The 262703-nt window shown below is 47.8% G+C and overlaps 2 protein-coding genes, 3 long non-coding RNA genes and 4 pseudogenes across 5 annotated transcripts; 4 read left to right on the top strand and 5 right to left on the bottom strand.

Annotated features, from left to right (window-relative positions):
• Nucleotides 1-10921: 10921 nt before the first annotated feature.
• LOC147118891 (uncharacterized) lies at nt 10922-24605 on the bottom strand. The gene is made up of 2 exons (XR_015077969.1): nt 23040-24605; nt 10922-11941 (listed from the first exon to the last, which is right to left on the bottom strand). It is a non-coding gene; the product is annotated as an uncharacterized LOC147118891 (long non-coding RNA).
• LOC147118892 (uncharacterized) lies at nt 13369-23852 on the top strand. Its single transcript, XR_015077967.1, has 2 exons — nt 13369-13655; nt 17497-23852. It is a non-coding gene; the product is annotated as an uncharacterized LOC147118892 (long non-coding RNA).
• Nucleotides 24606-29474: 4869 nt separating the features above from the next.
• Nucleotides 29475-150704, top strand: LOC147118889 (uncharacterized; annotated as a pseudogene).
• Nucleotides 38440-40537, bottom strand: LOC147118890 (uncharacterized; annotated as a pseudogene).
• On the bottom strand, nt 142877-196890 carry LOC147118888 (uncharacterized; annotated as a pseudogene).
• Nucleotides 196891-214939: 18049 nt separating this feature from the next.
• Nucleotides 214940-227030, top strand: LOC147118885 (uncharacterized). The gene is made up of 3 exons (XR_015077968.1): nt 214940-215048; nt 217372-217491; nt 225465-227030. It is a non-coding gene; the product is annotated as an uncharacterized LOC147118885 (long non-coding RNA).
• LOC147118887 (uncharacterized) lies at nt 217502-219031 on the top strand. Its single transcript, XM_085984650.1, has one exon. It carries the CDS (start codon nt 217522-217524, stop codon nt 218926-218928), a length of 1407 nt encoding a protein of 468 aa, XP_085840776.1. The 5' UTR covers nt 217502-217521; the 3' UTR covers nt 218929-219031.
• On the bottom strand, nt 222347-223951 carry LOC147118886 (uncharacterized). The gene has a single exon (XM_085984664.1). It carries the CDS (start codon nt 223487-223489, stop codon nt 222821-222823), a length of 669 nt encoding a protein of 222 aa, XP_085840790.1. The 5' UTR covers nt 223490-223951; the 3' UTR covers nt 222347-222820.
• A 13999-nt stretch (nt 227031-241029) lies between the features above and the next one.
• On the bottom strand, nt 241030-242406 carry LOC147118884 (uncharacterized; annotated as a pseudogene).
• Between the last annotated feature and the right edge of the window lie 20297 nt (nt 242407-262703).

The raw sequence follows: 262703 nt of genomic DNA, 5'->3' as shown, positions 1-262703 counted from the left end.
TGACTCTGTCAGATCTTGATGTGATGTTTGGTTTGAGTTTGCGGTGTGTAAATGCTGCCCTTCTCACAGCCTGTAAAATGAGTTTACAAAAGCCATCACTGTGAGTCCAGGATAGAAATTGACAAGATTCTCTCCTCCTGGTTCCTGCCCAAGGGGGCCGCGCATGCTCAGCTCACACTGCCTGGGTGATTGATGGGAGCTCCGGACCAATAGGAAGAGTGGGGCAGGGCTGAAGGACCGAGTGGGCGGCGGGTCCTCCAACCAATCGGAGTGTGAGAGGGGCGGGGCTTGCGGCACCCAGTGGGCGGGGCTCAGCCCGGAGCTCCCTCATTGGCTGGAGCTCTGCATCATTTTCAAACCTGATTTCTCTCAAACTCCAGGAGAAAACTGGACCTTTCTGTTGTGGCTTTAAACAGATGAAACCCTGTGGGGTGGAGCAAACATTGCAACATTTGGTAGTGAAATGGATTCATTCAGGACAGACAGCAGGGATTATTTCAGGAAATAACACAGTGTAGTGAGAAAGGAAATGCAGTGGATGTTGTGTAGATGGATTGTCTAAAGGTGTTTGATAAGGTGCCGGACAGGAGCCTTGTTGATCAAATTAGGGCTCACGGTGTTAAAGGGAGTGGGGCAGCGTGGATAGGAAGTTGGGTAAAGGGCAGAAAACAGAGAGAAGTGGTTAATGGAACATAAGAACATGAGAAACAGGAGCAGGAGTCGGCCATTTGGCCCCTCGAGCCTGCCCCGCCATTCAATGAGATCATGGCTGATCTGATCTTGGCCTCAACTTCACTTTCCCACCTGGTCCCATTAACCCTTGACTCCCCTGTTTTTCAAAAATCTGTCTCTCTCCGCCTTGAATGACCCAGCCTCCACAGCTCTCTGGGGCAGAGAACTCCACAGATTCACAACCCTCTAAGAGAAGAAATTCCTCCTCATCTCAGTTTTAAATGGGCGACCCATTATTCTGAAACTATACCCCCGAGTTCTAGATTTCCCCACTAGGGGAAACATCCTCTCAGCATCCACCCTGTCAATCCCCCTCAGAATCTTATATGTTTCAATAAGATCACCTCTCATTCTTCTAAACTCCAGTGAGTATCGGCCCAACCTGCTCAACCTTTCCTCATAAGTCAACCTCTTCAACTCAGGAATCAACTTAGTGAACCTTCTCTGAACCGCCTCCAGTGCAAGTATATCGCTCCTTAAATAAACTGTACGCAGTACTCCAGGTGTGGTACAGTTGTAGCAAGATTTCCCTACTTTTATACTCCATCACCCTTGCAATAAAAGCCAATATTCCATTTGCCTTCCTAATTACTTGCTGTACCTGCAAGCTAACTTTCTGTGTTTCCTGTACGAGGACCCCCAGATCCCTCTGTACCGCAGCGTTCTGTCGTCTCTCTCCATTTAAATAATATTTAGCTTTTTTATTCTTCCAACCAATGTGGATAACCTCACATTTCCCACATTATCGTCCATCTGATGTTCTTCAGACTGGTGGATGTAAACAGTGGTGTCCCCCGGGGTCAGTGTGGGGCCATTGCTCTTCACAATATAGAGAAATGATCAGGGCTTGGGTTTATGGGGCACAAGTGCAACATTTCCAGATGAACCCAAAAAAGGGACCATGGCCAACTGTGACGTGGACTGTCAGTGACTTCACTGAATACACAGGTTAGTAAATGGGGCAGGTAGATATCAGATCAAATGTCACACAGAGAAATGTGAGGTGATAGATTTCGGGAGGAAGAAAATAGTAAGAAAAGTAGATTAAATGGAAAAAGTTTAAAAGGAGCAGAGGAGGGGAACAGTAAAGAGGTGTAAGATTCTAGCTAACGCCTTGTCTTATTAATTTGCAGGTTCAAGAGTCTAGTGCCAGCATCTTTAACACCTCATTAAGAAATATAAGATGAGCAGATTCTCTGTCCTCCACCGTACCTTACATTGATCCTCTATCAGAGTAAACATGCAAGTCCCGTGTGTCCACAGTAACTTACACGGGGTCAGCCCGCTGGATGGAACCTCGGGCGCCCTGAGCTTGATCTTTGGTGTGTCCAGTCCCGACTGCCCCCTTACATCAGGATCCCCTCACTTTTATACCCTGTAGTGATCCAACTCTGGCACCGGACTCTTCTTTGTCTTTTCTGCTGGGTTTTGGCAGGAAGTGAGGAAAAGACAGCTGGAATTTCTCTAATCTGTGATTTACAAGGACACTTTCCCTGGTTCCCAGCAGTTACTTTTCTTCAGTAATGTTCTCATTATCCCTAAACTACCCTGCCTGCTGTTAATTATGTTATTTCTTATAGTTTCACAATTATAGGTATAAACATCACACATTATAATCTAGTCTATTCTATTACTCACTTTGGTTAATAACGGCAAACTCTGTTCTTTCCCCTGATCTGATTACAGATTCCAACCAGTCAATTCAGTGAATGGAATGTCTTATCAGTGTTGCCATGGTGACCTGTCTGCAGTGAAACACCTGCTGGAGTTTCTAACTCAGGCTAAACTTCTCTTTCCCATAATACACAGTATATCAGACATTTTATGTTAATATCTCTAAACCTGACAAGGGGTTCATGTACGTAAAAAGTGAGAGAACAAGTTGATCAAGTTGTTTAAAAATATTTATAAAGCGGGTGTTGAGTACAAAGCATTGATTAGGCTGTATTTAGAATATTGTGTCAAGTTTTGGGGCATTTTACTCTGGGACGGATGTCAAAGCCATGGAGAGGGTGCAGAGAGATTCACTGAGATGATACCAGGGACAAGAGGCTTTAGTTATGAGGAGAGAGATTACAAAACTAGAGCTCTTTTCATTAGAACAAAGAAGGGTAAGAGATGCAAGTGGGGGTGGAGGGGGGGTTAAAATGTTCGGGACACTCACTGTCCCTCAGGATCTGTGTCCAGGGGAGAAGCTGATGGGTTTATATCATATCATTTATCAGTTAAAAGGTGTGTTCATCGATGTGAGCAACTGGTGTCGCATCAAACACTCCCAGGGCAGGTACAGCACGGGTTAGATACAGAGTAAAGCTCCCTCTACACTGTCCCATCAAACACTCCCAAGGCAGGTACAGCACGGGTTAGATACAGAGTAAAGCTCCCTCTACACTGTCCCATCAAACACACCCTGGGCAGGTACAGCACGGGTTAGATACAGAGTAAAGCTCCCTCTACACTGTCCCATCAAACACTCCCTGGGCAGGTACAGCACGGGTTAGATACAGAGTAAAGCTCCCTCTACACTGTCCCATCAAACACTCCCTGTGCAGGTACAGCACGGGTTAGATATAGAGTAAAGCTCCCTCTACACTGTCCCATCAAACACTCCCAGGGCAGGTACAGCACGGGTTAGATACAGAGTAAAGCTCCCTCTACACTGTCCCATCAAACACTCCCTGTGCAGGTACAGCACGGGTTAGATACAGAGTAAAGCTCCCTCTACATTGTCTCATCAAACACTCCCAGGGCAGGTACAGCACGGGTTAGATACAGAGTAAAGCTCCCTCTACACTGTCCCATCAAACACTCCCTGGGCAGGTACAGCATGGGTTAGATACAGAGTAAAGCTCCCTTTACACTGTCTCATCAAACACTCCCAGGGCAGGTACAGCACGGGTTAGATACAGAGTGTGGTAAACCACTTTTATCGTTCACTATCGTTACACTATGGTTATCACTGTTATATCGTTACAACAGTGTAAACAGTGATAACCATAGTGTATCACTACACGAGGTCGCCTCGTCACGCTGTTATACCTGGGCTGACCACTGCTGACTCCGCCCATGGCTCCACCTACTTGCCCAGGTATAAAGGTGTTCGACTGGCTGGTATTCCTCCTTGTTGGATCCGATCACCCACGAGGGTGGGCTCTGTTATTTAGCCAATAAAAACCTATAGTTACTGTCTTAACTCATCGCTTTTCATTGGATGAATTGATAGGTATATCAATTTTATTGGCTAAATTTTGAAATGTCTTTAACGGAGCAGCCAAACGACCAGTCAGACGCCCAGCTACAACAGCCACAGCAGCCGGCCTGGCTGCGAGCCCTCCGACTGCCGTACCTGGATCTAAACCCACAGGCAGCAAACTCAGCCCTCGACTTCAAACACTGGCTGAGCTGTTTCGAATCCTACCTGGGAGAATCCGGCGTGCCTCAGAGGTCCAAACTAAGAGTTCTGACCGCCCAAGTGAGCCCTAAAGTATTTGCACTCATCCAGGACCTTACTACATACGAGGCCGCCCTCAACCTGCTGAAAGAGCAGTACCGGAGCCCGGTAAATTCTATGTATGCCAGACATCTCCTAAGATCCCGCCCGCAACAGCCAGGAGAGTCTGTAGATGAATTTTTACGGGCGCTACAAACACTCGGCAGGGACTGTGACTTTAAAGCTGTAACGGCTGCAGAAAATACTGAAGAGAATATCCGCGATGCCTTCGTGAAAGGCCTTCGGTCCGACTACTCACGGCAAAGACTGCTTGAATCAAAGGACCTCGACCTGAACACAGCTGCAGCCCTCGCTCGCTCTCTGGAAGTGGCCCATCGGGACCTCGAGGCGTATTCCAGGTACTGTGCTGCGCGACCCTGGGACTCGGGCCCGACCCCGACCGCAATACCCCTCGCACCGCCGCCTCTGGGACCTACCTCAGCGTCGGCGTCCCCGACCCGATCGGGACCGCCACCCCCGGTACCGGCTGCGACATCGGAGCCCCGCGATCGGGCCGCCGGCTGCTTTTTCTGTGGCCAGGCGAAACACCCGAGGGCGCGCTGCCCTGCAAGAAACGCGACCTGCTCCGACTGCCACAAGAAAGGCCACTTCGCGAAGGCCTGCAGGGGGAAAGCCACAGACGCCAGCAGTGCCTCATGCAAGTTGTGGGGGCGGCCATCTTTCATCAAGGCCACAGATGCCAGTATCCCCTCGTGTGAGTCGTGGGGGTGGCCATCTTTGATCAAGGCCACCGACACCGGCAGTGTCTCATGTGAGTTGTGGGGGCGGCCATCTTCTCCGCCATTTTATGCAACGTCGTGGGCACCGCCATTTTGTTCACCACACTCGACCGCCACCTTGTCTCCAGACCCGACCACAGCCTCACCCGCAGACTACAGCAGCTCGCTCAGCCATACACTAGCCTCCGTCACACTGGACCAAGCTCGCCCGCATCACCTGTCCAAGTCCATGATGGACATCAAAATAAACGGCCACGCCACGACCTGCCTGTTCGACAGCGGAAGCACGGAGAGTTTCATCCATCCAGACACGATGAGCCACTACTCCCTCACTGTCCAGCCAACGCGCAACCGGATCTCGATGGCGTCGAGGTCCCATTCAACAGACATCAGCGGATACTGTGTTGTGACCCTGTCGGTTAGGGGCACGGAGTATAAAAATTTTAAACTTCTCGTCCTGCCCCAACTCTGCGCTGCCGTCCTACTAGGGCTGGATTTCCAATCCCACCTTCAAAGTGTCACTTTGGCATACGGTGGACCCCTCCCCCCACTCACAGTCGACAACCAACAGCCTTTAAACCGCCCACCGCGTACCACCTGCGGCCTATCCACCCTCAGGGTTCCGCCCCCCTCCCTGTTCGCCAACCTCACCCGCGACTGTAAACCCGTCGCTACCAAGAGCAGGCGGTACAGCGCCGGGGACAGAGCTTTTATTAGCTCTGAGGTGCAGCGTCTCCTGAAAGAGGGCATCATCGAGAGGAGCAACAGCCCCTGGCGTGCCCAGGTCGTAGTCGTTAAGACCGGCGATAAAAACCGCCTAGTCATCGACTACAGCCAAACCATAAACCGGTACACCCAGCTGGACGCATACCCCCTTCCCCGCATATCTGATATGGTCAATCAGATTGCACAGTACCGAGTATTCTCTACCATCGACCTTAAGTCGGCCGACCACCAACTCCCTATCCGCCCTGAGGACCGCCAGTATACCGCCTTCGAGGCGAATGGCCGTCTCTACCACTTCCTTAGGGTTCCCTTCGGCGTCACCAACGGGGTTTCGGTCTTCCAAAGGGAGATGGACCGGATGGTTGACCAGAACGGGCTGCAAGCCACGTTCCCCTATCTAGATAACGTCACCATCTGCGGCCGCGACCGGCAGGACCATGATGTTAATCTGGAGAGATTCCTCCGTACGGCCCAACGGCTGAACCTCACCTACAATAAGGAGAAATGTGTGCTTAACACCTCGCGCCTTGCCATCTTCGGCGGCATAGTAGAGAACGGAGTCATCGGCCCCAACCCCGAAAGAATGCGCCCCCTCATGGAGCTTCCCCTCCCCCACTGTCCAAAGGCGCTGAAGAGGACCCTGGGGCTCTTCGCCTACTATGCCCAATGGGTGCCAAATTATGCGGACAAAGCCAGACCCCTCATGAAGTCCGCCTCCTTCCCCCTGACGGCAGAAGCGTGCGCAGCCTTCTCCCTCATTAAGGGAGACATTGCTAAGGCCACAATGCACGCGGTGGATGAGTCTATCCCTTTCCAAGTGGAGAGCGATGCATCCGACTTCGCCCTAGCCGCAACCCTTAACCAGGAGGGGAGACCGGTGGCCTTCTTCTCAAGCACCCTCCAGGGCCCTGAGATCCAACACTCCTCGGTCGAGAAGGAGGCCCAGGCGATCGTGGAGGCTGTACGACGCTGGAGGCATTACCTGGCAGGCAAACGATTTACCCTCCTCACCGACCAGCGTTCGGTCGCTTTTATGTTTAATAACAAGCTGAGGGGCAAAATCAAGAACGACAAGATCTTGAGGTGGAGAATCGAGCTCTCCACCTATGATTATGAGATCTTGTACCGGCCTGGTAAACTGAACGAACCCCCAGATGCTCTATCACGAAGTACATGCGCCAACGCGCAAATTGATAGACTGCAGACACTCCACAACGACCTCTGCCACCCCGGAGTCACCAGACTTTACCACTTCATTAAGGCCCGCAACCTGCCCTACTCCATCGAGGAGGTCAGGACCATGAGCAGGAACTGCCAAACCTGCGCCGAATGCAAACCGCATTTCTTTAGGTCGGACAGAGCAAGCCTGATCAAGGCCACCCGCCCCTTCGAGCGCTTGAGCATCGATTTTAAGGGGCCCCTCCCGTCCTCTGACCGTAATGTGTACTTCCTCAACATCATTGACGAGTACTCCCATTTCCCCTTTGCCTTCCCCTGCCCAGACATGACCAGTACCACGGTCATCAAATGCCTGAACGACCTCTTCGCCGTGTTCGGGTTCCCGAACTATATACATAGCGACCGGGGCTCCTCCTTCATGAGCGAGGAACTTCGCCAGTTCCTACTAGCGAGAGGTATTGCTGCAAGCAGGACCACCAGCGACAACCCCCGAGGGAACGGCCAGGTGGAAAGAGAGAACGCGACTGTCTGGAAGGCCGTTCTCTTAGCCTTAAAGTCCAAGGGCCTCCCAACCTCTCGCTGGCAGGAAGTCCTCCCGGCAGCGCTGCATTCCATCCGGTCACGGCTTTGCACTGCCATTAACGCCACCCCCCATGAACGAATGTTTGTTTTCCCCAGGAAGTCGACTACGGGAACCACGCTACCAACTTGGCTGACCGCTCCGGGGCCCGTCTTGCTGCGAAAGCACGCGAGGGCCCATAAAACGGACCCCCTGGTCGAGAGGGTGGACCTCCTGCACGCCAACCCCCAGTACGGCTATGTGGCATACCCAGACAGGCGGGAGGACACAGTCTCCTTACGAGACCTCGCACCCTCGGGCATCCCTGAGACACCACCGTTACCCCCCCCCACCACCCCAAATCCAGCCCAGGTAGACGGCATGCCGGAACCCCACGAGCCTTCGCCGACCACGCAGACACCAGCATTAACATCGGATACTGCATCACCGCCGCCGCTGCTGCGATGATCGGAAAGGCTTACGAGGCCTCCGGACAGAGTGACATACCCGAACTGGTCGTACACTTCACCCCGCCGGACTCAAATCTAAACAAGGGGTGAATGTGGTAAACCACTTTTATCGTTCACTATCGTTACACTATGGTTATCACTGTTATATCGTTACACTATGGTTATCACTGTTTACACTGTTGTATCACTACACGAGGTTGCCTCTTGTCATGCTGTTATACCTGGGCTGACCACTGCTGACTCCGCCCATGGCTCCACCTACTTGCCCAGGTATAAAGGTGGTCGACTGGCTGGTATTCCTCCTTGTTGGATCCGATCACCCACGAGGGTGGGCTCTGTTATTTAGCCAATAAAAACCTATAGTTACTGTCTTAACTCATCGCTTTTCATTGGATGAATTGATAGGTATATCACAGAGTAAAGCTCCCTCCACACTGTCCCATCAAACAGTCCCAGGACAGGTACAGCATGGGTTAGATACAGAGTAAAGCTCCCTCCACACTGTCCCATCAAACAGTCCCAGGGCAGGTACAGCACGGGTTAGATACAGAGTAAAGCTCCCTCTACACTCTCCCATCAAACACTCCCAGGGCAGGTACAGCACGGGTTAGATACAGAGTAAAGCTCCCTCTACACTGTCCCATCAAACACTCCCAGGGCAGGTACAGCACGGGTTAGATACAGAGTAAAGCTCCCTCTACACTGTCCCATCAAACACTCCCAGGGCAGGTACAGCACGGGTTAGGGACAGAGTAAAGCTCCCTCTACACTGTCCCATCAAACAATATCCAGTCAGGTACAGCACGGGTTAGATACAAAGTAAAGATCCCTCTACACTGTCCCATCAAACACTCCCAGGGCAGGTACAGCACGGGTTAGATACAGCGTAAAGCTCTCTCTACACTGACCCATCAAACACTCCCAGGGCAGGTACAGCACGGGTTAGATACAGAGTAAAGCTCCCTTTGCACTGTCCCATCAAACACTCCCAGGGCAGGTACAGCACGGGTTAGATACAGAGTAAAGCTCCCTCTACACTGTCCCATCAAACACTCCCAGGACAGGTACAGCATGGGTTAGATACAGAGCGAAGCTCCCTCTACACTGTCCCATCAAACACTCCCAGGGCAGGTACAGCACGGGTTAGATACAGAGTAAAGCTCCCTCTACACTGTCCCATCAAACACTCCCAGGGCAGGTACAGCATGGGTTAGATACAGAGTAAAGCTCCCTCTACACTGTCCCATCAAACACTCCCAGGGCAGGTACAGCACGGATTAGATACAGAGTAAAGCTCCCTCTACACTGTCTCATCAAACACTCCCAGGGCAGGTACAGCATGGATTAGATACAGAGTAAAGCTCCCTCTACACTGTCCCATCAAACACTCCCAGGGCAGTTACAGCACGCATTAGATACAGAGTAAAGCTCCCTCTACACTGCCCCATCAAACACTCCCAGGGCAGTTACAGCACGCATTAGATACAGAGTAAAGCTCCCTCTACACTGTCCCATCAAACACTCCCAGGGCAGTTACAGCACGCATTAGATACAGAGTAAAGCTCCCTCTACACTGTCCCATCAAACACTCCCAGGGCAGGTACAGCACGGATTAGATACAGAGTAAAGCTCCCTCTACACTGTCTCATCAAACACTCCCAGGGCAGGTACAGCACGGATTAGATACAGAGTAAAGCTCCCTCTACACTGTCCCATCAAACACTATCTAGTCAGGTACAGCACGGGGTAGATACAGAGTCACCTAAAGAAGGTAACACAAACCCATCAGCCACTCCCAGACACAGATACCGAGGGACAGGGAGTGTCCGGGACAATGACATTTCTCACTCAATAAAGTATAAATTGATCCTGTACCTCTCCCCATTAATCCTGGGCTCCACACGGGGCGAATCCTGCTCCTGTTTCCCTTCCTGTAACAGCACTGAGCTAAACCCAGCCCATAATGAGCAGGGCCCAGGGAGGCTGGTTGCTAGGCACTGCAGTGATGTCATAAAGCAGGGCCATTCAGCCCAGCTGGTCGTCTCCTTGTCCCTTTAAAGGTGGAGAGCCGGGACACCCTGTCTCCAAACACATCCCACCTGTTCATACTGAGAATCCCCGGGGAAGGCCCAAGGCCCAGAGTGTGGAACACAACCAAGGGGGAAAGAGGAGGAGAGAAGGGGAGGAAAATCAAGGAGTCAGGACTGAGGGACACCAAGCTTCAGTTTTAGAGCCTGTGGACTTCAGGAGGGGAAGAGTGAATTCAGTAGTTTTTGGATCCAGGGAGAGAACAAGGAGCAGATGGGGAGACTGGTGTGGATTCCAGCACAGTGAGGATGTAGGGGGAGGGAGATTGTGTCGGGCCGTGTATTAGGGGTGTAGGAGGGACAAGAGAGGAAAGGTCAGAGGAGCAATTACTGCAGCAGTGCCCATAAATAGTGAGAGAGAGAGAAGGTGGGGGTTCGAGTGGACCAGGGACAGTCTGTTAAACTCTGTTTGCTGTGACCAGTTTTCCTTCTGTTAAAAATGGCCTCCTGTAGCCCAGTGACACAAACAGCCCATTAAACTCCACCAATGGCCTTTGGTCTGGTGAGGTCTCCCTTTGTGAAACATCGGCTGTTGTTAAAGCTTTTCATTCTGACACGCTCACACTGAGAAATGAGCTGCAGAACTGCCGACATCATCAGCTTTAAGGAGACGTTTCCCTTTGGAGATCGGATTGTCCATTGAGTTTGATTAAACTGACGTTAAAGTAACAAGGCTGCTTTGCCCCGTGACAATAACAGATTATCAGAATATTTCCCATAGGTTAAAATCCAATGTTACAGGGGCTCACTGCCCTGGGTGGTTGAAGTGGACCCTGTGATATAATAGAATTTTCTGTCCTGTCAGACTTGGACATCTTGTAGATCCATCTTTTAACAAGTTGTGGGAATTCAGTTCTCAGATGGATTCCACTCAGTTTGTAACAAGTCCTCAATCAGCTCGTCTTATTGTCGAGATATCAAGGACCCGACACTGCGTGTGGGGGAAACAAAGCTCATTTATTTGACATTGATACAGGTTAAACACCAGCCCAGTTATAGGGGTTACTAACATCAGCTGAAACAAACCCCAACTGTCAGAATGAACGTGGTTCAGTCCTGGATGTGATTAACAGCAGAATCCAACCCCCGCAGTCACTTGTGAACTCACTGGTGTCTCAGCAGGTTGGATGAACGAGTGAATCCCTTCCCACACACGGGGCAGGTGAACAGCCTCTCCCCAGTGTGAACTCGCTGGTGTGTCAGCAGGTTGGATGAACGAGTGAATCCCTTCCCACACATGGAGCAGGGGAACGGCCTCTCCCCAGTGTGAGTGCGTTGGTGGGTCAGCAGATCTTTTGTGCTTTTGAGGCTCTTCTCAGTCAGAACATTTATAAGGTTTCTTATCAGTGTGAACTCGTTGGTGTGACAGCAGGTTGGATGAATGCGCAAAATTTTGCCCACACACAGAGCAGGTGAACAGTCTCTCCCCAGTGTGAATTCACTGGTGTATCAGCAGGTTGGATGAATCAATGAATCCCTCCCCACACACGGGGCAGGTGAACGGCCTCTCCCCAGTGTGAGTGCGTCGGTGAGTTTCCAGCTGGGACGGGTACTTGAATCACTTCCCACAGTCCCCACATTTCCACGGTTTCTCCATGGTGCGGGTGTCCTTGTGTCCCTCCAGGTTGGACGATCAGTTGAAGCCTCGTCCACACACAGAACACGTGTACGGTTTCTTCCCGCTGTGAACGGTGCGATGTTTTTTCAGGCTGTGTAACTGGTTAAAGCTCTTTCCACAGTCAGTGCACTGGAACACTCTCACTTGCGTCTGTGTCTTGGTGCTTTTCCAGTCACACTGATGTTTGAAATCTTTTCCCACAGACAGAACAGACAAACATTCCTCCTTCCACATTCAAAGGCCGATGATATTCAGGTCCTGGTGAATCGAGTGACTCTGTCAGATCTTGATGTGATGTTTGGTTTGAGTTTCCCGTCTGCAAATCCTCCCCTTCAAATACCTGTAAAAGGAGTTTACAAAAGTCATCACTGTAAGTACAGGATAGAAATTCAGAACAGACAATTCCCCAAAAGCTGTAAATCCCCGTCCCACACACTCTCCCTCCTCCCTGTGCTGAAATTCAAACCCATCGCACCATCTCCAACATTTTTCCTTTCGGTCGACTTTTCTCCCTCCCCTGAAGGTGCTGACTCTGGCTGGGTTCAGTTCTACATTCACTGGTTCCCCTCCCTCTCCACCCCTGAAGGTGCTGACTCTGGCTGGGTTCAGTTCTACACTCACTGGTTCCCCTCTCTCTCCTCCCCTGAAGGTGCTGACTCTGGCTGGGTTCAGTTCTACACTCACTGGTTCCCCTCTCTCTCCTCCCCTGAAGGTGCTGACTCTGGCTGGGTTCAGTTCTACACTCACTGGTTCCCCTCCCTCTCCTCCCCTGAAGGTGCTGACTCTGGCTGGGTTCAGTTCTACACTCACTGGTTCCCCTCTCTCTCCTCCCCTGAAGGTGCTGACTCTAGCTGGGTTCAGTTCTACAATCACTGGTTCCCCTCCCTCTCCTCCCCTGAAGGTGCTGACTCTGGCTGGGTTCAGTTCTACACTCACTGGTTCCTCTCTCCCTCTCCTCCCCTGAAGGTGCTGACTCTGGCTGGGTTCAGTTCTACACTCACTGGTTCCCCTCCCCCTCCTCCCCTGAAGGTGCTGACTCTGGCTGGGTTCAGTTCTACACTGTGGAAATATGATTTTGCCCTTACTAGTGCATGATGGGATACTTGACATCGAATGTATTTTTGTACCATTGCCTGCGGACTAAAACCAAGTCAGCAGCAACTAACGTAATCTTCTGACCTATTGCAATTAAATTAATCACAACCTGCCAGAACAATACATTGCAGAACTATTGGGTAACCGCACTGCTAATGACATCTGGCCAAAGAATGAAAACAATTCTGTTAAAGGTCAATCTCGTTTCTCTTTATACATGATCATATTGAACTTGTGTTCTTCACTGTATAAATATGATAATCAGACATGAGTGAGCAAATCATTTTTTTGGTAACAAGATTCAAACAAAACCTCCTGACAGAATATAATTAACTAACTTTGTCTGAAGACATTTCTGTCCTGCTGACCTTTTGATTGTCCTTGTTTAAACTCTTAATGTGTTTAAGATGATACAATACCATTACACGTGATCTATGGAACGCTTGCTTGTTTGAGTGTATAAATATGCTGCATTTGCTGATGTCCTTTAGAGATGTTGGCCTAGCCTTTGTCCAGGCAGCTCTCTCCTTGTATACACTTGTATGCAAGTAAAATAAAGCTTTGCTTATCTGACGGTACAGTTTGTTTCAGAGTCTTACTCGGAGTCGAGACTTCGACAGTATTTCTTGGATGTCCCACCGAGATCGCTTGCTGTACCGGTGAGTAAACGGACCAAGACACGGTATCTTTCTGGGAACGAATTCTAACTGGCCAGTTATAAGTGGCATTAGCCACCAAAGGGATTCCCTCTCAGTCTGAAAACTAGTGTGTTCTGTTTGCTATTGGCTACAGTACTGCGATCAGTTGAGACTCATTTTTTTTCCAGGGTTGAGTTGTCATTTTTGTAATTATTTCCTCTTTCAGTCTATCAGAAAAGGAGACGATTTTGGAAACCTGAGCCCTGAAATAGACCGTCCAGATAAGACACAGTAAAGTCGGGTGATCCCGGACTAAGAAAGGTACCAAGGGTAAAAAGGAAAAGTGCTAGAAGTTTGATACTGCAGTGGGGGTGGGTCCCCCGGAGATTAAGAAGCCGGAGAGAGAGTCTTGCGGCAGAAGGCAGGAGACCTTCAGAGATAGTAGGGGGTGGGTCCCCCGGAGATTAAGAAGCCAGAGAGAGAGTCTTGCGGCAGAAGGCAGGAGACCTTCAGAGATAATAGGGGGTGGGTCCCCCGGAGATTAAGAAGCCGGAGAGAGAGTCTTGCGGCAGAAGGCAGGAGACCTTCAGAGGTTTCATTAAAGTATAAGGACTCAGTTCTGCAGTGGCAAATAACGCAGACTGAGAATTGTCTATTGTTCAGTATATAGTATAAGATTTTAATGAGTTACCTAATTTGTTTACCTGTGTGGTCTGTTGCGTTAGTTATTATTAGTCTTGTTATTGTTAGTATGTGTTTCTTTTCATCTCTTACAGCAACTTGGTTGCAATTAGTCTTGTTATTGTTAGTATGTGTTTCTTTTCATCTCTTACAGCAACTTGGTTGCAAAATCGCAAAGGGGAAATGGGTTATTGCGATCCAGAGAAATTAGTTGAGACTAACCAACAGGAAAGTCCCAATTAAGTAAAAAAAAAAGGTGCCAAATCTAGTAAAATCCCAGAGAAAGGCACCCCTGCTTGTTATATTTTTCAAAACTGCAGTCAAGTTTCAATCAATGACCTGCCAAGGTGGTCCAGAGGGACCCGAAATGGGAAATACCCATTTCCACCAGATGGCACCTTTAACATAGACAGAATTACCTGTCCAGAGGAATGCCTCATTAAAACAAAGGGACCCAACTAGAAAAGGAAAAGAAGTAAATTGGTCAGCCTTCTCAGATTGGAAAAAGGAAGCAGAGAGGCGACGCGAACGAAGTATAGAAGTTAGTAAACATAATAAAAAGAGGGATGAGATTAATCAGGAACAGAATAAACAACAAAAAGTTAAACAAATCAGGGTTGGCAGGGTCCACAAAATTTATCTGGAAACAGAAATACCCAAGCCCAGGTTCACACTCGTCCACAGACTAATTGGACAACTAGCAATCCCTGGGGAAATCAAAGTGGCCCAAATGAACAGTTTGGACAAAATCCAAATTGTTCAGCATGACGTTACTTAGAGCCCACCCCAGACATTGCCCAGGAACAACAGGCTGTGGTACAATTGCCTGCAGTATCATTAAATTCTAAAGAAGAGCCATTTATAAATTTAAATATGAATGGAACACAAGTCCCATTTTTTGGTAGACACTGGAGCAACTAATTCGGTCTTGACTAAACAATATGCAGCAGGAGCACCTTGTATCAATCAGAGTGTCAAGTGTGTAGGACTTTCAGGAACAACCCAGACTATGGTATGGTCCACTCCATTGGATGTACAGATGAAAGACTTTCATGAACAGCATGCATTCTTATTATCTGAAGACGTTCCCATCAACTTATTAGGAAGAGATTTGTTGTGTAAAATGAAAGCAGTGATATCATGTACGGAAAAAGGACTGAAGGTATATGTTCCAACTGACAGATGCGGGATGTACCCATTGCAGGTCCACAATTCTCCTATTTTGTATTGTTGGACTAATCACGATGACAATCTCAGTAAACAATTACTGATGGCTGTGGGAGCATTGCAGTATGTCACAAGATCAGTATCAGAATACCAGAAGCAGTTTAATTTGGGACATTGGCATGATAAATTGCACTGTACAGCCTATTATGACAAAACGGGAGAAGATCTAGAAGTGGCAATTAATTACAAGCCCTTTCTGCATCGGAAATATTCATTTAAAATCCGAAGAATTTTAATTGGGCAAGAAGGAATAGCGTCACCAATCTTGTTGACCCAAACAGCATGGGAATTATTCAGGGTAAAAGACTCTAAGCCACACTGTACACTAGCAGTGGCGTATGAATTCAAATCTTCTGATCTAGGTCAGATGGTCCTACGCCTATCAAAAGCTGCAGTTCAACAGGAGTGGAGAATAAGTCAGGGTGGGTTCAAGACCTAAGAGCAGTTAACGAGTCTGTTCTCCCTGCCTACCCGGTGGTCCCAAACCCAGCCACCATCCTGACCAGTATACCTCCTAATTCAAGGTATTATATGGTCATTGATCTCTGCTCAGCCTTCTTCAGCATTCCTATTCACCAAGATTCCCAGTTCCTGTTTGCCTTCACGTTCAAAGGAACCCAATACACATGGACCAGGCTGCCACAAGGCTATACAGAAAGCTCAACTATCTTTTCGCAGTGCCTCAAACATGATTTACAGGACATTGTCTTAACCGATGGGTCAACCCTCATACAGTACGTAGACGACCTGCTAATTGCATCACCTACCCAAGAGGCATTGTGAATCAGTGACTCAGCTTATCACTAAGCCTCGTATAGACATTGTAGAAACTCCTCTGGACAATAGCGATTTTATATTTTATGTGGATGGATCAGCCCTCAGAGACGAAAAGGGCTCACCAAAAAGTGCATATGCCATTTCTGATGATCATTCAATTATCGAAGTATGCTCACTACCATCTTTCTTTTCAGCACAACAAGCAGAACTGTTTGCCATTACAAGAGCATGTATTTTAGCTACAGGAAAATCAGTGAATATTTATATTGACTCTCGGTATGCATTTGGAGTCACTCATAATTAAGGTCAAATTTGGAAACTTAGAGGATTCCTGACTTCATCAGGATCTACAGTTAAAAATGCTGAACAAATTGATAACCTTTTAAAGGCTCTCCAGTGTCCTACAAAAATTGCTGTTATTAAATGCAAAGCACATACAGGCAATCAAGACCAGGCTTCTTTGGGCAATGATAGGGCGGATCGAGCAGCTAAGGCTGCTGCTCTATCTGATACAGGGTCACAAGTGTCTGCATTTGTTATTAGAAATCAAGGTCCAGACAATCCCCCACCCACAATTGATGACGTTTTGGCCTATCAATTACAGGCCAGTCCGGACGAAGTGTTAGCTTGGGTGAATGATTCTTGTTTTAAAACACCTGAAGGAGTATGGGTCTACCATGACAGCCGCATGGTGGCTCCCAAGTCAATACTCCCATGGATTGCCCGATGTGTCCACATGTTCACATGCAGGCAAAGGGGGGATGGCAGACTATATCACACAAACTTGGTATTCACCAGGCATTGACAATTACAAAACAAATTAGTGAACAATGCATTACCTGCCAAACAATGAACCCAGGTAAAACGGAAAAGGTACAGGCTGCCTCCCACCCAAATCCAACAGGACCCTTTGTACATTTACAGATGGATTTTATTGAATTACCGGTATGTTTAGGATTTAAGTATGTATTAGTTATTGTAGATGTGTTTTCACGATGGATTGAAGCCTTTCCATGTAAAAAAAAAATGATGCAGTTACTGTTGCAAAATGTTTGTTAAAAGAAATTGCACCACGATTTGGTATACCTGCACAACTTTCAAGTGACAATGGATCACATTTTACTGGGACAGTTGCGCGAGAAATGTGTAAGGCTTTACAGATCAACCAACACTTCTACTGCAGCTGTCATCCACAGTCAGCGGGACTGGTAGAAAAATATAATGGTATGCTGAAAAATAAACTTTCCAAACTCTGCAGCGAGACAGGACTTAAATGGGTCGAACTGTTACCCTTGGCATTGATGGTAAGGCGATCAGCAACAAACAGAACGACGGGACTGTCACCACATGAAGTCGTCATGGGACGACCTCAGAGACTGCCATTTTCTGCACCCTTCACTGCCAAGCAGATGGACATTCACAAGCTGGATGAACATATGTTGAATTATTGCATTGCCTTAACTAAGTGTATTTCCAGTTTCCACCAACAGGTCAAGCAAGCCCAGGTTGAACCAGCTGAAGGAAGGTGCCATAACCTAGAACCAGGAGACAACGTATACGTGAAAGTATTCAAGAGAAAAGTATTCAAGAGAAAGAACGGTCTCCAACCCAGATTCGAAGGTCCGTACCAAGTACTCCTAGCAACTAATACTGCTGTAAAGGTGCCCACTGCAAAAGAGCTCCAGAAAACAAGGAAAAGGAATCACCAACCCCATCAGTAAATGGAACTGGACATTAGGACTATGTTTCCTTGGGACACTTATAATACCTGCAATGCCCGAATTGTATATAAATACATTTTTGTATATGACATACATGTACGCAACAACGGTGAGCGCTTCCAGCTGTTGGGTTTGTGCCCATGTTCCCATACATAGTAAAAGGGGAATTCCATTAAGACCTATCCCTTTCAATGAGTCAGAGACGATGGAATGGATTTTACGCCAAAATGGGAGTATTACCAAGTATGAGTTAAATGGCCCCAAAAAGATTATAGTAGATGAAGACCGGCAAAGGCATTGGACCTCGGCAGGGTACGATTTGGACACCCTCAAAGGATGGTATCAGCCTAAGTATGACCATGCTAGACAGCTCCCCTCCCTGGTCCTCACCAATACATCTGGGATAGGGAGACCAGTAAGCTCATGGTGCCTGGATAAGAGTAAGAGTAGAGGACCAAGCGTTGGCCACAGTTATTATGCAGAACCAGTTAAAGTAATGATGCAGGTACAGATCAAGGACCTATTTGATGGAGAAGGAAAGATTAAATGCAATCTTGCTAGACTAGGTTGTCCTTGATAAGGACAAAAGGAGGGAATGTGGAAATATGATTTTGCCCTTACTAGTGCATGATGGGATACTTGACATCGAATGTATTTTTGTACCATTGCCTGTGGACTAAAACCAAGTCAGCAGCAACTAACGTAATCTTCTGACCTATTGCAATTAAATTAATCACAACCTGCCAGAACAATACATTGCAGAACTATTGGGTAACCGCACTGCTAATGACATAAGAACATAAGAAATAGGAGCAGGAGCAGGCCAATCGGCCCCTCGAGCCTGCTCCACCATTCAATAAGATCATGGCTGATCTGATCCTAACCTCAAATCTTCTATCACTGTGCATCCACCCGAACCCATGTGATCTCCCGGGAGAGGCGAAAAACCAGATAAAGACCCAATGGCCAATTTGGGAGAAACAAATCTGGGAAATTCCTCTCCGACCCATCTAGGCGATCGAAATTCTTCCAGGAGATCACGCTGTCCCTATATTTTCTACAGTACGTACCTTCTGTAAAGGCGATCTCCACCCCAGCCAGGAACAGGAATAAAACCATCTCCTGAAATCTAACACAGAATTAGAACACAGTAGGAGCAGAACCAGGCTACATGGCCCCTGGGCCCACTCCACTACCCACAGGGCCATGACCATTCCGAACCTAGACTCATGTCCAATTTCCTGCCCGCTCCCCGTAACCCTTAATTCCCTTTACTTCTAGGAAACTATCGATTTCTGTTTTAAATTTATTTAATGATGCAGCTTCCACAGCTTTCTGGGGCAGCAAATTCCACAAACCTACCACCCTCTGAGTGAAGAAGTTTCTCCTCATCTCAGTATTTAAAGAGCAGCCCCTTATTTTAAGATTATGCCCCCTAGCTCTAGTTTCACCCATCATTGGGAACATCCTCACCGCATCCACCCGTTCAAGCCCCTTCACAATCTTATATGTTTCAATAAGATCGCCTCTCATTCTTCTGAACTCCAATGAGTAGAGTCCCAATCTACTCAACCTCTCCTCATATGTCCATCCCCTCATCCCCGGGATTAACCGAGTGAACCTTCTTTGTACTGACTCGAGAGCAAGTATGTCTTTTCTTAAGTATGGACACCAAAACTGTATGCAGTATTCCAGGTGCGGTCTCACCAATATCTTGTACAACTGAAGCAATACCTCCCTGTTTTTATATTCTATCCCCCTAGCAATAAAAGCCAACATTCCATTGGCCTTCTTAATCACTTGCTGCACCTGCATACTAACTTTTTGAGTTTCGTGCACCAGGACCCCCAGATCCCTTTGTACTACAGTACTTTCCAGTTTCTTGCCATTAAGATAATAACTTGCTCTATGATTTTTCCTGCCAAAGTGCATAACCTCACACTTTCCAGTATTGTATTCCATCTGCCAAATCTCTGCCCACTTACTTAGCCTGTCTATGTCCCTTTGCAGGTTTTTTATGTCCTCCTCACTCACTACTTTCCATCCCATCTTTGTATCATCTGCAAACTTTGATATGTTACACTCGGTCCCCTCCTCCAAATCGTTAATATAGATTGTAAAGAGTTGGGGACCCAGCACTGACCCCTGCGGAACACCACTAGTTACTGGTTGCCAATCTGAGAATGAACCATTTATCCCAACTCTCTGCTTCCTGTTAGAGAGCCAATCCTCCACCCACGCCAGAATATTACCCCCAATCTCGTGATTTTTTATCTTGAGCAATAATCTTTTGTGTGGCACCTTGTCAAATGCCTTTTGGAAGTCTAAATACACGACGTCCACTGGTTCCCCTTTATCCACCCTGTATGTTACTTCCTCAAAAAACTCCAGCAAATTTGTCAAACATGACTTCCCCTTCATGAAACCATGCTGAGTTTGTCCTATTAAATTATGTTTATCCAAATGTCCCGTTACTGTCTCCTTAATAATGGACTCTAACATTTTACCAGCCACTGATGTTAGGCTAACAGGTCTATAGTATCCAGCCTTCTGCCTACTACCCTTTTTAAATAAGGGTGTTACATTAGCAGTTTTCCAATCTGCCGGGACCTTTGCTGAGTCCAGTGAGTTTTGGAAAATTATTACCAATGCATCCACAATCCCTACCGCTACTTCCCTCAAGACCCTGGGATGCAAGCCATCAGGTCCAGGGGATTTATCCGCCTTGAATCCCATTATTTTACCAAGTACCACTTCCTTAGTGATTTTAATCGTATTTAGTTCCTCCCCCCCTAGAGCCCCCTGTTTGTCCAGTGTTGGGATATTCTTAGTGTCCTCTACTGTAAAGACTGATAGAAAATAATTGTTCAGTGTTTTTGCCATCTCCATATTTCCCACCATTAATTTCCCGGTCTCATCCTCTAAGGGACCAACATTTATTTTAGGCACCCTTTTTCTTTTTATATAACTATAGAAACTTTTACTGTCTGTTTTTATATTTTTTGCTAATTTACTTTCATAATCTATCTTCCCTTTCTTAATCAATCTTTTAGTTATTTTTTGCTGTCTTTTAAAGACTTCCCAATCTTCCATCCTCCCACTAGATTTGGCTACCTTATATGCCCTTGTTTTTAGTCGGATACTATCCTTAATTACTTTACTTAGCCACGGATGGCTATCTTTTCTTTTACACCCTTTATTCCTCAGTGGAATATATTTTTTTTGGAAGTTGTAAAATAACTCCTTAAATGTACACCACTGATCATGTACCGTCTTACCCTTTAATCTATTTTCCCAGTCCACTCTAATCAATTCCGCTCTCATACCTTCATAGTCTCCTTTATTCAAGCTCAGCACGCTTGTTTGAGATCCAACCTTCTCACCCTCTAATTGAATATGGAACTCAACCATGTTATGGTCACTCATTCCAAGGGGATCCTTTACTAGGACATTTTTAATTAATCCTGTCTCATTACACAGGACCAAATCTAAGGTTGCTTGCCCCCTGGTCGGTTCAGTTACATACTGCTCAAGAAACCCATCCCTAATACAATCAATGAACTCATCCTCAAGGCTGCTCTGCCCAATTTGATTTGTCCAGTTAATATGATAATTAAAATCCCCCATAATTATAGCTGTTCCCTTATTACAAGCCTCAACTATTTCCTGATTAATACTCCGTCCAACAGAGTTGTTCGGAGGCCTATAGACTACACCCACTAGTGTTTTTTTCCCCTTATTATTCCTTATCTCCACCCAAACTGTTTCACTATCCTGCTCCTTTGACCCAATATCATTTCTCTGTATTATAGTGATTCCTTCCTTTATTAACATAGCCACCCCACCTCCTCTCCCTTCCTGCCTGTCCTTCCTGATTGTTAAATAACCTGGTATGTTTAATTCCCAGTCATGGTCACCCTGCAGCCATGTTTCTGTAATGGCCACAAAATCATACCCATATGTCGTTATTTGTGCCGTTAACTCATTCATTTTGTTACGAATGCTACGTGCATTCAGATAAAGAACTTTCAAATATGTTTTGTAACACTTAGTTCCTGTTTTTTCCCTTTTTAGTACTTTACTTTTTGCTCCATACCTTCTGTCCCTTCCTGACACATTCTGTTTTTTAATTCCCCCACTGCTACCTAAGTCTATGACCTTCTCTGTTGTCATTTCTATTATTTGCTCTCTAGAAACCTCCCCCCCACTAATTAGTTTAAAGCCCTCTCTACAGCCCTAGTTATATGATTCGCCAGAACTCTAGTCCCAGCACTGGCCAAGTGGAGTCCATCCCAACAGAACAGCTCCCTCCTGTCCCAGTATTGGTGCCAGTGTCCCAAGAAGCAAAACCCATTTCTCCCACACCAGTCTTTGAGCCATGCATTTAACTCTTTAATTTTATTTATCCTAGCCATATTCGCTCGTGGCTCAGGTAATAACCCAGAGATTATTACCCTTGAGGTTCTGTTTTTTAATTTGACCCCTAGCTGCTCATACTCCTTTAACAGAACCGTCTTCCTTGTCCTATCTACGTCGTTTGTACCAACATGGACCACGACAACTGGATCCTCCCCCTCCCACTCCAAGTTTCTTTCCAGCCCAGAAGAGATGTCCTTAACCCTCGCACCGGGCAGGCAACACAGCCTTCAGGACTCCCGCTCTTGACTGCAGAGAACCCTATCTATCCCCCTAATAATACTATCCCCTACCACTACAACATTTCTTTTTACTCCCTCCACTTGAATGGCCCCCTGTACCACGGTGCTGTGGCCAGGTTGCTCATCCTCCCTGCAGTCCCCGCTCCCGCCCTCACAGGGAGTAAGAACCTCGATCCTGCTGGACAAGAACAAGGGCTGCGTCTCCTTCAACACTACATCCTGGATCCCTGTACCTTCCTCACTCGTAGTCACACCGTCCTGTCCCTGACCACGGACTACATCTGCAGTAATTAATTTCATAGGTGTGACCATCTCCTGAAACAGAGAGTCCAGGAACTTCTCCCCCGCCCTGATGTGTCGCAGTGTCTGAAGCTCGGTCTCAAGCTCCATAACATGGAACTTGAGTTCCTCTAGCAGCAAACACTTTTCGCAGATGTAATCACCGTGAGCCTCAATGGGGACCACCGGCTCCCACATCTCGCAACAGTAACACATCACCTGCTCCACTCTATATAATTAATTAAATTTCTTATTATTAGTTATGAAGACCCTGCCCGGATATAGATGATAATGTCACACCACTATTCAAAGGACTTACCAACTTAAAGGTATAAAAAAGAGAAGGAAGAAAACCAACCAACCAGCTGATCACCAACCTCCTCCTTGAATACTGTCTGTGCGGCCTGTTTGGTTGACTCGTCTCGCTGCTCCGCCTCCGCAGTGTTGTCCAAGCCTGGGAGTGGGGAACAAAACAGAGCAAAAAACACACCCTCACCTCCCACTTATCCGAACTCTCCCACTTAGCAAAACTCCAGCACCACTCAATGCACAAGGCACTCCGTGCACTGCACTAGCCCCTCCCCTTTTATACCCGGATTCTACTTCCGGTTTAAACTGCCCAAGAGTTTAAAAAACCCTTAAAAAATTAAACTTACTTCAAATAATTGACTTCTTAACACACTAAAATTCACAAAATACACTTAAATGATTTTTCTCCCACTTAGCAAAACTCCAGCACCACTCAATGCACAAGGAACTCTGGCCAAAGAATGAAAACAATTCTGTTAAAGGTCAATCTCGTTTCTCTTTATAAATGATCATATTGAACTTGTGTTCTTCACTGTATAAATATGATAATCAGACATGAGTGAGCAAATCATTTTTTTGGTAACAAGATTCAAACAAAACCTCCTGACAGAATATAATTAACTAACTTTGTCTGAAGACATTTCTGTCCTGCTGACCTTTTGATTGTCCTTGTTTAAACTCTTAATGTGTTTAAGATGATACAATACCATTACACGTGATCTATGGAACGCTTGCTTGTTTGAGTGTATAAATATGCTGCATTTGCTGATGTCCTTTAGAGATGTTGGCCTAGCCTTTGTCCAGGCAGCTCTCTCCTTGTATACACTTGTATGCAAGTAAAATAAAGCTTTGCTTATCTGACGGTACAGTTTGTTTCGGAGTCGAGACTTCGACAACACTCACTGGTTCCCCTCCCTCTCCTCCCCTGAAGGTGCTGACTCTGGCTGGGTTCAGTTCTACACTCACTGGTTCCCCTCCCTCTCCTCCCCTGAAGGTGCTGACTCTGGCTGGGTTTAGTTCTACACTCACTGGGTCTCCTCCCTCTCCTCCCCTGAAGGTACTGACTCTGGCTGGGTTCAGTTCCACATTCACTGGTTCCCCTCCCTCTCCTTCCCTGAAGCTGCTGACTCTGGCTGGGTTCTGTTCTACACTCACTGGTTCCCCTCCCTCTCCTCCCCTGAAGGTGCTGACTCTGGCTCTGACCTTCTTTCCAATACTCTGTCCTTCCTTATAAGCTTTCCTTCTCTAATATCTCACAATTTTGGTGCGGGGCACTCCCTGACCTGTCACAATTTCTCCTCCATTTACAGACACTCCCTGACCAATCTCCCTTTCCCCTTCATTTACAGATGATCCCTGACCAGTCTCCATTTCTCCTTCATTTACAGATGCTCCCTGACCAATCGCCCTTTCCCCTTCATTTACAGACGCTCCCTGACTAGTCACCATTTCTCCTCCATTTACAGATGCTCCCTGACCAGTCACCATTTCTCCTCCATTTACAGACGCTCCCTGACCAGTCACCATTTCTCCTCCATTTACAGACGCTCCCTGACCCGTCTCCATTTCACACAGAAATCACAGAAACCCCACAGTGCAGATAGAGGCCATTTCGGCCCATCGAGCCTGCACCGACACATATCCCACCCGATCCCCTTAACCCCTACATCAACACCCCACAGTCCAAAGATGTGCGGGTTAGGTTGATTGGCTATGATAAATTGACCCTTCTCCTTTATTTACAGACGCTCCCTGACCAGTCCCCATTTCTCACAGAGTCATACAGCACAGAAAGAGGCCATCGTGTCCGCGCCGGCCATCAAGCCCTGTCTATTCTAATCCCATTTTCCAGCACTTGGTCCGCAGCCTTGTATGCTATGGCGTTTCAAGTGCTCATCTAAATGCTTCTTGAATGTTGTGAGGGTTCCAGCCTCTACCACCCTTTCAGACAGTGAGTTCCAGATTCCAACCACCCTCTGGGTGAAAAAGTTTTTCCTCAAATCCCCTCTAAAACTCCTGCCCCTTACCTTGAATCTATGCCCCCTGGTTATTGACCCCTCTACTAAGGGGAAAAGTTCCTTTCTATCTACCCAATCTATGCCCCTCATAATTTTGTACACCTCAATCAGGTCCCCCCTCAGCCTTCTCTGCTCTAAGGAAAACAACCCCAGCCTGTCCAGTCTCTCTTCATAGCTGAAGCGCTCCAGCCCAGCTAACATCCTGGTGAATCTCCTCTGCACCCTCTCCAATATAATCACATCCTTCCTATAGTGTGGCGACCAGAACTGCACACAGTATTCCAGCTGTGGCCTAACTAGCATTTTGTACAGCTCCATCATAACCTCCCTGCTCTTATATTCTATGCCTCAGCTAATGAAGGCAAGTATCCCATATGCCTTTTTAACTACCTTATCTACCTGTCCTGCTGCCTTCAGTGATCTATGTACATGCACACCAAGGTCCCTCTGATCTTCTGTCCTTCCTAGGGTCCTACCATTCATTGTATATTACCTTGTCTTGTTAGTCCTCCCAAAATGCATCACCTTACACTTTTCAGGGTTAAATTCCATTTGTCACTGTTCTGCCCATCTAACCAACCCGTCTATATAGCCCTGTAGCCTGAGGCTTCCCTCCTCACTATTTACCACTCCACCAATTTTCGTGTCATCTGCGAATTTACTGATCATACCTCCTACATTCATATCTAAATCATTAATGTACACTACAAACAGCAAAGGACCCAGCGCCGATCCCTGTGGTACACCAGTGGACACAGGCTTCCAGTCACAAAAACAACCTTCGACCATCACCCTCTGCCTTCTGCCACTAAGCCAATTTTGGATCCAATGTGCCAAATTGCCCTGGATCCCATGGGCTCTTACCTTCTTGACCAGTCTCCCATGCTGGACTTTGTCAAAAGCCTTACTGAAGTCAATGTAGACTACATCAACTGCACTACCCTCATCCACACACCTAGTCACCCCCTCAAAAAATTCAATCAAATTGGTTAGACATGATCTCCCCCGACAAAGCCATGCTGACTATCCTTGACTCTCCAAGTGGAGACTAATTCTGTCCCTCAGATTTTTTACAATAATTTCCCTACCACTGATGTTAGGCTCACTGGCCTGTAATTCCCTGGTTAACCCTACTACCCTTCTTGAATAATGGTACTACGTTAGCTGTCCTCCAGTCCTCTGGCACCTCCCCTGTGGCCAGAGAGGTTCTGAAAATTTGTGTCAGAGCCCCTGCAATCTCCTCCCTTGCCTCACACAGCAGCCTGGGATACATCTCATCTGAGCCTGGGGATTTATCCACTTTTAAGCCCACTAAAACTGCTAGTACCTCCTCCCTCTCAATACTAACTTGTTCAAGTATATCACAATCCCCCTGCCTGATTTCTATGCCTACATCGTCCTTCTCCATAGTGAACAGATGCAAAATATCCATTTAAAACCTCACCCACATCTTCCGGCTCTACACACAGATTGCCACTTGTGCCCCTAATGGGCCCTACTCTTTCTCTGGTTATCCTCTTGCCCTTAATATACTTATAAAACACCTTGGGATTTTCCTTTATTTTGCTCGCCAGTGTATTTTCATGCCCCCTCTTCGCTCTCCTAATTTCTTTTTTAAGTACCCTCCTGCAGTTTCCCAGCACTTCCTGGTTGTCCCCGAGTTTGTCTTAAACTAGCGGGTAGTTGTGTGAAGCGGATAACGTTGAGTGTTTTAATAATGGGACCTGGGGCCGCACTCGGGGTGTGAACAGCCCGCGTCCCCCCGGGGTTCATTTATTTATTTATTTTTATTTTGTTTTTGCATAGTTAGATGAATTTTTAATTATAATCAAGGTCACTGGTTACAGCTTCTATGCAAATCTGCACATGCTCATAGAATTTGAGCCCTATAATATTAACACTCCTATAATAGTGTATAATAAAATCACCATTTAACATTTTTCAATCACAGTAATCATTGACCCCCACCCCAGGTTGTATTCACCCTGAGCAATGCCATGAGAGATACACTAGTTACCTGAAGATTACTCTCGATTGCATTGGGAAAATAATTTGATTTGCGAGAAGATTAAGATCCCTGTATAAACCTTCATATAAACTCAGATATATTTCACATATCCTGGACTATAGCAGTTGAAATACACGATGATTCAGTCACCTGTTTGCCAATACAATAGTTTCAGTTGAATTTGCTGCCTGTCTGTGAGGTCATTGACGGCAGCTTGGTAAAAGGAGCCCGAGGCCAGTTTCTGATTAGACCTTTCATTGGGTCCGATATAAATGTTGTGATCGTTTCTATAGCAACGAAGCCTGTGTGTGGACCTTGTGGGCAGACTGTGTTTCACTCAATGTAACTTCAGGTGCTGCTTCTGTCAGGAGATTTCTGTTTCTCTCTGCCCTGCTTGAACAGTCTGAGAGCAGGGCCGATCAAGTAGAAGATCGGAATAGCAAAGATTTCACTATTTTACCATGAGCACTGGGCAGAGCCTGTCCACAGTGCGCTCCGACACTCACACTGCTTTCTCGGTGTAATAATTTAACCCGCTCCCCGAGCTCGGGGTGTGAGCGGCCCGCGTCCCCCCGGGGTTCGTGAACCCGCTCCCTGAGCTCGGGGTGTGAGCGGCCCGCGTCCCCCCGGGGTTCATGAACCCGCTCCCTGAGCTCGGGGTGTGAGCGGTCCGCGTCCCCCCGGGTTCATGAACCCGCTCCCTGAGCTCGGGGTGTGAGCGGCCCGCGTCCCCCCGGGGTTCATGAACCCGCTCCCTGAGCTCGGGGTGTGAGCGGCCCGCGTCCCCCCGGGGTTCATGAACCCGCTCCCTGAGCTCGGGGTGAGCAGCCCGCGTCCCCCCGGGGTTCATGAACCCGCTCCCTGAGCTCGGGGTGTGAGCAGCCCGCGTCCCCCCGGGGTTCATGAACCCGCTCCCTGAGCTCGGGGTGTGAGCGGACCGCGTCCCCCCGGGGTTCATGAACCCGCTCCCTGACCTCTCACCCGATGTGTCAGGGGCTGCTGCCAATGTCCGCGCATGCTCAGCTCACCATCTGTTGTTCCGGTTTAAAGGTCAAGCCCCGACCCTCACACACTCTGATTGCTTGGAGGACCGGCCGCACGTTCGATCCTCCAGCCCCGCCCCGCTCTTCCTATTGGCCCCAGCTCCCGTCAATCACCCGGGCGGTGTGAGCTGAGCATGCGCGGCCCTTGGCAGCAGCCGCTGACACATCAGGTGAGAGAGCTCAGGGAGCGGGTTCATGAACCCCGGGGGGACGCGGGCTGTTCACATCCCGAGCTCAGGGAGCGGGTTCATGAACCCCGTGGGGACGCGGGACGCACACACCCCGAGCTCAGGGAGCGGGTTCATGAACCCCGGGGGGACGCGGGACGCTCACACTCCGAGCTCAGGGAGCGGGTTCATGAACCCCGGGGGGACGCGGGCTGCTCACACCCGAGCTCAGGGAGCGGGTTCATGAACCCCGGGGGGACCCGGGCCGCTCACACCCCGAGCTCGGGGAGCGGGTTCATGAACCCCGGGGGGACGCGGGCCGCTCACACCCCGAGCTCAGGGAGCGGGTTCATGAACCCCGGGGGGACCCGGGCCGCTCACACCCCGAGCTCGGGGAGCGGGTTCATGAACCCCGGGGGGACGCGGGACGCTCACACCCCGAGCTCGGGGAGCGGGTTCATGAACCCCAGGGAGACGCGGGCCGCTCACACCCCGAGCTCAGGGAGCGGGTTCATGAACCCCGGGGGGACGCGGGCCGCTCACACCCCGAGCTCAGGGAGCGGGTTCATGAACCCCGGGGGGACCCGGGCCGCTCACACCCCGAGCTCGGGGAGCGGGTTCATGAACCCCGGGGGGACGCGGGCCGCTCACACCCCGAGCTCAGGGAGCGGGTTCATGAACCCCGGGGGGACCCGGGCCGCTCACACCCCGAGCTCGGGGAGCGGGTTCATGAACCCCGGGGGGACGCGGGCCGCTCACACCCTGAGCTCAGGGAGTGGGTTCGTGAACCCCGGGGGGGATGCCGTCCGCTCACACCCCGAGTCCGGCCCCAGGCCCCATTATTAAAACACTCAACATTATCCGCTTCACAAACACCCGGGGTGGGCCTCAGGCTCCGAACAAGAGCCTCCAGGCCAGGCGTTTGCCCCGAGCGGGGCGGTAGCTGCGGGGCTTTCACCCGGGGTAACGGCTGCCATCTTGAGAGGCTCAGGGGGGCAGCAGGGCGCAGGAACCAGGAGGAGAGAATCTTGTCAATTTCTATCCTGGACTCTCAGTGATGGCTTTTGTAAACTCCTTTTACAGGCTGTGAGAAGGGCAGCATTTACACATCGCAAACTCAAACCAAACATCACATCAAGATCTGACAGAGTCACTCCATTCATCAGGACCTGAATATCATCGGCCTCTGAATGTGGAAAGAGGAATGTTTGTTCTATCTGTGGGCAAAGATTTCAAACATCAGTGTGACTGGAAAAGCACCGAGACGCACACACCCGAGTGAGAGTGTTCCAGTTCACTGACTGTGGAAAGAGCTTTAACCAGTTACACAGCCTGAAAAAACATCGCACCATTCACAGCGGGGAGAAACCGCACATGTGTTCTGTGTGTGGATGAGGCTTCAACTGACCGTCCAACCTGGAGAGACACAAGGACACCCGCACCACGGAGAAACCGTGGAAATGTGGGGACTGTGGGAAGGGATTCAGTTCCCCATCACAGCTAGAAGCTCATCGACGCAGTCACACCGGAGAGAGGCCGTTCACCTGCTCCGTGTGTGGGATGGGATTCACTCTGTCGTCCAGCCTCCAATTACACCACCGAGTTCACACTGATGAGAGACCTTTTAAATGCTCTGACTGTGGGAACTGCTTTAAACTCTCTGCAGATCTAATTAAACATCAGCTTGTTCACACAGACGAGAGACCGTTCAGTTGCACTCACTGCGAGAAGAGCTTCAGGCAATCATCTCACCTTATTCAACACCAGCGAGTTCACACTGGGGAGAGACCCTTTACCTGCTCCGTGTGTGGGAAGGGATTCACTTCTGCATCCAATCTCCAGACACACCAGCGAGTTCACACTGGGGAGAGGCTATTCACCTGCTCCGTGTGTGGGAAGGGATTTATTCAGTCATCCAACCTGCTGAGACACCAGCGAGTTCACACTGGGGAGAGACCATTCGCCTGCTCCGTGTGTGGGAGGGGATTCAGTCGAACATCTCACCTACTGAGACACCAGCAAGTCCACAAGTGACTGCAGGGGGTTCGATTCTGCCATTAATCACATCCTTTGTTTGTGCTGATGTTAATAACCCCTTTAACTGGGCTGGAGTTTAGGTTTCTGGATATCTGTCAAGCCAGTTTTGGTGTAAACACTCACTGTTGTGTTCTTTATTTCTGTAAGACAAGAGGAGACTAATTGATGTCCTGTTACCGACTGTTCCATTTTTGGGCCTTTCCTCCTTTCTAATTATAGTTTATTTCAGTTCTCATACTTTCAGTTACTCTCATGGACAACTCCCAGCTCCCCATACCTTCCAAAGTGCCTCTCCTAGCCTTGGTATCCAGGGAAAGTCTCAGTAACACGGCCGGAATCACGAAACATAAAACCCAGTCTGTTAATCACTTTCAGCAACTGGACTTAGCGTGTGCCCCACAGCATAGAATCGTAGAAAGTTACAGCACGGAAGGAGGCCATTTCGGCCCATCATGTCCGCGCCGGCCAACAAAGTGCTATCCAGCCTAATCCCACTTCCCAGCTCTTGGTCCGTAGCCCTGCAGGTCAGAGCATCCCAAGTGCACATCCAAGTACTTTTTAAATGTGGTTAGGGTTCCTGCCTCTACCACCCTTTCAGGCAGTGAGTTTCAGACCCCCACAACCCTCTGGGTGAAGAAATTTCCTCTCAAATCCCCTCTAAATCTTCCACCAATTACTTTAAATCTGTGCCCCCTGGTTTTTGACCCCTCTGCTAAGGGAAATAGGTCCTTTCTATCCACTCTATCTAGGCCCCTCATAATTTTATACACCTCAATAGGTCTCCCCTCAGCCTCCTCTTCCAATGAAAACAGACCCAGCCTATCCAGTCTTTCCTCATAGCGAAGATTTTCTACTCCCAGCAACATCCTTGTAAATCTCCTCTGTACCCTCTCTAGTGCAATCACATCTTTCCTGTAATGTGACCAGAACTGCATGCAGTACTCTAGCTGAGGCCTAACTAGTGTTTTATACAGTTGAAGCATAACCCCCCTGCTCTTGTATTCTATGCCACAGCTAATAAAGGCAAGCATTCTATATGCCTTCTTAACCACCTTATCTACCTGGCCTGCTTCCTTCAGGGATCTGTGGACATACACTCCAAGGTCCCTTTGTTCCTCTACACTACTCAGTGTCCTACCATTTAATGTGTATTCCCTTTACATAAGAACATAAGAACATAGGAAATAGGAGCAGGAGTAGGCCAATCGGCCCCTCGAGCCTGCTCCGCCATTCAATGAGATCATGGCTGATCTGATGGTAACCGCCAATCCACTATCACAGAACCATCTCCTGAATCTAACAGAATTAGACACACGAAATAGGAGCAGGATCAGGCTACACGGCCCCTGGGCCCACTCCGCTACCCACAGGACCATGACCGATCCGAACCTAGACTCATGTCCAAACTCCTGCCCGCTCCCCATAACCCTTAATTCCCTTTACTTCTAGGAAACTGTCTATTTCTGTTTTAAATTTATGTAATGATGTAGCTTCTACAGCTTTTTGGGGCAGCATATTCCATGGACCTACCACCCTCTGAGTGAAGTAGTTCCTCCTCATCTCAGTTTTGAAAGAGCAGCCCCTTATTCTAAGACTATGCCCCCTAGTTCTAGTTTCACCCATCATCGGGAACATCCTCCCCGCATCCACCCGATCCAACCCCTTCACAATCTTAGATGTTTCAATAAGATCGCCTCTCATTCTTCTGAACTCCAATGAGTAGAGTCCCAATCTACTCAACCTCTCCTCATATGTCCATCCCCGGGATTAACCGAGTGAACCTTCTTTGTACTGACTTGAGAGCAAGTATGTCCTTTCTTAAGTATGGACACCAAAACTGTATGCAGTATTCCAGGTGCGGTCTCACTAATACCTTGTACAACTGAAGCAATACCTCCCTATTTTTATATTCTATCCCCCTAGCAATGAAAGCCAACATTCCATTGGCCTTCTTAATCACTTGCTGCACCTGCATACTAACCTTTTGAGTTTCGTGCACCAGGACCCCCAGATCCCTTTGTACTTCAGTACTTTCCAGTTTCTTGCCAGTAAGATAATAACTTGCTCTACGATTTTTCCTGCCAAAGTGCATAACCTCACACTTTCCAGTATTGTATTCCATCTGCCAAATCTCTGCCCACTTACTTAGCCTGTCTATGTCCCCTTGCAGGTTTTTTATGTCCTCCTCACTCACTATTTTCCCTCCCATCTTAGTATCATCTGCAAACTTTGATATGTTACACTTGGTCCCCTCCTCCAAATCGTTAATATAGATTGTAAAGAGTTGGGGACCCAGCACTGACCCCTGCGGAACACCACTAGTTACTGATTGCCAGTCTGAGAATGAACCATTTATCCCAACTCTCTGCCTTCTGTTAGATAGCCAATCCTCTATCCATGCCAGAATATTACCCCCAATCCCGTGATTTTTTATCTTAAGCAATAATCTTTTGTGTGGCACCTTGTCAAATGCCTTTTGGAAGTCTAAATAGACTACGTCCACTGGTTCCCCTTTATCCACCCTATATGTTACTTCCTCAAAGAACTCCAGCAAATTTGTCAAACACGACTTCCCCTTCATAAAACCATGCTGACTTTGTCCTATTAAATTATGATTATCCAAATGTCCTGTTACTGTCTCCTTAATAATGGACTCCAAAATTTTACCTACCACAGATGTTAGGCTAACCGGTCTATAGTTTCCAGCCTTCTGTCTACTGCCCTTTTTAAATAAGGGTGTTACATTAGCAGTTTTCCAGTCTGCCGGGACCTTTGCTGAGTCCAGGGAGTTTTGGAAAATTATTACCAATGCATCCACAATCCCTACCGCCACTTCCCTCAAGACCCTAGGATGTAAGCCATCAGGTCCAGGTGATTTATCCGCCTTGAGTCCCATTATTTTACCGAGTACCACTTCCTTAGTGATTTTGATCGTGTTTAGCTCCTCCCCCCCCCCCCCCCTTTAGCCCCCTGTTTGTCCAGTGTTGGGATATTCTTAGTGTCTTCTACTGTAAAGACTGATATAAAATATTCATTCAGTGTTTTTGCCATCTCCATATTTCCCACCATTAATTTCCCGGTCTCATCCTCTAAGGGACCAACATTTACTTTAGCCACCCTTTTTCTTTTTATATAACTATAAAAACTCTTACTATCTGTTTTTATATTTTTTGCTAATTTACTTTCATAATCTATCTTCCCTTTCTTAATCTTTTTGTTATTTTTTGCTGTCTTTTAAAGTTTTCCCAATCCTCTATCCTCCCACTAGATTTGGCTACCTTATATGCCTTGTATTTCCTTGTTAGCCCTCCCCAAATGTATTACCTCACACTTCTCCGGATTGAATTCCATTTGCTACTGTTCTGCCCACCTGACCAATTTATTGATATCTTCCTGCAGTCTACAGCTTCCTTCTTCAGTATCAACCACACAGCCGATTTTAGTATCATCTGCAAACTTCTTAATCATACCCCCTATATTCAAGTCTAGATCATTGATATATACCACAAAAAGCAAGGGACCTAGTACTGAGCCCTACAGAACCACACTGGAAACAGCCTTACAGTCACAAAAACCCCCCATCAACCATTACCCTCTGCTTCTTTCTCACCTTCAATGTGTGTATTGAGCACACATCAAAAAATGAAAGAAAAAGGACATGTCCAGTGACACTGGCATTGTCAATAGTGGTTTGTAACCTCAATCACTATCTCCTAACGCCAAACCACTAACCACGAATTCTAACCCATATCATATCCACTAACCTCTAACCCTAACTCCTAGTCCTAACCACTAACCCATAACCACCACCTCAAACCCCGAAGTGTAACACCAGCCCCGAACCCCAAGACCCCGACCACGAACCCTAAACCATTCAGTGTCATTGTGATGTCACCGGTGATGCAGGTCGGCCATGTTGTCAATAGTCATTGTGATGTCACCGGTGATGCAGGTCGGCCGTGTTGTCAGTAGTCATTGTGATGTCACCGATGATGCAGGTCGGCCATGTTGTCAATAGTCATTGTGATGTCACCAATGATGCAGGTCGGCCGTGTTGTCAATAGTCATTGTGATGTCTCCGATGATGCAGGTCGGTCGTGTTGTCAATATTCTGAACTGCGGGAAAAGGTCACCAAAGAAACCTTGAAAAGAGCCGCAGGGAGTGACTTTATTTGAAGAGTAAAGGTTACAGAGTAAAGCACGCAGATTGTCATGGGAAGGAAGGGCTCCTCTTTTCCCCTCTTCTTGCAGTTTACCACCTCACTGTGGAGGCCCAGAGATAATGCTTACAAGGTGTGTGCAGCAGAGAGTGTTGTGTGCTTGTGGTTTATCTAATAATCACTGAGGCAGCCAGTTGTGGTTGTAAGCAGATCAGGTGGCAACAAGAGCAGGTCAGAGGCTGGGTATTCTGCGGCGAGTGTCTCACCTCCTGACTCCCCAAAGCCTTTCCACCATCTACAAGGTGCAAGTCAGGAGTGTGATGGAATAGTCTCCACTTGCCTGGGTGAGTGCAGTTCCAACAATACTCGAAGCTCGATACCATCCAGGACAAAGCAGCCCACTTGATCGGCACCCCATCCACCACCAAGATGCACTGCAGCAACTCGCCAAGGTTTCTTCGGCAGCATAGGAACAGGAGAAGGCCATTGAGCCCCTCGAGCCTGTTCCACCATTCAATGAGATCATGGCTGATCAGTGACCTAACTCCATATACCCGCCTTTGACCCATATCCCTAAAAACCTTTGGTTAACCTCCCAAACCCATGACCTCGCCAAAGCTTCTTCAGCAGCACCTCCCAAACCCATGACCTCTACCACCTGGAAGGACGAGGGCAGCAGGCGCATGGAAACACCACCACTTCCAAGTTCCCCTCCAAGTCACACACCATCCTTATTTGGAAATATAATCGCCGATCCTTCATCGTCACTGGGTCAAAATCCTGGAACTCCCTCCCTAACAGCACTGTGGGAGGACCTTCACCACACGGACTGCAGCGGTTCAAGAAGGCGGCTCACCACCACCTTCTCAAGGGCAGTTAGGGAGGGGCAATAATTGCAATAAATACCAGCCTTGCCAGCGACGCCCACATCGCAGACAAAAAGGAGTCCAGGAAGTACAGGTGCATTCCTGACCAGAATGGTAGGTGGCTCAGTCTCGGGCCCAGTCTGACTTTGTGTCCTTTCTGTTCGGACTCGTCCTTCTCATATTCAACACATATTCCAGGATATGATAGAAATGTTTAAAATGATGAAAGGTGGGATGGGGTAGATAGAATCAGGCTGTTTCCAGTGGTTGAGAGATCAAGACAAGGAGCCATTGATACAAGATTAAATGTAAGATTTAGAATAATGATCAAGAGAACCTTCTTCACACAGAGAGTTGTGAGGCTGTGGAATTCACTTCCAGGGTCAGTGGTTGGGTAACAAGGTTCTGTGGTGACAAGTGATCCTCATGTTTTTATCCAGGACAGGCCTCAGCCCAGTCACTTGCTCCAAATGTTGATGCAGTGGTTCAAGCTGAGAGGTGCCAGGGATCGGGAGCTGCAGCAGCTGTAAATAAAATCTAACTGTAAATAATCACTGATATAGTTTATCTTCATTTATTCCTATTTTAATAACTTTTGCTGAATGTGGCCCACAACAAGTGCCAGGATATCGGATCAGACCCACCATAGAAAATGAGTTTGACACCCGAGGTCGACAATGTCAACCGGATTCCCCTCATCCACCAACCTAACAACTTCTTCACAAAACTCCAGCTAGTTTGTAGACGTGACCTTGTTTTCTGGAAGCCGTGTTGAGTCTCTCTAACGGCCCCTTCCCTTTCCCCGGTGATCATAAACAGCATCTCTCAGGATCCCTTCAAGCATCTTCCCTGTGATCAAGGTCACACTGATGGGCCTGTAGTTCCCCGGCTCTGATCTGCCCCCGATTTGGAAAATGGGAGCGAGGTGAGCTGCCTTCCAATCTCAGGGAACAATCCCTGACTCTATGGAGCTGTTGATGATACAGGCAAGGGGCTCACAGAGCACCGTCCCATCTCTTTAAACACCCGTGAGTGGATATCATCTGGACCTGGAGCGCCATCTAATTTCAGATCTCCTATTTTATCCAAGATGACAATCCTTTTCTATTTTAATATTGATGATGTTATTGTCGACAGCACATCCCACAGCTGGAATCTGAGCATCATCCACAGGAGCGTAGACTGATGTGAAATAGTCATTCAACAGCTCTGTCACAGCCTGGGAATCTGTTTCAATCTGTCCTGGACTGTCTTTCAGTGACCTTAAACCATCTTTAATGGTCTTCTGACTCCTGACGTAGCTGGAAAAGCTTTTACTATTATTACCACAATTGTGCAGCATTTTCTTTTCCAAAGATCTCTGAGCTTCTCCAATGGCTGCTTTTGTCTTCCTTAATTGTGGGTTATATTTGTCCCTATTCTCCTATAAACTGAATTCATCTTGTTCCAAACTGGGTTCAATGTAAGACAGTTCGGGGAGTCAGACATCATTCACCCCGAGACCTACACTGACTGGTAAAACCCCAGACGGTTCCTCAGTAAGGATTTCTCTGGTTCCTCACCATATATTTGTCAGGATACTGAAGCCCAGCTTTCTTACTGTCCGCTCCTGGAGGCCCCACTCCCTGAGCCTACAACCTTCAGCAGGGTCAGTGGTCGAGTTCCACAACGGGAGTGATCCCAGAGTAACTGTTGGGATCGCACCCCCGTGGATGTTCCAGGTTGTGTATTTTTAGTTATCCTGGTGTCTAACACACACATCAATAAAACCGGGAATTCCTGGAAACACGCTGCAGGTCCTGCTTTATCTGGAGATCAAATGTCTGTTGTATAATTGTACCAGCAGTTAACAGGCTCCTGTGAGCTCCTCCCTCTGCTATTTTAATGCAGACTTTAACCAATTTATTTTAAACGGGTTTATTTTAAATGGGTTGTAGACTCAGGACTGTCACACAAACATATGGGGCCAGAAATTTGGGTCCCCACGGGTGAGTACGCGCTGTGTACTCATGCGTAGGGCCAACGAAAGTGCCGGTTTTTGCTCCGTTCCCTTGAAGGAAGGGATTCACAGGTCAAACGTGTGCGCCGGAGAGGCAGCGCATATGCCTGGAACTTCCGATTTTTTTACAGGTTTCTCCGTGCGGGTAAGTCCCTAGCAACTGCGCATGAAAAAAGCAGTCGCAAGGCCTGCTTTTTACAAGGTAAGAGGTTATTTAAGTAAAATTAAAACATTTTTTCCACAGGTTTATCATTTTTAAATACTTTAAAGAAACGTAAGTTTATTTTTAGCCCTGTTAAAAACTTTAATTAATTTTTTTCAAAAATTTAAATTTTTGTTTATAATAGTTAATTTATGTAATTTATAGTTATTTTAAAAATGTGATTTAAAAAAAAAATTATTTGAAGTTTTACTTAGGTTTTGGGGCCGCTACTTTTGGGGTCTTCCTGTCAAATCTATGAATAGAGATTCCCTGCTCCGATTGGCTCCCCATGGCCCACGTGATCCCAGGGGATGCTGCGAACTAACTTCACCGCTGGGATACACAAGCACTGCGCGCCAACAGCTGGAGGAGGCCCAGGATCGGAATCCCACGCGGCCCCACAGCACAACGGCAGGCGCACTATGTAAGTGCAGGTCGGAGGCTTGTGCCTGCGGGATGCCTCCGACCCGAATTTCTGACCCGTTAAATCTACATAGAATAATTACCACAGTCATTTTTAGACAGGAATCTTAACCCTGCCATTTCACTTTCAGTCAGGAACAGATCACAGTTTGACACCAATCTCTGATTTGACAGCACGTTTCCAGCATTCACTGTTGTTCTTCCCGACTCTAAACACAGTTGTAAAGGAGCCTTCTGCTCCGTGCCTAGGAGCTCTGAACCATGGAAGAGAGCGGCTGGGACACGTTTCTTACAGGCCTCGAGATTAACCCGCATGGGGAGCTTGCTGTCAGTGAAGAGAGATGAGAAATCCATAACAACGTGTTTAAAACAAAGCAAATTTTTTTGACAAATATCCAGAATATTAAACTCCAGCCCAGTTACAGGGATCATTAACATCAGCAGTAACAAACCCCAACTGTCAGAATGAATATGGTTCAGTCCTAGATGTGATTAACAGCAGCAATAACAGCAGAATCCAACCCCTGCAGTCACTTGTGAAGTCTCTGGTGTCACAGCAGGTTGGATAACTGAGTGAATCCCTTCCCACACACGGAGCAGGTGAATGGCCTCTCCCCAGTGTGAATACGTTGGTGTCTCAGCAGATCATTTCTGCTTTTAAAGCTCTTCTCACAGTCAGAACATTGAAAAGGTCTCTTACTGGTGTGAACAAATTGGTGTGAAGTGAGGTGTGATGACTGAGTGAATCCCTTCCCACACACGGAGCAGGTGAACGGTCTCTCTCCAGTGTGAGTGCGCTGGTGTACAGTAAGGTCAGATGATCGACTGAACCCCGTCCCGCAGTGAGAGCAACTGAACGGTCTCTCCCCAGTGTGAACACGTTGGTGGCATGTCAGTTCCCCGGAACTTTTATAGCACTTCCCGCAGTCCGAGCATTTAAAAGGTCTCTCATCAGAGTGAACTCGTTGGTGATTCAGTAGATTGCATGAATGAGTGAATCTCTTCCCACACTCGGAGCAGGTGAATGGCCTCTCCCCAGTGTGAACTCGCTGGTGTGCCAGCAGGTTCGATGAATTAGTGAATCTCTTCCCACACACAGAGCATGAGACTGGCCTCTCCCCAGTGTGAACTCGCTGGTGTGTCAGCAGGTTGGATGTATTAGTGAATCCCTTCCCACACTCAAAACAGGTGAACGGTCTCTCCCCAGTGTGAGTGCGTTGGTGTCTCAACAGATCCTTTGTGCTTTTAAGGCTCAGCTCACACTTAGAACATTTAAAAGGCCTTTTATCAGAGTTAACAAGTTGGTGTTTCAGCAGAGTGGAGGAGAGGCTGAATCCCTTCCCACACACAGAGCAGGTGAACGGCCTCTCCCCAGTGTGAACTCACCGGTGTGTCAGCAGGTTGGATGAGTGAGTGAATCCCTTCCCACACTCGGAGCAGGTGAATGGTCTCTCCCCAGTGTGACTGCGTCGATGATTTTCCAGCTCAGACGTGCAACTGAATCCCTTCCCACAGTCCCCACATTTCCACGGTTTCTCCACGGGTGTCCTTGTGTCTCTCGAGGTTGGACGATCAGTTGAAGCCTCGTCCATACACAGAACACATGTACGGTTTCTCCCCGCTGTGAATGGTGCGATCTTTTTTCAGGCTGTGTAACTGGTTAAAGCTCTTTCCACAGTCAGTGCACTAGAACAATCTCACTCGGGTGTGTGTGTCTCGGTGCTTTTCCAGTCACACTGATGTCTGAAATCCTTTATGAAAATGGTGAGAAACCCGCTGTGTGCAGAGTGAGCATAAAATCAATGAGTCAATGATTGTCTCTCCTGGTCACTGGGACCCTGAAGCCCCACCCACTCACTGTTCCTGGCCAAGATGGTCGCTCATGCGCCGTGATCCCGCCCTGTCCAAGATGGCGGCCAGTGAAGCCACTGACCCGGGCGGCCGGGCCTGTCACCGCAGGACAAATCCGGGGCCTGTGGGTTCTTATTTGGGGCCTGAGGCCTACACCGGGTGTTAATGAAGCTTCCCAGCCCACCCGCGGGTCCAATTCCTCCCCGAGCCCACAATCTCCTACCGCCTCCCGGAACCGTGTCTTCCGTTTCAGACTATCGCCAACACTCGCACTGCACATGCTCAGAGCACACCGGTCCTGCGCCTGCGCACTGGGCTCCTGTGGTCATTGATAGGGCACATTCTGCCGCGCGGGGGATTCTGTGTAAACACCCCACTATTGATGGCTGAGAACAAAATGTTTTTGTCATTTCATTGAGATTGGGCCGGAGGGGCAAGAAACAAAATGAATCAATAAATTATACAGAAACCTGAGTGTCCAGGTCCTCAGCCACCGTGAAAAGTAAGCTGGCCGCCATTATTCCTTTACTAACTCCTACCTCTGGCCCGCCCAGTCTGGTTTAGAATCATAATGGCACAGAAGGAGGCCATTCGGCCCATGGAATCCGTGCTGGCTCTCTGGAGAGCAATCCAGTCAGTCCCATTCCCCGCTCTATCCCCGTAGCCCTGCAAATGCATTTCCCTCAAGTGCCTATCCAGTCTCCCCTTGAAAACATCGAGTGTCTCCGCTTCCACCACTTCCGTCGGCAGCGAGTTCCAGATCATCACCACTCGCTGCGTAAAAAAGTTTTTCCTCACATCCCCCCTGTATCTCTTGCCCAAAACCTTAAATCTGTGTCCCTTAGTCCTTGTAACATCAATTAGTGGGAACAGCCTTTACCCGTCTAGCCTATCCAAACCCATCATAATCTTGTACATCTCTTTCAAATCACCCCTCAACCTCCTTTGCTCTATTGAAAACAAATCCAGCTTCTCCAACCTGTCCTTGTAGCTAAGATCCCCATCCCCGGAACCATTCTGGTAAATCTCCTCTGCACCCTCTCAAGGGCCTTCACATCCTTCCTAAAGTGTGGTGACCAGAACTGGACGCAATACTCCAGTTGTAGCCTAACCAGCACTTTATAAAGATTCAGCATAACTTCTCTACTTTTGTACTCAATACCTCTATTTATGAAGCCCAAGATCCCATATGTTTTGCTAACCACTCTCTCAATATGTCCTGCCACCTTCAGGGACCTATGCACATTAACTCCCAGGTCCCTCTGTCCCTACACACACTTTAAAACTGTGCCATTAAGTGTATATTGTCTTTCCCTGTTCCTTCTGACAAAATGCATCACCTCACACTTCTCTGTATTAAATTCCATCTGCCACTTGTCTGCCCAGTCTGCTAGCCTTTCTATGTCCTGTTGCAGTCGATTGGTATCATCTTCACTGTTTGCCACACCCCTAAGTTTGGTAACATCGGCAAATTTAGAAATTCTACTCTGTATTCCAATATCCAGGTAATTTATTTTTATCAAAAAAAAGCTGTGGCCCCAGCACTGACCCTTGGGGAACACCACTGTCTACCATCCTCCAGTCTGAAAAACAGCCATTTACCACAACTCGCTGTTTTCTGTCCTTAAGCCAATTCTTTATCCAAGCTGCCACTGACCCACCTATTCCATGAGCCTCAATTTTATTAACCAGCCTTCTATGTGATACTTTGTCAAACTGCTTCTGAAAATCCATGCAGACAGCATCCATTGCATTCCCTTCATCAATCCTCTCTGTTACTTCATCAAAAAATTCAATTAGATTAGTCAAACACAATCTGCCTTTCACAAATTCGTATTGGCTCTCCTTAATTAGCTTAAACCTTTCCAAGTGCCCGTTAATTTTTTCCTTGATTATTGTTTCTAAAACTTTACCCACCACTGATGTTAAACGGATTGGCCTGTAGTTACTAGGATTGTCCTTACACCCTTTCTTGAACAATGGTGTCACATTTGACACTTTCCAATCCTCAGACACCTCCCCTGCATCTAGGGAAGATTGGAAAATTATGGCAAGCCCTTCTGCTATCTCCTCCCCCAATTCCCTTTGCAACCTAGGATGCAAGCCATCTGGACCAGGCAACTTTGGCTTTTGATAAGGTTCCACATGGCAGACTGGTCACAAAGTTAAAAGCCCATGGGATCCAGGGCAAAGTGTCAAGTTGGATTCAAAACTGGCTCAGTGACAGGAAGCAATGGGTAATGGTTGATGGGTGTTTGTGTGACTGGAAGGCTGTTTCCAGTGGGGTTCCGCAGGGCTCAGTACTGGATCCCTTGTTTTTTGTGGTATATATCAACAATCTTGACTTGAAGAAAGGGCGTATGATTAAGAAGTTTGCAGATGATACTAAAATCAGCTGTGAGGTTGATACTGAAGAATTAAGCTGTAGACTGCAGGAAGATATCAATAAATTGGTCAGGTGGGCAGAACAGTGGCAAATGGAATTCAATCCGGAGAAGTGTGAGGTAATGCATTTGGGGAGGGCTAACAAGAATTCACATTAAATGGTAGGACACTGAGTAGTGTAGAGGAACAAAGGGACCTTGGAGTGCATGTCCACAGATCCCTGAAGGTATCAGGCCAGGTAGATAAGGTGGTTAAGAAGGCATTCGGAATGCTTGCCTTTATTAGCCGTGGCATAGAATACAAGAGCAGGGGATGTTATGCTTCAACTGTATAAAACACTAGTTAGGCCTCAGCTAGAGTACTGCGTGCAGTTCTGGTCACCACATTACAGGAAAGATGTGATTGCACTAGAGAGGGTGCAGAGGAGATTTACAAGGATGTTGCTGGGAGTAGAGAATCTTAGCTATGAGGAAAGACTGGATAGGCTGGGTCTATTTTCATTGGAACAGAGGAGGCTGAGGGGAGACCTTATTGAGATGTATAAAATTATGAGGGGCATAGATAAAGTGGATAGAAAGGACCTATTTCCCTTAGCAGAGGGGTCAAAAACCAGGGGGCACAGATTTAAAGTCATTGGGGAAGGTTTAGAAGGGATTTGAGGGGAAATGTCTTCACCCAGAGGGCGGTGGGGGTCTGGAACTCACTGCCTGAAAGGGTGGTAGAGGCAGGAACCCTAACCACATTTAAAAAGTACTTGGATGTGCACTTGGGATGCTCTAACCTGCAGGGCTACGGACCAAGAGCTGGGAAGTGGGATTAGGCTGGATAGCTCTTTGTTGGCCGGCGCGGACACGATGGGCCGAAATGGCCTCCTTCCGTGCTGTAACTTTCTATGATTCTATGACTCTACCTTGTCCACTCTAAGCATACCCAGCCTTCTTAGTACATCCTGTCTATTAATTTTCACCCTTTCCATTGCCTCTACCTTTTCCACTTCTACTGATATTTTGTCAGCATCCACCTCCTTAGTAAACACCGATACAATGTACTCATTGAGTATTCTAGCCTTGCCCTGTGCCTCCAAGCATATCTCACCTTCTTTGTCTCTAATAGGCCCCACCCTGCCTCTTACTACCCGCTTACTGTTTACATGCCGGTAGAAGATTTTTGGGTTCCTTTTTATGTTAACCGCCATTCTACTCTCATATTCTCTTTGCCAATCTGATTTTCATATTCACATCCCCTCTCAACTTATTGTATTTGGTCTGGTCTTCCCTTGAAGAATTCACCTGACATGCATCATACACCCTCTTTTTTGGTTTCATCATCTTCTCTATCTCCCTCATCATCCAAGAAGCCCTTGCTTCGGTTCTTATCTTTGGGTTAAATGTTGTTCTCATCGAGGTGATGGATGTCAGTGCCGAAGAATCGGGTGTTCTGAGCACCGATTGTCTGCCTTAAACACTCCCAGGGCAGGTACAACACAGGTTAGATACAGAGTAAAGCTCCCACTTCACTGACCCATCAAACACTTCCAGGGCAGGTACAACACAGGTTAGATACAGAGTAAAGCTCCCTCTACACTGTCCCATCAAACACAACCAGGGCAGGTACTGCACAGGATAGATACAGAGTAAAGCTCCCTCTACACTGTCTCATCAAGCAATCCCAGAGCAGGTACAGCACGGGTTAGATACAGAGTAATTTCCCTCTGCACTGTCGCATCAAACACTCCCAGGGCAGGTACAGCATGGGTTAGATACAGAGTAAAGCTCCCTCTACACTGTCCCATCAAACACTCCCAGGGCAGGTAAAGCACGGGTTAGATACAGAGTAAAGCTCCCCCTACACAGACCCATCAAACACTCCCAGGGCAGGTACAGCTTGGGTTAGATACAGAGTAAAGCTCCCTCTACACTGCCCCATCAAATACCCCCAGGGCAGGTACAGCACGGGTTAGATACAGAGTAAAGCTTCCTCTACACTGTCCCATCAAACACTCCCAGGGCAGGTTCAGCATGGGTTAGATACAGAGTAAAGCTCCCTCTACATTGTCCCATCAAACACTCCCAGGGCAGGTACAGCATGGGTTAGATACAGAGTAAAGCTTCCTCTACACTGCCCCATCAAACACTCCCAGGGCAGGTACAGCATGGGTTAGATACAGAGTAAATCCCCCTACACAGACCCATCAAACACTCACAGGGCAGGTACAGCACGGGTTAGATACAGAGTAAATCCCCCTCTACACTGTCCCATCAAACACTCACAGGGCAGGTACAGCACGGGTTAGATACAGAGTAAAGCTCCCTCTACACTGTCCCATCAAACACTCCCAGGGCAGGTACAGCACGGGTTAGATACAGAATAAAGCTCCCTCTACACTGTCCCATCAAACACTCACAGGGCAGGTACAGCACGGGTTAGATACAGAGTAAAGCTCCCTCTACACTGTCCCATCAAACACTCCCAGGGCAGGTACAGCACGGGTTAGATAGAGTGTAAAGCTCCCTCTACATTGTCCCATCAAACACTCCCAGGGCAGGTACAGCTTGGGTTAGATACAGAATAAAGCTCCCTCTACACTGTCCCATCAAACACTCACAGGGCAGGTACAGCACGGGTTAGATACAGAGTAAAGCTCCCTCTACACTGTCCCATCAAACACTCACAGGGCAGGTACAGCACGGGTTAGATACAGAGTAAAGCTCCCTCTACACTGTCCCATCAAACACTCCCAGGGCAGGTACAGCTTGGGTTAGATACAGAATAAAGCTCCCTCTACACTGTCCCATCAAACACTCCCAGGGCAGCTACATGGACATGATATCGATCCCTCTCCTGGATACCAAGGCCAGGAGAGGCACTTTGGATGATATGGGGAGCTGGGACTTGTCCATGAGAGTAACTGAAGGTATGAGAACTGAAATAATCCAGAGTAATGATCGGGTGTTAGTCGTGTCTCAGTGGGAGCTCTCTCTCTCTCTCTCTCTCTGTGTCTCAGTGGGAGCACTCTCTCTCTCTCTCCCTCTCTCCCTCTCTCCCTCTCTCTCTCTCTCTCTCGCTCTCTCACTCTCTGTGTCTCAGTGGGAGCACTCTCTCCCTCTCTCTCTCTCTCTCTCTCTGTGTCTCCGTGGAAGCACTCTCTCTCTCTCTCGCTCTCTCTCTGTGTCTCCGTGGAAGCACTCTCTCTCTCTCTCTCTCTGTGTCTCAGTGGGAGCACTCTCTCTCTCTCTTGTCTCTGAGTCAGTAAGTTGTGGGATCTGGTCCACCTCCAGAGACTTGCGCAATGCAGTACTGAGGGAGTGCGGCACTGAAAGAGGTGCTGTCTTCGGACGAGATGTTCAAGCGAGGCCCCATCTGCCCTCTCAAGTGGACGTAAAAGATCCCATGATGTTATTTTGAAGAGCAGGGGAGTTCTCCCTGGAGTCCTGGCCAACATTTCTCCCTGAACCAACATCACTAAAACAGATCATCTGGTCATTATCACAGTGCTGTCTGTGGGACCTTGCTGTGCGCAAATTGGCTGCTGCATTTCCTATGTTACAACAGTGACTGCTCTTCAAAAGTACTTCATTGTCTGTAAAGTGCTTTGGGATCTCCTGAAGTTGTGAAAGGTGCTGTATGAATACAAGTCTTTCTTTAACAAAGGAGAAAAGGCCCAAAAATGGATTTCAGGCATAGAGTATTTCAGGAGTAGAAGATTTCAGGAGTAGAGGATTTCAGGATTAGAGGATTTCAGGAGTAGAGGATTTCAGGAGTAGTGGATTTCAGGAGTAGCAGATTTCAGGAGTAGAAGATTTCAAGAGTAGAAGAGTTCAGGAGTAGAAAATTTCGGGAGTAGAAGATTTCGGGAGTCGAGGATTTCAGGAGTAGAAGATTTCAGGAATAGAAGATTTCAGGAGTAGAGGATTTCAGGAGTAGAGGATTCAGGAGTGAAGGATTTCAGGAGCAGAGGATCTCAGAAGTAGAGGATTTCAGGAATAGAAGATTTCAGGAGTAGAAGATTTCAGGAATAGAAGATTTCAGGAGTAGAGGATTTCAGGATTAGAGGATTTCAGGAGTAGAGGATTTCAGGAGTAGAGGATTTCAGGAGTAGAGGATTTCAGGAGTAGAAGATTTCAGGAGTAGAGGATTTCAGGAGTAGAGGATTTCAGGAGTAGAGGATTTCAGGAGTAGAGGATTTCAGGAGTAGAGGATTTCAGGAGTAGAGGATTTCAGGAGTAGAAGATTTCAGGAGTAGAAGATTTCAGGAGTAGAGGATTTCAGGAGTAGAAGATTTCAGGAGTAGAAGATGTCAGGAGTAGAGGATTTCAGGAGTAGAGGATTTCAGGAGTAGAGGATTTCAGGAGTAGAAGATTTCAGGAGCAGAAGATTTCTGGAGCAGAAGATTTCGGGAGCAGAAGATTTCGGGAGCAGAAGATTTCAGGAGTAGAAGATTTCAGGAGTAGAGGATTTCAGGAGTAGAAAAAATTCAGGAGTAGAAGATTTCAGGAGTAGAAGATTTCAGGAGTAGAGGATTTCAGGAGTAGAGGATTTCAGGAGTAGAGGATTTCAGGAGTAGAGGATTTCAGGAGTCGAAGATTTCAGGAGTAGAGGATTTCAGGAGTAGAGGATCTCAGGAGTAGAGGATTTCAGGAGTAGAAGATTTCAGGAGTAGAGGATTTCAGGAGTAGAAGATTTCAGGAGTAGAGGATTTCAGGAGTAGAAGATTTCAGGAGTAGAAGATTTCAGGAGTGGAGGATTTCAGGAGTAGAAGATTTCAGGACTAGAAGATTTCAGGAGTAGAGGATTTCAGGAGTAGAGGATATCAGGAGTAGAAGATTTCAGGAGCAGAGGATTTCAGGAGTAGAAGATTTCAGGAGTAGAGGATTTCAGGAGTAGAAGATTTCAGGACTAGAAGATTTCAGGAGTAGAGGATTTCAGGAGTAGAGGATTTCAGGAGTAGAAGATTTCAGGAGTAGAAGATTTCAGGAGTAGAGGATTTCAGGAGTGAAGGATTTCAGGAGCAGAGGATTTCAGGAGTAGAGGATTTCAGGAGTAGAAGATTTCAGGAGTAGAAGATTTCAGGAGTAGAAGATTTCAGGAGTAGAGGATTTCAGGAGTAGAGGATTTCAGGAGTAGAGGATTTCAGGAGTAGAGGATTTCAGGAGTAGAGGATTTCAGGAGTAGAGGATTTCAGGAGTAGAAGATTTCAGGAGAAGACGATTTCAGGAGTAGAAGATTTCAGGAGTAGAAGATTTCAGGAGTAGAAGATTTCAGGAGTAGAAGATTTCAGGAGTAGAAGATTTCAGGAGTAGAAGATTTCAGGAGTAGAGGATTTCAGGAGTAGAAGACTTAAGGAGTAGAAGATTTCAGGACTAGAAGATTTCAGGCGTAGAAGATTTCAGGAGTAGAAGATTTCAGGAGTAGAGGATTTCAGGAGTAGAGGATTTCAGGAGTAGAAGATTTCAGGAGTAGACGATTTCAGGAGTAGAAGATTTCAGGAGTAGAAGATTTCAGGAGTAGAAGATTTCAGGAGTAGAAGATTTCAGGAGTAGAAGATTTCAGGAGTAGAAGATTTCAGGAGCAGAGGATTTCAGGAGTAGAAGATTTCGGGAGTAGAAGATTTCAGGAGTAGAGGATTTCAGGAGTAGAGGATTTCAGGAGCAGAGGATTTCAGGGGTAGAAGATTGCAGGAGTAGAAAATTTCTGGAGTAGAGGATTTCAGGAGTAGAAGATTTCAGGAATAGAAGATTTCAGGAGTAGAGGATTTCAGGAGTAGAAGATTTCAGGAGCAGAAGATTTCAGGAGTAGAGGATTTCAGGAGTAGAGGATTTCAGGAGCAGAAGATTTCAGGAGCAGAAGATTTCAGGAGTAGAGGATTTCAGGAGTAGAGGATTTCAGGAGTAGAGGATTTCAGGAGTAGAGGATTTCAGGAGTAGAGGATTTCAGGAGTAGAGGATTTCAGGAGTAGAAGATTTCAGGAGTAGAAGATTTCAGGAGTAGAGGATTTCAGGAATAGAAGATTTCAGGAGTAGAAGATTTCAGGAGTAGAGGATTTCAGGAGTAGAAGATTTCAGGAGTAGATGATTTCAGGAGTAGAGGATTTCAGGAGTAGAATATTTCAGGAGTAGAGGATTTCAGGAGTAGAAGATTTCAGGAGTAGAAGATTTCAGGAGTAGAGGATTTCAGGAGTAGAAGATTTCAGGAGTAGAGGATTTCAGGAGTAGAAGATTTCAGGAGTAGAGGATTTCAGGAGTAGAAGATTTCAGGAGTAGAGGATTTCAGGAGTAGAAGATTTCAGGAGTAGAGGATTTCAGGAGTAGAGGATTTCAGGAGTAGAGGATTTCAGGAGTAGAGGATTTCAGGAGTAGAAGATTTCAGGAGCAGAAGATACCTGGAGCAGAAGATTTCGGGAGCAGAAGATTTCGGGAGTAGAAGATTTCAGGAGTAGAAGATTTCAGGAGTAGAGGATTTCAGGAGTAGAAGATTTCAGGAGTAGAGGATTTCAGGAGTAGAGGATCTCAGGAGTAGAGGATTTCAGGAGTAGAAGATTTCAGGAGTAGAGGATTTCAGGAGTAGAAGATTTCAGGAGTAGAGGATTTCAGGAGTAGAAGATTTCAGGAGTAGAAGATTTCAGGAGTGGAGGATTTCAGGAGTAGAAGATTTCAGGACTAGAAGATTTCAGGAGTAGAGGATTTCAGGAGTAGAGGATATCAGGAGTAGAAGATTTCAGGAGCAGAGGATTTCAGGAGTAGAAGATTTCAGGAGTAGAGGATTTCAGGAGTAGAAGATTTCAGGACTAGAAGATTTCAGGAGTAGAGGATTTCAGGAGTAGAGGATTTCAGGAGTAGAAGATTTCAGGAGTAGAAGATTTCAGGAGTAGAGGATTTCAGGAGTGAAGGATTTCAGGAGCAGAGGATTTCAGGAGTAGAGGATTTCAGGAGTAGAAGATTTCAGGAGTAGAAGATTTCAGGAGTAGAAGATTTCAGGAGTAGAGGATTTCAGGAGTAGAGGATTTCAGGAGTAGAGGATTTCAGGAGTAGAGGATTTCAGGAGTAGAGGATTTCAGGAGTAGAGGATTTCAGGAGTAGAAGATTTCAGGAGAAGACGATTTCAGGAGTAGAAGATTTCAGGAGTAGAAGATTTCAGGAGTAGAAGATTTCAGGAGTAGAAGATTTCAGGAGTAGAAGATTTCAGGAGTAGAAGATTTCAGGAGTAGAGGATTTCAGGAGTAGAAGACTTAAGGAGTAGAAGATTTCAGGACTAGAAGATTTCAGGCGTAGAAGATTTCAGGAGTAGAAGATTTCAGGAGTAGAGGATTTCAGGAGTAGAGGATTTCAGGAGTAGAAGATTTCAGGAGTAGACGATTTCAGGAGTAGAAGATTTCAGGAGTAGAAGATTTCAGGAGTAGAAGATTTCAGGAGTAGAAGATTTCAGGAGTAGAAGATTTCAGGAGTAGAAGATTTCAGGAGCAGAGGATTTCAGGAGTAGAAGATTTCGGGAGTAGAAGATTTCAGGAGTAGAGGATTTCAGGAGTAGAGGATTTCAGGAGCAGAGGATTTCAGGGGTAGAAGATTGCAGGAGTAGAAAATTTCTGGAGTAGAGGATTTCAGGAGTAGAAGATTTCAGGAATAGAAGATTTCAGGAGTAGAGGATTTCAGGAGTAGAAGATTTCAGGAGCAGAAGATTTCAGGAGTAGAGGATTTCAGGAGTAGAGGATTTCAGGAGCAGAAGATTTCAGGAGCAGAAGATTTCAGGAGTAGAGGATTTCAGGAGTAGAGGATTTCAGGAGTAGAGGATTTCAGGAGTAGAGGATTTCAGGAGTAGAGGATTTCAGGAGTAGAGGATTTCAGGAGTAGAAGATTTCAGGAGTAGAAGATTTCAGGAGTAGAGGATTTCAGGAATAGAAGATTTCAGGAGTAGAAGATTTCAGGAGTAGAGGATTTCAGGAGTAGAAGATTTCAGGAGTAGATGATTTCAGGAGTAGAGGATTTCAGGAGTAGAATATTTCAGGAGTAGAGGATTTCAGGAGTAGAAGATTTCAGGAGTAGAAGATTTCAGGAGTAGAGGATTTCAGGAGTAGAAGATTTCAGGAGTAGAGGATTTCAGGAGTAGAAGATTTCAGGAGTAGAGGATTTCAGGAGTAGAAGATTTCAGGAGTAGAGGATTTCAGGAGTAGAAGATTTCAGGAGTAGAGGATTTCAGGAGTAGAGGATTTCAGGAGTAGAGGATTTCAGGAGTAGAGGATTTCAGGAGTAGAAGATTTCAGGAGCAGAAGATACCTGGAGCAGAAGATTTCGGGAGCAGAAGATTTCGGGAGTAGAAGATTTCAGGAGTAGAAGATTTCAGGAGTAGAGGATTTCAGGAGTAGAAGATTTCAGGAGCAGAAGATTTCAGGAGTAGAAGATTTCAGGAGTAGAGGATTTCAGGAGTAGAGGATTTCAGGAGTAGAGGATTTCAGGAGTAGAGGATTTCAGGAGTCGAAGATTTCAGGAGTAGAGGATTTCAGGAGTAGAGGATTTCAGGAGTAGAGGATTTCAGGAGTAGAAGATTTCAGGAGTAGAGGATTTCAGGAGTAGAAGATTTCAGGATTAGAGGATTTCAGGAGTAGAAGATTTCAGGAGTAGAAGATTTCAGGAGTGGAGGATTTCAGGAGTAGAAGATTTCAGGACTAGAAGATTTCAGGAGTAGAGGATTTCAGGAGTAGAGGATTTCAGGAGTAGAAGATTTCAGGAGTAGAGGATTTCAGGAGTAGAAGATTTCAGGAGTAGAGGATTTCAGGAGTAGAAGATTTCAGGACTAGAAGATTTCAGGAGTAGAGGATTTCAGGAGTAGAGGATTTCAGGAGTAGAAGATTTCAGGAGTAGAAGATTTCAGGAGTAGAGGGTTTCAGGAGTGAAGGATTTCAGGAGCAGAGGATTTCAGGAGTAGAGGATTTCAGGAGTAGAAGATTTCAGGAGTAGAAGATTTCAGGAGTAGAAGATTTCAGGAGTAGAGGATTTCAGGAGTAGAGGATTTCAGGAGTAGAGGATTTCAGGAGTAGAGGATTTCAGGAGTAGAGGATTTCAGGAGTAGAAGATTTCAGGAGAAGACGATTTCAGGAGTAGAAGATTTCAGGAGTAGAAGATTTCAGGAGTAGAAGATTTCAGGAGTAGAAGATTTCAGGAGTAGAAGATTTCAGGAGTAGAGGATTTCAGGAGTAGAAGACTTCAGGAGTAGAAGATTTCAGGACTAGAAGATTTCAGGAGTAGAAGATTTCAGGAGTAGAAGATTTCAGGAGTAGATGATTTCAGGAGTAGAGGATTTCAGGAGTAGAAGATTTCAGGAGTAGACGATTTCAGGAGTAGAAGATTTCAGGAGTAGAAGATTTCAGGAGTAGAAGATTTCAGGAGTAGAAGATTTCAGGAGTAGAAGATTTCAGGAGTAGAAGATTTCAGGAGTAGAGGATTTCAGGAGTAGAAGATTTCAGGAGTAGAGGATTTCAGGAGTAGAGGATTCAGGAGTAGAGGATTTCAGGAGTAGAGGATTTCAGGGGTAGAAGATTTCAGGAGTAGAAAATTTCTGGAGTAGAGGATTTCAGGAGTAGAAGATTTCAGGAATAGAAGATTTCAGGAGTAGAGGATTTCAGGAGTAGAGGATTTCAGGAGTAGAAGATTTCAGGAGTAGAAGATTTCAGGAGTAGAGGATTTCAGGAGTAGAAGGTTTCAGGAGTAGAAGATTTCAGGAGTAGAGGATTTCAGGAGTAGAAGATTTCAGGAGTAGAGGATTTCAGGAGTAGAAGATTTCAGGAGTAGAGGATTTCAGGAGTAGAGGATTTCAGGAGTAGAGGATTTCAGGAGTAGAGGATTTCAGGAGTAGAGGATTTCAGGAGTAGACGATTTCAGGAGCAGAGGATTTCAGGAGCAGAGGATTTCAGGAGTAGAGGATTTCAGGAGTAGAGGATTTCAGGAGTAGAGGATTTCAGGAGTAGAGGATTTCAGGAGCAGAGGATTTCAGGAGCAGAGGATTTCAGGAGCAGAAGATTTCAGGAGTAGAGGATTGCAGGAGTAGATGATTTCAGGAGTAGAGGATTTCAGGAGTAGAGGATTTCAGGAGTAGAAGATTTCAGGAGTAGAGGATTTCAGGAGTAGAAGTTTCAGGAGTAGAGGATTTCAGGAGTAGAAGATTTCAGGAGTAGAGGATTTCAGGAGTAGAAGATTTCAGGAGTAGATGATTTCAGGAGTAGAGGATTTCAGGAGTAGAAGATTTCAGGAGGAGAGGATTTCAGGAGTAGAAGATTTCAGGAGTAGAAGATTTCAGGAGTAGAGGATTTCAGGAGTAGAAGATTTCAGGAGTAGAGGATTACAGGAGCAGAAGATATCAGGAGTAGAAGATTTCAGGAGTAGAAGATTTCAGGAGTAGAAGATTTCAGGAGTAGAAGATTTCAGGAGTAGAAGATTTCAGGAGTAGAGGATTTCAGGAGTAGAGGATTTCAGGAGTAGAGGATTTCAGGAGTAGAAGATTTCAGGAGTAGAGGATTTCAGGAGTAGAAGATTTCAGGAGTAGAGGATTTCAGGAGTAGAGGATTTCAGGAGTAGAGGATTTCAGGAGCAGAGGATTTCAGGAGTAGAAGATTTCAGGAGTAGAGGATTTCTGGAGTAGAAGATTTCAGGAGTAGAGGATTTCAGGAGTAGAAGATTTCAGGAGTAGAGGATTTCAGGAGTAGAAGATTTCAGGAGTAGAGGATTTCAGGAGTAGAGGATTTCAGGAGTAGAAGATTTCAGGAGTAGAAGATTTCAGGAGTAGAAGATTTCAGGAGTAGAGGATTTCAGGAGTAGAGGATTTCAGGAGCAGAAGATTTCAGGGGCAGAAGATTTCAGGAGTAGAGGATTTCAGGAGTAGAGGATTTCAGGAGTAGAGGATTTCAGGAGTAGAGGATTTCAGGAGTAGAGGATTTCAGGAGTAGAGGATTTCAGGAGTAGAAGATTTCAGGAGTAGAAGATTTCAGGAGTAGAAGATTTCAGGAGTAGAGGATTTCAGGAATAGAAGATTTCAGGAGTAGAAGATTTCAGGAGTAGAGGATTTCAGGAGTAGAAGATTTCAGGAGCAGATGATTTCAGGAGTAGAGGATTTCAGGAGTAGAATATTTCAGGAGTAGAGGATTTCAGGAGTAGAAGATTTCAGGAGTAGAAGATTTCAGGAGTAGAGGATTTCAGGAGTAGAAGATTTCAGGAGTAGAGGATTTCAGGAGTAGAAGATTTCAGGAGTAGAGGATTTCAGGAGTAGAAGATTTCAGGAGTAGAGGATTTCAGGAGTAGAAGATTTCAGGAGTAGAGGATTTCAGGAGTAGAGGATTTCAGGAGTAGAGGATTTCAGGAGTAGAGGATTTCAGGAGTAGAGGATTTCAGGAGTAGAAGATTTCAGGAGCAGAAGATTCCTGGAGCAGAAGATTTCGGGAGCAGAAGATTTCGGGAGCAGAAGATTTCAGGAGTAGAAGATTTCAGGAGTAGAGGATTTCAGGAGTAGAAGATTTCAGGAGCAGAAGATTTCAGGAGTAGAAGATTTCAGGAGTAGAGGATTTCAGGAGTAGAGGATTTCAGGAGTAGAGGATTTCAGGAGTAGAGGATTTCAGGAGTCGAAGATTTCAGGAGTAGAGGATTTCAGGAGTAGAGGATTTCAGGAGTAGAGGATTTCAGGAGTAGAAGATTTCAGGAGTAGAGGATTTCAGGAGTAGAAGATTTCAGGAGTAGAGGATTTCAGGAGTAGAAGATTTCAGGAGTAGAAGATTTCAGGAGTGGAGGATTTCAGGAGTAGAAGATTTCAGGACTAGAAGATTTCAGGAGTAGAGGATTTCAGGAGTAGAGGATTTCAGGAGTAGAAGATTTCAGGAGTAGAGGATTTCAGGAGTAGAAGATTTCAGGAGTAGAGGATTTCAGGAGTAGAAGATTTCAGGACTAGAAGATTTCAGGAGTAGAGGATTTCAGGAGTAGAGGATTTCAGGAGTAGAAGATTTCAGGAGTAGAAGATTTCAGGAGTAGAGGGTTTCAGGAGTGAAGGATTTCAGGAGCAGAGGATTTCAGGAGTAGAGGATTTCAGGAGTAGAAGATTTCAGGAGTAGAAGATTTCAGGAGTAGAAGATTTCAGGAGTAGAGGATTTCAGGAGTAGAGGATTTCAGGAGTAGAGGATTTCAGGAGTAGAGGATTTCAGGAGTAGAGGATTTCAGGAGTAGAGGATTTCAGGAGTAGAGGATTTCAGGAGTAGAAGATTTCAGGAGAAGACGATTTCAGGAGTAGAAGATTTCAGGAGTAGAAGATTTCAGGAGTAGAAGATTTCAGGAGTAGAAGATTTCAGGAGTAGAAGATTTCAGGAGTAGAGGATTTCAGGAGTAGAAGACTTCAGGAGTAGAAGATTTCAGGACTAGAAGATTTCAGGAGTAGAAGATTTCAGGAGTAGAAGATTTCAGGAGTAGAGGATTTCAGGAGTAGAGGATTTCAGGAGTAGAAGATTTCAGGAGTAGACGATTTCAGGAGTAGAAGATTTCAGGAGTAGAAGATTTCAGGAGTAGAAGATTTCAGGAGTAGAAGATTTCAGGAGTAGAAGATTTCAGGAGTAGAAGATTTCAGGAGTAGAGGATTTCAGGAGTAGAAGATTTCAGGAGTAGAGGATTTCAGGAGTAGAGGATTCAGGAGTAGAGGATTTCAGGAGTAGAGGATTTCAGGGGTAGAAGATTTCAGGAGTAGAAAATTTCTGGAGTAGAGGATTTCAGGAGTAGAAGATTTCAGGAATAGAAGATTTCAGGAGTAGAGGATTTCAGGAGTAGAGGATTTCAGGAGTAGAAGATTTCAGGAGTAGAAGGTTTCAGGAGTAGAAGATTTCAGGAGTAGAGGATTTCAGGAGTAGAAGATTTCAGGAGTAGAGGATTTCAGGAGTAGAAGATTTCAGGAGTAGAGGATTTCAGGAGTAGAGGATTTCAGGAGTAGAGGATTTCAGGAGTAGAGGATTTCAGGAGTAGACGATTTCAGGAGCAGAGGATTTCAGGAGTAGAGGATTTCAGGAGTAGAGGATTTCAGGAGTAGAGGATTTCAGGAGTAGAGGATTTCAGGAGCAGAGGATTTCAGGAGCAGAGGATTTCAGGAGCAGAAGATTTCAGGAGTAGAGGATTGCAGGAGTAGATGATTTCAGGAGTAGAGGATTTCAAGAGTAGAGGATTTCAGGAGTAGAGGATTTCAGGAGTAGAAGATTTCAGGAGTAGAGGATTTCAGGAGTAGAAGTTTCAGGAGTAGAGGATTTCAGGAGTAGAAGATTTCAGGAGTAGAGGATTTCAGGAGTAGAAGATTTCAGGAGTAGATGATTTCAGGAGTAGAGGATTTCAGGAGTAGAAGATTTCAGGAGGAGAGGATTTCAGGAGTAGAAGATTTCAGGAGTAGAAGATTTCAGGAGTAGAGGATTTCAGGAGTAGAAGATTTCAGGAGTAGAGGATTACAGGAGCAGAAGATATCAGGAGTAGAAGATTTCAGGAGTAGAAGATTTCAGGAGTAGAAGATTTCAGGAGTAGAAGATTTCAGGAGTAGAAGATTTCAGGAGTAGAGGATTTCAGGAGGAGAGGATTTCAGGAGTAGAAGATTTCTGGAGCAGAAGATTTCAGGAGTAGAAGATTTCAGGAGTAGAGGATTTCAGGAGTAGAAGATTTCAGGAGTAGAGGATTTCAGGAGTAGAAGATTTCAGGAGTAGAAGATTTCAGGAGTAGAGGATTTCAGGAGTAGAAGATTTCAGGAGTAGAGGATTTCAGGAGTAGAAGATTTCAGGAGTAGAAGATTTCAGGAGTAGAGGATTTCAGGAGAAGAGGATTTCAGGAGTAGAGGATTTCAGGAGTAGAGGATTTCAGGAGTAGAGGTTTTCAGGAGAAGAGGATTTCAGGAGTAGAGGATTTCAGGAGTAGAGGATTTCAGGAGTAGAGGATTTCAGGAGTAGAAGATTTCAGGAGTAGAAGATTTCAGGAGTAGAGGATTTCAGGAGTAGAGGATTTCAGGAGTAGAAGTTTCAGGAGTAGAAGATTTCAGGAGTAGAGGATTTCAGGAGTAGAGGATTTCAGGAGTAGAGGATTTCAGGAGTAGAGGATTTCAGGAGTAGAGGATTTCAGGAGTAGAGGATTTCAGGAGTAGAGGATTTCAGGAGTAGAGGATTTCAGGAGTAGAAGATTTCAGGAGTAGAAGATTTCAGGAGTAGAAGATTTCAGGAGTAGAGGATTTCAGGAATAGAAGATTTCAGGAGTAGAAGATTTCAGGAGTAGAGGATTTCAGGAGTAGAAGATTTCAGGAGCAGATGATTTCAGGAGTAGAGGATTTCAGGAGTAGAATATTTCAGGAGTAGAGGATTTCAGGAGTAGAAGATTTCAGGAGTAGAAGATTTCAGGAGTAGAGGATTTCAGGAGTAGAAGATTTCAGGAGTAGAGGATTTCAGGAGTAGAAGATTTCAGGAGTAGAGGATTTCAGGAGTAGAAGATTTCAGGAGTAGAGGATTTCAGGAGTAGAAGATTTCAGGAGTAGAGGATTTCAGGAGTAGAGGATTTCAGGAGTAGAGGATTTCAGGAGTAGAGGATTTCAGGAGTAGAGGATTTCAGGAGTAGAAGATTTCAGGAGCAGAAGATTCCTGGAGCAGAAGATTTCGGGAGCAGAAGATTTCGGGAGTAGAAGATTTCAGGAGTAGAAGATTTCAGGAGTAGAGGATTTCAGGAGTAGAAGATTTCAGGAGCAGAAGATTTCAGGAGTAGAAGATTTCAGGAGTAGAGGATTTCAGGAGTAGAGGATTTCAGGAGTAGAGGATTTCAGGAGTAGAGGATTTCAGCAGTCGAAGATTTCAGGAGTAGAGGATTTCAGGAGTAGAGGATTTCAGGAGTAGAGGATTTCAGGAGTAGAAGATTTCAGGAGTAGAGGATTTCAGGAGTAGAAGATTTCAGGAGTAGAGGATTTCAGGAGTAGAAGATTTCAGGAGTAGAAGATTTCAGGAGTGGAGGATTTCAGGAGTAGAAGATTTCAGGACTAGAAGATTTCAGGAGTAGAGGATTTCAGGAGTAGAGGATTTCAGGAGTAGAAGATTTCAGGAGTAGAGGATTTCAGGAGTAGAAGATTTCAGGAGTAGAGGATTTCAGGAGTAGAAGATTTCAGGACTAGAAGATTTCAGGAGTAGAGGATTTCAGGAGTAGAGGATTTCAGGAGTAGAAGATTTCAGGAGTAGAAGATTTCAGGAGTAGAGGGTTTCAGGAGTGAAGGATTTCAGGAGCAGAGGATTTCAGGAGTAGAGGATTTCAGGAGTAGAAGATTTCAGGAGTAGAAGATTTCAGGAGTAGAAGATTTCAGGAGTAGAGGATTTCAGGAGTAGAGGATTTCAGGAGTAGAGGATTTCAGGAGTAGAGGATTTCAGGAGTAGAGGATTTCAGGAGTAGAGGATTTCAGGAGTAGAGGATTTCAGGAGTAGAAGATTTCAGGAGAAGACGATTTCAGGAGTAGAAGATTTCAGGAGTAGAAGATTTCAGGAGTAGAAGATTTCAGGAGTAGAAGATTTCAGGAGTAGAAGATTTCAGGAGTAGAGGATTTCAGGAGTAGAAGACTTCAGGAGTAGAAGATTTCAGGACTAGAAGATTTCAGGAGTAGAAGATTTCAGGAGTAGAAGATTTCAGGAGTAGAGGATTTCAGGAGTAGAGGATTTCAGGAGTAGAAGATTTCAGGAGTAGACGATTTCAGGAGTAGAAGATTTCAGGAGTAGAAGATTTCAGGAGTAGAAGATTTCAGGAGTAGAAGATTTCAGGAGTAGAAGATTTCAGGAGTAGAAGATTTCAGGAGTAGAGGATTTCAGGAGTAGAAGATTTCAGGAGTAGAGGATTTCAGGAGTAGAGGATTCAGGAGTAGAGGATTTCAGGAGTAGAGGATTTCAGGGGTAGAAGATTTCAGGAGTAGAAAATTTCTGGAGTAGAGGATTTCAGGAGTAGAAGATTTCAGGAATAGAAGATTTCAGGAGTAGAGGATTTCAGGAGTAGAGGATTTCAGGAGTAGAAGATTTCAGGAGTAGAAGGTTTCAGGAGTAGAAGATTTCAGGAGTAGAGGATTTCAGGAGTAGAAGATTTCAGGAGTAGAGGATTTCAGGAGTAGAAGATTTCAGGAGTAGAGGATTTCAGGAGTAGAGGATTTCAGGAGTAGAGGATTTCAGGAGTAGAGGATTTCAGGAGTAGACGATTTCAGGAGCAGAGGATTTCAGGAGTAGAGGATTTCAGGAGTAGAGGATTTCAGGAGTAGAGGATTTCAGGAGTAGAGGATTTCAGGAGCAGAGGATTTCAGGAGCAGAGGATTTCAGGAGCAGAAGATTTCAGGAGTAGAGGATTGCAGGAGTAGATGATTTCAGGAGTAGAGGATTTCAAGAGTAGAGGATTTCAGGAGTAGAGGATTTCAGGAGTAGAAGATTTCAGGAGTAGAGGATTTCAGGAGTAGAAGTTTCAGGAGTAGAGGATTTCAGGAGTAGAAGATTTCAGGAGTAGAGGATTTCAGGAGTAGAAGATTTCAGGAGTAGATGATTTCAGGAGTAGAGGATTTCAGGAGTAGAAGATTTCAGGAGGAGAGGATTTCAGGAGTAGAAGATTTCAGGAGTAGAAGATTTCAGGAGTAGAGGATTTCAGGAGTAGAAGATTTCAGGAGTAGAGGATTACAGGAGCAGAAGATATCAGGAGTAGAAGATTTCAGGAGTAGAAGATTTCAGGAGTAGAAGATTTCAGGAGTAGAAGATTTCAGGAGTAGAAGATTTCAGGAGTAGAGGATTTCAGGAGGAGAGGATTTCAGGAGTAGAAGATTTCTGGAGCAGAAGATTTCAGGAGTAGAAGATTTCAGGAGTAGAGGATTTCAGGAGTAGAAGATTTCAGGAGTAGAGGATTTCAGGAGTAGAAGATTTCAGGAGTAGAAGATTTCAGGAGTAGAGGATTTCAGGAGTAGAAGATTTCAGGAGTAGAGGATTTCAGGAGTAGAAGATTTCAGGAGTAGAAGATTTCAGGAGTAGAGGATTTCAGGAGAAGAGGATTTCAGGAGTAGAGGATTTCAGGAGTAGAGGATTTCAGGAGTAGAGGTTTTCAGGAGAAGAGGATTTCAGGAGTAGAGGATTTCAGGAGTAGAGGATTTCAGGAGTAGAGGATTTCAGGAGTAGAAGATTTCAGGAGTAGAAGATTTCAGGAGTAGAGGATTTCAGGAGTAGAGGATTTCAGGAGTAGAAGTTTCAGGAGTAGAAGATTTCAGGAGTAGAAGATTTCAGGAGTAGAAGATTTCAGGAGTAGAGGATTTCAGGAGTAGAAGTTTCAGGAGTAGAAGATTTCAGGAGTAGAAGATTTCAGGAGTAGAAGATTTCAGGAGTAGAGGATTTCAGGAGTCGAGGATTTCAGGAGTAGAGGATTTCAGGAGTAGAAGATTTCAGGAGTAGAAGATTTCAGCAGCAGAAGATTTCAGCAGAGGATTTCAGGAGTAGAAGATTTCAGGAGTAGAGGATTTCAGGAGTAGAGGATTTCAGGAGTAGAGGATTTCAGGAGCAGAGGATTTCAAGAGTAGAAGATTTCAGGAGTAGAGGATTTCAGGAGTAGAAGATTTCAGGAGTAGAGGATTTCAGGAGTAGAGGATTTCAGGAGTAGAGGATTTCAGGAGTAGAGGATTTCAGGAGTAGAGGATTTCAGGAGTAGAGGATTTCAGGAGTAGAAGATTTCAGGAGTAGAGGATTTCAGGAGTAGAAGATTTCAGGAGTAGAGGATTTCAGGAGTAGAGGATTTCAGGAGTAGAGGATTTCAGGAGCAGAGGATTTCAGGAGTAGAAGATTTCAGGAGTAGAGGATTTCTGGAGTAAAAGATTTCAGGAGTAGAGGATTTCAGGAGTAGAAGATTTCAGGAGTAGAAGATTTCAGGAGTAGAGGATTTCAGGAGTAGAGGATTTCAGGAGTAGAGGATTTCAGGAGTAGAAGATTTCAGGATTAGAGGATTTCAGGAGTAGAGGATTTCAGGAGTAGAGGATTTCAGGAGTGAAGGATTTCAGGAGCGGAGGATTTCAGGAGTAGAGGATTTCAGGAGTAGAGGATTTCAGGAGTAGAAGATTTCAGGAGTAGAGGATTTCAGGAGTAGAAGATTTCAGGAGTAGAGGATTTCAGGAGTAGAAGATTTCAGGAGTAGAGGATTTCAGGAGTAGAGGATTTCATGAGTAGAAGATTTCAGGAGTAGAAGATTTCAGGAGTAGAGGATTTCAGGAGTAGAGGATTTCAGGAGTAGAGGATTTCAGGAGTAGAGGATTTCAGGAGCAGAGGATTTCAGGAGTAGAAGATTTCAGGAGTAGAGGATTTCTGGAGTAGAAGATTTCAGGAGTAGAGGATTTCAGGAGTAGAAGATTTCAGGAGTAGAAGATTTCAGGAGTAGAGGATTTCAGGAGTAGAGGATTTCAGGAGTAGAGGATTTCAGGAGTAGAAGATTTCAGGATTAGAGGATTTCAGGAGTAGAGGATTTCAGGAGTAGAGGATTTCAGGAGTGAAGGATTTCAGGAGCGGAGGATTTCAGGAGTAGAGGATTTCAGGAGTAGAGGATTTCAGGAGTAGAAGATTTCAGGAGTAGAGGATTTCAGGAGTAGAAGATTTCAGGAGTAGAGGATTTCAGGAGTAGAAGATTTCAGGAGTAGAGGATTTCAGGAGTAGAGGATTTCAGGAGTAGAAGATTTCAGGAGTAGAAGATTTCAGGAGTAGAAGATTTCAGGAGTAGAGGATTTCAGGAGTAGAGGATTTCAGGAGCAGAAGATTTCAGGAGCAGAAGATTTCAGGAGTAGAGGATTTCAGGAGTAGAGGATTTCAGGAGTAGAGGATTTCAGGAGTAGAGGATTTCAGGAGTAGAGGATTTCAGGAGTAGAAGATTTCAGGAGTAGAAGATTTCAGGAGTAGAGGATTTCAGGAGTAGAAGATTTCAGGAGTAGAAGATTTCAGGAGTAGAGGATTTCAGGAGTAGAGGATTTCAGGAGTAGAGGATTTCAGGAGTAGAAGTTTCAGGAGTAGAAGATTTCAGGAGTAGAAGATTTCAGGAGTAGAAGATTTGAGGAGTAGAGGATTTCAGGAGTAGAAGTTTCAGGAGTAGAAGATTTCAGGAGTAGAAGATTTCAGGAGTAGAAGATTTCAGGAGTAGAGGATTTCAGGAGTCGAGGATTTCAGGAGTAGAGGATTTCAGGAGTAGAAGATTTCAGGAGTAGAAGATTTCAGCAGCAGAAGATTTCAGGAGTAGAGGATTTCAGGAGTAGAAGATTTCAGGAGTAGAGGATTTCAGGAGCAGAGGATTTCAGGAGTAGAGGATTTCAGGAGCAGAGGATTTCAAGAGTAGAAGATTTCAGGAGTAGAGGATTTCAGGAGTAGAAGATTTCAGGAGTAGAAGATTTCAGGAGCAGAGGATTTCAGGAGTAGAGGATTTCAGGAGTAGAGGATTTCAGGAGTAGAGGATTTCAGGAGCAGAGGATTTCAGGAGTAGAAGATTTCAGGAGTAGAGGATTTCTGGAGTAGAAGATTTCAGGAGTAGAGGATTTCAGGAGTAGAAGATTTCAGGAGTAGAAGATTTCAGGAGTAGAGGATTTCAGGAGTAGAGGATTTCAGGAGTAGAGGATTTCAGGAGTAGAAGATATCAGGATTAGAGGATTTCAGGATAGAGGATTTCAGGAGTCGAGGATTTCAGGAGTGAAGGATTTCAGGAGCAGAGGATTTCAGGAGTAGAGGATTTCAGGAGTAGAGGATTTCAGGAGTAGAAGATTTCAGGAGTAGAGGATTTCAGGAGTAGAAGAATTCAGGAGTAGAGGATTTCAGGAGTAGAAGATTTCAGGAGTAGAGGATTTCAGGAGTAGAGGATTTCAGGAGTAGAAGATTTCAGGAGTAGAAGATTTCAGGAGTAGAGGATTTCAGGAGTAGAGGATTTCAGGAGCAGAAGATTTCAGGAGCAGAAGATTTCAGGAGTAGAGGATTTCAGGAGTAGAGGATTTCAGGAGTAGAGGATTTCAGGAGTAGAGGATTTCAGGAGTAGAGGATTTCAGGAGTAGAGGATTTCAGGAGTAGAAGATTTCAGGAGTAGAAGATTTCAGGAGTAGAAGATTTCAGGAGTAGAGGATTTCAGGAGTAGAAGATTTCAGGAGTAGAAGATTTCAGGAGTAGAGGATTTCAGGAGTAGAAGATTTCAGGAGTAGATGATTTCAGGAGTAGAGGATTTCAGGAGTAGAAGATTTCAGGAGTAGAGGATTTCAGGAGTAGAAGATTTCAGGAGTAGAAGATTTCAGGAGTAGAGGATTTCAGGAGTAGAAGATTTCAGGAGTAGAGGATTTCAGGAGTAGAAGATTTCAGGAGTAGAGGATTTCAGGAGTAGAAGATTTCAGGAGTAGAGGATTTCAGGAGTAGAAGATTTCAGGAGTAGAGGATTTCAGGAGTAGACGATTTCAGGAGTAGAGGATTTCAGGAGTAGAGGATTTCAGGAGTAGAAGATTTGAGGAGTAGAAGATTTCAGGAGTAGAGGATTTCAGGAGTAGAAGATTTCAGGAGTAGAGGATTTCAGGAGTAGAAGATTTCAGGAGTAGAAGATTTCAGGAGTAGAGGATTTCAGGAGTAGAGGATTTCAGGAGTAGAAGATTTCAGGAGTAGAAGATTTCAGGAGTAGAGGATTTCAGGAGTAGAAGATTTCAGGAGTAGAAGATTTCAGGAGTAGAGGATTTCAGGAGCAGAGGATTTCAGGAGTAGAGGATTTCAGGAGTAGAAGTTTCAGGAGCAGAAGATTTCAGGAGTAGAAGATTTCAGGAGTAGAAGATTTCAGGAGTAGAAGATTTCAGGAGTAGAGGATTTCAGGAGGAGAGGATTTCAGGAGTAGAGGATTTCAGGAGCAGAAGATTTCAGCAGTAGAAGATTTCAGGAGTAGAGGATTTCAGGAGTAGAAGATTTCAGGAGTAGAAGATTTCAGGAGTAGAGGATTTCAGGAGTAGAGGATTTCAGGAGTAGAGGATTTCAGGAGTAGAAGATTTCAGGAGTAGAGGATTTCAGGATTAGAAGATTTCAGGAATAGAAGATTTCAGGAGTAGAGGATTTCAGGAGTAGAAGATTTCAGGAGTAGAAGATTTCAGGAGTAGAGGATTTCAGGAGTAGAGGATTTCAGGAGTAGAAGATTTCTGGAGTAGAGGATTTCAGGAGTAGAGGATTTCAGGAGTAGAAGATTTCAGGAGCAGAGGCTTTCAGGAGTAGAAGATTTCAGGAGTAGAAGATTTCAGGAGTAGAGGATTTCAGGAGTAGAGGATTTCAGGAGTAGAAGATTTCAGGAGTAGAAGATTTCTGGAGTAGAAGGTTTCAGGAGTAGAGGATTTCTGGAGTAGAAGATTTCAGGAGTAGAAGATTTAAGGAGTAGAGGATTTCAGGAGTAGAAGATTTCAGGAGTAGAAGATTTCAGGAGTAGAGGATTTCAGGAGTAGAAGATTTCAGGAGTAGAAGATTTCAGGGGTAGAGGATTTCAGGAGTAGAAGATTTCAGGAGTAGAAGATTTCAGGAGTAGAGGATTTCAGGAGTAGAGGATTTCAGGAGTAGAAGATTTCAGGAGTAGAAGATTTCAGGAGTAGAAAATTTCAGGAGTAGAGGATTTCAGGAGTAGAGGATTTCAGGAGTAGAAGATTTCAGGAGTAGAAGATTTCAGGAGTAGAGGATTTCAGGAGTAGAAGATTTCAGGAGTAGAAGATTTCAGGAGTAGAGGATTTCAGGAGTAGAAGATTTCAGGAGTAGATGATTCCAGGAGTAGAGGATTTCAGGAGTAGAAGATTTCAGGAGTAGAGGATTTCAGGAGTAGAAGATTTCAGGAGTAGAAGATTTCAGGAGTAGAGGATTTCAGGAGTAGAAGATTTCAGGAGTAGAGGATTTCAGGAGTAGAAGATTTCAGGAGTAGAGGATTTCAGGAGTAGAAGATTTCAGGAGTAGAGGATTTCAGGAGTAGATGATTTCAGGAGTAGAGGATTTCAGGAGTAGACGATTTCAGGAGTAGAGGATTTCAGGAGTAGAGGATTTCAGGAGTAGAAGATTTGAGGAGTAGAAGATTTCAGGAGTAGAGGATTTCAGGAGTAGAAGATTTCAGGAGTCGCGGATTTCAGGAGTGAAGGATTTCAGGAGCAGAGGATTTCAGGAGTAGAGGATTTCAGGAGTAGAGGATTTCAGGAGTAGAAGATTTCAGGAGTAGAGGATTTCAGGAGTAGAAGATTTCAGGAGTAGAGGATTTCAGGAGTAGAAGATTTCAGGAGTAGAGGATTTCAGGAGTAGAGGATTTCAGGAGTAGAAGATTTCAGGAGTAGAAGATTTCAGGAGTAGAAGATTTCAGGAGCAGAGGATTTCAGGAGTAGAGGATTTCAGGAGCAGAAGATTTCAGGAGCAGAAGATTTCAGGAGTAGAGGATTTCAGGAGTAGAGGATTTCAGGAGTAGAGGATTTCAGGAGTAGAGGATTTCAGGAGTAGAGGATTTCAGGAGTAGAGGATTTCAGGAGTAGAGGATTTCAGGAGTAGAAGATTTCAGGAGAAGAAGATTTCAGGAGTTGAGGATTTCAGGAGTAGAAGATTTCAGGAGTAGAAGATTTCAGGAGTAGAGGATTTCAGGAGTAGAAGATTTCAGGAGTAGATGATTTCAGGAGTAGAGGATTTCAGGAGTAGAAGATTTCAGGAGTAGAGGATTTCAGGAGTAGAAGATTTCAGGAGTAGAAGATTTCAGGAGTAGAGGATTTCAGGAGTAGAAGATTTCAGGAGTAGAGGATTTCAGGAGTAGAAGATTTCAGGAGTAGAGGATTTCAGGAGTAGAAGATTTCAGGAGTAGAGGATTTCAGGAGTAGAAGATTTCAGGAGTAGAGGATTTCAGGAGTAGACGATTTCAGGAGTAGAGGATTTCAGGAGTAGAGGATTCCAGGAGTAGAAGATTTGAGGAGTAGAAGATTTCAGGAGTAGAGGATTTCAGGAGTAGAAGATTTCAGGAGTAGAGGATTTCAGGAGTAGAAGATTTCAGGAGTAGAAGATTTCAGGAGTAGAGGATTTCAGGAGTAGAGGATTTCAGGAGTAGAAGATTTCAGGAGTAGAAGATTTCAGGAGTAGAGGATTTCAGGAGTAGAAGATTTCAGGAGTAGAAGATTTCAGGAGTAGAGGATTTCAGGAGCAGAGGATTTCAGGAGTAGAGGATTTCAGGAGTAGAAGTTTCAGGAGCAGAAGATTTCAGGAGTAGAGGATTTCAGGAGTAGAAGATTTCAGGAGTAGAAGATTTCAGGAGTAGAGGATTTCAGGAGTAGAGGATTTCAGGAGTAGAGGATTTCAGGAGCAGAAGATATCAGCAGTAGAAGATTTCAGGAGTAGAGGATTTCAGGAGTAGAAGATTTCAGGAGTAGAAGATTTCAGGAGTAGAGGATTTCAGGAGTAGAGGATTTCAGGAGTAGAGGATTTCAGGAGTAGAAGATTTCAGGAGTAGAGGATTTCAGGATTAGAAGATTTCAGGAATAGAAGATTTCAGGAGTAGAGGATTTCAGGAGTAGAAGATTTCAGGAGTAGAAGATTTCAGGAGTAGAGGATTTCAGGAGTAGAGGATTTCAGGAGTAGAAGATTTCTGGAGTAGAGGATTTCAGGAGTAGAGGATTTCAGGAGTAGAAGATTTCAGGAGTAGAAGATTTCAGGGGTAGAGGATTTCAGGAGTAGAAGATTTCAGGAGTAGAAGATTTCAGGAGTAGAGGATTTCAGGAGTAGAGGATTTCAGGAGTAGAAGATTTCAGGAGTAGAAGATTTCAGGAGTAGAAAATTTCAGGAGTAGAGGATTTCAGGAGTAGAGGATTTCAGGAGTAGAAGATTTCAGGAGTAGAAGATTTCAGGAGTAGAGGATTTCAGGAGTAGAAGATTTCAGGAGTTGAAGATTTCAGGAGTAGAGGATTTCAGGAGTAGAAGATTTCAGGAGTAGATGATTCCAGGAGTAAAGGATTTCAGGAGTAGAAGATTTCAGGAGTAGAGGATTTCAGGAGTAGAAGATTTCAGGAGTAGAAGATTTCAGGAGTAGAGGATTTCAGGAGTAGAAGATTTCAGGAGTAGAGGATTTCAGGAGTAGAAGATTTCAGGAGTAGAGGATTTCAGGAGTAGAAGATTTCAGGAGTAGAGGATTTCAGGAGTAGATGATTTCAGGAGTAGAGGATTTCAGGAGTAGACGATTTCAGGAGTAGAGGATTTCAGGAGTAGAGGATTTCAGGAGTAGAAGATTTGAGGAGTAGAAGATTTCAGGAGTAGAGGATTTCAGGAGTAGAAGATTTCAGGAGTCGCGGATTTCAGGAGTGAAGGATTTCAGGAGCAGAGGATTTCAGGAGTAGAGGATTTCAGGAGTAGAGGATTTCAGGAGTAGAAGATTTCAGGAGTAGAGGATTTCAGGAGTAGAAGATTTCAGGAGTAGAGGATTTCAGGAGTAGAAGATTTCAGGAGTAGAGGATTTCAGGAGTAGAGGATTTCAGGAGTAGAAGATTTCAGGAGTAGAAGATTTCAGGAGTAGAAGATTTCAGGAGTAGAGGATTTCAGGAGTAGAGGATTTCAGGAGCAGAAGATTTCAGGAGCAGAAGATTTCAGGAGTAGAGGATTTCAGGAGTAGAGGATTTCAGGAGTAGAGGATTTCAGGAGTAGAGGATTTCAGGAGTAGAGGATTTCAGGAGTAGAGGATTTCAGGAGTAGAAGATTTCAGGAGTAGAAGATTTCAGGAGTAGAAGATTTCAGGAGTTGAGGATTTCAGGAGTAGAAGATTTCAGGAGTAGAAGATTTCAGGAGTAGAGGATTTCAGGAGTAGAAGATTTCAGGAGTAGATGATTTCAGGAGTAGAGGATTTCAGGAGTAGAAGATTTCAGGAGTAGAGGATTTCAGGAGTAGAAGATTTCAGGAGTAGAAGATTTCAGGAGTAGAGGATTTCAGGAGTAGAAGATTTCAGGAGTAGAGGATTTCAGGAGTAGAAGATTTCAGGAGTAGAGGATTTCAGGAGTAGAGGATTTCAGGAGTAGAGGATTTCAGGAGCAGAAGATATCAGCAGTAGAAGATTTCAGGAGTAGAGGATTTCAGGAGTAGAAGATTTCAGGAGTAGAAGATTTCAGGAGTAGAGGATTTCAGGAGTAGAGGATTTCAGGAGTAGAGGATTTCAGGAGTAGAAGATTTCAGGAGTAGAGGATTTCAGGATTAGAAGATTTCAGGAATAGAAGATTTCAGGAGTAGAGGATTTCAGGAGTAGAAGATTTCAGGAGTAGAAGATTTCAGGAGTAGAGGATTTCAGGAGTAGAGGATTTCAGGAGTAGAAGATTTCTGGAGTAGAGGATTTCAGGAGTAGAGGATTTCAGGAGTAGAAGATTTCAGGAGTAGAAGATTTCAGGGGTAGAGGATTTCAGGAGTAGAAGATTTCAGGAGTAGAAGATTTCAGGAGTAGAGGATTTCAGGAGTAGAGGATTTCAGGAGTAGAAGATTTCAGGAGTAGAAGATTTCAGGAGTAGAAAATTTCAGGAGTAGAGGATTTCAGGAGTAGAGGATTTCAGGAGTAGAAGATTTCAGGAGTAGAAGATTTCAGGAGTAGAGGATTTCAGGAGTAGAAGATTTCAGGAGTTGAAGATTTCAGGAGTAGAGGATTTCAGGAGTAGAAGATTTCAGGAGTAGATGATTCCAGGAGTAAAGGATTTCAGGAGTAGAAGATTTCAGGAGTAGAGGATTTCAGGAGTAGAAGATTTCAGGAGTAGAAGATTTCAGGAGTAGAGGATTTCAGGAGTAGAAGATTTCAGGAGTAGAGGATTTCAGGAGTAGAAGATTTCAGGAGTAGAGGATTTCAGGAGTAGAAGATTTCAGGAGTAGAAGATTTCAGGAGTAGAGGATTTCAGGAGTAGAGGATTTCAGGAGTAGAGGATTTCAGGAGTAGAAGATTTCAGGAGTAGAGGATTTCAGGATTAGAAGATTTCAGGAATAGAAGATTTCAGGAGTAGAGGATTTCAGGAGTAGAAGATTTCAGGAGTAGAAGATTTCAGGAGTAGAGGATTTCAGGAGTAGAGGATTTCAGGAGTAGAAGATTTCTGGAGTAGAGGATTTCAGGAGTAGAGGATTTCAGGAGTAGAAGATTTCAGGAGTAGAAGATTTCAGGGGTAGAGGATTTCAGGAGTAGAAGATTTCAGGAGTAGAAGATTTCAGGAGTAGAGGATTTCAGGAGTAGAGGATTTCAGGAGTAGAAGATTTCAGGAGTAGAAGATTTCAGGAGTAGAAAATTTCAGGAGTAGAGGATTTCAGGAGTAGAGGATTTCAGGAGTAGAAGATTTCAGGAGTAGAAGATTTCAGGAGTAGAGGATTTCAGGAGTAGAAGATTTCAGGAGTTGAAGATTTCAGGAGTAGAGGATTTCAGGAGTAGAAGATTTCAGGAGTAGATGATTCCAGGAGTAAAGGATTTCAGGAGTAGAAGATTTCAGGAGTAGAGGATTTCAGGAGTAGAAGATTTCAGGAGTAGAAGATTTCAGGAGTAGAGGATTTCAGGAGTAGAAGATTTCAGGAGTAGAGGATTTCAGGAGTAGAAGATTTCAGGAGTAGAGGATTTCAGGAGTAGAAGATTTCAGGAGTAGAGGATTTCAGGAGTAGATGATTTCAGGAGTAGAGGATTTCAGGAGTAGACGATTTCAGGAGTAGAGGATTTCAGGAGTAGAGGATTTCAGGAGTAGAAGATTTGAGGAGTAGAAGATTTCAGGAGTAGAGGATTTCAGGAGTAGAAGATTTCAGGAGTCGCGGATTTCAGGAGTGAAGGATTTCAGGAGCAGAGGATTTCAGGAGTAGAGGATTTCAGGAGTAGAGGATTTCAGGAGTAGAAGATTTCAGGAGTAGAGGATTTCAGGAGTAGAAGATTTCAGGAGTAGAGGATTTCAGGAGTAGAAGATTTCAGGAGTAGAGGATTTCAGGAGTAGAGGATTTCAGGAGTAGAAGATTTCAGGAGTAGAAGATTTCAGGAGTAGAAGATTTCAGGAGTAGAGGATTTCAGGAGTAGAGGATTTCAGGAGCAGAAGATTTCAGGAGCAGAAGATTTCAGGAGTAGAGGATTTCAGGAGTAGAGGATTTCAGGAGTAGAGGATTTCAGGAGTAGAGGATTTCAGGAGTAGAGGATTTCAGGAGTAGAGGATTTCAGGAGTAGAAGATTTCAGGAGTAGAAGATTTCAGGAGTAGAAGATTTCAGGAGTTGAGGATTTCAGGAGTAGAAGATTTCAGGAGTAGAAGATTTCAGGAGTAGAGGATTTCAGGAGTAGAAGATTTCAGGAGTAGATGATTTCAGGAGTAGAGGATTTCAGGAGTAGAAGATTTCAGGAGTAGAGGATTTCAGGAGTAGAAGATTTCAGGAGTAGAAGATTTCAGGAGTAGAGGATTTCAGGAGTAGAAGATTTCAGGAGTAGAGGATTTCAGGAGTAGAAGATTTCAGGAGTAGAGGATTTCAGGAGTAGAAGATTTCAGGAGTAGAGGATTTCAGGAGTAGAAGATTTCAGGAGTAGAGGATTTCAGGAGTAGACGATTTCAGGAGTAGAGGATTTCAGGAGTAGAGGATTTCAGGAGTAGAAGATTTGAGGAGTAGAAGATTTCAGGAGTAGAGGATTTCAGGAGTAGAAGATTTCAGGAGTAGAGGATTTCAGGAGTAGAAGATTTCAGGAGTAGAAGATTTCAGGAGTAGAGGATTTCAGGAGTAGAGGATTTCAGGAGTAGAAGATTTCAGGAGTAGAAGATTTCAGGAGTAGAGGATTTCAGGAGTAGAAGATTTCAGGAGTAGAAGATTTCAGGAGTAGAGGATTTCAGGAGCAGAGGATTTCAGGAGTAGAGGATTTCAGGAGTAGAAGTTTCAGGAGCAGAAGATTTCAGGAGTAGAAGATTTCAGGAGTAGAAGATTTCAGGAGTAGAAGATTTCAGGAGTAGAGGATTTCAGGAGTAGAGGATTTCAGGAGTAGAGGATTTCAGGAGCAGAAGATATCAGCAGTAGAAGATTTCAGGAGTAGAGGATTTCAGGAGTAGAAGATTTCAGGAGTAGAAGATTTCAGGAGTAGAGGATTTCAGGAGTAGAGGATTTCAGGAGTAGAGGATTTCAGGAGTAGAAGATTTCAGGAGTAGAGGATTTCAGGATTAGAAGATTTCAGGAATAGAAGATTTCAGGAGTAGAGGATTTCAGGAGTAGAAGATTTCAGGAGTAGAAGATTTCAGGAGTAGAGGATTTCAGGAGTAGAGGATTTCAGGAGTAGAAGATTTCTGGAGTAGAGGATTTCAGGAGTAGAGGATTTCAGGAGTAGAAGATTTCAGGAGCAGAGGCTTTCAGGAGTAGAAGATTTCAGGAGTAGAAGATTTCAGGAGTAGAGGATTTCAGGAGTAGAGGATTTCAGGAGTAGAAGATTTCAGGAGTAGAAGATTTCTGGAGTAGAAGGTTTCAGGAGTAGAGGATTTCTGGAGTAGAAGATTTCAGGAGTAGAAGATTTCAGGAGTAGAGGATTTCAGGAGTAGAAGATTTCAGGAGTAGAAGATTTCAGGAGTAGAGGATTTCAGGAGTAGAAGATATCAGGAGTAGAAGATTTCAGGAGTAGAGCATTTCAGGAGTAGAAGATTTCAGGAGTAGAAGATTTCAGGAGTAGAGGATTTCAGGAGTAGAGGATTTCAGGAGTAGAGGATTTCAGGAGTAGAAGATTTCAGGAGTAGAAGATTTCAGGAGTAGAAAATTTCAGGAGTAGAGGATTTCAGGAGTAGAGGATTTCAGGAGTAGAGGATTTCAGGAGTAGAAGATTTCAGGAGTAGAAGATTTCAGGAGTAGAGGATTTCAGGAGTAGAAGATTTCAGGAGTAGAAGATTTCAGGAGTAGAGGATTTCAGGAGTAGAGGATTTCAGGAGTAGAAGATTTCAGGAGTAGAGGATTTCAGGAGTAGAGGATTTCAGGAGTAGAGGATTTCAGGAGTAGAAGATTTCAGGAGTAGAAGATTTCAGGAGTAGAGGATTTCAGGAGTAGAGGATTTCAGGAGTAGAAGATTTCAGGAGTAGAGGATTTCAGGAGTAGAAGATTTCAGGAGTAGAAGATTTCAGGAGCAGAGGATTTCAGGAGTAGAAGATTTCAGGAGTAGAGGATTTCAGGAGTAGAAGATTTCAGGAGTAGAGGAATTCAGGAGTAGAAGATTTCAGGAGTAGAGGATTTCAGGAGTAGAAAATTTCAGGAGTAGAGGATTTCAGGAGTAGACGATTTCAGGAGTAGAGGATTTCAGGAGTAGAGGATTTCAGGAGTAGAAGATTTGAGGAGTAGAAGATTTCAGGAGTAGAGGATTTCAGGAGTAGAAGATTTCAGGAGTCGAGGATTTCAGGAGTGAAGGATTTCAGGAGCAGAGGATTTCAGGAGTAGAGGATTTCAGGAGTAGAGGATTTCAGGAGTAGAAGATTTCAGGAGTAGAGGATTTCAGGAGTAGAAGATTTCAGGAGTAGAGGATTTCAGGAGTAGAAGATTTCAGGAGTAGAGGATTTCAGGAGTAGAGGATTTCAGGAGTAGAAGATTTCAGGAGTAGAAGATTTCAGGAGTAGAAGATTTCAGGAGTAGAGGATTTCAGGAGTAGAGGATTTCAGGAGCAGAAGATTTCAGGAGCAGAAGATTTCAGGAGTAGAGGATTTCAGGAGTAGAGGATTTCAGGAGTAGAGGATTTCAGGAGTAGAGGATTTCAGGAGTAGAAGATTTCAGGAGTAGAGGATTTCAGGAGTAGAAGATTTCAGGAGTAGAGGATTTCAGGAGTAGAAGATTTCAGGAGTAGATGATTTCAGGAGTAGAGGATTTCAGGAGTAGAAGATTTCAGGAGTAGAGGATTTCAGGAGTAGAAGATTTCAGGAGTAGAGGATTTCAGGAGTAGAAGATTTCAGGAGTAGAAGATTTCAGGAGTAGAGGATTTCAGGAGTAGAAGATTTCAGGAGTAGAGGATTTCAGGAGTAGAAGATTTCAGGAGCAGAGGATTTCAGGAGTAGAAGATTTCAGGAGTAGAGGATTTCAGGAGTAGAAGATTTCAGGAGTAGAGGATTTCAGGAGTAGACGATTTCAGGAGTAGAGGATTTCAGGAGTAGAGGATTTCAGGAGTAGAAGATTTGAGGAGTAGAAGATTTCAGGAGTAGAGGATTTCAGGAGTAGAAGATTTCAGGAGTCGAGGATTTCAGGAGTGAAGGATTTCAGGAGCAGAGGATTTCAGGAGTAGAGGATTTCAGGAGTAGAGGATTTCAGGAGTAGAAGATTTCAGGAGTAGAGGATTTCAGGAGTAGAGGATTTCAGGAGTAGAAGATTTCAGGAGTAGAAGATTTCAGGAGTAGAAGATTTCAGGAGTAGAAGATTTCAGGAGTAGAGGATTTCAGGAGTAGAGGATTTCAGGAGCAGAAGATTTCAGGAGCAGAAGATTTCAGGAGTAGAGGATTTCAGGAGTAGAGGATTTCAGGAGTAGAGGATTTCAGGAGTAGAGGATTTCAGGAGTAGAGGATTTCAGGAGTAGAGGATTTCAGGAGTAGAAGATTTCAGGAGTTGAGGATTTCAGGAGTAGAAGATTTCAGGAGTAGAAGATTTCAGGAGTAGAGGATTTCAGGAGTAGAAGATTTCAGGAGTAGATGATTTCAGGAGTAGAGGATTTCAGCAGTAGAAGATTTCAGGAGTAGAGGATTTCAGGAGTAGAAGATTTCAGGAGTAGAAGATTTCAGGAGTAGAGGATTTCAGGAGTAGAAGATTTCAGGAGTAGAGGATTTCAGGAGTAGAAGATTTCAGGAGTAGAGGATTTCAGGAGTAGAGGATTTCAGGAGTAGAAGATTTCAGGAGTAGAGGATTTCAGGAGTAGAAGATTTCAGGAGTAGAGGATTTCAGGAGTAGAAGATTTCAGGAGTAGAGGATTTCAGGAGTAGACGATTTCAGGAGTAGAGGATTTCAGGAGTAGAGGATTTCAGGAGTAGAAGATTTGAGGAGCAGAAGATTTCAGGAGTAGAGGATTTCAGGAGTAGAAGATTTCAGGAGTAGAGGATTTCAGGAGTAGAAGATTTCAGGAGTAGAAGATTTCAGGAGTAGAGGATTTCAGGAGTAGAGGATTTCAGGAGTAGAAGATTTCAGGAGTAGAAGATTTCAGGAGTAGAGGATTTCAGGAGTAGAAGATTTCAGGAGTAGAAGATTTCAGGAGTAGAGGATTTCAGGAGCAGAGGATTTCAGGAGTAGAGGATTTCAGGAGTAGAAGTTTCAGGAGCAGAAGATTTCAGGAGTAGAAGATTTCAGGAGTAGAAGATTTCAGGAGTAGAAGATTTCAGGAGTAGAGGATTTCAGGAGTAGAGGATTTCAGGAGTAGAGGATTTCAGGAGCAGAAGATATCAGCAGTAGAAGATTTCAGGAGTAGAGGATTTCAGGAGTAGAAGATTTCAGGAGTAGAAGATTTCAGGAGTAGAGGATTTCAGGAGTAGAGGATTTCAGGAGTAGAGGATTTCAGGAGTAGAAGATTTCAGGAGTAGAGGATTTCAGGATTAGAAGATTTCAGGAATAGAAGATTTCAGGAGTAGAGGATTTCAGGAGTAGAAGATTTCAGGAGTAGAAGATTTCAGGAGTAGAGGATTTCAGGAGTAGAGGATTTCAGGAGTAGAAGATTTCTGGAGTAGAGGATTTCAGGAGTAGAGGATTTCAGGAGTAGAAGATTTCAGGAGCAGAGGCTTTCAGGAGTAGAAGATTTCAGGAGTAGAAGATTTCAGGAGTAGAGGATTTCAGGAGTAGAGGATTTCAGGAGTAGAAGATTTCAGGAGTAGAAGATTTCTGGAGTAGAAGGTTTCAGGAGTAGAGGATTTCTGGAGTAGAAGATTTCAGGAGTAGAAGATTTCAGGAGTAGAGGATTTCAGGAGTAGAAGATTTCAGGAGTAGAAGATTTCAGGAGTAGAGGATTTCAGGAGTAGAAGATTTCAGGAGTAGAAGATTTCAGGAGTAGAGGATTTCAGGAGTAGAAGATTTCAGGAGTAGAAGATTTCAGGAGTAGAGGATTTCAGGAGTAGAGGATTTCTGGAGTAGAAGATTTCAGGAGTAGAAGATTTCAGGAGTAGAAGATTTCAGGAGTAGAAGATTTCAGGAGTAGAAAATTTCAGGAGTAGAGGATTTCAGGAGTAGAGGATTTCAGGAGTATAGGATTTCAGGAGTAGAAGATTTCAGGAGTAGAAGATTTCAGGAGTAGAGGATTTCAGGAGTAGAAGATTTCAGGAGTAGAAGATTTCAGGAGTAGAGGATTTCAGGAGTAGAGGATTTCAGGAGTAGAAGATTTCAGGAGTAGAGGATTTCAGGAGTAGAGGATTTCAGGAGTAGAGGATTTCAGGAGTAGAAGATTTCAGGAGTAGAAGATTTCAGGAGTAGAGGATTTCAGGAGTAGAAGATTTCAGGAGTAGAAGATTTCAGGAGTAGAGGATTTCAGGAGTAGAGGATTTCAGGAGTAGAAGATTTCAGGAGTAGAGGATTTCAGGAGTAGAGGATTTCAGGAGTAGAAGATTTCAGGAGGAGAGGATTTCAGGAGTAGAAGATTTCAGGAGTAGAGGATTTCAGGAGCAGAAGATTTCAGGAGTAGAAGATTTCAGGAGTAGAAGATTTCAGGAGTAGAAGATTTCAGGAGTAGAGGATTTCAGGAGTAGAGGATTTCAGGAGTATAAGATTTCAGGAGCAGAGGATTTCAGGAGTAGAAGATTTCAGGAGTAGAAGATTTCAGGAGTAGAAGATTTCAGGAGGAGAAGATTTCAGGAGTAGAGGATTTCAGGAGTAGAAGATTTCAGGAGGAGAGGATTTCAGGAGTAGAAGATTTCAGGAGTAGAGGATTTCAGGAGTAGAAGATTTCAGGAGTAGAAGATTTCAGGAGTAGAGGATTTCAGGAGTAGAGGATTTCAGGAGTAGAGGATTTCAGGAGTAGAGGATTTCAGGAGTAGAAGATTTCAGGAGTAGAGGATTTCAGGAGTGGAGGATTTCAGGAGCAGAGGATTTCTGGAGCAGAAGATTTCAGGAGTAGAGGATTTCAGGAGTAGAGGGTTTCAGGAGTAGAGGATTTCAGGAGTAGAGGATTTCAGGAGTAGAGGATTTCAGGAGTAGAGGATTTCCGGAGTAGAAGATTTCAGGAGTAGAGGATTTCAGGAGTAGAAGATTTCAGGAGTAAAAGATTTCAGGAGTAGAAGATTTCAGGAGTAGAAGATTTCAGGAGTAGAGGATTTCAGGAGTAGAAGATTTCAGGAGTAGAAGATTTCAGGAGTAGAGGATTTCAGGAGTAGAAGATTTCAGGAGTAGAAGATTTCAGGAGTAGATAATTTCAGGAGTAGAGGATTTCAGGAGTAGAAGATTTCAGGAGTAGAAGATTTCAGGAGTAGAGGATTTCAGGAGTAGAAGATTTCAGGAGTAGAGGATTTCAGGAGTAGAAGATTTCAGGAGTAGAGGATTTCAGGAGTAGAGGATTTCAGGAGTAGAAGATATCAGGAGTAGAAGATTTCTGGAGTAGAAGATTTCAGGAGTAGAGGATTTCAGGAGTAGAAGATATCAGGAGTAGAAGATTTCTGGAGTAGAAGATTTCAGGAGTAGAGGATTTCTGGAGTAGAAGATTTCAGGAGTAGAAGATTTCAGGAGTAGAGGATTTCAGGAGTAGAAGATTTCAGGAGTAGAAGATTTCAGGAGTAGAAGATTTCAGGAGTGGAGGATTTCTGGAGTAGAAGATTTCAGAGTAGAAGATTTCAGGAGGAGAGGATTTCAGGTGTAGAAGATTTCAGGAGTAGAAGATTTCAGGAGTAGAGGATTTCAGGAGTAGAAGATTTCAGGAGTAGAAGATTTCAGGAGTAGAGGATTTCAGGAGTAGAAGATTTCAGGAGTAGAAGATTTCAGGAGTAGAGGATTTCAGGAGTAGAGGATTTCAGGAGTAGAAGATTTCAGGAGTAGAGGATTTCAGGAGTAGAGGATTTCAGGAGTAGAAGATTTCAGGAGGAGAGGATTTCAGGAGTAGAAGATTTCAGGAGTAGAGGATTTCAGGAGCAGAAGATTTCAGGAGTAGAAGATTTCAGGAGTAGAAGATTTCAGGAGTAGAAGATTTCAGGAGTAGAGGATTTCAGGAGTAGAGGATTTCAGGAGTATAAGATTTCAGGAGCAGAGGATTTCAGGAGTAGAAGATTTCAGGAGTAGAAGATTTCAGGAGTAGAAGATTTCAGGAGGAGAAGATTTCAGGAGTAGAGGATTTCAGGAGTAGAAGATTTCAGGAGGAGAGGTTTTCAGGAGTAGAAGATTTCAGGAGTAGAGGATTTCAGGAGTAGAAGATTTCAGGAGTAGAAGATTTCAGGAGTAGAGGATTTCAGGAGTAGAGGATTTCAGGAGTAGAGGATTTCAGGAGTAGAGGATTTCAGGAGTAGAAGATTTCAGGAGTAGAGGATTTCAGGAGTGGAGGATTTCAGGAGCAGAGGATTTCTGGAGCAGAAGATTTCAGGAGTAGAGGATTTCAGGAGTAGAGGGTTTCAGGAGTAGAGGATTTCAGGAGTAGAGGATTTCAGGAGTAGAGGATTTCAGGAGTAGAGGATTTCCGGAGTAGAAGATTTCAGGAGTAGAGGATTTCAGGAGTAGAAGATTTCAGGAGTAAAAGATTTCAGGAGTAGAAGATTTCAGGAGTAGAAGATTTCAGGAGTAGAGGATTTCAGGAGTAGAAGATTTCAGGAGTAGAAGATTTCAGGAGTAGAGGATTTCAGGAGTAGAAGATTTCAGGAGTAGAAGATTTCAGGAGTAGATAATTTCAGGAGTAGAGGATTTCAGGAGTAGAAGATTTCAGGAGTAGAAGATTTCAGGAGTAGAGGATTTCAGGAGTAGAAGATTTCAGGAGTAGAGGATTTCAGGAGTAGAAGATTTCAGGAGTAGAGGATTTCAGGAGTAGAGGATTTCAGGAGTAGAAGATATCAGGAGTAGAAGATTTCTGGAGTAGAAGATTTCAGGAGCAGAGGATTTCAGGAGTAGAAGATATCAGGAGTAGAAGATTTCTGGAGTAGAAGATTTCAGGAGTAGAGGATTTCTGGAGTAGAAGATTTCAGGAGTAGAAGATTTCAGGAGTAGAGGATTTCAGGAGTAGAAGATTTCAGGAGTGGAAGATTTCAGGAGTAGAGGATTTCAGGAGTAGAAGATTTCAGGAGTAGAAGATTTCAGGAGTAGAAGATTTCAGGAGTAGAAGATTTCAGGAGTAGAAGATTTCAGGAGTAGAAAATTTCAGGAGTAGAGGATTTCAGGAGTAGAGGATTTCAGGAGTAGAAGATTTCAGGAGTAGAAGATTTCAGGAGTAGAGGATTTCAGGAGTAGAAGATTTCAGGAGTAGAAGATTTCAGGAGTGGAGGATTTCAGGAGTAGAAGATTTCAGGAGTAGAGGATTTCAGGAGTAGAGGATTTCAGGAGTAGAGGATTTCAGGAGTAGAAGATTTCAGGGGTAGAAGATTTCAGGAGTAGAGGATTTCAGGAGTAGAAGATTTCAGGAGTAGAAGATTTCAGGAGTAGAGGATTTCAGGAGTAGAGGATTTCAGGAGTAGAGGATTTCAGGAGTAGAGGATTTCAGGAGTAGAAGATTTCAGGAGTAGAGGATTTCAGGAGTAGAAGATTTCAGGAGTAGAGGATTTCAGGAGCAGAAGATTTCAGGAGTAGAAGATTTCAGGAGTAGAGGATTTCAGGAGTAGAGGATTTCAGGAGTAGAGGATTTCAGGAGTAGAGGATTTCAGGAGTAGAGGATTTCAGGAGTAGAAGATTTCAGGAGTAGAGGATTTCAGGAGTAGATGATTTCAGGAGTAGAAGATTTCAGGAGTAGAAGATTTCAGGAGAAGAAAATTTCTGGAGTAGAGGATTTCAGGAGTAGAGGATTTCAGGAGTAGAAGATTTCAGGAGTAGAGGATTTCAGGAGTAGAAGATTTCAGGAGTAGAGGATTTCAGGAGTAGAAGATTTCAGGAGTAGAAGATTTCAGGAGTAGAAGATTTCAGGAGTAGAGGATTTCAGGAGTAGAGGATTTCAGGAGTAGAGGATTTCAGGAGTAGAAGATTTCAGGAGTAGAGGATTCCAGGAGTAGAGGATTTCAGGAGCAGAGGATTTCTGGAGCAGAAGATTTCAGGAGTAGAGGATTTCAGGAGTAGAGGATTTCAGGAGTAGAGGATTTCAGGAGTAGAGGATTTCTGGAGTAGAAGATTTCAGGAGTAGAGGATTTCAGGAGTAGAAGATTTCAGGAGTAGAAGATTTCAGGAGTAGAAGATTTCAGGAGTAGAAGATTTCAGGAGTAGAGGATTTCAGGAGTAGAAGATTTCAGGAGTAGAAGATTTCAGGAGTAGAAGATTTCAGGAGTAGAGGATTTCAGGAGTAGAAGATTTCAGGAGTAGAAGATTTCAGGAGTAGAAGATTTCAGGAGTAGATGATTTCAGGAGTAGAGGATTTCAGGAGTAGAAGATTTCAGGAGTAGAAGATTTCAGGAGTAGAGGATTTCAGGAGTAGAGGATTTCAGGAGTAGAGGATTTCAGGAGTAGAAGATTTCAGGAGTAGAGGATTTCAGGAGTAGAAGATTTCAGGAGTAGAGGATTTCAGGAGTAGAAGATTTCAGGAGTAGAGGATTTCAGGAGTAGAGGATTTCGGGAGTAGAGGATTTCGGGAGTAGAGGTTTTCAGGAGTAGAGGATTTCAGGAGTAGAGGATTTCAGGAGTAGAGGATTTCAGGAGTAGAATTTTCAGGAGTAGAAGATTTCAGGAGTAGAAGATTTCAGGAGTAGAGGATTTCAGGAGTAGAAGATTTCAGGAGTAGAGGATTTCAGGAGTAGAGGATTTCAGGAGTAGAAGATTTCAGGAGTAGAAGATTTCAGGAGTAGAAGATTTCAGGAGTAGAAGATTTCAGGAGTAGAAAATTTCAGGAGTAGAGGATTTCAGGAGTAGAGGATTTCAGGAGTAGAGGATTTCAGGAGTAGAAGATTTCAGGAGTAGAAGATTTCAGGAGTAGAGGATTTCAGGAGTAGAAGATTTCAGGAGTAGAGGATTTCAGGAGTAGAGGATTTCAGGAGTAGAGGATTTCAGGAGTAGAAGATTTCAGGAGTAGAGGATTTCAGGAGTAGAGGATTTCAGGAGTAGAGGATTTCAGGAGTAGAAGATTTCAGGAGTAGAAGATTTCAGGAGTAGAGGATTTCAGGAGTAGAAGATTTCAGGAGTAGAAGATTTCAGGAGTAGAGGATTTCAGGAGTAGAGGATTTAAGGAGTAGAAGATTTCAGGAGTAGAGGATTTCAGGAGTAGAGGATTTCAGGAGTAGAGGATTTCAGGAGTAGAAGATTTCAGGAGTAGAGGATTTCAGGAGTAGAAGATTTCAGGAGTAGAGGATTTCAGGAGCAGAAGATTTCAGGAGTAGAAGATTTCAGGAGTAGAAGATTTCAGGAGTAGAAGATTTCAGGAGTAGAGGATTTCAGGAGTAGAGGATTTCAGGAGTATAAGATTTCAGGAGCAGAGGATTTCAGGAGTAGAAGATTTCAGGAGTAGAAGATTTCAGGAGTAGAAGATTTCAGGAGTAGAAGATTTCAGGAGGAGAGGATTTCAGGAGTAGAAGATTTCAGGAGTAGAGGATTTCAGGAGTAGAAGATTTCAGGAGTAGAAGATTTCAGGAGTAGAGGATTTCAGGAGTAGAGGATTTCAGGAGTAGAGGATTTCAGGAGTAGAGGATTTCAGGAGTAGAGGATTTCAGGAGTAGAGGATTTCAGGAGTAGAAGATTTCAGGAGTAGAGGATTTCAGGAGTAGAGGATTTCAGGAGCAGAGGATTTCTGGAGCAGAAGATTTCAGGAGTAGAGGATTTCAGGAGTAGAGGGTTTCAGGAGTAGAGGATTTCAGCAGTAGAGGATTTCAGGAGTAGAGGATTTCTGGAGTAGAAGATTTCAGGAGTAGAGGATTTCAGGAGTAGAAGATTTCAGGAGTAAAAGATTTCAGGAGTAGAAGATTTCAGGAGTAGAAGATTTCAGGAGTCGACGATTTCAGGAGTAGAAGATTTCAGGAGTAGAAGATTTCAGGAGTAGAGGATTTCAGGAGTAGAAGATTTCAGGAGTAGAAGATTTCAGGAGTAGATGATTTCAGGAGTAGAGGATTTCAGGAGTAGAAGATTTCAGGAGTAGAAGATTTCAGGAGTAGAGGATTTCAGGAGTAGAGGATTTCAGGAGTAGAGGATTTCAGGAGTAGAGGATTTCAGGAGTAGAAGATTTCAGGAGTAGAGGATTTCAGGAGTAGAAGATTTCAGGAGTAGAGGATTTCAGGAGCAGAAGATTTCAGGAGTAGAAGATTTCAGGAGTAGAGGATTTCAGGAGTAGAGGATTTCAGGAGTAGAGGATTTCAGGAGTAGAGGATTTCAGGAGTAGAGGATTTCAGGAGTAGAAGATTTCAGGAGTAGAGGATTTCAGGAGTAGAAGATTTCAGGAGTAGAGGATTTCAGGAGTAGAAGATTTCAGGAGTAGAGGATTTCGGGAGTAGAGGATTTCGGGAGTAGAGGATTTCGGGAGTAGAGGATTTCGGGAGTAGAGGATTTCAGGAGTAGAGGATTTCAGCAGTAGAGGATTTCAGGAGTAGAGGATTTCTGGAGTAGAAGATTTCAGGAGTAGAGGATTTCAGGAGTAGAAGATTTCAGGAGTAAAAGATTTCAGGAGTAGAAGATTTCAGGAGTAGAAGATTTCAGGAGTCGACGATTTCAGGAGTAGAAGATTTCAGGAGTAGAAGATTTCAGGAGTAGAGGATTTCAGGAGTAGAAGATTTCAGGAGTAGAAGATTTCAGGAGTAGATGATTTCAGGAGTAGAGGATTTCAGGAGTAGAAGATTTCAGGAGTAGAAGATTTCAGGAGTAGAGGATTTCAGGAGTAGAAGATTTCAGGAGTAGAGGATTTCAGGAGTAGAAGATTTCAGGAGTAGAGGATTTCAGGAGTAGAGGATTTCAGGAGTAGAAGATATCAGGAGTAGAAGATTTCTGGAGTAGAAGATTTCAGGAGTAGAGGATTTCTGGAGTAGAAGATTTCAGGAGTAGAAGATTTCAGGAGTAGAGGATTTCAGGAGTAGAAGATTTCAGGAGTAGAAGATTTCAGGAGTAGAAGATTTCAGGAGTAGAGGATTTCTGGAGTAGAAGATTTCAGAGTAGAAGATTTCAGGAGGAGAGGATTTCAGGAGTAGAAGATTTCAGGAGTAGAAGATTTCAGGAGTAGAGGATTTCAGGAGTAGAAGATTTCAGGAGTAGAAGATTTCAGGAGTAGAGGATTTCAGGAGTAGAAGATTTCAGGAGTAGAAGATTTCAGGAGTAGAGGATTTCAGGAGTAGAAGATTTCAGGAGTAGAAGATTTCAGGAGTAGAAGATTTCAGGAGTAGAAGATTTCAGGAGTAGAAGATTTCAGGAGTAGAAAATTTCAGGAGTAGAGGATTTCAGGAGTAGAGGATTTCAGGAGTAGAAGATTTCAGGAGTAGAAGATTTCAGGAGTAGAGGATTTCAGGAGTAGAAGATTTCAGGAGTAGAAGATTTCAGGAGTGGAGGATTTCAGGAGTAGAAGTTTTCAGGAGTAGAGGATTTCAGGAGTAGAGGATTTCAGGAGTAGAGGATTTCAGGAGTAGAGGATTTCAGGAGTAGAAGATTTCAGGAGTAGAAGATTTCAGGAGTAGAGGATTTCAGGAGTAGAGGATTTCAGGAGTAGAGGATTTCAGGAGTAGAGGATTTCAGGAGTAGAAGATTTCAGGAGTAGAGGATTTCAGGAGTAGAAGATTTCAGGAGTAGAGGATTTCAGGAGCAGAAGATTTCAGGAGTAGAAGATTTCAGGAGTAGAGGATTTCAGGAGTAGAGGATTCCAGGAGTAGAGGATTTCAGGAGTAGAGGATTTCAGGAGTAGAGGATTTCAGGAGTAGAAGATATCAGGAGTAGAGGATTTCAGGAGTAGAAGATTTCAGGAGTAGAGGATTTCAGGAGTAGAAGATTTCAGGAGTAGAGGATTTCAGGAGTAGAGGATTTCGGGAGTAGAGGATTTCGGGAGTAGAGGATTTCGGGAGTAGAGGATTTCAGGAGTAGAGGATTTCAGGAGTAGAGGATTTCAGGAGTAGAAGTTTCAGGAGTAGAAGATTTCAGGAGTAGAAGATTTCAGGAGTAGAGGATTTCAGGAGTAGAAGATTTCAGGAGTAGAGGATTTCAGGAGTAGAGGATTTCAGGAGTAGAAGATTTCAGGAGTAGAAGATTTCAGGAGTAGAAGATTTCAGGAGTAGAAGATTTCAGGAGTAGAAAATTTCAGGAGTAGAGGATTTCAGGAGTAGAGGATTTCAGGAGTAGAGGATTTCAGGAGTAGAAGATTTCAGGAGTAGAAGATTTCAGGAGTAGAGGATTTCAGGAGTAGAAGATTTCAGGAGTAGAAGATTTCAGGAGTAGAGGATTTCAGGAGTAGAGGATTTCAGGAGTAGAAGATTTCAGGAGTAGAGGATTTCAGGAGTAGAGGATTTCAGGAGTAGAGAATTTCAGGAGTAGAAGATTTCAGGAGTAGAAGATTTCAGGAGTAGAGGATTTCAGGAGTAGAATATTTCAGGAGTAGAAGATTTCAGGAGTAGAGGATTTCAGGAGTAGAGGATTTCAGGAGTAGAAGATTTCAGGAGTAGAGGATTTCAGGAGTAGAGGATTTCAGGAGTAGAAGATTTCAGGAGTAGAGGATTTCAGGAGTAGAAGATTTCAGGAGTAGAGGATTTCAGGAGCAGAAGATTTCAGGAGTAGAAGATTTCAGGAGTAGAAGATTTCAGGAGTAGAAGATTTCAGGAGTAGAGGATTTCAGGAGTAGAGGATTTCAGGAGTATAAGATTTCAGGAGCAGAGGATTTCAGGAGTAGAAGATTTCAGGAGTAGAAGATTTCAGGAGTAGAGGATTTCAGGAGTAGGAGATTTCAGGAGTAGAGGATTTCAGGAGTAGAAGATTTCAGGAGGAGAGGATTTCAGGAGTAGAAGATTTCAGGAGTAGAGGATTTCAGGAGTAGAAGATTTCAGGAGTAGAAGATTTCAGGAGTAGAGGATTTCAGGAGTAGAGGATTTCAGGAGTAGAGGATTTCAGGAGTAGAGGATTTCAGGAGTAGAAGATTTCAGGAGTAGAGGATTTCAGGAGTAGAGGATTTCAGGAGCAGAGGATTTCTGGTGCAGAAGATTTCAGGAGTAGAGGATTTCAGGAGTAGAGGGTTTCAGGAGTAGAGGATTTCAGGAGTAGAGGATTTCAGGAGTAGAGGATTTCTGGAGTAGAAGATTTCAGGAGTAGAGGATTTCAGGAGTAGAAGATTTCAGGAGTAAAAAATTTAAGGAGTAGAAGATTTCAGGAGTAGAAGATTTCAGGAGTCGGCGATTTCAGGAGTAGAAGATTTCAGGAGTAGAAGATTTCAGGAGTAGAGGATTTCAGGAGTAGAAGATTTCAGGAGTAGAAGATTTCAGGAGTAGATGATTTCAGGAGTAGAGGATTTCAGGAGTAGAAGATTTCAGGAGTAGAAGATTTCAGGAGTAGAGGATTTCAGGAGTAGAAGATTTCAGGAGTAGAGGATTTCAGGAGTAGAAGATTTCAGGAGTAGAGGATTTCAGGAGTAGAGGATTTCAGGAGTAGAAGATATCAGGAGTAGAAGATTTCTGGAGTGGAAGATTTCAGGAGCAGAGGATTTCAGGAGTAGAAGATATCAGGAGTAGAAGATTTCTGGAGTAGAAGATTTCAGGAGTAGAGGATTTCTGGAGTAGAAGATTTCAGGAGTAGAAGATTTCAGGAGTAGAGGATTTCAGGAGTAGAAGATTTCAGGAGTAGAAGATTTCAGGAGTAGAAGATTTCAGGAGTAGAGGATTTCTGGAGTAGAAGATTTCAGAGTAGAAGATTTCAGGAGGAGAGGATTTCAGGAGTAGAGGATTTCAGGAGTAGAAGATTTCAGGAGTAGAAGATTTCAGGAGTAGAAGATTTCAGGAGTAGAAGATTTCAGGAGTAGAGGATTTCAGGAGTAGAAGATTTCAGGAGTAGAAGATTTCAGGAGTAGAAGATTTCAGGAGTAGAAGATTTCAGGAGTAGAAGATTTCAGGAGTAGAAAATTTCAGGAGTAGAGGATTTCAGGAGTAGAGGATTTCAGGAGTAGAAGATTTCAGGAGTAGAAGATTTCAGGAGCAGAGGATTTCAGGAGGAGAAGATTTCAGGAGTAGAAGATTTCAGGAGTGGAGGATTTCAGGAGTAGAAGATTTCAGGAGTAGAGGATTTCAGGAGTAGAGGATTTCAGGAGTAGAGGATTTCAGGAGTAGAAGATTTCAGGAGTAGAGGATTTCAGGAGTAGAAGATTTCAGGAGTAGAAGATTTCAGGAGTAGATGATTTCAGGAGTAGAGGATTTCAGGAGTAGAGGATTTCAGGAGTAGAGGATTTCAGGAGTAGAAGATTTCAGGAGTAGAGGATTTCAGGAGTAGAAGATTTCAGGAGTAGAGGATTTCAGGAGTAGAAGATTTCAGGAGTAGAGGATTTCAGGAGTAGAGGATTTCAGGAGTAGAAGATATCAGGAGTAGAAGATTTCTGGAGTAGAAGATTTCAGGAGTAGAAGATATCAGGAGTAGAAGATTTCTGGAGTAGAAGATTTCAGGAGTAGAGGATTTCTGGAGTAGAAGATTTCAGGAGTAGAAGATTTCAGGAGTAGAGGATTTCAGGAGTAGAAGATTTCAGGAGTAGAAGATTTCAGGAGTAGAAGATTTCAGGAGTAGAGGATTTCTGGAGTAGAAGATTTCAGAGTAGAAGATTTCAGGAGGAGAGGATTTCAGGAGTAGAAGATTTCAGGAGTAGAAGATTTCAGGAGTAGAGGATTTCAGGAGTAGAAGATTTCAGGAGTAGAAGATTTCAGGAGTAGAGGATTTCAGGAGTAGAGGATTTCAGGAGTAGAAGATTTCAGGAGTAGAAGATTTCAGGAGTAGAGGATTTCAGGAGTAGAAGATTTCAGGAGTAGAAGATTTCAGGAGTAGAAGATTTCAGGAGTAGAAGATTTCAGGAGTAGAAGATTTCAGGAGTAGAAAATTTCAGGAGTAGAGGATTTCAGGAGTAGAGGATTTCAGGAGTAGAAGATTTCAGGAGTAGAAGATTTCAGGAGTAGAGGATTTCAGGAGTAGAAGATTTCAGGAGTAGAAGATTTCAGGAGTGGAGGATTTCAGGAGTAGAAGATTTCAGGAGTAGAGGATTTCAGGAGTAGAGGATTTCAGGAGTAGAAGATTTCAGGAGTAGAAGATTTCAGGAGTAGAGGATTTCAGGAGTAGAAGATTTCAGGAGTAGAAGATTTCAGGAGTAGAGGATTTCAGGAGTAGAGGATTTCAGGAGTAGAGGATTTCAGGAGTAGAAGATTTCAGGAGTAGAGGATTTCAGGAGTAGAAGATTTCAGGAGTAGAGGATTTCAGGAGCAGAAGATTTCAGGAGTAGAAGATTTCAGGAGTAGAGGATTTCAGGAGTAGAGGATTTCAGGAGTAGAGGATTTCAGGAGTAGAGGATTTCAGGAGTAGAGGATTTCAGGAGCAGAAGATTTCAGGAGTAGAGGGTTTCAGGAGTAGAAGATTTCAGGAGTAGAGGATTTCAGGAGTAGAAGATTTCAGGAGTAGAGGATTTCGGGAGTAGAGGATTTCGGGAGTAGAGGATTTCGGGAGTAGAGGATTTCGGGAGTAGAGGATTTCGGGAGTAGAGGATTTCAGGAGTAGAGGATTTCCTGAGTAGAGGATTTCAGGAGTAGAAGTTTCAGGAGTAGAAGATTTCAGGAGTAGAAGATTTCAGGAGTAGAGGATTTCAGGAGTAGAGGATTTCAGGAGTAGAGGATTTCAGTAGTAGAAGATTTCAGGAGTAGAAGATTTCAGGAGTAGAAGATTTCAGGAGTAGAAAATTTCAGGAGAAGAGGATTTCAGGAGTAGAGGATTTCAGGAGTAGAGGATTTCAGGAGTAGAAGATTTCAGGAGTAGAGGATTTCAGGAGTAGAAGATTTCAGGAGTAGAAGATTTCAGGAGTAGAGGATTTCAGGAGTAGAGGATTTCAGGAGTAGAAGATTTCAGGAGTAGAGGATTTCAGGAGTAGAGGATTTCAGGAGTAGAGGATTTCAGGAGTAGAAGATATCAGGAGTAGAAGATTTCAGGAGTAGAGGATTTCAGGAGTAGAAGATTTCAGGAGTAGAAGATTTCAGGAGTAGAGGATTTCAGGAGTAGAGGATTTCAGGAGTAGAAGATTTCAGGAGTAGAGGATTTCAGGAGTAGAGGATTTCAGGAGTAGAAGATTTCAGGAGTAGAGGATTTCAGGAGTAGAAGATTTCAGGAGTAGAGGATTTCAGGAGCAGAAGATTTCAGGAGTAGAGGATTTCAGGAGTAGAGGATTTCAGGAGTATAAGATTTCAGGAGCAGAGGATTTCAGGAGTAGAAGATTTCAGGAGTAGAAGATTTCAGGAGTAGAAGATTTCAGGAGTAGGAGATTTCAGGAGTAGAGGATTTCAGGAGTAGAAGATTTCAGGAGGAGAGGATTTCAGGAGTAGAAGATTTCAGGAGTAGAGGATTTCAGGAGTAGAAGATTTCAGGAGTAGAAGATTTCAGGAGTAGAGGATTTCAGGAGTAGAGGATTTCAGGAGTAGAGGATTTCAGGAGTAGAGGATTTCAGGAGTAGAAGATTTCAGGAGTAGAGGATTTCAGGAGTAGAGGATTTCAGGAGCAGAAGATTTCTGGAGCAGAAGATTTCAGGAGTAGAGGATTTCAGGAGTAGAGGGTTTCAGGAGTAGAGGATTTCAGGAGTAGAGGATTTCAGGAGTAGAGGATTTCTGGAGTAGAAGATTTCAGGAGTAGAGGATTTCCGGAGTAGAAGATTTCAGGAGTAAAAGATTTCAGGAGTAGAAGATTTCAGGAGTAGAAGATTTCAGGAGTCGGCGATTTCAGGAGTAGAAGATTTCAGGAGTAGAAGATTTCAGGAGTAGAGGATTTCAGGAGTAGAAGATTTCAGGAGTAGAAGATTTCAGGAGTAGATGATTTCAGGAGTAGAGGATTTCAGGAGTAGAAGATTTCAGGAGTAGAAGATTTCAGGAGTAGAGGATTTCAGGAGTAGAAGATTTCAGGAGTAGAGGATTTCAGGAGTAGAAGATTTCAGGAGTAGAGGATTTCAGGAGTAGAGGATTTCAGGAGTAGAAGATATCAGGAGTAGAAGATTTCTGGAGTAGAAGATTTCAGGAGCAGAGGATTTCAGGAGTAGAAGATATCAGGAGTAGAAGATTTCTGGAGCAGAAGATTTCAGGAGTAGAGGATTTCTGGAGTAGAAGATTTCAGGAGTAGAAGATTTCAGGAGTAGAGGATTTCAGGAGTAGAAGATTTCAGGAGTAGAAGATTTCAGGAGTAGAAGATTTCAGGAGTAGAGGATTTCTGGAGTAGAAGATTTCAGAGTAGAAGATTTCAGGAGGAGAGGATTTCAGGAGTAGAAGATTTCAGGAGTAGAAGATTTCAGGAGTAGAGGATTTCAGGAGTAGAAGATTTCAGGAGTAGAAGATTTCAGGAGTAGAGGATTTCAGGAGTAGAAGATTTCAGGAGTAGAAGATTTCAGGAGTAGAGGATTTCAGGAGTAGAGGATTTCAGGAGTAGAAGATTTCAGGAGTAGAAGATTTCAGGAGTAGAAGATTTCAGGAGTAGAAGATTTCAGGAGTAGAAGATTTCAGGAGTAGAAAATTTCAGGAGCAGAGGATTTCAGGAGTAGAGGATTTCAGGAGTAGAAGATTTCAGGAGTAGAAGATTTCAGGAGCAGAGGATTTCAGGAGGAGAAGATTTCAGGAGTAGAAGATTTCAGGAGTGGAGGATTTCAGGAGTAGAAGATTTCAGGAGTAGAGGATTTCAGGAGTAGAGGATTTCAGGAGTAGAGGATTTCAGGAGTAGAAGATTTCAGGAGTAGAGGATTTCAGGAGTAGAAGATTTCAGGAGTAGAAGATTTCAGGAGTAGATGATTTCAGGAGTAGAGGATTTCAGGAGTAGAGGATTTCAGGAGTAGAGGATTTCAGGAGTAGAAGATTTCAGGAGTAGAGGATTTCAGGAGTAGAGGATTTCAGGAGTAGAGGATTTCAGGAGTAGAGGATTTCAGGAGTAGAGGATTTCAGGAGTAGATGATTTCAGGAGTAGAAGATTTCAGGAGTAGAAGATTTCAGGAGTAGAAAATTTCTGCAGTAGAGGATTTCAGGAGTAGAGGATTTCAGGAGTAGAAGATTTCAGGAGTAGAGGATTTCAGGAGTAGAAGATTTCAGGAGTAGAGGATTTCAGGAGTAGAAGATTTCAGGAGTAGAAGATTTCAGGAGTAGAGGATTTCAGGAGTAGAGGATTTCAGGAGTAGAAGATTTCAGGAGTAGAGGATTTCAGGAGTAGAGGATTTCAGGAGCAGAGGATTTCTGGAGCAGAAGATTTCAGGAGTAGAGGATTTCAGGAGTAGAGGATTTCAGGAGTAGAGGATTTCAGGAGTAGAGGATTTCTGGAGTAGAAGATTTCAGGAGTAGAGGATTTCAGGAGTAGAAGATTTCAGGAGTAGAAGATTTCAGGAGTAGAAGATTTCAGGAGTAGAAGATTTCAGGAGAAGAGGATTTCAGGAGTAGAAGATTTCAGGAGTAGAAGATTTCAGGAGTAGAAGATTTCAGGAGTAGAGGATTTCAGGAGTAGAAGATTTCAGGAGTAGAAGATTTCAGGAGTAGAAGATTTCAGGAGTAGAAGATTTCAGGAGTAGAAGATTTCAGGAGTAGAAAATTTCAGGAGTAGAGGATTTCAGGAGTAGAGGATTTCAGGAGTAGAAGATTTCAGGAGTAGAAGATTTCAGGAGCAGAGGATTTCAGGAGGAGAAGATTTCAGGAGTAGAAGATTTCAGGAGTGGAGGATTTCAGGAGTAGAAGATTTCAGGAGTAGAGGATTTCAGGAGTAGAGGATTTCAGGAGTAGAGGATTTCAGGAGTAGAAGATTTCAGGAGTAGAGGATTTCAGGAGTAGAAGATTTCAGGAGTAGAAGATTTCAGGAGTAGATGATTTCAGGAGTAGAGGATTTCAGGAGTAGAGGATTTCAGGAGTAGAGGATTTCAGGAGTAGAAGATTTCAGGAGTAGAGGATTTCAGGAGTAGAAGATTTCAGGAGTAGAGGATTTCAGGAGCAGAAGATTTCAGGAGTAGAAGATTTCAGGAGTAGAGGATTTCAGGAGTAGAGGATTTCAGGAGTAGAGGATTTCAGGAGTAGAGGATTTCAGGAGTAGAGGATTTCAGGAGTAGAGGATTTCAGGAGTAGATGATTTCAGGAGTAGAAGATTTCAGGAGTAGAAGATTTCAGGAGTAGAGGATTTCAGGAGTAGAGGATTTCAGGAGTAGAAGATTTCAGGAGTAGAGGATTTCAGGAGTAGAAGATTTCAGGAGTAGAGGATTTCAGGAGTAGAAGATTTCAGGAGTAGAAGATTTCAGGAGTAGAGGATTTCAGGAGTAGAGGATTTCAGGAGTAGAAGATTTCAGGAGTAGAGGATTTCAGGAGTAGAGGATTTCAGGAGCAGAGGATTTCTGGAGCAGAAGATTTCAGGAGTAGAGGATTTCAGGAGTAGAGGATTTCAGGAGTAGAGGATTTCAGGAGTAGAGGATTTCTGGAGTAGAAGATTTCAGGAGTAGAGGATTTCAGGAGTAGAAGATTTCAGGAGTAGAAGATTTCAGGAGTAGAAGATTTCAGGAGTAGAAGATTTCAGGAGAAGAGGATTTCAGGAGTAGAAGATTTCAGGAGTAGAAGATTTCAGGAGTAGAAGATTTCAGGAGTAGAGGATTTCAGGAGTAGAAGATTTCAGGAGTAGAAGATTTCAGGAGTAGAGGAGTTCAGGAGTAGAAGATTTCAGGAGTAGATGATTTCAGGAGTAGAGGATTTCAGGAGTAGAAGATTTCAGGAGTAGAAGATTTCAGGAGTAGAAGATTTCAGGAGTAGAGGATTTCAGGAGTAGAGGATTTCAGGAGTAGAAGATTTCAGGAGTAGAGGATTTCAGGAGTAGAAGATTTCAGGAGTAGAGGATTTCAGGAGTAGAAGATTTCAGGAGTAGAGGATTTCGGGAGTAGAGGATTTCGGGAGTAGAGGATTTCGGGAGTAGAGGATTTCAGGAGTAGAGGATTTCAGGAGTAGAGGATTTCAGGAGTAGAGGATTTCAGGAGTAGAAGTTTCAGGAGTAGAAGATTTCAGGAGTAGAATATTTCAGGAGTAGAGGATTTCAGGAGTAGAAGATTTCAGGAGTAGAGGATTTCAGGAGTAGAGGATTTCAGGAGTAGAGGATCTCAGGAGTAGAGGATTTCAGGAGTAGAAGATTTCAGGAGTAGAAGATTTCAGGAGTAGAGGATTTCAGGAGTAGAGGATTTCAGGAGTAGAGAATTTGAGGAGCAGAGGATTTCAGGAGCATAAGACTTTTGGAGTAGAGGATTTCAGGAGCAGAAGATTTCAGGAATAGAAGATTTCAGGAGTAGAGGATTTCAGGAGTAGAGGATTTCAGGAGTAGAAGATTTCAGGAGTAGAAGATTTCAGGAGTAGAGGATTTCAGGAGCAGAGGATTTCAGGAGTAGAAGATTTCAGGAGTAGAAGATTTCAGGAGTAGAAGATTTCAGGAGTAGAGGATTTCAGGAGTAGAGGATTTCAGGAGTAGAGGATTTCAGGAGTAGAGGATTTCTGGAGTAGAAGATTTCAGGAGTAGAGGATTTCAGGAGTAGAAGATTTCAGGAGTAGAAGATTTCAGGAGTAGAAGATTTCAGGAGTAGAGGATTTCAGGAGTAGAAGATTTCAGGAGTAGAAGATTTCAGGAGTAGAGGATTTCAGGAGTAGAAGATTTCAGGAGTAGAAGATTTCAGGAGTAGAGGATTTCAGGAGTAGAAATTTCAGGAGTAGAGGATTTCGGGAGTAGAAGATTTCAGGAGTAGAAGATTTCAGGAGTAGAAGATTTCAGGAGTAGAAGATTTCAGGAGTAGAAGATTTCAGGAGGAGAAGATTTGAGGAGTAGAAGATTTTAGGAGTAGAAGATTTCAGGAGTAGAAGATTTCAGGAGTAGAGGATTTCAGAAGTAGAAGATTTCAGGAGTAGATGATTTCAGGAGTAGAGGATTTCAGGAGTAGAAGATTTCAGGAGTAGAAGATTTCAGGAGTAGAGGATTTCAGGAGTAGAAGATTTCAGGAGTAGAAGATTTCAGGAGTAGAGGATTTCAGGAGTAGAAGATTTCAGGAGTGGAGGATTTCAGGAGTAGAAGATTTCAGGAGTAGAGGATTTCAGGAGTAGAGGATTTCAGGAGTAGAGGATTTCGGGAGTAGAGGATTTCAGGAGTAGAAGATTTCAGGAGTAGTGAATTTCAGGCGTAGAGGATTTCAGGCATGGAGGATTTCAGGAGTAGAAGATTTCAGGAGTAGAGGATTACAGGAGTAGAGGATTTCAGGAGTAGAAGATTTCAGGAGTAGAGGATTTCAGGAGTAGAGGATTTCAGGAGTAGAGGATTTCAGGAGTAGAGAATTTCAGGAGTAGAGGATTTCAGGAGCATAAGATTTCAGGAGTAGAAGATTTCAGGAATAGAAGATTTCAGGAGTAGAGGATTTCAGGAGTAGAGGATTTCAGGAGTAGAAGATTTCAGGAGTAGAGGATTTCAGGAGTAGAGGATTTCAGGAGCAGAGGATTTCAGGAGTAGAGGATTTCAGGAGTAGAAGATTTCAGGAGTAGAGGATTTCAGTAGTAGAGGATTTCAGGAGTAGATGATTTCAGGAGTCGAGGATTTCAGGAGTAGAAGATTTCAGGAGTAGAAGATTTCAGGAGTAGAGGATTTCAGGAGTAGAAGATTTCAGGAGTAGAGGATTTCAGGTGTAGAGGATTTCAGGAGTAGAAGATATCAGGAGTAGAAGATTTCTGGAGTAGAAGATTTCAGGAGTAGAGGATTTCAGGAGTAGAAGATATCAGGAGTAGAAGATTTCTGGAGTAGAAGATTTCAGGAGTAGAGGATTTCTGGAGTAGAAGATTTCAGGAGTAGAAGATTTCAGGAGTAGAGGATTTCAGGAGTAAAAGATTTCAGGAGTAGAAGATTTCAGGAGTAGAAGATTTCAGGAGTAGAGAATTTCTGGAGTAGAAGATTTCAGGAGTAGAAGATTTCAGGAGGAGAGGATTTCAGGAGTAGAAGATTTCAGGAGTAGAAGATTTCAGGAGTAGAGGATTTCAGGAGTACAAGATTTCAGGAGTAGAAGATTTCAGGAGTAGAGGATTTCAGGAGTAGAAGATTTCAGGAGTAGAAGATTTCAGGAGTAGAGGATTTCAGGAGTAGAAGATTTCAGGAGTAGAAGATTTCAGGAGTAGAAGATTTCAGGAGTAGAAGATTTCAGGAGTAGAAGATTTCAGGAGTAGAGGATTTCAGGAGTAGAGGATTTCAGGAGTAGAGGATTTCAGGAGTAGAGGATTTCAGGAGTAGAAGATTTCAGGAGTAGAGGATTTCAGGAGTAGAAGATTTCAGGAGTAGAAGATTTCAGGAGTAGAAGATTTCAGGAGTAGAAGATTTCAGGAGTAGAAGATTTCAGGAGTAGAAAATTTCAGGAGTAGAGGATTTCAGGAGTAGAGGATTTCAGGAGTAGAAGATTTCAGGAGTAGAAGATTTCAGGAGCAGAGGATTTCAGGAGGAGAAGATTTCAGGAGTAGAAGATTTCAGGAGTGGAGGATTTCAGGAGTAGAAGATTTCAGGAGTAGAGGATTTCAGGAGTAGAGGATTTCAGGAGTAGAGGATTTCAGGAGTAGAAGATTTCAGGAGTAGAGGATTTCAGGAGTAGAAGATTTCAGGAGTAGAAGATTTCAGGAGTAGATGATTTCAGGAGTAGAGGATTTCAGGAGTAGAGGATTTCAGGAGTAGAGGATTTCAGGAGTAGAAGATTTCAGGAGTAGAGGATTTCAGGAGTAGATGATTTCAGGAGTAGAGGATTTCAGGAGCAGAAGATTTCAGGAGTAGAAGATTTCAGGAGTAGAGGATTTCAGGAGTAGAGGATTTCAGGAGTAGAGGATTTCAGGAGTAGAGGATTTCAGGAGTAGAGGATTTCAGGAGTAGAGGATTTCAGGAGTAGATGATTTCAGGAGTAGAAGATTTCAGGAGTAGAAGATTTCAGGAGTAGAAAATTTCTGGAGTAGAGGATTTCAGGAGTAGAGGATTTCAGGAGTAGAAGATTTCAGGAGTAGAGGATTTCAGGAGTAGAAGATTTCAGGAGTAGAGGATTTCAGGAGTAGAAGATTTCAGGAGTAGAAGATTTCAGGAGTAGAGGATTTCAGGAGTAGAGGATTTCAGGAGTAGAAGATTTCAGGAGTAGAGGATTTCAGGAGTAGAGGATTTCAGGAGCAGAGGATTTCTGGAGCAGAAGATTTCAGGAGTAGAGGATTTCAGGAGTAGAGGATTTCAGGAGTAGAGGATTTCAGGAGTAGAGGATTTCTGGAGTAGAAGATTTCAGGAGTAGAGGATTTCAGGAGTAGAAGATTTCAGGAGTAGAAGATTTCAGGAGTAGAAGATTTCAGGAGTAGAAGATTTCAGGAGAAGAGGATTTCAGGAGTAGAAGATTTCAGGAGTAGAAGATTTCAGGAGTAGAAGATTTCAGGAGTAGAGGATTTCAGGAGTAGAAGATTTCAGGAGTAGAAGATTTCAGGAGTAGAGGAGTTCAGGAGTAGAAGATTTCAGGAGTAGATGATTTCAGGAGTAGAGGATTTCAGGAGTAGAAGATTTCAGGAGTAGAAGATTTCAGGAGTAGAAGATTTCAGGAGTAGAGGATTTCAGGAGTAGAGGATTTCAGGAGTAGAAGATTTCAGGAGTAGAGGATTTCAGGAGTAGAAGATTTCAGGAGTAGAGGATTTCAGGAGTAGAAGATTTCAGGAGCAGAGGATTTCGGGAGTAGAGGATTTCGGGAGTAGAGGATTTCGGGAGAAGAGGATTTCAGGAGTAGAGGATTTCAGGAGTAGAGGATTTCAGGAGTAGAGGATTTCAGGAGTAGAAGTTTCAGGAGTAGAAGATTTCAGGAGTAGAATATTTCAGGAGTAGAGGATTTCAGGAGTAGAAGATTTCAGGAGTAGAGGATTTCAGGAGTAGAGGATTTCAGGAGTAGAGGATCTCAGGAGTAGAGGATTTCAGGAGTAGAAGATTTCAGGAGTAGAAGATTTCAGGAGTAGAGGATTTCAGGAGTAGAGGATTTCAGGAGTAGAGAATTTGAGGAGCAGAGGATTTCAGGAGCATAAGACTTTTGGAGTAGAGGATTTCAGGAGCAGAAGATTTCAGGAATAGAAGATTTCAGGAGTAGAGGATTTCAGGAGTAGAGGATTTCAGGAGTAGAAGATTTCAGGAGTAGAAGATTTCAGGAGTAGAGGATTTCAGGAGCAGAGGATTTCAGGAGTAGAAGATTTCAGGAGTAGAAGATTTCAGGAGTAGAAGATTTCAGGAGTAGAGGATTTCAGGAGTAGAGGATTTCAGGAGTAGAGGATTTCAGGAGTAGAGGATTTCTGGAGTAGAAGATTTCAGGAGTAGAGGATTTCAGGAGTAGAAGATTTCAGGAGTAGAAGATTTCAGGAGTAGAAGATTTCAGGAGTAGAGGATTTCAGGAGTAGAAGATTTCAGGAGTAGAAGATTTCAGGAGTAGAGGATTTCAGGAGTAGAAGATTTCAGGAGTAGAAGATTTCAGGAGTAGAGGATTTCAGGAGTAGAAGATTTCAGGAGTAGAGGATTTCGGGAGTAGAAGATTTCAGGAGTAGAAGATTTCAGGAGTAGAAGATTTCAGGAGTAGAAGATTTCAGGAGTAGAAGATTTCAGGAGGAGAAGATTTGAGGAGTAGAAGATTTTAGGAGTAGAAGATTTCAGGAGTAGAAGATTTCAGGAGTAGAGGATTTCAGAAGTAGAAGATTTCAGGAGTAGATGATTTCAGGAGTAGAGGATTTCAGGAGTAGAAGATTTCAGGAGTAGAAGATTTCAGGAGTAGAGGATTTCAGGAGTAGAAGATTTCAGGAGTAGAGGATTTCAGGAGTAGAAGATTTCAGGAGTGGAGGATTTCAGGAGTAGAAGATTTCAGGAGTAGAGGATTTCAGGAGTAGAGGATTTCAGGAGTAGAGGATTTCGGGAGTAGAGGATTTCAGGAGTAGAAGATTTCAGGAGTAGTGAATTTCAGGCGTAGAGGATTTCAGGCATGGAGGATTTCAGGAGTAGAAGATTTCAGGAGTAGAGGATTACAGGAGTAGAGGATTTCAGGAGTAGAAGATTTCAGGAGTAGAGGATTTCAGGAGTAGAGGATTTCAGGAGTAGAGGATTTCAGGAGTAGAGAATTTCAGGAGTAGAGGATTTCAGGAGCATAAGATTTCAGGAGTAGAAGATTTCAGGAATAGAAGATTTCAGGAGTAGAGGATTTCAGGAGTAGAGGATTTCAGGAGTAGAAGATTTCAGGAGTAGAGGATTTCAGGAGTAGAGGATTTCAGGAGCAGAGGATTTCAGGAGTAGAGGATTTCAGGAGTAGAAGATTTCAGGAGTAGAGGATTTCAGTAGTAGAGGATTTCAGGAGTAGATGATTTCAGGAGTCGAGGATTTCAGGAGTAGAAGATTTCAGGAGTAGAAGATTTCAGGAGTAGAGGATTTCAGGAGTAGAAGATTTCAGGAGTAGAGGATTTCAGGTGTAGAGGATTTCAGGAGTAGAAGATATCAGGAGTAGAAGATTTCTGGAGTAGAAGATTTCAGGAGTAGAGGATTTCAGGAGTAGAAGATATCAGGAGTAGAAGATTTCTGGAGTAGAAGATTTCAGGAGTAGAGGATTTCTGGAGTAGAAGATTTCAGGAGTAGAAGATTTCAGGAGTAGAGGATTTCAGGAGTAAAAGATTTCAGGAGTAGAAGATTTCAGGAGTAGAAGATTTCAGGAGTAGAGAATTTCTGGAGTAGAAGATTTCAGGAGTAGAAGATTTCAGGAGGAGAGGATTTCAGGAGTAGAAGATTTCAGGAGTAGAAGATTTCAGGAGTAGAGGATTTCAGGAGTACAAGATTTCAGGAGTAGAAGATTTCAGGAGTAGAGGATTTCAGGAGTAGAAGATTTCAGGAGTAGAAGATTTCAGGAGTAGAGGATTTCAGGAGTAGAAGATTTCAGGAGTAGAAGATTTCAGGAGTAGAAGATTTCAGGAGTAGAAGATTTCAGGAGTAGAAGATTTCAGGAGTAGAGGATTTCAGGAGTAGAGGATTTCAGGAGTAGAGGATTTCAGGAGTAGAGGATTTCAGGAGTAGAAGATTTCAGGAGTAGAGGATTTCAGGAGTAGAAGATTTCAGGAGTAGAAGATTTCAGGAGTAGAGGATTTCAGGAGTAGAAGATTTCAGGAGTAGAGGATTTCAGGAGTAGAGGATTTCAGGAGTAGAGGATTTCAGGAGTAGAAGATTTCAGGGGTAGAAGATTTCAGGAGTAGAGGATTTCAGGAGTAGAAGATTTCAGGAGTCGAAGATTTCAGGAGTAGAGGATTTCAGGAGTAGAGGATTTCAGGAGTAGAGGATTTCAGGAGTAGAAGATTTCAGGAGTAGAGGATTTCAGGAGTAGAAGATTTCAGGAGTAGAGGATTTCAGGAGCAGAAGATTTCAGGAGCCGAAGATTTCAGGAGTAGAGGATTTCAGGAGTAGAGGATTTCAGGAGTAGAGGATTTCAGGAGTAGAGGATTTCAGGAGTAGAGGATTTCAGGAGTAGAGGATATCAGGAGTAGAGGATTTCAGGAGTAGAAGATTTCAGGAGTAGAAAATTTCTGGAGTAGAGGATTTCAGGAGTAGAGGATTTCAGGAGTAGAAGATTTCAGGAATAGAGGATTTCAGGAGTAGATGATTTCAGGAGTAGAGGATTTCAGGAGTAGAAGATTTCAGGAGTAGAAGATTTCAGGAGTAGAGGATTTCAGGAGTAGAGGATTTCAGGAGTAGAGGATTTCAGGAGTAGAAGATTTCAGGAGTAGAGGATTTCAGGAGCAGAGGATTTCTGGAGCAGAAGATTTCAGGAGTAGAGGATTTCAGGAGTAGAGGATTTCAGGAGTAGAGGATTTCAGGAGTAGAGGATTTCTGGAGTAGAAGATTTCAGGAGTAGAGGATTTCAGGAGTAGAAGATTTCAGGAGTAGAAGATTTCAGGAGTAGAAGATTTCAGGAGTAGAAGATTTCAGGAGTAGAGGATTTCAGGAGTAGAAGATTTCAGGAGTAGAAGATTTCAGGAGTAGATGATTTCAGGAGTAGAGGATTTCAGGAGTAGAAGATTTCAGGAGTAGAAGATTTCAGGAGTCGAGGATTTCAGGAGTCGAGGATTTCAGGAGTAGAAGATTTCAGGAGTAGAGGATTTCAGGAGTAGAAGATTTCAGGAGTAGAGGATTTCAGGAGTAGAAGATTTCAGGAGTAGAGGATTTCAGGAGTAGAGGATTTCAGGAGTAGAGGATTTCGGGAGTAGAGGATTTCAGGAGTAGAGGATTTCAGGAGTAGAGGATTTCAGGAGTAGAGGATTTCAGGAGTAGAGGATTTCAGGAGTAGAAAATTTCAGGAGTAGAGGATTTCAGGAGTAGAGGATTTCAGGAGTAGAGGATTTCAGGAGTAGAGGATTTCAGGAGTCGAAGATTTCAGGAGTAGAAGATTTCAGGAGTAGAGGATTTCAGGAGTAGAGGATTTCAGGAGTAGAGAATTTGAGGAGTAGAGGATTTCAGGAGCATCAGACTTCAGGAGTAGAAGATTTCAGGAGTAGAAGATTTCAGGAATAGAAGATTTCAGGAGTAGAGGATTTCAGGAGTAGAAGATTTCAGGAGTAGAAGATTTCAGGAGTAGAGGATTTCAGGAGCAGAGGATTTCAGGAGTAGAAGATTTCAGGAGTAGAAGATTTCAGGAGTAGAAGATTTCAGGAGTAGAGGATTTCAGGAGTAGAGGATTTCAGGAGTAGAGGATTTCTGGAGTAGAAGATTTCAGGAGTAGAGGATTTCAGGAGTAGAAGATTTCAGGAGTAGAAGATTTCAGGAGTAGAAGATTTCAGGAGTAGAGGATTTCAGGAGTAGAAGATTTCAGGAGTAGAAGATTTCAGGAGTAGAGGATTTCAGGAGTAGAAGATTTCAGGAGTAGAAGATTTCAGGAGTAGAGGATTTCAGGAGTAGAAGATTTCAGGAGTAGAGGATTTCGGGAGTAGAAGATTTCAGGAGTAGAAGATTTCAGGAGTAGAAGATTTCAGGAGTAGAAGATTTCAGGAGTAGAAGATTTCAGGAGTAGAAGATTTCAGGAGTAGAAGATTTCAGGAGGAGAAGATTTGAGGAGTAGAAGATTTCAGGAGTAGAAGATTTCAGGAGTAGAGGATTTCAGAAGTAGAAGATTTCAGGAGTAGATGATTTCAGGAGTAGAGGATTTCAGGAGTAGAAGATTTCAGGAGTAGAAGATTTCAGGAGTAGAGGATTTCAGGAGTAGAAGATTTCAGGAGTAGAGGATTTCAGGAGTAGAAGATTTCAGGAGTAGAGGATTTCAGGAGTAGAAGATTTCAGGAGTAGAGGATTTCAGGAGTAGAGGATTTCAGGAGTAGAGGATTTCGGGAGTAGAGGATTTCAGGAGTAGAAGATTTCAGGAGTAGAGAATTTCAGGCGTAGAGGATTTCAGGCATAGAGGATTTCAGGAGTAGAAGATTTCAGGAGTAGAGGATTTCAGGAGTAGAGGATTTCAGGAGTAGAAGATTTCAGGAGTAGAGGATTTCAGGAGTAGAGGATTTCAGGAGTAGAGAATTTCAGGAGTAGAGGATTTCAGGAGCATAAGATTTCAGGAGTAGAAGATTTCAGGAGTAGAAGATTTCAGGAATAGAAGATTTCAGGAGTAGAGGATTTCAGGAGTAGAGGATTTCAGGAGTAGAAGATTTCAGGAGTAGAGGATTTCAGGAGTAGAGGATTTCAGGAGCAGAGGATTTCAGGAGTAGAGGATTTCAGGAGTAGAAGATTTCAGGAGTAGAGGATTTCAGGAGTAGAGGATTTCAGGAGTCGAGGATTTCAGGAGTAGAGGATTTCTGGAGTAGAAAATTTCTGGAGTAGAGGATTTCAGGAGTAGAGGATTTCAGGAGTAGAAGATTTCAGGAGTAGAGGATTTCTGGAGTAGAAAATTTCTGGAGTAGAGGATTTCAGGAGTAGAAGATTTCAGGAGCAGAGGATTTCAGGAGCGGAGGCTTTCAGGAGCGATCAAGGAGACACCTGGGTGACAGAGAGAAAGACAAAAGACACAGGGTGCAGCTTACTCACAATTGCGCTTCTACCCAGAGTATAAGTGGTAATCTGAGTCTCAATTATATACTTTAAACTGCTGTTCGAATACTGTAATGTATTAAGTCTAACTTGTGCTGAATAAAGTTAAATCGCTGTCCCCAATATGGGTCAACCTCGAATCATTAGGAACCAGGGTCCCTCTGGGATCTTATAATATTAATAACCCTGTAACTGGGCTGGAGCTTAACAACAACAGAATCAAACCCCAACTGTCAGAATGAACATGGATTGAGTCCTGGATGTGATTAGCAGCAGCAATAACAGCAGAATCCAACCCCTGCAGTCACTTGTGAACTCGCTGGTGTGTCAGCAGGTGGGATGGCTGAGTGAATCCCTTCCCACACACAGAGCAAGTGAACGGCCTCTCCCCAGTGTGAACTCGCTGGTGTCTCAGAAGATCCTTTGAGCTTTAAAGCTCTTCTCACAATCAGAACATTTAAAAGTTCTCTTATTAGTTTGAAAAAGTTGGTGTTCAATGAGGCTGAATGAACAAGTGAATCCCTTCCCACACAGGGAGCAAGTGAACAGCTTGTCCCCAGTGTGAAATTGCTGGTGTGTCAGCAGCTGGGATGACTGAATGAATCCCTGCCCACAGACGGAGCAGGTGAACAGCCTCTCCCCGGTGTGAATATGTTGGTGTTTCAGCAGTTAATGTGTGCTTTTAAAACTCTTCTCACAGGCAGAACATTTAAAAGGTCTCTTATCAGTGTGAACAAGTTGGTGTTTCTGGAGGCTGGATAACTGAGTGAATCCCATCCCACACACGGAGCAGGTGAACGGCCTCTCCCCGGTGTGACTGTGTCGATGAGTTTCTAGCAGGGATGGGGAACTGAATCCCTTCCCACAGTCCTCACATTTCCACGGTTTCTCCGTGGTGCGGGTGTCCTTGTGTCTCTCCAGGTTGGACGATCAGTTGAAGCCTCGTTCACACACAGTACACGTGTACGGTTTCTCCCCGCTGTGAATGGTGCGATGTTTTTTCAGGCTGTGTAACTGGTTAAAGCTCTTTCCACAGTCAGTGCACTAGAACAATCTCACTCGGGTGTGTGTGTCTCGGTGCTTTTCCAGTCACACTGATGTTTGAAATCTTTCCCCACAGACAGAACAGACAAACATTTCTCCTTCCACATTCACAGGTCGATGATATTCAGGTTCTGATGAATGGAGTGACTGTCAGATCTTGTTGTGATGTTTGGTTTGAGTTTCCCATCTGTAAATCCTCCCCTTCTAACAGCCTGTAAAAGGAGTTTACAAAAGTCATCACTGGAAGTACAGGATAGAAGTTCAGAACAGACAATTCTAGTTGCTATGGAACATTCTTTGCTCCCAGTGTGTGTTTTTGATTATTATATAGACTTAATCTGTGAACCTTGACCTTAACGTTGCAAGAATCTTATTGATTTTGAGGAATAGGAAAGACATCTAATCATAAATAAATAAATGGGTCCTCCAACATCTCCACAGTAGCTGACCTGCTTTAACTACGTCCAATCTATGTCTTTTATTTCGCTACTTTCTCCCATCATTCCTCCTTTTGTCTTTCACTATTAGAATTTCTGTCATTTACCCACCTCCTGTTCCCCACCTAACTTTACAGTTTATTATTTTTGTTTTCTTGTGTACGTGGCCTCTCTCTCTCTCTTCTTTCCCTCACTCTATCCCTCCCTATAAGCTGTTCATCTGTCATATCTCCCAGTTCTGATGAAGGGCTCTCCCTGACCCGTCACCATTTCTCCCTCCTTTATAGACAACAACAACAACTTGCATTTATGTAGCACCTTTAACACTGTAAAATGGCCCATGGTGCTTCACAGGAGCATTATCATATAAAATTTGACACCAAGCCACATAAGGAAATATTAGGACAAGTGACCAAAAACTTGGTCAAAGAGGCAGGTTTTAAGGAGTGTCTTAAAAGAGGAGAGAGAGGAAGAGATGTGTCGAGGTTTAGGGAGGGAATTCCAGAGCTTAGGACCGAGGCAGCTGAAAGCATGGCTGCCAATGGTGGAGCGATTAAAAAGGGGCCAAAATCGGGAGAGCGCAGAGATCTCGGAGGGTTGTAGGGCTGGAGGAAGGTACAGAGATAGCGAGCGGCAAGGCCAAGTTGGGATTTGGAAACAATGATGAGGATTTTAAATTGAGGCTCATGCCCAGTCACTATTTCTCCTTCCTTTACAGATGCTCCTGGACCAGTCACCATTTCTCCTACCTTTTTTGAAAACTTACAAAAAAAATTAAATTTGAAGGTGGCAGGACAGGTTAAAAAAGCAGTTAATAAAGCATAAAGATCCTGGGCTTTACAAATAGAGGCATAGAGTACAAAAACCAGGAGGTTTATGCTAAACCAATATAAAACACGAGTTTGACCTCAGCTGGAGTATTGTGTCCAATTCTGGGCACCACACTTTAGGAAGGATGTGAAGGCTTTGGAGAGGGTACACAAGAGATTTACTAGACTGGTTCCAGGGATGAGGGATTACAGTTAAGTGGGGAGACTGGAGAAGCTGGGGTTGTTCTCCTTAGAGCAGAGAAGGCTAAGAGGAGATTTGATCGAGGTGTTTAAAATCATGAAGACTTGAGATGGAGTAAATAAAGAGAAACTGTTTCCAGTGGCTGAAGGGTCGATAACCAAAGGGCACAGATTTCAGGTGATTGACAAAAGAACCAGAGGCGACATGAGGAAAAAGAATTCACGCAACGAGTGGTTAGGATTTGGAATGCACTGCCTGATCGGGGGGTGGATACAGATTCAATAGTAGCCTCAAAAGGGAATTGGATAAATACTGGAAGGAGAAAAAATTGCAGAGATTTGGGGAAAGAGCCGAGGAGAGGGACTGACTGGATCGCTCTTTCAAATAGCCACAGACTCGATGGAATGAATGGCCTCCTTCTGTGCAGTACTATTCTCGGTAACCTTTTACAGACGCTCCCTGCTCAGTCACCATTCCTCTTATATTTACAGACACTCCCTGCTCAGTCACCATTCCTCTTTTATTTACAGACGCTCCCTGCTCAGTCACCATTCCTCTTTTATTTACAGACGCTCCCTGCTCAGTCACCATTCCTCTTTTATTTACAGACGCTCCCTGCTCAGTCATCATTCCTCTTTTATTTACAGACACTCCCTGCTCAGTCACCATTCCTCCTTTATTTACAGACACTCCCTGCTCAGTCATCATTCCTCTTTTATTTACAGATGCTCCCTGCTCAGTCACCATTCCTCTTTTATTTACAGACACTCCCTGCTCAGTCCCCATTCCTCTTTTATTTACAGACACTCCCTGCTCAGTCATCATTCCTTTTATTTACAGACGCTCCCTGACAGAGTCTGATGCTGACGATGCGCATGCGCGGTGGCCACTTCTTCGGATGGAGCGAAACCGGGAAGCGGCGGGCGGATAATGTTGAGTGTTTTAATAATGGGGCCAGGGGCCACACTCGGGGTGTGAGCGGCCCGCGTCCCCCCGGGGTTCATGAACCCGCTCCCTGAGCTCGGGGTGTGAGCGGCCCGCGTCCCCCCGGGGTTCATGAACCCGCTCCCTGAGCTCGGGGTGTGAGCGGCCCGCGTCCCCCCGGGGTTCATGAACCCGCTCCCTGAGCTCGGGGTGTGAGCGGCCCGCGTCCCCCCGGGGTTCATGAACCCGCTCCCTGAGCTCGGGGTGTGAGTGGCCCGCGTCCCCCCGGGGTTCATGAACCCGCTCCCTGAGCTCGGGGTGTGAGCGTCCCGCGTCCCCCCGGGGTTCATGAACCCGCTCCCTGAGCTCGGGGTGTGAGCGGCCCGCGTCCTCCCGGGGTTCATGAACCCGCTCCCTGAGCTCGGGGTGTGAGCGGCCCGCGTCCCCCCGGGGTTCATGAACCCGCTCCCTGAGCTCGGGGTGTGAGCAGCCCGCGTCCCCCCGGGGTTCATGAACCCGCTCCCTGAGCTCGGGGTGTGAGCGGCCCGCGTCCCCCCGGGGTTCATGAACCCGCTCCCTGAGCTCGGGGTGTGAGCGGCCCGCGTCCCCCCGGGGTTCATGAACCCGCTCCCTGAGCTCGGGGTGTGAGCGGCCCGCGTCCTCCCGGGGTTCATGAACCCGCTCCCTGAGCTCGGGGTGTGAGCGGCCTGCGTCCCCCCGGGGTTCATGAACCCGCTCCCTGAGCTCGGGGTGTGAGCAGCCCGCGTCCCCCCGGGGTTCATGAACCCGCTCCCTGAGCTCGGGGTGTGAGCAGCCCGCGTCCCCCCGGGGTTCATGAACCCGCTCCCTGAGCTCGGGGTGTGAGTGGCCCGCGTCCCCCCGGGGTTCATGAACCCGCTCCCTGAGCTCGGGGTGTGAGCGGCCCGCGTCCCCCCGGGGTTCATGAACCCGCTCCCTGAGCTCGGGGTGTGAGCAGCCCGCGTCCCCCCGGGGTTCATGAACCCGCTCCCTGAGCTCGGGGTGTGAGCGGCCCGCGTCCCCCCGGGGTTCATGAACCCGCTCCCTGAGCTCGGGGTGTGAGTGGCCCGCGTCCCCCTGGGGTTCATTTTTCTTTATTAAACATATCTATTTAAATATGGTAGTACGTGTTACAACTCATCAATTACATAATAAATCCATTACAATCATTGACCACAATAAAAAGGATAAAGCCTCAAAACACAGCTTTATAGTCAACAATATAAATACAATAATAAATTTTTACAGGTAAATCGATAATGTTTACAGTACAAACTGCCACTATTTAAAAAATCAATAAAAGAAAGAACCCATATACGCCAGTCCTACTGGCATCGCTCAATCATTCGGTCATTCAGTCCTCCGTTCGTTCGTTCGTTCGTTCGCTCAAGCGTAACTTCCATTGTGCATGTCTGCGTGCGTGTCATTTGTCTACCTGCGTGCATGCGTGCGTTCGTTCATCCATCCAGACAGGCCTCACACTCACCCAGTAGGATGCCCACTTTCATCCTGGGGAGCGAGGGCCCTTCATTCGGTTGAACGGAAGTTCCATTGCGTCTGCGTGCGTGCCATTTGTCTACCTGCGTACATGCGTGCATTCGTTCATCTGTCCAGACAGGCCTCACGCTCACCCAGTAGGAGGCCAAATTCTCCTGGGGAGCGAGGGCCCTTCATTCGGTCGAACGCAAGTTCCATTGTGTATGCGTGTGTGCGTGCGTATTATTTGTGTCCGCATGCGTACGTTCACTTGAGCATCATTCGTACATTAAGGAAGGCTTTAACACTAAATAACACCACAATATACAAAGTCCCATAACCATATCAGAAATCAATTAAAACTTTAAGTAAACTACTTTTAACCAGAAACCAGAAACTTCTTCAACAAAACAAGTAAATACCAGTTCTACGCCAGTCCTATTGGCACTCTAATAACTCCTCATTTTCACTTGATGTTATCTAACCATATAATATCATGATGCTTGTCCACAGTCTTCAACCTTTCCACAGAAAAAAAGCCGACCACTTTCTCAAATCCCGTAAAAGAAGAAAACGACTACTTAAATTTCCTTCTTCTTGCTGTTATCACTCACAGGACCCAGCCATCAAGACATTCATTATTCCTTGCCAATATTACTTTGTTTTGCCTTTTATCTTCCTTTTATTTTCCTTTTTCACTTTTATCCCGTTCTCTTTTCCCATCTTATGGCCGCTCAAGCGCCATACTATAGATGGGAACAGTCTGTCTTTCCTCCACCAAAATGGCAGCGCACAAACCGGCCCCCGTCACTGAGAAAAAGCTGCCAAGGTCTGCGCATGCTCAGCTCACCTTCTGTTGTTCAGGTTCAAAGGTCAAGCCCCGCTCCTCACACACTCCGATTGGTTGGAGGACCCGCCGCCGGCTCGCTCCTCCAGCCCTGCGCCGCTCTTCCTATTGGTCCGGAGCTCCTGTCAATCACCCGGGCAGATGGTGAGCTGAGCATGCGCGGACCTTGGCAGCAGCCGGTGACACATCAGGTGAGAGAGCTCAGGGAGCGGGTTCATGAACCCCGGAGGGACGCGGGCCGCTCACACCCCGAGCTCGGGGAGCGGGTTCATGAACCCCGGGGGGGGCGCGGGCCGCTCACACCCCGAGCTCAGCGAGCGGGTTCATGAACCCTGGGGGGACGCGGGCCGCTCACACCCCGAGCTCAGCGAGCGGGTTCATGAACCCCGGGGGGGACGCGGGCCGCTCACACCCCGGGCTCAGGGAGCGGGTTCATGAACCCCGGGGGGACGCGGGCCGCTCACACCCCGAGCTCAGGGAGCGGGTTCATGAACCCCGGGGGGACGCGGGCCGCTCACACCCCGAGCTCAGGGAGTGGGTTCATGAACCCTGGGGGGACGCGGGCCGCTCACACCCCGAGCTCGGGGAGCGGGTTCATGAACCCTGGGGGGACGCGGGACGCTCACACCCCGAGCTCAGGGAGCGGGTTCATGAACCCCGGGGGGACGCGGGCCGCTCACACCCCGAGCTCAGGGAGCGGGTTCATGAACCCCGGGGGGACGCGGGACGCTCACACCCCGAGCTCAGCGAGCGGGTTCATGAACCCTGGGGGGACGCGGGCCGCTCACACCCCGAGCTCAGGGAGCGGGTTCATGAACCCCGGGGGGACGCGGGCTGCTCACACCCCGGGCTCAGGGAGCGGGTTCATGAACCCCGGGGGGACGCGGGCTGCTCACACCCCGAGCTCAGGGAGCGGGTTCATGAACCCCGGGGGGACGCGGGCCGCTCACACCCCGAGCTCAGGGAGCGGGTTCATGAACCCCGGGGGGACGTGGGCCACTCACACCCCGAGCTCAGGGAGCGGGTTCATGAACCCCGGGGGGGACGCGGGCCACTCACACCCCGAGCTCAGGGAGCGGGTTCATGAACCCCGGGGGGACGCGGGCCGCTCGCACCCCGAGCTCAGGGAGCGGGTTCATGAACCCCGGGGGGACGCGGGCCGCTCGCACCCCGAGCTCAGGGAGCGGGTTCATGAACCCCAGGGGGACGCGGGACGCTCACCCCCCGAGCTCAGGGAGCGGGTTCATGAACCCCGGGGGGACGCGGGCCACTCACACCCCGAGCTCAGGGAGCGGGTTCATGAACCCTGGGGGGACGCGGGACGCTCACACCCCGAGCTCAGGGAGCGGGTTCATGAACCCCGGGGGGACGCGGGACGCTCACACCCCGAGCTCAGGGAGCTGGTTCATGAACCCCGGGGGGACGCGGGCCGCTCACACCCCGAGCTCAGGGAGCGGGTTCATGAACCCCGGGGGGACGCGGGCCGCTCACACCCCGAGCTGAGGGAGCGGGTTCATGAACCCCGGGGGGACGCGGGCCGCTCACACCCCGAGCTCAGGGAGCGGGTTCATGAACCCCGGGGGGACGCGGGCCGCTCACACCTCGAGCTCAGGGAGCGGGTTCATGAACCCCGGGGGGACGCGGACCGCTCACCGAGCTCAGGGAGCGGGTTCATGAACCCCGGGGGGACGCGGGCCGCTCACACCCCGAGCTCAGGGAGCGGGTTCATGAACCCTGGGGGGACGCGGGACGCTCACACCCCGAGCTCAGGGAGCGGGTTCATGAACCCCGGGGGGACGCGGGCCACTCACACCCCGAGCTCAGGGAGCGGGTTCATGAACCCTGGGGGGACGCGGGACGCTCACACCCCGAGCTCAGGGAGCGGGTTCATGAACCCCGGGGGGACGCGGGTCGCTCACACCCCGAGCTCAGGGAGTGGGTTCATGAACCCCGGGGGGACGCGGGTCGCTCACACCCCGAGCTCAGGGAGCGGGTTCACGAACCCCGGGGGGACGCGGGCCGCTCACACCCGAGCTCAGGGAGCAGGTTCATGAACCCCGGGGGGACGCGGGCCGCTCACACCCCGAGCTCAGGGAGCGGGTTCATGAACCCCGGGGGGACGCGGGCCGCTCACACCCCGAGCTCAGGGAGCGGGTTCATGAACCCCGGGGGGACACGGGCTGCTCACACCCCGAGCTCAGGGAGCGGGTTCATGAACCCCGGGGGGACGCGGGCCGCTCACACCCCGAGCTCAGGGAGCGGGTTCATGAACCCCGGGGGGACGCGGGCCGCTCACACCCCGAGCTCAGGGAGCGGGTTCATGAACCCCGGGGGGACACGGGCTGCTCACACCCCGAGCTCAGGGAGCGGGTTCATGAACCCCGGGGGGACGCGGGCCGCTCACACCCCGAGCTCAGGGAGCGGGTTCATGAACCCCGGGGGGACACGGGCCGCTCACACCCCGAGCTCAGGGAGTGGGTTCATGAACCCCGGGGGGACGCGGGCCGCTCGCACCCCGGGCTCAGGGAGCGGGTTCATGAACCCCGGGGGGACACGGGCCGCTCACACCCCGAGCTCAGGGAGTGGGTTCATGAACCCCGGGGGGACGCGGGACGCTCACACCCCGAGCTCAGGGAGTGGGTTCATGAACCCTGGGGGGACGCGGGCCGCTCACACCCCGAGCTCAGCGAGCGGGTTCATGAACCCTGGGGGGACGCGGGCCGCTCACACCCCGAGCTTAGGGAGCGGGTTCATGAACCCCGGGGGGACGCGGGCTGCTCACACCCCGAGCTCAGGGAGCGGGTTCATGAACCCCAGGGGAGGCTGCGAGATTCTCAGCAGCTCAGCTCTGCTCGGTGCTGTGTGAATGGGCTGCTCCACACCCCGGCTGCTCATGGGGAATGCCAGTGCGGAGGGCCCAGTGCAGAAGGCCCTGGGTGGAAGACCCAGAGGAGAGTGTCCTAGGCGGGAGGCCCAGCACGGAGGACCCCAGGCGGGGGGCCTAGGGCGGAGCGGCTGGTCGACAGAGGCGGAGTCGGGAGATGCTGTGGGTGAGCATGCTGCACGGTTTCTAAAGGTGAAGAACGGTCTCCGGACCGAATGAGTTCCAGCGGCCCCGCCTGTGCTCCATCTGGTGGCAGCTGTGAGGCTTTTTCTCGGTGACGGGGGCTGCTTTGTGCGCTGCCATTTTGGTGGAGGAAAGACAGACTGTTCCCATCTATAGTATGGTGCTTGAGCGGCCATAAGATGGGAAAAGAGAACGGAATAAAAGTGAAAAAGGAAGATAAAAGGCAAAACAAAGTAATATTGGCAAGGAATAACGAATGTGTTGTGTATGTAATATGTGTGCTACTTTGAACCTATGGACAGGACTGCACTACTTGTTGGGCGTAGTGATACGCAGTACCACTCCTGGCCATAGGGGTATAAATAGTACTGTGGGTACTGATCCCCCTCAGTTCCCACCTGTGGGCATGAAGTAAAGACCTATGTATAGTCCCTACCTCCAACCAGTAAAGACCTGTTTGAGTTATACGTTTAAGTCTTTGTGTTAATTGTTCAATACAATACACATACTTAACACTGGCGACGAGTCGGTTCGAACCCTGCGGCAGTTATTCCACAGCGGCTTCATCCAAAGACAGGACGTTGAAGAGAGGTTCCAATCCTCAACACCCCACTGAAAACTGAAGGGCAGCAGAAATCCTGACAGCTTCCAGCGACTGGAAGCGACAGGCATTAGGACCCTGAAGCCTCCATAACCTCGTGGGTAAGCCAGAGCCCGGGAGGGCGCGAGCGGGTAAGCCAGAGCCCGGGAGGGAGCGAGCAAGTGCCGCCGAGCGGGTGAGCCAGAGGCCGGGAGCCGCTTCAAGCGGGAGGCGCTTAGCGGGCCAGCGATCGCACCGGTGATAAGGGCTGAGAACCGTTTCGGGCGGGCGGCGCACCAGTGATCGCACAGGAGATAAGAGCCGCAGTCGGGCTGAAAGTCAGCGACGAGAAGCGCGGGAAAGCCGCCATTTTTTGCGGGAAAACCGCTGGGGAAGAAGGCAGAAGCGGGAAAACCGCCATTTTGTGGGCGGAGGACGACGGCAAGAGCGGGAAGCCGCCATCTTGGATAACAGTAAAAAAAAAAAATCTGAGAAATTGCAAATCTGATAAAGTACTACAATGCCTAAACACGGGAATATTAGCAACTTTGATAGTGACATCGAAGATTGGGCCATATATGTTGAACGAGTGAAAAATTATTGTAAGGCCAATAAAATTCGTGAGGCTGATAAAGCACTTACATTATTAAAATTAATGGGTGCGAAGACATACGGGCAATTGAAACACCTGTTATCACCAGATGAACCGGCGGATAAGACGTTCGATGAGATTGTTACTGTCCTGAAAGATCATCTAAACCCCACGCCGCTGATGCTAGCGGAACGATTTAAATTTTACGACAGAAGGCAGCTACAGCATGAAAGCAATGCTGATTATTTGCTGGAATTGCGTAAATTAGCGAAATATTGCCAGTTTGGAACGGGACTGACAGAGGCACTTCGAGACAAATTTGTGTGTGGTTTATTTAAACAGGATACACAAAAGCGACTGCTCGAGGAGAATGAGCTGACGCTTGAGAAGGCGGTCACTATGGCAGCAGCACACGAAGCCGCAGCGAGAGGCACGGCAGTAATGCTCACTGCTCTTATAATCGGAGCTCAGTGCACACAAATTGGGTGTGAGTTCTGGCAAATGTTATCGTTGTGGAAAGACAACGCATGATCAGAACCAGTGTTGGTTTAAAAACCAAGAATGTAGAACTTGTGGTAGGCTTGGACATATAGCTAGAGTATGCAGGTCAGGGAAGAAGACCAGCAACAAGAAGTCACCGCAAGGAAAATACGCAAAGGTACACAAGGTGACCGAACAGGAGTCCGATTCAGACGCTAGCAGTAATGAACTGGCTAGCTTAAGCTGTAATGAACTGGCTAGCTTAAGAGTACTCAACACTGGTAAGGGTGCAGACCTCCAGACAATTTGGGTCACTCTTCAGATAGAAGGAGTCCAAGTAAAACTGGAATTGGACACTGGATCGGCATTGACGGTCATAAATAAGAAAGATTACGGAAAGTTATTCCAACATATTCCCCTACAGGATACGGGGATTATATTGAAAACATACACGGGGCAAAGAGTGTACCCCATCGGGAAAATAGAGGTTGCAGTGGTCCACAAGGGTGAAGACAGTCAAATAATGGACTTATATGTGATATCTGAAGGAGGTCCTCCACTACTAGGACGGGAGTGGATTAGGAAAATGAATATGGACTGGCATTTCCTACAAACAATAACGAGTGAGAACTCGGTGAAGATAGTCGGCCCAGACTCTGGAACGGATGATGGTAAGCCCAACTCAGGTGCAAAAGACAAAGTTTCAGCACAGAATTCCACTGAGCAACAACAACATAGTTTAACTGTGGATTCTGAGTCTGGCAAGTCTACTGATGTGCCGATTTCTGAGGGACACCGGGCTCGAACTCAACTCCATTTCAAACTACAACAGCAATTAGAACAAATGCTTCGCCGTTTTGAGCAAGAGTTGAATGCAACGAAAGAGTTCTTTGATATAGAGTTGGAGAATCTGGAAAGACAACAGAAGCAGCTGATGGAGAAAATGGAGCAGGAGCACACAAAACGTCTGATGTCAGAGGAGTTAACGGTCAGCCAACTCCTGCATATGCCGAAGGACAGGACTCTGAAATGGGAAAAACTTGAACATGAACTTCAATATTCAAACGAAAGGGGTTCGGAGCTCTCAAAGGTTATTGGAAGAGCTGAGGTGGCAACACAGACTGAGATGACTGCAACAGAGCAGCCCTTGGATGCCAAAAGTACGCTGACTCACGTCAACGTAGAACAACAGACCGCTGAAACAGCTGCTCCGGTAGAGGGATTGCATAGTCCGATCAATCAATCTCCAAAGGAAGTTGAAGTATTAAAATCACAAATGAGGTCACTAGTAAACGACTTGCTGAAAGCCCAGAAAAAGCTGGATGCAGAGGTACACATGAAGAAGTCTCTTCAGGAAAGATGTCTGGATTTGGAACAAGAGCTGGCTAACGTCCAGCTGGGTATGGAGGAAATAGACGACCCTCTCACTGGTCTAGCTCAGGACGACACCGAATATTACGATGTCCTGTCCTGCCCAGCTTGTAACTTCGACTCCCAAAGTGCAGAAATCATGGAGGAGCACCAAAAGTCTACGGAACATCGGGAGAAGCTGGCTCTACGACGGAAACAGGAGGAAGAGAAGGAGGAACTGCGCATGCAGCTGGCAGCTGTGGCAGCTGACAATGGAGCCCAGAGAGTCTCCAAGAAGCAGAAAAGGAAAAGTAAAAACAGAAGATGACCCATCTGAACCATTATCACCTCTACCAGATCACACACGTGGTCCCTCCGAACGGAGCCAATTCAGTTCGGAAGTTCAAACTGTTAAATCCATGGAAGGACTATTGAATGAGTCACTCCAGCAATGTGAACCGACTACACCACAGAGATTGAATCTGTGAACTGTTTTCCGCAGAGACTGAATCTGTGATCTGTTTTGACATGAAGTTATCTATGTATCTATGTTATTCTGTTATGTAAACCTGAAGTTATATATGTATATATGTTATTACGTTATGTTAAATGGGGAGATGACTGTAAAGCTAGGAAGGGAGGAATGTTGTGTATGTAATATGTGTGCTACTTTGAACCTATGGACAGGACTGCACTACTTGTTGGGCGTAGTGATACGCAGTACCACTCCTGGCCATAGGGGTATAAATAGTACTGTGGGTACTGATCCCCCTCAGTTCCCACCTGTGGGCATGAAGTAAAGACCTATGTATAGTCCCTACCTCCAACCAGTAAAGACCTGTTTGAGTTATATGTTTAAGTCTTTGTGTTAATTGTTCAATACAATACACATACTTAACAGAATGTCTTGATGGCTGGGTCCTGTGAGTGATAACAGCAAGAAGAAGGAAATTTGAGTACTCGTTTTCTTCTTTTACGGGATTTGAGAAAGTGGTCGGCTTCTTTTCTGTGGAAAGGTTGAAGACTGTGGACAAGGATCATGACATTATATGGTTGGATAACATCAAGTGAAAATGAGAAGTTATTAGAGTGCCACTAGGACTGGCGTAGAACTGGTATTTACTTGTTTTGTTGAAGAAGTTTCGGGTTTCTGGTTAAAAGTAGTTTACTTGAAGTTTTAATTGATTTCTGATATGGTTATGGGACTTCGTATATTGTGGTGTTATTTAGTGTTAAAGCCTTCCTTAATGTACGAACGAACGCTCTAGTGAACGCACGCATGCGGACACAAATAATACGCACGCACACACGCATACACAATGGAACTTATGTTCGACCGAATGAAGGGCCCTCGCTCCCCAGGATGAAAGTGGGCATCCTACTGGGTAAGCGTGAGGCCTGCCTGGACGGATGAACGAACGCACGCATGCAGGTAGACAAATGACACGCACGCACGCAGACATGCACAATGTAATTTACACTTGAGCAAACGAACGAACGGAGGAATGAATGACTGAATGATTGAGCAATGCCAGTAGGACTGGCGTGTACGGGTTCTTTCTTTTCTTGGTTTATTAAATAGTGGCAGTTTGTACTGTAAACATTATTGATTTACCTGAAAAATTTATTATTGTATTTATATTGTTGACCATAAAGTTGTTTTTTGAGGCTTTATCCTTTTTATTGTGATCAATGAATGTAATGGATTTACTATGTAATTGATGAGTTATATAAGTACTGTTGTACTTGAATGTTAAAATTAAAATAAAAAATAAACCCTGGGGGTGGGGGTGGGGCGGGGGGGAGACGCGGGCTTCACACACCCCGAGTGCGGCCCCAGGCCCGATTATAAGAGCAGTGAACATTATCCGCCCCCACCCGTGGGTTCCCGTTTCACTCCGGCCCGAATCTCAACAAAGCGCCAAACTCCGGGACAGACAGGAAGTGAGTCAGGGAGCGTCTGTAAATGGAGGAGAAATGGTGACTGGTCAGGGAGCGTCTGTAAATGGAGGAGAAATGGTGACTGGTCAGGGAGCGTCTATAAATGGAGGAGAAATGGTGACTGGTCACGGACCATCTGTAAATGGAGGAGAAATGGTGACTGGTCAGGGAGCGTCTGTAAATGTAGTAGAAATGGTGACTGGTCAGGGAGCATCTGTAAATGGAGGAGAAATGGAGACTGGTCAGGGAGCATCTGTAAATGGAGGAGAAATGGTGACTGGTCAGGGAGCGTCTTAAATGGAGGAGAAATGGAAACTGGTCAGGGAACGTCTGGGAGAAATCATTCAGCAATTTTTGAGGGTTGGTTTGTGTGAACAAACATATCAGTGATTTTAATGAGACTCTTTCTGTGACCCAGCTCCTGTAAATACTGGCTGGAAAGGGGCCGAACTCTCAGGAGGCTCCACACCGCTGGCTGCTCGTGTGTCAGTGATCTCCCATCCAATTAATGTGCTTCTGCTGTGTGTGTATTTAATCAAGTGCCCGAAGCCCTCACTGTAACACTCTCTCATATCCCACCTGCAGTGTAATGTCCGTGCTGTGTGCTTCCTGCCCAATATCCCCCTGATCCCGGGCTCTCCTGTTACACCAACTCGGTATAATGGGACAAGAAGTGCCAGCTCAAGAGATTCCCAAATCAGGGACGGAATGAAAGGTTCAGACATGTGGAATGTTAATCTTACACAATGTGTGAGATGTTGAGCACCCACCCAACGTTTCACCACCACACCTTCTTTCAAATAGTTTTATCAATCCCTCCTCCTCTATAACCTTTGATTTGGGCCGGGGGTCCGGTCCCCAGAGGGACTGCGCATTCGGTCTAATTCCCAGAGAGTTTATACGTAGATGGGGCACACAGGTCACACATTGGACAGCAACTGATGAGTGTAGAACTGAACCCAGCCAGAGTCAGCACCTTCAGGGAAGGAGAGGGAGAGGAACCAGTGAGTGCAGAACTGAACCCAGCCAGAGTCAGCACCTTCAGGGGAGAGGAGAGGGAGGGGAACCAGTGAGTGTAGAACTGAACCCAGCTGGAGTCAGCACCTTCAGGGGAGGAGAGGGAGGGGAACCAGTGAGTGTAGAACTGAACCCAGCCAGAGTCTGCACCTTCAGGAGAGGAGAGGGAGGAGAACCAGTGAGTGTAGAACTGAACCCAGCCAGAGTCAGCACCTTCAGGGGGGAGAGGGAGGGGAACCAGTGAGTGTAGAACTGAACCCAGCCAGAGTCAGCACCTTCAGGGGAGGAGAGGGAGGGGAACCAGTGAGTGTAGAACTGAACCCAGCCAGAGTCAGCACCATCAGGGGAGGGAAAAAATTCGACTGACAGGAAAAATGTTGGAGGTGGTGCAATGGGTTTGGATTTCCATGCAGGAAGGAGGGAGAGTCTGTGGGACGGGGATTTACAGCTTTGGGAGGAAGAGAGGAAATAATTTTCGCAGCAACTAGAATTGTCTGTCCTGAATTTCGATCCTGTAGTTACGGTGATGACTTGTGTAACTTCCCTTTACAGGATATTAGAAGGGGAGGATTTGCAGACGGGAAACTTAAACCAAACATCACGTCAAGATCTGACAGTCACTCAATTCATCTGGACCTGAATATAATTGGCCTTTGAATGTGGAAAGAGAAATGTTTGTCTCAATCTTTAAAAACCTGAAAAACTTTGCACCATTCACAGCGGGGAGAAACTGTACGCGTGTTCCGTGTGTGGACGAGGCTTCAACTGATCTTCCAACCTGGAGAAACACAAGGACACCCGCACCACGGAGAAACCGTGAAAATGTGGGGACTGTGGGAAGGGGTTCAGTTACCCGTCTGAGCTGGAAACTCATCGACGCACTCACACTGGGGAGAGGCTGTTCACCTGCTCCTTGTGTGGGAAGGGATTCACTCAGTCATCCTACCTGCTGATACACCAGCGCGTTCACACTGGAGCGAGACCATTCATGTGCATTGAATGTGGGAAGGGATTCAGTCAGTCGTCCCACCTTCTGAGGCACCATCGTGTTCCCACAGAGGAGAGGACTTTTAAATGTTCTGACTGTGATAAGAAGTATAAAACAAAAATGATCTGCAGAACCACCAATGCATTCACACTGGGGAGCGACCGTTCATCTGCTCCGTGTGTGGAAAGAGATTCACTCCGTCATCCACCCTGCTGACACACCAGCAAGTTCACACTGGGGAGAGACCGTTCACCTGCTCCGTGTGTGGGAAGAGATTCACTTCACCATCCAACCCGCTGACACACCAGTGAGTTCACACTGGAGAGAGGCAATTCACCTGCTCTGACTGTGGGAAGGGATTCACTTCATCATTCAACCTGTTTAATCATCAGCGAGTTCACACTGGGGAGAGATCGTTCACCTGCTCCATGTGTGGGAAGTGATTCACTCAGTCATCCAACCTGCTGAGACACCAGCGAGTTCACCAGTGATTGCAGGGGTTGGATTCTGCTGTTATTGCTGCTGTTAATCATACCCAGGACTGAATCATTTTCACCCTGACAGCTGGGGTTTGTTTCTGCTTATGTTAATAAACCTTATAACTGGAGATTAATATTCTGTATAAATATTTAATAAATCTTCTTTGTTTCAAACACAGTGGCCTAGAAATTGGGTATAGCCCCGCTTGAGGCGTTAGAGCTGGCGATGCGCAAAGTTTATAGCCAGACGAAACTTATCGCCGCCTGGCGCGATATTGGGTTGCATCGCCCCCCAAAGGGGATTGAGGTGCTAAATCAGCCGTTGCACGGTGCTCTTAAGGCGCAAAAGGTCAGGCGCTACTCAATATCGACGCGGACGGGCGCAGCGCAGGTGAACTCAATTACGGGAAAGCACGAGACCTGCAGGCGCTGGCCGGCTCTTAAAGGGGTGGGTCAGTCAGCCTGAGCTTCAACACCCAACGCCCTGTAGGCCTCAGATTCGGTGCTCACCCTTGTCTGGCGGTACAAACTTGTTCATCATGGAGAAGGTTAGGCAGAGAGCAGAGTGCTTCAGCACTGAGGCTCTGGACCACTTGGTGGCTGCAGTTGAACACCGTCGAGAGGTCCTGTATCCGGATAATGGCAAGAGGCCGAATCAGAAGGCTTATCGACGATCTTGGAGGGAGGTTGCTGTGAGGGTCAACTCCAGCAGCATGGCGACCAGGACCCCTGTTCAGTGCAGGAAGAAATTCAACGACCTCACACGAATCGTTAGGGTGAGTGATGGTTTACCAAACTTGTGCTTCCCTCCATCTGCAGCTGACTTCGGGCACCCTGCTGCAATGATGCGCCAATGGCCATCTGTCAGTATGCACCCATGGCCCTTTCTGGGCACACACATGGACAGATGTCTCAAGGCCTCATGTAAGGGCTCTTGCACCATGGGGGGCATGCGATGCAGTCTCCAGGCCTCATGTAAGGGCTCTTGCACCATGGGGGGCATGCGATGCGGTCTCAAGGCCTCATGTAAGGGCTCTTGCACCATGGGGGGCATGCGATGAGGTCTCAAAGCATCGTGTGACAGAACTTCCCCTTCTTTCCCCTGCAGGCCAAGCTGGCGATGATTCGAAAGGAGCAGCGTCGAACCGGTGGTGGACCTGCACAAGTGGTCACTCTCACGGATCTGGAGGAGAGAGTGCACCAGATACTTGGAGGACGTCTGTCTGGTCCTGTGACCTCTGCATCTGCCGACCCCATTACCGACAGCGAGGGTAAGACTCTCACCTTTTCCACCTGTTGCCTTCCACTTGGTCCCCCTGCCAGCATGCATCCTCAGTGTGCAGCCATGTCAGAGCCTTGCCGCAATCTGGCATGCCTTTCAGCAAACCTGTCCTTTTGCTAAAGCCACTCTTCCACCTCCCACTTTCAGATGAAGCAGCACCAACTCGGACTCAACGCGCTGAAGCTGCCAGTGCAAGTGCCACCGGAGGCGAGGACCAGGAGGAATCCGGACCAGCCGTTGCAGAATCCGGGGAGCGGACACATCTGCAGACTGGGGATAGTAGTCCCCTGGAGGGGAGGGGGTGGGGGCTCTGAGGATGAACCAGTTGCCGGACCAAGCGGCATGCAGCAACGCACGGGGGATAGGCAAGTTCGGCCACCGTCTCCCCGCAGGGCAAGGCAGGTCATCATGACTGCTGCACAGAGTGCAGATGAGGTCCGTCGCTTGGCTGAGATGAGCAAACAGGCCCGGGTCAGACACACGGAGCTGATGGCTGCAGTGGAGAAGATGCCTGAGTCAATAGATTCATTGGCTAGGAGTATGTTGGACTTCGGGGCAACAATGGAGAGGACTCTGCAAGGCTTTGGGGCAACAATGGAGAGGACTCTCCAGGTGTTCGGGAAAACAATGGACAGGTCTATCCAGGGCTTCGGGGCCACAATGGACAGGACTATCCAGGGCTTCGACCCAACAATGGAGAGGACTGTCCATGGCTTTGAATCGGCAATGGAAAGGACTGTTCAGGGCTTCGGACAATCCCTGGAAAGGTCTGTGCAGGGCTTGTCCGAGGCAGTGGAGCGGTCGGCACCTGCCTTGTCCGAAGCCATGGGAAGAACTGTCCTGGCCTTCTCTGAAGCACTGGCACCTGGCACACAGGTCCTCACTGTTGCCACGCAGTCACTTGCTGGGCTCCTCCACTCCCAGATTGACGCAACGCGATCTCTCACTGCAGCCACCCTCTCTGCATCAGATAGGATCACCCCGGGCCCTTCCACTCCCGTACAAGGCCAGGAATCAGTGGAGCATGCGATTGTGGCGGATGAGCCAAGCCGCTCCCCTCAGATAGCCAGTGTGTCGTCCGACCATGGTGCAGGTGTCCTCTCTCGGCAGGAGACCATTGCACATGCCAGCGCTGGGACGCCTGCATTGCAGCTGCCACCACCTGCAGGCCACACTGCTCCCAGCCATGGTCACAGCAAGCATCCTGCGTCCGCACCCTCCAAGCCCAGAGGTCGGCCAGCCCGTCCCTCAGGGGCTTCTGCGCTTCCAGACAGTCAGGAGGTGTCCCCCAGCCTTGAGCCCGCCACTGGGGTCCAATTACGTAGGAGCAGCAGGGAGGGAAGGGGCCGGGTGCGAAAGAGAAGTCGTTCTCCCTCAAGGGGCCAGTTGCAGAGGGAGGTGCTGAGACATTTGTTTGTCCAAATTCAAGGACACCCTCACCTGCTGTTATATTTGCAGAAGGTTTGTTGAGTTTTGTGGCTTTGCCGACCAGTTCACAGTTTGTTTGAAAGTTATGGTTTCTGCTCACATTACGTTGTTTAGCTGTAATGAAAGACTTTTGTGTCAATAAACAGAAGTTTCAATGTTGCATGGTGCATGTGACTACTTTCAGTGATGCTGGCATTCAGAGGCACTCAAACATCCAAAGTGCGCATGAGTTAAGACTCTCATCATTCCGCCACAGGGGTGTCGACAGGAGTCCACAGGAGCCTCTGACGTATGGACCTTCCACTTTCAGCAGCCCTTCCATCTTCCTCCTCCTCCTCCTCCGCCTGCTCTTCCTCCTCCTCCTCCTCCTGCTCCTCCTCATACTCCTCCTCCACCGCCTGCTTGTGCAGGGTCCGAGGGAAGGTCATGAATTGACGCGGTCGCCTATAAAAGGCATCAGTCACTTGCCGGATGCAACAGCGGACTGCAGCCTGAGCGACAGTTGCATTGTCCCCAATGGCTGACTGAAAGGATCCGTTGGCATAAAAATGGAGGCCATCAGTCTGTTTAGCCATCACGGACAGAGAGGTTCTGCAGCGTTCACGCGGCTGCAGATCCTGACCAAGCAGGTGGCACAGATCAGTAACAATGACCCTCCAGAATCGGAGCCTTCCCAAACACTGCTCCTCCGACATGTCAAGGCTTGTCACCTGCTGCCTAAAGACCCTCGCAGCATCCCGTCGGATTGGCCGACCTCCATTGCCCCTCCTCATTCTGGCCAATCCCAGCCCTCTCTCCCGCCGTCTCTCTGCCCCTTCACAGTTTTGGGCAATGAGGCCGTCGCCCTCCAAACAAGCTCCCATTCCAATGCCAGTTGGTCAAAAGGCTTTTAGGTGTAGTGCTGCAAGTGCTTCGGACAGGGTTGAAGGTCCCAAGTACTGTAAAGCTAAATTCCCAGAACTCCGCTCCACATTAGCTCGCCAACTCTCTCTAGCAGTGATTGCAATGAGCAGGCCAAGTGGCTGAAGATTCTGCACTACAGCTGTCCCCTTTAAATAGCGCCCCCCTACTCCGAGAAGGGCCTGTTAGCCCTCCCTCGAACTGTCACTAATAGCGCTGGGCGCTAAGGCTCTGGGCGCCACCCAATATGCGCTCAGGCGCTCCTAAAAGGCGTTGCACACTGAAATGACGTCATGAGCTGCTTGCGCTCGTGGGCGCTCAAACACTTAGCGCAGGCGCTAAATGTATAGTCAATATCTGAGTTGGCGCTATCTTCATAGCGCTCGCCCCAACATAAGGCTTCGCCCCAATTCTAGGTCTCTTTAGGCGCTCAGCGCCGGCGCTACCAACCCAATTTCTAGGCCAGTGTGTTGAATATTTGATTTCTGCATGATAAGAGGAGTGTAATTGATGTTCTGATACTGAGTGTTCAATTTTTGGGCCATTTCTTACTATCGATTATTTCAGTTCTCATCTAGTTCACCTTCGACCCATCAAACCCCAAGCTGGTTCCATTTTATTACATGGCTTGTGGGTGTGATAGACTGCGCTGTATTGTCTCACTTTACACTCATCTGAAATTCCTTTGAACCACCCCTTTTTAGAACTATCTTGCATAAGATTTGAAATCTGTTATTTGCTGTATTAATTATCACTTTTTTGGATCCGATTTAGTAAAACTCCTCCACACGTATTGCATGTGATAGTCTTTGAAATGTTCTGATCTTTGTATAGTAATTTCTGAGCTGGATGGTCTCGTTGATTTAATCTCTTGTTACTAGCATACCTTGCACTATTTCTTTAATGCAGATAATTGTTTCAAATACTTCCTTTATCAGGTCTTTAGCTCCTCCATTGATCCCTGTCAATAATCCTTGGTTAGGGGCTGGGGTTAAGGTGCAGGTTTTGGGGTTATTGGTTGAGGTTAGGATTGCGGTTAGTGGTTGGGACGAGTGGTTATTGGTTAAGGTTGGTGTTAGTGGTTGGGGCCAGTGGTTATTGGTTAGGATTGGGGTTAGTGGTTGGGGCTAGTGGTAATTGGTTAGGATTGGGGTTAGTGGTTGGGACGAGTGGTTATTGGTTAAGGTTGGTGTTAGTGGTTGGGGCCAGTGGTTATTGGTTAGGATTGGGGTTAGTGGTTGGGGCTAGTGGTTATTGGTTAGGATTGGGGTTAGTGGTTGGGGCTAGTGGTTATTGGTTAGGATTGGGGTTAGTGGTTGGGGCCAGTGGTTATTGGTTAGGATTGGGGTTAGTGGTTGGGGCTAGTGGTTATTGGTTAGGATTGGGGTTAGTGGTTGGGGCCAGTGGTTATTGGTTAGGATTGGGGTTAGTGGTTGGAGCTCGTGGTTATTGGTTAGGATTGGGGTTAGTGGTTGGGGTTAGTGCTTATTGGTCAGGATTGGGGTTAGTGGTTGGGGTTAGTGCTTATTGGTTAGGATTGGGGTTAGTGGTTGGGGCTAGTGGTTATTGGTTAGGATTGGGGTTAGTGGTTGGGGCCAGTGGTTATTGGTTAAGATTGGGGTTAGTGGTTTGGGTTAGTCGATAGGATATTAGGCTTATGAGATAGTGATTAAGGTTAGTAACCACTATTGACAACGCCTGTGTGACTAGATGCGTCCTTTTTCATTCATTTTTTTAACCTCACGCAGACAAGTCACAAAATAACCTCATGAATTGTTCATTCAAGGAATCTTCCTTCTGGCCCAATCCTGATTTCCTCCCTTTCACATCTCGACATTTTCCATAGAAAATGATATAAGGGATATTAGACTTTCAGATTTCAGGCCAAGAACAGGTGGATCCAGGTGTTGCATCCAATCATCGGCCTGCCTGAAAAGGGTTTCTGACAATAACCTGTCACGAGGCCCCACCAATCACCATCTGATTCCACCATCATATCTTCCTCCATTACCCGCCTTTCACCCTCACTACAGCTGGTTTCACCACCATGACCATTCCCCATACTGTAATGTTATCTTAATAACGTAATTACGAGTCTCCCAAACAGTTCTAGTAGAGTGCCATTTATTCAGTCCTGACTCTGTGTCTCCTAGTACAGTACTACAAGCATGGCCAAGATGGCGTCGGATCCTGCCCCCGGAAATGACGTCAGCCGTCAACCAGCTGTCAATCAAACCCCACTGTCTTTACGACAGCTACGGTTATCTGTACATCTTCCCCCTTCAATGAAGACATAACACAGTAACAACATAACATAACATAACACATCGAACACTTGTTAACATCATATAGAAACAGTCAGTGTAACTACACCATTGAACTAATTGCAGGTAGGTATAAACCTTACCCACACCCAGGAGCCCATTAACTGTTTACAGTCTTATCAATCCCTGTCTACAGGTCAAGTTTAACTACAGGCTTTCTGGTGCGCTGTGACTTGCGTGGCTGAATGGGTGTTTGCTGAACCACCCCAGTTGTATCCCTTAAGTTCATGTCTGTACCACACAGGTCCCTTGTCACATTATCACTACTGTGTCCTTCGTCACTTTGTGGTATTTCCCTCATCTCGTCTCTTTGTGGCATTTTCCTCATCTCGTCATCCTCTCTGTCCTCCTGAGGATGAAAGGTCTCTGTGGTTTTCAGTAGGTGCCTCCTGTTTCTGTGAAACACATTGCCGTCCTCTGTCATGACACTGTATGACCTGGGGGCGACCTGTTGTAGAACGGTGGCTCTTTTAGGCCATGACTCAGGCCCTTCAATGCGAACTACATCCTTCTCCTGTAGAGGCACTAGTGTAGTGGATGTGCGGTCATGAAGTGTTTTTTGTTTCTGTTGTAGTTTCCGAGCCTTGTCTGTCCACACCTCATCTCTGTGGTCAGGTGTGACATAACTGGGAAGTCGTGTACGGATTTTCCGACCCAGTAAGAGCTCAGCTGGAGACTTGCCACTTGCTAGCGGGCCCGCCCTGTATGACATCAGGGCCAGATATGGGTCAGTGTTGCTGTGTGCTGCTTTCTTTAATAGTCTTTTCACAATCTGTACCCCCTTCTCCGCTTTTCCATTAGCCCGAGGATAGAGCGGACTGGAGGTTACACGATTAAACTCATACTCTGAAGAAAATGACTGAAACTCATGACTGGCATAGGGAGGGCCATTATCAGAGACCAGGGTTAGAGGGATGCCCTGCCTGGCAAAGATTGACTTCAGGTGAGTTATCACAGCTCTTGATGTGGTACTGGACAAGAGAGCCATCTCCGGATAATTGGAATAATAATCAATAACTAACAAATAGTCTTTTCCTTCATAGTGAAATATATCAGTTCCGACCTTTTCCCAAGGTTGTGATGGGAGCTCTGTGGTAATGAGGGGCTCTTTTGTTTGCTTGTAGTGATGCTCCTGACATGTAGCACACTCGCTGATCAACTGGTCAATATCAGAGTTCATGTTTGGCCAGTAGAGTGCCTCACGTCCTCTCCTTTTTGACTTTCTGCACCCAGGTGCTCTTCATGTATCCCGTTGAGCATTTCTCGTCGCATAGAGGTGGGCACTACTACCCTGTCACACTTAAGCAGTAGTCCATTGACCACAGAGAGCTCAGACTGAATGTGATAATATTGTTTACATGACCCTTTCTTCCAGCCCTCTTGAAGATTTCTCATTACTTTACTCAGGACTGGGTCCTTTGATGTCTCTGTGACTATCACTGATAGTTGTTCCTGTGTGGCGGGCAATGCTGCGTAGACCATATCCACGTGAAGAGCCACATCCTCTTCTGATTCACTGTTTTGTGTGGCATAAGGCGCAGCCCTGGATAGTGTGTCTGCAATGAACATTTGTGTCCCTGGCACATATGTTAGCTCAAAATCGTAACGTTGAAGTCTCATCATTAGGCGTTGTATCTGTGGTGACATGTCACACAGATTCTTCTTTGCGATCCCTAGCAGTGGCTTATGGTCCATTTCTAGGATAACCTTGGGAAGACCATAGATGTAGGTATGAAATTTTTCACACCCAAATGCCAAGCCAAGGCACTCCTTCTCGATTTGCGTGTACCGGCACTCTCTAGCCATCATGGAGCGTGACGCATATGCCACTGGTCGCCATTCTCCTTCATCTTCCTGTAGAAGGACAGCCCCTAATCCATTCTTAGAGGCATCTGTGGACACTTTTGTCCTCTTTTTAGGGCAGAAGAACTTCAGTAGGGGTTCACTTGCTAGAATGTGTATCAGCCCCTTCCATTCTCTCTCATGTTCATGTCCCCATTGGAACTCTGTCTCTTGGTGCAGCAGTTTTCTCAGATGAACAGTTTTCACTGCTAGATTTGGAATGAATTTTCCTAGGTAGTTAACCATGCCAAGGGCCCACTGAACCCCTTTCTTGTCCTTTGGTTTCTCCATGTCATGTATAGCCTTTACCTTTGACTTGTCTGGCTGAATCCCCTCTGTAGAGATCTTGTCTCCGAGGAATGTGATTTCATTGACACTGAACTGACATTTGTCTTTATTTAGTTTGAGTCCATACTGCTGTATTCTCTGAAGTGTTTTCTGCAGTCTGGTGCCGTGCTCCCCCTGAGTGGAGCCCCATACTACCAGATCATCCACGTACACCCGCACTCCCTCCAGGCCCTCGATGATTTGCTCCATTGCTCTGTGAAAGATTTCTGGGGCGGAGCTAATACCAAAGGGCAGACGCTGGTAGGAGTATCGACCAAACGGGGTGTTAAAAGTGCACAGCTTAGCACTTTCTTCATCAAGTTTCAACTGCCAGAAACCATGTGAGGCGTCCATCTTGGAGAAGACTTTCACTTCTGTCATTACACTGACTATTTCCTCTCTCTTTAGAATTCGGTAGTGCTCTCTTTTGATATTGGTGTTAAGGTCCTTGGGATCCATGCAGACACGCAATTTATCAGTTTTCTTTGAATTGACGCAGACCATGGAATTTACCCAGTCAGTCGGTTCCTCAATCTTCTTTATGACAGCTAGTCCCTCCATGCGGTCTAGCTCTTTCCTCAGTTTTTCACGGAGAGCCACTGGAACTCTCCTGGGTGCGTGAATCACAGGCTGTGCATCCTCTCTCAGTTTGATGGAGTATGTAAAGGGCAGTGCTCTGAAACCCTGAAATACATCTGCATATTTGTGTGTTATAGTCTCATGAGTCAGATTTGTACTATCTTGGGGGGCACTCTGCACACAGTTCAGTTCATTGATAGCATAGACTCGTTTTACCAAGCCCAAATCCACACAGGCCTTATCATCCCCCAACAGTGACTCATGTCCTTCAGGCACTATAACAAAGGTCAAAGGGTGAATGTGATTTTTTACCTTAACATTCAGCCTACACGTTCCTTTTGTTTCAATGCTTTGTCCATTGTATGCCTTCAAAGACACTGTCTTGTTCAGTATTTTAGGTCGCACTTTGAGATTCCGTGCATCACTCCAACTTATGAGGTTTGCCTTAGCACCTGTATCTAGCTTAAAGGGAACAATGGTGCAATTTACCAGCAAGGGAGCTATCCAAACTTCAGTCTTTGGTCCTTCAGAGTGCACTTCATTAGCATTTTTGCCCTGTTTTGACTCATTTTGCACCATTCCAACAAACAAAGTCTCTGCTCCTGTCTCTTCAGTCTCAATAGCATGCACTGTCTTTTTACCTTCAGTTTCTCTTCCCAAAAACACATCTTGGCAAAGTGATTCCTGCCTTTACATTTTGCACAGTTCTTCCCATAAGCAGGACACTGTCTGGCTACGTGTTTATTACCGCACCATCTGCATTCGTAAGGCATCATTGTCTTCAACTCCGTGGGCCCTCTTGAGTCCCTTTTGTGTACCACATCCACCAGCAGGTTTTTCAGCCCCAGGGCGCTCCCGCCCACTGCTGTGCTGCTCCCTTCGAAAGTTTTCATGTGCATGGCTGAGAGTTCACTAGCATGACATATTTTCAGTGCTGCATCCAAATTTAGGTCATTGGTCTCTAAGCATTCTCTCCCTCACCTTCCTGTCGAGTATTCCAAAAATGACTTGATCGCGTATCATCGATTCCTTCAGGTCCCTAAAGTTGCATGTTTGCGCTTTTATTTTCAAGTCCATCAAAAAAAATCAAAGGATTCGCCTTCCTTTTGCACGCGGGAGCGAAACACGAATCTCTCATACGTTTCATTCTTTTTTGGAGCGCAGTATTCGTCGAACCGTTCTATCACCTTGTCCAGATCATTTTTATCATCTTCGGCTGCAAACGTAAATGTATTAAACAGCTTGATTGCCTGCGAGCCAGCCACTGTTAGCAACAAAGCTACTTTACGTGTGCCAGAGCTAGTCGAAGCGTCAGTCGCTGTGAGGTAGAGAAGAAAGCGTTGCTTGAAGACACGCCAATTTTCATCCACATTTCCTTCTAGTTGCAGGCTAGCCGGAGGTTTTATTCCTTCCATTGTTGTAGTATGTCCTTATCGTGAGTTCTATAAATCCTGGTACCATGTAATGTTATCTTAATAACGTAATTATGAGTCTCCCAAGCAGTTGTAGTGGAGTGCCATTTATTCAGTCCTGACTCTGTGTCTCCTAGTACAGTACTACAAGCATGGCCAAGATGGCGTCAGATCCCGCCCCCGGATATGAAGTCAGTTGTCAACCAGCTGTCAATTAAACCCCGCTGTCTTTATGACAGCTACGGTTATCCGTACACATACTGAGTCTCTCTGATTCCCATTTATAGTCTCAGTGTAAGTGGTCACTGGATTTGGTGTCTCAGTGTAAGTGGTCCCTGGATTTGGTGTCTCAGTGTAAGTGGTCCCTGGATTTGGTGTCTCAGTGTAAGTGGTCCCTGGATTTGGTGTCTTAGTGTAAGTGATCCCTATTTTGGTGTCACAGTGTAAGTAGTCCCTGGATTTGGTGTCACAGTGAAAGTGGTCCTTGGATTTGGTGTCACACTGTAAGTAGTCCCTGGATTTGGTCTCAAAGTTTAAGTCATCACTGGATTTGGTGTCACAGACAACAACAACAACAACTTGCATTTATATAGTGCCTTTAATGTAGTAAAACATCCCAAGTTGCTTCACAGGAATGTTTTCAAACAAAATTTGACAGTGAGTCATATAAGGAGATATTAGGGCCAAAGAGGTAGGTTTTAAGGAGCATCTTAGAGGAGGAAGAGAGGCAGAGAGATTTAGGGAGGGAATTCCAGAGCTTGACAACATAGGAACAGGAATAGACCATTTAGCCCCTCGAGCCTGTTCCGCCATTTAATGAGATCATGGCTTATCTGTGACCTAGCTCCATATACCCACCATTGCCCCATATCCCTTAATACCTTTGGTCAACAAAAATCTATCAATCTCTGATTTAAAATTAACCATTGATCTAGCATCAACTGCCATTTGACAGCAGCAATGGAGGCAGCGGCAGTGCGGACCTGCGGGAGACTCGGGAGACTCGGCAGAGCGGCAGTTTGAAAAGGGCACCAGAGTTCAGGTGAGGCCCCACAGCAGCAACGGAGGCAGCGGCAGTGCGGACCTGCGGGAGACTCGGGAGACTCGGCAGAGCGGCAGTTTGAAAAGGGCGCCAGAGTTCAGGTGAGGCCCCACAGCAGCAACGGAGGCAGCGGCAGTGCGGACCTGTGGGAGACTCGGGAGACTCGGCAGAGCGGCAGTTTGAAAAGGGCACCAGAGTTCAGGTGAGGCCCCACAGCAGCAACGGAGGCAGCGGCAGTGCGGACCTATGGGAGACTCGGTGGAGCAGCAGTTTAAAAAGGGCGCCAGAGTTCAGGTGAGGCCCCACAGCAGCAATGGAGGCAGCGGCAGTGCGGACCTACGGGAGACTCGGGAGACTCGGCGGAGCGGCAGTTTAAAAAGGGCGCCAGAATTCAGGTGAGGCGTACCAGTCTCCAATCTCCGAGCTCAGAGGGAGGGAGAGAAGTAAAAAGTAATTGAAGTGTGACATCACCAGAAAGCAGGTAAGTGATTGGTTGCTGAGTATTTCTCTCTTTTTAAAATTAAACTCTGTGGTTTATAGTTACTAAGGTCTCTCTGGTGTAACAGGGACTGTTGGTAAGCCATTTAACTGTAGTGTAATTTGTGGGATTGATTGATTTAATTTAATTTCAATTAATTAAAAGGTAAGTCATGGCAGGACAGCCCGGCCATGTGGTATGCTCCTCCTGAGATATGTGTCCCTGACAACTACGTGTGCAGGAAGCGTGTCCAGCTGCAGCTACTGACAGACCGCATTGCAGCGCTGGAGCTGCGATTGGATGCATACTGGAGCATTTGCGATGCTTGGGGCATCGTGAATAGCACATTTACGGAGTTGGACACACCGCAGGTAGAGGTTGGACAGGCAGAAAGGGAAGGGGTGACCAACAGGCAGAGTACTAGGCACAGGCAGGTAATGCAGGAGTCCCCTGTGGACATCCCCCTCTCAAACAGATATAACACTTTGAGTACTGTTGGGGGGGATGGCTTATCAGAGGAAAGCAGCAGCAGCCAACTTCCTGGCACCATGGGTGGCTCTGCTGCACAGGACGGGAGGAAAAAGAGGGGTAGAACTATAGTAATAGGGGATTCTATTGTAAGGGGAATAGATAGGCGTTTCTGCGGCCGCAAACGAGACTCCAGGATGGTGTGTTGCCTCCCTGGTGCAAAGGTCAAGGACGTCTCAGAGCGGCTGCAGAACATCTTGGAAGGGGAGGGTGAACAGCCAGTTATCGTGGTGCATATAGGTACCAACAATATAGGTAAAAACCAGGATGAGGTCCTAAAAGCTGAATATAGGGAGTTAGGGGTTAAATTAAAAAATAGGACCTCAAAGGTAGTAATCTCAGGATTGCTACCAGTGCCATGTGCTAGTCAGAGTAGAAATAGAAGGATATTTCAGATGAATACGTGGCTAGAGGAATGGTGCAACAGGGAGGGCTTCAAGTTCCTGGGACATTGGAACCAGTTCTGGGGGAGGTGGGACCAGTTCGAACCGAACGGTTTGCACCTGGGCAGGGCTGGAACCGATGTCCTAGGGGGAGTGTTTGCTAGTGCTCTGGGGGAGGGTTTAAACTAAAATGGCAGGGGGTTGGGAACCTGAGCAGGGAGACAGAGGAAAGGGAAACAAGGATAAAAGCAAAAGATAGGAAGGAGAAAAACAAAAGTGTCAGTCAGAGAAATCAACGGTTTAAATCAAACATGGCCACAGTAAATAATGGCCTAGAAATTCAGTATAGCCACTTTTGGGGCGGTAAAGTCGGGCGGGCGCTAAGGTTAGCGCCCGCCGGAAAGTGGAGGCCACTTCGCCGATATTCAGTAGCTTTGGCCAAGGAGTTTGGGCGAGCGCTGAAACTGGCGTTGCACCCCTATCTTTAGGCGCTAAGCCGGCGGTGCAGAGTGATAACGCCGAGGCCGGGCGCAGCGCAGGTGCGGTCATGTTTTGATTGACAGCAGACACCCTGGCGCCGGCCAGCTCTTAAAGGGGGAAGGGTTGACTTGGTCTGCTGCCACGCCCTGGATAGCGGAGCCCTGCAGCTAGGCCTGAACACTGCTGCTGGACCCAAATAGCGCCTGAAGCCATGCAGAAGGCCCGTGAACGAGCGCAGCGCTTCTCAGAGCATGCTTTGAGGGTGCTGCTTAGGGGTTTGGAGAAGAAAAGAGAGATCTTGTGCCCGGACAGTGGCAAGAAGGCTCCCAAGAGGCTGTACAGGAGAGCCTGGAGGGAAATCGCCCAGAGGGTCACAGCCAACAGCGATGTCCCCAGGAGTGCGGACCAATGCCGCAAGAAGTTCAACGACCTCAGTCGGTTGGTCAGGGTGAGTACCCTTTCCAGTGTCCTCCTCATCCTTGCATGTGCACCTCACATTATGGGCAAAGGGACCTCAAAGGCCTAATGGCCAGCCCTCCTCCAGCAGCTATGGCACTGGCATGATCATCAGTAGCACTTTCTGCACTTGACACACTGGCCAAGCTATTCGACCATGGGAGGCAGTGCACACAACAACAGGGCACCACACTGGCCAAGCTATTCGACCATGGGAGGCAGTGCACACAACAACAGGGCACCACACTGTACTTAGAGGCCGTCATTTCTCTTGCAGGCCAAGCTGGCGCAGAATCTGAAGAGCCGGACTGTCACCGGGGGAGGCCGTGTCCAGTTCCAGGAGCTCAGTGACCTGGAGGAGCGCGTGGCTCGACTCATGCGTGCCCGGGTGATTGGCCCCGTTGCTATTGGAGATGCCGACCCTGTGCTGGGCCCCAATGGTAAGGACATGACCGTTTGGACCTCTCTCGTTCCCCTTGCGCTTCAGATCTACATCCTTTGCCACTGTCCCACCAATGCGCATAATGCCACCACTCATGCCTCCCTCGCTGATGCCCTGTCCTCACTCTAAAGCTACTCTTGCACCTTCCTGCTTTCAGCTGGTGAGGAGGAGGTCCCTGAAGCTGCGAGTGTCAGTCCCTCGGAAGAGGAGGACGACGAGGACCAAAAGGAAGGCGGCACATCGGGGGAACCCTCATCCGCGCCAGGGGATGGCAATGGAGGGGACACGTCTTGCCTGGAGGAGAGCCAGGGGGAAGTGTTGCAGGGGGGTGTAGCTCCTGTGCCCAGTGGCGTCCAGCCACGCGGGAAGGGTCGGGCAGCACGGCTGCCTTCTCCCCAGAGGGGGGAAGTGTTGCAGGGGAGGGCAGTTGCTGGGTCCAGTGGCGTCCAGCCACGCGGGAAGGGTCGGGCAGCACGGCTGCCTTCTCCCCAGAGGGAGAGTCCGGCCTCTAGTCCGGAGACGGTCCTCGCCCAGGAGGTGCGCCTCCTTGATCAAATGTCCGCGGATTCGGAGCGGCGCCACACCGAGTTCATGGGGGTTGTGGGACAGTTGCCTCAGGCCATTGAGTCCCTGGCTCATAGTGTGGCCGATTTCGGGGACTCACAGGCCAGGGGTGTCGAACAACTCGCGGCAGCACAGGACGCGAGTCGAGAGTTCATGAGTGGTGCCGTGCAGACACTGGCAGGTCTGATGCGGGCACAGACCAGGGCAGTACGGGCACTCACTTCTGCCACACTCGCTGTGTCACGCACGCATTGCCAGGGCACCCGCCGCGCTGCAGCAGCACAGCGGTCTGGCCTTCACCAGATTGCTGCGCTTGCTGCAGTGCCAGCCCGGCCGAGTGCCAGTGTCTCTGGCGACCAGCGAGCGCCTGGCATCAGCCAGCTTGCCCCCATTGCTGCAGCCGCCACTGCCACTCCCCCAGCAAAGCTGCGACGAGCTGCTGGAGAGACTGATGCTGCCCAGCCACAGCTGCAGCAGTCAGCAGCCGGCCCCTCGAGGGCCAGAGCTCGTCTAGGCCGACCCCCAAGGGCATCTGCCGTCATGCTTTGTGCCCCTCAGGAGCCTTCCCCCAGCCTTGCAACACCCACAGGGTCCAGGTTGAGGCGGAGCAGCAGGTCGGGCAGGGGCCGGAGAAGCCTGCACAAGGACTCGCCCTCTCGGCACACCAAGTAGAGTGTGTTGCCAAGTGTTTTTTTATATGGGGGTGTTTGTGTTCTGTATGGGGGGGGTTTATTTTGGTAAGGCCGAAGATGATGGCAAATGTTTTTTTAGATGGGGGTGTTTGTGTTCTGTATGGGGGGGTTTGTCTTGGTAAGGCCGAGGATGAAGGCCAATTGGATGGACAAGTTTTGTTATTCCTCCCCAGGTTGTGGGAGTGAGATATGTTTTTGACTGTTTTTTGGGGGTCTTGTCTGTTTTTGTGTTTCATGTGGGAAGGGCCCTGAGTTTGTTAAATAAAGCTTTTTATTTATTCAGCTTGTCCATGTGTCATGTTTCAAGTGGTTGTTGCGTTAACCGGCTGAGGGCTTGCGGAGCGGCTGCATTCAGGTGCGTTCATTGCCACAAGCCATTCCCTGACAGGGGGCCTAGAAGTGTCGTTCAATAAGCCACCGGCGGACGGCCCTTGGACCTTGTGGCTCCCTCCTGGGCTGGTACTCCTCCTCCTCCTCCTCCTCATGCTCCTCCTGCTCCTCCTCCTGAGGTGGTGGTCCAACGTGAGGTGGCAGTGCCTGAGTCCTGCGGATAGCCAGGTTGTGCAGCATGCAGCAAACGACGACGAACTGGGAGACTCTATCCGGCGAATACTGTAGAGATCCGCCGGAATGATCCAGGCAGCGGAACCTTTGCTTGAGGACGCCAATCGTTTGCTCTATGATGTTCCTTGTGGCTTGATGGCTTTCGTTGTATGCCTCCTCAGCAGGGGTCCTGGGCGCGCGGAGCGGGGTCATGAGCCATGTACACAAAGAAGGTAGCCTTTGTCCCCGATAAGCCATCCCCTTGGGGGAGGCTGTGCCTGGAACATGTCAGCCACAGTAGTCTGGCGCAGGATAAATGCATCGTGGCTGCTTCCTGGAAAGTGGGCATTGACATTGGTAGCCCTTCCGGTTGCGGTAATCCTCGGCATTGTTGATAGGTGCCCGCATAGCCACATGCGTGCAGTCAATGGCGCCCTGCACCATGGGGAAGTCGGCAATCCTGGCAAATCCGACTGCACGCTGCTCCTGCCTCTCTAGGGTCATGGGGAAGGAGATGAATTGGTGTCTCCTTGCGAAAAGGGCATCGGTGACCTGCCGGATGCAGCGATGCACGGCGAACTGGGAGATGTTCGCTATGTCCCCAGCAGCGGCTTGGAAGGAGCCACTTGCATAAAAGTTCAGAGCCACCGTGACCTTCACTTCCACCGACAGAGACGTCCTGCACATCAGCTGTGGACGCAGATCTCTGTGAAGCAGCTGGCAGATCTCTGCAACCACCTCCCTTCTGAAGCGCAGCCTCTTCACACAATGCGCGTGTGGTAAACCACTTTATCGTTACACTATAGTTATCACTGTTGTATTGTTATCACCGTTGTATCACGATACGAGGTCGCCTCTTGTCGCGCTGTTATACCTGGGCTGACCACCTCCGACTCCGCCCATGGCTCCACCTACCTGCCCAGGTATAAAGGTAGTCGACTGGCTGGTATTCCTCCTTGTTGGACCCGATCACCCACGAGGGTGGGCTCTGTTATTTAGTCAATAAAAACCTTTAGTTACGTTCCTAACTCGTCGCCTTTTATTGGACGAATTGATAGGTATATCAATTTTATTGACTAAATTTTAAAGATGTCTACTACTGGCCAGCCAGAAGCCCTCCCAGAAGCACAGCCACACCAGCCGGCTTGGCTGCAAGCCCTCAAACCACCGTACCTGGATCTAAACCCACAGGCAGCAAACGCAGCCCTCAACTTCAAACACTGGCTGGACTGCTTCGAATCCTACCTGGAAGAATCCGGCGCCCCGCAGAGATCCAAACTAAGACTTCTGAACGCCCAAGCGAGCCCGAGAGTATACGCACTCATACAGGACACGACTACGTACGAGGCCGCTATCAACCTACTGAAACAGCAGTACCGCAGCCCGGTAAATTACATGTACACCAGGCACCTCCTAAGATCCCGCCCGCAACAGCCAGGAGAGTCTGTAGCTGAATTTTTACGGGCGCTAAGAGCACTCGGCAGGAACTGTGACTTTAAAGCGGTGACGGCTGTTGAAAATACGGAAGATAATATCCGCGATGCCTTTGTGAAAGGCCTACGGTCCGACTACTCACGGCAAAGACTGCTTGAAGCTAAAGACCTCGACCTGGACAAAGCTGAAGCCCTCGCTCTCTCCCTGGAGGTGGCCCATCAGGACCAGGAGGCGTTTTCCAGGTACTGCTCACGACCCTGGGACTCGGGCCCGACCCCTACCGCAATACCCTTCGCAGCGCCGCCCCCGGGACCTACCTCAGCGTCGGCGTCCCGGACCCGACCGGGCCCGCCACCCCCGGTACCGGCTCCGACATCGGGCACCCGCGATCGGGCCGCCGGCTGCTTCTTTTGCGGCCAGGAGAAGCACCCGAGGTCGCGCTGCCCAGCCAGGAACTCTACCTGCACAACCTGCAGGAAGAAAGGCCATTTCTCTAAGGCCTGCAGGAGCGGATCTTCAGAGGCCAGCAGTGCCTCATGCGAACTGTGGGGGCGGCCATCTTCTTTCACGGCAACTGAGGCCAGTATCCCCACACGTGAGTCATGGGGGCGGCCATCTTTGATCAAGGCAACCGACCCCAATAGTGCCTCATGTGAGTTATGGGGGCAGCCATCTTCTCCGCCATTTTGTCCTACCTCGTGGGAGACGCCATTTTACCCACCACGCCCGACTGCCACCGGGCCCCCGGACCCGACGACCGCCTCGCCCGCAGACGACAACGACTCGCTTACCTACACGCTAGCCTCCGTCACTCTGGATCAAGCCCGCCCACACCACCTGTCCAAGTCGATGATGGACATCAAAGTAAACGGCCACGCCACGACCTGCCTGTTCGACAGCGGAAGCACGGAGAGCTTCATCCACCCAGACACGGTGAGCCACTACTCCCTCCCTGTCCTGCCAACGCGCAACCGAATCTCGATGGCATCGAGGTCCCACGCCACGGACATTAGCGGCTACTGTGCTGTGACCTTGTCGGTTAAGGGTACAGAGTATAAAAACTTTAAACTCCTCGTCCTCCCCCAGCTCTGCGCTGCCGTCCTACTAGGGCTGGACTTCCAATCCCACCTCCAAAGTGTAACCCTAGCATACGGTGGACCCCTCCCCCCACTCACAGTCGACAACCAGCGAAGGTTAAACCGCCCACCGCGTAACACCTGCAGCCTATCCACCCTCAAGGTGCCGCCACCTTCCCTGTTCGCTAACCTCACCCCCGACTGCAAACCCGTCGCTACCAAGAGCAGGCGGTACAGCGCTGGGGACAGAGCTTTCATTTGCTCTGAGGTGCAGCGTCTCCTGAAGGAGGGCATCATCGAGGGGAGCAACAGCCCCTGGCGTGCCCAGGTCGTGGTCGTTAAGACCGGCGATAAAAATCGCCTGGTCATCGACTACAGCCAGACCATAAACAGATACACCCAGCTGGACACATACCCCCTTCCCCGCATATCTGACATGGTCAATCAGATTGCACAATACCGCATATTCTCGACCATCGACCTTAAGTCGGCCTACCACCAACTCCCTATCCACCCCGAGGACCGCCAGTACACCGCCTTCGAGGCGAATGGGCGCCTATACCACTTCCTTAGGGTCCCCTTCGGTGTCACCAACGGGGTCTCGGTCTTCCAAAGGGAGATGGACCGGATGGTTGACCAGAACGGACTGCAGGCCACATTCCCCTACCTAGATAACGTCACCATCTGCGGCCGCGACCGGCAGGACCACGACGTGAATCTGGAGAAATTCCTCCGTACAGCCCAACGGCTGAACCTCACCTACAATAAGGAGAAATGTGTGTTTAACACCTCGCGCCTTGCCATCCTTGGCTGTGTAGTAGAGAACGGACTCATCGGCCCCGACCCCGAAAGAATGCGCCCCCTCATGGAGCTACCCCTCCCCCACTGCCCTAAGGCACTTAAGAGAACCCTGGGGCTCTTCGCCTACTATGCCCAATGGGTGCCCAATTATGCGGACAAAGCCAGACCCCTCATGAAGTCCACATCCTTCCCCCTTACGGAGGAAGCGTGCGCAGCCTTCTCCCTCATTAAGGGAGACATTGCCAAGGCCACTATGCACGCAGTGGATGAGTCCATCCCCTTCCAAGTCGAGAGCGATGCATCCGACTTCGCCCTAGCCGCCACCCTTAACCAGGAGGGGAGACCGGTGGCCTTCTTCTCAAGGACCCTACAGGGCCCTGAGATCCGACACTCGTCGGTCGAGAAGGAGGCCCAGGCGATTGTGGAGGCGGTACGACGCTGGAGGCACTACCTGGCAGGCAAACGATTTACCCTCCTTACCGACCAACGTTCGGTCGCTTTTATGTTTAATAACAAGCTGAGGGGCAAAATCAAGAATGACAAGACCTTGAGGTGGAGAATCGAGCTCTCCACCTACGATTATGATATCTTGTACCGGCCAGGTAAGCTGAACGAACCCCCCGATGCTCTGTCACGAATTACATGCGCCAGCGCGCAAAGTGATAGACTTCAGACCCTCCACAACGACCTCTGCCACCCCGGGGTCACCAGACTTTACCACTTCATTAAGGCCCGCAACCTGCCCTACTCCATCGAGGAGGTCAGGACCATAACCAGGAACTGCCAGACCTGCGCCGAGTGCAAACCGCACTTCTTTAGGCCGGACAGAGCAAGCCTGATCAAGGCCACCCGCCCCTTCGAGCGCCTGAGCATCGACTTTAAGGGGCCCCTCCCGTCCTCTGACCGTAATGTGTACTTCCTCAACATTGTTGATGAGTACTCCCGTTTCCCCTTTGCCTTCCCCTGCCCAGACATGACCAGTACCACGGTCATTAAATGCCTGAACGACCTCTTCGCCTTGTTCGGGTTCCCAAACTATATACATAGTGACCGGGGCTCCTCTTTCATGAGCGAGGAACTCCGTCAGTTCCTACTAGCGAGAGGTATTGCAGCAAGTAGGACCACCAGCTACAACCCCCAAGGGAACGGCCAGGTGGAAAGAGAGAACGCGACGGTATGGAAGGCCGTCCTCTTAGCCTTAAAGTCTAAGGGCCTCCCAACCTCCCGCTGGCAGGAAGTCCTCCCGACAGCGCTGCACTCCATCCGGTCACTACTTTGCACTGCCGTTAACGCCACCCCCCATGAACGAATGTTTGTTTTCCCCAGGAAGTCGACTACGGGAACCACTCTACCAACCTGGCTGACCTCTCCGGGGCCCGTCTTGCTGCGAAAGCACGTGAGGGCCCATAAAACAGACCCCCTGGTCGAAAGGGTGAACCTCCTGCACGCCAACCCCCAGTACGCCTACGTGGCTTACCCAGACGGGCGGGAGGACACTGTCTCCTTACGAGACCTCGCACCCTCGGGCACTCCGGAGACACCACCTTTACCCCCCCCCACCACCCCCCCAATTCCAGCCCAGGTAGACGGCATGCCGGAACCCCACGAGCCTTCGCCGACCACGCAGACACCAGCACTAACACCGGATAATGCAGCACCGCCGCTGCGACGATCGGAGAGGCTTACGAGGCCTCCGGACAGACTGACATACCAGAACTGGTAGTACACTTCACCCCGCCGGACTCAAATCTAAACAAGGGGTGAATGTGGTAAACCACTTTATCGTTACACTATAGTTATCACTGTTGTATTGTTATCACCGTTGTATCACGATACGAGGTCGCCTCTTGTCGCGCTGTTATACCTGGGCTGACCACCTCCGACTCCGCCCATGGCTCCACCTACCTGCCCAGGTATAAAGGTAGTCGACTGGCTGGTATTCCTCCTTGTTGGACCCGATCACCCACGAGGGTGGGCTCTGTTATTTAGTCAATAAAAACCTTTAGTTACGTTCCTAACTCGTCGCCTTTTATTGGACGAATTGATAGGTATATCAGCGCGGCAGTCATGGTGAGATAGGACACCTGCTGCCGGTATTCCCTGAGTGGGTAAGGCCTACATTGCCGACGCCTGATGGCCCCTCTGTGTCTAGGCATGGCTGCCCCTCTCACACAGCGTCTGCGAGCCCTTCGCACATAATGCTGGAACTGAGGGTTGGAACCCCATGCAGCCCCCATAATATACTTGCAAACAGTCAAATCACAATGAGTCAAATTTCCAAGCTCTGGCCAGAAGCCAAAAATACCTCTCCTATGTTGTCCCAAATCAGTAAGGTCTGTTCCTTGGTCTCTGTCCAGAAATCCAAAGCACTAAAGTCATTGCAGCAAAATGGCTGGCCTTTATACCTCAGTCTAAGTGCCCTTTAATTAGCGCTCCCCGAGGCCCGCAGGGCCTCTGCTGCGTTCCACTTCACAGTTCTTAACAGCGCCACGCCCACATTGGGCGGGCGCCACTGAAGTTCCGGTTTGGGGTGCACAAACGGCGTTGCACGACGAAATGACGTCATAAGGTGCGCGCGCAGCTGAGCGCGTGCAAACACTTTGCGCCGGTGCAAAATGTCAACTGAAGTTGGGCGTAGGCGCAGATCGCTCTGCGCCCGGGCGCAAAGTGCCTAGCGCTCGAAATCTACTCCTCTTATGGTGCTAACGGCTGGCGAACGCAACTGAATTTCTAGGCCAGTAATTCTAATAGGTCTAAGAGCGTTAAAAAAACAAGCCTGAAGGCTTTGTGTCTTAATGTGAGGAGCATTCATAATAAGGTGGATGAATTGACTGTGCAAATAGAGGTAAACGAATATGATTTGGTTGGGATTATGGAAACGTGGCTCAAGGATGGCCAAGGCTGGGAACTCAACATCCAGGTGTTTTCGATATTCAGGAAAGATAGGCAAAAAGCAAAGGGAGGTGGGGTAGCATTACTGGTTAAAGAAGGGATTAACACAATTGTAAGGAAGGATATTAGCTCTGATGATGTGGAATCTGTATGCGTAGAATTGAGAAATACCAAGGGGCAGAAAACGTTAGTGGGAGTGGTATATAGACCTCCAAACAGTAAGGCAGAGGTTGGGGATGGCATTAAAAGGTAAATTACAGAAGTGTGCAATAAGGGCACAGCAGTCATCATGGGTGACTTTAATCTACATATAGATTGGGCTAACCAAATTAGTAACAATACTGTGGAGGAGGAATTCCTGGAGTGTTTACGGGATGGTTTCCTGGACCAATATGTCGAGGAACCAACCAGAGAGCAGGCCATCTTCGGCTGGGTATTATGTAACGAGAAAGGATTAATTAGCAATCTTGTTGTACGAGGCCCCTTGGGTCGGAGCGATCATAATATGATCGAATTCTTCATTAAGATGGAGAATGCAGTAGTTGACTCAGAGACTAGGGTCCTAAATTTAAATAAAGGAAACTACAATGGTCTGAGGTGCGAGTTGGGTAGGATTGATTGGGGAATGTCACTCAAAGGGTTGACGGTGGATAGGCAATGGCAAACATTCAAAGACTGCATGGATGAACTACAGAATTTGTTCATCCCAGTTTGGCATAAAAATAAAACAAAAAAGGTGATTCAACCGTGGCTAACAAGGGAAATTAGGGATAGCATAAGATCAAAGGAGAGGGCATATGAATTGGCCAGAAAAAGCAATAATCCTGGGGATTGGGAGCAGTTTAGGATTCAACAAAGGAGGAAAAAGGGATTAATTAAGAAGGGGAAAATAGAATATGAGAGTAAGCTTGCAGGGAACATAAAAACTGACTGTAAAAGCTTTTATAGATATGTGAAGAGAAAAAGATTGGTGAAGTCAAGCGTAGGTCCCTTGCAGTCAGAATCAGGGGAATTTATAATGGGGAACAAAGAAATGGCAGACCAACTAAATAAATACTTTGGTTCTGTCTTCACAAAGGAGGACACAAATAACCTCCCAGAGATGCTGGGGAACATAGGGTCAGATGAAAGGGTGGAACTGAAAGAAATCAGTATTTGTAGGGAAAAGGTGTTAGGGAAATTGATGGGACTGAAGGCCGATAAATCACCAGGGCCTGATAATCTACATCCTAGGGTACTTAAGGAAGTGGCCCTAGAAATAGTAGATGCATTGCTGATCATCTTCCAAAATTCGATGGAATCTGGAACAGTACCCATGGATTGGAGGGTAGCTAATGTTACCCCACTATTCAAAAAAGGTGGTAGAGAGAAAATGGGGAATTACAGACCGGTAAGCCTGACATCGGTAGTGGGGAAAATGCTAGAGTCCATTATAAAAGATGTAATAGCAGAGCACTTGGAAAACAGTGACAGGATCGGACAAAGTCAACATGGATTCACAAAAGGTAAATTGTGCTTGACTAATCTACTGGAATTTTTTGAGGATATAACTGGTAAAATAGATAAGGGAGAACCAGTGGATGTGGTGTTTCTGGACTTTCAGAAGGCCTTCGATAAGGTCCCGCATAAGAGATTAGCGTGTAAAGTTAAGGCACATGGGATTGGGGGCAAGGTATTGACTTGGATAGAGAACTGGTTGGCAGACAGAAAGCAAAGAGTTGGAATAAAAGGGTCTTTTTCCGAATGGCAGGCAGTCACTAGTGGGGCATCGCAGGGATCGGTCCTTGGACCCCAGCTATTCACAATATATATAAATGATCTGGACAAGGGAACTAGATGTAATATCTCCAAATTTGCAGACGACACAAAGCTGAGTGGGTCTGTGTGCTGTGAGGAGGATGTCGAGAAACTCCAGGATGATTTGGACATGTTGGGTGATTGGGCAGAAACATGGCAGATGCAATATAATGTGGATAAATGTGAGGTTATCCACTTTGGTGGCAAAAACAGGAAGGCAGATTATTATCTAAATGGCAATAGATTGGGAGAAGGGGAAGTGCAACGAGACCTGGGTGTCCTTGTGCACCAGTCGCCGAAGGTAAGCATGCAGGTACAGCAGGCAGTTAAGAAGGCAAATGGTATGTTGGCCTTTGTAGCAAGAGGGTTTGAGTACAGGAACAAGGATGTCTTGCTGCAGTTGTACAGGGCCTTGGTGAGACCACATCTTGAGTATTGTGTGCAGTTTTTGTCGCCTTATCTGAGGAAGGATGTTCTTGCCATGGAAGGAGTTCAGCGAAGATTCACCAGGCTGATACCTGGGATTGCAGGAATGACGTATGAGGAGAGATTGGGTCAATTGGACTTGTACTCGCTGGAGTTTAGAAGAATGAGAGGTGATCTCATTGAAACTTATAAAATTCTGACAGGGCTGGACAGACTAGATGCAGGAAGGATGTTCCCGATGGTCGGGGAGTCCAGAACCAGGGGACACAGTCTAACGATAAAGGGTAGGCCATTTAGGACAGAAATTAGGAGGAATTTCTTCACCCAGAGAGTGGTGAACCTGTGGAACTCTCTACCACAGAAGGCGATGGAGGCCAGTTCATTAAATATATTCAAGAAGGAGTTGGATATATTTCTTAAGGCTAAAGGGATCAAGGGGTATGGGGTGAAAGCAGGGACTGAGTACTGAATTTGGATGATCAGCCATGATCGCATTGAATGGTGGAGCAGACTCGGGGGGCCGAATGGCCTACTCCTGCTCCTATCTTCTATGTTTCTATGAAGAGAGTTCCAAACTTCTACCACCTTTTGTGTGTAGAAGTATTTCCTAACTCCATTCCTGAAAGGTCTGGCTCTAATTTTTACACTCTGCCCCCTAGTCCTAGACTCCCCAACCAGCAGAAATAGATTCTCTCTATCAGTTCCCCTTAATATCTTGAAAACTTCAATCAAATCTCCTCTTAACCTTCTAAATTCCAGGAAATACAACCCTAATTTGTTTAATCTCTCCTTGTAATTTAACCCCTGAAGTCCGAGTATCATTCTGGTAAACCTACGCTGCACTCCTCCCAAGGCCAACATATCCTTCCCAAGGTGTGGTGCCCAGAACTGCTCTCAGTACTCCAGGTGTGGTCTAACCTGGGCTTTGTATAGCTGTAGTGTAACTTCTACCCACTTGTATTCTAGTCCTCGAGATATAAAGGCCAGCATCCCATTAGCCTTTTTGATTATTCCCTGTACCTGTTCATGACATTTTAATGATCTATGTACCTGGATCCCCAAGTCTCGTTGGACCTCCACTGTTTCTAGCTTTTCACCATTTAGAAAGTACCCTGTTCTATCATTTTTCGGTCCAAAGTGGATGACCTCACATTTGCCTACATTGAAATCCATTTGCCACAGTTTTGCCCATTCGCTTAATCAATTAATATCTCTCTAATTTTATGCTTCCATCTACACTGCCTACAATGCCTCCTATTTTTGTGTCATCGGCAACTTGCATATGTGACTTTCTATCCCATCATCTAAGTCATTAATAAATACGGTGAATAGTTGAGGCCCCAACACAGATCCTTGCTGGACAGCGTTAGTCACATCCTGCCAATTAGAGTCCCTGCCCATTATCCCCACTCTCTGTCTCCCGCTACTCAGCCAATCTCCTAACCAGGTCAATAATTTGCCTTCAATTCCATGGGCTTCAACCTTAGCTAACAGGATCTTATGAGGGACTTTATTAAATGCCTTCTGGAAGTCCATATAAATAACATCCATAGACATTCCCCTGTCCACTACTTCAGTCACATCTTCAAAAAATCCAATCAGGTTCAGCAGGCATGACCTCCTTTCACAAATCCATGCTGGCTCTCTCTAATCTGCTGAAAATTTTCAAGGTGTTCACAGAATCACAGAAACCCCACAGTGCAAATAGAGGCTATTTCGGCCCATCGAGCCTTCACCGACACATATCCCACCCGATCCCCGTAACCCCTACACCACCCTATCCTTAATTATAGACTCTAGTAATTTCCCCACAACAGATGTTAGGCTAACTGGTCTCTAATTCCCCGGTTTCCCTCTCTCACCTTTCTCAAATAGCGGAGCGACATGCGCAATTTTCAAATCTGATTAAATGGTTACCTAATTGAGAGAACTTTGGAAGATTATAGTTTGGCCATCTGCAATGTTCTCACCTACTTCCTTTAAAACCCTGGCTTGGAAACCATCTGGTCCTGGCGGTTTGTTACTCTTTAGTGACATTATTTTCTTCATTACTGTTATTTTGGTGAGTCCCCGTCCCTGATTCAATATTAGTTTCCTTGGGATGTCCGGCCTGCTATCCTCTTCCACTCTGTCAATACTGACACAAAATAATTATTCAACATGTCCGCCTTTTTATTATCATTTACAATGTCACCATTATCAGTTTTCAAGGGGCCCACATTGCTCCGGACCATCCTCTTTTTCCTAATATAATTGTAATAAAAATTGTGTTGATTTTGATGATCCTTACAAGTTTCTTTTCATACTCCCTTTTTGTAGCTCTTACTGTGTTTTGTCACCCTTTGTTGTTCTTTGTATTTCTCCCAATCACCAGGATTTGTGCTATTTATTGTATTTCCGTGTACTTGTTCTTTTAGTTTGATGTTGTCCCTTCTCTCTTTAGTCGTCCATGGCTGGGGTTTTTTGGTAAGTAGAGCTCTTGCCCCTCGGGGGTAGAAGCTGCTTCTGTATCACCGTAAATTATTTTTTGAACATCTCCCACTGATCTTCTGTTGTTTTACCCATTAACAGATTTCCCCAGTTTACTGTGGACAGTCTCGGTCTCATCCCGTTGAAGTTGCCCTGAACTAACACTAGAATCTTAGTAGCTGTTTCGCGTTTCTCCCTTTCAAACATAATGTGGAACTCGATCATGTTATGATCGCTGTTAGATAAATGTTCACTCACCGTGAGGCTGTTCACTAAATCTGGTACATTACTAAATCTAATATGGCCTGCTCCCTTGTTGGTTCTAGGACATATTGTTGCAGAAAATTATTCTAAGCATGTGAGAAATTCACCTGAGAAGACGATAGAGACCAAAGTGCCATTTGCCCCTCTCAGTGTGGCCCTGAAGGACTGTGTCCAGGCTGGAGTTCTGTTCCCGCCGTACGATCCTCCCCCAGATTGTCCTTTCTGAGCTCCAGCCAGGTGATGCTAAACACTCAGGTGGGAAAGAAGAAAATCTACAACAATGTATTTAAAACAAAGCTGATTTATTTCACATATATCCAGAATATTAAATTCCAGCCCAGTTACAGGAGTTATTAACATCAGCAGAAGCAAACCCCAACTGTCAGAATGAACATGGTTCAGTCCTGGATGTGATTAACAGCAGCAATAACAGCAGAATCCAACCCTGCAGTCACTTGTGAACTCGCTGGTGTGTCAGCAGGTTGGATGACTGAGTGAATCCCTTCCCACACAGGGAGCAGGTGAACGGCCTCTCCCCAGTGTGAAGTCGCTGGTGTGTTAGCAGGCTGGAGTGCTGAGTGTATCCCTTCCCACACATGGGGCAGACGAATGGCCTCTTCCCAGTGTGAACTCGGTGATGTCTCAGCAGGTTGCCAACCAGAGTGAATCCCTTCTCACATACGGAGCAAGTGAACGGCCTCTCCCCAGTGTGAACTCGGCAGTGTATCAAAAGGTCGGATGACTGAGTGAATCCCTTCCCACACACGGAGCAAGTGAACGGCCTCTCCCCAGTGCGAACTCGGCATATCAAATGGTCAGATGACTGATTGAATCCCTTCCCACACACGGAGCAGGTGAACAGCCTCTTCCCAATGTGAACTCGCTGGTGTCTCATCAGCTCTGCAGAACTTTTAAAGCTGTCCCCACAGTCACAGCATTTAAAAGGTCTCTCCCCAGTGTGAATGAGCTGGTGTGTTCGGAGCGGGGATGAGTGAGTGAATCCCTTCCCACACACAGAGCAGGTGAACAGCCTCTCCCCAGTGTGAACTCGCTGGTGTGTCAGCAAGTGGGATGGCTGAGTGAATCCCTTCCCACATACGGAGCAGGTGAATGGCCTCTCCCCAGTGTGACTGCGTCGATGAGTTTCCAGCTCAGACGGGTAATTGAATCCCTTCTCACAGTCCCCGCATTTCCACGGTTTCTCCATAGTGCGGGTGTCCTTGTGTCTCTCTAGTTTGAACAATCAGTTGAAGCCTCATCCACGCACAACACGTGTACAGTTTCTTCCCACTGTGAACGGTGCGATATTTTTTCAGGCTGTGTAGCTCTTTCCACAGTCAGTGCACTGGAACACTCTCACTCGGTGTGGGTGTCTCTTTGCTTTTCCAGTCACACTGATGTTTGAAATCTTTTCCCACAGACAGAAGAGTCAAACATTTCTCCTTCCACATTCAGAGGCCGATGATATTCAGGTCCTGGTGAATGGAGTGACTCTGTCAGATCTAGATGTGATGTCTGGTCTGAGTTTGCAGTGTGTAAATGCTGCCCTTCTCACAGCCTGTAAAAGGAGTTTACAAAAGCCATCACTGTGAGTCCAGGATAGAAATTGACAAGATTCTCTCCTCCTGGTTCCTGGCCAAGGGGGCCGCGCACGCACCCTGCAGCCCCCTGAGCCTCTCAAGATGGCGGCCGTTACCCCGGGCCGGTCACCGGGAGAAAACCCCGCAGCTGCCGCCCCACTGGGGGCAAACGCCCGGCCCGGAGGCTCTTGTTCGGGGCCTGAGGTCCACCCTGGGTGTTTGTGAAGCGGATAATATTGAGTGTTTTAATAATGGGGCCTGGGGCCGCACTCGGGGTGTGAGCAGCCCGCGTCCCCCCGGGGTTCATGAACCCGCTCCCTGAGCTCTCTCACCTGATGTGTCAGTGGCTGCTGCCAAGGTCCGCGTATGCTCAGCTCACACTGCCCGGGTGATTGACGGGTGCTTGGACCAATAGGAAGAGTGGGGCGGGGCTGGAGGACTGAGCGGGCGGCGGGTCCTCCAACCAATCAGAGTGTGTGAGGGGTGGGGCTTGACCTTTAAACCTGAGCAACAGAAGGTGAGCTGAGCATGCACGGACCGTGGCAGCAGCCGCTGACACATCAGGTGAGAGCGCTCAGGGAGCGGGTTCATGAACCCCGGGGGGGATGCGGGCCGCTCACACCCCGAGCTCAGGGAGCGGGTTCATGAACCCCGGGGGGTCGCGGGCTGCTCACACCCCGAGCTCAGGGAGTGGGTTCTTGAACCCCGGGGGGACGCGGGCCGCTCACACCCCGAGCTCAGGGAGCGGGTTCATGAACCCCGAGGGGAGGCGGGCCGCTCACACCCCGCGCTCAGGGAGCGGGTTCATGAACCCCGGGGGGACGCAGGCCGCTCACACCCCGAGCTCAGGGAGCGGGTTCATGAACCCCGGGGGGACGCGGGCCGCTCACACCCCGAGCTCAGGGAGCGGGTTCATGAACCCCGGGGGGACGCGGGCCGCTCACACCCCGAGCTCAGGGAGCGGGTTCATGAACCCCGGGGGGACGCGGGCTGCTCACACCCCGAGCTCGGGGAGCGGGTTCATGAACCCCGGGGGGACGCGGGCCGCTCACACCCCGAGCTCAGGGAGCGGGTTCATGAACCCCGGGGGGACGCGGGCCGCTCACACCCCGAGCTCGGGGAGCGGGTTCATGAACCCCGGGGGGACGCGGGCCTCTCACACCCCGAGCTCAGGGAGTGGGTTCATGAACCCCGGGGGGACGCGGGCCCCTCACTCCCCGAGCTCAGGGAACGGGTTCATGAACCCCGGGGGGACGCGGGCCGCTCACACCCCGAGCTCGGGGAGCGGGTTCATGAACCCCGGGGGGAGGCGGGCCGCTCACACCCCGCGCTCAGGGAGCGGGTTCATGAACCCCGGGGGGACGCGGGCCTCTCACACCCCGAGCTCAGGGAGTGGGTTCATGAACCCCGGGGGGACGCGGGATGCTCACACCCCGAGCTCAGGGAGCGGGTTCATGAACCCCGGGGGGACGCGGGCCGCTCACCGAGCTCAGGGAGCGGGTTCATGAACCCCGGGGGGACGCGGGCCGCTCACACCCCGAGCTCAGGGAGCGGGTTCATGAACCCCGGGGGGACGCGGGCTGCTCACACCCCGAGCTCAGGGAGCGGGTTCATGAATCCCGGGGGAGGCTGCGAGATTCTCAGCAGCTCAGCTCTGCTCGGTGCTGTGTGAATGGGCTGCTCCACACCCCGGCTGCTCACGGGGAATGCCAGTGCGGAGGGCCCAGTGCAGAAGGCCCGGGGTGGAAGACCCAGAGGAGAGTGTCCTAGGCGGGAGGCCCAGCACGGAGGACCCCAGGCGGGGGGCCTAGGGCGGAGCGGCTGGTCGACAGAAGCGAAGTCGGGAGATGCTGTGGGTGAGCATGCTGCACGGTTTCTAAAGTTGAAGAACGGTCTCCGGCCCGAATGAGTTCCAGCGGCCCCGCCTGTGCTCCGTTTGGTGGCAGCTGTGAGGCTTTTTCTCGGTGATGGGGGCCGGTTTGTGCGCTGCCATTTTGGTGGAGGAAAGACAGACTGTTCCCATCTATAGTATGGTGCTTGAGCGGCCATAAGATGGGAAAAGAGAACGGAATAAAAATGAAAAAGGAAAAAAGGAAGATAAAAGGCAAAACAAAGTAATATCGGCGAGGAATAATGAATGTCTTGATGGCTGGGTCCTGTGAGTGATAACAGCAAGAAGAAGGAAATTTGAGTAGTCGTTTTCTTCTTATATGGGATTTGAGAAAGTGGTCGGCTTCTTTTCTGTGGAAAGGTTGAAGACTGTGGACAAGGATCATGACATTATATGGTTAGATAACATCAAGTGAAGACGAGGAGTTATTAGAGTGCCAATAGGACTGGCGTAGAACTGGTATTTACTTGTTTTGTTGAAGAAGTTTTGGGTTTCTGGTTAAAAGTGGTTTACTTGAAGTTTTAATTGATTTCTGATATGGTTATGGGACTTTGTATATTGTGGTGTTATTTAGTGTTAAAGCCTTCCTTAATGTACGAACGATCGAATGAACGCTCAAGTGAACGCACGCATGTGGACACAAATAATACGCACGCACACACGCATACACAATGGAACATACGTTCGACCGAATGAAGGGCCCTCGCTCCCCAGGATGAAAGTGGGCATCCTACTGGGTAAGCGTGAGGCCTGTCTGGACGGATGAACGAACGCACGCATGCACGCAGGTAGACAAATGACACGCACGCACGCAGACATGCACAATGGAATTTACACTTGAGCGAACGAACGAACGGAGGAATGAATGACTGAATGTTTGAGCGATGCCAGTAGGACTGGCGTATACGGGTTCTTTCTTTTCTTGGTTTATTAAATAGTGGCAGTTTGTACTGTAAACATTATTGATTTACCTGTAAAAAATTATTATTGTATTTATATTGTTGACCATCAAGCTGTTTTTTGAGGCTTTATCCTTTTTATTGTGGTCAATGAATGTAATGGATTTACTATGTAATTGATGAGTTGTATAAGTACTGTTGTACTTGAATGTTAAAATTTTAAAAAAGGACAACAGGTTATACCAAGCAAAAACAAAGAGTCACTAGATTGCCAAAAGGACTGGCATAAAATTGTTTTTCACTATTGGTACCTGTACTGTTAATATTATTGGTTTACCTGTAAAATTTACCACTGCATTTGTACTGTTAACCGTAAAGCTGTTTTTAAGGCTTTGTTTTATTGCGGCTAATGAATGTAATGGATTTATTATGTAATTGATGAGTTGTAACAAATACTATCATATTTAAATAAATATGTTTGACTCAAAAAAAAGGATCATGACATTATATGGTTAGATAACATCAAGTGAAAACGAGGAGTTAGTAGAGTGCCACTAGGACTGGCGTAGAACTGGTATTTAGTTGTTTTGTTGAAGAAGTTTTGGGTTTCTGGTTAAAAGTAGTTTACTTGAAGTTTTAATTGATTTCTGATATGGTTATGGGACTTTGTATATTGTGGTGTTATTTAGTGTTAAAGCCTTCCTTAATGTACGAACGCTCAAGTGAACGCACGCATGCAGACACAAATAATACGCACGCACACGCATACACAATGGAACTTACGTTCGACCGAATGAAGGGCCTTCGCTCCCTAGGATGAAAGTGGGCATCCTACTGGGTGAGCGTGAGGCCTGCCTGGACGGATGAACGAACGCACGCATGCACGCAGGTAGACAAATGACATGCACGCACGCAGACATGCACAATGGAATTTATGCTTGAGTGAACGAACGAACGAACGGAGGAATGAATGACTGAATGATTGAGCGATGCCATGGGACTGGCGTATACGGGGGGATTTGTAGTGGGGAAAATACTAGAGTCCATTATAAAAGATGTAATAGCAGAGCACTTGGAAAACAGTGACAGGATCGGACAAAGTCAACATGGATTTACAAAAGGTAAATCGTGCTTGACTAATCTACTGGAATTTTTTGAGGATGTAACTAGTAAAATAGATAAGGGAGAACCAGTGGATGTGGTGTATTTGGACTTTCAGAAGGCTTTCGATAAGGTCCCACATAAGAGATTAGCGTGTAAAGTTAAGGCACATGGGATTGGGGGCAAGGTATTGACTTGGATAGAGAACTGGTTGGCAGATAGAAAGCAAAGAGTTGGAATAAACGGCTCTTTTTCCGAGTGGCAGGCAGTGACTAGTGGGGTACCGCAGGGATCAGTCCTTGGACCCCAGCTATTCACAATATATATTAATGATCTAGACAAGGGAACTAGATGTAATATCTGCAAATTTGCAGACGGCACAAAGCTGGGTGGGCGTGTGTGCCGTGAAGAGGATGCCGAGAAACTACAGGATGATTTGGACAGGTTGGGTGATTGGGCAGAGGCATGGCAGATGCAATATAATGTGGATAAATGTGAGGTTATCCACTTGGGTGTCAAAAACAGAAAGGCAGATTATTATCTGAATGGCAATAGATTGGGAGAAGGGGAAGTGCAACGAGACCTGGGTGTCCTTGTGCACCAGTCGCTGAAGGTAAACATGCAGGTGCAGCAGGCGGTTAAGAAGGCAAATGGTATGTTGGCCTTCATAGCAAGAAGGTTTGAGTACAGGAACAAGGATGTCTTGCTGCAGTTCTACAGGGCCTTGGTGAGACCACATCTTGAGTATTGTGTGCAGTTTTGGTCGCCTTATCTGAGGAAGGATATTCTTGCCATGGAAGGAGTTCAGAGAAGATTCACCTGGCTGATACCTGGGATGGCAGGAATGATGTATGAGGAGAGATTGGATCGATTGCGCTTGTACTCACTGGAGTTTAGAAGAATGAGAGGGGATCTCATTGAAACTTATAAAATACTGGCAGGACTGGACAGACTAGATGCAGGGAGGATGTTCCCGATGGTCGGGGAATCCAGAACCAGGGGTCACAGTCTAAGGATAAGGGGTAGGCCTTTTAGGACAGAAATGAGGAGGAATCTCTTCACCCAGAGAGTGGTGAACCTGTGGAATTCTCTACCACAGAAGGCAGTAGAGGCCAATTCATTAAATATATTCAAGAAGGAGTTGGATATATTTCTTAAGGCTAAAAGGATCAAGGGGTATGGGGAGAAAGCAGGGACCAGGTGCTGAACTTGGATGATCAGCCATGATCGCATTGAATGGCGGAGCAGGCTCGAGGGGCCAAATGGCCTACTCCTGCTCCTATCTTCTATGTTTCTATGTATATTGTTGTGTTATTTAGTGTTAAAGCCTTCCTCAATGTACGGATGAACGAACGCTCAAGTGAATGCACGCATGCAGACACAAATAATATGCACGCACACACGCACACACAATGAAACTTACGTTCGAACGAATGAAGGGCCCTCGCTCCCCAGGATGAAGGCCGGCATCCTATTGGGTGAGCGTGAGGCCTGTCTGGACGGATGAACGAACGCACTCATGCACGGAGGTAGACAAATGGCACACACGCACGCAGACATGCACAATGGAATTTACGCTTGAGCGAACGAACGAACGGAGGAATGAATGACTGAATGATTGAGCGATGCCAGTAGGACTGGCGTATACAGGTTCTTTCTTTTCTTGGTTTATTAAATAGTGGCAGTTTGTACTGTAAACATTATTGATTTACCTGTAAAAATTTATTATTTGTATTTATATTGTTGACCATAAAGCTGTTTTTGAATGTAATGGATTTACTATGTAATTGATGAGTTGCAACAAGTACTACCATATTTAAATAAATATGTTTGACTCAAAAAAAAATGAACTCCGAGGGGACGCGGGCTGCTCACACCCCGAGCGGGGTGGCAGCTGCGAGGCTTTCTCCCGGTGACAGGCCCGGGGTAACGGCCGCCATCTTGAGAGGCTCAGTGGGCAGCAGGGCGCATGCGCAGCCCCCTTGGCCAGGAACCAGGAGGAGAGAATCTTGTCAATTTCTATCCTGGACTCACAGTGATGGCTTTTGTAAACTCCTTTTACAGGCTGTGAGAAGGGCAGCATTTACACACCGCCAGCTCAAACCAAACATCACATCAAGATCTGACAGAGTCACTCCATTCATCAGGACCCGAATATCATTGGCCTCTCAATGTGGAAGGAGAAATGTTTGTCTGTTCTGTCTGTGGGAAAAGATTTCAAACATCAGTGTGACTGGTAAAGCACCGAGACACACACACCCGAGTGAGAGTGTTCTAGTGCACTGACTGTGGAAAGAGCTTTAACCAGTTATACAGCCTGAAAAAACATCGCACCGTTCACAGCGGGGAGAAACCGTACACGTGTTCTGTGTGTGGACGAGGCTTCAACCGATTGTCCAACCTAGAGCGACACTAGGACACCCGCACCACGGAGAAACAATGGAAATGTGGGGACTGTGGGAAGCGATTCAATTACCCTTCCCAACTGGAAATTCATCAACGCAGTCACACCGGGGAAAGGCCGTTCACTTGCTCCGTATGTGGGAAGGGACTCACTCACTCATCCATTCTCAAGACACTTCAGCGAGTTCACAATGCCGAGAGACCATTCAGCTGCACTCACTGTGGGAAGGGATTTAATCGTTCATCCAACCTGCTGACACACCAGCGAGTTCACACTGGGGAGAGGCTGTTCACCTGCTCCATGTGTGAGAATGGATTCAGTCTATCATGCAACCTGCTGAAACATCAATGAGTTCACAAGTGACTGCAAGGGTTGGATTCTGCTGTTATTGCTGCTGTTAATCACATCCAGGACTGAACCATGTTCATTGACAGTTGGGGGTTGTTTCTGCTGATGTTAATAACCCCTATAACTGGGATGAAGTTTAATATTCAGGATATATAGCTGATTGACTTGTCGGGGCTGCAATGTTCATTTAAGAACCGCTGTCTGATCTTTCCCCTTAATTTATGATGAGAGTCCTTGAATTGAGTTGAGGAGCAAAAATAATATGATCACGCTATTGAGGGTATTGTATAGGCCTCCAAATAGTGAGAGGGAGGTAGATGAGCAAATCTGCTGGGAAATTGCAGAGATATGCAAGAGCTATAGAGTGGTGATATTGGGGGCCTTTAATTACCCAAATATCGATTGGGATAATGCTGGGGTAAAGGGAAAGGAGGGGGAGGAATTTCTGAATTGTGTTCAGGAGAATTTCCTTCACCAGTATGTTCTTGGCCCAACGAGGAAGGAGGCATTGCTGGATCTGGTGCTGGGGAATGAGGTGGGCCAGGTTGACCAAGTGTCTGTGGGAGAACACTTGGGTACGAGTGATCATCGTATCATAAGATTTAGATTAGCAATGGAGAGGAGCAAGGAACAATCAAGAGTGGAACTTCTAAACTGGAAGAGGGCTAACTTCAATGGGATGTGAAAGGATCTAGCCAGGGTAAAATGGAACCAAAGACTGACAGGAAAAACTGTAATGGAACAATGGGTGATCTTTAAGGAGGAGATGTTCCAAGTACAGGCTAGGTACATTCCAACAAGAGGGAAGGGTAAGGGAACCAAAGCAAGGGCTCCTTGGATGACGAGGGAGACAGAGAAGACGATGAAACAAAAAAAGAGGGTGTATGATGCATGTCAGCAGCAGGAGCGGCGGCAGTGATAAAAGGTGAGCCCAAGGCTCAGGTAGGCCCCACAGTAGCAGCAGCGGCAGTGCGGACCTGGGTGAGGTGGCAGCGGCGGCGGCGGAGCAAGTCTAAAACCAGTGGCGAGGCGCAGGTAGGCCTACCAATCTCCAATCTCCGAGCTCAGAGGGAGGGAGAGAAATAAAAAGTAATCGAAGTGTGACGTCACCAGAAAGCAGGTAAGTGATTGGTTGGTGAGTATTTCTCCCTTTTTTAAACTTAATCTCTGTGGTTTATAGTTTCTAGGGTCTCTGTGGTGTAGCGGGGACTGTTGGTAAACCAGGGCCCTTAAGTATATCATTTAACTGTAGTGTAATTGGTGGGATTGATTTGTTTAATTTAATTTGAATTAACTAAAGGGTAAGTCATGACAGGAGAGCTCGGCCCCGTGGCATGCTCCTCCTGTGCTATGTGGGAACTCAGGGACACTTCCTCTGTCCCTGACAACCATGTGTGCAGGAAGTGTATCCAGCTAGAGCTACTGGCAGACCGCACTGCGGCACTGGAGCTGCGATTGGACACATACTGGACCATCCATGATGCTGAGGACATCGTGGATATCACATCTGATCAGTTGGTCACACCACAGGTAAAGATTGCACAGGCAGAAAGGGAACGGGTGACCAACAGGCAGAGTAGTAGGCGCAGGCAGGTAGTGCAGGGGTCCCCTGTGGCCATCCCCCTCTCAAACAGATATACCGCTTTGGATACTGGGGTGGGGGGATGGCTCTGCTGCACAGGAAGGGAGGAAAAAGAACGGGTGAGCTATAGTAATAGGGGATTCTATTGTAAGGGGAATAGATAGGCATTTCTGCGGCTGCAAATGAGACTCCAGGATGGTGTGTTGCCTCCCTGGTGCAAGGGTCAAGGATGTCTCAGAGTGGCTGCAGAACATTTTGGAAGGGGAGGGTGAAAAGCCAGTTGTCGTGGTGCATATAGGTACCAATGATATAGGTAAAAAACAGGATGAGGTCCTAAAAGCTGAATATAGGGAGTTAGGAGGTAAATTTTAAAATAGGACTTCAAAGGTAGTAATCTCAGGATTGCTACCAGTGCCACGTGCTAGTCAGAGTAGAAATAGAAGGATATATCAGATGAATACGTGGCTAGAGGAATGGTGCAAGGGGGAGGGATTCAAATTCCTGGGACATTGGAACCGGTTCTGGGGGAGATGGGACCTGTACAAAATGGACGGTTTGCACCTGGGCAAAGCCGGACCGATGTCCTAGGGGGAGTGTTTCCTAGTGCTCTGGGGGAGGGTTTAAACTAAAATGGCAGGGGGTTGGGAACCTGAGCGGGGAGACAGAGGAAAGGGAAACAAGGATAAAAGCAAAAGACAGGAAGGAGAAAAACAAAAGTGGCAGGCAGAGAAATCAAGGGTTTAATCAAACATGGCCACAGCAAATAATAATTCTAAAAGATCTAAGAGCGTTAAAAAAACAAGCCTGAAGGCTTTGTGTCTTAATGCGAGGAGCATTCAGAATAAAGTGGATGAATTAGCTGCGCAATCGAGGTAAACGAATATGATATGATTGGGATTACGGAAACATGGCTCCAGTGTGGCCAAGGCTGGGAACTCAACATCCAGGGGTATTCAATATTCAGGAAAGACAGGCAAAAAGGAAAAGGAGGTGGGGTAGCATTGCTGATTAAAGAGGGGTTTAACACAATTGTAAGGAAGGATATTAGCTCTGATGATGTGGAATCTGTATGGGTAGAACTGAGAAATACCATGGGGCAGAAAACTTTAGTGGGAGTGGTATATAGACCTCTAAACAGTAATGTGGAGGTCGGGGGCGGCAGAGCGACTACAAAAGGCCCCAGAGGCTCAGGTAGGCCTCAGTGCGGCATCGGCAGTGGGTGGAGGCGGAGCAGCGTGGCAGAGCGACTACAAGAGGCCCCAGAGGCTCAGGTAGGCCTCAGTGCGGCATCGGCAGCAGGTGGAGGCAGAGCAGCGTGGCAGAGCGACTACAAGAGGCCCCAGAGGCTCAGGTAGGCCTCACCAATCTCCAATCTCAGGCAAGGAGAGAGGTAAAAAGTATTCAAGGTGTGACGTCACCACAAAACAGGTAGGTGATTGGTTGGAGTATTTCTCTCATTTTAAAACTTTAAGTCTGTGGTTTATAGTTTTTAAGGTTGCTGTGGTGTACCAGGGACAGTTTGTAAACCAGGGCCCTTAAATATATCATTTAACTGTAGTGAAATTGGTGGGATTCATTTAATTTTAATTAATTAGTTAAAGGGTAAGTGCGAGTCATCAGAGAGTGCTGTGAGTTTGGGTAAGAGTGAGAATTCTTTAATTGTTATTTCTCTTTAAATCATTCCTGATAAGATTACTTAAGCAGTTTAAGTAAAGGGGAAAAGTTAAATATTTGGGATTCTGTTGGTTTAAGAAGAGTAAAACAAGGTTTCACTGCAGTAGGAGTAAATTGGCACAGCAGGCAGTGGAAACCAGTTTTCTAACCAATCAGCAGGGGTGACTCATTTGGCTGTAAACAAACAAACAGTATAAAAAGACCAGTCCTAGTGCGAGCAAGCACTGAGTGCGAGTCATCAAAGAGTGCTGTGAGTTAGGGTAAGTGGGGTGTTAGGTGTTCTTTTCAAACTTTAACTCTGTGGGTTGTAGTTAATAAGGCCTTTCTGGTGCAGAGTGACTGTTGGTAAACCATTTAACTGGTGTAACTAGAGGGATTGATTTAATTTAAATCCAATTAATTAAAGGGGATACAAGCATCTAAAATCGGGCAGAGGGTGTCCATAACTAACAATAAAAAATTTAATTAATTACATAGAATGGAGCAGGTGATGTACTACTGTTGCGAGATGTGGGAGCCGGTGAACCCCATTGAGGCTCACAGTGATTACGTCTGTGACAAGTGTCTGCTGCTGCAGGAACTCCAGCTCCGTGTTGATAGAAACATAGAAACATAGAAGATAGGAGCAGGAGTAGGCCATTCGGCCCTTCGAGCCTGCTCCGCCATTCAACGAGATCATGGCTGATCATCCAAACCCTAGCACCCGGTCCCGACACCGACAGCCATCCCACCCAAGCCCTATCCCCATAACCCCACGTATTTAAACCCCCTAACACTAAGGGCCAATTTTTTTTCATGGCCAATCAACCTAACCCACACATCTTTGGACTGTGGGAGGAAACCGGAGTACCCGGAGGAAACCCATGCAAACACGGGGAGAATGTGCAAACTCCACACAGACAGTCACCCGAGGCCGGATTTGAACCCGGGTCCCTGGCGCTGTGAGGCAACAGTGCTAACCACTATGCCACCGTGCTGCCCGTAAGAGCTGGAGTCTGAGCTTCAGACACTGCGACACATCAGGGAGGGGGAGAAGTACCAGGACTCTGTGTATCAGGAGGTGGTCACACCTATGAAGTTAAGTAATTCAGATGTAGCCCATGGTCAGGGACAGGACGGTGTGACTACGAGTGAGGCAGGTACGGGGATCCAGGAGGTAGAGCTGGAGGAGCCGCAGCCCTTGCTCTTGACCAACAGGTTCGAGGTTCTTACTCTCTGTGGGGACAGGAGCAGGGACTGCAGGGAGGATGAGCAACCTGGCCACAGCACCGTGGAACGGGGGGCCATTCAAGAGGGGGGAGCAAATAGAAATGTAGTGGTAGGGGATAGTATTATTAGGGGGATAGATAGAGTTCTCTGCAGCCGAGAGCGAGAGTCCCGAAGGCTGTGTTGCCTACCCGGTGCCAGGGTTAAGGACATCTCCTCTGGGCTGGAAAGAAACTTGCAGTGGGAGGGGGTGGATCCAGTTGTCGTGGTCCATGTTGGTACAAACGACGTAGATAGGACTAGGAAGCCGGTTCTGTTAAAGGAGTATGAGCAGCTAGGGGTCAAATTAAAAAACAGAACCTCAAGGGTAATAATCTCTGGATTATTACCTGAGCCACGAGCGAATTTGGCTAGGACAAATAAAATTAGAGAGTTAAATGTGTGGCTCAAAGACTGGTGTGGGAGAAATGGGTTTTGCTTCCTGGGACACTGGCACCAGTACTGGGGCAGGAGGGAGCTGTTCCGTTGGGACGGGCTTCACTTGGCCAGTGCTGGGACTAGAGTCCTGGCGGATCATATAACTAGGGCTGTAGAGAGGGCTTTAAACTAACTAGTGGGGGGGAGGTTCCTAGAGAGCAAATAATAAAAATGACAACAGAGAAGGTCATAGACGTAGGTATCAGTGGGGAAATTAAAAACCAGAGCGTGTCAGGAAGGGGCAGAAGGTATGGAGTAAAAGGTAAAGTAATAAAAAGGGCAAAAGCAGGAACTAAGTGTCACAAAACATATTTGAAAGTTCTCTATCTGAATGCACGTAGCATTCGTAACAAAATAGACGAGTTAATGGCACAAATAACTACATATGGGTATGATCTTGTGGCCATTACAGAAACATGGCTGCAGGGTGACAATGCCTGGGAATTAAACATACCAGGTTATTTAACGATCAGGAAGGACAGGCAGGAAGGAAGGGGAGGTGGGGTGGCTATGTTAATAAAGGAAGGAATCACTGTAATACAGAGAAATGATATTGGGTCAAAAGATCAGGATAATGAAACAGTTTGGGTGGAGGTAAGGAATAATAAGGGGAAGAAAACACTAGTGGGCGTAGTCTATAGGCCTCCGAACAGTTGCAACTCTGTTGGACGGAGTATCAATCAGGAAATAGTTGAGGCTTGTAATAAGGGAGCATCTATAATTATGGGGGATTTTAACTATCATATTAATTGGACAAATCAAATTGGGCAGGGCTGCCTTGAGGATGAGTTCATTGAGTGTATTAGGGATGGGTTTCTTGAGCAGTATGTAGCTGAACCGACCAGGGGGCAAGCAACCTTAGATCTGGTCCTGTGTAACGAGACAGGATTAATTAAAAATGTCCTAGTAAAGGATCCCCTTGGAATGAGTGACCATAACATGGTTGAATTCCATATTCAATTAGAGGGTGAGAAGGTTGGATCTCAAACAAGCGTGCTAAGCTTGAATAAAGGAGACTATGAAGGTATGAGAGCGGAATTGAGTAGAGTGGATTGGGAAAATAGATTAAAGGGTAAGACGATACATGATCAATGGTGTACATTTAAGGAGTTATTTCACAACTTCCAAAAAAAATATATTCCACTGAGAAGAAAAGGGTGTAAAAGAAAAGACAGCCATCCGTGGCTAAGTAAAGAAATTAAGGATAGTATTCGACTAAAAACAAGGGCATAAAAGGTAGCCAAATCTAGTGGGAGGATAGAGGATTGGGAAAACTTTAAAAGACAGCAAAAAATAACAAAAAGATTGATTAAGAAAGGGAAGATAGATTATGAAAGTAAATTAGCAAAAAATATAAAAACAGATAGTAAGAGTTTTTATAGTTATATAAAATGAAAAAGGGTGGCTAAAGTAAATGTTGGTCCCTTAGAGGATGAGACCGGGAAATTAATGGTGGGAAATATGGAGATGGCAAAAACACTGAATGAATATTTTGTATCAGTCTTTACAGTAGAAGACACTAAGAATATCCCAACACTGGACAAACAGGGGGCTATAGGGGGGAGGAGCTAAACATGATCAAAATCACTAAGGAAGTGGTACTCGGTAAAATAATGGGACTCAAGGCGGATAAATCACCTGGACCTGATGGCTTACATCCTAGGGTCTTGAGGGAAGTGGCGGTAGGGATTGTGGATGCATTGGTAATAATTTTCCAAAACTCCCTGGACTCAGCAAAGGTCCCGGCAGACTGGGAAACTGCTAATGTAACGCCCTCATTTAAAAAGGGCAGTAGACAGAAGGCTGGAAACTATAGACCGGTTAGCCTAACATCTGTGGTAGGTAAAATATTGGAGTCCATTATTATGGAGACAGTAACAGGACATTTGGATAATCATAATTTAATAGGACAGTCAGCATGGTTTTATGAAGGGGAAGTCATGTTTGACAAATTTGCTGGAGTCCTTTGAGGAAGTAACATATAGGGTGGATAAAGGGGACCCAGTGGACGTAGTGTATTTAGACTTCCAAAAGGCATTTGACAAGGTGCCACACAAAATATTATTGCTTAAGATAAAAAATCACGGGATTGGGGGTAATATTCTGGCATGGATAGAGGACTGGCTATCTAACAGAAGGCAGAGAGTTGGGATAAATGGTTCATTCTCAGACTGGCAATCAGTAACTAGTGGTGTTCCGCAGGGGTCAGTGCTGGGTCCCCAACTCTTTACAATCTATATTAACGATTTGGAGGAGGGGACCGAGTGTAACATATCAAAGTTTGCAGATGATACTAAGATGGGAGGGAAAGTAGTGAGTGAGGAGGACACAAAAAACCTGCAAGGGGACATAGACAGGCTAAGTAAGTGGGCAGAGATTTGGCAGATGGAATACAATACTGGAAAGTGTGAGGTTATGCACTTTGGCAGGAAAAATCGTAGAGCAAGCTATTATCTTAATGGCAAGAAACTGGAAAGTACTGAAGTACAAAGGGATCTGGGGGTCCTGGTGCACGAAACTCAAAAGGTTAGTATGCAGGTGCAGCAAGTGATTAAGAAGGCCAATGGAATGTTGGCTTTCATTGCTAGGGGGATAGAATATAAAAATAGGGAGGTATTGCTTCAGTTGCACAAGGTATTGGTGAGACCGCACCTGGAATACTGCATACAGTTTTGGTGTCCATACTTAAGAAAAGACATACTTGCTCTCGAGTCAGTACAAAGAAGGTTCACTTGGTTAATCCCGGGGATGAGGGGATGGACATATGAGGAGAGGTTGAGTAGATTGGGACTCTACTCATTGGAGTTCAGAAGAATGAGAGGTGATATTATTGAAACATATAAGATTGTGAAGGGGTTGGATCAGGTGGATGCGGGGCGGATGTTCCCGATGATGGGTGAAACTAGAACTAGGGGGCATAGTCTTAGAATAAGGGGCTGCTCTTTCAAAACTGAGATGAGGAGGAACTACTTCACTCAGAGGGTGGTAGGTCCATGGAATATGCTGCCCCAAAAAGCTGTAGAAGCTACATCATTACATAAATTTAAAACAGAAATAGACAGTTTCCTAGAAGTAAAGGGAATTAAGGGTTGCGGGGAGCGGGCAGGAATTTGGACATGAGTCTAGGTTTGGATCGGTCATGGCCCTATGTGTAGCGGAGCGGGCCCAGGGGCCGTGTAGACCGATCCTGCTCCTATTTCGTGTGTCTAATTCTGTTAGATTCAGGAGATGGTTCTGTGATAGTAGATTGGCGGTTAGGATCAGATCAGCCATGATCTTATTGAATGGCGGAGCAGGCTCGAGGGGCCGATTGGCCTACTCCTGCTCCTATTGCTTATGTTCTTATGTTCTTATTAAAAGAGAAATTAGAGAAGCGTGCAATAAGGGCACAGCAGTTATCATGGGTGACTTTAATCTACATATAGATTGGGCGAACCAAATTAGTAACAATACTGTGGAGGAGGAATTCCTGCAGTGTATACGGGATGGTTTCCTGGACCAATATGTCGAGGAACCAACTAGAGATCAGGCCATCTTAGACTGGGTATTATGTAATGAGAAAGGATTAATTAGCAATCTTGTTGTGCGAGGCCCCTTGGGTCGGAGCGATCATAATATGATAGAATTCTTCATTAAGATAGAGAGTGAAGTAGTTGACTCAGAGACTAGGGTCCTGAATTTAAATAAAGGAAACTACGATGGTATGAGGCGCGAGTTGGGTAGGATTGATTGGGGAATGTCACACAAAGGGTTGATGGTGGATAGGCAATGGCAAACATTCAAAGATCGCATGGCTGAACTACAGAATTTGTTCATCCTAGTTTGGCATACAAATAAAACAAAAAAGGTGACTCAACTGTGGCTAACAAGGAAAATTAGGATAGCATAAGATCCAAGGAGATAACATATAAATTGGCCAGAAAAAGCAGAAAACCTGAGGATTGGAAGCAGTTTAGGATTCAACAAAGGAGAACAAAGGGATTAATTAAGAGGGGGAAAATAGTGTATGAGAGTAAGCTTGCAGGGAACATGAAAACTGACTGTAAAAGCTTTTATAGATATGTGAAGAGAAAAAGATTGGTGAAGTCAAGCGTAGATCCCTTGCAGTCAGAATCAGGGGAATTTATAATGGGGAACAAAGAAATGGCAGACCAATTAAATACATACTTTGGTTCTGTCTTCACAAAGGAGGACACAAATAACCTCCCAAAGATGTCGGGGAACATAGCGTCTAATGAAAGGGAGGAACTGAAAGAAATCAATATTTGTAGGGAAATGGTGTTAGGGAAATTGATGGGATTGAAGGCCGATAAATCCCATGGGCCTGATAATCTACATCCTAGGGTACTTAAGGAAGTGGCCCTCGAAATAGTCGATGCATTGCTGGTCATCTTCCAGAATTCGATAGACCCTGGAACAGTACCCATGGATTGGCGGGTAGCTAATGTTACCCCACTATTCAAAAAAGGTGGTAGAGAGAAAATGGGGAATTACAGACCGGTAAGCCTGACATCAGTAGTGGGGAAAATGCTAGAGTCCATTATAAAAGATGTAATAGCAGAGCACTTGGAAAACAGTGACAGGATCGGACAAAGTCAACATGGATTCACAAAAGGTAAATTGTGCTTGCCTAATCTACTGGAATTTTTTGAGGATATAACTGGTAAAATAGATAAGGGAGAACCAGTGGATGTGGTGTTTCTGGACTTTCAGAAGGCCTTCGATAAGGTCCCGCATAAGAGATTAGCGTGTAGCAGAATATCTTGCAAGGGGAGGGTGAACAGCCAGTTGTCGTGGTGCATATAGGTACCAACGATATAGGTAAAAAGCGGGATGAGGTCCTAAAAGCGGAATATAGGGAGTTAGGAGGAAAATTGAAAAATAGGACCTCAAAGGTAGTAATCTCAGGATTGCTACCACTGCCACGTGCTAGTCAGATTAGAAATAGAAGGATATTTCAGGTGAATACATGGCTAGAGGAATGGTGCAAGGGGGAGGGATTCAAATTCCTGGGACATTGGAACCGGTTCTGGGAGAGGTGGGACCAGGTCAAACTGGACAGTTTGCACCTGGGCAGGGCCGGGACCGATGTCCTAGGGGGAGTGTTTAAACTAAAATGGCAGGGGGTTGGGAACCTGAGCAAGGGGACAGAGGAAAGGGAAACAAGGATAAAAGCAAAAGATAGGAAGGAGAAAAACAAAAGTGGCAGTCAGAGAAATCAACGGTTTAAATCAAACTTGTCCACAATAAATAATAATTCTAATAGGGGTAAGAGCGTTAAAAAACAAGCCTGAAGGCTTTGTGTCTTAATCCGAGGAGCATTCGTAATAAGGTGGATGAATTAGATGCGCAAATAGAGGTAAACGAATATGATATGATTGGGATTACGGAAACATGGCTCCAGGGTGGCCAAGGCTGGGAACTCAACATCCAGGGGTAGTCAATATTCAGGAAAGGTAGGCAAAAAGGAAAGGGAGGTGGGGTAGCATTGCTGGTTAAAGAAGGGATTAACACATTTGTAAGGAAGGATATTAGCTCTGATGATGTGGAATCTTTATGGGTAGAACTGAGAAATACCAAGGGGCAGAAAACGTTAGTGGGAGTGGTATGTAGACCTCCAAACAGTAAGGTGGAGGTTGGGGATGGCATTAAAAGGGAAATTAGAGAAGCGTGCAATAAGGGCACAGCAGTCATCATGGGTGACTTTAATCGACATATAGATTGGGCTAACCAAATTAGTAACAATACTGTGGAGGAGGAATTCCTGGACTGTTTAAGGGATGGTTTCCTGGACCAATATGTCGAGGAACCAACCAGAGATCAGGACATCTTAGACTGGGTACTCTGTAATGAGAAAGGATTAATTAGCAATCTTGTTGTACGAGGCCCCTTGGGTCGGAGCGATCATAATATGATCGAATTCTTCATTAAGATGGAGAATGAAGTAGTCGACTCAGAGACTAGGTTCCTAAATTTAAATAAAGGAAACTATGATGATCTGAGGCGTGAGTTGGGTAGGATTGATTGGGGGATGTTGCTCAAAGGGTTGACGGTGGATAGGCAATGGCAAACATTCAAAGACCACATGGATGAACTACAGAATTTGTTCATCCCAGTTTGGCAAAACAATAAAACAAAAAAGGTGACTCAACCGTGGCTAACAAGAGAAATTAGGGATAGCATAAGATCCAAGGAGAGGACATATAAATTAGCCAGAAAAAGCAGTAAACCTGAGGATTGGGAGCAGTTTAGGATTCAATAAAGGAGGACAAAGGGATTAATTAAGAAAGGGAAAATAGAATATGAGAGTAAGCTTTCAGGGAACATAAAAACTGACTGTAAAAGCTTTTATAGATATGTGAAGAGAAAAAGATTGGTGAAGTCAAGCGTAGGTCCCTTGCAGTCAGAATCAGGGGAATTTATAATGGGGAACAAAGAAATGGCAGACCAATTACATACATATTTTGGTTCTGTCTTCACAAAGGAGGACACAAATAACCTCCCAGAGATGTCGGGGAACATAGGGTCTGATGAAAAGGAGGAACTGAAAGAAATCAGTATTTGTAGGGAAATGGTGTTAGGGAAATTGATGGGATTGAAGGCCGATAAATCCCCAGGGCCTGATAATCTACATCCTAGGGTACTTAAGGAAGTGGCACTGGAAATAGTTGATGCTTTGCTGATGATCTTCCAGCATTCGATGGAATCTGGAACAGTACCCATGGATTGGAGGGTAGCTAATGTTACCCCACTATTCAAAAAAGCTGGTAGAGAGAAAACGGGGAATTACAGACCGGTAAGCCTGACATCGGTAGTGGGGAAAATGCTAGAGTCCATTATAAAAGATGTAATAGCAGAGCACTTGGAAAACAGTGACGGGATTGGACAAAGTCAACATGGATTTACAAAAGGCAAATCATGCTTGACTAATCTACTGGAATTTTTTGAGGATGTAACTGGTAAAATAGATAAGGGAGAACCAGTGGATGTGGTGTATTTGGACTTTCAGAAGGTTTTCGATAAGGTCCCGCATAAGAGATTAGCGTGTCAAGTTAAGGCACATGGGATTGGGGGCAAGGTATTGACTTGGATAGAGAACTGGTTGGCAGACAGAAAGCAAAGAGTTGGAATAAACGGGCCTTTTTCCGAGTGGCAGGCAGTAACTAGTGGGGTACCGCAGGGATCGGTCCTTGGGCCCCAGCTATTCACAATATATATGAATGATCTAGACAAGGGAACTAGATGTAATATCTCAAAATTTGCAGACAACACAAAGCTGGGTGGGTGTGTGTACTGTGAGGAGGATGCCGAGAAACTCCAGGATGATTTGGACAGGTTGTGTGATTGGGCAAAAGCATGCAGAGGCAGATGCAATATAATGTGGATAAATGCGAGGTTATCCACTTTGGTGGCAAAAACAGGAAGGCAGATTACCTGAATGGCAATAGATTGGGAGAAGGGGAAGTGCAGCGAGACCTGGGTGTCCTTGTGCACCAGTCGCTGAAGGTAAGCATGCAGGTGCAGCAGGCGGTTAAGAAGGCAAATGGCATGTTGACCTTCGTAGCGAGAGGGTTTGAGTACAGGAACAAGGATGTCTTGCTGCAGTTATACAGGGCCTTGGTGAGACCACATCTTGAGTATTGTGTGCAGTTTTGGTCGCCTTATCTGAGGAAGGATGTTCTTGCCATGGAAGGAGTTCAGCGAAGATTCACCAGGCTAATACCTGGGATGGCAGGAATGACGTATGAGGAGAGATTGGGTCGATTGGGCTTGTACTCGCTGGAGTTTAGAAGAATGAGAGGGGATCTCATTGAAACTTATAAAATTCTGACAGGACTGGGCAGACTAGATGCAGGATGTTCCCGATGGTCGGGGAGTCCAGAACCAGGGGTCACAGTCTAAGGATAAGGGGTAGGCCTTTTAGGACAGAAATGAGGAGGAATTTCTTCACCCAGAGAGTGGTGAACCTGTGGAATTCTCTACCACAGAAGGCGGTGAAGGCCAATTTATTAAATATATTCAAGAAGGAGTTGGATATATTTCTTAAGGCTAAAGGGATCAAGGGGTATGGGGAGAAAGCAGGGACCGGGTACTGAATTTGTATGATCAGCCATGATCGCATTGAATGGCGGAGCAGGCTCGAGGGGCCGAATGGCCTACTCCTGCTCCTATCAAAAAAAAGATAAATTAAAATTTTTTTGCCCCAGCTACATTACAGTGTGAACTCGCTGGTGTGTCAGCATGTTGGATGACTGAGTGAATTGCTTCCCACACACAGAACAGATGAACGGCCTCTCCCCGGTGTGAACAAGCTGGTGCGTCCTCAAATTTCCGGAGCTTTTAAAGCTCTTCCCACAGTCAGAACATTTAAACGGTCTCTCCCCAGTGTGAACTCGCTGTTGTGCCAACTGGTTGGATGTCTGAGTAAATCCCTTCCCACACACAGAGCAGGTGAAAGGCCTTTCATTTGTGTGAACTCGTTGGTGTTTCAGCAGGGTGGATGAGCAGGTGAATCGCATCCCACACACGGAGCAGGTGAACACTCTCCCCAGTGTGAACTCACTGGTGTTCGAGCAGAGTCGAGGACTGAGTGAATCCCTTCCCACATACGGAGCAGATGAAAGGCCTTTCATTAGTGTGAAGTCGCTGGTGTCTCAGCAGGTTGGATGACCAAGTGAATCCCTTCCCACACACGGAGCAGGAGAACAGCCTCTCCCCACTGTGAACTCGCTGGTGTGTCGTCAGATTCCGAGAGCTTTTAAAGCTCATCCCACAGTCAGAACACTGAAATGGTCTCTCGTCAGTGTGAACAAGCTGGTGTCTCAGCAGGTGGGATGGATAAACAAATCCCTTTCCACACACGGAGCAGGTGAACGGACTGTCCCCGGTGTGACTGTGCCGATGAGCTTCCGACGCAGATGGGGAACTGAATCCATTCCCACCGTCCCCACCGTTACCCGGTTTCTCCCCGGTGTGACGGTGCATGTGTCTCGCTAGGTCAGGCGATTGGCTGAATCCGCGTCCAAACACAGTGTACGGTTTGTTCGCGCTGTGATCGCTGTTCTCTCCTTCCATGTGCAAAGGCCGATGATATTCAGGTCCCGATGAATCGAGCGACACTGTCTGATCCTGATGTGATGTTTGGTTCGAGCTTCCTATCTGTAAATGATCCACTTCTCCTGTAAAAAGGAGTTTAGAAAGGGGGTAAGAGGGAGAATGTTGTCTAATTTTTCCCTTTCCGACCCTAGGGGCAGTGAAGCTGATTTTCAGGCCCCAGCTGCTGCACAGGTTGGTTGAAAGGATCAACAGTAATGGCGGCTGCAATCCCCACAAGCCCCTGCGCTCCAGAAAGCGCTCCGGCCGCCGCGCTGAGTTGTGGCTGACACCGCGCATGCGCCCCATTGCCCCGCCCTCTCCTGTGCCACAGGCGCCCGGCCCGCACCGCACATGCTCAGCACACACCCTGGGCCCCTGTCAATCATCCTCCCCCGCGCCTGCGCGCTGGGCCCCTGAGCTCCAGGCTGCTGCGCGGGGCTTTCTTTGTAAAGTCAGTGTTGGTTAAGAGCCGCGATCAGTGAGGGAAAGTGAGTTTTCCCCCAGATCCGACTGAGATCATAGGAGGGGAGAGAATAAAGGGGAATCCAAGCCTGAGAGTCCGCGGATCCGGGCCCCAAGCGGAGCTTCTTCAGTTTGGCAGAGCGCACTCCGGGGACACGTGACCCGGGCCCAGGGCCTGATTGACGGAAACTTCCGACCAATAGGGAGCGAGCGGGGCTGGGCTGGAGGAGCGAGCCGGCGGCGGGTCCTCCAACCAATCGGGGGGCCCGAGGGGCGGGACTAGCACCGGCTGATTGGGACAGAGGAGGCTGACGGGAGATTTAATTTAATTTCATTTAATTTCCCGCCTCCTCCAACCGTCAGCAGACGAATTGCCGAATGTCACCTGATCTGAGATACATTTAAAAAGGAGGCAATCTGAACTTTTTTTGAAATTACACTACTTATTCATTAAACTTGTTTTAAATGTCTCATTATTTCCACATAGTCCAGCAATGTGATGATGAGGTATTTCCCCCCTCCGCCAACCGCCCTGCCTGCAATGTCACGACGTCACCGGCGTGCACTGACTGACACTGAGCTCTCAACCAATGAGCGAGGGGAGGCTGAGCCTGGAGGACCGACCGAGGGGCTTTGGTCCTCCAACCAATCGCGGCGAAGGAGGAGGCGGGACCTGGAACCGGCTCATTGGACGGATCGGCCCGCCGCCATTTTGTAAAGGGGCATGGTCTGGATCTGTGAGCCTGGGAAAGTTTATTTTTAACGTTCCTTTCAAATTTTACAGCTCAAACGAATTTTGTTTTGCAGAAGATACTTTTTTTTTTAAAGTTCGTTTTTAAATTGATAAAACAGAAACAAGAAACCCTGTAGAACAAATTAAAATGTTTTCTCCCAGAATTAATTTTTTAAATATTAATTTTCAGCCTTTTTAATTATTAATTTCAAGCACTTTAAGAGAAATATGGGAGTGGTGGGGGTTCTCTTAAAGGGACAGGCACTCTCTTTTTCTATGTGACTTTCATTAAAGGGACAGCATCCCGGTGGATGGCTGATTTTAAAGGGACAGTGTCTCCCTTTTTATAATGTACATGTAAGAGACTGACATTTAAAGTAGGGCAAATCCCCTGCTCCCGTGAGTGCTTGGCGAGAAATCAGGTGCTGTTCGCTCTCGCCCCCTCCCAATTTTCTGCCAAGGGACAGAAAGCAGAGAGTAGTGGTGAACGGTTGCTTTTCAGACTGGAGGGAGGTAAACAGTGATGTTCGGCCGGTGTCGGTATTAGGACCAATGTTCCCTCTATTTTTTGAGGTGCACAGCCCCTTTAACGGGCTGCACGGTCCATTCAAATTTCCGCGCATGCGCGTTTTTTCAATTCATAGGCCGGTGAGCCAGCTGCGCGGGACCTCCAGACCGCTGTGTGGCCGTGCAACTTAACGTGAACATTGATTCAGACCACTGCTTTTTTTGATATATATTACTGACCTGGACTTGGGGATCCAGGGCATAATTTCAAAGTTTGCAGATGACATGAAACTCTTAAATGTAGCAAACAATGAGGATAGTAACAGACTTCAGGAGGATGTAGCCAGACTGGTGAAATGGGCAGAAGCGTGGCAGATTAAATTTAATGTAGAGAAGTGTGAAGTGATTCATTTTGGTAGGAAGAATGAGGAGAGGCAATATAAACTAAATGGTCCAATTTTAAAGGGTGTGCAGGAACAGCGAGGCCTTGGGGAGTATGTACACAAATTGAAGATGGCAGGACTAGTTGAGAGGCTGTTACAAAAGCATACAGAACTGTACACAGTACTCCAGGGACAGAGGGACCTGGGAGTTAATGTGCGTAGGTCCCTGAAGGTGGCGGGACATATTGAGAGAGTGGTTAACAAAGCATATGGGATCTTGGGCTTCATAAATAGAGGTATTGAGTACAAAAGTAGAGAAGTTATGCTGAACCTTTATAAAGCGCTGGTTAGGCCACAACTGGAGTATTGCGTCCAGTTCTGGTCGCCACACTTTAGGAAGGATGTGAAGGCTCTTGAGAGGGTGCAGAGGAGATTTACCAGAATAGTTCCGGGGATGGGGGATCTTAGCTACAAGGACAGGTTGGAGAAGCTGGATTTGTTTTCATTAGAATAAAGGAGGGTGAGGGGTGATTTGATGGAGGTGTACAAGATTATGACGGGTTTGGATAGGCTAGACGGGGAAAGGCTGTTCCCACTAGTTGATGGTACAAGGACGAGGGGACACAGATTTAAACTTTTGGGCAAGAGATACAGGGGGGACGCGAGGAAAAGCTTTTTTACGCAGCGAGTGGTGAGGACCTGGAACTCGCTGCTGACGGAAGTGGTGAAAGTGGAGACACTCAGGCCTAGAAATTCAGTATAGCCACGTTTGGGGCGCTACAGCCGGGCGGCCGCTAAAGTTTGCGCCCGGCGCAACTTCGCGCCACCTTCGCCGATATTCAGTGGCATCGCCCCAAGAGGTTGCTGCTGCGCTAAAACAGGCGATGCACGACTATCATTAGGCGCTAAGCCGGCGGCCCGGGGCGAAACCCCCGAGGGCGGGCGCAGCGCAGGTGTGGCGAGTTGCTGATTGACGGCAGACACTCTGGCGCCGGTGAGCTCTTAAAGGGGGAGGATGGATTTGTTTTTTTGAAAGGCCGAGGCTGCTCGATTTGTGTTTTTGGGGGGGAGCTTCTCTCCATTAGTTTGTTATGTGGGAAGGGCACAGAGGTATCAAAGCAATAAATGTTCTTAAATCGCACTGTCCATGCTTTCTTTTGGAAGCCCTGGTTGCCCTGCTCGGCTGAGGGCTTGTGGAGTGGCTACATTCATCTTGTGCCTTGGCACAAGCCATTCCCTGAGAGGGGGCCTAGAACCGACGTTCAATAAGCCGTCGAAGGGCGGCCCTTGCACTTTCTGCCTCCCTCCTGTGCTGGTCCTCCTCCTCCTCCTCCTCCTCCTCCTCCTCCTCAGGTGGTCCTCCAATGTCTGGTGGCAGTGGCTGAGTCCTGCGGATAGCCAGGTTGTGCAGCATGCAGCACACGACCACGAAATGGGAGACTCGCTCAGGCGAGTACTGTAGGGCTCCTCCGGAACGATCCAGGCAGCGGAACCATTGCTTCAGGACGCCGATTGTTTGCTCAATGAGGTTCCTGGTTGCTTGATGGCTGTCATTGTATCCCTCTTCAGCGGGGGTGCTGGGCGCACGGAGCAGGGTCATCAGCCAGGTGCACAAAGGATAGCCTTTGTCCCCGAGAAGCCATCCTCATGGGTGAGGCTGGGCCTGGAACATGTCTGCCACAGAAGTCTGGCGCAGAATGAAGGCATCGTGGCTGCTGCCTGGAAAGCGGGCATTGACAGCTAGGATGATCTGCCTGTGGTCACACACCAACTGCACGTTGAGCGAATGGTAGCCCTTTCGGTTGCAGTAATCCTCGGCATGCTCTAGAGGTGCCCGCAAAGCCACATGCGTGCAGTCAATGGCGCCCTGCACCATGGGGAAGCCCACTAATGCTGCAAAGCCCATTGCATGCTGTTGCTGCTTGACAAGGGCCATGGAGAAGGAGATGAACTGACGTCTCCTTCTGAAAAGGGCATTGGTCACCTGGCGGATGCAGCAATGTATGGCAAACTGGGAGATGTTGGAAATGTCCCCAGCAGTGGATTGGAAGGAGCCGGTGGCATAGAAGTTGAGAGACACCGTCACCTTCACTGCCACCGACAGAGACGTCCTGCTCCTCAGCTGTGGCTGCAGATCTCCGCGAAGCAGGTGGCAGATCTCAGTGACCACCACCCTTCGGAATCGCAGCCTCCGAACACACTGCTCGTCAGACATGTTCAGATATGAGAACTGCTGGCGGAATACCCTGGGTGGGTAAGGCCTCCTTAGCCGACGCCTGTTGCCCCTTCTCCCTCTGGCCATGACTGCCACTCTCTCACGGCGTCTCTGAGCCCTTTGAATGCAATGGAGAAGGCCAACGTTTGCACCCATTGCAGCCCCCATTATATGTTTCCAATCAATGCTATGGCTCTGAAGTTAAAGACAAGTGCAAAGCTGTGGCCTGAAGCCACAAGTACCTGTGTGAGTGTTGAGCCAAACCAGAAAGCTCTCTACCTTTGTCTCTCTGCAAAGATCCGTCTCTCTCAAAGAAGGAGTGTTGCAAAATGGCTGCCATTTCTACTGCAGGAGGAGTGCCCTTTAATTAGCGCCCCCCGCGCCCCGCAGCGACTGGGAACCGTTCCCCTCTACCAGTCGCTAGGGGCGCCAGGCGCGCAATAGGCCGGCGCCACTGAATTTCCGGTTTGGGGCGCACAAAGGGCGTTGCACGATGAAATGACGTCAGGATCTGCGCGCGCAGCTGAGCGCGCACAAAGGCTTTGTGCCACTGCTAAATCTTTACTGAAGTTGGGGAGAGGCGCAGATCGCGCAGCGCCCGGCCGCTAGCCGCCTAGCGCCCCACATCTCCTCCTCCTAAGGCGCTAGCGGCTGGCGCAAACAACTGAATTTCTAGGCCTCAATGTTTTCAAGAGGAGTCTGGATAGGCACTTGAGGGAAATAAACTTGCAAGGCTACGGGGATAGAGCGGGGAATGGGACTGACTGGATTGCTCTACAGAGAGCTGGCATGGACTCGATGGGCTGAATGGCCTCCTTCTGTGCCATTATGACTCTAATAAAGCCCAGGATCCTGTATGCTTTTTTACCAGCCTTCTCATCCTGTCCTGCCACCTTCAAAGACTTGTGTACATACACCCCCAGGTCTCGCTGTTCCTGCACCCCCTTTAAAATTGGACCATTTAGTTTATTTTGCCTCTCCTCATTCTTCCTACCAAAATGAATCACTTCACACGTCTCTGCGTTAAATTTCATCTGCCCCGTGTCTGTCCATTTCACCAGTCTGTCAATGTCCTCCTGAAGTCTGTCACTATCCTCCTCACTGTTTACTGCATTTCCAGTTAAGTGTCATCTGCCAATTTTGAAATGGTGCCCTGTTGTGGAGTAATTTTAAATACTCAACACAAGTCCGATATCGAGAGTTCAAGCAGTCTTTATTGGCATGTGTGGGGAGACAGCCTGCTCCTGTCTGAGCCAAGTTTCTCCAGATTGTTACAGCAACTGTTAAACATTTATAGCTTCTGTCTGAGCCAGGCTTCTCCTGATTGTTACAGCAACTGTTAAACATTTATAACTTCTGTCTGAGCCAGGCTTCTCCTGATTGTTACAGCAACTGTTAAACATTTATAACTTCTGTCTGAGCCAGGCTTCTCCTGATTGTTACAGCAACTGTTAAACATTTATAACTTCTGTCTGAGCCAGGCTTCTCCTGATTGTTACAGCAACTGTTAAACATTTATAACTTCTGTCTGAGCCAGGCTTCTCCTGATTGTTACAGCAACTGTTAAACATTTATAACTTCTGTCTTAGCCAGGCTTCTCCTGATTGTTACAGCAACTGTTAAACATTTATAACTTCTGTCTTAGCCAGGCTTCTCCAGAGTACCCCAGCAATTGTTAAACATTTATACACAATAAGCAGACATGGATAGCCTCGTGCATGACCCTTCCTAACAATCTGATTGGGTTGCACCCCACAGGCACGTTTCCTGATTGGTTGCCTCTCTCGCCACATATTAACGCCGCCTTTGTTACTGGAAAAAGCTTCTGTTCGTCATCACTGCAAGCTGGTGCTGCAACTGTGACCTTTGTGTTTTCACTCCTTGTTCTGCTTTCTTGAAACTAGGACCCATTGTGGTTCCATAGTTCCTGTCCTTGTCCTAGACTTGAGACTCATCATCAACTGCCCGAGTCATGTGGTTCCTATTGCGGTTACCCGTCTGCACAGATGCGCTATCTTGAGCGTTTGCCTGTGGTGAGTCCGGTGATTCTGTCTGGTCATGTTGCTCCCTGCTCTCCTTGACCATTGTCTGGATAGAACCAAGCTCCCAGCATGCAACACTGCTCTACACCAATCTTTATTTTTCCCTTTCAGCCCTGTATACCCAAGTCCAGGTCATTAATATAAATTGAAACAAGCAGTGGTCCTAATAGCGACCCCTGGGGAACCCCACTGTATACCTCCCTCCAGTCTGAAAAAACAGCCGTTCCCCACTACTCCCTGCCTTCTGTCCCTCAGCCAATTCCATATCCACGCTGCCACTGTCCCTTTAATCCCAAGGGCTTCAATGTTGCCAACAAGTCTATTATTATTACAATAGCAAAATACTGCGGATGCAGGAAATCTGAAATAACAACAGAAAATGCTGGAAATACTCAGCAGGCGAGGCAGCACCCGGGGCTTTGTGGAACACCTCCGTTCAGTCCGTAAGGGTGATCCTGAGCTTCCGGTCGCCTGTCACTTTAATTCTCCGCTTCACTCCCACTCTGATCTCTCTGTCCTCGGCCTATTGCATCGTTCCAATGAAGCTCAACGTAAGCCCGAGGAACAGCACCTCACCTTTCGATTGGGCACTTTGCAGCCTGCCGGACTCAATATCGAGTTCAACAATTTCAGATAATAATCCCTGCCCCCATTTTTCATGCAGTATGATTTTGCCATTCCCATTTGCAACATTTTATCTTTCTCGCCTCTTACATGAGCACAGTATGTTCCTTCAATTCCTTCCTCCCCACCCGCCCCCCTCCTCCACTGTCTCTGCACCTGCTTAATATCTGTTACATCTCCAGCTTTTTCCAGATCTGATGAAGGGTCCCAGACCTGAAACGTTAACTCTGTTTCTCTCTCCACGGATGCTGCAAGACCTGCTGAGTATTTCAAGTCTATTATTATGACAGGTTGCATGAGCTTGGCTGGTGTTCCCTTGAGTTTCGAAGGTTGAGGGTTGATCTGTTCGAAAGTGTTCCAAAGGATAATGGGATTTGATGAAGTGGATGCACTGGCTCAGTGGGCAGCGCTCTGGTCTCTGAGTCAGGAGGTTGTGGGTTCAAACCCCACTCCAGAGACTCGAGCACAACAATCCAGGCTGACACTCCAGTGCAGTGCTGAGGGAGTGCCGCACTGTCGGAGGTGCCGTCTTTCGGATGAGACGTTAAACCGAGGCCCCCGTCTGCTCTCTGGGTTGGATGTAAAAGATGTCCAGGCACCAACGTTGGGCCGTGTAGTAATGGGAAAGGTCCCGGGCAGGCCGCTCACTGGAGTTGTCGCTGTCAGTACTGAGCGTGTGCAGAAATTTAAAGGGACCGCGCATTAAAAGAAACAGGCCGAGCAGAACAAAGGGCAACTCACAGGGGACGTTGCACGGCACTATTTCGAAGAAGAGCAGGGGAGTTACAGGAGTAATGAAGTCTTACTCTAATTATATAGGGCCTTGGTGAGACCACATCTGGAGTACTGTGTACAATTTTGGTCGCCTTACCTAAGGAAGGATATACTTGCCATAGAGGGAGCGCAACAAAGGTTCACGAGATTGATTCCTGGGATGGCGGGACTGTCGTATGAGAAGAGATTGAGTAAACTAGGCCTGTATTCTCTTGAATTCAGAAGAATGAGAGGGGATCTCATTGAAGCATACACAATTATTACAGGGCTTGATAGGGTGGATGCTTGGAGAATGTTTCCCTTGGCTGGGGAGTCTAGAACCAGGGGCCACAGCCTCAGGATAAAGGGTCGGCCATTCAGGACTGAGATGAGGAGAAATTTCTTCACACAGAGGGCGGTGAATCTTTGGAATTCTCTACCCCAGAGGGCGGTGGAGGCTCAGTCATTGGGTATATTCAAAACAGCAGTCGATAGATTTCTGACTAGTAAGGGGGTCAAGGGATGTGGCGATAGGGCCGGTGAATGGAGAAGATCAGCCATGATCTCATTGAATGGAGGAGCAGGCTCGAAGGGCCGAATGGCCACTCCTGCTCCTACTTCTTATGTTCTTATGTTACCCCGATGTCCTGGCTAATGTTTATCCCTCAATCAACATCACTTTAAAAAAAAACAGATGATCTGGTCATTACCACATTGCTGTTTGTGGGAGCTTGCTGTGCGCAGATTGGCTGCCGCGTTTCCCACATTACAACAGCGACTACACTCCAAAAGAACTTCTTTGGCTGTAAAGCGCTTTGGGACGCCCTGAGGTGGTGAAAGGCGCTATAGAAATGCAAGTCTTTTCTTTAACTATTTCTTCTGGTGGAGGGAATCCAGAGCAAAGGGGCCAGAATCTTAAAATTTGAGCCAGTTGATTTAGGAGTGAGATCAGGAGGCATTTCTTCACACAAAGGGTAGTGGGAATCTGGAACTCGCGCCCCTAAAAGCTGTGGGCGCTGGACCGTCAATTGAAACTTTCCAGATTGAGAGCGATAAATGTTTGTTGGGTAAGAGTATCAAAGGATGTGAAACAAAGGCGGGTAAATGGAGCTGAGCTGAACATCAGACATGCTGTAATAGAAAGGCGGTGAGGCTCGAGGGGCTGAGTGGCCTCCTCATGTTACTGTGGTCCGAACTTGTTTTTGAACAGTGAGCAGGAAGAGTGTGCAAGGTCAGTCGGTCGGAGTGCTGCAGGAACAGGAAGGGAACATCGGAACAGGAGGAGGCCATTCAGCCCCTCGAGACAGTTCCGCCGGTCAGTGAGATCATGGCTGATGTGTCTTAACTGCATCGATCCGCCTTGGTTCCGTCAACCTTTACACCTTTACCCAATACGAGGGGCCTTATGACCGACTCCTGCTCCTGTCACTCGTGTTCCTCCGTGCCCCGCAGGGTTCAAGAAGTGAAGTGCTTTTGCCGACGGGATAACTCCAATCAAACATCGTGTCACGATGGCATGTTGGCCTTTATTGCAAGGGGGTTGGAGTATAAGAGTAAGGAAGTCTGGCTCCAATTGTACAGGGCCTTGGTGAGACCACACCTGGAGTACTGTGCACAGTTATGGTCTCCTTATCTAAGGAAGGATATACTTGCCTTGGAGGCGGTGCAACAAAGGTTCACTAGATTGATTCCTGGGATGAGAGGGCTGTCCTATGATGAGAGATTGTGTAGAATGGGCCGATACTCTCTGGAGTTTAGAAGAATGAGAGGTGATCTCATTGAAACATACAAGATTCTGAGGGGGATTGACAGGGTAGATGCTGAGAGGTTGTTTCCCCTGGTTGGAGTGTCTAGAACTAGGGGGCATAGTCTGAGGATAAGGGGTCGGCCATTTAGGACTGAGATGAGGAGGAATGTCTTCACTCAGAGGGTTGTGAATCTTTGGAATTCTCTGCCCCAGAGGGCTGTGAATGCTGAGTCTTTGAATATATTCAAGGCTGAGATCGATAGATTTTTGGACTCTAGGGGAATCAAGGGATATGGAGATCGGGCGGGAAAGTGGAGTTGAGGTCGATGATCAGCCATGATCTTATTGAATGGCGGAGCAGGCTCGAGGGGCCGTATGGCCGAATCCTGCTCTAATTATTATGATCTGACACAGCCGCTCAATTCATCGGGAACCTGAACATCATCGGCCTCTGTGTTTGTGTGCTGTGTCTGTGGGGAAAAAGGATTCAAGCATCAACGTGGCTGGAAAAGCACCGAGACAGAGACACACCCGACCGAGTGAGAGTGTCCCAGTGCGCTGACTGTGTGAATTGAGTGAGATTCGAGCAGTTATACAGACTGAAGAGACAGGGGAGGGGGGACGGGGGAGGAGAAACGAGGTTTTGGTTTGAAGCCAGCAAGGGAAATGGAGGGTTGCTTGCCCATTCCTGCAGGAGGAGAGGGGGAACACAGGAAGAGGAGTAGAGTCGGCTATTTAGCCCCTCAAACTTGTTCCACCAGTCAGTGAGATCGTGGCTGATCTGCGACCTAACTCCATACACCCGCCTTTGGCCCATATCCCTTAATACCTTTTGTAGTGTCCGTGTGTAGATAAAGACACTGAAGACAGGAGTTGGTTCATAGGTATTTATTAAGCAAGTCTGGGGGGGGTTTCTAAAGGATATACGCAATACACAGGCTTATATAGCCCAAGTGGCAATTACCGGCATTACGCACACCTGGGGCTCTTAAAGGCACATACACCATAATTGCTCTTAAAGGCACATACACCACAATTCCTCCCCTTCTAGCTAACTAGTACATCATATTTTAAGTAATTATTAATTACATGTTATATGCAAAATAATATACATTGCTGTATTAATTAATTATAAGTTAGTCGCTCAGGAGGCTTCCTGACTCGGTCCGGATAACGCCTCGGGGGTGTAGTAGTTTCTGGTGGTGTAGTAGGTTCTTCTGGCAAGGCTGATTCGGCTTGAAGGCCAGTGTCGGGTTCATCGGGTTCCAGTATCACCGGATCGGAGGTAGATATGGGTATCTCTACTTCATCGTTAGATGTATAGAGTGGTGGTGTAGGTTGTCCCTTTTCGGATGACTTGATGATTTGGTCAGCATGGCGCCTTATTATGCTGTCTCCGATGTCCACGGTATACATCAGTGGTCCTAATCGTGTGCAGATAGTTCCAGGCTGCCATTTCTCAGTACGGTAGTCCCGGGCCAAAACCGGTTGGCCTATCTGGAAGGCCCTAGTTGGCCTTTCATTCATGCCCTGAAACTGCCGGTTCTCCACGTCCCTTCGGATGTTGGGCTTGACCAAATCCAGCCGGCATCTTAGGTTTCTATTGCAGAGCATCAAGGCGGGAGTTTGGTTAGTAACCATATGCGTTGCATTCCTATATGCAAACAAGAAGTTATATACCTTGTGCTGAAGTTTTATGTCTTCATTACCCATGGCCTTGATGGCCTTCTTGAAGGTCTGGACAAACCTTTCAGCCAATCCATTGGTGGCGGGATGGTATGGGGCGGGTGTGTAGTGCTTTACCCCATTGTTCTTTAAGAACTTTCTGAATTCTTCGGACATAAATTGCGGTCCATTATCAGAACATATCTGCTCCGGCAGCCCATTCCTGGCAAATATGGTCCTTAATACTGTGATGGTTTTTTCCGTGGTGGTGGAGGACATCTTTATTACCTCCGGCCACTTGGAGTGTGCATCAACTGCGATTAAGAACATTGAGTCCATAAATGGACCAGCAAAGTCGATGTGCACCCTTTGCCAGGGAGATGAGGGCCACTCCCATGGATGTAGAGGGGCCTGTGGCGGAGCATTTTGGACCTTCTGGCATCCTAGGCAGCTCTTGGTCATGTCTTCGATGTCTCCATCGATACCTGGCCACCATACAAACGCCCTAGCTAGGTTCTTCATTTTCACTCCACCCAGATGCCCCTCGTGAAGCTCCTTTAGCACTTTATCCTGGAGTTTGGGTGGAATCACCACTCTGGATCCACACATCAAGGTTCCTCGGCACACTGACAGCTGTTCTCTTCTTTGCGAGAATGCTGGCAACAGTGGTTCGCCATGTGCTGGCCATCCCTTCACTGTTAAATCGTAGACCCGTGAGAGAGTAGGGTCATTTCTTGTTTCCCTTTCAATGGCAGAATTTGTCACCGGTAGATATTCCACTATAGTAGAGTGGAATATCTCTACTGGGTCTACTGTAGGTGCCTCTTCTATCGTTGGCAATGGTAGGCGTGATAAACCGTCAGCATTCCCATGCTGTTTTGACCCTTTGTATTCAATGTTGTATTGGTGTGCCCCTAGAAAAAGGGACCACCTCTGTAGTCTTTGTGCCGTCATAATGGGGACACCTTTTTTAGGGTTGAATATGGAGATGAGGGGTTGATGGTCAGTCAGCAAGGTAAATTTTTGTCCGTGTAGGTAATGGTTGAATTTCTTCACTCCCCATACCAGGCTGAGTGCTTCCCTGTCTATCTGGGCATAGTTACGCTCAGCTGAGTTCAATGAGCGTGACGCAAAAGCTATCGGCCGTTCCGAGCCATCAGGGAATCTATGGGACAATACCGCTCCTATGCCGTAAGGGGATGCATCGCACGCCAGTCTGATTGGTAGTGATGGGTTGTAATGAGCCAAAATTTTCTCGGATGTGATTAAGTCTTTACATTTATGGAATGCACATTTACAGTCTTCGTTCCATTTCCAAATCACTCCTGTCTGTAGAAGATCATTAAGAGGGTGTAGAATAGTTGATAAGTTCGGTAAAAATTTATGATAGTAATTTATTAATCCCAGGAATGACCTTAATTGTGAAACATTTTCAGGTGCTGGGGCTTTTATAACTGCTTCAATTTTTTCAGGTGACTTATGCAACCCTTCCTTATTAATTATGTGGCCACAATATGATATCTGATTTTGGAAAAATTCGCACTTGGGGCGATTTTCTCGTAGGCCCCGTTCTTTCAGCCTAGTGAGCACCTGCTCCAAATTGGCAAGGTGCTCGTTGTCGTTTTCTCCTGTTATAAGGATGTCGTCTAGGTAGCATTGAGTCCCCGGAATCCCTTGCAGGACTTGCTCCATAGCTCTTTGCCAGATAGCTGGAGCTGATGCTATTCCAAAAACCAGTCGATTGTACTGGTACAGGCCTTTGTGTGTGTTTATTGTGAGATACTTTTTAGAGGTCTCCTCAACCTCCATCTGTAGATATGCCTGTGCCAAGTCAATTTTTGTGAAACGTTTCCCTCCGGATAGTGAGGCGAAAATATCTTCTATCCTCGGAAGAGGATACTGTACCGTGTGAAGGACCGGGTTTACAGTCACCTTAAAGTCCCCACAGATGCGAATTTTTTTCTGTTCCTCAGAGTTATTTTTCAATGTTTTTTTCATGACTGGAACGATGGGTGTTGCCCATTCGCTCCAATCTATTTTGGATAATACGCCTGCCTTTTCCAAATTCTTCAGCTCTGCCTCGACTGCCGGACGTATTGCGTATGGCACCGGTCTTGCCTTAAAATTTTTTGGAATTGCTGTATCTTCCACTTTTATTGAGGCGGTGATGCCTTTCAAGGTTCCTAGTTTCTCTTGAAACACTTCTTTGGCGTTGGCCAAGATGTCTTTTAATCGTTCAGGTATGATGTCATCATTGTTTTTTTCCTTACTGGTCACCGTCAGTGCCTGAATGGAGTGCCAGTCTAAACGTATCTTCCTTATCCATTCACGTCCCAACAACGGTGGACCACCATCTTGTAGAATGTATAAATACAACTTTTGTATTTCTTTGCCGTTGTATACCACAGGCACCCTTATTTTTCCTTTGGGGTAGACTTTCTGCCCCGTATATGTATTTAAGATAATGGATGTGTCTTTTAGAGGTATATGCGAAAATAGCCTCTTGTAATCTCGTCGATTTATTACGGTTAGAGCTGATCCTGTATCTAGCTCCATTTTAACTGGGGACCCTGCTATTGTGAGGGTAACCCAAATGGTTTGGTAATCCTCTTTGGCAAGTACATTATGTAATTTGAGACAGCTTAGTCTCTTGTTTCCGGAGTCGCTATTGCTATTCTGGTCTTCGGAGCTACTGTCCGCCATCATTTGTACCTTCCTGTACTTTTCTTTATTGATTTTTTGTTTTCTGTCAGTGGATTTATTTTGTCCAGATTGGCATACCCGTGCAATGTGTCCAATCTTACCACATTGCCTGCATGCTTTGCCCTTGAACCAGCAGTCCCTCTGGTTATGGGTGGATCTGCCGCAGCGATAACATCTTCCGAACTCCTGTGTCATTTTATGGGTGCCGAAGTCCTGTGTCTCTTGTTGTATCTCTGCAGCTCCTTTTGCTGCTGCTTCGTATGATACAGCCATACTGAAAGCTTTGTCCAATGTTAAATCTTTTTCAGAAAGCAGTCTTTTTTGTGTTCCTTCACTTAAGAGACCGCAAACAAATTTGTCTCGAAGATAATCCGATAGTCCTGCTCCGAATTGGCAGTACTTTGATAGCTTTCTTAATTCGGTTAGGTAATCAGCGTTACTTTCATTCTTGTGTTGATTTCTCTTGAAGAATTTGAATCGTTCCGCTATCAGCAGCGGTGTTGGGTTTAAATGCTCCTGCAGGGTATCAACAATTTCTTTAAAAGTCTTGTCCTTTGGTTTGGCTGGAGTGATTAAATTTCGTAACAGCCCGTATGTCTTCGCGCCTATTAAGTTCAGAAGTACTGAAGCTTTTTTTTCATCTGTTATTCCATTTGCAGTGCAATAAACCTCTACTCTTTCCACGTATGTGGTCCAATCTTCTATTTCGCCATCAAAAGCCTCAATATTACCAGATTTAGGCATTTCAGAAAAGATATGGCGCTTCCCGCGCTTTCCCGCCGCTGCTACCGATAACAACGCTGTTTATTCACTGTTGGAGACTCGTTCCCGACGGAGGTCTAAACGCTGACCTGCTTGCCGCGCCGGCCATCTCTCGAGTGCACCCTCCCAGTCCGTTATTGCTCGCCTCCGATTTTGCTGCCTGTCTCAGCTGTAGAGCCCGCCGCTGGAGCTCCAGCCTGACGCCCAGGAAGGATTAGCGCAGTACCTGTCACCAGCTTGGCCAGCTGGTGAAACCACAGTTTCTCTTACTTCCTTGAGTCTTCTGGACACTGGAGGAATCGATGTCCTTGAGGTGCTGCCGAATTGCAGGTAAGTCCGTTTCCACTTCGTCGCCACTGTAGTGTCCGTGTGTAGATAAAGACACTGAAGACAGGAGTTGGTTCATAGGTATTTACTAAGCAAGTCTGGGGGGGGTTTCTAAAGGATATACACAATACACAGGCTTATATAGCCCAAGTGGCAATTACTGGCATTACGCACACCTGGGGCTCTTAAAGGCACATACACCATAATTGCTCTTAAAGGCACATACACCACACCTTTGGGTAACAAAAACCTATCAATCTCAGATTTAAAATTAACAATTGATCTCGCATCAATTGCCGTTTGCGGAAGAGAGTTCCAAACTTCAACCACCCTTTGTGTGTAGAAGTGTTTCCTAATTTCACTCCTGAAAGGTCTGGCTCTAATTTTTAGACTCTGCCCCCAGTCCTAGAATCCCCAACCAGTGGAAATAGTTTCTCTATCTACCCGAGCTGTTCCCCGTAATATCCTGAAAACTTTGATCAAATCACCCCTTAACCTTCTAAATTCTAGGGAATACAACCCTAATTTGTGTAATTTCTCCTCGTAACTTAACCTTTGGAGTCCGGGTATCATTCTGGTAAACCTACGCTGCACTCCCTCTATGCGGGGTGGCGGGGGGAGAAAGGGGCTTTCGTTCCTACGTCTGCGAGGGAAATGGTGGGTGGTGGGCCCATTCCTGCGGGCGAGGAGAAGGAGCACGGCTCACTATCTTACATTCTTTTTCTTCCTCCAAAATCACTCTCCCTCCTCACTGCACTGAAATCAAGTTTGATCACAGTGTCACTGTCCCTTTAACCACAACACTTTCAACATTGAGGTATTACGCTGAGGTAAGGAGACACGTCGTCCCTTTCATTACAAAAGAGACGACCAAAAGGTTGCAGTCTCCTTGCAGCAGGGAAGGCTAAGAGGAGAATTGGTTCAAATCATTAAGGGTTTAGAGAGAGTAAATAAAGAGAAACTGTTTCCAATGGCTGAAGGGTTGGTAACACGAGGGCACAGGTTTAAGGCGATTGGCAAAAGAACCAGAGGCGACACAAGGAAATTCTTTTTACGCAGCGAGTGGTGAGGATTTGGAACGCACTGCCTGATAGGGGGGTGGAGACAGATTCAATAGCAGCCTTCAAAAGGGAATTGGATAAATAGTTGAAGGAGAAAGAATTGCAGGGATACGGGGAAAGAGCGGGGGAGTGGGACTGACTGGATTGCTCTTCGAAAGATGGGCCGAATGGCCTCCTCCTGTGCTGCACCATTCTGTGGTTGTCTGATTGTGGCGCTGTATCCCAGCATATACCTGCCCTTCACAATACAGTGGGGGGGGGGGGAAACTGGAATGGCAGTAAAAAATAAAACAAAAAGTGAAGGGGGGGAGTTCTCCCCTGTGTTCTGGGGCCAATATTTATCCCTCAACAATTAATATCCATCACCTCAATACAATTAACAGATTCCCTTCTCTGTCTTTAAATAATAAAATAAACTTTATGTATGAAATACAACCTAAATTTCAAAAGATTAAAGACTTCCTTACTCGCTACAAAGTATTACATTGTGAGGCGACCCTTCTCCAGGACCCCGAATAATTTCTTCGTACAGACACTTCTTTTAGCAAAACAATCCGAGAGTTGATGGCTTGAATCCATCCATTTAATTTGTGAGATTTCCTTTCCCTCCAGCATTTGCTTCGAGCCAGCGCGATCAATCCGTAATCTTTTCTCACTCACATTTTTCGTAGCGTGTACATTATCCCACAATGAAAGGTTATCGACATAACATTCGATGGGTGGACGATCTTCAGTACTCCCACTATACAGCATGTCCAAATAGAATCCCGTATCCACTGTCTCCACAAGAGGCAGTGTTTCAGCAGCCAGTGTACTTTGAACAACCCTTTTTATTTTCTTAGCGTCCCAAGCTAAAGGACAACATTTCTCATTCTCGCCCAGAAGAAAGATGATGAAACCAGCTGCAGTGGAATAGGCATCAGGACGATCAGCCTGTGAAGCATCGCCAGAGATAACTCGCTTCATGGTCACTGGGTGGCCTGAGGATGGGAACTTATGTGCAGATTTATCCAGATTTAATTTTGGTCATGTTTTATTTGCCGTTAAAACATTCTCTACTGTGGGGTGTTCCATTGAAGTACTTAACTCAACACATCAAAACTGGCCTCTGGTCTAGTCTGAGTGCACAACCAGTTCAACTGACCCATCAAGCTTCGCAATAGCTCTGTCTCTTCTTTAGATATAACATCACCTTTCTGTGATGACCCAATACCATTAACCGGGATGGGAGTAACACTCTCTAAATAGGACAGTTGATTTAAAGTTATAGCAGACCCACTTTGCTTAATATCTAAACCAATATATTTAATATAGTGCAGGGGAAAGGGTCTCTGTAGGGGGTTTCTCTTGCTCTTTCTGGTCTCCTGCCAGGCTTCGTGCAATAATTACCCTTGAGTGGTTCGACCCACTCCCCCCTACGGTTCTAGACCTTGGACTTAGGTGCAGAGAACAGTAGTGCAGAGAAAGAACTCAATAGACCAGGTTGAATAGCACGAAATGGATGCTTTTATTTTTAAACAGTTTGAAGCATTACAAAATACATGTCATAGGCACAGATTAAAGTTACTACAATCATGCACAAATTTATGAACTTGACTCTATGGAAATGGGGAACACACGGCACATCGAAAAAGGGGAAACACATTACAATTTCCCTTAACTCCCTCCCCTATACCTAAACTAAGTTTCGACCTGGGGAACTTGGGATCATGCTCACCACTCTCGAAATCGCGAGAAAGGGGGTTCGCAGCCTTTTTGGCACCGCTTTCCGTCGTCACGTGGATTTGGAAACTTCTGGCGCAGTCGATATTCTCTCCTCCCTCGAGGCGGTGGGGTAGACCCAGCCTCGATGAGCGCTCGTTAAGGTTGAGATCCACTAAGTCAATTTGGGTTCATGGAGCAGACCCAGATGCAGGCTATGCACTTGGGAGAATCTTGTGGCATCGATCGCCGGTTCTCCAGAGGGTTTCTTCTCCGTCGGCCTGGGTCGTCGATGATCTCCCGACCCCAGTACCCGGGCCACCCTCGTCGTCTTCTCGTCGTGGCCGAGCCTTGTTTGGCTGAACACCGACCACGTTGTCCTTTTACCGAAACCGTCCGTCTTTAAAAAAAAAACGAAAACGTTTTCATCGATCTGCCGAAGTGGAAGAGGCGCCGATCCGGGCACCGTCCGCCCTTCGTTCGTTCCTCGTAGAAGAAAGTTCTTGAAGAAATGGAAGCCTGAAGTCGCCCAACAAGAAGCCGTGGCAGTGAAGAAGAAGTTGTTCAAGTAACCCGAAGTCCGAAGTAACTTAGATGGACTTTCAATCCATAGTTATACTCTTTTGGGACAGTCTTATCTCCCGCCAAATCATAGTCCTGTCTTTGTATTAATTTTGGCGGGCAGAAATCTCTGCAGGGGCGCTTTGTCTTGTAACGGAGCCGGTGATAACTTAAACTGGCCTTCCTGGCCGATAATGTCTTTCAATGTCTTTTGCATTGTCACCGTGGCTCGGTTCGCATATTGATCGGTCCGGACATTTTCCTTGATGGCTGCTAAACGGTTTTTCCTTTGTACGATAAATGGGTATAAGTGTTTTTACATTGTCTGCCCATATCTTGATGGGCCCCATCCTGTACTTATAATCCATTGAATATGTATGCTGTTGCTCTGAGTTTCGGTTCCCAGAGACTGGCTTTCGTGGGCTCACTGTCTTCAATCCACAAGCCTGTCTGGCTTGCAGTAACAGAAATAAAATGGTTCATAAACTGATCACGGGGCCTGGCGGCCATTTTGTATGCCCTTTTATCAAAGGTTTTTCTGTGCAAGCTTACTTTGGTCAATAAACAGTCTTATTTTATCCAGTTTTCTTGCGTGATTTTTGCTGAAAATTGCGAATCTTACAGGCCCCCCTGTGATACTGATAGCTTGCTTAAAGTATCAATAATCCTTGATGAGCAAATTTTCCCTGATTCCCCACATCCAAACATTCCTGGCACTTAACTATCTATGCCCCTCACGACACATGCAGTTCCCATTTCCGGAGAAAATGAAAATTACCTCATGCACATTTGGAATCATAGACAGCAAAACTTAAACTATAACATCTTCACCTGTCAGATGGGCAGGGGTTGATACCCTTTTGCGCCATCTGCATGCATCTTTTATTAATCCAAAAAACTTACTAACAACTAATAACATAACCATACTTATTTCCTTATAACCCAAAACAATCAAAAAAAAAAAAAATTTTTAAATGGAGGGACGCTTAATCTTATACTAGCAGCTTAGAGTGGGGTATCTGCTTCCCCCATCTGCACATAGCATTCTCTCCATTCTCCTGTGTTCTCGTGCCTCTGGAGGCGTTTGCCTCTTTTGCAATGCACGAAGAGCAAAAATATCACAATCAAAACCTGACATACTACTAGGATATGGGATGCTATTCTAATCCAGGCGGGGACCTCTATGTTGGTGAACAAGTCCCACCATGGTGGGATGGTTATGTCCAATATGTCTTTTCCTATCTCTAAAGTCTTCTGCTCCAGTGTATAGAAATGTTTCTGCGAAACTATAACGGCTTTTAAAACCTTGGTGAGGTGTTCGGGAAGAGGGGGAATGACATAACCAAAATGCGCGACAAATCGTTGTAAGTCTGTGAAATTCTCTTTGATAGTGATGTGTACAGTGGAGGGCGCAGGAATGGGAACAATTCGTTGTTGTGCCACTTGAACCTCGGCCCTGGGTTTGAAACAGAAACTGCTATCACCGACCGAACACCACTCGTGTTGTCCATATCGGTACTGAGGCGCTGCAGTGGTGACGCAGTATGTCCCACCCCCGATATATGCTACCTGTGGGGGCACATGGTCCTCTGCCATTGCCTCCATGGTGCAATTCACCGGCTTCGCGCTAGCGGTTCTGAACCCGCACTGTGGTTTCAAAAAGGCATTCAAGTGCTGGGGACACAGGATGATGTGTGCTCCCCGGCTCCGACATCCCGAGAGGTCGGTGCCTGTCATCATACGCTCCCATCTGATGACGTAAGGCGGGACCACTGCGTAACGAATGTGTGCGCCCCCCTGAATGACTCCAATGTTCTCTACTCTGTATACCGGGGCGGGCTTTGCTGCGGGACCCAACACCGGCATTCTTACTACTATTCCCATAATAGTGTGATTCGAATGTCCGCAGTCCACTGGAACTGGGTATGCTTCTGCGGCTAGTCTGAGCTGGCACGGGCTTAATGCATTCTCAAAAGGGTGGAGCGCTTGCAAGTGCTTGTTGCTGATCCAGGACGGGACCAAACCCTGTTTTAAATCCTCAAGATTACTGCGGCCCTCGCCCAATAACCACGCCCCGTACAGCACACAGGCCTCGTTTTGCGCAGCTTGATCGGACGCATTCCGATCCTCCTTAATGAGTGCATTTACCGTTCTCGCGTGTTTCTCCAGCTCAGCAATTATGTCCTTAAAGTGTAGTGTCATGGCCTGGTCCTCATGCAACTCAGAACCCACGACCTTGTTTTCGTCTGTCAATATGTTCCTTAACTGGGCTTTTAAACCGTTGATCTGTGTCTGCAGTTCCACGTTATCTAGAGCGTTGACAACAGATGTCCCGGTATTAAAAGCAGTGAATATGTCATTTACAGTACCCCTTCTTTGCCTCCCGACTCGATCCAAAACTTCTGGCGGTGTGGTGTATAATTTGTCTCTGTCGATGTCGGCAAAGTCAAATTCGTAAAATTGTCTAAACATACTTGTTAACAGGACCTGGTATAATTGTTCCGTTTCTTTGGGACACCACTCCGGCAATCTTACCTCAGTGAGATTTAAAATCACTGAGGCCACCGCGTAGTGTACCCCTTGGTACAGCACCTGACCGGTGGGTACCAATACTAAACCGTTCCCGGGTCCCCTGGTGGTGGTTGGGCACCCTCCTTTCTGGGCTAGTGCTACCGGAAGCGTGGGCAGGGGCTTGCGTGGGCGGGTGATGAGTTCAGTGGCGTTCACCGGAACAGGGGAGTATGGGGCTCCGCACGCTCGAGTGCTAACATCCCATCTCATCCCCTTCCCTTCATCCTGCCACTGCCTCTGGAAGAAGATGGACACGCCCTTGGGGCAGACGCGTCTCGAACCCCACATACAGACATATATTCCCTCATCCGGTTCCCACCATTTGTCCCAACACACACGTAATTGTCCGTGAGTTCCCGTAATAGTCCGATGGGTATTATTACCCAGTCGCTCCCACTCGACCGTAGAGTTTCTCATGTCCTTTCCCAGCTTTCGTAGCCACCACCATCGCCTTGGTGGTACGTTCCCATTGCACACCAGACAAATCCTCTTTCCCACGGTGACGCTGACTCTGGGCGCTAGGATCCTCACTCGAGGGCACGTTAATGAAGTCTCTTGGTAGGCAAAACCGAAATTGCTGGAATATTCCGTAGAATTCGTTCCCAGCCAACCTGGCCATCTCCCTTGGTGGAAGTAGGTGGCGGTTTCCTCTACCTCTCGCTCCCCCGTCCCATCCGTTGCGATGGGGGCCGTGTCCCCGGAGCACCCGAAAATGATGACGTCCTTGGTGCGGCCTCGGTAGGCCCACCCGCACCCGATCGCCATGAACGCGACGACAATCCTTTCCATCGTATCCCAGGTTTCTGTAACCAACAAAATGATGTAGCCGGGCTCCCGATAGGTGCTGGCCTAAATTAATTGGACGCGCGGGTTCCTGGACCCCGCTCCCTAACAAACACACATACCGGGCAGACTTCAAAATTGTACTCTTAACACCATATACTTTACATTCCTTAAACTATGACCATAATTACCTATCTTAACTTATGTACAGCGCCGCCCTCCGTGGGGCGGCTTTCCGAATCCCTGTGAGGTCTGTCGTGTGCCACACCCTGCGGTGGGGCTGCATTGATCTTTGGCCTTGATCCCCCGCAGCCTGTCGCTGCTGAACGGGGATCATGTCTTCCTGGGGCTGCTTTAAACCGTGGTTGGGGAGGATGGGGAGAATCTGGCCAAAATTTTCTGGGCTGGGGCGCTCGAGCTGACCTACGAGGGGCTGCTTTGGGTTGGGCTCCCAGGGCCGATGGACCTGGGGTCGTGACTGTTACCGTCACAGCCTGTGGTTCCTCCACAGCTGCCGGCTCCAGCTCCCCTTCCTCAGGCTCCGCCCCCCCGGGGTCGGGATCTGTGGCTTCTGACTCCACCTCACCTGTCCCTACAGGTAACGAGTCTCCACCCCCACTCCCTACCTCCCCCAAGCTTGAGTCGAGGGCGGGACTGCCGTCCTCTGACTCTTCCTTCTCCGTGATTGGGTCTAAAGCGAGGTTGAGCTGTTCGGGCTCTCCCCTGCCTAAATCCCATTCAAAAGATGAGACCTCCCACTCCAATGGGATGGCCTCTCCCTTCACGCAGGCTACTGCTCCAGCCTGTGTGGTCTGTGACTCTGTTACAGGCTGAGGATCTTTGTTCTCAGACCTGGTCCCCTTTGGTGGCCCTGGTGTACCCGGTTTAAACAGTTTACACTGGTTGATGTGAAACCATTTGGTACGTCGGGGCGTCTTCACTGCATAAACCATGGGGCTGGCTTTGTCTACAATGCTGTATGGCCCCATGTACAGTGGTTCAAAACTCCCTACCCTGGCGTAGTTTCGGACCATGACCTGGTCCCCGACTACCCACTCTTGTTGTTTCCGAAGTTCCAACAACAGTTTATTTCCCTGGTGCTGTCTTCCCATGTTCCCAGCCGCCTGCCCATAAATCTGTCTCAGGCGCTCCAAGAGGGTTTGGGCGAATTTGTCCCGTTTCACCTCTCGGAGCTGGCCCTCAGTGAGCACCGGGGCTAGCACATGGGTGGGTGTTCGCATGATCCTTCCAGTCATTAACTCGTGCGGGGAATACCCCGTGCTTTTGGACTGGCTGGCTCGGATCCCCATGAGGACTAAAGGCAGGACCTCCGCCCATTTCTGGGGCGAGCCCATTGTCTCTTTCCTCAGCTTTTCCTTGAGGGTCCGATTCATACGCTCAACAATCCCGGATGACTGGGGATTGTATGCTACGTGCCACTTTCCCTCAATGCCCAAGAGCCTGAGGGCGTTCTGCATTACTTGACCGGTGAACTGACTCCCTTGGTCGGACTCTACAAAACGGGGGAGTCCCCACCGTGAGAACACTTCCCGAATCAAGATCTTAGCAGTACCCAGTGCCGTAGCTGTTCTGCACGGGAAGGCTTCTACCCATTTGGTGAACACATCTACCAGGACAAGGCAGTACTTATAGCCTCCCTGGGCGGCGGGCAGGGGCCCTATGTAGTCGACCTGAATCGACTGCCATGGTCCCTCTACCCTCCTGATGTGCCCCATGGGCACCTTCCTTTTGTGGGGGTCTGGGTTGTTAGCAGCACACACAAGACAGCTTGCGCAGAACTCGCGGACATCGTCCCGAAGTCCCGGCCACCATCCCGCCTGTTCCACCCATTGCCAGGTGACCTCAGGTCCGGGGTGTCCCGCTCCTGGACCCTCGTGGGCCAATTGCAGGAATTCCCTTCGGTGCTGCTGCGGCACAACCCACTGCTCCTTTCGGAACAGCATACCTTCTTTGACTGTGAGGGCTGCCGTACTGTATGGACCTTCTACCTGTTTGCCCTCTGTGATGGCTTTTAGGATTGCTTTTAGGGCGGGATCCAGGGTTTGGACGGTCTTTAGGTCTGGGGGCGGTGTCACCCCTGTGTTCCCGGGAATTCCCTCCCTGCCTTGGATCGCCGCCACGGGTCCGGGTTCGTATGGGTCCCAGAGAATGCCGCTGCGGGCACCCTCCCTGGCTAGCGCATCCGCCTGCTGGTTGCCCTGACTGCGGGGTTCTGTAATGGAGTGAGCCTTCACCTTATGGATGAACACCTCTCCTTTCTCCCCCACAGCTGCTAGGATCTTCTCCAGCAAGGGCTTAACTGTTAAAGGCCGCCCGTCCGCGGAGGTGTACCCGCGTCGGGACCAGATGGCGAGGTACTCCGTACACGAATTGCACGTGAACATGCTGTCTGAGCAAATCGTGTATGGGGTTGGGAAAATCTCGGGGTGGGTAACCACGTACGCCACCGCGGACAGTTCAGCCTGCTGCGCGCTCATAGTGCTGGGGAGCTTAATTGCCAGGGCAATGTTTGCCGCAGGGTCATAAACTCCACACCCTGTGAGTCGCTTGCCGTCAGCTACAGTGCTAGAACCGTCTACGTAGATCTCGCGGCCCGTGGGATGTATCCCGGCCCGTAAACCTATGTTAACTTCCCATACCCCTTCTACGGAACATTGATGGGCTGTCCCGGGATATGCCATATTGGCTGCGAGCCTTGGCGCGCAGAGGCCTTTAACTTTGAGATCCATCTGGGAAAGGAGGAGGGTCCAGCGCGCAATCCGAGCGCTGCTTACGGTCCCATCCTTAATCCTCCCGTCCAGAAGCATCTTCGTGGGGGTGTGATGGGTGAGGAGCGTAATGGGAGAGGTCCCTGTGAAGATCACTGATCTGTTCACAGCCCAGTGCGTGGCCAGGAGATGCCGTTCGCAATTGGAGAAACTCCTCTCCACATCCGTGAGCACCCTGGAGGAATAAACTACTGGTCTTAGCTTGCCGTGCCGCTCTTGGAGCAGTACTGCGCTCAGGCTGTCCCCACTAGCGGCTACCTCCAGAAAGAACTCCTCTCCCCCATCTATGGCCCCTAGGGCTGGCGCGGTCTGCAGATCTCTTTTCAACTTCTCGAATGCTGCCTGGCACCCCTCGTCCCAAGACCACTCGACTCCCTTGTGTAAGAGTCAAAGTAGCGGGGCCGCTGTGGCAGCATAGTCCTCGATGAAATCTCTGCAGTACCCGGTCAATCCCAAAAAGGACCTTACTCCCGTTACTGTGTTGGGAATCGGCAGATCTTGTATAGATTCCCGTCTGGCCTTATCTATGGCTCTTTCCCCAGCGCGGATGGCCAGACCCAGGAATTTAACTTCCTGCTGGCCGATCTGGGCTTTCTTTGGGTTTACTTTGAAACCCTTCCTTTCTAACAGTTCCAACAATTCGGCTAACAGTGGGCCGTGCTGCTCCCTTGTATCTGTGAACAGGAGTAAGTCGTCCACATACTGCACTATCTGGTTGGGCTGGCTGAACTCTTTCAAACTCCCCGCCATACACTGATGGAAAATGCTGGGGCTGTTGTGAAAACCCTGTGGTAAGCAGTTCCAGGTGTACTGTTGCCCTTTGAAAGTAAAGGCAAACTTGTACTGGTCCTCCCGCCGCAGCGGAATGGACCAAAAACCGTTCGAGATGTCCAGCACCGTGAATGTGGTCGCCGATGCTGGAATACTCCCTATTAAGTCTGCAACTGCTGCTACCGTGGGCGCGCAGGCTGGGATATTACTATTGAGGACTCTATAGTCCACCGTGGCTCTCCACGAATTGTCCGGTTTCTTTACCGGCCATAATGGGGAGTTCACGTGGGTGGCTATCGTCCTCAATACGCACTGCTGTACCAATGAAGATATTGCTGTCTCCATGTCGGGTTCTGCCTCCTTGGGGAAATTATACTGCTTTTGGGGTCGGATCATGGGGTCCCCGTCTACGCTGACTTCGAACCCAGTGACTCTCCCGCAGTCGTGCTTGTGGGTGGCGAACGCGGTCAGATTTTCTGACACACTCGCCTGCAAGTCTGTTGGGACGTTTGTTATCATGAGCTCGAGATCGTAACCTCCTGATGGCTTCATAGTGCACAGGGCCCCCTTTTCTTCCTTCCCCGGGATTACGACTACCTTACCTAAACCGCCCTCGGCTCCCCAGAGACAGTGATTTCTCAGGTCCACGAGGATCCCGTGTTCCACCAAGAAATCAGCCCCGAGGATGCCTTTCCCCCCCCCCTCTTTCCACTTCAATAGGATGCACGTCCATGTGGTGTGGAGCGCTCCCAACTGAATGGAGAGCGGGAGGGAGTGCGCGCCAGCCTGTGCTCTACCTGTGAAACCCGCTACTAAATATGGAGCCTGGGCGGACAGAGGTGAGGCAAAAGGTTTGTCCGTGTGGATCAAGGTACACGAAGCTCCCATATCCAACAGGTAACTACCCCTTTGTTTCTCCACCTCCATCTCCACCACAGGTCTTCTCCAAGCGTCATAGCGGAGCGGACACAAGTAGATGGGCTGCGCGGGCGTCAGTCATTTAGGTGTTTCGGCTGGGGTCTCGGGGGCGATAGGGCTGTTAGCAACCGCTACCTTCCCCTGCCAGGTCATCAGAGACCGCATAGTCTCCAAGACTGACTCGATCGCAGCGGGGTCCACAACCGCACCACCCCCTTCATTCGGGGCAAAGGCTACGGTTGGGTTCTGGACTGGTGTTGGGGCAGCGGCCTGCACTTGTGGTTGTGCTGGTGTTGGGGAAACTCTCGGGCCATTGGCGACTCGGGCTTGGGCTCGATCTTGGGCTGCGGCGAACGCTCTCTCCCTCTTATCCTTCCAAGGATTCCTACAGTCCTTGCGCCAATGACCCTCCTTCCCACACCCGTAACAACTGCCATTTGCTTGGGGATGGCGATTTCCCTCCTGACGCCATTCCTTTTTAGCAGAGGCTGCGGGTCTCACCTCATGCACCTTTCCTTTCACAACAGGCGTTTTCTTGCCCTTGTTGTTTCTATAACTGATCGTGAGCTGATCTAGTACTACTTCCTCCGTGGAGCGGGCGTTAGTGGGGTCAAACCATGCTTTGGCCTGTTCCTTCACTACTGGCAGGCAACCTGCTACCAGGCACCGAAGCCAGTGAGCCCTTTGTTCGCCATCCAGCCCGGCCCGGGCCGGCCTGCCCGGGCAGCTGCGCCGATACACTGGCCACAACCTGTCGGCGAAAACCCGTGGGGGTTCTCCCTCTAGCTGCACTGTCTTTTCTAAACGGAGGAACGGAGTTCCGTCCCCCTCTCCCATGATCTCCAGAATCTCATCCCGTAGCAACTCATAGTCCCTGTGCCCTCTCTTGCTCTCGTCAGGGAGACACTGGAGGAGCGAACTGTCCAGGGAGAACAGCAGCATTTTAGACTGTTCAACCCCGTCGCAGTCATTGACTGCTGCGGTCTGCTCCACGTCCCTGAAATGCACGGAGGGATCTCCTGACTCGGAGAGTTTTGGGATGTGACTTATCATCTCTCTTAGCTGTCGTGCGCTATGAGGCATTATGATCTGACTCTCAAGGGGTCCGTCAACGCCATTTTCTTCATTTGGACCGATCCTCCGGTGTCTCGTTGGACACATTGGCGCCGACCCCGACTCTACTGTCTGGGGTTGCTCTACCTCAGGGCTCTCTTCCTCTACCGTCTCCGTCTCCTGTCCCGGAGTCCAAGACTCCTCATAGGCAGGAGGCGCAGAAGGTTCGGGGGTTGGTACCCCAACTGCCTCTTGTGGAATCGGTCTTTTGGATTCCTTGGCTAGCAACAGCTGACTCGCTGGTGGATTTATGAGACACACCAACCCGTTTGCCTTCGCTAGGGCCTTTCTCAGGTCCTCTAGCTCCCGGCGGCAAGTGCTGTGGTCGGTGTTCTCAGATCTATCCTCCATGGCCATTTTATATGCTGCCCTGGCTCCCAGGAGCTTTTCCTCTTGGGCATCTACTTGTTTGGCTAGACGGGAACACCTCTCTCTCATTCTACCTTCACTGGCCTTGGCCTCAACGACCTGACATTTTAAATATTCTACCCGGGTTTCGTGGCAGCGAATTACAGAGCGGCGTTCCTGGTTCAGCGCGTCAAGCGATTCAATCAGTTTTTGACCTCCCGCAACCTTTTCCTCCACGCCTTTAAGCAAGCCGTTGATCTGGACTGTCTGTGCTGCAACTACCTGGTCCAAAAGCTGGACTTGCTTCTTGTAGCACATCAGCCAGACCGCCTTTTCTACAGATTTCTTATGCTCTCTACCCGCTGTCCACTTGATGGCTGCGTCTAGCGGGCGCCTATCCCTTAGTAGATCAGATATCCATTGTTTTGTGAGGTTGACTTTTCCGAAAACATAATCTGCTATTCTTTCATCCATCACATTTCGTTTATTCAGATCTTGATCTAACACACTACTTTCCTGCTGCCAAGGTCCTGCCGCGGTCGCCATTTCTGTAGGGGGTTTCTCTTGCTCTTTCTGGTCTCCTGCCAGGCTTCGTGCAATAATTACCCTTGAGTGGTTCGACCCACTCCCCCCTACGGTTCTAGACCTTGGACTTAGGTGCAGAGAACAGTAGTGCAGAGAAAGAACTCAATAGACCAGGTTGAATAGCACGAAATGGATGCTTTTATTTTTAAACAGTTTGAAGCATTACAAAATACATGTCATAGGCACAGATTAAAGTTACTACAATCATGCACAAATTTATGAACTTGACTCTATGGAAATGGGGAACACACGGCACATCGAAAAAGGGGAAACACATTACGATTTCCCTTAACTCCCTCCCCTATACCTAAACTAAGTTTCGACCTGGGGAACTTGGGATCATGCTCACCACTCTCGAAATCGCGAGAAAGGGGGTTCGCAGCCTTTTTGGCACCGCTTTCCGTCGTCACGTGGATTTGGAAACTTCTGGCGCAGTCGATATTCTCACCTCCCTCGAGGCGGTGGGGTAGACCCAGCCTCGATGAGCGCTCGTTAAGGTTGAGATCCACTAAGTCAATTTGGGTTCATGGAGCAGACCCAGATGCAGGCTATGCACTTGGGAGAATCTTGTGGCATCGATCGCCGGTTCTCCAGAGGGTTTCTTCTCCGTCGGCCTGGGTCGTCGATGATCTCCCGACCCCAGTACCCGGGCCACCCTCGTCGTCTTCTCGTCGTGGCCGAGCCTTGTTTGGCTGAACACCGACCACGTTGTCCTTTTACCGAAACCGTCCGTCTTTAAAAAAAAAACGAAAACGTTTTCATCGATCTGCCGAAGTGGAAGAGGCGCCGATCCGGGCACCGTCCGCCCTTCGTTCGTTCCTCGTAGAAGAAAGTTCTTGAAGAAATGGAAGCCTGAAGTCGCCCAACAAGAAGCCGTGGCAGTGAAGAAGAAGTTGTTCAAGTAACCCGAAGTCCGAAGTAACTTAGATGGACTTTCAATCCATAGTTATACTCTTTTGGGACAGTCTTATCTCCCGCCAAATCATAGTCCTGTCTTTGTATTAATTTTGGCGGGCAGAAATCTCTGCAGGGGCGCTTTGTCTTGTAACGGAGCCGGTGATAACTTAAACTGGCCTTCCTGGCCGATAATGTCTTTCAATGTCTTTTGCATTGTCACCGTGGCTCGGTTCGCATATTGATCGGTCCGGACATTTTCCTTGATGGCTGCTAAACGGTTTTTCCTTTGTACGATAAATGGGTATAAGTGTTTTTACATTGTCCGCCCATATCTTGATGGGCCCCATCCTGTACTTATAATCCATTGAATATGTATGCTGTTGCTCTGAGTTTCGGTTCCCAGAGACTGGCTTTCGTGGGCTCACTGTCTTCAATCCACAAGCCTGTCTGGCTTGCAGTAACAGAAATAAAATGGTTCATAAACTGATCACGGGGCCTGGCGGCCATTTTGTATGCCCTTTTATCAAAGGTTTTTCTGTGCAAGCTTACTTTGGTCAATAAACAGTCTTATTTTATCCAGTTTTCTTGCGTGATTTTTGCTGAAAATTGCGAATCTTACAGTCTCACATCTCACTCCCCCGCACTACAGAGCAGTGTGAACTCGCTGGTGTCTCAGCAGGTTACTGGTCCTTTTAAAGCCCTTCCCACACTCCGAGCATTTAAACGGTCTCTCATCGGTGTGAACTCGATGGTGTGTCAGCAGGTTGCACGACCGACTGAATCCCTTCCCACACACGGAGCAGGTGAACGGCCGCTCCCCAGTGTGAGCTCGCTGGTGTCTCAACAGGTGGGATGACCGAGTGAATCCCTTCCCACACAAGTGGCAGGTGAACGGCCTCTCCCCAGTGTGAACTCGCTGGTGTATCATCAGAGCGGGTAACTGAGTGAATCCCTTCCCGCACACTGGGCAGGTGAACGGCTTCTCCCCAGTGTGTAGGCACTGGTGTCTCTTCAGGTAATTGGAGATTTTGAAGCTCTTGCCACACTCTGAACATCTAAACGGTCTCTCATCCATGTGAGTTTGCTGATGTACCAGCAGGGAGGATGAGAGAGCGAATCCCTTCCCACACATGGAGCAGGTGAACTGCCTCTCTCCAGTGTGGAGGCGCCCGTGTCGCTTCAGATCGCCGGAGCATTTAAAGCTCCTCCCACAGTCAGAACATGTAAAGGGTCTCTCATCAGTGTGAACAAGCTGGTGTGTCAGCAGGGTGGATGAGAGAGCGAATCCCTTCCCACACATGGAGCAGGTGAATGGCCTCTCATCAGTGTGAGCTCGCTGGTGTCGCTTCAGATCGCCGGAGCATTTAAAGCTCCTCCCACAGTCAGAACATGTAAAGGGTCTCTCATCAGTGTGAACAAGCTGGTGTGTCAGCAGGGTGGATGAGAGAGCGAATCCCTTCCCACACATGGAGCAGGTGAATGGCCTCTCATCCGTGTGAACTCGCTGGTGTCGCTTCAGATCGCCGGAGCATTTAAAGCTCTTCCCACAGTCAGAACATTTAAACGGTCTCTCATCAGTGTGAACAAGCTGGTGTGTCCGCAGCTGAGCTGGATAAACAAATCCCTTCCCACACACGGAACTCGTGTGTGGTTTGTCCGCGCTGCAATCGCTGCTTTCTCCTTCCATGTGCAAAGGCCGATGATATTCAGGTCCTGATTGTTGTGGAGTAATTTTAAATATTCAACACAAGTCTGATATCGAGAGCTCAAGCAGTCTTTATTCGCACGCGTGGGGAGACAGCCTGCTTCTGTCTTAGTCAAGTTTCTCCAGATTGTTACAGCGGTGGTCAGATATTTATACATCCAAATGGTGCGTTATACATTGTTCCTGCCTCTTTTCTAAAACATTTGATGTTACAACATGGTTTGTCGCAGTTCCTGTTAATACCAGGTGGCTGTCAGTGCACCCTTGCCCTAATTCTGAGAATTGTTAACTCGAGGTCTATTGTGGCCCAACCCATTGTCAGCTGCCTAAGTCATGTGGTTCCTGTTGCGGTTACCCCTCTGCACAGATACGTTATTTTGCAACATCAGCTCTTTCGCCACGTCTGTTGACCAGAACATTTTGAGTTTCTTGCAGCATTTGCAACCCTGTGGTTCCGTCCTGTGATTCTGTCTGGTAAATGTTGCTCCCTGCTCTCCTTGACCATTGTCTGTATAGAGCCAAGCCCCCGTCATGCAACACTACTCCACACTAATTCTCCCCATATTGTTTACTTTTCCCCTTTCAGTCCCCCCCCCACTTTTTGGCCCGTGGCCACACTGCTCACTTCCAACTGGTATTCATAGCTCGAGCTGGTCTCTCTTCCTTTTGCCTCCTGCATTTGAGGCACCAGCTTGACATCGGGTACATCAGGACTATCACTTGTAGGCACACCAGTATGTGAGATGCTGTTCTTATCCAAGGGGGTATTTGCACACTTATCCCCAATTCCAGACAGTTTCATACCATGGGGCAGAGCCCAAGTTTTCGACGTCCCTCCCAGTTTTCTCAATCTCCCATTGTAACTTGTGGGACAGTTTGACCATTTAGTCCAGTTAGCTGCACTGGGAGTTTGGGGATTTCGGGTCCTTCGGGGGATTATGTCATTTCGCAGGTCCCCTTTAATCTCTTCCGTGGCCTTGATAGACACTTGTGGTCTCTTATATATTGCTACACTAAATGCTGGTGTCCAATTGTCGCTGGTGGTTTGGGGGTTAAACCAAAGGCTTGCATTGTAGATTGGGCATACGAGAGGTCGGTAATGATCCTGCTGTTCATTGGTGGTCACACAGTATTCCCCTCTGCCTCGGTATGCAGCACGAGTCGGCTCGTATCAGGCCTGTGTGATTTCCACAGTGCAGTTTGTGGTCTTATTGAATCCACATTGTGCCTGTTCTCCAGTCCCTACTGGGTGCGGGCACATTACTGCGTTTCCACACTCTTTACATCCTGTCGGGGCTAATCCCGAGCAACATTGTCCCGACGCCAGGCATTGGCTCCTTCTTTGTGCTGTAGTTATGGGTTGGGTAATACCTCACGTGGGCCTTTCCCTGATTCACCCCTATGGGTTGGGTAATACCTCACGTGGGCCTTTCCCTCATTCACTCCTATGGGTTGGGTAATACCTCACGTGGGCCTTTCCCTGATTCACCCCTATGGGTTGGGTAATACCTCACATGGGCCTTTCCCTGATTCACCCCTATGGGTTGGGTAATACCTCACATGGGCCTTTCCCTGATTCACCCCTATGGGTGGGGTAATACCTCACACGGGCCTTTCCCTCATTCACTCCTATGGGTGGGGTAATACCTCACATGGGCCTTTCCCTGATTCACCCCTATGGGTGGGGTAAGACCTCACACGGGCCTTTCCCTGATTCACTCCTATGGGTTGGGTAATACCTCACATGGGCCTTTCCCTGATTCACTCCTATGGGTGGGGTAATACCTCACATGGGCCTTTCCCTGATTCACCCCTATGGGTGGGGTAATACCTCACATGGGCCTTTCCCTGATTCACTCCTATGGGTGGGGTAATACCTCACATGGGCCTTTCCCTGATTCACTCCTATGGGTTGGGTAATACCTCACACGGGCCTTTCCCTGATTCACCCCTATGGGTGGGGTAATACCTCACATGGGCCTTTCCCTGATTCACTCCTATGGGTGGGGTAATACCTCACATGGGCCTTTCCCTGATTCACCCCTATGGGTGGGGTAATACCTCACACGGGCCTTTCCCCGATTCACTCCTATGGGTTGGGTAATACCTCACATGGGCCTTTCCCTGATTCACCCCTATGGGTTGGGTAATACCTCACATGGGCCTTTCCCTGATTCACCCCTATGGGTTGGGTAATACCTCACATGGGCCTTTCCCTCATTCACTCCTATGGGTTGGGTAATACCTCACATGGGCCTTTCCCTCATTCACTCCTATGGGTGGGGTAATACCTCACATGGGCCTTTCCCTGATTCACCCCTATGGGTTGGGTAATACCTCACATGGGCCTTTCCCTCATTCACTCCTATGGGTTGGGTAATACCTCACATGGGCCTTTCCCTCATTCACTCCTATGGGTGGGGTAATACCTCACATGGGCCTTTCCCTGATTCATCCCTATGGGTGGGGTAATACCTCACATGGGCCTTTCCCTGATTCACCCCTATGGGTGGGGTAATACCTCACATGGGCCTTTCCCTGATTCACCCCGATGGGTGGGGTAATACCTCACATGGGCCTTTCCCTGATTCATCCCTATGGGTGGGGTAATACCTCACATGGGCCTTTCCCTGATTCACCCCGATGGGTGGGGTAATACCTCACACGGGCCTTTCCCTGATTCACCCCTATGGGTGGGGTAATACCTCACATGGGCCTTTCCCTGATTCATCCCTATGGGTTGGGTAATACCTCACATGGGCCTTTCTCTGATTCACCCCTATGGGTGGGGTAATACCTCACATGGGCCTTTCCCTGATTTACCCCTATAGCTATGGGTTGGGTAATACCTCACATGGGCCTTTCCCTGATTCACCCCTATGGGTGGGGTAATACCTCACATGGGCCTTTCCCTGATTCACCCCTATGGGTGGGGTAATACCTCACGTAGGCCTTTCCCTGATTCACCCCTATGGGTGGGGTAATACCTCACGTGGGCCTTTCCCTGATTCACCCCTATGGGTGGGGTAATACCTCACGTAGGCCTTTCCCTCATTCACCCCTATGGGTTGGGTAATACCTCACATGGGCCTTTCCCTGATTCACCCCTATGGGTTGGGTAATACCTCACATGGGCCTTTCCCTGATTCACCCCTATTGGTGGGGTAATACCTCACATGGGACTTTCCCTGATTCACCCCTATGGGTGGGGTAATACCTCACGTAGGCCTTTCCCTGATTCACCCCTATGGGTGGGGTAATACCTCACGTGGGCCTTTCCCTGATTCACCCCTATGGGTGGGGTAATACCTCACATGGGCCTTTCCCTGTTTCACCCCTATGGGTGGGGTAATACCTCACATGGGCCTTTCCCTGATTCACCCCTATGGGTTGGGTAATACCTCACATGGGCCTTTCCCTGATTCACCCCTATGGGTGGGGTAATACCTCACATGGGCCTTTCCCTGATTCACCCCGATGGGTGGGGTAATACCTCACGTGGGCCTTTCCCTGATTCACCCCTATGGGTGGGGTAATACCTCACATTGGCCTTTCCCTGATTCACCCCTATGGGTGGGGTAATACCTCACATTGGCCTTTCCCTGATTCACCCCAATGGGTTGGGTAATACCTCACATGGGCCTTTCCCTGATTCACCCCTATGGGTGGGGTAATACCTTACATGGGCCTTTCCCTGATTCACCACTATGGGTGGGGTAATACCTCACACGGGCCTTTCCCTCATTCACCCCAATGGGTTGGGTAATACCTCACATGGGCCTTTCCCTGATTCACCCCTATGGTTGGGGTAATACCTCACACGGGCCTTTCCCTGATTCACCCCTATGGGTTGGGTAATACCTCACATGGGCCTTTCCCTGATTCACCCCTATGGGTGGGGTAATACCTCACATGGGCCTTTCCCTGATTCACCCCTATGGGTGGGGTAATACCTCACATGGGCCTTTTCCTCATTCACCCCATTGGGTTGGGTATTACCTCACATGGGCCTTTCCCTGATTCACCCCTATGGGTGGGGTAATACCTCACATGGGCCTTTCCCTGATTCACCCCTATGGGTGGGGTAATACCTCACATGGGTCTTTCCCTGATTCACCCCTATGGGTTGGGTAATACCTCACATGGGCCTTTCCCTGATTCACCCCTATGGGTGGGGTAATACCTTACATGGGCCTTTCCCTGATTCACCCCTATGGGTGGGGTAATACCTCACACGGGCCTTTCCCTGATTCACCCCTATGGGTTGGGTAATACCTCACATGGGCCTTTCCCTGATTCACCCCTATGGGTGGGGTAATACCTCACATGGGCCTTTCCCTGATTCACCCCTATGGGTGGGGTAATACCTCACATGGGCCTTTTCCTCATTCACCCCATTGGGTTGGGTAATACCTCACATGGGCCTTTCCCTGATTCACCCCTATGGGTGGGGTAATACCTCACATGGGCCTTTCCCTGATTCACCCCTATGGGTGGGGTAATACCTCACATGGGTCTTTCCCTGATTCACCCCTATGGGTTGGGTAATACCTCACATGGGCCTTTCCCTGATTCACCCCTATAGCTATGGTTTGGGTAATACCTCACGTGGGCCTTTCCCTGATTCACCCCTATGGGTGGGGTAATACCTCAGGTGGGACTTTCCCTGATTCACCCCTGTGGGTGGGGTAATACCTCACATGGGCCTTTCCCTGATTCACCCCTATGGGTCGGGTAATACCTCACATGGGCCTTTCCCTGATTCACCCCTATGGGCGGGGTAATACCTCACATGGGCCTTTCCCTCATTCACTCCTTTGGGTGGGGTAATACCTCACACGGGCCTTTCCCTGATTCACCCCTATGGGTGGGGTAATACCTCACATGGGCCTTTCCCTGATTCACCCCTATGGGTTGGGTAATACCTCACATGGGCCTTTCCCTGATTTACCCCTATAGCTATGGGTTGGGTAATACCTCACATGGGCCTTTCCCTGATTCACCCCTATAGGTGGGGTAATACCTCACATGGGCCTTTCCCTGATTCACCCCTATGGGTGGGGTAATACCTCACATGGGCCTTTCCCTGATTCACCCCGATGAGTGGGGTAATACCTCACGTGGGCCTTTCCCTGATTCACCCCTATGGGTGGGGTAATACCTCACATTGGCCTTTCCCTGATTCACCCCTATGGGTGGGGTAATACCTCACATTGGCCTTTCCCTGATTCACCCCTATGGGTTGGATAATACCTCACATGGGCCTTTCCCTGATTCACCCCTATGGGTTGGGTAATACCTCACATGGGCCTTTCCCTGATTCACCCCTATGGGTTGGGTAATACCCACGTGGGCCTTTCCCTGATTCACCCCTATGGGTGGGGTAATACCTCACATGGGCCTTTCCCTGATTCACCCCATGGTTTGGGTAATACCTCACATGGGCCTTTCCCTGATTCACGCCTATGGGTGGGGTAATACCTCACATGGGCCTTTCCCTCATTCAGCTCTTTGGGTTGGGTAATACCTCACATGGGCCTTTCCCTGATTCACCCCTATGGGTCGGGTAATACCTCACATGGGCCTTTCCCTCATTCACCCCTATGGGTTGGGTAATACCTCACATGGGCCTTTCCCTGATTCACCCCTATGGGTTGGGTAATAACTCACATGGGCCTTTCCCTGATTCACCCCTATGGGTGGGGTAATACCTCACATGGGCCTTTCCCTCATTCACCCCTATGGGTTGGGTAATACCTCACATGGGCCTTTCCCTGATTCACCCCTATGGGTTGGGTAATACCTCACGTGGGCCTTTCCCTGATTCACCCCTATGGGTGGGGTAATACCTCACATGGGCCTTTCCCTGATTCACCCCTATGGGTGGGGTAATACCTCACATGGGCCTTTCCCTGATTCACCCCTATGGGTGGGGTAATACCTCACATGGGCCTTTCCCTGATTCACCCCTATGGGTTGGGTAATACCTCACACGGGCCTTTCCCTGATTCACCCCTATGGGTGGGGTAATACCTCACACGGGCCTTTCCCTCATTCACCCCTATGGGTTGGGTAATACCTCACATGGGCCTTTCCCTGATTCACCCCTATGGGTAGGGTAATACCTCACATGGGCCTTTCCCTGATTCAGCCCTATGGGTTGGGTAATACCTCACATGGGCCTTTCCCTCATTCACTCCTATGGGTGGGGTAATACCTCACACGGGCCTTTCCCTGATTCACCCCTATGGGTTGGGTAATACCTCACATGGGCCTTTCCCTGATTCACCCCTATGGGTTGGGTAATACCTCACATGGGCCTTTCCCTGATTTACCCCTATAGCTATGGGTTGGGTAATACCTCACATGGGCCTTTCCCTGATTCACCCCTATAGGTGGGGTAATACCTCACATGGGCCTTTCCCTGATTCACCCCTATGGGTGGGGTAATACCTCACGTAGGCCTTTCCCTGATTCACGCCTATGGGTGGGGTAATACCTCACGTGGGCCTTTCCCTGATTCACCCCTATGGGTTGGGTAATACCTCACATGGGCCTTTCCCTGATTCACCCCTATGGGTGGGGTAATACCTCACATGGGCCTTTCCCTGATTCACCCCTATGGGTGGGGTAATACCTCACATGGGCCTTTCCCTGATTCACCCCGATGAGTGGGGTAATACCTCACGTGGGCCTTTCCCTGATTCACCCCTATGGGTGGGGTAATACCTCACATTGGCCTTTCCCTGATTCACCCCTATGGGTGGGGTAATACCTCACATTGGCCTTTCCCTGATTCACCCCTATGGGTGGGGTAATACCTCACGTAGGCCTTTCCCTGATTCACGCCTATGGGTGGGGTAATACCTCACGTGGGCCTTTCCCTGATTCACCCCTATGGGTGGGGTAATACCTCACATGGGCCTTTCCCTGATTCACCCCTATGGGTTGGGTAATACCTCACATGGGCCTTTCCCTGATTCACCCCTATGGGTGGGGTAATACCTCACATGGGCCTTTCCCTGATTCACCCCGATGAGTGGGGTAATACCTCACGTGGGCCTTTCCCTGATTCACCCCTATGGGTGGGGTAATACCTCACATTGGCCTTTCCCTGATTCACCCCTATGGGTGGGGTAATACCTCACATTGGCCTTTCCCTGATTCACCCCTATGGGTTGGATAATACCTCACATGGGCCTTTCCCTGACTCACCCCTATGGGTTGGGTAATACCTCACATGGGCCTTTCCCTGATTCACCCCTATGGGTTGGGTAATACCCACGTGGGCCTTTCCCTGATTCACCCCTATGGGTGGGGTAATACCTCACATGGGCCTTTCCCTGATTCACCCCATGGTTTGGGTAATACCTCACATGGGCCTTTCCCTGATTCACGCCTATCGGTGGGGTAATACCTCACATGGGCCTTTCCCTCATTCAGCTCTATGGGTTGGGTAATACCTCACATGGGCCTTTCCCTGATTCACCCCTATGGGTCGGGTAATACCTCAAATGGGCCTTTCCCTGATTCACCCCTATGGGTTGGGTAATACCTCACGTGGGCCTTTCCCTGATTCACCCCTATGGGTTGGGTAATACCTCACATGGGCCTTTCCCTGATTCACCCCTATAGCTATGGGTTGGGTAATACATCATGTGGGCCTTTCCGTCATTCACCGCTATGGGTGGGTAATACCTCACGTGGGCCTTTCCCTGATTCACCCCTATGGGTGGGTAATACCTCACGTGGGCCTTTCCCTGATTCACTCCTATGGGTGGGGTAATACCTCACATGGGCCTTTCCCTCATTCACCGCTCTATTTTCTACTTGGTGCAGGGGATAGGATGCTTTGTCTTTGGTCATTACCGGGGATCTTCATAACCACCCCGAGATATTGTGCGAGGTTAGTTATATGGTGTGTTTCTGTGGGATATACTCGGGTTAGACCTCATAATTGACCTGCCGTCATGTTCGCGGGGGATCTCGACAGGTCCCACACAAAGAGGTTGGTGAACAAAATTAGGGCGCATGGAATTGGGGGTAATATACTAGCACGAATTGAGAATTGTTAACAGACAGAAAACAAAGAGTTGGAATAAACGGGTCTTTTTCAGGATGGCAGTCTGACTAGTGGGGTACCACAAGGATCGGTGCTTGGGCCCCAGCTATTCACAGTCTATATCAATGATTTGGATGAGGGGACTAAATGGAACATTTCCAAATTTGCTGATGATATAAAGCTAGGTGGCAGTGTCAGTTGCGAAGAGGATGTGAAGAGGCTTCAAGGGGATCTCGACAGGCTCAGTGAGTGGGCGAGAACATGGCGGATGGAATATAATGTGGATAAATGTGAAGATATCCACTTTGGCAGAAAAAACAGAAAGGCAGAGTATTTCCTAAATGATTGGGGAATGCAGATGCTCAAAGGGACCTGTGTGTCCTTGTACATGAGTCACTGAAAGTGAATGTGCAGATGCAGAAAGCCATTAGGAAGGCAAATGGTATGCTGACCTTCATTACAAGAGGATTTGTGTACAGGAGTAAAGAAGTCTTACTCCAATTATATAGGGCCTTGGTGAGACCACACCTGGAGTACTGTGTACAATTCTGGTCTCCTTACCTAAGGAAGGATATACTTGCCATAGAGGGAGTGCAACAAAGGTTCACGAGATTGATTCCTGGGATGGTGGGACTGTCGTATGAGAAGAGATTGAATAAACTAGGCCTGTATTGTCTTGAATTCAGAAGAATGAGAGGGGATCTCATTGAAGCATACAAAATTATTACAGGACTTGATAGGGTGGATGCTGTGAGAATATTCCCCTTGGCTGGGGTGTCTAGAACCAGGGGCCACAGCCTCAGGATAAAGGGTCGGCCATTCAGAACTGAGATGAGAAGAAATTTCTTCACACAGAGGGTGGTGAATCTTTGGAATTCTCTACCCCAGAGGGCTGTGGAGGCTCAGTCATTGGGTATATTCAAAACAGAAGTCGATAGATTCCTGACTAGTAAGGGCATCAAGGGATACGGCGATAGGGCCGGTGAATGGAGTTGAGGCAGAAGATCAGCCATGATCTTATTGAATGGCGGAGCAGGCTCGAAGGGCCAAATGGCCTATTCCTGCTCCTATTTCTTATGTTCTTATGTATCCAAGTTTGCTGATGATACAAAGCTAGGTGGGACAGTAAGCTGTGAGGAGAACACAGAGTCTGCAAAGGGATATAGATAGACTGAGTGAGTGGGCAGTAAGGTGGCAGATGGAGTATAATGTAGGGAAACGTAAGGTTATTCACTTTGGGAGGAAGAATAGAAAAACAGAATATTTTTTAAATGGTGAGAAACTTTCAAATGTTGGTGTTCAGTGAGATTTGGGTGTCCTCGTGCAAGAAAGACAGAAAGCTAGCATGCAGGTACAGCAAGCAATGAGGAAGGCAAATGGCATGTTGGCCTTTATTGTAAGGGGGTTGGAGTATAAGGGTAAGGAAGTCTTGCTCCAATTGTACAGGGCCTTGGTGAAACCACACCTGGAGTACTGTGCACAGTTTTGGTCTCCTTATCTAGGAAGGATATACTTGCCTTGGAGGCGGTGCAACGAAGGTTCACTAGATTGATTCCTGGGATGAGAGGGCTGTCCTATGATGAGAGATTGTGTAGAATGGGCCGATACTCTCTGGAGTTTAGAAGAATGAGAGGTGATCTCATTGAAACATACAAGATTCTGAGGGGGATTGACAGGGTAGATGCTGAGAGGTTGTTGTTTCCCCTGGCTGGAGTGCCCAGAACTAGGGGGCATAGTCTCAGGATAAGGGGTCGGCCATTTAAGACCGAGATGAGGAGGAATTTCTTCACTCAGAGGGTTGTGAATCTTTGGAATTCTCTGCCCCAGAGGGCTGTGAATGCTGAGTCTTTGAGTATATTCAAGGCTGAGATCGATAGATTTTTGGACTCTAGGGGAATCAAGGGATATGGGGATCGGGCGGGAAAGTGGAGTTGAGGTCGATGATCAGCCATGATCTTATTGAATGACGGAGCAGGCTCGAGGGGCCGAATGGCCTACTCCTGCTCTTATTTCTTATGTTCTTATGTTACCTCTAGACTTGACTATTTCAACGCACTCCTGGCTGGCCTCCCACGTTCTACCCTACGTAAACTTGAGGTCATTCAAAACTCGGCTACCCATGTCCTAACTCGCACCAAGTCCCGTTCACCCATCACCCCTGTGCTCGCTGACCTACATTGGCTCCTGGTTAAGCAATGCCTCGATTTCAAAATTCTCATCCTTGTGTTCAAATCCCCCCACTGCTTCACCCCTCCCTATCTCTGTAATCTCCTTCAGCCCCACAACCATCCGAGATATCTGTGCTCTTCCAATTCTGGCCTCTTGTGCATCCCTGATTTTAATCGCTCCACCATTGGTGGCCGTGCCTTCTGTTGCCTCGGCCTTAAGCTCTGGAATTCCCTCCCTTAACCTCTCCGCCTCTCTTTCCTGCTTAAAGATGCTCCTTCAAACCGATTTCTCTGACCAAGCTTTTGGTGATTTGCCGAATATCTCCTTATGTGTCTCGGGGTCAGATTGTGTTTGCTAACACTCCTGTGAACATTTGCCTTGGAACATTTGACTCAGTTACAGGCATGAGATAAATTGTGATTTTTAGGTTTTTTAACTGTCATTCAAGTTTCACCCCCTCGATTGTAAAGGGCAGGTAGGCACTCGGATACAGTTCCACAGTCACTGGTTGCGGTGATTGTTGGCCGCCTATTCAAACTTGGGGGGCATCACAGTCAAAATCAAGTCCCTTTTGCAGACTCGGCCTTTGCTGCTGGGGGTGACTGGACAGTGATCAGTAACAGGAGCCCAGGGCACTGAGGCTAACTGCAGTCTCCCCAACTGCATCCCAGGCTGGGATCAGCTGAGCACCCCCACAGTGTGCAGCTGGAATGTGCAACCTATCCTGGGGAGCGGGGGAAAGGGAGGTCAAGGGTCAGCACAGAATGTCAGTCAACCAAGTGGCGTTGACATCATGAGGTCCCAGCGCGCATCGCCCGCCCACTGCTCCCGCGATCTCGCTCCCTATTGGTCAGCGGACATGGCAATCCCACCCGCTGCCCGCGGTCACGTGCTCCTGAGGCGCGCTCCGGCTTCACCCGAGTGAAGTCGCTCCATTCGGTGCCTGCGGAGCGCTCAGACTGTTGATCCTTTCATAGAAACATCGAAAAATAGGAGCAGGAGTCAGCCATTCGAGCCTGCTCCGCCATTCAATGTGATCAGGGCTGATCCACTATCTCAATACCATATTCCCGCTCTCTCCCCATACCCCTTGATGCCATTTGTGTCTAGAAATCTATCTACTGTATCTCCTTCTTAAATATATTCAGTGACTTGGCCTCCACAGCCTTCTGTGGTAGAGAATCCCACAGGTTCACCACCCTCTGAGTGAAGAAATTTCTCCTAATCTCAGTCCTAAATGTCCTACCCCATATCCTGAGACTGTGACCCCTCGTTCTAGAATCCCCAGCCAGGGGAAACATCCTCCCTGCATCCAGTCTGTCTAGCCCTGTCAGAATTTCATACGTTTCAACGAGATCCCCTCTCATTCTTCTAAACTCTAGTGAGTACAGGCCTAGTCAACCCAATCTGCGATTGGATGCATACTGGAGCGTTCACGATGCTCAGGACATCGTGAATAGCACGTTTACGGAGTTGGACACACCGCAGGTAGAGGTTGGACAGGAAGAAAGGGAACGGGTGACCAACAGGCAGAGTACTAGGTGCAGGCAGGTAGTGCAGGGGTCCCCTGTGGCCATCCCCCTCTCCAACAGATACACCACTTTGAGTACTGTTGTGGGGGGGTGGCTTATCAGAGGAAGGCAGCAGCAGCCAACTTCCTGGCACCAGGGGTGGTTCTGCTGCACAGAATGGGAGGAAAAAGAGGGGTAGAGCTATAGTAATAGGGGATTCAATTGTAAGGGGAATAGATAGGCGTTTCTGCGGCCGCAAACGAGACTCCAGGATGGTGTGTTGCCTCCCTGGTGCAAGGGTCAAGGATGTCTCCGAACGGCTGCAGAACATCTTGGAAGGGGAGGGTGAACAGCCAGTTGTCGTGGTGCATATAGGCACCAACGATATAGGTAAAAAGCGGGATGAGGTCCTAAAAGCGGAATATCGGGAGTTAGGAGATAAATTAAAAAACAGGACCTCAAAGGTAGTAATCTCAGGATTGCTACCAGTGCCATGTGCTAGTCAGGGTAGAAATAGAAGGATACTTCAGATTAATACGTGGCTAGAGGAATGGTGCCAGGGGGAGGGATTCAAGTTCCTGGGACATTGGAACTGGTTTTGGGGGAGGTGGGACCAGTTCAAACCGGACGGTTTGCACCTGGGCAGGGCTGGAACCGATGTCCTAGGGGGAGTGTTTGCTAGTGCTGTGGGGGAGGGTTTAAACTAAAATGGCAGGGGGTTGGGAACCTGTGCAGGGAGACAGAGGAAAGGGAAACAAGGATAAAAGCAAAAGATAGGAAAGAGAAAAACAAAAGTGGCAGTCAGAGAAATCAACGGTTTAAATCAAACATGGCCACAGTAAATAATAATTCTAATAGGTCTAAGAGCATTAAAAAAACAAGCCTGAAGGCTTTGTGTCTTAATGCGAGGAGCATTTGTAATAAGGTGGATGAATTGGCTGCGCAAATAGAGGTAAACGAAAATGATTTGGTTGGGATTACGGAAACGTGGCTCAAGGATGGCCAAGACTGGAAACTCAACATTCAGGGGTATTCGATATTCAGGAAAGATAAGCAAAAAGGAAAGGGAGGTGGGGTAGCATTACTGGTTAAAGAAGGGATTAACACAATTGTAATGAAGGATATTAGCTCTGATGATGTGGAATCTGTATGGGTAGAATTGAGGAATACTAAGGGGAAAAAAACGTTAGTGTGAGTGGTATATAGACCTCCAAACAGTAAGGCGGAGGTTGGGGATGGCATTAAAAGGGAAATTAAAGAAGCGTGCAATAAGGGCACAGCAGTCATCATGGGTGACTTTAATCTACATACAGATTGGGCCAACCAAATTAGTAACAATACTGTGGAGGAGGAATTCCTGGAGTGTTTACGGGATGGTTTCCTGGACCAATATGTCGAGGAACCAACCAGAGATCAGGCCATCTTAGACTGGGTATTATGTAACGAGAAAGGATTAATTAGCAATCTTGTTGTAAGAGGCCCCTTGGGTCGGAGCAATCATAATATGATCGAATTCTTCATTAAGATGGAGAATGAAGTAGTTGAATCAGAGACTAGGGTCCTCAATTTAAATAAAGGAAACTACGATGGTCTGAGGAGCGAGTTGGGTAGGATTGATTGGGGAATGGCACTCAAAGGGTTGACGGTGGATAGGCAATGGCAAACATTCAAAGACCGAATGGATGAGGTACAGAATTTGTTCATCCCAGTTTGGCATAAAAATAAAACAAAAAAGGTGACTCAACCGTAGCTAACGAGGGAAATTAGGGATAGCATAAGATCCAAAGAGAGGACATATAAATTGGCCAGAAAAAGCAATAATCCTGAGGATTGGGAGCAGTTTAGGATTCAACAAAGGCGGACAAAGGGATTAATTAAGAAAGGGAAAATAGAATATGAGAGTAAGCTTGCAGGGAACATAAAAACTGTCTGTAAAAGCTTTTATAGATATGTGAAGAGAAAAAGATTGGTGAAGTCAAGCGTAGGTCCCTTGCAGTCAGAATCAGGGGAATTTATAATGGGGAACAAAGAAATGGCAGACCAACTAAATACATATTTTGGTTCTGTCTTCACAAAGGAGGACACAAATAACCTCCCAGAGATGCCGGGGAACATAGGGTCTGATGAAAGGGTGGAACTGAAAGAAATCAGTATTTGTAGGGAAATGGTGTTAGGAAAATTGATGGGACTGAAGGCCGATAAGTCCCCAGGGCCTGATAATCTACATCCCAGGGTACTTAAGGAAGTGGCCCTAGAAATGGTAGATGCATTGCTGGTCATCTTCCAGAACTCGATAGACTCTGGAACAGTACCCATGGATTGGAGGGTAGCTAATGTTACCCTACTATTCAAAAAAGGTGGTAGAGAAAAAGCGGGGAATTATAGAACGGTAAGCCTGACATCGGTAGTGGGGAAAATGCTAGAGTCCATTATAAAAGATGTAATAGCAGAGCACTTGGAAAGCAGGGACAGGATCGGACAAAGTCAACATGGATTTACAAAAGGTAAATCATGCTTGACTAATCTACTGAATTTTTTGAGGATGTAACTGGTAAAATAGATAAGGGAGAACCAGTGGATGTGGTGTATTTGGACTTTCAGAAGGCTTTCGATAAGGTCCCACATAAGAGATTAGCGTGCAAAATTAAGGCACATGGGATTGGGGGCAAGGTATTAACTTGGATAGAGAACTGGTTGGCGGACAGAAAGCAAAGAGTTGGAATAAACGGGTCATTTTCCGAGTGGCAGGCAGTGACTAGTGGGGTACCGCAAGGATCGGTCCTAGGACCCCAGCTGTTCACAATATATATTAATGATCTAGACGCAGGAGTTGGATGTAATATCTCCAAATTTGCAGATGACAGAAAGCTGGGTGGGAGGGTATGCTGTGAGGAGGATGTCGTGAATCTCCAGTACGATTTGGACAGGTTGGGGGATTGGGCAGAAACATGGCAAATGCACTATAATGTGGATAAATGTGAGGTTATCCACTTTGGTGGCAAAAACAGGAAGGCAGATTATTATTTGAATGGCAATAGATTGGGAGAAGGGGAAGTGCAAAGAGACCTGGGTGTTCTTGTGCATCAGTCGCTGAAGGTAAGCATGCAGGTGCAGCAGGCGGTTAAGAAGGCAAATGGTATGTTGGCCTTCGTAGCGAGAGGGTTCAAGTACAGGAACAAGGATGTCTTGTTACAGTTGTACAGGGTCTTGGTGAGACCACACCTTGAGTATTGTGTGCAGTTTTGGTCGTCTTACCTGAGGAAGGACGTTCTTGCCATGTAAGGAGTGCAGCGAAGATTCACCAGGCTGATACCTGGGATGACAGGAATGACGTATGAGGAGAGATTGTGTCGATTGGGCTTATACTCACTGGAGTTTAGAAGATTGAGAGGGGATCTCATCGAAACCCATAAAATTCTGTCAGGCCTGGACAGACTAGATGCAGGAAGGATGTTTCTGATGGCCGGGGAGTCCAGAACCAGGGGTCATAGTCTAAGGCTCAGGGGTAAGCCATTTAGGACTGAAATGAGGAGGAATTTCTTCACCCAGAGAGTGGTGAACCTGTGGAATTCTCTGCCAGAGAGGGCGGTGGAGGCCAGTTCATTAAATATATTCAAGAAAGAGTTGGATATATTTCTTAAGGCTAAAGGGATCAAGGGATATGGGGAGAAGGCAGGGACAGGGTACTGAATTTGGATGATCAGCCATGATCTCATTGAATGGCGGAGGAGGCTCGAGGGGCCAAATGGACTACTCCTGCTCCTATCTTCTATATTTCTATGTAATCTCTCCTCATACGACAGTCCTGCCATCCCAGGAATCAGTCTGGTGAACCTTCGCTGCACTCCCTCTATGGCAAGTATATCCTTTCTTAGGTCAGGAGACCAAAATTGCACACAGTACTCCAGGTGTGGTCTCACCAAGGCCCTGTATAACTGTAGTAAGACATCCTTGCTCCTGTACTCAAATCCTCTGGCAATGAAGGCCAACATACCATTTGCCTTCCTAACTGCCTGCTGCACCTGCATGTTTGCTTTCAGTGACTGGTGTACAAGGACACCCAGGTCCCTCTATACATCAACATTTCCCAATCTATCACCATTTAAATAATACTCTGCCTTTCTGTTTTTTCTACCGAAGTGGATAACTTCACATTTATCCACATTATACTGCATCTGCCATGTATTTGCCCACTCACTCAACTTGTCTAAATCGCCTTGAAGCCTCTTTGCATCCTCCTCACAACTCACAATCCCACCTAGTTTCGTGTCATCAGCAAACTTGGAAATATTACATTTGGTTCCCTCATCTAAATCATTGATATATATTGTGAATAGCTGGGGCCCAAGCACTGATCCCTGCGGTACCCCACTAGTCACCGCCTGCCACCCTGAAAAAGACCCATTTATTCCTACTCTCTGTTTCCTGTCTGTTAACCAATTTTCAATCCATGCCAGTTTATTACCCCCAATCCTATTGCCTTAATTTTGCACACTAACCTCTTGTGGGACTTTATCAAAGGCCTTTCTGAAAATCCAAATACACCACATCCACTGGTTCTTCCTTATCTATTCTACCAGTTACATCCTCAAAAAACTCCAGTAGGTTTGTCAAACACGATTTCCCTTTCATAAATCCGTGTTGGCTTTGTCTAATCCCGTTGATATTTTCTAAGTGTCCTGTTATCACATCCTTTATAATAGACTCTAGCATTTTCCCTACTACTGATGGTAGGCTAACCAACCTGTGCAGCAGCTGGGGCCTGAAAATCAGCTTCACTGCCGCTGGGCTGGGAAAGGGCGACATGAGGCAACATTCTCCCTCTTACCCCTTTTTACACTCCTTTTACAGGGTTTTAGAAGTGGAGCATTTACAGACAGAAAACTCAGACCAAACATCACGTTAAGATCTGAAACAGTTGCTCGATTCTCAGGACCTGATTCAATCAGTCCTCCAATCTGCTGGCACACCAGCGAGTTAACACTTTAAACATTAAAAGACATTTTAAATGTTCTGAGTGTGGGAAGAGCTTCAAAACCTACAAGTACCTGAAGAGACACCAGTGGCTACACACTGGGGAGAGCCCGTTCACCGGCCCCGTGTGTGGGAAGGGATTCACTCAGTCATCCGCTCCGATGGCACACCAGCAAGATCACACTAGGGAGAGACCTTTAACCCGCTCCGTGAGTGGGAAGGGATTAATTGCACCCTCCGTGCTGCTGAGACACCAGCTTGTCCACACTGATGAGAGACCATTGACCTGCTCCGTGTTTTTGAAGCGATTCTCTCATTCTGCCACCCTCCTGAGACACCAGCTTGTTCATAGTGATGAGAGACCGATTAAATGTTCTGACTGTGGGAAGAAATTTAAAAGGTCCCAGGATCTGAAGAGACACCAGCTGGAGAGAGCAGGAGAGATTCTGTTCACCTGCTCTGTGTGTGGGAAGGGATTCACTCGGTCCTCGAATCTGCTGGCACACCAGCGGGTTCACACTGGGGAGAGGCCGGTGAAACATTCCGAATGTGGGAAAAGCTTTCAAATGTCCCAGGAGCTGAAGGGACACCAGCTGGAGGGAGCAGGAAAGAGGCCATTCACCTGCTCTGTGTGTGGGAAGGTATTCACTCGGACGTTCCACCTACTGAGACATCAGCGAGCTCACACTGGGGAGAGGGCGTTCACCCACTCCGTGTGTGGGAAGGGATTCACTCAGCCATGCCACCTACTGACACACCAGCAAGTTCACACTGATGAGAGACCATTTAAATGTTCTGACTGTGGGAAGAGCTTTAAAAGCTTTGGGGATCTGAAGGGACACCAGCGAGTTCACACTGATGAGAGACCGTTTACATGTTCTGTCTGTGGGATGAGCTTTAAAAGCTCCAGGAATCTGAATGGACACCAGCGAGTTGACACTGGCGAGAGTCTGTTCACCTGCTCCGTGTGTGGGAAGGGATTCACTCACTCATTCAGCCTGCTGAGACACAAGCAAGTTCACACTGGGGTGAGGCAATTCACGTGCTCTGTGTGTGGGAAGGGATTCACTCAGTCTTCGCATCTGCTGATACACCAGCGAGTGCACACTGGAGAGAGACCGTTCACCTGCTTCGTGTGTGGGAAGGGATTCACTCAGTCTTCGCATCTGCTGAAGCACCAGCAAGGTCACACTGTTCTGCAGCGCAGGGCCCTGCAAAAAGCTGGGGCAACAAGAACGTGGAATAGATGAATGTTTTACAAACTTTTGTAATGCTGTTTAATCTTTAAGACTGTTGAACTGATGATTTCTCTGATTTGGCTGTTCATGGTGTTACATAGAATGTACAGCACAGAAACAGGCCATTCGGCCCAACTGGTCCATGCCAGTGTTTATGCTCCGCACCCACCCTACTTCAATTAACCCTATCAACATATCCTCCTATTCCTTACACACTCATGTGGCTTCCCCTTAAATGCATCTGTACTTTTAGCCTCAATAACTCCATGTGGTGGTGAGTTCCACATTCTCACCACTCTCTGGGTAAACAAGTTTCCCCTGAATTCCCTGCTGGATTTATTAGTGACCATCTTATATTTTGTGGATGTTAAAACCCCAATAACTGTGCTGCATTTTGCTATTCTGCATAAATAAATCAGCTTTGTTTGAAACACACAGTCGATTGAGTCCTTGTTCCTAAGATAAGATGAGAGCTAATTGATGATTTCTTACAGACATTCCCTGTCCTCTCAATATCTGTGTCATGGGGAGAAGCTTCTGTTACATAAACATAGAAGATAGGAGCAGGAGTAGGCCATTCGGCCCTTCGAGCCTGCTCCGCACTTTGTGCATTTTATTACCATCGAGGTTCTGGAAGTCATTGTGCGGGAATGGAATATTTTAACATTCTCAGCAACGTCAAACACTCCCAGGGCAGGTGCAGCACAGGTTAGATACAGAATAAAGCTCCCTCTACACTGTCCCATCAAACACTCCCAGGGCAGGTACAGCACAGGTTAGATACAGAATAAAGCTCCCTCTACACTGTCCCATCAAACACTCCCAGGGCAGGTACAGCACGGGTTAGATACAGAGTAAAGCTCCCTCTACACTGTCCCATCAAACACTCCCAGGGCAGAGACAGCACGGGTTAGATACAGAGTAAAGCTCCCTCTACACCGTCCCATCAAACACTCTCCGGGCAGGTACAGCACGGGTTAGATACAGAGTAAAGCTCCCTCTACACTGTCCCATCAAGCACTCCCAGGGCAGGTACAGCACGGGTTAGATACAGAGTAAAGCTCCCTCTACACTGTCCCATCAAACACTCCCAGGGCAGGTACAGCACGGGTTAGATACAGAGTGAAGCTCCCTCTACACTGTCCCATCAAACATTCCCAGGGCAGGTACAGCACGGGTTAGATACAGAGTGTCAGCCGTGGCTCAGGCGGCAGCACTCTCCCCTCTGAGTCAGAAGGTTGTGGGTTGAAGTCCCACTCCAGAGACTTGAGTCTAAAACTCTGTGCTGCCCCTCCAGTGCAGTGCTGAGGGAGTAAAGCCCAGTGCAGAGTAAAGTTCCCTCTACACTGCTCCACTTCCATGCCTGAGCCCCAAACTCAGAAGAGCGTCCTCTGCTGCATTCCACTTGTCTCAGCAGCGGGAGAAGCGGGCGGCAGAAGTCCCGCCCCTCGGACACCCCGATTGGTTGGAGGACCCGCCACACCTCAGTCCTCTGAGCTCCGCCCGCTCTCTCCCTATTGGTCGGAGCTCCCGTCAGTCACCGCCGTGGCGTTGATGACGTGCTGCAGTTCAGCTCCCTACAGAAGACAAGGGGCTGCGGCAGCTGAATCCGCTCCGTTCGGTGCCGGGACGGTGCGGTTTGTATTTTCTTTTTATTTATCTCCCCGCCCGCGCTTCTCTCCGCTATATTAAAAAAAAAACCCTGATAAAACTCACTTTCCGCCGGTGATGCGGACTCTCGCGGTTGCCCAGGCCGACACAGAATGCGAGGCCCTGCGCAGGCGCGGTAGCGGCGCATCCTCCGTAGCAGGGCCCGGCGGCGCATGCGGAGTAGGGGGAGGGGGCGGGGCCTGTTCAGAGCCCGCTCTCACCTTGGAGCGGCGCATGCGGAGTAGGGGCGGGCCCTGTTCAGAGCCCGCGCTCACCTGGAGCGGCGCATGCGGAGTAGGGGGAGGGGGCAGGGCCTGTTCAGAGCCCGCGCTCACCTGGAGCGGCGCATGAGGGGGCGGGGCCTGTTCAGAGCTCACCTCCAACAATGAGAAGAACAACAACTTGTATTTCTATAGCGCCTTTAACGTAGGAAAACGCCCCAGGGCGCTGCACAGGAGTATTGCAAGACATTGAAAAATGTCACCCTGAGCCACATAAGGAGAAATTAGGGCAGATGGCCAAAAGCTTGGTCACAGAGGTGGTTTTGATCAGCCATGATCTCATTGAATGGCGGAGCAGGCTCGAATGGCCGACTCCTGCTCCTATTTTCTATGAAAGAGAAGTGGAGAGGTTCAGAGAGGGACTTCCAGAGCTTAGGGCCCCCCGCAACAGAACCGATGGTGCAGCGATTAAAATCAGGGATGCTCAAGAGGGCAGAATTGGAGGAACGCAGATGTCTCGGGGGGGGTGGAGGAGGTTGTTTTCTTTGGAACTGAGGAGGCTGAGGGGAGACCTGATTGAGGTGTATAAAATTCTAAGGGGCCTAGATAGGAAGGACCTATTTCCCTTGGCAGAGGGGTCCACAACCAGGGGGCATAGATTTAAAGAAATTGGTCGGAGGTTTAGAGGGGAGTTGAGGAGAAATGTTTTCACCCAGTGGGTGGTGGGGGTCTGGAACTCACTGCCTGACAGGGTGGTAGAGGCAGAAACTCTCATCACATTTTAAAAAGTACTTGGATATGCACTTGAAGTGCCGTAACCTACAAGGCTACGGACCAAGTGCTGGAAAGTGGGATTAGTGTGGATAGCACTTAATCGGCCGGCACGGACAAGATGGGCCGAATGGCCTCCTTCTGTGCTGTAATTTTTCTGTAATTCTATCACGGGGGGTGGGTGGTTGTGAGGCTGAAGGGAATAACTAAGATAGGGAGGGGCGAGGCCATGGAGGGATTTGAAATCAAGGATGAGAATTTTGAAATTGAAGTGCTGCTTAACCGGGAGCCAATGTAGGTCAGCGAGCACAGGGGTGATGGGTGAACGGGACTTGGCATTGAGTTACGACACGGGTAGTTTTGGATGACCTCAAGTTTACGTGGGGTAGAATGTGGGAGGCCAGCCAGGAGTGTGTTGGAATAGTCGAGTCTAGAGGTAACAAAGGGCTGGATGAGGGTTTCAGCAGCGGATGAGCTGAGGCAGGGGTGGAGACGGGCGATGTTACGGAGGTGGAAATAGGCGGTCTTTGTTATGCTGCGGATATGGGGTCGGAAGCTCATTTCAGGGTCAGATATGACACCAAGGTTGTGAACAGTGTGGTTCAGCCTCAGAGAGATGTTAGGGAGAGGGATGGAGTCAGTGGCTAGGGAACAGAGTTTGTGGCAGGGACTGAAAACAATTGCTTTAGTCTTCCCAATATTTAATTGGAGAAAATTTCTGCTAACCCAGAACCGGATTAGAGATTGTGGAGGGGTCGTGAGAAGTGGTGGTGAGGTCGACCTGGGTGTCGTCAGCGTACATGTAGAAACTGACGCTGTGTTTTCAGATGATGTCACCAAGGGGCAGCATGTAGATGAGAAATAGGAGGGGTCCAAGGATAGATCCTTGGGGGACACCAGAGGTAACGATGCGGGAGCGGGAAGAGAAGCCGTTGCAGGTGATTCTGTGGCTACGATTAGATAGATAAGAATGGAACCAGGCGAGTGTAGTCCCACCCAGCTGGACGATGGTGGAGAGGCGTTGGGAGAAGGATGGAGTGGTCAACCGTGTCAAAGGCTGCAGACAAGTCAGGAAGGATGAGGAGGGATAGTTTACCTTTGTCACAGTTACAAAGGATGTCATTTGATGAGACTTTGATGAAACTTGATTTGACTTCAGGGCCAAGTCAGTGAGGTGGATTGGGCTGTTTCTGGCCCGCTGGTTATTGTGGGCACAGCTGGACACCAGTGGGACCGGCTCTACGCTGCTGAGGCAAAATTAGCCAAAAAAAGTTCCTGCTTTCCCCCTTACCCTTTCTACATTCCTTTTACAGGGTTTTAGACGTGGAGCATTTACAGACAGGAAGCTCAGACCAAACATCACCTCAAGATCTGAGAGTTACACGATTCCTCAGGACCTGATTCAGTCGCTCCTCCAATCTGCTGGCACCCCCGTGAGTTCACACTGGGGAGAGAACTTTTAAATGTTCTGTAAGAGCTTCAAAATCTACAAATACCTGAAGCAACACCAGTGGCCACACACTGGGGGAAACCCGGGCCCCGTGTGTGGGAAGGGATTCACTCAGTCATCCGCTCCGATGATACACCAGCAATTTCACACTAGGGAGGGACCTTTAACCCACTCCGTGTGTGGCCAGGGATTAATTGCACCCTCCGTGCTGCTGAGACACCAGCTTGTCCACACCGATGAGAGACCGTTGACCTGTTCCGTGTTTTTGAAGCGATTCTCTCATTCTGCCACCCTCCTGAGACACCAACTTGTTCACAGTGATGAGAGACCAATTAAATGTTCTGACTGTGGGAAGAGATTTAAAATGTCCCAGGATCTGAAGAGACACCAGCTGGAGAGAGCAGGAGAGATTCTGTTCACCTGCTCCATGTGTGGGAAGAAATTCACTCGGTCCTTGTATCTGCTGGCACACCAGCGAGTTCACACTGGGGAGAGGCCGGTGAAACATTCCGACTGTGGGAAAAGCTTTCAAATGTTCCAGGAGCTGAAGGGACACCAGCTGGAGAGAGCAGGAAAGAGGCCATTCACCTGCTCCGTGTGTGGGAAAGGATTCACTCAGTCATCAAGCCTGGTGAGACACCAGCGAGTTCACACTGGGGAGAGGCCGTTCACCTGCTCCATGTGTGGGGAGCGATTCAATCAGTCATCCAACCTGTTGAGACACCAGCGAGTTCACACTGATGAGAGACCATTTAAATGTTCTGACTGTAGGAAGAGCTTTAAAACCTCTGGGGATCTGAAGCAACACCAGCGATATCACACTGATGAGAGACCGTTTACATGTTCTGTTTGTGGGATGAGCTTTAAAATCTTTGGGGATCTGAAGCAACACCAGCGAGTTCACTCCGATGAGAGACCGTTTACATGTTCTGTTTGTGGGAAGAGCTTTAAAACCTCTGAGGATCTGAAGGTACACCAGCGAGTTCACACTGATGAGAGACCATTTACATGTTCTGTCTGTGGGATGAGCTTTAAAAGCGCTGGGGATCTGAAGGAACACCAGCGAGTTCACTCCGATCAGAGACCATTTACATGTTCTGTCTGTGGGATGAGCTTTAAAAGCTCCAGGAATCTGAACGGACACCAGCGAGTTCACACTGGGGAGAGGCCGTTCACCTGCTCTGTGTGTGGGAAGGGATTCACTCAGTCGTCCAACCTGCTGACACACCAGCAAGTTCACACTGATGAGAGACCATTTAAATGTTCTGACTGTGGGAAGACATTTAAATGTTCGAAGGGCCTGAAGAGACACCAGCTGGAGAGAGAAGGAAAGAGATCGGTCACCTGCTCCGTGTGTGGCAAGGGATTCACTCAGTCATCCCACCTACTGAGACACCAGCGAGTTCACACAGTTCTGTAGTGCAGAGCCCCGTAGACAGCTGGGGTGACATGAACATGGAACAGATGAATGTTTTATAAATTCTTGTACTGCTGTTTAATCTTTAAAACTGTTGTGCTGATGATTCCCTTCTTTTGACTGTTCATGGTGTTACATAGAATGTACAGCACAGAAACAGGCCATTCGGCCCAACTGGTCCATGCCAGTGTTTATGCTCCACACCCATCCTACTTCAATTAACCCGATCAACACATCCCCCCATTCCTTTCTCCCTTGTGTGGCTTCCCCATAAATCCATCTGTGCTGCTCACATCAACTGCTCCTTGTGGTAGCGAGTTCCCCATTCTCACCATTCTCTGGGTAAAGAAGTTTCTCCTGAATTCCCTCCAAGGCTTCTTCAGCAGCACCTCCCAAACCCACGACCTCTACCACCTAGAAGGACAAGGGCAGCAGGTGCATGAGAACACCACCACCTCCAAGCTCAGCTCCAAATTACACACCATCCTGACTTGGAAATATATCACCATTCCTTAATCATCGCTGGGCCAAAATCCTGGAACTCCGTGACTAACAGCACTGTGGGAGTACCTTCACCACATGGACTGCAGCGGTTCAAGAAGGCGGCTCACCACCACCTTCTCAAGGGCAACTATGGATGGGCAATAAATGCTGGCATTACCAGCGACGCCCACATCCCAGGAACGAATAACAAAAAAGGATGTTCTCGTTCGTCTTGCTGGAATATTGCTGTTGGTTCTCCTGGCAATCACTGTAAGTCTGGATGTTTTATGCCCTTAGTTTCCTGAGTCTGTTGCGGGGCAGAATACAATATGTAGCCTTGTTTTTCCAATAGTTCAACAGCCGCTTTATCTCTTCCTATTTTAAATCTCACCTTTCGCAACTGTCACCAGATTGTGTAAGCTTTGACCTTGAACAGTCGAGCAGGCCGCAGTCAGTCTGCCCTCCTGTTCCGTTCTGGGCAGCGCTCCTCAGGAAGGATATATTGGCCTTGGAAGGGTCGCAGCACAGATTCCCCAGAATGATACCGGAGCTGAAAGGGTTAAATTATGAGGACAGGTTGCACAGACTAGGCTGGTATTCCCTCGAGTATAGGAGATTAAGGGGTGATCTAATTGTGGTGTTTAAGATGATTAAAGGATCTGATAGGGTAGAGAGAGAGAAACTATTTCCTCTGGTGGAGCTGTGGGGAGTCCAGAACAAGGGGGCAGAACCTTAAAATTAGAGCTAAGCCATTCAGGGGTGATGTCAAGAAGCACTTCTTCACACACAGGGTAGTGGAAATCTGGATCACACTCCCACAAAAAGCTGTTGAGGCTGGGGGTCAACTGAAAATATCAAAATGGAGATTGATAGATTTTTGTTGGGGATGGGTGGTGAGGCTTACGGAACCAAGGTGGGTAGATGGAGTGAGACACGGATTAGCCGTAATCTGATTGAATGGTGGAATAGGCTCGAGGGGCTGAATGGCCTCGTCCTGTTCCTAGGTTCCTTCCCCACCCTGTGCAGATTGTGAATCTCCATCACCTGTTGTAGCGGTGAGTAAAGGGGATTCAGTTCAAGAACAGAAGAAAAACATGCAGGAGTGGGCCATATAGCCGTTTGAGCCTGCTCCACCATTCAATAAGATCATGGCTGATCATCGACCTCAACTCCACTTTCCCGCCCGATCTCCATATCCCTTGATTCCCCTAGAGTCCAAAAATCTTATCGATCTCAGCCTTGAATATACTCAAAGACTCAGCATTCACAGCCCTCTGGGGCAGAGAATTCCAAAGATTCACAACCCTCTGAGTGAAGAAATTCGTCCTCATCTCGGTCTTAAATGGCTGACCCCTTATCCTGAGACTATGCCCCCTAATTCTAGACACTCCAGCCAGACCAGACCATAACCACAAGCCGGTCTGGTTATCACACCTATAAGGTCCGTGAGATTATTAGTACTGCCCCCCGATTATCAAAATCCACGACAAGGCCTTGGACAACGTGGACCACTTTCCATACCTCGGGAGCCTAATGTCAACAAGGGCAAGAGAGCCCCAGGTGGGCAGAAGAAACGCTTCAAGGACACCCTCAAAGCCTCCTTGAAAAGTGTAACATCCCCACCGACACCTGGGAATCCCTGGCCCAAGACCACACAAAGTGGAGGAGAAGCATCCGGGAATGCGCCAAACACCTCGAGTCTCTTCGCCGGGAGCAAGCAGAAGCGAAGCGCAGGCAGCGCAAGGAGCACACGTCAACCCAAGTACCCCACCCACCCGCCCCTTCAACCACCGTCTGCCCCACCTGTGACAGAGAGTGTAGGTCCCGCATTGGACTCAACAGTCACCTGAGAATTCATTTTTAATGTGGAAGCAAGTCATCCTCGGTTCCGAGGGACTGCCTAAGAAGAAGAGATTCACACCCAGACGTTGTGCCTTCACTTGTCTGGCACTTCATCCCATAACACGGGTACAGGGGCTCAGTAATGTTTCATTCATCAGAAAAAGACAAAGTACAACAACACACTGGGCAGCTTAACAAAATCTCATCATATTTATGGGCCCATAAATATAAGATGGTCATTAATAAATGCAGTAGGGAATTCAGGAGAAATGTCTTTACCCAGGGAGTGGGAGCTCATGGGGTTGGGGGTAATATATTAGCATGGATAGAGAATTGGCTAACTAACAGAAAGCAGAGTGTTGGGATAAATGGGTCATTTTTTGGTTTGCGGAGGATACAAAGATGGGTGGGAAAGCAAGTTGTGCAGAGGACCCAACGAATCTGCAAAGGGATATGGACAGGCTAGGTGAGTGGGCAAACATTTGGCAGATGGAGTATAATGTGGGAAAGTGCGACGTTATCCACTTTGGCAGGAAAAATAAAAAAGCAAATTATTATTTAAATGGAGAGAGATTACAAAATGCTACAGTTCAGAGGGACCTGGGGGTCCTTGTGCATGAAACACAAAAAGTTAGCATGTAGGTACAGCAAGTAATCAGGAAGGCAAATGGAATGTTGGCCTTTATTTCAAAGGGGGTTGGAGTATAAAAGCAGTGAAGTCCTGTTACAACTGTACAGGGTATTGGTGAGACCACACCTTGAGTACTGTGTACAGTTTTGGTCTCCTTATTTAAGGAAGGATATACTTGCATTGGAGGCAGTTCAGAGACGATTCACACGGTTGATTCCTGAGATGAAGGGGTTGACTTATGAGGAAAGGTTGAGCAGGTTGGGCCGATACTCACTGGAGTTTAGAAGAATGAGAGGTGATCTTATTGAAACTTATAAGATTCTGAGGGGCTCGACAAGGTAGATGCAGAGAGGATGTTTCCCCTCGTGGGGAAATCTATAACACGGGGCACAGTTTCAGAATAATGGGTCGTCCTTTTAGAACTGAGATGAGGAGGAATTTCTTCTCAGAGGGTCGTAAATCTGTGGAATTCTCTGCCCCAGAGTGCCATGGAGGCTGGGTCATTAAATACATTTAAGGTGGAGATAGACACATTTTTGCAAGATAAGAGAGTGAAGGCTTATGGGGAGTGGGCGGGGAAGTGGCTTTGAGCCCAAGATCAGCCATGATCTTATTGAATGGCAGAGCAGGTTCGAGGGGCCAAGTGGCCGATTCCTGCTCCTATTTCTTATGTTCTTAGAATCTGGAACTCACTACCACAAGGAGTAGTTGCGGTGAATGGCATAGATGAATTTAAGGGAAAGCCAGATAAAGACATGAGGGAGAAAGGAATAGGAGGATATGTTGATAGGGTGGGAGGAGGCTCGTGTGGAGCATAAACCCAGGCAAGGACGAGTTGGGCTGAATGGCCTGTTGCTGTACTGTGCATTTTATGGAACACCACGAACAGTCAAATCAAGGGAATCATCAGCAACACAGTTTGAATGATTAAACAGCAGTTCAAAATGAGTAAAACATGCATCCGTTCCACGTTCCTGTTGCCCCAACTATCACAACTATGTGAACTCGCTGGTGTTTCTGCAGGTTTTCGGACCTTCTAAAGCTCTTCCCACAGACAGAACATTTAAACGGTCTCTCATCAGTGTGAACTCGCTGGTGTGTCTGCAGGACGGACGATTCACTGAATCCCTTCCCACACACGGAGCAGGTGAACGGCCTCTCCCCAGTGTCAACTCGCTGGTGCCTCAGCAGGGTTGATGACAGGACAAATCCCTTCCCACACACGGAGCAGACAAAAGGCCTGATTGATGTGTGATAGTGCTGGTGTATCGTCAGGTTATCGCAGCTTTTAAAGCTCCTCCCACAGGCAGAACACTTAAATGGTCTGTCGTCAGTGTGAACAAGCTGGTGTGTCCGCAGATTGGAGGACCGAGTGAATCCCTTCCCACACACGGAGCAGGTGAACGGCCTCTCCCCATTGTGAACCCGCTGGTGTCTCAGTAGGTTGGATGACTGAGCGAATTCCTTCCCACACACGGAGCAGCTGAATGGCCTCTCTCCGGTGTGAACTCCCTGGTGTGTTTTCAAGGCAGAGAAACGATCGAATCCCTTCCCGCACTCGGAGCAGGTGAACGGCTCCTCCCCAGTGTGAACAAAGTGGTGTGTCATCAGATCCCGGGGGCTTTTATAGCTCTTCCCACAGTCAGAACATTTAAATGGCCTCTCATCACTGTGAGCTCGCTGGTGTCCCGTCAGCTCCTGGGTGCTTTTAAAGCCCTTCCCACAGTCAGAACATTTAAACGGTCTCTCATCAGTGTGAACACGCTGGTGTGCCAGCAGAGTCGATGACTGAGCGAATCCCTTCCCACACACGGAGCAGGTGAACGGCCTCTCTCCAGTGTGAGCACGCTAGTGACCCTTCAGACCCCCGGAGCTTTTAAAGCTCTTCCCACAGTCAGAACCTTTAAATGGTCTCTCATCAGTGTGATCAAGCTGGTGCGTCAGCAGTTGGGATGAATAAACAAATTCCTTTCCACACACGGAGCAGGTGAACGGACTGTCCCCGGGGTGACTGTGCGGATGAACTTCTGACGTAGATGGGGAACTGAATTGCTTCCCGCCATCCCCACCTTTACCCGGTTTCTCCCCGGTGTGATGGTGCATGTGCCTCGCCAGGTCAGGCAATCGGCTGAAGGCGAGTCCACACACGGAACATGTGAGGTTTCTCCGCACTGTGATCGCTGCTCTCCTTCCATGCGCCAATCCCGGGTCCTGATGGATCGAGCGACTCTGTCAGATCTTGACGTGGCGTTTGGTCTGAGCTTCCTGTCTGGAAATGCTCCACTTCTAAAACCCTGTAAAAGGAGTGTAGAAAGGGGGTAAGAGGGAGAATGTTGTCTCATGTCGCCCTTTCCCAGCCCGGGGCAGTGAAGCTGATTTTCAGGCCCCAGCTGCTGCACAGGTGCGTTGAAAGGATCAGCAGTAATGGCGGCTGCAATCCCCACAAGCCCCCGTGCTCCAGAAAGCGCTCCGGCCGCTGCGTGAGTTGTGGCTGACACCGCGCTTGCACCCCATGGCCCCGCCCTCTCCTGCTCCACAGGCGTCCGGCCTGCACCGCACATGCTCAGCACACACCCTGGGCCCCTGTCAATCATCCTCCCCCGCGCCTGCGCGCTGGGCCCCTGAGCTCCAGGCTGCTGCGCGGGGCTTTCTTTGTAAAGTCGGTGTTGGTGAAGAGCCGCAATCAGTGAGGGAAAGTGAGTTTTCCCCCAGATCCGATTGAGATCAGAGGAGGGGAGAGAATAAAGGGGAATCCAAACCTGAGAGTCCATGGATCTGGGCCCCGATCGGAGCTTCTTCAGTTTGGCAGAGCCCGCTCCAGGGACACGTGACCCGGGCCCAGGGCCTGATTGATGGGAGCTTCCGACCAATAAGGAGCGAGCTGGGCGGGGCTGGAGGACTGAGCCGGTGCCTCAAGCGCCCACCCCCCCTCTTCGCCCAACCAGTCACGTCACGACGTCGCCGTCGTAAAATGATAGACGTGAGCTCTCCACCAATGAGCGAGGGGAGGCTGAGCCTGGAGGACCGACCAAGGGGCTTTGATCCTCCAACCAATCGCAGCGAAGGAGGAGGCGGGACCTGGAACCGTCTCATTGGACGAATTGGCCCGCCGCCATTTTGTAAAGGGGCTCAGGATCTGTGATATAAAAGCAAAATACTGCGGATGCTTGGAATCTGAAATAACAACAGAAAACGCTGGAAATACTCAGCAGGCCAGGCAGCATCCGTGGAGAGAGAAACAGAGTTAACGTTTCAGGTCTGGGACCCTTCATCAGAACTGGAAAAAGCTGGAGATGTAACAGATATTAAGCAGGTGCAGAGACAGGGGGGGCGGGTTTAGGAGGGGAGGAAGGAATAGAAAGAACATCCTGTGAAAATGTTGCAAATGGGAATGGCAAAATCATACTGCATGAAAAATGGGGGCAGGGATAATTCTCTGAAATTGTTGAACTCGATGTTGAGTCCAGCAGGCTGTAAAGTGCCCAATCGAAAGATGAGGTGCTGTTCCTCGAGCTGAGCCTGGGAAAGTTTATTTTTAACGTTCCTTTCACATTTTACAGCTCAAACTAATTTTGTTTTGCAGAAGATACTTTTTATTAAAGAAAAGAAGTTCGCTTTTAAATTGATGAAATAATAAACCCTGTGAAACAAATACTTGTGAGTAAAAATATTTCTTCTCCCTGAATTAATTTTCTTAATATTAATTTTCAGCATTTTTAATTATTAATTTCAAGCACTTTAAGAGAAATATGAGAGTGGTGGGGGTTCTCTTAAAGCGACAGGCGCTCTCTCTTTCTATATGATTTTCATTAAAGGGACCACGTCCCAGTGGATGACTGATTTTAAAGGGACAGCGTCTCCCTTTTTATTAATGTATATGTAAGAGACTGACATTTAAAGTAGGGCTAATCCCCTGCTCCCCTGAGTGCTTGGCGAGAAATCAGGTGCTGTTTGCTCTCGCCCCCTCCCAATTTTCTGCCAAGGGACAGAAAGCAGAGAGTAGTGGTGAACGGTTGCTTTTCAGACTGGAGGGAGGTAAACAGTGATGTTCCCCAGGGGTCGGTATTAGGATCAACGTTCCCTCTAATTTTTTGAGGTGCGTGGCCCCTTTAACAGGCTGCACGGCCCATTCAAATTTCCGCACATGCACGTTTTTTTCATTTATAGGGCGGTGAGCCAGCTGCGCGGGACCTCCAGACCGCTGTGTGGCCGCGCAACTTAACGTGAACATTGATTCAGACCACTGCTTTATTGATGTATATTACTGACCTGGACTTGGGGATACAGGGCATAATTTCAAAATTTACAGATGACACGAAAATGTAGCAAACAATGAGGATAGTAACAGACTTCAGGAGGATGTAGCCAGACTGGTGAAATGGGCAGAAACGTGGCAGATTAAATTTAATGTAGAGAAGTGTGAAGTGATTCATTTTGGTAGGAAGAATGAGGAGAGGCAATATAAACTAAATGGTCCAGTTTTAAAGAGGGTGCAGGAACAGAGAGGCCTCGGGGGGTATGTACACAAATCTTAGAAGGTGGCAGGACAAGTTGAGAAGGCTGTTAAAAAAGCAAACAGGATCCTTGACTTTATTAATAGAGGAATAGAGTACAACAGCAAGCAGGTTATGCTAAGCCTTTATAAAACACTGGCTAGGCTTCCGCTGGGCACCACACTTTAGGAAGGATGTCAAGGCCTTAGAGAGGGTGCAGAAGAAATTTACGAGAATGGGACCAGGGATGAGGGACTTCAGTTCTGTGGAGAGACGGGAGAAGCTGGGGTTGTTCTCCTTGGAGCAGAGAAGATTAAGAGGAGATTTGATAGAGTTGTTCAAAATCATACAAAGCCCTGGTTAGACCCCAGAGAGTGATAGAGTCATAATGGCACAGAAGGAGGCCATTCGGCCCATCGAGTCCGCGCCGGCTCTCTGTAGAGCAATCCAGTCAGTCCCATTCCCCGCTCTATCCCCGTAGCCCTGCAAGTTTATTTCACTCAAGTGCCTATCCAGTCTCCCCTTGAAAACAAACTGTCGGCAGCGAGTTCCAGGTCATCACCACTCGCTGCGTAAAAAAGTTTTTCCTCACATCCAACCTGTATCTCTTGCCCAAAACCTTAAATCTGTGTCCCCTAGTCCTTGTACCATCAACTAGTGGGAACAGCCTTTCCCCGTCTAGTCTATCCAAACCCATCATAATCTTGTACACCTCTATCAAATCACCCCTCAACCTCCTTTGCTCTAATGTAAACAAATCCAGCTTCTCCAACCTGTCCTTGTAGCTAAGATCCCCCATCCCCGGAACCATTCTGGTAAATCTCCTCTGCACCCTCTCAAGGGCCTTCACATCCTTCCTAAAGTGTGGCGACCAGAACTGGATGCAATACTCCAGTTGTGGTCTAACCAGCGCTTTATAAAGGTTCAGCATATCTTCTCTACTTTTGTACTCAATACCTCTATTTATGAAGCCCAAGATCCCATATGCTTTGTTAACCACTCTCTCAATATGTCCCGTCACCTTCAGGGACCTACGCACATTAACTCCCAGGAACTCCCTGGAGCACTGTGTACAGTTCTGGGCACCGCACCTCAGAAAGGATATATTGGCCTTGGAAGGAGTGCAGCACAGATTGACCAGAATGTTACCCGGGCTCCAAGGGTTAGATTATGAGGAGAGATTACATAAACTAGGCTTGTATTCCCTGGAATCTAGAAGGTTAAGGAGTGATTGAGGATTTTAGGATTTTGAAAGGAATTGGTAGATAGAGAGAAACTTTTTCCGCCGGTGGGGGAGTCGAGGACAAGGGGACATCACCTTAAAATCAGAGCCAGGCCATTCAGGAGAGAAGTTGGGAAACACTCCTTCACACAAAGGGTGGTAGAAGTGTGGAACCCTCTCCCACAGAAAGCAGTCGATGCCAGCTCAATGAATCATTTTAAATCCGAGAGCGATAGATTTTTGCTGGACAAGGGAGCAAAGGGATATGGAGCCAAGGCAGGTGGGTGGAGTTAAGACACAGATCGGCCATGATCTCATTGAATGTTGGATCACGTTGGAGGGGCTGAATGGCCTCCTCCTGTTCCCATGCTCCTATTTACTCCATCAAAACCCTTCCTGTTTTGAACACCTCTATTAAATCTCTGCTGGACCTTCACTGCTCCAAGGAGAACAATCCCAGCTTCTCCAGTCTCTCCACGTAACTGAAATCCTCTGTGTATTTGTCGTGGGGCAGCAGGTTATAGCAAACAGCTTTCTTAAGAACATAAGAAATAGGAGCAGGAGCAGGCCATTCGGCCCTTCGAGCCTGCTCCACCATTCAATAAGATCATGGCTGATCTTCTACCTCATCTCCACCTTCCCGCCAGATCCCCATATCCCTTGATTCCCCATGAGTCCAAAAATCTAACTGTCTCAGCCTTGATTATACTCAACGACTGAGCCTCCACAGCCTCTGGGGCAGAGAATTCCAAAGATTCACCACCCTCTGAGTGAAGACATTTCTCCTCATCTCAGTCCTAAATGGCCGACCCCTTATTCTGAGACTGTGACCCCTGGTTCTAGACTCCCCAGCCAGAGGAAACAGTCTCCCAGCATCTACCCTGTCAAGCCCTGTAAGAATTTTGTATGTTTCAATGACATCACCTCTCATTCTTCAAAATTCATGGGCATATAGGCCTAGACTCCTCAATCTCTCCTCATAGGGCAATCCCCCCATCCCAGGAATCAGTCTGGTGAACCTTTGTTGCACTCCCTCTATGGCAAGTATATCCTTCCCTAGGTAAGGAGACCAAAACTGTACACAATACTCCAGGTGTGGTCTCACCAAGGCCCTATATAATTGCAGTAAGACTTCTTTACTCTTATACTCCAATCCTTTTGTAATAAAGACTAACATACCATTTGCTTTCCTAATTGCTTGCTGCACCTGTGTGTTAAGATGAGAAATGACAAAGGCAAGAAGTCACTTGTGGGAGTGGTGTACAGGCCCCCTAACAGTAACCACACGGTAGGATGGCGTATAAAGGAAGAAATAATGGGAGCTTGTCAGAAAAGTATGGCAATAATCATGGGGGATTTTAATCTACATATAGACTGGAAAAATCAGATGGGCAAAGGTAGCCTAGATGAGGAGTTCATAGAATGTTTTCGGGATAGTTCCTTTGAACAGCACGTTCTGGAGCAAACCAGAGAGCAGGCTATACATAGAAACATAGAAGATAGGAGCAGGAGTAGGCCATTCAGCCCCTCGAACCCGCTCTGCCATTTAATTCGATCATGGCTGATCATCCAAATTCAGTACCCAGTCCCTGCTTTCTCCCCATATCCCTTGATCCCTTTAGCCTTAAGAAATATATCCAACTCCTTCTTGAAGATATTTAATGAACTGGCCTCCACTGCCTTCTGTGGTAGAGTTCCACAGGTTCACCACTCTCTGGGTGAAGAAATTCCTCCTAATTTCTGTCCTAAATCGCCTACCCTTTATCCTTAGATTGTGTCCCCTGGTTCTGGACTCCCCGAGCATCGGGAACATCCTTCCTGCATCTAGTCTGTCCAGTCCTGTCAGAATTTTATAAGTTTCATTGAGATCACCTCTCATTCTTCTAAACTCCAGCGAGTACAAGCCCAATCGACCCAATCTCTCCTCATACGTCATTCCTGCCCTCCCAGGTATCAGCCTGGTGAATCTTCGCTGCACTCCCTCCATGGCAAGGACATCCTTCCTCAGAAAAGGCGACCAAAACTGCACACAATACTCCAGATGTGGTCTCACCAAGGCCCTGTACAACTGCAGCAAGACATCCTTGTTCTTGTACTCAAACCCTCTCGCTACGAAGGCCAACATACCATTTGCCTTCTTAATCGCCTGCTGCACCTGCATGCTTACCTTCAGCGACTGGTGCACAAGGACACCCAGGTCTCGTTGCACTTCCCCTTCTCCCAATCTATTGCCATTTAGATAATCTGCCTTCCTGTTTTTGCCACCAAAGTGGACAACCTCACATTTATCCACGTTATATTGCATCTGCCATGTTTCTGCCCAATCACCCAATATGTCCAAATCATCCTGGAGTTTCTCGACATCCTCCTCACAGCACACACGCCCACCCAGCTTTGTGTGGTCTGCAGATTTGGAGATATTACATCTAGTTCCCTTGTCTAGATCATTAATATATATTGTGAATAGCTGGGGTCCAAGGACCGATCCTTGCGGTACCCCACTAGTCACTGCCTGCCACTCGGAAAAAGACCCGTTTATTCCAACTCTTTGCTTTCTGTCTGCCAACCAGTTCTCTATCCAAGTCAATACCTTGCCCCCAATCCCATGTGCCTTAACTTTACATGCTAATCTCTTATGCGGGACCTTATCGAAGGCCTTCTGAAAGTCCAGATACACCACATCCACTGGTTCTCCCTTATCTATTTTACCAGTTACATCCTCAAAAAATTCCAGTAGATTATTCAAGCACGATTTACCTTTTGTGAATCCATGTTGACTTTGTCGGATCATGTCACTGTTTTCCAAGTGCTCTGCTATTACAACTTTTATAATAGACTCTAGCATTTTCCCCACTACCGATGTCAGGCTTACCGGTCTGTAATTCCCCGTTTTCTCTCTACCACGTTTTTTGAATAGTGGGGTTACATTAGCTACCCTCCAATCCATGGGTACTGTTCCAGATTCCATCGAATGTTGGAAGATGATCAGCAATGCATCTACTATTTCTAGGGCCACATCCTTAAGTACCCTAGGATGTAGATTATCAGGCCCTGGGGATTTATCGGCCTTCAATCCCGTCAATTTCCCTAACACCATTTCCCTACAAATACTGATTTCTTTCAGTTCCTCCTTTCATCAGACCCTATGTCCCCTGGCATCTCTGGGAGGTTATTTGTGTCCTCCATTGTGAAGACAGAACCAAAATATGTATTTAGTTGGTCTGCCATTTTTTTGTTCCCCATTTTAAATTCCCCTGATTCTGACTGCAAGGGACCTACGCTTGACTTCACCGATCTTTTTCTCTTCACACATCTATAAAAGCTTTTAGTCAGTTTTTATGTTCCATGCAAGCTTACTCTCATACTCTATTTTCTCCCTCTTAATTAATCCCTTTGTCCTCCTTTGTTGAATCCTAAATTGCTCCCAATCCTCAGTATTATTGCTTTTTCTGGTCAATTTATATGTCCTCTCCTTGGATCTTATGCTATCCCTAATTTCCCTTGTTAGCCACGGTTGAGTCACCTTTTTTGTTTTATTTTTATGCCAAACTGGGATGAACAAATTCTGTAGTTCATCCATGCGGTCTTTGAATGTTTGCCATTGCCTATCCACCGTCAACCCTTTGAGTGACATTCCCCAATCAATCCTACCCAACTCGCGCCTCAGACCACCGCAGTTTCCTTTATTTAAATTTAGGACCCTAGTCTCTGAGTCAACTACTTCATTCTCCATCTTAATGAAGAATTCGATCATATTACGATCGCTCCAACCCAAGGGGCCTCGTACAACAAGATTGCTAATTAATCCTTTCTCGTTACATAACACCCAGTCTAAGATGGCCTGATCTCTGGTTGGTTCCTCGACATATTGGTCCAGGAAACCATCCCGTAAACACTCCAGGAATTCCTCCTCCACAGTATTGTTACTAATTTGGTTAGCCCAATCTATATGTAGATTAAAGTCACCCATGATGACTGCTGTGCCCTTATTGCACGCTTCTTTAATTTCCCTTTTAATGCCATCCCCAACCTCTGCCTTACTGTTTGGAGGTCTATATACCACTTCCACTAACGTTTTCTGCCCCTTGGTATTTCTCAATTCTATCCATACAGATTCCACATCATCAGAGCTAATATCCTTCATTACAATTGTATTAATCCCTTCCTTAACCAGTAATGCTACACCACCTCCCTTTCCTTTTTGCCTATCTTTCCTGAATATCGAATACCCCCGGATGTTGAGTTCCCAGCCTTGGCCATCCTTGAGCCATGTTTCCGTAATCCCAACCAAATCATATTCGTTTACCTCTATTTGCGCAGCCAATTCATCCACCTTATTACGAATGCTCCTCGCATTAAGACACAAAGCCTTCAGGCTTATTTTTTTAACGCTCTTAGACCTATTAGGATTGTTATTTACTGTGGCCATGTTTGATTTAAACCGTTGATTTCTCTGACTGCCACTTTTGTTTTTCTCCTTCCTTTCTTTTGCTTTTATCCTTGTTTCCCTTTCCTCTGTATCCCTGCTCAGGTTCCCAACCCCCTGCCATTTTAGTTTAAACCCTCCCCCACAGCACTAGCAAACACTCCCCCTAGGACATCGGGTCCAGCCCTGCCCAGGTGCAGACCGTCCGGTTTGAACTGGTCCCAACTCCCCCAGAACTGGTTCCAATGTCCCAGGAACTTGAATCCCTCCCCCTAGCACCATTCCTCTAGCCACGTATTCATCTGGAATATCCTTCTATTTCTAGTACGTGGCACTGGTAGCAATCCTGAGAGTACTACCTTTGAGGACCTATTTTTTAATTTACCTCCTAACTCCCTATATTCAGCTTTTAGGACCTCATCGTTGGTACCTATATGCACCACGACAACTGGCTGTTCACCCTCCCCTTCCAAAATGTTCTGCAGCCGCTCTGAGACATCCTTGACCCTTGCATCAGGGAGGCAACACACCATCGGCCGCAGAAACACCTATCTATTCCCCTTACAATAGCATCCCCTATTACTTTAGCTGTACCCCTCTTTTTCCTCCCATCCTGTGCAGCAGAGCCACCCTTGGTGCCAGGAAGTTGGCTGCTGCTGCCTTCCTCTGATAAGCCACCCCCCCCAACAGTACTCAAAGTGGTGTATCTGTTTGAGAGGGGGATGTCCACAGGGGACCCCTGCACTAACTGCCTGCGCCTAGTACTCTGCCTGTTGGTCACCCCTTCCCTTTCTGCCTGTCCACCTCTACCTGCGGTGTGTCCAATTCCCTAAACATGCTATTCATGACGTCCTCAGCATCGTGAATGCTCCAGTATGCATCCAATCGCAGCTCCAGCGCCGCAATGCGGTCTGTCAGTAGCTGCAGCTGGATACACTTCCTGCGCACGTAGTTGTCAGGGACACAAGAAGTGTCCCTGAGTTCCCACATAGCGCAGGAGGAGCATACCACATGGCCGGGCTGTCCTTCCATGACATATCCTTTAGTTAATTGAAATTAAATTAAATTAAATCAATCCCACCAATTACACTACAGTTAAATGGTTTACCAACAGTCCCGCTACACCAGAGAGATCTTAGTAACTATAAACCACAGAGTTAAAGTTTAAAAAGAGAGAAATACTCACCAACCAATCACTTACCTGCTTTCTGGTGACATCGCACTTCGATTACTTTTTACTTCTCTCCCTCTGAGCTTGGACCGCCTCGTTCCTTCGCAGGTCCGCCCGCCTGCCGCCGCTGCTCTGAGACCTACCTGGTCTCGGAGCCGCTTTTAAACTGCCACCGCTCAGCCGCCTCATTCCCTCGCAGGTCCGCCCGCCTGCCGCTGCTGCTCTGAGGCCTACCTGGTCTCCCTTTAAATGTGGAGGGGATGGGTGTCCCTTTAAATGTGGAGGGGGTGGGTGTCCCTTTAAATGTGGAGGGGGAGGGAGTCCCTTTAAATGTGGAGGGGGTGGGTGTCCCTTTAAATGGGGAGAGGCGGGGCCGCGCATGCTCATTCGGCCCCACCATAACAGGAGGCTGCCAGTGCGCCTGCGTGGGGCCTTCGGGGAAACAGATAGAAGGCCGGGCCCGGGGAAGAGGCGGAATCAGCGGCCAGGGTAAAGTGTTGGGGAATCGATTTAAATTGAGGTGAGGGGGGGAACGGAGAGCGAGATTATAAAGTAAAATAAGAGAAAAAGCAAACCTGAGAGTCGGGCGGGCGGCACCTCCGTGGACGCCGAACAGAGCGGATTGAACCGGGCGGAGTGGCGGAGTGAGCCGGAGCAAAGTGATTCTGACTGACGGGAGCGCTGACCAATAGGAAGAGGGCTGAGCTGGGAGGACTCACTGGGCGGCCTGGTCCTCCAACCAATGGCGTCGCGGCTAGGGGGCGGGGCCTTCCTCCCTGGCTCTGAGGCTGGGGCCCGATTGTGATGTCATCACAGGAAGAGGCCATTCAGGGATGGAGGCCGGCCCGGCCTGTGACTGACGGGAGCTCTGACCAATAGGACGAGGGCTGAGGTGGGAGGACTGAACTGGGTGGCCTGGTCCTCCAACCAATGGCGGCGCGGTGAGGGGGCGGGGCCTCCTTTCCAGCTCAGGTGCGCTGAGGCCGATTGTGACCCGCTGTCCCCAGGTGAGTGCAGCTCAGTCAGCACAGAGGTGGGGCTGGAATCTGGGAGAGGGGCCGAAGGGGCAGAAGCTTCACAATACAACCTTCTTTCAAATGCAAAATTGTTTCCTGCAGACACCCTTGGTCACTCTGCAAAAAAAAACTGTTTAACAATTCATCATAACTCCCCTGCTTTAGGAAAGGCGTAGAGTGCAAAAGCAAGGAAGTTATGATGAAACTGTGTAAAAGACGAGTCAGCTGTGGCTCAGTGGATAGCAGAGTCAGAAGGTTGTGGGTTCAAATCCCGCTCCAGGGACTTGAGCACATAAAGTGAGGCTGACACTCCAGTGCGGTGCTGAGGGAGCGCCGCACTGTCGGGGGAGCAGTAATGAGGGAGCGCCGCACTGTCGGAGGGGCAGTGCTGAGGGAGCGTTACACTGTCGGCGGGGCAGTACTGAGGGAGCGCCGCACTGTCGGAGGGGCAGTGCTGAGGGAGCGCCGCACTGTCGGAGGGGCGGTACTGAGGGAGTGCCGCACTGTCGGAGGGGGAATACTGAGGGGGCGCCGCACTGTCGGAGGAGCAGTACTGAGGGAGCGCCGCACTGTCAGAGGGGGTATACTGAGGGAGCGCCGCACTGTCTGAGGGGCAGTACTGAGGGAGCGCCGCACTGTTGGAGGGGCGGTGCTGAGGGAGCGCCGCACTGTCGGGGGAGCAGTACTGAGGGAGCGCCGCACTGTCGGGGGAGCAGTACTGAGGGAGCGCCGCACTGTTGGAGGGGCAGTACTGAAGGAGCGCCGCACTGTCGGGGGAGCAGTGCTGAGGGAGCTCCGCACTGTCGGAGGGGCAGTACTGAGGGAGCGCCGCACTGTCAGAGGGGGAATACTGAGGGAGCGCTGCACTGTCGGAGGGGTGGTACTGAGGGAGCACTGCACTGTCGGAGGGGGAATACTGAGGGAGCGCCGCACTGTCGGAGGGGCAGTGCTGAGGGAGCGCTGCATTGTCGGGGGGGCAGTACTGAGGGAGCGCCGCACTGTCGGAGGGGCAGTACTGAGAGAGCGCCGCACTGTCGGAGGGGCAGTACTGCGGGAGCACTGCACTGTCGGAGGGGGAATACTGAGGGAGCGCCGCACTGTCGGAGGGGCAGTACTGAGGGAGCGCCGCACTGTCTAGACTGCTAGACTGTTCAAGGTCAAAGCTTACGCAATCTGGTGACAGCTGTGAAAGGTGAAACGTAACAAAGGCAGCTTTTGAACTATTGGAAAAACAAGGCTACATATTGTATTCTGCCCAGCAACAGACTCAGGAAGGTAAGGGTTGAAAACATCCAGACTTAGTGAGAACCATGGGCGACATTCGAGCAAGAAGAACAAGAACATCGTCAACTCACCCAGAACAGGGTCCTGATCACCCTCGGTTCTGAGTGGTGTTCCCCAGAATAAGGTTGTTTGACTTTGTTATGTCATGTCTGACTATCAATTATCTATAAAAATTCTGGAGTCTCACATGATTCTACCATGGCAGGTACAGCACGGGTTAGATACAGGGTAAAGCTCCCTCTACACTGTCCCATCAAACACTCCCGGGCAGGTACAGCACGGGTTAGATACAGGGTAAAGCTCCCTCTAAACTGTCCCATCAAACACTCCCCGGGCAGGTACAGCACGGGTTAGATACAGAGTAAAGCTCCCTCTACACTGTCCCATCAAACACTCCCAGGGCAGGTCCAGCACGGGTTAGATACAGAGTAAAGCTCCCTCTACACTCTCCCATCAAACACTCCCAGGGCAGGTACATCATGGGTTAGATACAGAGTAAAGCTCCCTCTACACTGTCCCATCAAACACTCCCAGGGCTGGTACAGCACGGGTTAGATACACAGTAAAGCTCCCTCTACACTGTCCCATCAAACACTCCCAGGGCAGGTCCAGCACGGGTTAGATACAGAGTAAAGCTCCCTCTACACTGTCCCATCAAACACTCCCAGGGCAGGTCCAGCACGGGTTAGATACAGAGTAAAGCTCCCTCTACACTGTCCCCATCAAACACTCCCAGGGCAGGTCCAGCACTGATGTTAAGATCTGATAGAGTTGATGGATTCATCGGGACCTGAATATCATCGTCCTTTGCACATGGAAGGAGAGAGCAGCGATCGCAGCGATGACAAACCGCACACGTGTTCAGTGTGTGGACTCGGTTTCAGCCGATCGCCTGACCTGGCGAGACACGTGCACCGTCACACCGGGGAGAAACCGGGTAAAGGTGGGGACAGTGGGAAGGGCTTCAGTTCCCCGTCTGTCGGAAGTTCATCGGCGCAGTCACACCGTGGACTGTCCGTTAACCTGCTCCGTGTGTGGAAAGGGATTTGTTTATCCATCCCACCTGCTGAGGTACCAGCGAGCTCACTCTGATGAGAGACCGTTTAAATGTTCTGACTGTGGGAAGAGCTTTGAAAGCACCGGGGAGATGAAGGGACACCAGCGAGTTCACATTGATGAGAAACCCTTTAAATGTTCTGACTGGGAAGAGCTTCAAAAGCTCGAAGAACCTGAAGAGACACCAGCGAGTTCACATTGATGAGAAACCCTTTAAATGTTCTGACTGTGGGAAAAGCTTCAAAAGCTCGAAGAGCCTGAAGAGACACCAGCGAGTTCACACTGTTCATAGAATCTTACAGCACAGAAGGTGCTTGGGCCCATCGTGACTGTGCCGGCCCTTTGAAAGAGCTGTTGAATTTAGTCCCACTCCCCTGCTTTATCCCCATAACCCTCAAACTAGTCCTCTTCAATGACATGTCCAATTGCCTTTGAAAGTTCCTATGTTACCACATAGAAGGCTGGATATCAAAATTGAGGCTCATGGAATAGGTGGGTCAGTGGCAGCTTGGATTAGGAATTGGCTTAAGGACAGAAAACAGTGAGATGTGGTAAATGGCTGTTTTTCAAACTGGAGGATGGTAGACAGTGTTGTTCCCCAAGGATCAGTGCTGGGGCCACTGCTTTTTTTGATATATATAAATGACCTGGATATTGGAATGCAGAGTAGAATTTCTAAATTTGCTGATGACACCAAACTTGGGGGTGTGGCAAACAGTGAGGATGATACCAATCCACTGCAACAGGACATAGAAAGGCTAGCAGAATGGGCAGACAAGTGGCAGATGGAATTTAATACAGAGAAGTGTGAGGTGATGCATTTTGGCAGAAGGAACAGGGAGAGGCAATATACACTTAATGGCACAGTTTTACAGAGTGTGTAGGGACAGAGGGACCTGGGAGTCAATGTGCATAGGTCCCTGAAGGTGGCGGGACATATTGAGAGAGTGGGTAACAAAGCATTTGGGATCTTGGGCTTCATAAATAGAGGTATTGAGTACAAAAGTAGAGAAGTTATGCTGAACCTTTATAAAGCGCTGGTTAGGCCACAACTGGAGTATTGCGTCCAGTTCTGGTCACCACACTTTAGGAAGGATGTGAAGGCCCTTGAGATGGTGCAGAGGAGATTTACCAGAATGGTTCCGGGGATGGGGGATCTTAGCTACAAGGACAGGTTGGAGAAGCTGGATTTGTTTACATTAGAGCAAAGGAGGTTGAGGGGTGATTTGATAGAAGTGTACAAGATTATGACGGGTTTGGATAGGCTAAATGGGGAAAGGCTATTCCCACTAGTTGATGGTACAAGGACTAGGGGATACAGATTTAAGGTTTTGGACAAGAGATACAGGGGGGATGTGAGGAAAAACTTTCTTACACAGCCAGTGGTGAGGACCTGGGATTCGCTGCCGACGGAAGTGGTGGAAGTGGAGACACTCAATGTTTTCAAGGGGAGACTGGATAGGCACTTGAGGGAAATAAACTTGCAAGGCTACGGGGATAGAGCGGGGGAATGGGACTGACTGGATTGCTCTACAGAGCTGGCATGAACTCGAAGGGCTGAATGGCCTCCTTCTGTGCCATTATGACTCTATGACCTCTACCGCCTAGAAGGACAAGGGCAGCAGGCGCATGGGAACACCACCACCTCCAAGTTCCCCTCCATGTTACACACCATCCTGACTTGGAAGTATATCGGCCGATCCTTCATCGTCGCTGGGTCAAAATCCTGGAACTCCCTCCCGAACAGCACTGTGGGAGTACCTTCACCACACGGACTGCATTGGTTCAAGAAGGCGGCTCACCACCACTTTCTCAAGGGCAACTAGGGATGGGCAGTAAATGCTGGCATTACCAGCGACACCCAGGTCCCATGAACAAATTTTTAAAAACTGCCTCCCATTTTTGTCCGTATATTTTCCTTTCCTGCTCCTTCTCTTCTTGCCTTTCCTCTCCACATCTCTCCCTAATTGGCTGCTACATTACATTCCTACATGACCACACTTCAGAAGTCCTGCAATTGCTGCACAGCACTTGGAGATGTCCTGAAATTGTGAAAGGAGCGAGTCAAGATCTTTCTTTCTTCTTATCTTCTCTCCTGTCTCATTTTTGAAATTTCAATGTTTCTTATCATCACTCACTTTCTCCTCAAATTCTTTTCTTCTCATCTCCTTCGTTTGTCTCTTTCTTACTTTGATCTTTAGTTTTTCTTTCCTTGTCTCTCATTTACTTCTAATGTCCTGTTTCGCTTCCCTTATTACTCTCCCTATTACCTCAATGCTAATCAATCGGGTGGAAACTCTCCACTGGCTGGAGTCAGACCGAGCACAAAGGAAGATGGTTGTGGTGGTTGGAGGTCAATCATCACAGCCCCAGGATATCGCTGCAGGTGTTCCTCAGGGCAGTGTCCTCGGCCCAACCATCTTCAACTACTTCATCAGTGACCGTCCCTCCATCATAAGGTCAGAACTAGGGATGTTTGCTGATGATTGCACAGTACTCAGTTCCATTTGCAACTCCTCAGATAATGAAGCAGTCCACGCCCGCATGCAACAAGACCGGGACGACATTCAGGCTTGGGCTGATAAGTGGCAGGTAACATTCGCACCACACAAGTGCCAGGCAATGACTATCTCCAACAAGTGAGCATCTAACCACCTCCCCTTGACATTCAACGGCATTACCATCGCCGAATCCCCCACCATCAACATCCTGGGGGGTCATCATTGACCAGAAACTTAACTGGATCAGACACATAAATACTGTGGCAACAAGAGCAGGTCAGAGGGTGGGAATTCTGTGGCGAGTGTCTCACCTCCTGACTCCCCAAAGACTTTCCACCATCTACAAGGCACAAGTCAGGAGTGTGATGGAATACTCTTCACTGGTCTGGATGAGTGCAGCTCCAACAACACTCAAGAAGCTCGACACCATCCAGGACAAAGCAGCCCGCTTGATTGGCACCCCATCCGCCACCTTAAACATTCACTCCCTCCACCACCGGCACACAGTGGCTGCAGTGTGTACCATCAACAAGATGCACTGCAGCAACTCGCCAAGGCTTCTTTGGCAGCACCTCCCCGTGACCTCTTCTACCTAGAAGGACAAGGACAGCAGGCACATGGGAACACCTGATAGAATACATAGATCCCTGAAGACAGCAGGACAGGTAGATAAGGTGGTTAAAAAGGCATATGGGATACTTGCCTTCATTAGCTGAGGCATAGAATATAAGGGCAGGGAGGTTATGATGGAGCTGTACAAAACGCTAGTTAGGCCACAGCTGGAATACTGTGTGCAGTTCTGGTCGCCACACTATAGGAAGGATGTGATTGCATTGGAGAGGGTGCAGAGGAGATTCACCAGGATGTTACCTGGGCTGGAGTGCTTCAGCTATGAAGAGAGCAGAGAAGGCTGAGGGGGGACCTGATTGAGGTGTACAAAATTATGAGGGGTATAGATAGGGTAGATAGAAAGGAACGTTTCCCCTTAGTAGAGGGGTCAATAACCAGGGGGCATAGTTCCAAGGTAGGGGCAGGAGGTTTAGAGGGGATTTGAGGGAAAACTTTTTTACCCAGAGGGTGGTTGGAATCTGGAACTCACTGCCTGAAAGGGTGGTAGAGGCAGGAACCCTCACAACATTCAAGAAGCATTTAGATGAGCACTTGAACCGCCATCGCATACAAGGCTATGGACAAAGTGCTGGAAAATGGGATTAGAATAGACAGGACTTGATGGCCGGTGTAGACACGATGGGCCGAAGGGCCTCTTTCTGTGCTGTATAACACTATGACTCTATGACCACCAACTCCAAGTCAAACACCATTCTGACTTGGAAGTATATTGCCATTCCTTCATCGGATCTGGGTCAAAGTCCTGGAACTCCCTCCCTGACAGCACTGTGGGAGTACCTTCACCAAATGGACAGCAGCGGTTCAAGGCGGCTCACCACCACCTTCTCAAGGGCAATTAGGCATGCAAAATAAATGCTGGCCTTGCCAGCGATGCCCACATCCCATGAATGAATTAAAAAAAGCTTCATCCCATAACACGCGTACAAGGACTCAGTAATGTTTAGTTCATCAGAAAAAGACAAAGTACAACAACATACTGGTCAGCTTAACAGAATCTCATCATATTTATGAGGCCACAAACTTAAAATAGTCACTAATAAATCCAGTAATAAATTCAGGAGAAATCTCTTTACCCAGAGAATGGTGAGAATGGGGAACTCGCTACCACAGGGAGTAGTTGAGGTGAGCAGCACAGATGGATTTATGGGGAAGCCACATCAGGGAGAAGGGAACGGGAGGAGATGTTGATCGGGTTAATTGAAGTAGGGTGGGTGTGGAGCATAAACACCGGCATGGACCAGTTGGGCCGAATGGCCTGTTTCTGTGCTGTACATTCTATGTAACACCATCAACAGTCAATTGAAGGGAATCATCAGCACAACAGTTTGAAAGATTAAACAGCAGTGCAGGAATTTATAAAACATTCATCCATTCCATGTTCATGTCACCCCAGCTGTCTCCAGGGCCCTGTGCTACAGAACAATGTGAACTCGCTGGTGTGTCAGTAGGTGGGCTGACCAAGTGAATCCCTTCCCACACACACAGCAGGTGAACGGTCTCTCCCCAGTGTGAACCAACTGGTGTTCCTTCAGATGCCCGGAGCTTTTAAAGCTCTTACCACAGTCAGAGCATTTAAATGGTCTCTCATCAGTGCGAACTCGCTGGTGTGTCAGTAGGTGGGATGACAGAGTAAATCCCTTCCCACACACAGAGCAGGTGAATGGACCCTCCCCGGTGTGAACTCGCTGGTGTCCATTCAGATGCCCAGAGCTTTTAAAGCTCATCCCACAGTCAGAGCATTTAAATGGTCTCTCATCGGTGTGAACTCGCTGGTGTGCTAGCAGGTGGGATGACTGAGTGAATCCCTTCCCACACACAGCAGGTGAACGGTCTCTCCCCAGTGTGAACCAACTGGTGTTCCTTCAGATGCCCAGAGCTTTTAAAGCTCTTACCACAGTCAGAGCATTTAAATGGTCTCTCATCAGTGTGAACTTGCTGGTGTGCCAGCAGGTGGGATGACTGAGTGAATCCCTTCCCACACACGGAGCAGGTGCACGGTCTCTCACCAGTGTGAACTCGCTGGTGTATCTTCAGCTCCCCGGAGCTTTTAAAGCTCTTACCACAGTCAGAGCATTTAAATGGTCTCTCATCAGTGTGAACTCGCTGGTCTGCCAGCAGGTGGGATGACTGAGTGAATCCCTTCCCACACACGGAGCAGGTGCACGGCCTCTCACCAGTGTGAACTCGCTGGTGTATCTTCAGCTCCCCGGAGCTTTTAAAGCTCTTACCACAGTCAGAGCATTTAAATGGTCTCTCGTCAGTGTGAACTTGCTGGTGTGCCAGCAGGTGGGATGACTGAGTGAATCCCTTCCCACACACGGAGCAGGTGCACGGTCTCTCACCAGTGTGAACTCGCTGGTGTATCTTCAGCTCCCCGGAGCTTTTAAAGCTCTTACCACAGTCAGAGCATTTAAATGGTCTCTCATCAGTGTGAACTCGCTGGTCTGCCAGCAGGTGGGATGACTGAGTGAATCCCTTCCCACACACGGAGCAGGTGCACGGCCTCTCACCAGTGTGAACTCGCTGGTGTATCTTCAGCTCCCCGGAGCTTTTAAAGCTCTTACCACAGTCAGAGCATTTAAATGGTCTCTCATCAGTGTGAACTCGCTGGTGTGTCAGTAGGTGGGATGACAGAGTGAATCCCTTCCCAACCACAGAGCAGGTGAATGGCCTCTTTCCTGCTGTTTCCAGCTGGAGTCCCTTCAGCTCCTGGGACATTTGAAAGCTTTTCCCACAGTCAGAATGTTTCACCGGCCTCTCCCCAGTGTGAACTCACTTGTGTGCCAGTAGATTCGAGGACCGAGTGAATCCCTTCCCACACACGGAGCAGGTGAATGGCCTCTTTCCTGCTCTCTCCAGCTGGTGTCCCTTCAGCTCCTGGGACATTTGAAAGCTTTTCCCACAGTTGGAATGTTTCACCAGCCTCTCCCCAGTGTGAACTCGCTGGTGTGCCAGCAGATTCGAGGACTGAGTGAATCTCTTCCCACACACGGAGCAGGTGAACAGAATCTCTCCTGCTCTCTCCAGCTGGTGTCTCTTCAGATCCTGGGACCTTTCAAAGCTCTTCCCACAGTCAGAACATTTAATTTGAACAAGCTGGTGTCTCAGGGGGGTGGCAGAATGAGAGAATCGCTTCAAAAACACGGAGCAGGTCAACGGTCTCATCGGCGTGGACAAGCTGGTGTCTCAGCAGCACGGATGGTGCAATTAATCCCTGCCCACACACGGAGCGGGTTAAAGGTCTCTCCCTAGTGTGATCTTGCTGTTGTATCATTGGAGCGGATGACTGAGTGAATCCCTTCTGGAACACGGGGCCGGTGAACGGGCTCTCCCCAGTGTGTAGCCACTGGTGTCGCTTCAGGTACTTGTAGATTTTGAAGCTCTTCCCACCCTCAGAACATTTAAAAGGTCTCTCGTTAGTGTGAACTCTCTGGTGTGCCAACAGATCGGAGGACCGACTGAATCAGATCCTGATGAATCGAGCGACTCTATCTGTTCTTGATGTGATGTTCGGTCTGAGCTTCCTGTCTGTAAATGCTCCACTTCTAAAACCCTGTAAAAGGAGTTTAGAAAAGGGTAAGAGGGAGAATGTTGCCTCATGTCCCCCTTTCCCAGCCCAGGGGCAGTGAAGCTGATTTTCAGGCCCCAGCTGCTGCACAGGTTCCATACGAACATACGAATTAGGAGCAGGAGTAGGCCACTCGGCCCCTCGAGCCTGCTCCACCATTCAATAAGATCATGGCTGATCTGATTACTCCACATTCCCACCTACCCCCGATAACGTTTCACCACCTTGCTTACGAAGAATCTATCTACCTCTGCCTTAAAAATATTCAAAGACTCTGCTTCCACCGCCCTCTGAGGAAGAGAGTTCCAAAGACTCACGACCATCTGTGAGGAAAAATTTCTCCTCATCTCTGTCTTAAATGGGTGACCCCTTATTTTTAAACAGTGACCCCTAGTTCTAGATTCTCCCACAAGAGGAAACATCCTCTCCACATCCACCCTGTCCAGACCCCTCAGGATCTTATATGTTTCAATCAAGTCACCTCTTACTCTTCTAAACTCCAGCCGATACAAGCCTAGCCTGTCCAACCTTTCCTCATAAGACAACCCGCCCATTCCCGGTATTAGATAGTAAACCTTCTCTGAACTGCTTCCAATGCATTTACATCCTTCCTTAAATAAGGAGACCAATACTGTACACAGTACTCCAGATGTGGTCTCACCAATGCCCTGTATAACTGAAGCATAACCTCCCTACTTTTGTATTCAGTTTCCCTCGCAATAAACAATAATATTGTATTAGCTTTCCTGATTACTTGCTGTACCTGAATACTAACCTTTTGCGATACATGCATTAGGACACCCAGAACCCTCTGCATCTCAGAACTCTGCAATCTCTCACCATTTAGATAATATGCTTCTTCTTTATTCTTCCTGCCAAAATGGACAACTTCACATTTTCCCACATTATACTCCATTTGCCAGATCTTTGCCCACTCTCTTAACTTATCTATATCCCTTTGTAGCCTCCTTATGTCCTCTTCTCAATTTACTTTCCTACCTATCTTTGTGTCATCAGCAAATTTAGCAACCATGCCTTTGGTCCCTTCATCCAAGTCATTTATATAAATTGTAAAAAGTTGAGGTCGCAGCACTGATCCCTGTGGCACACCACTCGTTACATCTTGCCAATCAGAAAATGACCCATTTATGCCTACTCTCTGTTTCCTATTAGCTAGCCAATCTTCTATCCATGCCAATATGTTACTCCCTACACCATGAGCTTTTATTTTCCGCAATAACCTTTGATGTGGCACTTTATCAAATGCCTTTTGGCAATCTAAGTACAGTACATTCACCAGTTCACCTTTATCCACAGCACATGTTACTTCCTCAAAGATCTCCAATAAATTGGTTAAACATGATTTCCCTTTCACAAAACCATGTTGACTCTGCCTGATTACCATGAACTTTTCCAAGTGCCCTGTGATGCGCTATCAATTACTCATAAAAGACGGAGAGTTAGGAGAGTAACTAAAGGCTTTTATTAGCAAAGAACAGAGCATGTCTCTCGTGGTTGACTGGGTTCCAAGAAGGCAGGGGGGCTGCCGAGCGGTCACCTTTATACCTGGGCCTGTGGGTGGAGCCTGGGGCGGAGCCAGCAGAGACATGCTGAGGCATGCATAGGTACAACAGTGTGCAACAACAACTACAACAACAACAGTGGTTTACCACATTCACCCCTTGTTTAAAATTGAGTCCGGCGGGGTGAAGTGTACTAAAGGTTCGTGTAAGTAAGTCTATCAGGTGGCCTTGTATGCCGTCCTGATCGTCGTGGTGGCGGCGGTGATGGTGCAGCATCCAACGTCTCATTGAGTGGTTGGGTGGTCAATGACGGGTCCTGAGGCTGCGGCATGCCGTCTAGCGGGGTTGGGTTGTGGGTAGTGGTAGATGGCAATGGTAGTGTTTCAGCGACACCCGAAGGTGCGAGATCTCGTGTGGAGGCTGTGTCCTCCCACCCGTCCGGGTACACTACGTAAGCATGCTGGGGGTAGGCGTGGGTAGTGGTGGGTGGCGAAGGAGGTGTTTCGGGGGCACCCGAAGGTGCGAGGTCTCGTATGGAGACTGTGTCCTCCCGCCCGTCCGGGTACACCACGTAAGCACACTGAGGGTTGGCATGGAGGAGGCTCACCCTCTCGACCAGGGGGTCCGTCTTATGGGACCTCACGTGCTTCCGCAGTAGGACGGGTCCTGGAGAAGTCAGCCATGTCGGTAACGAGATCCCCGATGTGGACTTCCTGGGGAAGGAGAACATTCTCTCCTGAGGGGTGGCATTGGTGGCTGTACAGAGCAGTGACCGAATGGAATGGAGCGCCGCAGGGAGGACCTCCTGCCAGCGAGAGGTCAGAAGGCCCTTAGATTTCAAGTTTAAAAGGACTGCCTTCCAGACCGTCGCATTCTCCCTTTCCACCTGGCCATTCCCCTGGGGGTTGTAGCTGGTGGTCCTGCTTGTAGCAATACCTCTCGCGAGCAGGTACTGACGAAGTTCGTCGCTCATAAAGGATGAGCCCCTGTCGCTATGAATATAGCTAGGGAAACCGAACAAGGCGAAGAGGTCATTCAGACATTTAATGACCGTGGTACTGGTCATGTCTGAGCAAGGGATGGCAAACGGGAAACGGGAGTACTCGTCAATTATGTTGAGGAAGTACACATTGCGGTCAGAGGAGGGGAGGGGCCCTTTAAAATCGACGCTCAGCCGTTCAAAGGGGCGCGTGGCTTTGATCAGGCTTGCTCTGTCTGGCCTATAAAAATGCGGTTTGCACTCGGCACAGATTTGGCAGTTCCTGGTCATGGTCCTGACCTCCTCGATGGAGTAGGGCAGGTTACGGGATTTGATGAAGTGAAAAAACCTGGTGACCCCCGGGTGGCAGAGGTCATTGTGGAGGGTCTTCAGTCTATCAACCTGCGCGTTGGCGCATGTACCACGTGATAGGGCATCTGGGGGCTCATTGAGTTTCCCGGGCCGGTACAAGATATCATAATTGTAGGTGGAGAGTTCGATTCTCCACCTCAAGATCTTGTCATTCTTGATTTTGCCCCTCTGCTTATTATTAAACATAAAAGCTACTGAACGCTGGTCAGTGAGCAGGGTAAATCGTTTTCCGGCCAGGTAATGCCTCCAATGTCGCACAGCTTCCACAATGGCCTGGGCCTCCTTTTCGACAGAGGAGTGTCGAATCTCGGGGCCCTGGAGGGTCCTTGAGAAAAAGGCCACGGGTCTCCCCGCCTGGTTAAGGGTTGCAGCTAGGGCAAAGTCGGATGCGTCGCTCTCCACTTGGAAAGTGATGGACTCATCCACTACGTGCATCGTGGCCCTCGCAATATCTCTTTTTATGAGAGTGAAGGCTGCACAGGCCTCTGCTGCCAGGGGGAAGGAGGTGGACTTGATGAGGGGTCTGGCTTTGTCCGCATAGTTGGGCACCCGCTGAGCATAGTACGAGAAAAACCCTAGGCATCTCATCAGTGCTTTTTGGCAGTGGGGGAGGGGGAGCTCCATAAGGGGGCGCATCCTGTCGGGGTTGGGGCCGATGACTCCGTTCTCCACTACACAGCCAAGAATGGCAAGGCGCTTGGTACGAAACATACATTTGTCCTGTTGTATGTTAGGTTCAGCCGCTGGGCCGTACGGAGGAATTTCTCTAGGTTAACATCATGGTCCTGCTGGTCGCGGCCGCAGATGGTGACGTTGTCTAGATAGGGGAAAGTGGCCTGGAGCGCGTTCTGGTCAACCATCCGGTCCATCTCCCGTTGGAAGACTGAAACCCCGTTGGTGACGCCGAAGGGAACTCTGAGGAAGTGGTAGAGACGATCGTCAGCTTCAAAAGCTGTGTACTGGTGGTCCTCAGCCCTGATGGGGAGCTGGTGGTATGCCGACTTTAGATCAATTGTCGAGAACACCCGGTATTGTGCTATCTGATTGACCATGTCAGATATGCGGGGGAGTGGGTATGCATCTAGCTGGGTGTAGCGATTGATTGTCTGGCTGTAGTCAATAACTTGGCGCTGTTTTTCGCCAGTCTTCACCACCACCACTTGTGCTCGCCATGGGCTGGTGCTACTTTCAATAATCCCTTCCTTCAGGAGTCTCGCTACCTCGGATTTAATGAAGCTCCTATCCCCGGCACTGTAACGCCTGCTTTTGGTAGCGATGGGCTTACAGTCGCGGGTGAGGTTAGCGAACAAGGAGGGGGGGGGACTTTAAGGGTGGAGAGGCTGCAAATGGTGCGCGGCGGGCGATTTAAAAGCTGCTGGCTGCAGACTGTGAGTGGGGGGAGGGGTCCGGCGTACGCTAATGTGACACTCTTAAGGTGGCACTGAAAATCCAACCCCAGTAGAACGGCAGCGCAGAGATGGGGCAGGACCAGGAGTTTAAAATTTTTGTATTCTGTGCCCCTTACTGAAAGGGTCACTACACAGTAGCCACCGACGTCCGCTGACGGGGCTTTGGAAGCCAAAGAGATCCGATGGCGCTTCGGCAGGACCGGGAGAGAGTAACTGCGCACCGTGTCGGGGTGGATAAAGCTCTCCGTGCTCCCGCTGTCAAAAAGGCAGGTAGTGGCGCGGCCGTTTACCGTAATGTCCATCATGGACCTGGACAGTTGATGAGGGAGAGATTGGTCCAGCATCACGGAGGCCAGCGTATGGTCAAGCGAGTCGATGTGGTCGTCAGATGAGGCGGTGGTTGAGTCCGGGACCCCGTGGTTGAAGTTGGAGACGTCCAAGATGGCGGACAAAATGGCGGCGCCCATGATCCCGATCCCCACACGGCTGGGGGAGCCCAAGATGGCGGACAAGATGGCTGCCCCCACGGTTCACACGCGGCGCTGCTGGCGTTAGCGGTTTTACCTTTGCAGGCGCTGACATAGTGTCCTTTCTTCCCGCAGCTGGAGCAGGTAGCGTTTCTCGCCGGGCAGCGTGCTCTGGGGTGTTTTGCCTGGCCACAAAAATAACATTTCTCTGCCTTGGACATCGCAGCAGCAGTTGAAGGTGGCGGTCCCATGACCCAAGGTTGTGGCGTCCACGTTGTGGAGCGGTTAGGGGAGAAGGCGTCCATATTCCTGTGGGCCGCGTCGAGCGAGAGCGCAAGGGACACTGCCTTTCTCAGGTCCATTTCTCCCTTTTCCAACAGTCTCTGCCGGGAGTAGTCGGACCTTAGACCCGCAACGAAAGCATCTCGGATCAGTCCCTCCGTGTGTGCTGCGGCTGATACTTCTTTGCAATCGCAGCCTCGGCCGAGTATCCGTAGTGCCCATAGGAAGGCCTCCACCGATTCCCCGGGCTGCTGTCTGCGGGACCTTAAGAGGTGCCTGGCATAGACCGTATTTACCGGGCGTGCGTATTGCCCTTTTAGCAGATCGATAGCCGCCGCGTAGGTCGTCGCATCCTGGATTATTGTATAAACTTGGTGGCTCACCTTTGAGGCCAGGATTTCCAACTTGTTTTCGTCCAGGGTCACAGTTGAGGCTTGCAGGTAGGCCTCGAAGCAACGCAGCCAATGCGCGAATTTGGTAGCCGAACCCGCTTCTTGGGGGTCTAGGTCCAGGCATGTTGGTCTGAGGGCTCGCAGCAGCTCCTGCTGCTCAGCGTTTGGTGCAGCAGCCTGCTGCTCAGCGTTTGTTGTCGACATTTTGTTTTTGCTAATAAAATTGATGCGCTATCAATTACTCATAAAAGACGGAGAGTTAGGAGAGTAACTAAAGGCTTTTATTAGCAAAGAACAGAGCATGTCTCTCGTGGTTGACTGGGTTCCAAGAAGGCAGGGGGCTGCCGAGCGGTCACCTTTATACCTGGGCCTGTGGGTGGAGCCGGGGCGGAGCCAGCAGAGACATGCTGAGGCATGCATAGGTACAACAGTGTGCAACAACAACAACAACAATAACAGTGGTTTACCACACCCTGCTATAACGTCTTTCATAATAGCTTCTAACATCTTCCCGATGACAGATGTTAAGCTAACTGGCCTGCAGTTTCCTGCTTTCTGTCTCCCTCCCTTTTTGATTAAGAGTTACATTCGCTATTTTCCAATCTAATGGAACCTTCCCTGAAGCTCGGGAATTTTGGAAAATTAAAACCAACGCATCAACTATCTCACTAGCCACTTCTTTTAAGTCCCTAGTATGAAATCCATCAGGCCCCGGGGACTTGTCAGCCCACAGCTCCAACAATTTGCTCAGTACTACTTCCCTACCAAAATGAATCACTTCACACTTCTCTACATTAAATTTAATCTGCCACATTTCTGCCCATTTCACCAGTCTGGCTACATCCTCCTGAAGTCTGTTACTATCCTCATTGTTTGCTACATTTCCGAGTTTCGTGTCATCTGTAAATTTTGAAATTTTGCCCTGGATCCCCAAGTCCAGGTCATTGATATATATCAAAAAAAGCAGTGGTCTGAATCAATGTTCACGTTAAGTTGCGCGGCCACGCAGCGGTCTGGAGGTCCCGTGCAGCTGGCTCACCGCCCTATAAATGGAATAAACGCGCATGCGCGGAAATTTGAATGGGCCGTGCAGCCTGTTAAAGGGGCCACGCACCTCAAAAAAAAAGGAGGGAACATTGATCCTAATACCGACCCCTGGGGAACGTCACTGTTTACCTCCCTCCAGTCTGAAAAGCAACCGTTCACCACTACTCTCTGCTTTCTGTCCCTTGGCAGAAAATTGGGAGGGGGCGAGAACAAACAGCACCTGATTTCTCACCAAGCACTCAGGGGAGCAGGGGATTAGCCCTACTTTAAATGTCAGTCTCTTACATATACATTATGATGAAAAGGGAGACATTGTCCCTTTAAAATCAGTCATCCACGGGGACACGGTCCCTTTAATGAAAATCGCATAGAAAAAGAGAGCGCCTGTCGCTTTAAGAGAACCCCCACCACTCCTATATTCTCTTAAAGTGCTTGAAATTAATAATTAAAAATACAGAAGATTAATATTTTAAAAATTAACTCAGAGAGAAAAAATATTTTGACTCACATTTGCTCCACAGGGTTTCTTGTTTCTGTTTCATCAATTTAAAAACAAACTGCTTTTTTTAAAACAAGTATCTTCTGCAAAATAAAACTAGTTTGAGCTGTAAAATGTGAAAGGAACATTAAAAATAAACTTTTCCAGGCTCACAGATTCTGACCATGCCCTTTTATGAAATGGCAGTGGGCTGATCCGTCCAATGAGCCGGTTCCAGGTCCCGCCTCCTCCTTCGCCGCGATTGGTTGGAGGACCAAAGCCCCTCGGTCGGTCCTCCAGGCTCAGCCTCCCCTCGCTCATTGGTGGAGAGCTCAGTGTCAGTCAGAGCATACCGGCGACGTCGTGACATTGCAGGATGGGCGGTTGGAGCAGGCGGGAAATTAAATTAATTTAAATTAAATCTCCCGTCAGCCTCCTCTGCCCCAATCAGCCGACGCTAGTCCCACCCCTCAGGCTCACCGATTGGTTGGAGGACCCGCCGCCGGCTCGCTCCTCCAGCCCCGCCCCACTCGCTCCCTATTGGTCAGAAGCTCCCGTCAATCAGGCCCCGGGCCTGGGTCACGTGTCCCTGGAGTGCGCTCCGCCAAACTGAAGAAGCTCCAGTCGGGGCCCGGATCTGTGGACTCTCAGGTTTGGATTCCTCTTTATTCTCTCCCCTCCTCTGATCTCAATCGAATCTGGGGGAAAACTCACTTTCCCTCACTGATTGTGGCTCTTCACCAACACCGTCTTTACAAAGAAAGCCCCGTGCGGCAGCCTGGAGCTCAGTGGCCCAGCGCGCAGGTGTGGGGGAGGATGATTGACAGGGGCCCAGGGTGTGTGCTGAGCATGCGCGGTGCGGGCTGGGCGCCTGTGGAGCAGGAGAGGGCGGGGCCATGGGGCGCATGCGTGGGGTCAGCCACAACTCAGCGTGGCGGCCGGAGCACTTTCTGGAGCACAGGGGCTTGTGGGGATTGTAGCCGCCATTACTGCTGATCCTTTCAACGCACCTGTGCAGCAGCTGGGGCCTGAAAATCAGCTTCACTGCCCCCTGGGCTGGGAAAGGGGGACATGAGACGACATTCTCCCTCTTACCCCCTTTCTAAACTCCTTTTACAGGGTTTTAGAAGTGGAGCATTTACAGACTGGAAGCTCAGACCAAACATCATGTCAGGATCAGACAGAGTCGCTCGATTCATCAGGACCTGAATATCATCGGCCTTTGTACATGGAAGGAGAGAGCAGCGATCGCAGCGCAGACAAACTGCACACGTGTTCCGTGTGTGGACTCGGATTCAGCCAATTGCCTGACCTGGTGAGACACATGCACCGTCACACCGGGGAGAAACCGGGTAAAGGTGGGGATGGCAGGAAGGGATTCAGTTCCCCATCTACATCAGTAGTTCATCCGCACCGTCACCCTGGGGTCAGTCCATTCACCTGCTCCGTGTGTGGGAAGGGATTCACTTGTACATCCCACCTGCTGAGACACCAGCTTGTCCACACTGATGACAGACCGTTTCAGTGTTCCGACTGTGGGAAGAGGTTTACAAGCTCCACGAATCTGATAACACACCAGCGGTCTCACACTGGAGAGAGACCGTTCACCTGCTCTGTGTGTGGGAAAAGTTTCACTCAGTCATCCAACCTGCAGAGACACCACAAAGTTCACACTGATGAGAGACCGTTGAAATGTTCCGACTGTGGGAAGAGCTGTAAAAGCACCAGAGCTCTGACCAGACACCAGCGAGTTCACACTGGGGAGAGACCATTTCCCTGCTTTGTGTGTGGAAAGGGATTCACTAATTCATCTAACTTGCTGAGACACCAAAGTTGTCCACACTGATGAGAGAGCCTTTAAATGTTCTGTCTGTCAGAAGTGCTTTAAATGCACCAGGGACCTGAAGCAACACCAGCTTGTCCACACTGATGAGAGAGCCTTTAAATGTTCTGTCTGTCAGAAGTGCTTTAAATGCACCAGGAACCTGAAACAGCACCAGCTTGTTCACACCGATGAGAGAGCGTTTACATCTTCTGACTGTGGGAAGAGCTTTAAATACTCCAATCACCTGCTGAGACACCAGCTTGTCCACACTGATGAGAGACCCTTTCAATGTTCTGACTGTGGGAAGAGCTTTAAAAGCTCTGGGGAACTGAAGCAACACCAGCTTGTTCACACTGATGAGAGACCATTTACATGTTCTGACTGTGGGAAGAGCTTTAAATACTCCAATCACCTGCTGAGACACCAGCGAGTTCACACTGTTCTGTAGCGCAGGGCCCTGCAGACAGCTGGGGTGACATGAACGTGGAATGGATGAATGTTTTATAAATTCCTGTACCATTGTTTAATCTTTCAAACTGTTGTGCTGATGATTCCCTTGATTTGACTGTTCATGTTATTTTTTTCCCTTATCACAGGCAATTGCCTAATAAAAGTCAACTATGTGCCCCCTTTTCAAAGGGGCACAACCAATAAAACCTGTAACATAACAAAAAAAAGTTTAAAGGAAACTTAAATTAAATTAAAATTCTATTTTTGGGGGTGATGATGCACGCCAATCCGTCCGGTACCCACCGGTCATGGAAGGCCTCGAGCGCGCCGGTGGACTGTTCATGTTATCACATAGAATAGGTCGACAAGTAAAGGCACAACGTCTGGGTGTGAATCCAATAATAACCTTACGGACCGTACAGGTGTGATACCCAGACGGGCTTATGGTTATAGTCTGGTCACAGATGGACTAAATCCCCTTTACTCACCTCTACAACAGGTGATGGAGATTCACAATCTGCACAGGGTGGGGAAGGGACCTCGGAACAGGACGAGGCCATTCAGCCCCTCGAGCCTATTCCGCCATTCAATCAAATCACGGCTAATCCGTGTCTCACTCCATCTACCCACCTTGGTTCCGTAAGCCTCACCACCCATCCCCAACAAAAATCTATCAATCTCCATTTTGATATTTTCAGTTGACCCCCAGCCTCAACAGCTTTTTGTGGGAGTGTGATCCAGATTTCCACCACCCTGTGTGTGAAGAAGTGCTTCTTGACATCACCCCTGAATGGTCGAGCTCTAATTTTAAGGTTCTGCCCCCTTGTTCTGGACTCCCCACAGCTCCACCAGAGGAAATAGTTTCTCTCTCTCTACCCTATCAGATCCGTTAGTCATCTTAAACACCACAATTAGATCACACCTTAATCTCCTATACTCGAGGGAATACCAGCCCAGTCTGTGCAACCTGTCCTCATAATTTAACCCTTTCAGCTCCGGTATCATTCTGGGGAATCTGTGCTGCGACCCCTCCAAGGCCAGTATATCCTTCCTGAGTAGCGGTGCCCAGAACGGAACAGGAGGGCAGACTGACTGCGGCCTGCTCGACTGTTCAAGGTCAAAGCTTACACAATCTGGTGACAGTTGCGAAAGGTGAGATGTAAAAAAGGAAGCGATAAGGCGGCTGTTGAACTATTGGAAAAACAAGGCGACATATTGTATTCTGCCCCGCAACAGACTCAGGAAGCTAAGGGCATAAAACATCCAGACGTAGAGAGAACCATGAGCGACATTCGAGCAAGAAGAACAAGAACATCGTCAACTCGCCCAGAACAGTGTCCTGATCACCCTCGGTTCTGAGTGGTGTTCCCCAGAATAAGGTTGTTTGACTTTGTTATGTCATGTCTGACTATCAATTATTTATAACAATTCTAGAGTCTTGCGTGATGCTACAATGGCAGGTACAGCACAGGTTAGATATGAAGTAAAGCTCCCTCTACACTGTCCCATCAAACTCTCCCAGGGCAGGTACAGCACGGGTTAGATACAGAGTAAAGCTCCCTCTACACTGTCCCATCAAACACTCCCAGGGCAGGTACAGCACGGGTTAGACACAGAGTAAAGCTCCCTCTACACTGTCCCATCAAACACTCCCAGGACAGGTACAGCACAGGTTAGATACAGAGTAAAGTTCCCTCTACACTGCCCCATCAAACACTCCCAGGGCAGGTACAGCACGGGTTAGATACAGAGTAAAGCTCCCTCTACACTTTCCCATCAAACACTCCCAGGGCAGGTATAGCACAGGTTAGATACAGAGTAAAGCTCCCACTACACTGCCCCATCAAACACTCCCAGGGCAGGTACAGCATGGGTTAGATACAGAGTAAAGCTCCCTCTACAGTCCCATCAAACACTCCCAGGGCAGGTACAGCACGGGTTAGATACAGAGTAAAGCTCCCTCTACACTTTCCGTCAAACACTCCCAGTGCAGGTACAGCACAGTTAGACACAGAGTAAAGCTCCATCTACACTGTCCCATCAAACCCTCCCAGGGCAGGTACAGCATGGATTAGATACAGAGTAAAGCTCCCTCTACACTGTCCCATCAAACACTCCCAGGGCAGATACAGCACGGATTAGGTACAGAGTAAAACTCCCTCTACACTGTCCCATCAAACACTCCCAGGGCAGGTACAGCACGAGTTAGATAAAGAGTAAAACTCCCTCGACACTGTCCCATCAAACACTCCCAGGGCAGGTACAGCACGGGTTAGATACAGAGTTAAGCTCCCTCTACACTGTCACATCAAACACTCCCAGGGCAGGTACAGCACGGGTTAGATACAGAGTTAAGCTCCCTCTACACTGTCCCAATAAACACTCCCAGGGCAGGTACAGCATGGGTTAGATACAGAGTAAAGCTCCCACTACACTGTCCCATCAAGCACTCCCAGGGCAGGTACAGCACAGGTTAGATACACAGTAAAGTTCCCTCTACACTGCCCCATCAAACACTCCCAGGGCAGGTACAGCATGGGTTAGATACAGAATAAAGCTCCCTCTACACTTTCCCATCAAACACTACCAGGGCAGGTACAGCACAGGTTAGATACAGAGTAAAGCTCCCACTACACTGTCCCATCAAACACTCCCAGGGCAGGTACAGCACGGGTTAGATACAGAGTAAAGTTCCCTCTACACTGTCCCATCAAGCACTCCCAGGGCAGGTAGAGCACAGGTTAGATACAGAGTAAAGCTCCCTCTACACTGTCCCATTAAACACTCCCAGGGCAGGTACAGCACGGGTTAGATACAGAGTAAAGCTCCCTCTACAGTCCCGTCAAACACTCGCAGGGCAGGTACAGCACGGGTTAGATACAGAGTAAAGCTCCCTCTACACTGCCCATCAAACATTCCCAGGACAGGTACAGTACGGGTTGGATACAGAGTAATGCTCCCTCTACACTGTCCCTTCAAACACTCCCAGGGCAAGTACAGCACGGGTTAGATACAGAGTAAAGCTCCCTCTACACTGTCCCATCAAACACTCGCAGGGCAGGTACAGCACAGGTTAGATACAGAGTAAAGCTCCCGCTACACTGTCCCGTCAAACACTCCCAGGGCACATACAGCACGGGTTAGATACAGAGTAAAGCTCCCTCTACACTGTCCCATCAAACACTCCCAGGGCAGGTACAGCACGGGTTACATACAGAGTAAAGCTCCCTCTACACTGTCCCATCAAACACTTTCAGGGCAGGTACAGCACTGGTTAGATATAGAGTAAAGCTTCCTCTACAGTCCCGTCAAACACTCCCAGGGCAGGTACAGCACGGGTTAGATACAGAGTAAAGCTCCCTCTACACTTTCCGTCAGACACTCCCAGGGCAGGTACAGCACGGGTTAGATACAGAGTAAAGCTCACTCTACACTGTCCCATCAAACACTCCCAGGGCAGGTACAGCATGGGTTAGATACAGAGTAAAGCTCCCTCTACACTGTCCCATCAAACATTCCCAGGACAGGTACAGTACGGGTTGGATACAGAGTAATGCTCCCTCTACACTGTCCCTTCAAACACTCCCAGGGCAAGTACAGCACGGGTTAGATACAGAGTAAAGCTCCCTCTACACTGTCCCATCAAACACTCCCAGGGCAGGTACAGCACGGGTTAGGTACAGAGTAAATCTCCCTCTACACTGTCCGATCAAACATTTATAGGACAGGTACAGCACGGGTTGAATACAGAGTAAAACTCCCTCTACACTGTCCCATCAAACACTCCCAGGGCATATACAGCACGGGTTAGATACAGAGTAAAGCTCCCTCTGAACTGTCCCATCAAACACCCCCAGGGCAGGTACAGCACGGGTTAGATACAGAGTAAAGCTCCCTCTACACTGTCCCATCAAACACTCCCAGGGCAGCTACAGCACGGGTTAGATACAGAGTAAAGCACCCTCTAAACTGTCCCATCAAACACTCCCAGGGCAGGTACAGCACGGGTTAGATGCAGAGTAAAGCTCCCGCTACACTGTCCCATCAAACAATCCCAGGGCAGGTACAGCACGGGTTAGATACAGAGTAAAGCTCCCTCTACACTGTCCCGTCAAACAGTCGCAGGGCAGGTACAGCATGAGTTAGATACAGAGTAAAGCTCCCTCTACACTGTCCCATCAAACACTCCCAGGGCAGGTACAGCATGGGTTATGTACAGAGTAAATCTCCCTCTACACTGTGCCATCAAACATTCCCAGGACATGTACAGTACGGGTTGGATACAGAGTAATGCGCCCTCTGCACTGTCCCTTCAAACACTCCCAGGGCAAGTACAACACGGGTTAGATACAGAGTAAAGCTCCCTCCACACTGTCCCATCAAACACTCGCAGGGCACGTACAGCACAGCTTAGAAACAGTGTAAAGCTCCCTCTACACTGTGCCATCAAACACTCCCAGGGCAGGTACAGCACGGGTTAGATACAGAGTAAAGCTCCCTCTACACTGCCCATCAAACATTCCCAGGACAGGTACAGTACGGGTTGGATACAGAGTAATGCTCCCTCTACACTGTCCCTTCAAACACTCCCAGGGCAAGTACAGCACGGGTTAGATACAGAGTAAAGCTCCCTCTACACTGTCCCATCAAACACTCGCAGGGCAGGTACAGCACAGGTTAGATACAGAGTAAAGCTCCCGCTACACTGTCCCGTCAAACACTCCCAGGGCACATACAGCACGGGTTAGATATAGAGTAAAGCTCCCTCTACACTGTCCCATCAAACACTTTCAGGGCAGGTACAGCACTGGTTAGATATAGAGTAAAGCTTCCTCTACAGTCCCGTCAAACACTCCCAGGGCAGGTACAGCACGGGTTAGATACAGAGTAAAGCTCCCTCTACACTTTCCGTCAGACACTCCCAGGGCAGGTACAGCACGGGTTAGATACAGAGTAAAGCTCACTCTACACTGTCCCATCAAACACTCCCAGGGCAGGTACAGCATGGGTTAGATACAGAGTAAAGCTCCCTCTACACTCTCCCATCAAACGTTCCCAGGACAGGTACAGTACGGGTTGGATACAGAGTAATGCTCCCTCTACACTGTCCCTTCAAACACTCCCAGGGCAAGTACAGCACGGGTTAGATACAGAGTAAAGCTCCCTCTACACTGTCCCATCAAACACTCCCAGGGCAGGTACAGCACGGGTTAGGTACAGAGTAAATCTCCCTCTACACTGTCCCATCAAACAATCCCAGGGCAGGTACAGTACGGGTTGGATACAGAGTAATGCTCCCTGTACACTGTCCCTTCAAACACTCCCAGGGCAAGAACAGCATGAGTTAGATACAGAGTAAAGCTCCCTCTACACTGTCCCATCAAACACTCGCAGGGCAGGTACAGCACAGGTTAGATGCAGAGTAAAGCTCCCTCTACACTGTCCCATCAAACATTCCCAGGACAGGTACAGCATGGGTTGAATACAGAGTAAAACTCCCTCTACACTGTCCCATCAAACACTCCCAGGGCATATACAGCACGGGTTAGATACAGAGTAAAGCTCCCTCTGAACTGTCCCATCAAACACCCCCAGGGCAGGTACAGCACGGGTTAGATACAGAGTAAAGCTCCCTCTACACTGTCCCAACAAACACTCCCAGGGCAGCTACAGCACGGGTTAGATACAGAGTAAAGCACCCTCTAAACTGTCCCATCAAACACTCCCAGGGCAGGTACAGCACGGGTTAGATACAGAGTAAAGCTCCCGCTACACTGTCCCATCAAACAACCCCAGGGCAGGTACAGCACGGGTTAGATACAGAGTAAAGCTCCCTCTACACTGTCCCGTCAAACAGTCGCAGGGCATGTACAGCATGAGTTAGATACAGAGTAAAGCTCCCTCTACACTGTCCCATCAAACACTCCCAGGGCAGGTACAGCATGGGTTATGTACAGAGTAAATCTCCCTCTACACTGTGCCATCAAACATTCCCAGGACATGTACAGTACGGGTTGGATACAGAGTAATGCGCCCTCTGCACTGTCCCTTCAAACACTCCCAGGGCAAGTACAACACGGGTTAGATACAGAGTAAAGCTCCCTCCACACTGTCCCATCAAACACTCGCAGGGCACGTACAGCACAGGTTAGAAACAGTGTAAAGCTCCCTCTACACTGTGCCATCAAACACTCCCAGGGCAGGTACAGCACGGGTTAAATACAGAGTAAAGCTCCCTCTACACTGCCCATCAAACATTCCCAGGACAGGTACAGTACGGGTTGGATACAGAGTAATGCTCCCTCTACACTGTCACTTCAAACACTCCCAGGGCAAGTACAGCACGGGTTAGATACAGAGTAAAGCTCCCTCTACACTGTCCCATCACACACTCGCAGGGCAGGTACAGCACAGGTTAGATACAGAGTAAAGCTCCCGCTACACTGTCCCGTCAAACACTCCCAGGGCACATACAGCACGGGTTAGATACAGAGTAAAGCTCCCTCTACACTGTCCCATCAAACACTCCCAGGGCAGGTACAGCACGGGTTACATACAGAGTAAAGCTCCCTCTACACTGTCCCATCAAACACTTTCAGGGCAGGTACAGCACTGGTTAGATATAGAGTAAAGCTTCCTCTACAGTCCCGTCAAACACTCCCAGGGCAGGTACAGCACGGGTTAGATACAGAGTAAAGCTACCTCTACACTTTCCGTCAGACACTCCCAGGGCAGGTACAGCACGGGTTAGATACAGAGTAAAGCTCACTCTACACTGTCCCATCAAACACTCCCAGGGCAGGTACAGCATGGGTTAGATACAGAGTAAAGCTCCCTCTACACTGTCCCATCAAACATTCCCAGGACAGGTACAGTACGGGTTGGATACAGAGTAATGCTCCCTCTACACTGTCCCTTCAAACACTCCCAGGGCAAGTACAGCACGGGTTAGATACAGAGTAAAGCTCCCTCTACACTGTCCCATCAAACACTCCCAGGGCAGGTGCAGCACGGGTTAGGTACAGAGTAAATCTCCCTCTACACTGTCCCATCAAACACTCCCAGGGCAGGTACAGTACGGGTTGGATACAGAGTAATGCTCCCTCTACACTGTCCCTTCAAACACTCCCAGGGCAAGAACAGCACGAGTTAGATACAGAGTAAAGCTCCCTCTACACTGTCCCATCAAACACTCGCAGGGCAGGTACAGCACAGGTTAGATGCAGAGTAAAGCTCCCTCTACACTGTCCCATCAAACACTCCCAGGGCATATACAGCACGGGTTAGATACAGAGTAAAGCTCCCTCTGAACTGTCCCATCAAACACCCCCAGGGCAGGTACAGCACGGGTTAGATACAGAGTAAAGCTCCCTCTACACTGTCCCATCAAACACTCCCAGGGCAGCTACAGCACGGGTTAGATACAGAGTAAAGCACCCTCTAAACTGTCCCATCAAACACTCCCAGGGCAGGTACAGCACGGGTTAGATACAGAGTAAAGCTCCCGCTACACTGTCCCATCAAACAATCCCAGGGCAGGTACAGCACGGGTTAGATACAGAGTAAAGCTCCCTCTACACTGTCCCATCAAACACTCCCAGGGCAGGTACAGCATGGGTTATGTACAGAGTAAATCTCCCTCTACACTGTGCCATCAAACATTCCCAGGACATGTACAGTACGGATTGGATACAGAGTAATGCGCCCTCTGCACTGTCCCTTCAAACACTCCCAGGGCAAGTACAACATGGGTTAGATACAGAGTAAAGCTCCCTCCACACTGTCCCATCAAACACTCCCAGGGCAGGTACAGCACGGGTTAGATACAGAGTAAAGCTCCCTCTATACTGTCCCATCAAACACTCCCAGGGCAGGTATAGCACAGGTTAGATGCAGAGTAAAGGTCCCTCTGCACTGTCCCATCAAACACTCCCAGGGCTGGTACAGCACGGGTTAGATACAGAGTAAAGCTCCCTCTACACTGTCCCATCAAACACTCCCAGGGCAGGTACAGTAAGGGTTAGATACAGAGTAAAGCTTCCTCTACACTGTCCTGTCAAACACCTCCCAGCAGGTACAGCACGGGTTAGATACAGAGTAAAGCTCCCTCTACACTGTCCTGTCAAACGCTCCCAGGGCTGGTACAGCACGGGTTAGATACAGAGTAAAGCTCACTCTGCACTCTCCCATCAAACACTCCCAGGGCAGGTACAGCACGGGTTAGATACAGAGTAAAGCTCCTACACTGTCCCCATCAAACACTCCTGTAAAGTCTGTGGGTTGTATAGTGAATTAATACACAGACTACCAGAGTAACTTAAACAGGACTTTACTATTCGGAGGTCAGGGCGAATCTGCCCAATAAATCCTGACACCGCACTTATATACCGGTGTGGTCACCGTCGGTATTACAGTATACAGCAGCCAAGATAAAGTAGTGCCATACCCAAAATAGTTCTCTTAAAGGTAGACTGTTACATACAATAGTTCTCTTAAAGGTAGAACAGTTACATACACTACAATCCTCCCTTTTTAGCTTACAACATACTTGTTTCCCATTAACATAACATATATACAACTTTATACAAAACAGTTCACAGATTCAGTCTCTCTGGAGGTTTCCTGACTCTGTCCGGATAACGCCTTGGTGGCGTAGTAGTTTCCGGCGGGGTAGTAGGTTCTTCTGGCAAGGTCGATTCGGCTTGAAAGACAGTGCCAGGTTCATCTGGTTCCAGTATTACCAGATCGGAGGTAGGTGCTCTGGGTATCTCTGTTTCAACATTAGCCATGTACGGTTGTGGAGTAGGTTGGCCCTTTGTGGATGACCCTATGATCTGGTCAACATGGCGTCTAATTATGCTGTCACCAATGTCCACAGTATACATCAGCGGCCCTAGCCTTTTTCCAATAGTTCCAGGCTGCCATTTCTCGGTACGGTAGTCCCGGGCCAAAACTTGTTGACCTATCTGAAAAGATCTAGTTGGCCTTTCATTCATGCCCTGGAATTGTCGGTTCTCTACGTCTCTTCTGACGTTTGGCTTAATCAAATCCAGCCGGCATCTTAGTCTTCTGTTGAAAAACATCATGGCGGGAGTTTGATTTGTGACCGCATGTGTTGCATTCCTGTACGCCAACAAGAAGTTATCTACCTTATGTTGTAAGTTGAGGGCTTCATTACCCATGGCCTTTATGGCCTTCTTGAAGGTCTGGACAAACCTCTCAGCTAATCCATTGGTGGCGGGATGGTATGGGGCAGATGTGTAGTGCTTGACCCCATTGCTTTTCAAGAACTTCTTGAATTCTTCGGACACAAATTGCGGTCCATTATCAGAAGAGATCTGTTCCTGCAGCCCATTCCTGGCAAAAATGGTCCTCAATACTGTGATGGTTTTTTCCGTGGTGGTGGAGGACATCTTTATTACCTCCGGCCACTTGGAGTGTGCATCCACCGCGATTAGACACATTGAGTCCATAAATGGACCAGCAAAGTCGATGTGTACCCTTTGCCAGGGAGATGAGGGCCACTCCCATGGATGCAGAGGAGCTTGTGGTGGCGCGTTTTGGACCTTCTGGCATCCTAGACAGCTTTTAGTTATTTCTTCGATGTCTCCATCAATACCTGGCCACCACACAAATGCTCTTGCTAGGTTCTTCATTTTCACTCCACCCAGATGCCCCTCATGCAGCTCCTTTAGCACCTTGCTCTGAAGTTTGGGTGGAATCACCACTCTAGATCCACACATCAAAGTTCCTCTACACACTGACAGCTGTTCTTTCCTTTGCGAAAATGCTGGCAGCGTTGGTTCGCCATGTGCTGGCCATCCCTCCACTGTTAAATCGTAGACTCGTGAGAGAGTCGGGTCATTTCTTGTTTCGTTTTCGATCATCGAATTTGTTACTGGTAGACATTCCACTATGGATGAGTGGAACATCTCTACCGGGTCCACTGTAGTCGCCTCTTCTACTACTGGCAACGGTAGGCATGATAACCCATCAGCATTTCCATGCTGTTTGGACCTTTTGTATTCAATGTCATATTGGTGTGCCCCAAGTAACACGGACCACCTCTGTAACCTTTGCGCAGTCATGGTGGAAACGGCCTTGTTTGGGTTGAATATGGCCACCAACGGTTGGTGGTCTGTCAGTAATGTGAACTTCTTGCCTTGCAGGTAATGATTGAATTTCTATACCCCCCACACAAGGCTGAGGGCCTCTCTATCTATCTGGGCAT

This window comes from Somniosus microcephalus, chromosome 4, assembly GCF_052327205.1.
Source record: "Somniosus microcephalus isolate GS21.2 chromosome 4, FLI_Smic_1.0, whole genome shotgun sequence".
Taxonomy (NCBI): Eukaryota; Metazoa; Chordata; class Chondrichthyes; order Squaliformes; family Somniosidae; genus Somniosus; species Somniosus microcephalus.
The sequence above is the reverse complement of the archived record's forward strand: the minus strand, read 5'-3'. Positions and strand labels throughout refer to the sequence as shown.

Coding starts and splice junctions, on each gene's coding strand:
- LOC147118887 (XM_085984650.1), top strand. CDS start 217,522: ATGTTCTGTAAGAGCTTCAAAATCTACAAATACCTGAAGCAACACCAG.
- LOC147118886 (XM_085984664.1), bottom strand. CDS start 223,489: ATGACACACCACTTTGTTCACACTGGGGAGGAGCCGTTCACCTGCTCC.